The 288,358-nt window shown below is 41.4% G+C and overlaps 2 protein-coding genes and 1 pseudogene across 4 annotated transcripts; 1 reads left to right on the top strand and 2 right to left on the bottom strand.

Annotated features, from left to right (window-relative positions):
• Nucleotides 1-54,973: 54,973 nt before the first annotated feature.
• VEPH1 (ventricular zone expressed PH domain containing 1) lies at nucleotides 54,974-282,593 on the bottom strand. Of its 3 annotated transcripts, XM_007521067.3 has the most exons (14): nucleotides 282,278-282,593; nucleotides 274,314-274,603; nucleotides 263,054-263,269; nucleotides 256,626-256,800; nucleotides 227,948-228,114; nucleotides 220,901-221,110; nucleotides 178,584-178,801; nucleotides 165,592-165,801; nucleotides 164,560-164,951; nucleotides 117,469-117,608; nucleotides 115,270-115,404; nucleotides 78,667-78,784; nucleotides 61,883-62,019; nucleotides 54,974-56,625 (listed from the first exon to the last, which is right to left on the bottom strand). In XM_007521067.3, exons 2-14 carry the CDS (start codon nucleotides 274,449-274,451, stop codon nucleotides 56,389-56,391), a joined length of 2,493 nt encoding a protein of 830 aa, XP_007521129.2. In that variant the 5' UTR covers nucleotides 274,452-274,603; nucleotides 282,278-282,593; the 3' UTR covers nucleotides 54,974-56,388. The 3 variants fall into 3 exon arrangements, with proteins under 3 accessions (XP_007521129.2, XP_060053585.1, XP_060053586.1); XM_060197602.1 differs by lacking the exons at nucleotides 256,626-256,800; nucleotides 263,054-263,269; nucleotides 274,314-274,603; nucleotides 282,278-282,593 and adding an exon at nucleotides 234,817-234,945; XM_060197603.1 differs by lacking the exons at nucleotides 54,974-56,625; nucleotides 61,883-62,019; nucleotides 78,667-78,784; ... (3 more) ...; nucleotides 165,592-165,801; nucleotides 178,584-178,801 and adding an exon at nucleotides 217,945-218,680.
• On the bottom strand, nucleotides 110,907-111,555 carry LOC103111754 (peptidyl-prolyl cis-trans isomerase FKBP1A-like; annotated as a pseudogene).
• On the top strand, nucleotides 234,687-241,600 carry PTX3 (pentraxin 3). The gene is made up of 3 exons (XM_007521066.3): nucleotides 234,687-235,011; nucleotides 235,417-235,818; nucleotides 240,334-241,600. Exons 1-3 carry the CDS (start codon nucleotides 234,882-234,884, stop codon nucleotides 240,945-240,947), a joined length of 1,146 nt encoding a protein of 381 aa, XP_007521128.1. The 5' UTR covers nucleotides 234,687-234,881; the 3' UTR covers nucleotides 240,948-241,600.
• Nucleotides 282,594-288,358: the final 5,765 nt, after the last annotated feature.

Genomic DNA, 288,358 nt, shown 5'->3' with positions numbered 1-288,358 from the left:
TCTCCGTCCACATGTAGATCTGTGTCCTGTTCAGACCCAGTTCCTTCTATTGTCCACATGGAGCTCCGTGTACTGTCTGAACAGCTTCAGTCTGGCACTCTGCTTCCTTCTGACTCTTCCCTTGACCTCGACCTGAGGTTGGAGCCACATATCCTGAGCCCCCAGCACCCTGTCTGTGTTGATTTTTGGTCAAACACATCCCCTAGTAATAAGTATCTTGGGGAACACTGCACTGAAAGTATATGTTACAAATACACATATATTTTTTTCCCCAAAAGACTTCCATGCCGATAAAGAGACCTCTATTTTACCCTTACACTCCACACTGAGAGTTTGACTAGGCAAGGAATTTGAGAGGTAGAAATAATTTGCTTTGGGGGCTGGGTGGTGGTGCAGCTGGTTAAGTGCACATAGTACTATGCTCAAAGACCAATGCAAGGATCTGGGTTTGAGCCCCTGCTCCCCACCTGCAGGAAGGGACACTTCACTGCCGGGCTAGCTTCGCTGGAGAGAGACGAGGAACTCATGGCGGCATGGTAATACAATTCTTTTTTGATGCGGACACTCCAGAGTCAGATATGAGCACAGCAGGTTTAGGCCACGTGGAGCTAGCAAAATGGCTGCCTCCCACTATGCTCGCCAGCCCTTCTCCAGGTCTGGATGTGGAAGAGAAAAAAGAGCGAAACCAGGAACAGCAGCGGGCTCTATAGGGTAAAAATGGAAGTGGCAAGTTGTGAACGGGATTGGCTAGGAAAGGGGTTGGAGAGAGGCAAAAGGCATGCTGGGAAGGTGGAAGCTTCCTTAGCAGCTGTTGCAATGGTTTTAACTGAATTAGCAATACCCTGAGGGGATAACGTGGTGGGAGGCAAAATAATGATTATGTAAATAGACCATAGTGTCAACAATGGAGCATAGAGCAGAGCAGGGGGGGCTGGTTTTAAGGCCTGACACTTCACCAGTAGTGAAGCAGGTCTACAGGTGTTGCTCTTTCTTTCTCCCTCTCTCTTTCTTTCTTCCCCTCCTCTCTCAATTTCTCTTTGACCTATTGAGTAAAATGGAAGGAAAAAAAAAAAAAGGAAAAAGATGGCCACCAGGAGAGGTGGATTTGCAGTGCTGGTACTGATCCCAGCAATAACCCTGGAGGCAAAAATAAAAAAATAATAATATAAATAAATAAATTGTTTTTACCGTATTTTCTGCTGTGTGTGTTGTCTCTTTTTCTGTCAGAAACCAAACTGTACACTGAATCAAATGAAGCAGAGGGATGGGTTCATTTCAGAATGTTTCACCTGAATGCTGGGAAAGTCCAGGCTTGGGGAGCAATGAGTTCTGAGCTGCTTGCAGATAGGTGAAGGGGACTGGAGGGGGTGAGAAAGGAAGTTATCTGGCCTTTTCAGCTCATTGGTCCCTCACCTGTCTCTTTGTTTGGATCAAGGCAGTTGAGCCAGAAGGAAAAGGAGTCCAGATTGGCTTGCGGGAGTGGGGGTAGGGTGGGGGTAGGGTGGGGGGGGTGGGGTGACAGTTGGGTCTTGATTGTGGATTTCTGGGAAAAACTGTGAGTTCCTAGAAATTTAATGTGTCCTTTATGCACCTGTTTTGGTCATTTCATCTGTGACATAAATGGCTCCATTTTAGTTTAGTTCTACATGTTCTTCTTCTTATCCTCCCCTGCCCCCTCTTTTTCCCCTTTGTGCTTTGGTCTTTGCTTCTTGTAGTTAGGCTGGGGATCCTTGGCTGTTTGAGCTTGGAGTAGGGAAGGGAAAAGCTGACTGTGTTGGGAGGGGGAGTGGATGGGTCCAGTCACTAACAGCTTCCAGTAGACTGTCCATCAAAGAGCATCCCTCACAGGCTCCAGCTTTGGGGACAACAGATCCACCTGGTGAACAGCATTCTGGGAGATGAGTGGAGGGGCTGGGAGCTCTTGCTGACCAGGATGTAGATTCCTCTTCCAGGCCTTAAATTTATTCTGTTTTCAGGTCACCAGCTATCCCTGCCTTTCCAGACCTGGGGGGTACTTTTGATCTCTGACCCCCTAGGGTTCAAACGGGGATATTTACTCTTCATGGTACTCCATCCCCTTTGGTGCTTGGGCTTCAGCTTTATCCCAAGTTAGTCACATTCAGTCTGAAAATATAATTTGGACTAATGTTTCTGATCTTGCCTGGTAGGATACTGATAGGTATTGACGGGTAAGGCAGCACAAGGGAGATAAGGAGGTGAATAGTAGGTAGAGAGAAGGTTTATACTCTTCAAGGGAGGAGAGGGTCAGAGGAAAGAGATGAAGCTTCAGCCTGAGGAAAGGATACACTGGGCTTTTATGAGTAAACAGGGGTTGGGGTGGGGGAGAAAGGCTGGCAGTAGATACAGGTGTCTTGGTTTTTTCTCTCAACACATCCTTGAATGGTTGCCACATTCCTGAGGTCGGTTCCAGCAGGACCTAGGGGTGCATCATGTGGACAAGTCTTGAAACGTTTGCTAAGTGTGACAGTCAATTGCTTATCTTTTCCATTCCTCTAACAGAGTGAGTGACAGAACATGCACAAGTGGACAGATCCCATCTTGGAGTGACAACCTTCTCATCTCCAATCCTCTATTTCCATGTGGATCTGTAACTTTGACATTCCTTTTTTGTCTTTTGAGGTGGGACTTGGGCAAAAGAAGAGATAGAAAGCATGTACTCACTTTTCCATCTTTCTAGGTAACAAATACTTTGTTGTAACTTTATGGTTTTTCCTTTAGACAAGGGCTTCTTCAATCACATAGGAAATTAAATATACTCCTTTGTTTGATTATGAATATTAATATTCCACAGCTTGAAGGAAGTTAGTGTGCACTATGGCCATCTAGTGGACAGCTTGAATTTAGCACCATATGCTTTAAATTAGAGGATCTTTTTGGATTCAGCAATTTGGATAGTGCTACTTAATCACATACTTGGGTCCCTCTCTCTCCTTCTCTCTCCCTCCCCCCCCTCCAAGAGCACTGCTCATCTCTGTTGGTGTGGGCGACTGACTTTGGAGCCTCAGACATGAGAGTCTCTTTGCATAATCATTATGATATCCTTAATTTTTTGCCTCCTCTATTTTTTAAAATTTATTTTTGTCTCATTGGAGCTTTGTGCTTTTACAATTCCACTGCCAGAGGTAGATTTTTTTCTTTTCTAGGTAGAGGGTGAGAGACAGGGAGTGAGAAGAGGAAGACACCACCATTCACAATGCTTCCCCTCTGTGCGGGGTTCTCTCTCTCTGTCTTTTTAAAAATATTATTTATTTATTTATTATTGGATAGAGACAGAGAGAAACTGAGAGGGAAGGAGGTGACAGAGAGGGAGAGAGACAGAGAGACACCTGCATCCCTGCTTCACCACTCGTGAAGCTTTCCCCCTACAGATGGGGACCAGGGACTTGAACCTGAACTGTAATGTGAGTGCTTAGCTAGCTCCCTGGGCTTGTCTCCCTATTACGTGAAAAGAAAACATTTATTTTTTAGTTGATTTTCAGGCCTATTTGTTTTCTTTATTGCTATTATAAAAATCTTAGTATTGAGGTGGCCAGGCAGTGGTGCACCCAGTTAAGTACACGTATTACCAAGTGTGCAAAGATGCAGGTTCAAGCCCCTACTGCCCCCAAGTGGTGAAGCAGGTCTGCAGGTATCTGTCTTTCTCTCCCTTTCTTTATCTTCCTGTCCTCTCTCAATTTTTCTGTCCTGTCTAATAAAAAAAAATTAGGAAAAAATGAAAAGAGAAAATGGCCACCAGGAGTGGTGTTGTTGTAGTGCCGGCACTGAGCCCCAGTGATAGATCTGGTGGCAATAAAAATAAAAAATAAAAATAAATAAAATCTTAGTACTGAAATTTACATTTTTCTTACCTAAAAAGTAAAATAAAATCTTAGTACTGAAATTTACATTTTTCTTACCTAAAAAGTAAAATAAAATCTTAGTACTGAAATTTACATTTTTCTTACCTAAAATCTTTATAAGTAACAAAAATGTAATTGACCTATCTGTTCTTCTTTTTTTTAAATAACAGCTTGTATTATTCAACAAAGATTAGACGCAATTTCTTTCTCCATCAGGAGGTCTGACTAGTCCATGGCTGGCCTTTCCTAGGGATTAATTGAAAAGTAGATGACAGATCTGATTAGGCTGCCGGCTTGGGTGGAAAGGCAGAGGCCAGGCATGGGGGTACCTAGGGCCGGGGAGACAAGCTGCCTTGAATTATGCTGCTCAGTGACTATTAAGACTTCATGTTACACTGGCGAATTGAAGAGACGTACGTTATCCATTCTTTCAACCCCACCCTCAGTAATTTACTTTAAAAAAAGTGATATGAAGACTTCAGGCAGAAATTTAAAATTACTTCTCTTTTTTCCTAAATCCACAAGGATTTTGTGTCTGAAGCAGAAAAAGCTGCTGGTAGGATTCCTAAGCCTCCATTCAGTTGACTCTTCAGAGTTCCCACAGCATCTAAATGTAGGAGTCACCAGTGCTGGGGCCAAGTGCAAACCAATTAAGGTTTTAAATAGATCAAGTGTAAGCTGGAACCTGCCACATAATTCAAATGTCGTCTACTGGCCCAGTGCCATTTCTAGTCCACAATCTGAACATTGGTGCCGTCTCACATGTTTTTTTTTTTTTGCATGATTTACCGAATTGTTTGGAGTCAAGGATATTACAGCTGCTTCTGCATGCTTTTGCTCTGGAAATGAAATTGGAACATTTCCTCATCATAAAAAGTGTTCAGCATCTTGAGGAGTGCATAAGCCCCAGCTTAGTATTCCAGGAGCATCTGTTGACATGGCTGCAAAGCAAAGGAGTGTTGCTTATTTGGGCTACTGGGTATGGATCGACCTGTCAATGCCCATGTCCAGCGGAGAAGCAATTACAGAAGCCAGACCTCCCACCTTTTTTTTTTTAATTTATTTCTTTATTGGGGAATTAATGTTTTACATTCAACAGTAAATACAATAGTTTGTACATGCACAACATTCCCCAGTTTCCCATTTAACAATACAACCCCCACTAGGTCCTCTGAATCCTTCTTGGACCTGTATTCTCCCCACCCACCCCAGAGTCTTTTACTTTGGTGTGATACACCAATTCCAGTTCAGGTTCTACTTGTGTTTTCTTTTCTGATCTTGTTTTTCAACTTCTGCTTGAGAGTGAGATCATCCCATATTCATCCTTCTGTTTCTGACTTATTTCACTTAACATGAATTTTTCAAGGTCCATCCAAGATCGGCTGAAAACGGTGAAGTCACAATTTTTCACAGCTAAGTAGTATTCCATTGTGTATATATACCACAACTTGCTCAGTCACTTATCTGTTGTTGGACACCTGGGTTGCTTCCAGGTTTTGGCTATTACAAATTGTGCTGCCAAGAACATATGTGTACACAGATCTTTTTGGATGGATGTGTTGAGTTCCTTAAGACATATCCCCAGGAGAGGAATTGCAGGGTCATAGGGTAGGTCCATTTCTAGCCTTCTGAGAGTTCTCCAGACTGTTCTCCACAGAGGTTGGACCAATTGACATTCCCACCAGCAGTGCAGGAGGGTTCCTTTGACCCCACACCCTCTCCAGCATTTGCTGCTGTTACCTTTTCTGATGTATGACATTCTCACAGGAGTGAAGTGGTATCTCATTGTTGTCTTGATTTGCATTTCTCTGACAATCAGAGACTTGGAGCATTTTTTCATGTGTTTCTCGGCCTTTTGGATCTCTTCTGTGGTGAATATTCTGTCCAAGTCCTTCACCCATTTTTGGATGGGGTTATTTGTTGTCTTGTTGTTGAGTTTGGCAAGCTCTTTATATATGTTGGTTATTAAACTCTTATCTGATGTATAACATGTAAAGATCTTTTCCCATTCTGTGAGGGGTCTCTTGGTTTGGGTAGTGGTTTCTTTTGCTGTGAAGAAGCTTTTTAATTTGATGTAGTCCCATAGGTTTATACTTGCCTTAGGCTTCTTTGTAATTGGATTCTTTTCATTGAAAATGTCTTTAAAATTTATGTAGAAAAGAGTTCTGCCAATATTTTCCTCTAAGTATTTGATAGTTTGTGGTCTAACATCCAAGTCCTTGATCCACTTGGAATTTACTCTTGTATTCGGTGAAATACAGTGATTCAGTTTCATTCTTCTGCATGTTTCAACCCATTGTTTCCAACACCATTTGTTGAAGAGACTCTGTTTTCCCCATGTAATAGTCTGGGCCCCTTTGTCAAAGATTAAATGTCCATATGTGTGGGGCCTCATTTCTGGGCTCTCAATTCTATTCCACTGGTCAGTGTGTCTATTCATGTTCCAGTACCAAGCAGTTTTGATGACAATGGCCCTATAATACAGTTTGAGATCTGGGAGTGTGATGCCTCCGGTTCTGTTCTTTTTTCTCAAGATTGTTTTGGCAGTTCTAGGTCTTTTCTGGTTCCAGATAAACATTTGTAGCATTTGTTCTATTCTCCTAAAAAATGTGCTTGGGATCTTGATGGGGATAGCATTAAATTTGTAGATGGCTCTGGGTAATATATTCATTTTGATGATGTTAATTCTTCCAACCCATGAACATGGAATATCTTTCCACTTCTTTGTGTCTTTTTCAGTTTCTTTGAGTAGTGACTCATAATTTTCAGTATACAAGTCTTTCACTTCTTTGGTTAGGTTTACTCCCAGATATTTTATTGTTTTTGTTGCTATAGTAAAAGAACTGATTTCTGGATTTCAATTTCTTCTAACTTAGTGTTTGCATAGAGGAATGCCACTGACTTTTGCATGTTAATTTTGTAGCCTGACACCTTACTGTATTGCCTGATGATTTCTAAAAGCTTCTTGCTGGATTCCTTAGGTTTTTCCATGTATACTATCATGTCATCTGCAAATAAGGAGAGTTTGACTTCTTCTCTTCCAATCTGTATGCCTTTAATTCCTTGCTCCTGCCTGATTGCTATGGCAAGAACTTCCAACACTTTGTTGAATAGTAATGGTGATAGTGGGCAGCCCTGTCTAGTACCTGATCTGAGGGGAAATGCTTTCAGTTTTTCACCATTGAGTATGATGTTGGCTGTAGGTTTGCTGTATATAGACTCCACTATCTTCAGGAATTTTCCATCTATTCCCATTTTTTGTAGTGTTTTGATCATAAAGGGATGTTGTATTTTGTCAAAGGCTTTCTCTGCATCTATTGATATGACCATGTGGTTTTTGGTCTTGCTTTTGTTGATGTGGTGGATCACATTGATTGATTTACGTATATTAAACCAACCTTGCATGCCTGGGATAAACCCCACTTGGTCATGATGAACAATCTTTTTGATATACTGCTGTATCCTGTTGGCTAGAATTTTGTTCAATATTTTCGCATCTATGTTCATCAGAGATATTGGTCTGTAGTTTTCTTTTTTGGTTGTGTCCCTGTCTGCTTTTGGTATCAGAGTGATGTTGGCTTCATAGAAGCTGGCAGGGAGTATTCCAGTGTCTTCAATCTTCTGGAAGACTTTTAAAAGTAGAGGTATTAGTTCTTCTTTGAAGGTTTTGTAGAATTCATTTGTAAAACCATCTGGCCCAGGACTTTTATTTTTGGGAAGATTTTTGATAACTGTTTCAATTTCATTAGCTGTGATGGGCCTGTTCATGTTATCCACTTCCTCTTGACTTAGTTTTGGAAGTTGGTAGGTATCTAGGAAATCATTCATTTCTTCCAGGTTCTCTAGCTTGGTGGCATATAGTTGTTCATAGAAGCCTCGCATGATATGTTGAATTTCTGCAGTGTCTGTTGTGATTTCTCCTCTTTCATTTACTATCCGATTTATTTGGGTCTTCTCCCTTTTTTGTTTTGTGAGTCTGGCTAAAGGTTTGTCGATTTTGTTTACTCTTTCGAAGAACCAACATTTACTTTCGTTCATCTTTTGTATGGTTTTCCTATTCTCAATGTTATTTATTTCTGCCCTAACTTTAGTGATTTCTGTCCTTCTGGTTGCTTTAGGGTTCCTTTGTTGTTCTTCTTCTAGGTATTTGAGATGTGCAATCAGGCTGTTTATTTGTGCCTTTTCTTGTTTCCTAATGTGTGCTTGTATAGCTATGAACTTCCCTCTTAGGACTGCTTTAGCTGTGTCCCAAATATTTTAATAGCTTGTGTCTTCATTTTCATTGAACTCTCGAAACATTTTGATTTCTTCCTTGATTTCCTCTTTGACCCAGAAGTTGTTAAGAAGTGTACTGTTGAGCTTCCACATTTTGGAACTGTTACTAATTTTTTGTTGATTGTTCAAGTGTTAGTTTAATTCCACTGTGGTCTGAGAAGATGCTTGGGATGATTTCAATGCTCTTGAATTGGCTGATGCTGTCTTTGTGGCCTAATATATGGTCTATCCTTGAGAATGACCCATGTGGATTTGAGTAAAATGTGTATTCCAGTTTCTTGGGATGAATGACTCTGAAAATGTCCAATAGTTCTAGTTTATCTGTCTCTTCATTTAGCTCCCTTATGTCTTTATTGATTTTCTTCCTGGATTATCTGTCAAGTTGAGATAGTGGGGTGTTGAAGTCCCCTACTATGACTGTGTTACTGTTAATATATTGCTGTAGCTCTTTCAGTAGAAGTTTGATGTATTTAGATGGCTTCTCATTGGGTGCATAGATGTTAATAATTGTTAAGTCCTCTTGATTGACTGATCCTCTGAGCATTAAGTAGTGTCCATTCCTATCTTTTTTAATCTTATCTATTTTAAAGTCTATCATGTCAGATATGAGAATAGCTGCTCCTGCCCTTTTTTGTGGACCATTGGCTTGTATGATAGTTTTCCATCCTTTCACTTTAAGTCTGTGTTTGTCTTGTTGAGTTAGGTGGGTTTCCTGTAGACAGCATATTGTTGGGTTGTGTTTTCTGATCCATCTTCCTACTCTGTGTCTTTTAATAGGTGAATTCAGGCCATTCACATTTATTGATATCAAAGATTGAAGATATTTTAACGCCATTCTTGTAGAGTTTTAGGGTGTTTTGATATATGTCCTATTTGTGGTGGTCTGGTTGTTTATAGGAGACCTTTCAGAACTTCTTTCAGGGCAGGCTTGGTGATGGTTGCTTCCTTCAACTGTTGCTTGTCTGAGAAGGTTTTGATGCTTCCATCTAGTCTGAATGACAGTCTAGCAGGATATAGTATTCTTGGCTGAAAGCCTTTCTCATTGAGCACTCGATAGATATCTTGCCATTCTCTTCTGGCCTGTAGTGTTTGTATGGAGAAGTCTGCTGCTAATCTTATGGGTTTTCCTTTGTAGGTAATTCTTTGTTTTTCTCTTGCAGCCTTGAGGATCCTTTCTTTATCCTTATTCCTTTCCATTCTAAGTATGACATGTCTTGGTGTCTTTAGGTCTGGGTTAATTCTGTTTGGGACCCTCTGGGCTTCTTGAATCTTTATGTCTTTGATGTTGTCTAGACTAGTGAAGTTTTCAGCTACTATGGCCTGGAAAATGCTTTCTTCTTCTCCTTCTCTTTCTTCCTCTGGTATGCCAATAATGCTTATATTGTTTCTTTTGAAGTCATCCCATAGGACTCTCTTGTTGTTTTCAACATCTCTTAATCTCTTTTTGAGATCTCTTACTTCTTTTTTAGTTGTCTCTAATTCATCCTCAATCTTGCTAATTCTGTCTTCAGCCTCATAGATTCTATTCTCTCTGCCCTCTACTGTTTTCTGGAGTTCATCTATTTTGTTGCCCTTCTCTGATACTGTTTTAGCTTGTTCAGCTAGTTGCATTCTTAGCTCAGCGATTTCAGCTTTCAGCTCTCTAATAACCATGAGATAATTAGTATTTTCTTCCATATTCTCATTTGTTGTTCCTGCATTTCTGATTACAAGTTTTTCAAATTCTTTACTCACTCCTGTTATTATTTCCTTAGCTAATGTTTGGATGTTGAACTCATTATTTTGTGCTTCACCCTCTGGAGGACTTTTAGCTGGACTCTTGTCCTGGTTCGATTCTCCAATATTTTTTCTTGTTGTTTTAACCATTTTATATATTATGTTATGAGTTCCCTTTATCAATACTTTCCAAATTATTGATCACTATCGCCTGGATTGACTTGTGTCTAGGTAAGTAAATTAAAGGGTTCACAGTGGTGGAAGTTAACAGTTATTTCAATCCCTGAGTTGGAGCTCAGTGGTTTAAAAGCCTCTTTCTTTGTTTTTTTCCTTCCCTGTAGGCTATGGGAGCCTGAGGGCTTTTAAACAATCAATAGGCTTCTTAGCTTAATCACTGACTCCTGACCAAGAGATAAAGCAGGGTGTGGCAGAGATAATCCAGTGGTTATGCAAAGAGACTTTCACAGCACCTCAGCTATGCCACCTAGGTATAGGTCTTCTGAGTTTCCTGGTTAGATCTCTGTCCCCTGGTGTCCCTTCCTGTCGCTGCTCCAGATTCGGTGTTTTACTGGGTTCCTGTGGTCATTCTAGTCCTGTCTTGTTGGTCTGGGTGGTCCTTTGTCAGTCCTTGTCTGGGTGGTCTCCTTTGGTATTCCTAGTTGATCCAGGAGAGGAGAGAAAGCAATCTGCTGCTCGTAGCTCTGCCTCCGGAAGTCCTTTCCCCCTCCCACCTTCTGCACCCCATAATGATCTTGGGTTAATGCTCCAAGAGGGATAAAGAACAGGAAAGCCTCCAATGGAGGGGATCTGGCATGGAACTCTGGTGGCGGGAATTGTATGGGATTATACTCCTCTTATCCCACAATCTTATTATTTTGTTGATCATTATTAAATCACTAATAAAAAAAAGATGTGCCAGTCATTATAACTTGTTACATTGTCATAGAAAAGATTAAAGGGGAGTTGGGCAGTAGCACAGCGGGTTAAGCACATGTGGCGCAAAGTGCAAGGACCTGTGTGAGGATCCTGGTTTGAGCCCCCGTCTCCCCATCTGCAGGGGAGTCCCTTCACAGGTGGTGAAGCAGGTCTGCAGGTGTCTATCTTTCTCTCCCCATCTCTGTTTTCCCCCTCCTCTCTCCATTTCTCTATGTTCTATCTAACAATGACGACATCAACAACAATAAAAACAAGGGCAACAAAAGGGAAATAAATAAATAAATAAATATTAAAAAGATTAAAGAAGAAATATATATAGTCAGGTAGCTAGTATAGGAATAATCCTACTTACTATGTGTGTTTAACTCAGTGCCCCACCACCCAGCCCCCAGAATAATCCTAAATATTGTTCTAGATTAGTATCCTGAGATGCTAAGTGTTGATGGCTTTAATAACCAAGTGGATTTAAAGGACTAGCCTCTGACAATTGAAGAGGTGTGAAGGAGAAGGATCATTATTCCCTCAGTGAATGCCATGGACAAACAAATCAAGTGTGACAGTGCAAGCAATAAGAGTAGTGACAGAGACACTTGAGCTCTTCACATGTGTTCATTTCTTTGCTCTTCACAACACGAATGCAGAGGGACCATTATTACACCCACTGTGTTGCACCACTGAGGGGGCAGAGTTGTTACTCTGCATACCCACTCATGACTGGGATGTTCTTGGTTTTTGAGCTGGTCTGGAATCCCTTTGATGTAGCTAAGGTTGTGGTTGTCATGGAGGTGTGGCTCTGGGAAGAATTTGGGAATGTTGGCCTAAGGATAAGTTTCTGATCTGGCTTCCTGGCCAGATCAGCTTTGGTTGGACCTGCCTTGCTCTTTTGACTCTGGGAAAACTGCACAACTGGTGAATGGAGACTGGATTTCAGCTTTGTGTCACTGTGCTCTGAGTTATTTTCAAGCTCCTTCCCTAACTCTGGGCGCTCAGCAGTAAAGAGTTGCTTGAATTGAGTGTAAGAAGATTAGCTGTGGCTGTGGAATAAATACCAATAGAACATCACTGTTTTTCTTCCTGTTGGTCACAAATCTGGTTCTGTTGGGTAGTTGCCATCTCCCCCTGGCTTCTGCTTAACCATATGCCTATATAGGGATTTTACTGATCCAAAGCTTTGGTCTATTTACATAAATCACTTTTACATAAAGCACTCCAGGGCATTGGTGGTTCTATGATAGGATTCTCTCCTGCTCCACCCCCTCCTTGTCACACACTGATCCCTTCTTTGTCACACTCTGATTTTCACCAGTCACTTTTCTCTCCACCCTCTCTATATCACATCCTGTTTCCACCCTACTTGGAGAGTATAAAAACAGCTGCTCTTCTGATTAAAGACACTTGGAAATTGCTTTCCTGCTCCGAGAGTTCCAGAGTGTATCTCCTGCGGAAGTTGGTGCAGCAGGAGTTCCTGATCCCTCTCCCACACAGCAGCCTAGATCAGCTCCAGTTGAGTTCTCTCCAACCCAGAGAGCACTAGCTCGGGAAGAAGTACCCTCAAGCTATCCCGGCATGGTTCTACTCTTTCACTTCTGGCAAGGGACCATTTAAAGCTTTAAGCATAACACATGGGGTTAATACTTCACATGCTGCTTGCTGGTATCAGAGAACCTCACAAAATGATTTTTGAGGTCCATAACAATGGCTTTATTTTGTCCTCGATTTACAGATAAGCAAACTGGGATTTAGAGATTAAGTGGCTTGTCAGAATTCACATGACTTTTAGCCAAAGAAGGCTAGTACACCTAGCTATTTCATTGCGTTTGTCAACAACACTTTTCTAGTTATGTCATATGAGTGTGTGTGTGTGTGTGTGTGTGTGTGTGTGTGTGTGTGTGTACATGGCTAAGAGACAGAAACAGCTGACTCTCCAACAAGGGACCCTGATGTAAAAGTGAAAGTTGTGCCAAGTGCTGGGTGGTGGCACACCTGGCTGAGCACATATATTACACTTAGCAAGGACCTGGGCTCGAGCCTCCCAATCCCCACCTGCAGGGGGAAAGCTTTGCAGGTGGTAAAGCAGCACTACAGGTATCTCTCTCTCTCTCTCCTTTCCTTCTCAATTTCTGGCTATATCTATCCAATAAATGAATAAAGATAAAAAAAATCTAAAGTTGTGCTGATAATGATTTTATCATATATGTCGGGCCTTAAAGCCAGCCCCCCCCCCTGCTCCATGCTCCATTGCTGACACCGTAATCATTCTTTTGCCTGCCTCAAGAACCGCCCTGCCTATTAATTAATTAATCCCACCGGTTTAAAACCTCCGCAACAGTTGCTAAGGGAGTTTCTACCATTAGCTGAATCTTTCCTTTTCTCCACCCCCTTTCCTAGCCATTTCCTTTTCCTACTTGCCACTTCTGGTTTCTAAGATACAAAAGGGTTGTCTCTGATCAATAAAGACGCACTGTGGTCCTGCTCCGCCATGAGTTCCTGGTTCCTCTCCCGTGTGACTGAGTAAGCAGCAGCCCAGGTTGGCTCTGGTCGAGTTCTCTCCAACCCAGAGAGCACGTGCTCAGGAAGAGACACCCTCACGCTAGCCTGACACATATATTTTCAACTCTTTCACTTATGGGCAAGACATCTTTCAAGGAAGACCAGCTATTAAATTATCTGTACAGGATAGTTTAGCTATTTTACTGGCCCAACGGTAGCATCTAGGCAATCTTTCAAGCTTACTCCAGTCCTCTTCTATTTTTTTATTAGTTATTTTTCTTTTTTTTAAACCTTCATTTAAAAAATATTTATTTATTTATTTATTCCCTTTTGTTGTCCTTGTTTTATTGTTGTAGTTATTATTGTTGTTGTTATTGATGTTGTCATTGTTGGATAGGACAGAGGGAAATGGAAGGAGGAGGGGAAGACAGAGAGGAGGAGAGAAAGATAGATATCTGCTCACTTGTGAAGCAACTCCCCTGCAGGTGGGGAGCCGGGGGCTCGAACTGGGATCCTTATGCCGGTGCTCGTGCTTTGCGACACCTGTGCTTAACCTGCTGCGCTACCGCCCAACTCCCTATTAATGTTATTTTTCAAGGATTTATTTATTTTAGAAGAGTATGGCCAGCAAAATAGCTCACTTGAATAGTGTATGGCTTTGCCATGTTTGAGACCCAGGCTAGAGTATGGTCCCTACTGCTTTGAAGGAAGTTTTGGGGCTATGGTTTCTTTTTTTTTTTTTTTTATTAAGTTTTTATTTATTTATTTATTTATTTATTTATTTTCCTTTTTGTTGCCCTTGTTGTTTAACATTGTTGTGGTTATTAATGTTGTTGTTGTTGGATAGGACAGAGAGAAATGGAGAGAAGAGGGGAAGACAGAGAGGAGGAGAGACAGACACCTGCAGACCTGCTTCACCGCTTGTGAAGCGACTCCCCTGCAAGTGGGGAGCCGGGGGCTCGAACTAGGATCCTTACGCAGGTCCTGGCGATTTGCGCCACGTGCACTTAACCCGCTGCGCCACCGCCGGACTCCCTGGGGCTATGGTTTCTTTCTTTCTTTCTTTCTTTCTTTCTTTCTTTCTTTCTTTCTTTCTTTCTTTCTTTCTTTCTTTCTTCCTTCCTTCCTTCCTTCCTTCCTTCCTTCCTTCCTTCCTTCCTTCATTCTTTCTTCCTTCCTTTCTTTCTTTCTCTTTCTTCCTTCCTTCCTTCCTTCCTTCCTTCCTTCCTTCCTTCCTTCCTTTCTTTCTTTCTTTCTTTCTTTCTTTCTTTCTTTCTTTCTTTCTTTCTTTCTTCCTTTCTCTCTTTCTCTGCTTCTCTGATTTTTTGTTTGTTTGTTTGTTTTGTTTTGTTTTGTAAACCAGTGCACTGCTCAACTCTGGCTTAAGGTGGGATGGGGAGAGAACCTGGGACTTCAAAGCCTCAGGCTTTTTTCTTTTTTTGCATAACCATTATGCTATGTCTCTCACCATTCTACTTCTCTGTTCTTAGTTAAAAACAAACAAACAAACAAATATCCGGTGCTATTAATGGAACCCTGAGGGAATACAGGGAATGTGTTCTCTCCACAAAGTTACCTCCTTGTTGGCTAGTTTTATTTTTAATTTAGAAAATGGAACCGTAATTATTTAAATGGAAAAATAACATCCCTTCACTAATGTTTCCTAACTCATCATGTCTACTACAATTTATCCAGAAGGAGGCAGCATTTTACTATTAAATCGAGCTTCTGCAAACATATTAGTATGTATGTATGTATGTATGTATCTATCTATCTATCTTCTTTCCTCTAAAAATGTAGGCTGCTAATTTCACACACACCAAAATATTATTGGATATCACTAGTGCTTCACAGTTATATAATATAACTCCAACTCAGATTAAATGTATCTAAAATCACAAATAGCATATGTAGTGACCAATTCCACTGGCAGGATCTATTTTTGAAACAATGACATAGATAAAATACAGAGTTAAAAAATAGAGTAGAGGGGGTCAGGCGGTGGCGCAGTGGGTTAAGCACACGTGGTGCAAAGCACAAGGACCGGCGTAAGGATCCCGGTTCGAGCCCCCGGCTCCCCACCTGCAGGGGAGTCGCTTCACAGGCGGTGAAGCGGATCTGCAGTTGTCTGTCTTTCTCTCCCCCTCTCCGTCTTCCCCTTCTCTCTCCATTTCTCTCTGTCCTATCCAACAGTGAACAACATCAACAATGGTAATAATGATAGCCACAAGGAGGCTACAACAACAAGGGCAACAAAAGAGGGGAAAAATGGCCTCCAGGAGCGATGGATTCATGGTGCAGGCACCGAGCCCAGCAATAACCCTGGAGGAAAAAAAAAAATAGAAGAAAGGTAAAATTAACTATTCAAATATTTCTAACTCCTAGAAATAGATATTAGGTCAATAAGAAGTCAGTTTGGGAGCAGGGGGTGCAGGGGTTCTGTCTCTAGCTTCTCTCCCTTGCCTCTAGGATAAGGTGTTGGGGACTGGAAGTTTCAACCCTCTCTTTGCATGGATGCATTTTCCCTGGAAACTAGCCCCCATCCTGAGGCTATTGGCATAACAAAAGACAACTCTAGATCTCATCACCTGGGGGCATTCCAAGAGTTTTAAGAGTTTACCTTAGGGTGGAGGGTAGGTAGCATAATGGTTATGCAAACAGACTCTCATGTCTGAGGCCCCAAAGTCCCAGGTTCAATCTCCTGCACTACCATAAGCCAGAGCTGAACAGTACTCTGGTTAAAAGGGGAAAAAAAGGGGGGGGGGATTTAATTTAGACACTATTTCTTACAAATTACAAAATCAGAGCAGGAATAAGGAAAAAGTTAGATTGCTTTATATTTATGCCCTGTTGACTAGAGAGAACTTAACTGTGGAAGTATGTAACATTAATGCTATTTAAAGTGCATAGAATTTTTATTTTCCCTAATTTCTGTTGTTTCATGAAGGCTTATTCCTCAGGGAGGGAAAAGAATAGTTTCAAAGATGTTCAGAAGAAACAATGAAAGCAATTCCCACTGAATAGCACAAAAAGTATCAGTAGGTTTTGTTTTGCTTTGTTTTGTTTTTGGTCAGAGTACTGCTCACTTCTGGTTTATAGTGATGCTGGGGGTTAAACCTGGGACGTCAGAAAGTCTTTTTTGCATAGCCACTATACTGTCTATTTTTTGAAGTCAAATGTGAACCACAGCCTGGCACCACAGAAAGCCAAACACCAATATCACACCATCTCTGAGACAATTTGACCTCTACACTGCTGCACTGGAGACAGGAGCCCTGCTCACATTTACTTTCTGTGCTTTCGGGAATACACTTGTGTAGTTAGAAAGAGGACCTGGAAAGCCAGTAAACTGGGCTGGGGAGACACCATAATGTTTATACAAAAGACTTTCATGCCTGAGGCTCTGAGGCCTCAAGTTCAATCCCCAACACCACTATAAACCAGAGTTTAGCAGTGCTCTGACCTCTCTTTCTCACTGCATCCCTTTTATTAAAAATACATAATACTACAATACTCAAGGACCCAGGTTGGAGCCCCTGTTCCCCACCTTCAGGGGGAAAGTTTTGAGAGTAGTGAGGTAGGGCTGCAGGTGACTCTCTGTTTCTCTGTTATAACTTGTTACATTGTCATAGAAAAGATTAAGGAGGAGTCAGGCGTAGGGTAGCAGGTTAAGCTTTTCCTTCCTTCCTTCCCTCCCTCCTTTTCTTTTTTCTTTCTTTCTTCCTTTCTTTCTTCCTTCCTTCCTTCCTTCCTTCCTTCCTTCCTTCCTTCCTTCCTTCTTTTTCTCTCTCTTTTTTGCAACCAAGCTGACCCTACCCTCTCATTTCTTGGAGAAGGCAGAACTTGTTTCACTTTAACTGACCTGCCTTTCTTCTTCCCTAAATATTCTCTGTCTTTTTTTTTTTCCCCCCCCAGAGTTGGGAGCCTCATGGACGTCCTATTTCATTTCTCTGTAGGTGACTTTTTATTTAGATAAAGGCATAGAGAGGAAGAAACACCTAGAACTTGAGCTGGTTCTGGGACGAGACCATGTGCTATGTGCTTGGCAAAGCAGGCACCCTATATGGTGAGCTATCTCCGTTAATCCCACCCCACCCTACCCCCAGATCTCTTTAAGAGGATATTTAAAGCCATATGGGTGAGTTTCTCAGATTTTCTGAGTCTTCTGAGTACAGAAGATGTATATGTTATTAGGACTATTTATTTATTTATTTACCAATCAATCAACTTTATGCTTATTTATTTGTTCAGCCTTGAAGAACCCGCAGGGATACAGGGAAATTCCTTTCACCCCTACAGCTTGACAAGCTGGCTGGGAAGACTGGGGTTTGGGGAAAAGAGGCGTTAGTGAGGTTTCTCAGGTTGTCTTCTCTGTGAAGGGTGATATCAACACCCCATCTTGTCAAGTGACCCCAGGAAATCCAGGACTGTCTCCCTCTTCTCTCTCTGTCTCTTTTTCTGATAGAGACAGAAAAGGTTGAGAGGGAAAGGAGAGAGAGAGAGCTACAACATCGTTTCATTGCTTGTGAAGCTTCCACTTGCAGGTGGGGACTGGGAACTTGAACCCATGTCCTTGAGCACTGCAATGTGTGCACTCAAGTTATGCCACAACCTGGCACTTTGCAGTTTCTTTGTTGTTTCCTCTTGAAACATGCCTTGGGACTTCTAGGTTCACTTTTCTCATACAGTGGTAACCCAGGCAAGTCTGTGGAGACTGTGACCCTTGACAATGTCTGTCTTGTGTCTGTCTTTCTTTCTCTCTCTCTTTTCTTTTTTCTTTCTCTTTATTATTGCTTTATTTTTCCATGTTTAGAAATTTACAAATTGTGCTGCTATGAACATAGGTGTGTACGTAGATCTCTTTGGAGAGATGTACTTGCTTCCTTTAGATATATCACCAGAAGAGGAATTGCTGGGTTATAGAGTGGATCAATTTCTAGAGTTCTTTCTTTCTTTCTTTCTTTCTTTCTTTCTTTCTTTCTTTCTTTCTTTCTTTCTTTCTTTCTTTTTTTTTTTTCTTTTGCCAATTTCTAGAGTTCTGAGAAGTCTCCAGACTGTTTTCCACAGGGGTTGTGTTGGGCAGCCCCCCTGCTCCATCCTCCATTGCTGACACTATGGTCTATTTACATAATCACTGTTTTGCTTGATCTATCTTCTTTCTACCTTGAGAACCGCCTTGCCTGCAGGGTACATTAATCCCACCAGTTAAAACCCTAGCAACCGTTGCTACGGAAGCTGTCTACCTTCCTGCTCTTTCCTTTTCTCCACTCCCTTTCCTAGCCATTTCCTTTTCCAACTTGCCACTTTCATTTCTAAATATATAAAAGTGTTGACGCTGATCAATAAAGACACACTGCGTTCCTGCTCTGCCACGAGTTCCTGGTCTCTCTCCCGCATCGCTGAGTAAGCAGCAACCCAGGTTGGCTCCAGGTTGGCTCCAGTTGAGTTCTCTCCAACCCAGAGAGCACGTCCCCAGGAAGAGACACCCTCAGGCTAGCCCAGTAGGGTTGGACCAATTTATATTCTTACAGTGTAGAAGGATTACTCCCCCCCCTTTTTATCTTGGTGTTTCTGTTTTTTCTAATGTATGACAATTTTTAAAAAATATTTTTTTTATTTATTAGACATACAGGAGGAGAGAGAAAGAACCAGATATCACTCTGGTACGTGTGCTGCAGGGAATTGAGTTTAGGACCTCATGCTTGAGAGTCCAATGCTTTATCCACTGCAGCACCTCCCGGACCACAATATATAGCATTCTTTTAAAAAAAATTTTTTTTACCACTATTTATTTATTGGATAGAGACCTCCAGAAATTGAGAGAGAAGGAGGTGATAGAGAGGGAGTGAGACAGAGAGACACCTGCAGCACTACTTCACCACTTGCAAAGCTTTCCCCCTGCAGGTGGGGACTGAACACTCAAACTTGGGTCCTTGCACATTGTAACATGTGCACTCAACCAGGTGTGCCACCACCTGGCCCTCCCTTTTTAAAAAACTTTTATTTATAAAAATGAAACACTGACAAAAGCCATAAGATAAGAGGAGTACAACGCCACACAATTAATGTATCCCATTCTTAAATGTGTGAAGTGGTATCTTGTTCTTGTCTTTATTTTCATTTCTCTGATAATCAGTAACTTTGAGCATTTTTTTAATATGCCTTTTGGCATTTTGGACCTCTTGTTTTGTGAAGATTTCATTCTCATACCCATTTTTAAATGTTTTTCTTGGTTGTTGTTTCTGAGTTTGGTGGTTTCTTTATATAGTTTGGTTATTAGCCCTTTGTCTGATGTATGGCATGCAAAGTTTCCTCCCATGCTGTTGGGAGTTGCTGGTTCCTTTTGCTGTGCTATTTGTTTATTTTTTGTTGTTGCTGGGTTGGCTTCACTGCTCCAGGTTGACTTTTTCAGATAAATAGAGACACCAAGGGAGAGAGGAAAAGACGCCACAGCATGCAAGCAGCCCCCAGCGTGGTGGGGGCTGGGTTCGCTCCTGGGTAGTGTGAATGACAAAGCAGGCACACTATCCAGGTGAGCTACCTTGTACATTCTGTCTTGTATTTAATCCCTATGTTAGCATCTGTGATAGCCTTTATGACACTTATCCCGGTGGAGAGCACACTCGCCCTAACCACTGAGCTATCATTGAGAACTGAATTTGAGCAGGATATGGGCCTCCAGGTCTTTTACTCCTAGCTGGAATGAATTTTTTTTTTTTTTTTTTTTTCTGCCAGAACTCTGTTCAACTTTGTCTTATGGTAGGTGCAGAAGATTGAACCTGGGACCCAAGAGTCTCAGATATGAGAGTCTGTTTACATAACCATTAGACTATCTCCTCCACCCTGTAAGCTTTCCTTCCGGTCCATACATCACCTTCACTCTTCCTTGGGTTATCTGTGTAGGTCTTCAGTTGACCAGCCAGCACCAAACAGTGACTGCATTTCTCTGTCTCTTTCAGTGACTTTATATCGATTTCTTCAGGCTATTTGCTTAGTTGAACAAAAGGTCAAATTTGAACTGTAGTGACCCCAGTGATTTCAACTCTCTGCAGTTATTCCACTGTCTTCAGACTTAGATCTTTAAGCTTTTTGTGACAGTTAGCTAGAAGACATTGGTATCATATGATTTTTTTTCCCCTTCCGGTAGTCTATTTTTCAAATGTAAAATTCTTAGTGATTTAGGAGCTTGGTTCCCTAAAAAAGTCTAGAGTATGTGTTTACTTAAAACAAGGGAACCTTAAGTCTGTCAGAAATGCCTCTTTTGGCTGATTACTTGCCTCCTGAGGCGTAATACACAAAAATGCTGAACATTCCATTTAGCCATGGGGTCAAACTGAGGATTCTGAAGGATTGTATTTCAGCAGAAGAAAATGGGGGAAATTCCATACAATTAAGAGGAGATGGGAAGAAGGAAATGGTAAGTTTGTAATTTTCTGAGCAAAAATTGAAGATGGTATTTTTTTTTTTTACATAGAAAATAGGGGAAAGAGCTCTAGAATTTATATTATATGCTCTTCTTTATGGCTTGGGGTAGATTTTGTGGCCCACTTTAGGGTCTGAAAATAGTGTTTGCTGAAGTTGATTGATTAGTTACACTGAGGGCATCTTTCCCAGGCAAAGACTATCTAGAGATAAACTCTGTGATGTTTATAAATACATCAAATATCTTAGGACAAACAACAGATACAGCTTTAAAGACCTTGAGGCTGTGTCGAAAATTTTTGGATAAGGTCAAAGGTATTTTGAAATGCCAAATATATTATTTTGTTTTTTTCCAAAAGAACAGAAAAAGTAAACAAATGTTTTAGAGGTGGAAAGTGAAAAATTGAGCTGATTATCTAAATAATTAAAATATAAAAGTCTGGACTTACTTAGACTGAATCCACTCAAACTGAATTTTCTGTTCAATTAATCTGTGTCTTCTTTGTGGAGAATCAGCCTCGTAACTCATGAATAAATAAAAAAAATATTTAGAAACAAAGAAGTCAGTCTCGATTCACTAAATGGAAATGCATCAATTCACTTTGAGATGCCCATACTATTAAACGAACTTTCTAGTCATATTCTGACATGAGCCAAGAGGTCTGTGCTCTCTATTTTCTGGTAATACAGCAACAGCAGATGTTACTGAATCACTGACATAGTTCCTTCCCACTCCTCTACTGCACACTCCAAAATTATTGAGAGAGACTTGATTCTGAGAAGGTAGACAGCATAATGGCTATATAAACAAAACTCTCATGCCTGAGGCTCCAAAGTTCCAGGTTCAGTCCCCTGCACCACCATAAGCCAGAGCTGAGCAGTGCTCTGTTAAAGAAAAAAAGAAATTAAAAAAAAAAAAAGAAAAGAAAAAGAAAGAAACTGGTCTGGGAGGTGTCACAGTGGATAAAGCATTAGACTCTCAAGGATGAGGTTTTGAATTCAATCCCCAGCAGCACATGTACCAGAGTGATGTCTGGTTCTTTCTCTCGCTCCTCCTACTTTCTCATTAAATAAAATCTTAAAAAAAAAAAAAAGAAAGAGAGACTTTAACTTAAAAAGTAAATTTAGAAAATAAAGTATGTTAGACACATAGATTATTTAAGAACTTTGTTTTAAAGGAATGCTCTATTAAATTATCTTTGGCATAACAAAAAGAAGTAGTTGGTTGAAACAACAGTCAAGTTCATGATTGCATATCGTAAAATCAACATAAATGAATTAAGCCCCCCTCAAGGATTTGTCAGTTTGCATATGATTTATTCTTATTCACAAGGGTAAATATATTGAATTAAGATTTTGTATCAAACCTATGTCTTAAAGGATTTAAAATAAACCAATCTGGATGACATGAACTTATGATACAGAAACATCACTAATGAACACAAGGCAGAATTCCAAGTGTATCAGATGTCAATGCCTGTGTGTCATCTATATGAAAAAAATGGATTTGTGACTTTATAAATGACTTGATTCTAGGATTTTGATATCTTGACCCACAAAGACCCTTTCTTCATCATCCCTAGATGATTCCAAAGCTTCTATTTCTTCATGCTCATTCCCTTGTTAGCACCTGGAAATAGGATTTTCCCTATTATAGCATTGGCCATAACCTTTTCTCCTCTGAACTGACTTTTCTTTCCAATCCTTTTCCTGAAGCTCCACCATGTAGCTTTTGCCAAATCAACATCAGGTTTTTGGTTCTAGAGAATGTATCTACGTGTTTTATATCTCTGTGTGTGTGTGTGTGTTTTTTTTTTTTTCCAAAAAGATGTATTGGGTTGTGAGAAAAGTCATGGTGTGTTTTTGCATAGAAAAACATAGAACCTCACCTACAAAAGGGAAGCTTCACAAGTGGTGAAGCAGGTCTGCAGATGTCTTTCTTTCTGTCTCCCTATCACCCTCTTCTTCCTTGATTTATCTCTGTCATTATCTAATAAATAAATAAATAAATAAGACATTAAAAAAAGAAAAATACATCATGACTTTTCTGGCAGCCCAATATTTACTTTATTATACAATGAAACTGGGGAGGAGAGAGAGAGAGAGAGCGAGAGAGCGAGAGCGAGAGAGAGAGAGAGAGAGAGAGAGAGAACCACTTTGGCATGCACCACTTTTGTGCAGCACCAAGGATAGATCAGACAGGAAACTGAACCAAGAGCCAGTCCAGTGCTCTAGCAGTTGAACTATTTCTCTAGCTGATGGAGAATGCAGTTTTTTTTTTTTTTTGTTTGCCTCCAGGGTTATCCTGGGGCTCAGTGCCTGCACTGTGAATCCACTGCTCCTGGAGGCTATTTTTTTCCCCTTTTGTTGCCTTTGTTGTTTATTGTTGTTGTTGCTATTATTATTGATGTTACTGCTGTCGTTGTTTCTGGATAAGACAGAAAGGAATTGAGAGAGGAGGAGAAGACAGGGGGAGAGAAAGATAGACACACCTGCAGACCTGCTTCACCACTTGTAAAGTGACTCCCTGCAGGTAGGGAGCAGCGGAGGCTCGAACTGGGATCCTTATACCCATCCTTGCAGATTATGCCATGTGTGCTTAACCCACTGCACTACTGCCTGACCCCCGAATGGTCTTTAGAAACAGGAGTCATGTTAATCTAATTGTGATGTTCTATTCCTTTCTGTTTATGGATCATTTATTTATTTTTATTGCTACCAGGGTTGTCCCTGGGGCTTGATGCCGGCACTGTGAATCTACCACTCCCGGTGTTCATCTTCTCTCCTTTTTCCCCCCTCTTCCTTTTCTTCCTCCCTCTCTCCCTCCCTCTCTTCCTTCCTCCCTCCCTCCCTCCCTCCCTCCCTTCCTTCCTTCCTTCCTTCCTTCCTTCCTTCCTTCCTTCCTTCCTTCCTTCCTTCCTTCCTTATTTTATTTGATAAGACAGAGAGAAATTGATAGGGGCAGGGGTTTAGGGAGAGATAAAGAGAAACACCTACAGACCTGCTTCACTGAGCTCATGAAGCGCGCCCCCTGGACCCTGCTCCCCACAGGAGGGGAGTGAGGGCTTAAACCTGAGTCTTCATGTATGGTAATGTGTGTGGTCCAACCTAGTGTGCCACCCGCCCAGCCTCCCTGCCTTCCTCTTCTTTCAATGTAGTGACTCATTTCATTTGCTCCCAGCTGCATGCATGGTTGTGAAGGACAGAGGCCAGGGCATGAGTCTCATACACTGATCTGCTTAGAAGTGATCCACCTACTCCTGCCCCACTGTCTACCAGACCCACAGGGAAGGCAGGAGAAGCTAAGGAAACATAGTCATCAATGAGCAGGCACAGTTTGCTTGACGTTTACCTTGTAAGCTTGTTCTCAGAGTCAAATATGACAACATTTGAAAAGTGGTTAGTTTGGTGCTTGGGAGATTGTTTTCTCACTAATTATTTGGCATTCCAGTTTGAAGAAAGGTGTGTGCCTCATTGTAAATTGATGAGTCAGCCTTCTGTGCTGTGGATTTCTGTGAGTTTGTTTAATGTGAGCTAACATCTGAGTGGTGGGGTCACACTGAGTATTACTCAATCCTTGTTTGTAGGTCTGCATGTATAAAGAACACCAGAAGTTGCTTAGAAACCCCATCAGTGGGGTCAGACATTGGGGACAGTTAGCTTTGAGCTGAAATTACTCTTTCGCCATTGCTCACTTTCTTAGACTTGCCCCAGGCTCTAGAATAAATATATATTAGCACTCACACATACATATCTATTCTCCTTCTCATACAAGCTGGGCTTTCACTGGTAAGAGCAAGCAAGCATGCTAGCTATCTAACTGTAGACTGGGGTCATCCTGAGTTATCTTTAGAGGGCTTCTGTGTACTAGTTCTCAGAGTCCCTGAACTTTTTGTAGAGTTCCTGTAGTGGAGTTTATTCTAGGTGTAGCTGGAATGGCCTTTGTCTGGAGGTCCCTTTGTGACTCCAAAGCATGCTGACTTCAGTACTTTCCAGGTTGACACCTTCCTTCCTCCCTTCTTTCCGTCCATCCATCCATCCATCCATCTTTCCTTCCTTCCTTCCTTCCTTCCTTCCTTCCTTCCTTCCTTCCTTCCTTCCTTCTTTCCTTCCTCCCTCCTTCTCTTCCTCCCTTCTCCCCTCCCTCCCTCCCTCCCTCCCTCCCTCCCTCCCTCCCTCCCTCCCTCCCTCCCATCTTCTTTCTTCCTTTTTACTTCCCTTAGATGTAGATCTAGAGAGAGACATTCAGAAAAAGAACATTGGTGCTTCCCCTGGACATCATGATGCTTCTCTGTGGTGTTGGGACTTGAATCTTGCCATGTGCATGGGAAGCACAAGCACAGGTGAACTGTCCTCCTACTCCCAGCAGTGACTTTTTCTAGTAATCCCACACCTTCATGCCTCATCTCCCTTGTCACCCCAGGACAGGCTCTGCACCTCTGCCTTCATGTCAATTATATTCATCGACAAAAATGGAAAGTCATTTTTTTCCATTTGGACCAAACACAGACATGCCCGTTTTGTATCTAGAACCACAAGGAAATGTCTTCTGTATATTAGGTGGTGCTCTTGCCTCTATTCTGGTTTGGCTCCCTTGGCCACATTGGATGTTCTGGGGAGAGTGGGAGCTATACTGCTCTGTCATTTAACCATTGTGTGGCTTTAACCACCTGGCCTTCCTGGGCCTGAGAGCTTGCTCCAGAAGCAGCAACTGAGAACCATTCCGGATGTCACATTCCTGCTTGGGGAAGATGCCTGTTTTCTATTCTGAGTCAGCATAGCTCTCTTATGGGCTTTTTAAAAAATTATTTATTTATATTAAGATTTTATTTATTTATTAATGAGAAAGAGAGGAGGAGAGAGAAAGAACCAGACATCATCACTCTGGCACATGTGCTGCCAGGGTTCAAATTCAGGACCTCATGCTTGAGAGTTCAAAGCTTTATCACTGTGCTACCTCCCAGACCACTGGGCTTTTTTTTTTTTTAATTTAACTCTTTATTTTCCATTTTTTAAATTTGTGATTAAGATTGTACGGTTACAGTATATAGTTCCACATCACAGCCACCACCTAAGTTCTGTGTCCCCACCCTCCCACCTGTGGGACTATGTGAAAGCTTGGTAGAGCTTAGGGGAGCTCTCCCATCCTTGGATGGAGGTCTGGAAAGACACCCCACTTGTTAGCCTCTCTCCTTATTGAGATAAGCCAAGAGGGAAAAGTCTCCCAGACTCCTTGTTAGTCTCTCAAGCTCACAGAAAGCCTACAAGCCTCTCACACTTAGTTTCCTCTGCTAGCAGCAGGCCAAATGGCTGCCTGCTTTAGGGTTCACTCAAAGTTCACACATCCATTATAACTTCACCTTTTGATCATAAAGGAGAACACACTCTATCATACACCTCCCCAACACCAGGCAGTGAAAACCCCAACTTCTATTTCCTTGTGCCCTTTGATATCTGTGATTTCCACCAAGTTTTGTTTTTCTTCTTCTCTACCTCACCTTACTGGTTTAACCCCTAAGCTTCTCTCAAATGCCTTTGGGTAATTAACTTGCCAGCATCATGGAGACTAATCATTTTGACCTTTATGTATCTGCATCAGTTCTTGTCATACCAGCCCCCTACCATAGGGACAAGCTGACCTTTAAGAAACCTGTAATTTCTGATGTATGTGAAAAATATTCTTTCACTCTCTATAAAAACCTGTACTCTTCTCCCAATAAATGACTGTTTATACCAGAATATTCCCCAATGCCTCCTTTCTGAGTCGCAAGGACCCTAGAACTGGTGAGGGAGGGTCGGAGGCTCACCCCCTGGTTGAAGCCACTCCACGTGAGCACCAGCACCCACCCACCTTCCAAAGATAACCACCAGAGTTCTCACTAGTCTTAGGAATAGTTTGCTTGCTTGTGTGTGTGTGTGTGTGTGTGTGTGCGCGCGCGCGTGCGCGTGCGTTTTCCTCAAGTTCATGTGTATCAGATCTCTAGATTCCACATACAAGTGAAACCATCTGATAGTTGTCTTTCATCTGCAGTTCCATCCATTTTGTCCCAAAAGACACAATATCATCTTTTTTGATTGCAGAAAAGTATCTCATCTTGAGAGTTGGACGGCAGTGCAGCGGGTTAAGTACAGGTGGCACAAAGCACAAGAATGGGTGTAAGGATCTTGGTTTGAGCCCCTGGCTCCCTACCTGCAGGGGGTCACTTCACAGTTTGTGAAGCAGGTCTGCAGGTGTCTGTCTTTCTCTCCCCCTCTCTGTTTTCCCCTCCTCTCTCCATTTCTCTGTCCTATCTAACAACAACAACAACATCAACAACAACAACAGTAATAACTACAACAATAAAACAACAAGGACAACAAAAGGGAATAAGTAAATATTTAAAAAAAGAGAAGTATTTCATGGACTATATATCCCATAACTTCTTTAGCCAGTCATCTGCTGACAGGCATGTAGGCTGCTTCCACTCTTTGTCTACTGTAAATAATGCAACTATGAACACAGGGGTGTATGTGGCACTTTGAATTTGTTTTTGAATGTCCTTTGGATAAATGCCCAAGAGTGGTATTTTATTTGGATAAATGCTAGATAATAAGGTAATTCCATTTTTTTTTTCTTTTTATCAGAGCACTGTTCAGTTCTAGCCTGTGGTGCAGGGGACTGAACCTGGGACTTTGGAGCCTCAGGCATGAGAGTCTAAACTTTGCATAACCATTATGCTATCTACCCCTGCCCCCTATTTTTATTTGTTTAAGGATTCTCTATATAGCCTTCCAATGGGATGCATTAGTTTGTATTCCCACCAGCAGTGAAACAGAGTTCCTTTTCTCCACAACCTCTCCAACACCTATCCTTTCCTGGTTTGTTGATGTAAGGAGTTCTCTCAGCTGTGAGATGGTATCTCAGTGTTGTTTTAACTTGCATTTCTCTAATGATAAGAGAAGTGGAGCATTTCTTCATGTGCCTGTGGGCCATGCATATCTCTTCTTTAGAAAACTGTCTGTTTAATTATTTCCAGCTTTATTTTATTGTATCTATTAGGTCATTTTTTTCTTCTCTGATCAAACTGGGGGGGGGGTCTTTCTTCTTTTGTTTATAATCAAAAGAAGGGATTTGCATTCTAGCAAAATCCTCATTGTCTTGTGGGCTTTGCTTCCCTTGACCAGCCTTACTTTATCACACACTTTTAATCTTTTGTTTCTTTTTCTCTACTACTATGAGAAAATGTGGTCTCCCTATGGATTTCTGTGCCAACATTCGCACCTCACTAAAATGCTACGCAAGTTGTGGGACTTTAACCAGTACCTGCTTTGCATCAGCATCCCCCCCACCCCCCAAAAACGTGGAAATTGTTGCATATCTATGATCAGTAATTAGAATTTTGTCATAATTATCCCCCCCCCCCACACTTTCCTCACATTAATGCTCTTGTTCCCTCCCTTCCCCCACCTCCAGCTTTGGACAGGAGCTATCAAGGCTTCCCTTGTATCAAGGCTTTCCAGAGGAACCTCCGGGGAGGAAATAGTTGCAGTTCCTCCAAGGGCAAGCTAGCAAATTCTGCCCACCCACGCAGGAAGAGGTGTGAACCAGCCCAGCAGGGCCAAAGGGATCTCCTGGTTGATTACAGATTTTGAAGCAGTCATATTGGATAGAAATGACTTTGCCACTAATTGTTGACAACATTAGGGTAGAGACTTTGAATTATGCTCTGATTATTACCTGTGACAGGTAGACATAATCTGAAAAATATGACTGATAGAGCCAAAGGCCAATGCTTAACTTCCTCACAATTAGAATGTGCATGCACAAATGATGTATAGCCCTTCTTTTAAATCGTTCTTTCTTTTCCTTTCATTCTATTTTTTTTCCCTACCAGAACACTGCTCAAGTCTGGCTTATAGTGGTTTGGGGGACTGAACTGGAACTTGGAAGTCCCAGACATGAAAGCATTTTTGCATAACCATTATGCTATCTCTCCTGTTTGGTATGGTTCCAAGAAGGATTTAAGATTAATTACCAAAATATACATAGTACAGAGAGACAAATAAAATGGAAAATGGATGAAGGTGCCAGGTCGTAACAGAGGAGGGAGAGATGCAAATGACACAGTCCTACTAAGTACCTGCAGTGTGTGCTGTGAGGAGCGGGCTCTGTGCCTGTGTCATATGTATGGATATTGCAACTATCTTGGCAGATCACATCATTACAGTACCAACAGCTGGAATAACCCCAGCTGGCCAAAGGTGGGCATTATTTAGATAGAGTGGCACTCCACTGATGCTGAGATGTAGACAGTAAGAGAGAGGGTGACTTTTACCAATGAAAAGCACAGACTTGCTAAAAAAAAAAAAAAAAGACAGATGATACATGGCCATGAGAGAGGTTCTGCCTAAGCTGAATCCCCAGGGGGTTGTGGTAACACACTTCCGATTTACGGTCTATTATTGGTTATATGATGAGGCTGAAACTGGGGAATCTTTTGGATCCACCAGGGACCCAGAAACCATCTTCAGCAAGAACTTCTGAGGTTGCTGGGTCAACAGAAGTGCTTCTCAAATGGAAGCCCAGAAGGGACCCTTTGTCCTTCAGACACAAGCCAGTCTCTACAAGCCAGTGCCATAATGGCTTGCCCCCATTCCTCCTTCCCAACTTGCTCATGACTGTCCCCTGCAGGAACGCTGCTGTCCTGAGTGGCAGACAGCTGTGATGATCCAGAGGATGTGGGCCATGCTACCGTTGGCTCCAGAGCACCACCGAAAAGGGTCAAATAGCACCCGACTTCTCTCAACAGTAACTGAGGGAAAAAGTATTTAAAAAGAACACGAAATGGAGACCAGAGCTAGAGGCCATGAGCTCTAAATCCGTGCTCCTCCTGCTAATCTTCTTTTCTTTTGCTCTTGCTAGCATGTTTTTTTCTCTCCCTGCCACTCCCTTTCTTCTTCTGTTGCCCTTTTACTTCTCTTTTCCCCTTCTCTTTCTCTCATTCTTTGTCTTCTCCTCCCACTACCCTATCTTTCCCTCTCTCCTTACTTGGCCCTTGCTCTAGATATTTTTAATTTTTTAAAAAATATATTTATTTATTTTCCCTTTTGTTGCCCTTGTTGTTTAACATTGTTGTGGTTATTGATGTCATTGCTGTTGGATAGGACAGAGAGAAATGGAGAGAGGAGGGGAAGGCAGAGGGGGGAGAGAAAGACAGACACCTGCAGACCTGCTTCACCGCCTGTGAAGCGACTCCCCTGCAAGTGGGGAGTTGGGGGCTCGAACCGGGATCCTCACACCAGTCCTTGTGCTTTGTGCCACCTGCGCTTAATCCGCTGTGCTACTGCCCGACTCCCGATATTTTAAATTTTTAATTAATTAATTGGATAGAGATAGAGAGAAATTGAGAAGGGAGGGAGAGAGAGAAGGGAAGAGACAGCTGCAACCCTACTTCACTACTTGTGAAGCTTTCTCCCTGTAGTTGGGGACCAGGGGCTTGAACCTGGGTTCTTGCACAGTGTAATGTGTGCACTTAACCAGGTGTGATATCACCTGGTTCTCAGCCCTCTGCTCTCTTGATATTTTTTATTAAAATTAAAAAGGTAGGACAGAACCCTTGGGATTGAGCTTAAATCTTGAATTCTGTTGAAAGATGTGTGTAGACCTTGCCAATTTTGACTTTAACCAAGGTTACAACAAAACCAAACCCTGATCCTTTCTCTGGGACAAATATAGGTGAGATTTCTGGGTAGGTATGGGAGCTGTAATTATAGGTCACAGCTGAGGATGAGTGTGATTGACAGAACCACCTAACTGATTGCTCTCAGTCTTGGCTTTAACCAAGGCCACAACAACAAAACCTTGATCCTTTCTCTGGGCCAAGCACAGATAAGATTTCTGAATAGGTAGAAGAGCTATAATTATAGGTCACGACTGAGGGTGAGGGTGGTCGTCTGCACCATCCACTGATTTTCTTCTTTGTCTCAGTCTATATTTTCCCACTAAAACACACCATTCCAGTTTTCTCTGCCTTTTATGAAATACCAATGACAACATACAATGAAAGACTCAACTGCTTTCCAAAGTTGTTCCCACAATGAAGATGCTGTGTAAGCTGAAGAGAGCTGATCACATGTGACTCCCACATCCTGGCTCAGAATGCTTGGTCAGAAAGCCAGGAAAAGTGGTGGGAGTGAGGGCGTAGGGGGTGGGGTTGGTACAGTGGTTAGAGTGTTGGACTTCAGAGCATAAGGTTCTGACGGTTTGATCCTCAGTATCACATGTGTCGGAGTGGAACTCTTGTCCTTTCTCCATTTCTCTCTTATGTTAATAAAATAAATATTTAAAAAAAGAGCCTAGAAAAAAATCCTGTGACTAGCAACAGTTAAAGGACCTTAATGTGCCCTTTATTAAAGTTTAGACATATATATATATATATATATATATATATATATATATATATATATATTTTTTTTTTTTTTTTTTTTTTTTCCCCTCCAGGGTTATCGATGGTGGTCAGTGCCTTCACTATGAATTCACTGCTCCTGGAGGCTATTTTTTCCCTTTTGTTGCCCTTGTTCTTGTTGTTATTGCTATCATTGTAGTTGGATAGGACAGAGAGAAATTGAGAGAGGAGGGGAAGACAGAGAGGAAGAGAAAAAGACAAACCAGCAAACCTGCTTCACTGCCTATGAAGCAACCCCCGCTGCAGGTAGGGAGCTGGGGGCTTGAACCAGGATCCTTCTGTGGGTCCTTGTGCTTTGTGCCATGTGTGCTTCACCACTGTGTTACTGCCTGGCCCCCATATTATATTTTAACGTATTTAATCAGAGCACTACCCAGTTCTGGCTTATAGTGGTACGGAAGGTTGAGCCCAGGACTTTGGAGCCTCAGACATGAGATCTCTTTGCATAACCATTATGCTATGGCTGTCACCATTATTATTTTTAGATAGAGAGTCATAAAGTGACCATGGTACCAAAGCTTCCTTCAGTGTTTTGGAGACTGTGGTCAAACCTGGGTCACGCACATGGCAAAACAGCACACTATCCAAGTGAGCTATTTTACTGGCCCAACTTACTTTTCTATTTATTTATTTATTTATTTATTTATTTATTTATTCCCTTTTGTTGCCCTTGCTGTTTTATTGTTGTAGTTATTATTGTTGTTGCTATTGATGTCATTGTTGTTGGATAGGACAGAGAGAAATGAAGAGAGGAAGGGGAGAGAAAGATAAACACCTGCAGACCTGCTTCACCCATTGTGAAGCGACTCCCCCGCTGGTGGGGAGTCGGGGGCTCGAACTGGAATCCGGTCATTGCGCTTTGTGCCATCTGCGCTTAACCCACTGTGCTACCGCCCGACTTCCCTTTTCTTTTCTACTTCTTTTTTTAATCAATAAACACAGTGTACAGGGCTAGCAAAATGGCTCACTTGGACAGTGTACCGCTTTGCTATGTGTGTGGCCCAGGTTTGAGCCCAGGCCCCACTGCACTGAAGGAAGCTTTGGTGCTGTGGTTTCTCTCATTCTCTCTGCCTCTTTGTCTCTATAAAAATGTGGGTTATAGGGAGATTAAATTTAGGAAATATAAGAAAATGAATAGGGTGGGGGAACAAATGGCCTGGAGGTACGATTTTAGACAACATCAACTAAGTGACTAAACTATAAGCATAATAAAGAATTTTACTGTTTAGAATAATTGCCTGCTGTTACTTAGCTTTTTTTTACTCAGTGGTGGGAATGGGTTGAATGAGATGTGTACTGAAGACGTATAGAGGAAAGTGAGAAATATTTCCCAACGACAATGCCATCTTAGCATATTTTCCCTGAAGCTCTATTCATTTACACAGGAAGACATCGTGACAGTTAGAAGTATGAACAGAGAGACCTGGTAGAGCCACTTCTCAGTCCCCAGCACCATCCACCTACTGTGTGCGGTTGTGTGGTGGGGGTGTAAACTTTCCCCTGGGGGAGCTCCCAGTGCGTTTTGCATATTATTGAGGCCACAACAGTGAAAAGTGGGAGTGATCTACCTGGAATAATGAAATCTAGTCTATTTAAAAAGTTGGAATAGTAATGTGTAGGGTGATTTGAAATCTCCAAGACAAGAACGATGAATACACTCAAGTCTCAAATCTGGTCTTAAGAAGCTGGGCATGGGGGTGGCGTGACTGACAATGACCCACAGCCTGAAGGAGGACTATATGTGGTGTAGCCCCAATCTCCGGGTTTCTTGTCTTTTTATTAGTTCATTTCAAAGATAAAGCAAAATAATTTTTTTGTTTTGTTTTGTTTTTGTTTTTTACTGGAGAACTGCTCAGCTCTAGCTTATGGTGGTGTAGGAGACTGAATGTGGGACTTTGGAGCCTCAGGCATGAAAGTCTCTGCATAACCAATATGCTATCTACACCCTACCCCCCCAATCAAAGGAATTTTAAGACAGATAATATCAGTAAAAAAGGAGAACAGTTGGGAGTCGGGCTGTAGCGCAGCGGGTTAAGCGCAGGTGGCACAAAGCACAAGGACCGGCATAAGGATCCCGGTTCGAACCCCGGCTCCCCACCTGCAGGGGAGTCGCTTCACAGGTGGTGAAGCAGGTCTGCAGGTGTCTATCTTTCTCTCCTTCTCTCTGTCTTCCCCTCCTCTCTCCATTTCTCTCTGTCCTATCCAACAATGACAACAACAATAATAACTACAACAATAAAACGACAAGGGCAACAAAAGGGAATAAATAAATAAAATAAATATAAAAAAAAAGGAGAACAGTTTCATAAGGGGAATACATGGAGCTGGGAAAATCTGCATAGGACAGTGCCACTGATAAAGGAAGGTAAAGCCGGAAGTCTCCTCTTACTAACATTTAAAGTCTCTCCTAAGTAGCACTCTTAAAGGGAGCTCAGAAGACTTATGGCTGTAATGATTAGCTAACAATGTACCCCCTCATTCACATCAGGTATCAAATAGGCTATCACCTGGTGCTATGGAATCCCAACCTAGGCTCCGCTGACACCTGTCAGTATTGGAGGAGTTCAAGATCTCTGCTGACCACGCAGAATAATTGAGCCAGTGGTTGCACACACCTGTAGCCGGTACAGATCTGGCATGCTGAGATGTTTATTCTGGACGTTCCCCCACAGTAATGAGTGTCCAGAAAAATCCCAAGATCAGTTCAAGAAAGACAACTGTTGTTGGGGTTTTGCTGCTCAGATAGAGAGAGGCAGAGAAATACCACAGCACTGAAACTTCCAGTGTGGTGGGGGGCTGGAGCTGAGCCTGTACATGGAGCATTATCCAGCTGAGCTATTTTGCTGTCTCTCGTTTGCTTTTATGAAAAATGATGGGGGGGCAGGCAGTGGCGTAAAGCACACACATTACAGTGTGCAAGGACCCGGATTGGATTCAAACCCTGGTCCCCACCTGCAGGAAGGGAAGTTTCATGCACAGTGAAATAGTGCTGTAGATGACACTCTTCTGCTGGTCTCAGTTCGGGGCACCAGTTGCTGGTCTAGCTTCGTGGGTGGGAGACAGATGGCCAGGGACTCATGACTGAGCTGGGAAGCAGTATCTCGTTTATTAATCAGATACATCGCCTTTTATGCATCTCTTCACCGGAAGGGGCAAGGGAAAGGAAATGACTAGGAGAGGGGGCAGAGCAAAAAAAACTGTGTGAACAGAACATAGCAAGCTTCCATCTAACCAGTGGGGATTAAACCAATACCCTGCAGGCAGGGCAGGACCCAGGTAAAACAGTGATTATGTAAATAGATCACATCGTAAGTAATACAAGCGAACCTAATGTGATGATCAAAACAGAAGGTCTTATAAGCAGAATTTAGAAGCATACCAACACTCTTCCTCCCCTCTCACTCTCTGTTTCTATCTAAAATAAATAAATACATGTACCAAAATTAGAATATTTCTAAGGGTAGGGGAGGTAGCATAGTGGTTATGCAAAAAGATTTTTTTCTGTCTGAGACTCTGAACTCTCTGGTTTAGTCCCCTACCATCACCATAAGCCAGAGGTGAGCAGTGCTCTGTTCTTTCTTTCTGTAAATAAAACATTAAAATAAAAGAAATCATATATATATATATATATATATATATATATATATATATATATATATATATATGGGAGAGAGAGAGAGAGAAAGAATGACACTGTTGGTATCTCATCATCTCTAAATAATTTTGTGTACACACCCCACTAACCCCTTCACCACCACCACAAAGTAATCATGATAACCAGAGTATAGCAGAGATACCACTGTTAACTTGTAATTCTCAGATGTCATTTCTGGCTTGCCCAGCAGCAGTAAGGTTGATTCTTAGTTTTCTCCCTTTTCAGATTTGTACTGTCCTTCTCTCACATGAGGATCCTGACTCCCCCCTCTTCCCACTCTTTCTGTCCTTCTCTGACATGAAGAATCTGACTCTTCTCCTTTCTCTTCCTACTCTTTCTACTCTTCTTTGTCTCCTCTTTCCCTCCCTCCCTCTTTCTTTCTACCTCCCTCTTCTTCTCAGGGGGCTCAGTCCTTGCTCAATGAATCCACCACTCCTGGAGGCCATTCTCTACACCCTCCCCCCAACCCCGCACCAGAGGACAGAGAGAAACTGAGAGGGGAAGAGGAGACAGAGAGGAAGAGAGAGAGTGATCCAGGTGGTGGTGCAGTGTATAAAGCATTACACTCTCAAGCATGAGGTCCTGAGTTCAATTCCTGACAGCACATGTACCAGAGTGATGTCTGGTTCTTTTTCTTTCTTCCTTCCTTCCTTCCTTCCTTCCTTCCTTCCTTCCTTCCTTCCTTCCTTCCTTCCTTCCTCCCTCCCTCCCTCCCTCCCTCCCTCCCTCCCTCCCTCCTTTCTTTCTTTCTTTCTTTCTTTCTTTCTTTCTTTCTTTCTTTCTTTCTTTTGAATTTATTTGGGAGTTGGGCAGTAGCGCAGCAGGTTAAGTGCAGGTGTCACAAATTGCAAGGACAGGCATAAGGATCCCAGTTCAAGCCCCCAGCTCCCCACCTGCAGGGGAGTCGCTTCACAAGCGGTGAAGTAGGTCTGCAGGTGTCTATCTTTCTCTCCCCCTCTCTGTCTTCCCCTCTTCTCTCCATTTCTCTCTGTCCTATCCAACAATGATGACATCAATATCAATAATAATTACAACAATAAAACAAGGGCAACAAAAGGAATGAATAAATATTAAAAAAGAACTTTTTAATTTATTCATGAGAAAGATAGGAGGAGAGAAAGAACCAGACATCACTCTGGTACATGTGCTGCCAGAGATTGAACTCGGGACTTCATGGTTGAGAATCTAATGCTTTATCCACTGTGCCATCTCCTGGACCACTTTTTTTTCTTTTAAAGTACAGCAGATAGTTAATATTTTGTATTGATTTAATAATGATCAAAAAGTCCGTTGGATAAGAGCGGTACAATTCCCACCACCAGAGTTCCGTATGCCATCCCCTCCATTGGAAGCTTCCCTATTCTTTATCCCTCTGGGAGTATGGACCCAGGATCATTAAGTGGTGCAGAAGGTGGAACGTTTGGCTTCTGTAGTTGCTACTATGCTGGACATAGGCATTGGCATTTTGAACACCTGGTAACACTGTGATTATGCCAATGTATGACATTGTTTACTGTGTGTGGAATATTATTTATAATTGAGAAAATATGTCAGTAGATCTACACATTATGTTACCTTTGGTAGAATGTGTCTATCTAATGAATAATTCTTTTTTTATTTAATTTTTTATTTATAAAAAGGAAACATTGACTAAACCATAGGATAAGAGGGGTACAACTTCACACAATTCCCACCACCAGAACTCTGTAATCCATCTGCTCCCCTGATAGCTTTTCTATTCTTTAACCCTCTGGGAGTATGGACCCAAGGTCATTGTGGGATGCAGAAGGTGGAAGGTCTGGCTTCTGTAATTGCTTCCCCGCTGAACATGGGCATTGGCAGGTTGATCCATACTCCCAGCCTGTCTTTCTCTTTCCCTAGTGGGAAAGGGCTCTGGGGAAGTAGAGCTCCAGGATACATTGGTGGGGTTGTCTATCCAGGGAAGTCTGGTAGGCATCATGCTAGCATCTGGAACTTGGTGGTTGACAAGAGAGTTAACATACAAAGCCAAACAAACTGTTGACCAATCATGGACCTAAAGGCTACAATAGTGCAGATGAAGAGTTGGGGTGTCCTCCATTTTGTAGATAGCTAGTAGGCATATTTTAGTTATATTCCAAAGGGCCTGTGGCTATACTAGTTTTTTTTTTTTTTTGCCTGAGCCTGAAATCTGATATGCAGGTGGATCTAAATTATTGTCTGGGGAGGTGATGTCATGGCTGGCAGAAGGACCAGAAAGCTGGATCAGGGAAGAGAGTAGCTCCCAAATATGGGAAAGGTGTATAAATATTGTTGACTGTAAACCCCATCAATTTGATCTGATCTGGGGCCCACAATCAGCTTAAGAGCCTATGTGACCTCTACATCCCTGTAGATCTGAGCTCACATTCTGTGGTCATGAGTAGGAACATTCCAAGTTGCCCCAATATCAGGACCCATCTTCCTCAGGTGTATCACAGAGTATATTGTCCAGCCTCCCTTCGGAGGACGGAACATTCTCTACCATTGTTTTTTTTTTTTAATTTTTTTAAATTTGTTATTGGATAGAGACAGAGAGAAATTGAGAGAGAAGGGGTAGACAGAGAGGAAGAGAGACAGAGAGACACCTGCAGACCTGCTTCACCACCTGTGAAGCGACTCCCCTGCAGGTGGGGAGCCAGGGCTCGAACCAGGATCCTTACGCTGGTCCTTGCGCTTTGCGCCACGTGCGCTTAACCCACTGCGCTACAGCCCGACTCCCCTCTACCATTGTTGATCCAAGTTGAGGGCAAGGTCCTATGGGGACCCACAAAGAGGTTTATTGTGTTGTTCCTGATAAGAGATGTCTGGTAACAATGGAGAGAGGGATTTATTTGAGGTCTAGGCCCATCATGTCTGTTTGGGAATCTCAGGACTCCTTGAAGAGGGTCCTAGCTGATGGGGTGACCTGATAGTGACTAAAGAGTCATTGCTAAAGTATGTCAGTCTCTTACTCTTATTTAGCTTTTGCAGTCCTTGCTTTGATAAGGTTAGCTTTGGAGTGAGTGAGAGAACTGTAATAGGAAGTAGGTGAGGAGGGTATCTAAGTTTAAGTAGACACTATTTCATTATGAACTTGATACTGACTCACTACAGACTGTTAGGTATTTTTGCTTTCAGGTATATGTTTTGCCCTAATTTATGGATACATGTGAACATACGTTCTATCTTATGGGACCTGGTCTATATCTAGGTTTTGGGATTTTGTTAGGAAGTGAACCTCCTGGAATGGATTTTGAGAATACATAAACCAGAACACTGATCTGCTCTGGTTTATGGTGGTGCAGGGAATTGAACCTGGGACTTTGGAGCCTCAGGCTTTACTGTCTGTTTGCATAACCATTATGCTATCTACCCCTGCCCTCCTCCTATATTTCTCATTAATAAATAAATAAAATCTTAGAGAAAGAGAGAGACATCTGCAGTACTTGTTTCACTGCTCTTGAAGCTTTTCCCCTGCAGATGGGGAACGGGAACTTGAACCTAGGTCCTTGTGCCTGATACTGTGTGTACTTAATCAGATGCAGCACCAACCAGACCCTGAGGAACATGATTTATTATTAAGATTTTATTTATTTTTTAATTAAAGGAGTAGGAGGAGATAGGGGGGTGGGAGGGAGGGAGAGAGAGAGGAACCAGAATATCACTCTGGTACATGTGCTGCCAGGGTTCCAACTCAGAACCTCATGTTTGAGAGCCTAGTAGTTTATCTACCTCCCAGACCATGGAACCTCTCTTAATAGCCTTAATTTATTTTCTCCTTCTATCAATGCCTGGCATGAAACCCATCTCTGTTGCTGCCCGTGCCCCACATGGACACACACACACACATACAAACACACACCAACAGAGGGGCTGGGAAGCTAGGCTGTTGCTCTGTGGCTACTTCTCCCCCTAGCTGGGCCCCGTGTAGATGTTTTCCAACCCTATTTGCATGCTGACAGCCTCACCAGCTGCCCCTTTTGTGACACTTTACTGAATTCCTGCTCTGATACCACGTGTGGCAGCCCTCCTGGGGGCTACCCCCTGCTCCATTTGTGATTTGCACTCTGACACCTGCTTTGGGTCACAGTGACTCTCCTTTGGGGCACAGATGCTATTTCTGTCAATTCATGATGTCAAGCCTGCCTCACTGAGAAGAGACAAGAAGGGGAGGAATGAAAGAAAACAAGGTGCACTATGTATTTGTTTCCTTACCAAGGAGGAGTGAAGCTTTCTGTGGGTCAGCTAAAAAAGATGAAAAGATAAAACATGTTTTAAAACTTTATCTATTTATTAAATTGTATTTTATTTATTTATTTGATAGAGACAGAGAGAAATTGAGAGGGGAGGAAGAGGTAGGCAGGGAGAGAAACAGAGAGACATCTGCAAGCCTGCTTCACCATTCGTGAAGCCTCCCCCCTGCTGGTGGGGGTAAGGGGCTTGAACCTGGATCCTTGCACACTGTAATGAGAGGACTTAGCCAGGTGCCCCAGTGCCTGGCACCTTGTTTTTAAACTTTCTATTTATTTCCTCCTAGGGAGGAGCCCAGTGTGGAATAATTAGAATCAGGTTCCTTATTTAGATTCTTACTTGGGGGTAGAAGGGAAGTCTTTTTAAATATGCAATCCTGCCCTTTTTTAATATGCCCAGAAGGGTTGGAAAATATTGGGAATTAATAATCCTTGGTGAAGAGACTAGACTGTGAAGTTATTGTAGTTTAAATGCGGGTCAGCATTTCTCCCTTTAATCACTTCATGCAGTCTTGGCCCCAAGGCATTTATCCTTGTCTTTATCCACTGAAATGCATTATAAACTTTATTAATTTAAGCCAGATGAAGTCAAACAGTTATTTCTGACTTTATTTTGTTGTTCTACTGAGGTAATTACTACCAAGTGATCAGAGAATGAGTCTGAAAAATACATTTATTATCATTATTAATTGAATAACCACCAAGTTAATAAAAGTGTCCTATGGTATTATACTGGATATTAATTGATTACAATATACCTATCTATCTTCAAGAAATTATATCCTGAGGGACACATTAGAGAGAGAACAGCTCTTCCCACTTAGATAAGAAGACACTTAATAAATACTCATTAAATGAATTATTTTTCTAGCATTTGAGAGTGGGGTAGCTTCAGGGAGTTAAATAATCTTATTTATGTAAATTCTTATTATGGAAAACATCTTAAATTAATCAGAAAAATTGGAAAATCCACTGCCTTGCCTGAGAATTTTAACATCTAGGTAATCATTTAGATTAAAAAAATGTGTCTCTATAGTTGGTTGGTCATATTTTATGTACAAAGTTGTAATAAGCTCAGGTTAAGTAAAAGTAAATAAGCTATGTCAAAAGGCTTAAAGTGGACACAAGTTCACTTTTCTTTCTCTCTTTCTTTCTTTCTTTCTTTCTTTCTTTCTTTCTTTTTTTCTTTTACTGGTGAAATAGCTCACTGTGCTATGTGCACAACCCAGGTTTGGACCTGGCCCCCACTTTGTTGGAAAAGCTTTGGTTGGAGCCAGGTGATGGCGCATCTGGCTGAGTGCACATACTACATACAGTGCACAAGGACCCGGGGTTCAAATGCCTGGTCCCCACCTGCAGGGGGAAAGTTTCACAGGAGTAGTAAAGCAAGGCTTTAGGTATCTCTCTGTCTCTTTCCCTCTCTCTGTCTCCCCCTTCCTCTCGATTTCTGGCTATCTCTATCCAATAAATAAATAAATAAATAAAGATAGTAAAAAAATTTTAAAACAGCTTTGCTGCTATGGTCCCTTTTACTTGCTCTCTGTTTCTATTAATAAAAAAAAATAATCTAAAAAAAAGTTTGTGAATGAGGAAAACAGAGAAAAAAACTAGAGCATTACTCTGGCATACTTGACATTGGGGGATTCGACTTGCAAACTCATTCCTGTCAATCAGGTGTTCTACCTACTGCACAACCTCTGAGGCCTCCCTTTCCCCCATTAAAATTTGAGAAGCTAAGAAATGTTCTTAAGTAATAATAGAACCACACATACTGGCTTCTGTTTCTGAGTAGTAGCCCATTTCCCTGTTCCATGATTTTGGCATACATAGAAGTTTTACTGAACAGTGTGGAAAGACTTGCATGGCCTTAATGCAAGCCAGGATTCTGGAACTGTTGTTTCATTAAGTCCAAAACCAAAATGGAAACGAGATGCTTTGCACGTGGTGATGTAATGAGAGAATTCAACAGTGATTGCAAATAAATTTAGCACCCTTGTAGCATATACAAGATCCAGGGAGCTGAAATTTCTAAAGAGGACAGATGAAAAAAATACTCAACAATATGTAGAGTATATATATATTTTGCTTTTTAAAAAATGAGGGTGTGCATTTAGATCCTTTAAACAATCCTGTAGCTTCAAGGACTCAGCAACAAAAGTTGAATAGCAAAAGCAGAAGGAATCAAACAGGAAACAGCACAGGGAAGGGGGATAAAACCATTGAGGGGGGTAGTTGGGGGATGTGTATCTCTGGAAACCTGTAAGACAAAAGTTCCTGATAAGGGAGTGAGACCCCTCAACTGGCACCTGGGAAGACACTAAAGCAGTAAAGTGATGAATCAATAGGAAAAGGACTTTGCCAGCATAACACTTTTGCTTGCAGAAGTAAACAGCTCAGAAACTTAAAAGTCTCCCCCCCCCCCCTTTACTGGAGCACTGTTAGCTCTGGCTTATGGTGGTGCAGGGGACTGAACCTGGGACTTTGGAGTCTCAGACATGAGAGCCTCTTTGTATAACCATTATGCTATCTAACCCTGTCCCTCTCTCCTCTCTTGTATAGATCTTTATGGGCTCTGATAGGCTCTGATAGTGGCTTCCTGGACACTGCTTCATGCCCAGTATTTTAAGTAAATCATTTTCTTTTTCTTCCTTTTTTTTCTTCACCAGAGCACTGATTAGTTTTGGCTTACTATGGTGCAGGTGGGGTTGGGTGGGTGGGAGGATTGAATCTGGGGCTTCAGAGCATCAGGCATGAGAGCCTCTTTGCATAACCATTATACTATCTATCCCCCTGCCCTAAATTAATTATTTTCAACATCCCTTCCAAGTTCCTATCCTACTCACAGTCCTCTCTGAATTCCAGATATACCCCTCTCTGAAATGGTATCCGAGTTAAGAATACATTTGCCTGAGGAGAGTCCTTTCACATTTGTGGCTCTTAAGGATCTGAGACAGGGAACTTTTCCAAGCACAAGGCCAGGTTAGGAAGGCAGGAAGGACAGCCTATCCATGCATTAGCTTGTGTTGCAATCATGAAGTATATATACAACCACAGGGGTCCACTGTGTTAGTTTTTTTATTTTTTGGGAGGGGCGAAGGTATTAGGAAAGGAATGAGGAGGGGCTCAGACCACTGACTAATAATTCTGAACTAGGAATTATAGAGTGTTTCTGAGTTTTTCCTCTGGTTTCCTTTGGGGTTCTGCCAATGAGTGGAGCTGGCAGGAGAGCAGAAAATGGGAGCCGAGAAAGGTCAGGGAGACTTCCCACCTCCACTGATGTAGGACCTACAGTGTCCTCCCCCACCCCCGCCCCAGCTGGCACTGGGACCTCTCAACTACTTCATTTCTTTGCCCTTTCACCCCTTGGCATAGAAAGGCTTTCCCTTTTCCTTTTTTTCTTTCTTTTTTTTTTTTTGTTTCCAGGGTTATCACTGGGGTTCAGGTACCAGCACTACGAATCCACTGCTCCTGGTGGGCATTTTTTTTGCTTTACTGGAGAGGACAGAAACTGAAAGAGGCTGGGAAGATAGAGAGGGAGAGAGAAAGACAGACACCTGCAGACCGGCCTCACCGCTTGTGAGGCGACCCCCCTGCAGGTAGGGAGCCAGGGTCTGGAACTAGGATTCTTGTTCTTGTCCTTGCACTTCATACCATACATGCTAAACCCAGTGCACCATGGCTCGGCTCCCCTCCCCCCGGCCCTTTTCCTGCCTTCATCAACGCCCATCTGAGTTTCTTCATTGAAATCAGTGAAGGTCAAGCTCTTTCCCTCTCACTTGCTGATTATGACACAGTCCCCTTCTCCACTGCCATTCCTCCCCACTTGTTATTTCTGTAACTTTTTTCTCCTAGTGCGTACTCTTAACCAAGATCTATCACTTATATTGTCCTTTTCATTTTCTGGACACCCCCACCTCCTTTTCTAAAATGTAAGATATTCAATAATTAATTTATTTTATGAGAAGCAGACTGAAGTGCGATCCCATCATATACTGTGCTGGGAGTCGAGCCTGGGCCCCCACCCCACTTTGTGCCCTATTTGCAGAGCTGCCTCCCAGTCACTATCCCCTCTCTCCCTAGCAGAGAAGATCCATCCTTCACTCTCCTTTGGGTGCAGCTGTCTGCCCCCACAGTTCACTCCCCATGTTTGCAGCTTTCTCAGCAGCTTTTCTCAGCTGTGTGCATCTGCTGTTTAGATTTACCCTTAGCTCTCCTGTCCCTTTTGAACTGAGGTGTCACTTGCTCCATTATTGCCTCTGTATCCTCTGCAGCCTCTGAACTTTCACACTTTCCTCCCATCTCCAGCCCTTCTTTCAGGGGGAGGTTTGTCGTGTAAAACAAACTGGTGGCGACAGTGGGGGCGGGGGGGGGGAGGCTTCACAGTGGGGGCAGAGACCAAAATAAACATCATTTTCATAATGGCTGTCTCACTTAGGAGGCACAGCTTTCTGCCTTTCTCAAGGGGCTTTTCGATAAAACAAATAACACCAGCAAAACCTTCGCAGGTCTTTGTTGATTTGAAGCAGGTATGTTATTTATATTTTATGTCTATTTATTTGTATTGCCTGGGCCTTGCACACACGTGATTTCACTTCACTGGGCCAACTTTCTGATTTCAGATGCACTAAGACAGAGACAGTTAGAGAGAGACACCGCAGCATTAGAGCTCTCTCTCTCCCCCCACACTAACACCCCCTCACCCCCATGGACAGGCACCTTACCAGGGGAGCTACCTCTCAGGTCCCCTAAAAGTAGGTATTTGAAATATGGAAATAATATACTAATAAGTAACAGAAACTACTGATTTCACTTGGATGATCTCTGGACAGTTTGCTTGAAACTTTGACAATCTCTCTAACCCTCCACCCTGCATTCCTCCAGTCCTCCTGCCTGCTTTATGTCTGATCAAATGTTGACTATCTGGGCTACCTAGTTTTGAGCCCTCATCCAAATAACTTTATTTGTTTAATACAGTGTTGTGCTTTGGTTTTCACTTTTTTTTGCTTTCAGGGCTGGGGCTTGGTGCCTGAACCACAAATCCACTGCTCCTGGAGACCTTTTTTTTTTCTTCCCATTTTTGTTGCCCTTGTTGTTGCTTTTATTGTTATTGTTGCTATTGCTGTTGTTGTTGGATAGGAAAGAGCAAAGTCGAGAGAGGAGGGGAAGACAAAGAAGGAAAGAGAAAGATAGACACCTGTAGACCTGTTTCACTGCCTGTGAAGCGACCCCCCTGCAAGTGGGGAGTTGAGGGCTTGAACTTGGATCTTTACACCAGTCCTTGAGCTTAGTGTCATGTGTGCTTAACCCACTGCACCACGGCCCTCTCCCTTCACTATATATTTTTAAAATTTATTTTATTATTAATTTTTTTTAAGACCAGAGCACTGCTTAGCTCTGGCTTATGGTGGTGCTGGGGACTGAATTGAGACCTTGGAGACTCAAGCATGAAAATCTATTGCACTAGCCTCCCTAGCACCTCTCCCTTGGTCAGAAGCCATAGGTGGGATCTGTCACCAGAGGAAAGGTTAGATGGCACAGTGAATCGTCACACCTAAATTCAAAATAGGCTCCTTAACCAACACTTTGAAGAAATGAGTTTAAGTTTCTGAAGGCAAAGTTTTGAGGTTAAAAGATCCATTACCTTGAAGAACCAGCATATGAACCTTGATGAATGACTCACTGAGGGGTTGGGAGATAGCTCACGCAGTAGAGTGTACACTATACCAAGAGTGAGAGCCCGAGTTCAAGCCCCTGGCACCACGTGGGGAGTACCATGCCAGGCAGCTTCGTGAATAGTGAAATAGTGGCTTCTCTCCTCCCTGTTTCTCTCTCTATCTGAAGTTAAAAAATCTGAAATTACATTACTCAGGCATGACGCTCCAGCACTATATACATAAATATATGTGTATGTGTGTGTTTGATTTAGTCAAATCTGTGGAGAAGTGGGGAGACCAGGAAAATTTGAATAAACAGAGAATACTCTAAGTTGCCCAATTTCCTCTCAATTGAATAAGACTGCATATATATATGTATATTAAAATATATATTTTCACACCGGTGAAATGGGCTCATGACTCAAGTATAGTTCAATTATTTAGAAATAAAGAAAATCACATTATTTATACATTGGAATCTTGGGCTGCTGTTTACACCTTTACACAGCCTTAGCAGGAGCCACTGGGATTATCACTGAGCTATTAAAATGCTTTCTCTGCAAAGCTTATAGAAAAAAACTTCTGGGTGGCTTATTTTCACCCATGCCCATAAACTAGGGGAAAAATATATACCTGAAAGCATTCCCTGCCCCCCCCCCCCCGCCCCGCTGTGCCGGGAAGCCACAGGGTTTTTACATTGGTGCCCTGCTCTCGATTTAATCAGATCCTGCTTTTAGTTCCCCTTTCTGTTCTTCTTTCTCAAATTCTGTTGATGAGTGGGGACATCCCATACTCATCTTTATCTTTCTGACTTAGCTGACTTAACATAATTCCTTCTAGCTCTGTCCAAGATGGGTCAGATAAGGTGGGCTCATTGTTCTTAATAGCTGCATAGTATTCCATTGTGTATATATACCACAGCTTTCTCAGCCACTCATCTGCTGTTGGGCACCTGAAAGCAGAAGCACACAAGAGCATGCAGGGAATACCCCCCAACACTTCATCTGCACTATTCCAGTCTTTAGGTCCATGATTGTTCAACAATTTGTTTGGTTTTGTAGGTTAACTCTCTTTTTTTAAAAAATTTTTTATTTAAGAAAGGATTAATGAACAAAACCATAAGGTAGGAGGGGTACACCTCCACACAATTCCCACCACCCAATCTCCATAACCCACCCCCTCCCATGATAGCTTTCCCATTCTCTAGCCCTCTGGGAGCATGGACCCAGGGTCATTGAGGGTTGCAGAAGGTAGAAGGTCTGGCTTCTGTAATTGCTTCCCCGCTGAACATGGGCATTGGTCCATACTCCCAGTCTGCCTCTCTCTTTCCCTAGTAAGGTGTTTCTCTGGGGAAGCTGAGCTCCAGGACACATTGGTGGGGTCTTCAATCCAGGGAAGCCTGGCCAGCATCCTAGTGGCATCTGGAACCTGGTGACTGAAAAGAGAGTTAACATACGAAGCCAAACAAATTGTTGAGCAATCATGGATCCCAAGCTTGGAATAGTGGAGAGGAAGTGTTAGGGAGGTACTCACTGCAAACTCTAGTGTACTTCTGCTTTCAGGTATATATTTTGCAGTAGTTTATGGATATGTGTGAACATAAGCTCTCTCTCACAGAAACTGGTGTATATCTAGGTTTTGGGACTTTGTTAGAAAGTGAACCACCTGAGATGAAATTAGAGTGTACTATAAAAGGAAAGGTCTCACCCGAGTAATGAAGCTGAAGGGTTGTCATTCCACATGTGAAGTCTCTGGACCCAGTCTGAGGTGAAGCATGTTGAGGTGGCAATCGTTGCGTTGGTTAGGTTGTGATTGGTGGATGCAATATTATTTGGTATGGATTGGGAGATGCATACAGGAAAGTGGGCCCTATCCAAGGGTTCCAGGACTGGGGGAAGTAGGGGTACTATAGTGGAGATGTGGGGTTCCTGCTGTCTTAGGGTTCAAAAAGACAATCGATAGTTAATGTTATCATCACATTATTTGGTAATTGTGTTAACTTTGAAAAGTCCTTTTGTTATGGTTTGCTGTACAGTATCCAGTATCTTGTATATAGCTGTGCTATTGGATGCTTCTAATCTACTTGGTCTAGGCTTTTGAGAGAGTCCGCATATCAAATACACAGCCTATATATTAAAAAGATTCAGTTTGTGTTTTGAGAAACTTTGAGACATACAACTGATTTTCCCCCTCTCATATTAATTAACTACTGATTTATATGTCTACATTTTGCTAGCAGTGTACTTAAACACCATTCCCACCACCAAAAGACTGTGACCCATCCCTCCCACCCACTCCCACCCCCCACTGGCCCAGGAAGCTGCATGTCTACCCCTCACCACAGGGTTTTTATTTTGGTGCCCTACTTACAATTTGATCAGGTCCTGCTTTTAGTTTCCCTTTCAGATCTTCTTACTCAACTTCTGTTGATGAGTGGGATCATCCCATACTCATCTTTATCTTTCTGACTTAGTTCACTTAACATAATTCCTTCTAGCTCTGTCCAAGATGGGTCAGAGAAGGTGGGTTCATTGTTCTTGATAGCTGCATAGTATTCCACTGTGTATATATACCACAGCTTTCTCAGCCACTCATCTGTTGTTGGGCACCTGGGTTGCTTCCAGGTTTTAGCTATTATGAATTGTGATGCTATGAACATAGGAGTACACACCTCTTTTTGGTTGGGTGTTATGGAGTCCTTGGGGTATAACCCCAGGAGAGGAATTACTGGATCATATGGAAGGTACATGTCTAGCCTTGTGAGTTTTCCACACTGCTCTCCACAGAGGCTGGACCAATTTACATTCCTACCAGCAATGCAAAAGGGTTCCTCTGTCCCCACATCCTCTCCAACATTTGTTGCTGCTGTCCTTTTTGATGTATGCCATTCTCACAGGAGTGAGGTGGTATCTTAGTGTTGTCTTAATTTGCATTTCAATGACAATCAGTGACCTAGTGCAGTTTTTCATATGTTTGTTAGCCTTTTGGATCTCCTCTGTAGTGAATGTTTTGTTCATATCCTCTGCCCATTTTTGGATGGGGTCATTTGCTTTTTTGGTGCTAAGTTTGCTGAGCTCTTTATATATTTTGGTGATTAGTTTCTTGTCTGATGTATGGCATGGGAAGATCTTCTCCCATTCTGTGAGGGGTCTCTCTGTTTGTTTAATAGTTTCTTTGGATGTGCAGAAGCTTTTCAATTTGATGTTTAACTCTCTTTTCAGCCACCAGGTTCCGGATGCCAGCAAGATGCTGACCCGACTTCCCTGAACAGACCACCCCACCAATGTGTCCTGGAACTCCGCTTTCCCAGAGCCCCACTCTACTAGGGAAAGAGAGAGGCAGACTGAGAGTATGGATCGACCAGTCAATGCCCATGTTCAGCGGGGAAGCAATTACAGAAGCCAGACCTTCCACCCTCTACAACCCACAACGACCCTGGATTCATACTCTCAGAGAGATAGAGAATGGGAAGGCTATCAGGGGAGGGGAGGGGATATGGAGATTGGGTTATGGGAATTGTGCGGAAATGTACCCTCTTATTCTATGGTTTTGTTAATGTCTCCTTTCTTAAATTAAAAAAAAAAACTTCTTGGGTTTCAGTATTAGGAGTATCTTCCTCTAGGCACCTGGCTTATTCTCAGTTTGGAAAACTGACTCATGAATCTGAAAGAGTGTCTTTCTGAACTTCAGCTGCAAGAAAGCACAAAGCTGCTCTGACCCTGCCACCTTTTGCTGGTGGGTAGAAGCACAGGGTGTGCATTTTACTGACTCACCTCTTTTTTTTTTTTTGGAAAGGTGGGCACTCAATCAAGTACTCCACTGCCTAGCCCCTCCTTTTTATTTTTATATTTTTAATAAAATGAAATATATTAGAAAAACTATCAGACTTTAATATAAGATAATGTCCAGCAGAGTCTTGCTTAAAGTCAGAATTATATAAGTTTATTGCATGAAAAATTCAGTAGAAATTGATGTACTCTTTGAAGTAGTAGAATTTAGCTACTGATTATGACAATAGTAGCCCAAGACAAGAAAGGAGAGAAAACACGGACTTTAAGCATTACTGCAACCTAAAGTTTTCTTTTATTTTTAAAAATACATATAATCTGATTTTCATAATTTTGGTTTCACCAAAATGGTAACTATTATAATTGATTTTTGAACACTTACAAAATCAGCAGCTTTTCTCTATTCACTAACAGATATCTTTTTAAAAAATTTCTTTATTGGGGAATTAATGTTTTATATTCGACTGTAAATACAACAGTTCGTACATGCATAACATGTCTCAGTTTTCCATATAACAATACAGCCCTCACTAGGTCCTCAGTCATCCTTCTTGGACCTGTATTCACAGACACACACACACACACACACACACACCTGCCACCCCAGTTTGGTGCAATATGCCAATTCCAGTTCAGGTTCTACTTATGTTTTCTCTTCTGATCCTGTTTTTCAACTTCTGCCTGAAAGTGAGATCATCCCATATTCATCCTTCTGTTTCTGACTTATTTCACTCAACATGATTTTTTCAAGGTCCATCCAAGATCGGCTGAAAACGGTGAAGTCACCATTTTTTATAGCGGAGTAGTATTCCATTGTGTATATATACCACAACTTGCTCAACCATTCATCTGTTGTTGGACACCTGGGTTGCTTCCAGGTTTTAGCTACTACAAGTTGTGCTGCTAAGAACATATGTGTACACAGATCTTTTTGGATAGGTGTGTTGGGTTCCTTAGGCTATATCCCCAGGAGAGGAATTGCAGGGTCATAGGGTAGATCCATTTCCCGCCAGCAGTGTGGGAGGGTTCCTTTGACCCCACAACCTCTCCAGCATTTGCTGCTGTTACCTTTTTTTACGTATGACATTCTCACAGGAGTGAAGTGGTATCTCATTGTTGTCTTTATTTGCATTTCTCTGACAATCAAAGACTTGAAGCATTTTTTCATGTGTTTCTCGGCGTTTTGGATCTCTTCTGTGGTGAATATTCTGTCCATGTCCTCCCTCCATTTTTGAATGGGGTTATTTGTTTTTTTTTGTTGTTGTTGAGATTTGCAAGTTATTTATATATTCTGGTTATTAGCCTCTTGTCTGATGTATGACATGTAAATATCTTCTCCCATTTTGTGAGTGGTCTCTGTTTGGGTAGTGGCTTCTTTTGCTGTGCAGAAGCTTTTTAATTTGATGTAGTCCCACAGGTTTATGCTTGCCTTAGTCTTCTTTGTAATTGGATTCTCTTCATTGAAGATGTCTTTTAAAATTTATGTGGAAAGTGTTCTGCCAATATTTTTCTCTAAGTATCTGATAATTTCTGGTCTAACATCCAAGTCTTTGATCCACTTGGAATTTACTTTTGTATTTGGTGAAATATAGTGGTTCAGTTTCATTCTTCTGCATGTTTCAACTCATTTTTTCCAACACTATTTATTGAAGAGACTCTGCTTTCCCCATTTAATACTCTGGGCACCTTTGTCAAGGATTAGATGTCCATAGGTGTGGGGGCTTATTTCTGGGCTCTCAATTCTATTCCACTGGTCAGTGGGTCTATCTATTCTTGTTCCAGTACCAAGCAGTTTTGATAACAATGGCCCTATAAAACAATTTGAGATCTGGGAGTGTGATGTCTCCAGTTCTGTTCTTTCTTCTGAAGATTGTTTTGGCAATTCTAGGTCTTTTCTGGTTCCAAATAAACAGTTGTAGCATTTGTTCTATTCTCCTAAAAAATATGGTTGGGATCTTGATGGGGATAGCATTAAATTTGTATATGGCTCTGAATAGTATATTCATATTTATTCATGATGTTAATTCTTCTAACCCATGAACATGGAATATCTTTCCACTTTTTTGTGTCTTTTTCAATTTTTTTTTTTTTTTGCCTCCAGGATTATTGCTGGGACTTGGTGCCTGCACCATGAATCCACTGCTCCTGGAGGCCATTTTCCCCCCTTTTGTTGCCCTTGTTGTTGTAGCCTTGTTGTGGTTATTATTGTTGTTGTTGATGTCACTCATTGTTGGATAGGACTGAGAAAAATGGAGAGAGGAGGGGAAGACAGGTGGAGAGAAAGATAGACACCTGCAGACCTGCTTCACCACCTGTGAAGCGACTACCCTGCAGGAAGGGAACCGGGGGCTTGAACCTGGATCCTTACGCCAGTCCTTGTGCTTTTCGCCACTGTGCTTAACCCGCTGTGCTACCACCCGACACCCATCTTTTTCAATTTCTTTGAGTAGTGACTCATACTTTTCAGTATACAAGTCTTTCACTTCTTTGGTTAGGTTTATTCCCAGATATTTTGTTGTTTTTGTTGCTACAGTAAAAGGAATTGATTTCTGGTTTTCATCTTCTTCTAACTTAGTGTTTGCATAGAGGAATGCCACTGAATTTTGAATGTTAATTTTGTAGCCTGACACCTTACTGTGTTGCCTGATGATTTCCAGAAGCTTCTTGCTGGATTCCTTAGGTTTTTCTATGTATACTATCATGTCATCTGCAAATAGGGAGAGTTTGACTTCTTCTCTTCCAATCTGTATGCCTTTAATTCCTTGCTCCTGCCTGATTGCTATGGCAAGAACTTCCAATTGACTCACCTTTTTATGGCGCCATTTTTCTGCCTCATTTACCTTCTCCCCTGAGCCTTGATTTACCCTCAATCTATTTGAACAATCTAGTAAATTGACTCTGGGGTGGAATTTAACAGCAGGAGGTTCATTCAGGACTAGCCTAGGGCTCAACACCTGTGGAAGGAGTGGAAAGGAATGGAGCTTGAAAGGGGAGACTTACCCCCACAACAGCTTCAGCTGCCACCCCTTCCCTCACCTCCAGGAAGCACTGGAGTCTGATTGGCCGTCAGAGTTGTCCTGAGTGAGACCTGAAGGACCGTCTTTATTCCCCACACACCACACTTTATGAAACATCCCCAGGACAAGTTGACATTGGCTGGGTGGTGCCCTGAAGTGAAGGCAAACCTTGATGGGAAGATCATAGAGGGCTCTCAACCCATAGCCCTTGGTGTCTGGTGCTCCAGGCTCATCACTGGAGGGGGCTTTTAGTGATGCATTGGCACTATGGAGTGAAGGTTTGTGTCCTCCAAATTCATGTGCTGAAACTTAGTCCCAAAGTGATGGTGTTTGGAGGGCAATTAGGTGAGGAGGGTGGGGTGCTCAGGATCTGTGCACCTGATAAAGGAACCAGGAAGCCGTTCTTCACCAACCTCTTAACACCGTAACCTTGAACTTTCCAGCCTCCAGAACTGTAAGAAACCTATGTATATAGTTTATATGTCCATCCCCCCTACTTTCAGGCAGTGTTTTAGGCAGCCAAAACAAATTAAGACTCAACTAGAGTGATTACATAGAGAATAAATAAGACCAAGATTGAGGCATATAGCATACCTAAAAGACTTTCATGCCAGAGGCACCAGAAGTCCCTGGTTCAATCCCCAGCAGCACCATAAGTCAGAGCCAAGTAGTGCTCTGTCAAAAAAAAAAAAAAAAAAAAAAAAAGGAAAAAGAAAAAAGGACCAAGTTAGAGTATCAATGAACAATGAATGACGGCTAGTCTTAGTGGTTCCTATCAAAGAATACTCACTATGAGACACCATCTAGTTTCAGAACTGTTCAAATGCAGGAGACAACAGGTCAATACAGAGGAGTGGGGTGGAATGGTATATCTGTGAACCGGAGCTCTCACTGCAGGAGCATATGCACAGGCCCATATGGGCTAGGAAAGCAATCATGAAATGTTTTCCCCATGAAAGGAAGAGTAAATATGCAGACAAAGTCAGGGTTCATCTGCTGCTAAAATAGATATAAAAGAATTACCCCTCACACACCATGCCAAGTATCTAACATCAGAGGAGACTGCTAAGTTCCTGAGTATAGAAAGAAGACATTTTGAAATGAAAGTCAATTAATTGGACTGTTATTAAGGCTTTGCACAATAGTTTCATTGATAGAGGTTTTTGTTTTTTTGAGTGGCCCATGAGAAATGGAGAGTCTTTACAAATCCCTGTTGGGTTCCAGGCTCTCTGCTGGATGTTGTGACATAATATCTGAAGCCTCAGGGTTGATCTACTCCTTAGATGTCATCCTCCCCACCCTGCAGGTGAGAGTTGAGTGATTTGCTACCGTTGTTGACTTAGTTTTGGTAGAGCAAGGACCTGAAACCTCATGAGTCCCCTTGGATTCATCGTGGGAGAAGAGTGACACCCCAAAGATCTACATGCTGGTCCTCTTCTGGAACAAGATGGCTAATCTCGGGCCTTATTTCTGAAAACACAGATCTTTTCAGTCTGAAAAGCTTAACTAGAACATTTTGAATATTTGCTTTTCTGTCATGCACCTTGAATCTGGCTCCCACAAATCTAAAATCCTATCTCACAACTGTTTTGTAAGGTGGGAGATGCTTTTCTCCCCCTTCCACTCCCTCCTTTTTTTTTAATTGACAAAAAAGAGAGACAGAAAGGGAGAGAGAGCACCCAAGAATCACGTTGCTGCGTGAAATGCCAGGGATCAGACTCAGGGCCTCACACGCCAGTGTTCAGTGCTTTATCTACTGTGCCCAGAAAGTAGGGAAATAAGACGATCCAGTATATGTGCCTGAAAGTCCCCATCCAAGAATTTTCCTGAAAACCCAAGACTAGCAAAATACTGAACATTTATTATTCATTTAACCAAATTCTAGGACCTCCAAAAAATAACCAGATGAGATTCTCTCATGTAAACATTGAGTTATCTGGAAGAGAAAAGGAATCAAAAGTGAAAGCCACTTAAATTTCTGTCCACAGTGATAACTGTGTCCATACCAGCACTTTTGAGGGTTTCACAATGCTTGGGAAAGTGGTTTTTCCTTTGATTAGGACCAGGAGTGGAAGCTTTCTGGGGAAAGGACAGTCTGGCGAGGCAGCAGCCACAGGAATGCCAGTGAGAAGCTGGAGAGTTCTTAGATTTCATGGGGGAGGCTGAGCCAAGGAGAATTTGCTTACCCTTAGAATTATGTATCATGGAACAAGACCAGAAAGGCCATTCTTTACACTCCATACATTGACTTTTTTTTTTTTTTTTTATATAGCTAGTTCAAAGACTTTGAGAATTGTCTTATACACTGGGGTTGGGGGGCATACCACAGCACTGAAGTGTCCCACCTCATCCCGTCCCAATGTGGTGGGGACCCAGATTTAAACCTGGGTTTTGTAGATTTGTAGATGGCAAAACTGGAACCCTCACAGGTGAACTGTCAAGCTGGCCTTGATTTTGCATTTTGTTTTTGATTAGCACATTGCCTAGCTCTGGCTGTCATCTCCATGTTGACACATGCAAGTCCTTGAAATTCTTCTGCATGACAACACCGATTGCTTCCTTACTGCAAACTTATTATTAATTTTAAATCTTAAATGACCGCCACTTGGAATTTCACATTATTAATCTCTTTGTGAAGACCATTTTTTCACTTGGCTTTTATGACATCATTTTCCTCAGTCTATATCACCTATGAATACTAATCAAGTCCATTTAGCCTATTTGACTTAGTTGCTGCTGTGCCAAAGAAGGATCTTATTAATTCTTTTGTCTTATTCAACCAGAATGATTTCATCTAATTCTGTAGTTTCTTTTAAAAATATTTATTTTATTTATTTATTCCCTTTTGTTGCCCTTGGTTTTTTTTTATTGTTGTAGTTATTATTGTTTCGTTGTTGTTGGATAGGACAGAGAAATGGAGAGAGGAGGGGGAAGACAGAGAAGGGGAGAGAAAGATAGACACCTGCAGACCTGCTTCACCACTTGTGAAGCGACTCCCCTGCAGGTGGGGAGCCGGGGGCTTGAACTGGGATCCTTACGCCGGTCCTTGTGCTTTGCGTCACCTGCCCTTAACCCATTGCGCCACAGCCCGACTCCCTAATTCTGTATTTTCAACAGTCATCCATATAGTCAGTGAACTAAAATGGCCTCTGGAACTCTCTTTGCAGCTTGTAATAGTTTCTTTGACTCACAGTACCCTCACACGCCATGTTAAATTAACTAATTCCCTTCGCCCACCCCCTCAAATTTGACCTCTACTATCTTTCCCGTCATAGTGAGTTAGCTGTAGAGTTGGGGGTAGAATTCAGGAGATTAGTAATTTACAATCTTTCCCAGATTTCTACACTAGATTACACCCTGAACACATTCAGGAAAAAAAGAAAACACTTTAAATTCTATATTTCAAATTAGGTTCTGTATTAGTAATCTATTGATAGTTCCCAAAATCATCACAAACTTAGCAGCTTGTGCCAGAATGTATTTATTATTGTATAGTTCCTGTGGGTCAGGAGTCCACGCATGGCCCCACTGGGCCAGAGAGTTCAGGGTGTCAGAAAGCAGCAGTCAAGGTGTTGAGCGGGGCTGGCTCTTATCTGAAGCTTGGGGACCTCTTCTAAAGTTACTGGTTGTTGGCTGGATTTTATCTTATTTCCTTACAGCTGTAGAGCTCATGGCCTCTTGCTTACTTAGTCCAAGTCAGAGTCTCAGACTTCTCCAGCCTCTCTCAAAGGGGATCCTCTATTATGTCAGGCTCCTCCAGGATTATGTCTCTTCAATTAGCTCTGTTAGTGGGTTAGGCAACTTAATCACACCTGTGACTTGTCTTGGCTTTTGCCATATAGTATAGCATAGCCACTGGAAAGACAGTCATCTTCCTTTTGCTGTATTCTTGCCATTAGAAGCACCACCACACACAAGGGGTAGAGATTGTACCAAGTGTGTGTTATTGGGACTCATCCCAACATTTCATCTCCCACAACTAATTAAAAATGGGGGGGGGGCTTGTGATAAAACCCAGTAATTATTTGTCCTTTGAAGGCAGTAGAAAGTAGAATGCAAAGAAGACAATTATAGAACTTTAAAATCTCTAATTTGAATGGAGCTAGCACATGCTCTGAAGATCTAAGAATCATTTCCTATACATAGTCTATTTTTTTTTTTACCAGAGCAGTGATCAGCTGTGGCTTATGGTGGTGTGGGGAATCAAACCTGGGACTTTGGAGGCTCAGGCTTGAGAGTCTCTTTGCATAGCCATTATGTTATCTACCCCATCCTGCTTAGTGTATTTTATACTCACTGCTCTGGGTAGGTGTCTAAACATTGAAGTATATTACACAAGTCCAGAAGAAATAGTCATTTAAAAAGTTTGGAAAAACAGACAATTACATAATTGGCTTAATTTAATAACCAACCATTTACCATGTGTGAATCTTATTTGTAGTAGGAGAGGATAGGTGTAATTAACTATATGTGTAGAAGTAAGTTTCATAATTTTCCTCAAATGTTGATTCATTTGACTTTTTCTAATAGCTTTTTTCCCTCCCTCCTTTTTAATATCTTGGTAGACTGTGGCTCTCACTGGATGTGCTTAAAATCTTCCCTGGGATAGATCATTCAGTCCATTACAGTGATAATTTATCGACTGCCTGCCTTCTGGCCCCACACTATCTATAGCACCTTTTCCTTAAGTGAACACACAGATGGTGTGAGTAAATTCACATGTCACCAGCATACACAATTTACAGAGTGTTGTCCCTGTTAGGTCCTGCTTCTCAGGGGGTGACTGTTGCACTGGCGTTTCATCAAAACAACATGTCTTGGTGAACTTATCGCCTTATTGTACTTTGTCAAGGATGATGCCGAGCCCATCATAAAGATCCCTACAGATAAGTGGTGACTTCCCTACTTTCTCGTTCTCTGGCCTGGGCAACTGCCACATTGATGCACTGGAGCCACTCTTCTGTGTTCTTCTCATCTTTGGCCTTGAAAACATAAGTCTTACTGTCAGTGAAGATTTCAAAAGCCCGTGGGAGAGAGCGGTCCCTGCGTTTCTTGGCCACGACTTTCACACTCTGTACTTTGCTGAGTTCGATCGGGGAGTCGTCGGGGTCGTCTTTCTGAAATGCATGGGAAGGAGAGACTGTGAACTGGTTCCCAGAGAGGGGACAGGTCTCTGTCTACTACAGAGTTTCCCAAGAGGATCAGAATATTCACTTATAAGGTCCAAAATCTCTGTTATTTCACATACTTAGGTCTCTCATTAGAACAAGGGATGGACTGAACACCTAAGCCTTCATTATAGTCTAAGTTGGTACAATATTGCTAACGTATAGAAAATTATTGGATGAAAAAAAAGAAAATTATTGGACTGGGGAAGTAGCATGATGGTTATGCAAAGAGACTGTCATGCTTGAGGCTCTAAAGTCCCAGGTTCAGTCCTCCGTGTCATCATAAGCCATACCTTTGAGCAGTGCTTTGGTTTTAAACACACACACACACACACACACACACACACACACACACACACACACACACACACACTGGGATTGGGGGAAAATGCTTCTTTCATCTATGCCACTTTCTCTTGATATAAACACTGTCTGATTAGAGCAAAATGCAGTATGTACTGTTAATGTAGGAGTGATTTGGTGGGCATGAACTGGAATTTTCCTTTGTGCTATTTCTGAGAAAGAGGTAAAAGCTGAACAAACAGGATTCTGATGTTTAAGCAGATCAAACCACTTTTGAAATCCTTTGGAGTTTTGGAAGCAGGGTTTACTTATGAACACTAACGGAGGGCTATTTAATGGTGTTTCATCTCCTTTACCTCAAAATAGGCACTAAAGCACCTCTACACATCAGAGTCATCACCATGGGATGCACAAAGCGTCTCAAGGTGTCAGACGTTTTCAATTGTTTTTTAGGACTCAAGCATCCCCTGAGTATATTTGTTGCCTGGAAGAGGTACCAGTGACTGAGAATCTATCCTTCTTTCCCACCTCTTCTTTCCAATGATTGCATCTCTCACTTTGCACAGTTAATTGTGAAAAGACACATCATCCCAAAGTTGCTATGTGAGTCGTTCAACTTAGGAGGATCTCAGGAGCATCAAACAAAGACAACTCCAAACACAGGTGTCAGGGAAACCATCAGCCAAAGCAGCACAGTCACTGTTTCAGTAAGAGATGCATACCCAGTAATATTTTATTTTTAATATTTAATACCTGTTTATTATATTTATTACTTTTCCTAAATGATATAATTTTCTAAAAAGACAATAAAAACCCTAACACTTAGAAAATACTGGTCACAAGGAATTAAGGTAATTCTATTTTATTTTAGTTTATATCTGTAGTTTTACTGCAGTGACTGTGACAAGATGATCAGGATAAAATGCTGATGGGGAGAGAACCAAATATTATTTCAAAGAGAGTTGTGCTGGATATATAGGATAGCAATTATGCAAAAGACTTTCATGTCTGAGACTCCAAGGCCCCAGCTTAAATCCCCAACACTACCATAAGCCAGAGCTGAGTAGTGTTCTGATAAATAAACAAATTGTGAGGGAGATTGCACAATGACTTTGCGAAAGACTTTCATGCCTGAGCTCTGAGGTCCCAGGTTCAATCTTCCACATCACTATATGTCAGTCAGAGCTGACTAGTGTTCTGGTAAAAACAAACGAACATTGTCTAGGAGAGAAGAAACAATGTGAATGTTTAAGAAAAATGGATAGTTTTAGGTGTCAGATTGCTATATTTTATTCAAATGGTTAAATTTATTTATGATTTATTATTATCATTTTAATGTATTTTATTTTATTTTATTGGATAGAGACAGAGAGAAACCCAGAGGGAAGGGGAGAGAGGGACAGAGGAAAAAAGTGACACCTGCAGCTCTGCCTCACCACTTGTGAAGCTTTCCCCCAGGTGATCTTTTCATTTTAAAGTGATAGGACTTACAGAAGTTACAATCTGTGCAACTATTTAAATATACGATAAAGTTGTTGATAGAATGCTCTAAGATCCTAGATTTTTTCAAAATTCTTTCAGAAGTTATAAAGGATACAGTTTGAAGATAGCTGCACTAGACAATAGTTTGTTAGCTTAATTTGGTTTACAGTTTAGTTCTTGTCAGTAATGAGTTAGTATTTATTCCCATTAGACTATAGTACAGAAATGGATACACAGAGGAAGTGATTACAGAAAAAGTTACCAGAAAATGGCTCACTTGGTAGAGCACATACTTTGTCATGTGGTGTTTCTTCTCTCCATTTATTTATTTATTTATTCATTTATTTTCCTGGCCTCCAGGATTATTGCTGGGGCTTGGTGCCAGCACTACAAATCTACCGTCTGGTGGTCATTTTTTTTCCCTCCTTTTCATTCCATAGATTGAGAGAGAAGAGAGAAATAGGGAGGGAGAGAGAAAGACATCTGCAGACCTGCTTCTCCGTTTGTGAGGTGGACCTCTATAGGTGGGGAGCAGGGGCTCCAACCTGGGTACTTGTGTGTATCCTACACATAGTACCATGTGAATTTAACCGGGTGTGCCACAGCCTGCCACCCCTACCCCTGTCACTCCCTTTCATCTTCTATTTAGAAAAAAATGTCTACTGGGTGTGGTAGACTTTGTAGGTGTGAAGCAAGCCCCAGTGGAGCTCTGGCAGGAAAAAGAAAGGAAAGGAAAGAGGGTGAGAAGGAGGGAGGGAATCACCACTGTTATCTACAGTGAATTAACCAAACAGAAATATGTAGGAGGGACCAGGTGGTGGTACACATGGTAGAGCACACATGTTATAATGTGCAAGGACCTGGATTCAAACCCCTTGTCCCTACCTGTAGGGGGTAGCTTTTATAAGCAGTGAAGCCCTGTTGCAGGTGTCTCTCATTCTTTCTCACTCTCTTTTCCCACCCAAACCCTCTTGATTTATGTCTCTACTCACTAAAAAACAAACAAACATATGAATAAACAAGATAAGTCTCTAAAAAACTGAAGTATGCCCATGACCTTAAGAATGCTGTAGTGGAAAATAACACTGTAATCTTTTGTTGGGCATGAAGCCAGCACCCCCTGCATTGCTGACACTATGGCCTATTTACATAATCTTTGTTTTGCCTGAAAGATCCCCACCCATTGATCTACCTTCTTTCTACCTCAAGACCCGCCCTGCCTGTAGGGTAACATTAATCCCACCGGTTAAAACCCTCACAACAGTTGCTAAGGAAGCTTCTACCTTCCCAGCCTGCTTTTGCCTTTCTCCACCCCCTTTCCTAGCCATTTCCATTTCCGACTTGCCACTTCCCGGTTTTATCCTATAAAAGAATTGGCTCTCTGATCATTGGCTCTCTGATCAATAGATCCTTTTGCATTACCACGCTGCCACGAGTTCTTGAGTCATCTATCTCCCGCATCGCTGAGTGAGTAGCAGCCCAGGCTGAGTCTGGTTTAGTTCTCTCCAACCCAGAGAGCACTTGCCCGGGGAAGAGGCACCCCCCACGTTAGCCAGGCAATCTTTCAGTTCTGATTTGAAAATGCACATTTCTCTCATTTACAAGAAAAGGCTTTTATGAAGTGGCTGACACTTCCACTGACCACTGCTAAGTTATGGTGCCCTTGGGTTAAGAGCAAATGTGCTTCATCCTCAGACTATATTATACTATTTCCCAGTATTTGACTCACAGTTTCTGCCAGAGTTCTCAAATGGCAGACCATTATTTTCCTTTAAGAAATGTCAAACAGGGAGTCGGGCGGTAGCGCAGCAGGCTAAGCGCAGGTGGCACAAAGCACAAGGACCTGCATAAGGATCCCTGTTCGAACCCGGCTCCCCACCTGCGAGGAGTCGCTTCACAGGCGGTGAAGCAGATCTGCAGGTGTCTGTCTTTCTCTCCTCCTCTCTGTCTTCCCCTCCCTCTCTCCATTTCTCTCTGTCCTATCCAACAACGACAATAACAATAATAACTACAACAATAAAACAACAAGGGCAACAAAAGAGAATAAATAAATAAAATAAATATTTAAAAAAATGAAAAAAAAAGAATTGTCAAACAAATCAACCAATTACAGAATAGCTCACTTTTTAAGCTTTATCAAATAACACCAAATTACTAATTATAAGGGTCATGATTTGAATTTAGGATAAATATATACAACATCTGCCTTGTCTTGAGAAGTGAGAGATCACGACATCTGAACTGCCATTCCTGATTTCTTTAATAACAATATGAAATTCAGATGTTCATTTTAGAGACTTGAGCACATTTAATTGTAATTTTATACTAAAAAAAAGTTCCTTTGAGTCTACTGTGTAAAGTGAGCAAACACATCATTATTCTTTCTTTTCAAAAAGGTTTTCAGGCACAGAAACAGTGATTCTTACAATGTGTGTAAAAACTATATACACGTGCATATCCTATAATACAGGCAAAGAAAGAGACCCAGTTTCAGAGTAATCAGACTTGTAATTTCATGCATACAAGTTTGGTGCTCTGTCTGCTGTGCTGGGTCATTTAATTATTATTATTTTTTTTTACTTTAAAACATTAAGATCATTTTTTAAAGTAAAAGAGCACAGATCAGGAGTAATTCAGCCATATCACGCTTGAATCCTATGGAGTAAAGTTCAAGTAAACCTTATAACAAGCATTCTAAAGATACAGTGCACATGTTCATCAGGAATATTAATGTTTAGGTAATTTAAAGCCTTTCATTCTTTAACACAGCACAGTGTGGTTTGCTCCTGACTGTGTGGAACAGGACAAACTCATTTAGGAACGTACTTTGTAGTCACATGACATGAACCTGATTCAATTTTATCCTTCTCAGACATTTACATAGGTGATCCACGAGGAAACAAAAAGCACAGTGCTCAGGCCAGGATCACCGGTTAGTTCATCGGCAGTTGATCATCAATAAAAACTCATAAGGACCAGGTAGTGGTGCACCTGGTTAAGTGCACATATCACAGTGTGCAAAGATGCAAGTTCCAGCCCCTGGCCCTCTCCAACAAGGGGAAAGCTTCTTGAGTGGTGAAGCAATGCTGCAGGTATTTGTTTCTTGCTCTCTCTTCCCCCCTCAATTTCTCTCTGTCTCTATCCAATAATAAATAAATGGATAAAAATAAAATAATAAACTCCCATAATAAACTGAAAAGGGATAGTGAACCAACTTACACAGGCATGAACAGAATAGTCAGATGTTTGTAAGAAAAAACAAACAAACAAAAAAATACAACAAAGCCAAATCCTCCAGACACTAACATTATAAAATGGAGAAGAAGAAAAAAAAATCCTGGCATTTGAACTCAAGACAAAGTGCTGCCCTTGCAAATATTAAAGGCCTAAAAATTAAATGTAAAAATGACATCGAACTTACAGATTTTCCTTTCTGAAACAGGAGTTGATTCCCCGCCAATGTGAAATAACGAGTTTTCCATCTTTTGATGAACTTCCATCTGACTTGCTTCTCTTTCAATTTTCCCTCTATGAGGGGCTGGCCTTCTTGATTTACAACTGTGGAAGGTAACAGAGTGATTAAGCCACTTATTTCCCCTTCTTTTATTTTGGCAAGCGATCAAAAGTCTGAATTATATAGTGAACCAGAATCCAGTGAGCAGCTTTGGGAAGCAGGCTAATACATTATGAATTTGGTTAAACTTCCCCCCTTTGTCCCTGAAAGAATGCACCATTTAGACATGATAATGGAAATGTGTTGAAAGCCCTCATTGCGATTTTCAAAGAGAGTATCCTTCACTAAAGGAACATCTGGTTAGCAGTTTTTAAGTTTCTTCCAGATACTCAGCTTTCCATGACTCTTAACTCTCTTGTTCACATGAATTGCTCAGAAACATTGCTTTATACATAATCACAAAGCAAGTATGTTTGGTTATTTGGCAGCAAAAGTCAATACAGGCTCCAGCGATGTGTTTTCTTGAAGTTATAGCAGCTGCCATGGCAGACTCACCCAACTCTTTTCAACATGATTGTTTCCACTCTCTGGAACATACTTTCTCTCCACCTTACACATTCCCATCTTCATCTAATCAGCAACTAATCACTCCACATTTAAGTCAAATGTTGTTTCCTTTGGGATGCCTTCCCTAAACCCAGACCAGAGTAGTTCCCCTGCTAGAAATGCTCTCGTGGCACCAGCAAGTTTGTTTTACACAGTCTGTAGACAGTTACTGGTGTTTACCTGAGTCATATCTTTATTACTCAGTTATCTGCTCTGTGGGGGCAGGGCTTCAGCTTTGCTCACTATTGTATATTTGCATCTAGCACAGTGCCTGGTACACAGTGAGGAGGCTACAAACATCTGACTGAATGGATCTATTTTACATTGAACTAGAGTTTACATGATTACACTTAATCACAGAGTCTGGAGATCCATTGTAATGCCAGAAGTTTAGACACCGACTTGAAGAAATTCATTTTCTTTTTAAAACCAACAAGAAAAGATTCACTTTTCAAATTTCAAATTCATTTGAAAACATCTGATTTCTCAGGCATACTTCCAACAATTGAATTTTCACTGCATCTTGAAAGTAGAGAAGTTTGTAACATCACTTCAGAATTCAGGTAATGCCTATTTGATAGTATATGAATGAATGTAACCTATCCTTTTCACATTATTGCTTTTCTTTTTCAATATAAGTCAAATACCTAACTTAGAGAGTAGGATTTTTCTTCACTGCATTTTTTTCAGGATGGAAACAAATAATGAAATGGTGGTTGGGAGGTGGCTCTGCAGGTAGAGTCAATCTTTACATACCCGAGGCTCTTTTTTCAATCCTCAGTGTTGGGAACACTGTTTTACTTATTGTGAGCAAAAGGAATTATGGGATATGAACATAAGAGACATAAAGGTGATGTCAAGAGCATATGACAGACATATTTAAACTCTTAAGGGATTATGGGCATGAGAAGTTACTTTTTTTTTCTTTATTGGGGGGATTAATGGTTTACTGTCAACAGTAACTAAAATACTGTAGTTGTACATGTGTAACATCTCTCAGTTTTCCACATAACAATCTATCCCCCACTAGGTCCTCCTCTGTCATCATGTTCCTTGACTTGTACACATTACCACCCCTCCACCCCTAGTCTTTTACTTTGGTGCAATACACCAAACCCAGTCTAAGTTCTGTTTTGTGTTTTCCCTTCTGTTGTTTTTCGTCTTCCCTCTATGACTGCAATCATCCCATACTCATCCTTCTCTTTCTGGCTTATCTCACTTAACATGATTCTTTCAAGCTCCCTCCAAGATGAGGTGAAGAAGAATTCATAATTTTAATAGCTGAGTAGTACTCATATATATACCACAACTAACTCAGCCACTTACCTCTTGTTGGACACCTGGATTGCATCTATGTTTTGACTGTTACAAATTGTGCTGCTATGAACATAGGTATACACAAATCTTTTTGGATGAGTGTGTTTGGTTCTTTAGGCTACATCCCCAGGAGAGGAATTGCAGGGTCATAAGATAGGCCCACTTCTAGCCTTGTGAGGGTTCTCCAGATTTCTCTCCACAGGGGTTGGACCAATTTACATTCCCACCAACAGTGCAGGAGGATTCCTTTGTCCTATGGTAGATTACTTAAGTGTTTGACTGTTCTCTTCTCACCTCCCTTCCACTGTCTGCTCTTCCCCAAGACAGTGATCCTATTCTTCCAGGCATATGTTGTAGCTGAATGCTGGTGAATAAGTTTAAGGACTGATGATTAATGACTCCTGCCACATGTCTAACTGGCCTTTATTTCTTGACTATTTTCCTGTTGTGGGTTTTATGTACCTAATAAACCCCTGCTATGATAAACCCCACATAAGTTTTTACTTTAAAAAAATGTAATTAATTAATTAATTAATTAATTAATTTACTATTGGAGAAAGTCAGAGAGAAATTGAGAGGGTGGGGGTAGATAGCATAATGGTTATGCAAAGCAACTCTCATGCCTGAAGGCTCCATCGTCCCAGGTTCAATCCCCTGTCCCATCATACGACAGAGTTGAGCAGTACTCTGGTAAAAGGAAAAAAAAACAAGTGGGAGCTAATTTTTTCTAAAGGTGATCAATTTCCACTTGGAAAATACCCAAAAGGATGACACTCTGAGGGGGTTGATTGTCTGAAACTATCTTGTTTGTAAGGAACACATACATAGCACACACAGGCTATGTAAATTTTTCTCATTTGCCAAGTAACACACTACTTGAAATAAAGACCACAATTTGGCCAAGACTTTTTCTGCAAAGATCTTTTCCTTTTCTTTACCAATTTACTGAAAATGCAGAGTAAACTGAATTCTTCAGTACAATCTTGTCTTGAAACTTCATTGTGCTTGAAACAAGTTTTATTTGTGATACTATTTGAACTCTTAGATATTTTTGCTGCTTGTTAAAGATAAACACCTTCAAGAAAGGCAGATTATAGCACACACACACAAAAAGTATAAACACTGGGTGCCAGGTAGTGGCACAGTAGGTTAAGCACACATGGTGTGAAGCAAAAGGACCAGCCTAAGGATTCCGGTTCGAGCCCCCGGCTCCCCACCTGCAGTGGGGGGTCACTTTAGAGGCGGTCGGCAGATGTCTATCTTTCTCTCTCCCTCTCTGTCTTCCCCTCCTCTTTCCATTTCTCTCTATCCTATCCAACAACAATAACAATACTATTAACAATAATGTTAACAGCAATGATAAACAACAAGGGTAACAAAAGGGGAAAAAGTGGCCTCCAGGAGCAATGGATGTGTAGTGCGGGCACTGAGCCCCAGCAATAACCCTGGAGGCAAAAAAAAAAGGTATAAACATTGGTGAACTCTGTTATTAAATAAGTACTGAGATTGCTCTTGAAATCACTGCTGCTGGGAATCCTGATGCTTACTCAGCCCATGGAGAACTTCTCTGTATGGACTGAGAGTTTCAAATTTACTTCAGTTCCCCTCTGTGGTTTTGTTGATTCGTGTGTGTGCCAGTTCTAAATAGTAGTCAACCATGAATACAGAACTCTACTTAAAGAGGGACAGAGGCACTGAGCGAGGAGGTCAGAGGAGCCACGCTTAGTAGACTGAGCGTCTGTGGTTTCTGAAATCACCAAGGGTAATAATGAGTGGGATGTTTCTAATGAATGTGCAGGCAGTGTTTAGAAAGCCATGTTTATTAACTGGTACTGAGTAAACGAGAAGGCTTAATCCAGAACCAGGTCAGTGACGAACTACTAGATGTTGTAGGGCTCAAAATAGGACAAACTCCATTTGACAGTGGTGAGAGCAATTCCACATGTGGCCAAATAGCCCCTTTTTTTTCTTGATGATTTCATACCCATTAAAATGCCAGGGTGTTTTTCTAGGCTTTTCTCCTCAATGGAGGAGGTATTGATCTAAAAACATCACCTGCTATCTTTGAAGCTGCAGACCTGAACTGTGTTCAGTGAGTCACTTCCATGGTATTACCTGCTGTTTTGTTAGGATGCACATTCGAGCGGCCTGTGAGGTGGCACAATGCTAGAGCTTTGAACTTGTAAGTATGAGGTCCTTAGTTTGATTTGGCATCACATATGCCAGGGTGATGTGATGCTCTCTCTGTTCTCTCCATCTTATTCTGCAGTCTCTCTCTCTCTCTCTCTACACACACACACACACACACACACACACACACACACACACTCACACACACACTCAAGTGAGTGAGAATTGCAGGGCTGGGGCAAAGGACTCTTCTTTTTCTGTTCTTCTTCCCCCCTTTCTTCTCTCTCTCTCATCTTCTTTATTCCTTCCTCCCTTCACCCACAGGGTTTTCCTTGGGGTTTGGTGTCTGCACAACTCCACTGCTGAGAGGCCATTTTTCTTTTTGATCATGGCTCCAAGACAGAGGTAGAGAGGGAGAAACAGAGAAAGAAGCACCCAACATCACCGCACTGCTCCTGGACTCCCCACCCTCCACTCGCCATGCAGGTGTTTTTATGTGGTGGCCAGGGGCTCCAAGTTGGGTCCTCAAGCATCGTCACGTGTGCACTCTACCAGGTGAGCCACTACTCAGCACAAGTATGAGATCTACTGTAACCAGGGTTTAAAATGTCCTTACTGACTGTACTATTTATTTATTTATTTATTTATTTATTGTCAGAGAAGGCAGAGAGGCAGAAAGAGAATGAAAGAGATGATAGCACTGAAACTTCCTTCAATGCAGTGGGGGGCCAAATGCAAACCTGGGTTAAGCACATGACAAGGCAGTGCCCTATCCAGGTGAGCTATTTCATTGTCCTCAACTTGACTGATGCATACAAACTGAGCAACTGCCTGTACCTTGTTGGTATTCTAGGATATACCTAGAGTGTCACCTACAATGCTTTATTATTTAACACAAGTGCCATCTGTTATGGTTCAACACTTGGCCCAAAACATTCGGTAATAAAAACTTAATGCAAGGAACTGAGCCAGAGCCCCTATTCCCTAGCTGCAGAGCGATGCTGCAGGAGCAGTGAAGCAGATCTCTCTCTCTCCCTCTCTCCCTCCCTCTTTCTCTCTTGCTCCCTCTTCTCAGTTTCTCTCTATCCTATCCAATAAACACACACACACACACACACATACACACACACACACCAAAGAACCAAAGATAAAAGGTGGCTGCCAGGACCAGTGGATTCATCCTGTATGCACCAAGCCCCAGCGATAAGACCTGGTGGCAATAAAAACTAAAAATAAAAAAAGGATTAGTGTGGAGGCAGAGAGGAGACAGAGTTAAGAACAGATGAAATCGTAAAATCCACAGTGTGGGGCACTGGGTCAGATGGGGTGATGGAAAGAGGACAGTGGGTGCCTGGCTGGTGTTTTTTTTTTTTTTTTAAAGTAATGCTTTTCAATTTTTTAATTAACTTTATTTATTGGGTTGAGACAGACAGAAATCAAGAGGAAAGGGGGTGATAGAGAGGGAGGGAGGGAGAGAGAGAGAGAGAGAGAGAGAGAGAGAGACATGCAGTACTGCTTCTCCACTTGAAAAGCTTTCCCCATGTAGGTGGGGACCAGGGGCTTGAACCCAGGTCCTTGCACATTGTAACACATGTGTGCTCAATCAGGTGCACCACCATCTGGCCCCTGGCTGGTGTAATTGATCGGGTGGTGTAATGCTTACTGAGATAGGAAAGGCCAAAAGAGGTCTGTGTCCTTGTTGGGAGCCAAGGTAGTGAGCAGCAGATTCAATAAAAAAAAAAAAATCAGTCTCAAAGCCAGATTAGAGAAGAGGCAAAGAAATGCAGAGTGTGTGCACTATTCTGGCTCTGGAGACAAGTGTGTGTGTGTGCGTGTGTGCATGTGTGCGTGTTTGTGTGCGTGTGTGTGTGCGTGTGCATGTGTGTGTGCGTGTGTGTGTGCATGTGTGTGTGCATGTGTGTGTGCGTGTGTGCATGTGTGTGTGTGTGTGTGTGTGTGTGTGTGTGTGTTGGGGGGGTTAATAGGTAGAGGGAGAGGACCAGTTCTGTCATGTGAGTGTGAAGGAGTGACTGCAGGGTGAGGGACTGAATAGAGATGAGAGATCTTTTATTCAGGTAAATAAAAAATTAGAATAACTCTGAAAGGTGATCAGTAGAGTTATTTTTAAAATTTATTTTCAAAATATTTTGATTGATTTTATTTGAATAAGAAAGAGAGACACAGAGAGGAAGACTAGAGCACTGCTCAGTTCTGGTTTATGGTGGTGCTGGGGACTGAACCTGAGAGTTTGGCTCTTAAGGCATGAGAGTCTTTTCATAACCATTATGCTGTCTTCCCAGTTCTCATAGAGCTCATTTAAAATATATAAGCTATGCACCAAAGCAAAGAACTCTGGGGAAGGAAGGTGGGACGAGGTGTCTTGGGGTCCTGGTACATGATGGTGAGGAAAACTTACTCAAGTTGGAGGTGAGAATGTTTGTAGGCAGCTACTGCAGGGTGAGGAGAAGCTATACTCATGTGCCAGCAACTGTACTGTAAACCATTAGCCCTCCAGTTCAGTGATAAAGGGAAAAGAATGCATAAACTGCTTTATTTTAAAAATGACACCAAGGCCAGAGAAACAGCTCACTGGGTAGGGTGTGTGCCATGAGCACTGCCCAGGTTCAAGTCCCAGTACCACATGGTAGGTGCTATGGCATGAGGGGAAGCTCTGGTGCTGTGGTATCTCTCCCTTTCTCTCTGAATTTCTCTCTGTCTCCATCTGAATTAAAAAGTGACGCTGGGAGCAATGAAATCATATATGTGTGAGGCTCTAGCTCTGCTAAAAAAAAAAAAAAAGACAGTAAAAGCCCTTTAAATCATCATTATCATTACTGTTCTGAGTCTGTGTGTGATAAGAAGCTGACTTAGTCACTCTAAGATCTGTTCCCTCCTCCACATACTGGCTTGCCTCAGTGTGTCAAGTATGAAAGGACACATTTCCATGCAGAATGACTTGTTTGTGGCTGACCTTTGGGGAACTGATGCTTTACTGTAAGTCTCAGGCCTAGAAGATACTTCTACTCTCTGTAAAGTTAAGACTATTGGCTCAGTGTGGGACTTCCCTGAGCAGATGAGCCCACCAAGATGTCCTGGAACCCCAGTTCCCCAGATCCATACTCCACTAGGGAAAGAGAGAGTCAGACTGGGAGTATGGACCGACCTGTCAATGCCCATGTTCAGCAGGGCAGCAATTATAGAAGCCAGACCTCCCACCTTCTGCACCCCATTATGATCCTGGGTCCATATTCCCAGAGGGACAAATAATAGGAAAACTTTCAAGGGAGGGGATTGGATACAGAGTTCTGGTGGTGGTCACTATACGGAGTTGTATCCCTCTTATCCCATGGTCTTGTCAATACTCCCATTTTATCAATCAATCAATCAATCAGTCAATCAATACCCAAAGCAAAGGACTCTGGAGAGGAGGGGAGTGGCTTTGGGGTCTTGGTGCAGGATGGTGAAAGTGACCCAAGTTGGAGGTGACAGTGTTTTGCACACACCCATCATCGGGAGAAGAGAAACTGTGCCCATGTATCAACAATTGCCCACTAAATCAGTAATCCCCCCCCAATAAAATGATAAAATGACAAAATGAATAATGATAATAATAATGATAATAAAGAAACTAAGACTGGATGAAAAACAGAAATTAACCTAAGCTAAAAATTAACTTCTACTAAAAATGGGTATGGATTTTAGTTTATTTCTCATCAAGATTCACAGCTTACAAGCAAGGATAGTTTAGGTGTGCTGTACATTTGCGTTGTAAAATATTTTGTGATTATTTAGTAAAATACTAAATTGGGTGTGTAAAATACATTGAATTCTTGCAAAGAGCAACATTTTATTTCTATAAGATGTTATTTTACAGAAGAAGATATATCAGGGTTGCAGTTAAGATTTTTATTTTTAATTTTGAGGAAGATTTAGGTTTTAGAGTTGCATTTCAAAACAAATTTTAATTCTTCCATAGTCATTCCATCACTTACAGGATTCATGAGTTCCTCAGTCATCTATCTATATGCCAAATACTTGTTAAATAACACTACATACCAGGTACTGGTAGAGAACATAAAGATAAATAATTTGAAGATGTCTATCATTTACATATGTATGTATGTATGCATGTATATATATATACATGTATTATCTCTCTTTCTATCGGTCTCTTTTCCATGCATGGTCATGGTCAGGGTCATCACAGCATTACTCATAATTGCCAAGAACTGGAGACAACCTAAGTGCCTACTGAAAATAAAAGAAGATATAAAATCATTTTATGTAAGCACTGCTTTTGATATTCTGAGGACATTTAGCACATAAGACAATGTTGTAACATTGGTAGGAAGAAAACATCATAAAGTCAACCCATAAGACACATCCTATCCAAATGGGAGTTTGTGCTTTTAAAGTTCACCAAGGGCCCAGGAGTTAGCATAATGATTACACAAACCTTAAAGCCTGAGGCTCCCAGGTCCCAGTTCAAACCACCCCCCCCCACACACACCCACAGACACTACCATAAACCAGAGCTGAGTATTGCTCTGGTAAAAATAAATAAAATAAAATAAAAGTTCACCACAATATAAATGGAAAAGTTTCATGTTAATGGTCTCACAGACCATTAACATAGAAGCCATGCCCTGAGAGGTCACTTAATTCCATTATTATGCTGACAGTGCTCAGCAGAGGGGAGAGCACATGTCATGTAGTGGACAATATGCTTTTACTGCACAGATATGGGAAATCAAGCTTTAGTGAGGCATCAGGATAGAGAGCCGGCTGAAAATTTATCAGCTAAAGAGACCTCCTACTGGTGATTACACAGTCACAATATCCAGAGATTAAGAGCATATTCACTTGGAGGAGGCCCATTGTTGTAGGGGAGGATCCATGACAAACCTTCAGTGGTGTGCTTAAGTGGTGTTGTCAGAACAAAAGTATCCACGTGTCTTGAGAACCAAGAGAGAAAAGTCATGGCTGAGTTCTCCTTTTGAAGAGAACTTTGAAAAATGTGACTGATTCAAAAGCCAGATGTTTTCCTGGATGGTATCGCTGACTAACCCTTACTAGCAGCATGTGACAGCAGCTCCGAGATGGGAGGATGGCTGAGGAAGGGGTTTGCTTGCATTTCCAGAAAGAAGTGCTGTTTTGTTCAATCTGCTTGCTTAATCTCTCTTCTCTCATTCCCGTGGAGTATCGAGAACAGCAATAAACACCACTGGGCAGGTCTCTGAGGAGTTTTGAGAAATCCCAGCAATTTTAAAATCTTCTAGTCTTACTTTTAAAAAAGTAATTATCAGAAACGGAATCAGCAATCAAGTGGATTGGAAATACTTTCTACTGTAATCATTTCCTGCATGCAGTCACTTCCCACACATTATTGTTCTGACTCTTAAGAAGAAAAAGCCACCAGGCAGGTAGATTGTTTCTTGTTCTTTCCAAAGTTTTATAATACCATGGGACAATTATTCTTGGAATTTCATTTATTTATTATTTATAATTTTTATTTATAAAATGGAAATACTGACAAGACCATAGGATAAGGGAGTACAAGTTCACACAATTCCCACCACCAGAACTCCATGTCCCATCCCCTCCTTTGCTAGTTTTCCTATTCTTTCTCCCTCTGGGAGTATGGACACAAGGCCATTGTGGGTTGCAGAAGGTGGAAGGTCTGGCTTCTGTAATTGCTTCCCCGCTGAACATGGGTGTTGACAGGTTGATCCATACTCCCATGATATAATATCATGGGACAATTATTGTTGGAAATTTATTTATTTATTTATTTATGTAATGTTTATTAGTAATTTAGTACTGATTTACAAGATTAGAAGAGAGTAGGAGTATAATTCTACACTTCTCCCACCACCCGAGTTCTGTGCCCCACTCCTTTTAGCAGTAGCCATTCTACTTCTCTCAAGGTCACAGATAGAGTTGTCAGCAATGCTGTGACAATATATATATATATATATATATTTTGTAAAAATGTACCTTGACTTTTTGGACAACACAATACATATGTTTTCATTTCAGGCTCACGTGTATCAATTCTCTTTATTCCACATTTGAGTGAAATCCTCCATCACTCCCTTCCTTACTGCACTAAGCAGCATCACTGCCAGTTGCATTCATTCTGTGACTTCATTCCATCTTCATTCTGGTTCTCTCATGTTGGCCTGGCCATTGGCCCACGGCTGAGGCTTAGAGAGTTGGCCAAAGTCGAAGTTAAAGACATGGAGGCATTGGCTCTGACACTATACCTGCGCTCTTCAATGGAAGGTATAGGTCTGGAAATCACAAACAGGGACCAGGTGGTGGCATACCCTTAATTTGGATTTACCCTAAAAGTTGAAATTTCAGATTTAGGAGTTAATCTGGATTAAAATCCTGGTTCACCTGATAGTTAGCTGTGTGACCTTGGGAAACTTGCTGGACATCCCTGTTTTGGTGTCCTTTCTTGCAAAGTGGGGTCATAATGACGAGAAAGATGCACATAAAGCTTAGCACCTGGTTAGCATGATAAACTCCAGCAATTATAATCATTTCGGGATCACTAGTCTGTTTTTAATACTCAATTTCCTTTGACTTCACCTGCATCTAATTGTATAAAAATATATTTTGTTGATATCAGTTTTATTTTTTTCTTATGTTTTTTTCTTTTTTTATATTTATTTATCTATTCCCTTTTGTTGTCCTTGTTGTTTTATTGTTGTTGTAGTTATTATTGTTATTGATGTCATCGTTGTTGGATAGAACAGAGAGAAATGGAGAGAAGAGGGGAAGACAGAGAGGGGGAGAGAAAGACACCTGCAGACCTGCTTCACCGCCTGTGAAGCGACTCCCCTGCAGGTGGGGAGCCGGGGGCTCAAACCGGGATCCTTACACTGGTGCTTGCGCTTTGCGACACGTGCACTTAACCCGCTGCGCTACCGCCCGACTCCCTTTCTTATTTTATTGAAAGGGGTAGTGGTGTACAGCAAATACGGTTGTTGACACGTGTAAAATTTCTTAATTTTCTATAAAACGTCACCACCACCTGCCTAGGTCCTTCTCCACCATCATGCACCAGGGCCTGAAAGCTTCCACTACCATTCCAGCCCTGACCCACTCGAGTCCTTTACTTTGGTGCACTATATCAAACCCATTCCAAGTTCTACTTTGTGTTTTCCCTTTCTGCTTTTATTTCTCAACTTCTGTCTGTGAGTGAGATCATCCCATATTCATCTTTATGTTGCTGATTTATCTCACTTAACATGATTCCTTCAAGCTTCATCTAATATGGGCTGAAAACTGTGAAATCACCCTTTTTAATAGCTGAGTAGTATTCCATTGTGTATATATAACACAACTTGCTCAGTCACTCATCTGTTGTTGGACACCTGGGTTGCTTCCAGGTTTTGGCTATTACAAGTTGTGCTGCTATGAACATAGGTACACACAAATCTTTTTGGATGGGTGTGTTGGGTTCCTCAGGATAGATTCCCAGGAGAGGAATTGCAGGATCATAGGGCAGGTCCATTTCCAGCCTTCTGAGAGTTCTCCAGACTGTTCTCCACAGAGGTTGGACCAACTGACATTCCCACCAGCAGTGCAGGAGGGTTCTTTTGTTGCCCACCACCTCTCTAGCAGCATTTGCTGCTGTTACCATTTTTGACATATGACATTCTCATAGGAGTGAAGTGGTATCTCATTGTTGTCGTTATTTGCATTTCTCTGACAAAGACTTGGAGCATTTTTCCATGTTTCTAGGCCTTTTGGATCTCTTCTGTGGTGAATATTCTGTCCATGTCCTCCCCCTATTTTTGGATGGGGTTATTTGTTTTTTTGTTGTTGAGTTTGGCAAGCTCTTTATATATTTTTTATTAGCCTCTTGTCTGATGTATGGCATGTAAAGATCTTCTCCCATTCGGTTAGGGGGACTCTTGGTTTGGTAGTGGTTTCTTTTGCTGTGCAGAAGCTTTTTAATTTGATGTAGTCCCATAGGTTTATGCTTGCCTTAGTCTTCTTTGTAATTGGATTCATTTCATTGAAGATATATTTAAAATTTATGTGGAAAGAGTTCTGCCAATATTTTCCTCTAGGTATCTGATAATTTCTGGTCTAACATCCAGGTGGTATCAGTTATTAAGCTCCTACAAATTTCCATGTGTCAGTGGAGGAATTGGTGGAAGACAAATTTGAGTTAGTAGATCATGAACATTTCATCAAAGAGAAGAATGTACTGAAGTTGTGAACCTTGTGAACCAGATGATGGCTTCAGATTCAAAATGTGTCTCATTGCTTGGACTATATACCAGTAAGAAGGACTTATATTTCAGCCCTTTTTTTAAAAGAAAGAATTTGTTTATTTATTCATGAGAAAGATATGCAGAGAGAGAAAGAACCAGACACCACTCTGGCACATGTGCTGCCAGGGATTGAACTCAGGACCTCATGAGGTTGAGAATACAATGCTTTATCTACTGCACCACCTCCTGGACCACTATTTCAGTTCTTCTTTTTTGATGTATAATTGAAATTTCCTTTTCTTTTTAGATGGAGAAGAGGGGCTTGGAGGGGGTGAAAGAGACCACAGCGCCAAAGCTTCCCCCCAGTGCAGTGGGGGCCAGGCTCAAACCTGGGTCATGCACATGCCAACACAACACATTATCCAAGTGAGCTGTTTCACCAGCTCTTAATCAGAATTGTCTAATTGCTTCATGTTTTGTTTTTCATTCGGAGAGATGTTGACCAGCGATTAAAAAAATATATATATTTATTTATGGGAGTCGGGCGGTAGTGCATTGGGTTAAGTGCATGTGGCGTGAAGTGCAAGGACCGGTGTAAAGATCTGGGTTTGAGCTCCCGGCTCTCTACCTACAGAGGAGTTGCTTCACAAGCAGTGGAGCAGGTCTACAGGTGTCTATCTTTCTCTCCCCCTCTCTGTCTTCCCCTCTTCTCTCCATTTCTCTCTGTCCTATCCAACAACAATGACATCAACAACAACAACAATAACTACAACAACAATAAAAAAACAATAAGGGCTACAAAAGGGAAAATAAATAAATAAAAAATAAAAATATATTTATTTATTAGCTAGAGATAGAGAGAAATTGAGAGGGGGAGATAGAGAGGAAAGAGACAGAGAGACACCTGCGGCCCTCCTTCACCACTTGTGAAGTTTTCCCCCTGCAGGTGTGAACCAGGGGCTTGAACCTGGGTCCTTGCACACTGTAATGTAAGCATTTAACCAAGTGTGCCACCACCTGGCTCAGCAATTATATATACATATATATACATACATGTATATATTATATAAAATATGATAACAATGAAAACTTGAAAACAATGATCTCATTGTCAATCCCACTGTCAATCAGCTCTTACCCTGGGGATATCCCCCTCGGATGTAGGAGACACCAACTTCCACCTGGCACAGTCAGCCCACACTGGGTCCACTATGGTGACATACTGGAGATGGTTGTCACACAGTCACCATCTTGGAGTACTGTATTGTAATATTCAAGGCATATTCAACTTTACTATTACTAGATATTATTCATTCATTTCCTCAACAAGTATTTACTGTCTGCTAGCCAACATACAACTGTGTCAATTTTTTTTCATAAGTGCCTTTTGGTCCTAATTGCATCATGAATCCTTTTAGAGCAGAGATACTGAACCTTATTTATATTTTATCCCAAGATCAACAAGGAGAAGACATTCAGTCAACACAACAAGCAGGCATCAGATAAATGAAAAATGGGATGCAGGTACTAAGCTGGTTATATAAAATAAATAGTAAAGTATTCATTCCTACATCTTAGCTATCTTTGAATTTAAAATTTAAACAACATGTAATTGCAAATATTATCTCTGTGGATAATATATTTGCTACCAGCATTATTATGTAGACCCTTCACTTAGACTAAGTACACAATTTATATGTTAATATAAAAATAAGATGGAATCAACAGCCTAAATAATCTTTTCAGGCAGTCAAACAGTTTTGGAGGGAAAATAATAGTTTAAAATAGATTTCTCTTGGGATCAAATCCTTTTTTCATGTACCAAGAGGAAATGAAGAAAGAAATGTAAGCACGTCAAAGTTCTCAGGAACAAACATTTGATTCAACACATCCTGCTATAAATGTTTGGCCTTGCTCAAATATTTTTTTTTTTTTGCTGTATGCTCTGTCTATATTTAACTGCAAAAAATACAAATAAGAAAAAGCGAATGCGCAAAATGTCCTTTCCAAGTGCATGGCAATGAATCTGAGAAAACATATTCAAGGAACACTTTATGCTTTTAACTTTGAGCTCCCTTCCTGAGGCCTTCTGTCGCCAGATATGCTTAAACATTTATTCAACTAAGGATTCCATTTACTCAGGATACAAATCCTAAGTACTTCTCAGAGCCCCTAAGAAAAGCACCTCGCTATGCTGAGCTTTCTCAAAGTTCTTTCATGCTCTTTTTCATAGGTGAAATAAGGTCTAATTAGAAAAAGCTTATAATGGAGACATGCAATGCCCTGATTCCTGAGTTGCTTGAGTTAACTTTTAAAAATCAGGGTGTTGGGAGTCAGGTGGTAGCACAGCAGGTTAGGCGCAGGTGGCGCAAAGTGCAAGGACCGGCATAAAGATCTCGGTTCGAGCCCCCAACTCCCCACCTGCAGGGGAGTCGCTTCACAGGTGGTGAAGCAAGTCCGCAGGTGTCTATCTTTCTCTCCCCCTCTCTGTCTTCCCCTCCTCTCTCCATTTCTCTCTGTCCTATACAACAACAACGACAGCAATAAAAATAATAACTACAATACGATAAAACAACCAGGGCAACAAAAGAGGGAAAAAAAAATCAGGACATTGATTCTGGTGCCTTTTCCACTCAGACCCTGGAATCAGCCACCGTCTGTACTCACAAGGCTGCCATCCAGAACCACCAGCTGCTTTCAGCCACACCTGGTCCACCGGGTAATGCATTTTAATTGACACTTCTCTGTAAGCCTTAAACAGCTCCATCTGCCAAATTAATACTCCCCTCACCACCTCCCCACAACCTAGCCTCAATTCTTTGCAGTTATCAGAGGTTTAGACTGACTGCAGTGGGTAATCTTAAGATGCCCAGATTCTAAAATGAAGGAACAGCACAGCTGGTGTAAGGAGCGGCCTTCTAGGAGATACTCCTCTATAAGTGGCTTTGTGCTCATCGGGGTTTTCTTAATGTACCCTTGGTCTAAATTGCAGTTTATAAGCCGGGTCAGTGCTGGACTCTGTGTCCTCCCTGAGGGCATGTCACTGAAGACTTACTTCATTTTCAAGGACAACCTGACTTTCTGCACATTGATTTGCTATCAATCACTTCTCCCTCCCTTCCTTTTTTCCTCTCCCTTCCTCCCTTCCTTTCTTCCTCCTTCTCCCTGCCCCCCCCCCCCCTTTTAATCTCTCGGACTTCACTACTGCAGGCTGACTTTTTGAGATAGAGAGAGTGATATAGGGACCAAGTGGTGGTGCGCCTGGTTAAGCACACACACTGCAGTGTGCAAGGACACAGGTTCAAACCCCTAATTCCACCTGCAGGGGGAAAGCTTCACAAGTGGTGAAGCAGGGCTGCAGGTGTCTCTGTCTCTCCCCCTCTCTCTATCCCCTCCAGCTCAATTTTTGTCTCTATCCAATATAATAATAAGCAAATAATTTTTTAAAGTAATATAGAGAGGTAGAGAGAAGGAAAGAAACCACAGCACTGGAGCTCCTTTCAGTGCTGTGGGGGTCAAGCTCAAACCTGGGTCAGGCACCTGGTAAAGCAGGTGTTCTGTCTAAGTTCTGCCATTGCCATATTGCCCCCTCCCACTGAAAAATTTTATTTATGAACATGAGAGAGAACCAGAGCATCATTTGGGCACAGGTGATACCAGGGATCTAATTCTGAACCATGCCCAATCAACCTATTTCCACAGGAGGCAGAATGGTAGTTGGCTAAGGGCCTGGACCCTGGAGTCAGACTGGATTCCAGTCCTGACTCACTACCATAAGCTCATTACCAGTGTGGCCTCAGTGATGATGAAGTCATCTGTGCCTATGTTTTCCCATCAATGAAATGAAATGTTAGTTCTCACCTCTGAAGATTCTTGTGAAAGCTGAGTATCTGACAGGGATGAGGAGACAAGGTCAGCAGACAGATTCCTTGGGCAGCTTAAGGGAGGAGGAGGGTGACTCACTAGCCCTGGGGCCTTTCCTCCAATAATTATAGTAACTAAGGCTTTACTCACTACTTGTCTCACTCTTGCTCAGTGCACCCACGGAAAGACAGTAACCAGGAGTGGGTGTAGCCATGTGCCAACCTCTCCCCCGCCCCATTTAGTTAGTGTGTTCTCATTTCTTTGGGGTTCTTGACAAGCACTCACTTGTTAAATTCAGGGAGACCAGAGATGAAGTAGAGAAAGCTTTCAGAGCCTGACATCCAGAGCTACTTTCTCCAGAGCCACATATACACAGATGCCATTTTTTCTCCTGCTCTTTCCTACCTTTCAAGATCTCCCCATCTCTCTCTCTCTACTCTAGTGAGATGTCTTTCTCAGCACGAAGCGGAAGTGACTGGACACACGCCTGTGAATTATCACAACTTGGGATGTGTGCTCAAGGCAGCCAACCAGGGGATGTGTGCTCAAGGCAGCCAACCACAAATGACTCTTAGGATGGGGTGGGGGGGGGTCTCTCACCAGATGCTTTCTCCGGGTTGTTGCACATGAAGCACTGCCACGCCCCCGCTGCCTCGCTGAAGCCAAACACGTCAAAGAAGCGCACTTCTTCCAGATGGAGCTGTACCTGGTCCAGATCCTGTTTCAGGAACACAGAGTACAAAGCATGTTAAGTCAAACTGCCTACTACATAGCATTCTGAGCTCAGAAAAGGGGATGTGGAGTAGGGACATCAACACTCAGACTCCGGGGAGGATGGGAAGGAGGTGCTGGTCAATTCTGGAAGGCAAACTCTTCCATGGAACTAATTTTCTTTTACTTCCTTTCTCTCTCTCTCTCTCCCTTTCTTTTTCATTGGATTTTCTTAGATGCAGAAGGAAGTGAGCATGGGCCCAGGGCTGGGTGTCACAAACTGAGTGACCCAGAATTTTCTTACATCCAGATTCCAAAATTTCCGAAAATCAGGAGCATCCAGGTGACAGTGTGACTGAAAGGAATGCTACTGGGGAATTTGTCTTTTATTTACATTTTATGTACAACAGAGGATGAGTTGTCCCTGTCAAGACAATCTTTTCCCTTAGGTTGGCTTTACAAGGCTCTGGTGGAGAGTAGGGGGACATGGCTTACTCATTCAACCTTTGGCTCTAGCACTTTCAGCTTTATGTTTTATTCTATTCCATAATATGGATACAGTGGTCTTAATGGAACAGTATGTCTTAGATGACTTATTAGTACATCAGCTGACTTCCCCTTCCAGATGGTTGAGTAGAACTGACATACCAAGAAGACAGCCATGTTTTCTGTGCCCTGTGGCATCCTGCCAATGCGTCTCTGTTTAAGAGATGGAGGAGAGAGTGGCACTGCACAGAAATGGATGGAGGACTATTAGCCTAACCAAATTAAACAGCAATACTGTCCTCTGGGGGCTTCGCAATTATGTAAATGGATGTATCCTTTGCTATAAGGTGGTCAGAACTGCTTCTTCAAAGGTTGCTTTTCTAGGAGGGATTTAATGTTCTAGCTGGCTTTGCATGAGCTCAGTTGGCTTATATTAGCTCTTGGCTGAGCTGTGGTTTTTGTTTCTTTCTTCTGACCCCCACCCCTAGAACAAGATGTGCAGGAGCCCAGTAGTGGAAGCACAGTTTGCACTGTTTAGGGTGGGTCTACTCAGTCCGCCATTTCCTGAGCTTGTTTATGGTGGGTCTAAACCAGAGAGCCTAACCCAAGGTTCCTGTTTTTCAAGACTGTATCCCCCCCTTTCTTCTAACCTTTGCAGATGCACAGTTTTACTGCTTCCAGGTTGACTGCTTCATTCTTTTCATTTCAGGTAGAGTAAGACCAAGCAGGAGGGAAAGGGACACCATAGAGAGGAGGGAGAGACACCACAGAACCATTCCACCATCTGTGGAGTTTCCCTTGGTGCTATTATACTTGCATATGGTGCTGGGCTTCATGTATGATTTGGCATGACTCTACTGGGTGAGCTATCTCCCAGCACAGGGCTGTGTTTCTTGAAAGAGATGGGAAGTACACTAGACTGTAAACTCCCTGACAGCAGAGTTATATCTACCTCACGCACAGTTGCACCCCAGAGTCTAGGTCAACATGAAGAGCAGTTTAGCATCATTGTTCCATAGGTCCAGTCCAAAGGCTTCTAAAAAACTATATGAACAGTGTTACAAAAAGTGAAAGACAACTCCTCTAAAAGAAGTTTACATTCACTGGAACATGGACAAAGTAAGGACAAGGGTTTTGTCTGCTGTACTGATTGTAACCTCAGTTATCTAAAAGCATTCTTCATGGAAGCGAGCATTAAATGAATGTTTGTGAAACAACAAAAGGCATAAACTTTCAGACTAGAAATAAATACCTTTAAAGCAAGATTGGGCAAGACTAATCTGGCTGTGTTCTGGGGTTAGACATTTGGAAGTTCAACATGCTGAATACAGCATTTGGAACTGCCAACATCTAAGACTACATTATACGCATTGCAATAAGTACCATATATATAGAATGTTTCAACAAAAGTGATTTCAAGTGTGGTCAATAGGGCGGGGAAGGGAGACTTCTTTTTTGGAAATGTGTTCCCAAGACAAAACCTGAAGAAGCACCTGGGAATTTTGTAGGTTTCAAAGGATGAAATCCATATTAAAATTTATAGGGGAAAAGCAGATGTTCATAAATATCAGTTTTAGAACTGCGTAGTCTCTGAAGTCTACACTTGGCCATTGGCATTCAGATCATCATGCTATTTCCCACACAACTAAGGATCAATTTTTCATTCACCACAAACACTGCTAGTAAACAAAGCAACTTAAACAAACACTTAAGGGCTCTTTAATTTCACCTGTTCAGAGACCAGAAATGTCCCAGGTTGGTGCCTACAATCCACATTTGTCTTGGCACAAAGTTACTTGAAAAGTTTCAGACAGATGGCAAACTACAATCCTGTGCTCAATTTCTGAAGTCAGAGCAGCTTAGTCTTCAGAGAGTTTTGGTACGATGTACAAGGAACTGAGGAAAGGAGATGACTGGTTGTTCTGGCATTTTTCAATAATTGTTTTATGAGCTGTTGACACTGACACAATAATCATCTTTGAGTAGAGAAGTAAATGAAATGTACTGGTGGAAAATCAAAGCACAGTAAATCACAGAAAAAGTAAAGACAAACAACACGAGTGATATCTAATTAATTTTTTTGACCTCTTGAATATTGAGGTCATTATTTCTCTCATTTTCCTTGTTCTCCTGCATCATGTAGGCTCTCCAGGTCTTGTTCAAGAACTGCCATACGATGTCCACTTAAAATGTTTGTTTATTTTGATAGCTTAGAGAGAAACCAAGAGGGAAGAGGAAGGGAGAAAGGAAGACACCCGCAGCATTGCCTCAGGGCTGTGAAGTATGTCACCTGCAGGTGGGAAATTCAGGTCCTTGTGCTTGGTGACATGTAGGCTCAACCAGGTGCACCATCACCCAGTCCCTCTCTTGTCAACTTTTTTTTTTTGTTTGTCTTCTTAAGACAAGAGAACAAAAATAGATTTTTAAAAGAGAATTACAAGTTTCCTTGTGACAACAAAAGTCAATAAGAATAATTAAGATAATTCATGTCTAGCAGAGTCACATCTTGAGTATTTCAGTTCCAGTAGAATCATGGAGAAGAGAGACCACAGGGTAACCCAGTCATTCTCATATGCTGGTGGTCATCCCTTTGTATTATTCCTTCTCCCTTGAGTGTGAGAATGACCTGAGACTTACATCTAGCCAAGAGTATGGCAAAGGTGACATACTGTCAGGACTGTCATTATGTTATTATGCACATAAGAGTGTAAGTACAGACACACCCCTATCTAGTGCTTGCTTAGAGAGGCTTTCCTGGCCTTGAAGAAGCCAGCTGCCATGCTGTAAATTACTAATGAAAATATTTCTACATCTATGCAGTTAAAAATTTCTAAAATCTGGGGCTGGGCAGTGGCACATCAGGTTGAGTGCACATAGTATGAAGCTCAAGGACTCACCCACACAAGGATCCCAGTGTGAGCCCCAGGTTCCCCAACTGCAGGGAAGGTTGCTTCACAAGTAGTGAAGCAGGTCTGCAGGTGTCTACATCTCTCTTCATCTCTATCTTCCTCTCCTCTCTCAATTTCTCCTTGACTTATCTAATAAAAATGGAAAAAATGGCTGCTAGGAGAAGTGGGTTCATAGTGCTGGCACTGAGCCCCAGCAATACCCTGGAGGTAAAAAAAATTCTCATAGAAAACAAAAAAGAGGAAGAATGATAATGGGTACTGCAATGGTAAGGACAATAATCTCAGAGTCATCATAGAACCAAAAACAGGTACAAAAAACCAATTACTAATAGAGACAGTCACATGGCAGGAACTGTGAGTGGCCTTGAGAAGATCAAGGCAGCTTCTGGTTAACAGCATGTAGGAGACCTAGACCTTCTGTTCAATAACCCTGAGTAAATGATTTCTCTCCATGACCTAAGCCAGTCTGGAAGCCGACCCTCTCCATTCTAACTCCAGATAAGAATGCAGTCTAGCCATTATCTTCAGTGCAGCCCCTGTGAGACCCTGAGCAGAGGACACAGTTAAGTCACACTCAGAGTGCTGATGCAGATAACCATGAGACAAAGTGTGTTGTTTGAGTTGCTGGGTCTGTGGAGGTTTGTCACGCACCATTTTATCTAACACCTAGACCGTGCCGTGAAGAGGAAGGGAAAGTGACACACTATTTATTGGTCAATTTTCTTTTCTTTTTTCTTTCTTTTTTTTTTTTTCTAAAGATTTTATTTATTTATAAGAAAGATAGGAGGAGAGAGAAAGAACCAGACATTACTCTGACACATGTGCTGCTGGGGATCAAACTCAGGACCTCATGCTTGAGAGTCCAAAGCTTTACCACTGCGCCACCTCTCGGACCACTATAGGTCAGTTTTCAGTGAAAACAATGATTCTTACTTTGTGGGGTCACATTTTCCCAGCCACATCTTAAATCTGGCCTCGATAAAGTGCGGAGTTTTTGGAGTCCAAACTACTTCTGCTGACAAGGACAAAGGTAAATAATGACAATATGTACAAAGAAGGCTTTTTCCTGATAAATATCATTTATTTCCAAAGGAAAAAAGTCCTTGGAGGGAAAATATTTTTTTGAACAGCTGTTTAAATGAATATTTCTCCAGTTTTAGAAAAAAAAAGTCATTAACAAGAGGAATTTCCAAAAACAATATAAAAATCTCCTGGGAAGACTCTTTGGGAAGAAATAAGTCAAGCAGCATGAAAAGGTGAGAGGATATTTACAACATTGCTTTGATGACTGTGACAGCAGGAGTCAATGCTATGAATTTCCTGAATGTGCAAAGTGGCCTCTGGATCTTATCATAAGGGTGGGAGTGGGCACTGAGAAGCAACTTTCTAGACATTTGTGAAAGCTTACATCTGGAAGAACTTTGGGTTCTGGCACATTTCAGCTCTGTTCTGAAGCTCTCAGGATTGAGAGATATGAACACGCTTGCTTCACGCCCTCTCTGTGCCCATGGTGATTAGGACCAACTCTAGCACATACTTCAGGTATGCTAGGAGAAACGTAAATGAGACACATACTTAAACAATTCCAACAGATTCACAATGATAGTAAGGATGACACATTTTTATGGCTCGTTCTCTCTCTTTCTCTCTCTTTATATTGGGGATTAATGGTTTACAACAGTTGTTGATATATGTGTGAAATTTCTCAGTTTTCTGCAAAACACTCTCACCCCCAGCCTAGATGTTCCTCCACCATCATGCTCCAGGACCTGAAAGCCCAATGTGCAACATGCTTGCCCCTGCCCGAGTCCTTTACTTGGGGCAATATACCAAACTCAGCCCAAATTCTGCTTTGTATGTCCCCTTACTATCTTACTATTCTTATTCCTCACCTTGTGTTCACAAGTGAGCTCACCCCATATTCATCCTTCTAACGCACATAACCTAACAAATAAGAGTTCAGGGTATGAAATAAACTTAGGGAGAAAAGAAAATTGATGGTTCACCTCAGTTTTGCCCTACAATTCACAGGCATGGTGTTTGGTGTGAAATATATTGTACGGTGCTGTGGAGACTCATTGACTCGTCGCTGAAAGTAGTTTTGAATGCTTTCACTTAAGAACCATGTGTGACCATGGACTACGAAGTCAGACTGACAAGGATACAGAGGTTCCATAGGCTCCTGTGCTAAATATGAACAGATATGGGCCCTACATCAGATCAATGGGGTAAGCAGTTATGGTATTTATGTACTTTCCTCATGTTTGGGAGCGACTCTTTGCTCTAATCCAGCTTTTTAGCCCTATTCTCAACTCTGACACCATCTTCTCAGACCATATATATATTGTCTCCAGGGTTATTACTGGGACTTGGTGCCTGCAGTACAAATCCACTGCTCCTGTAGGCCATCTTTTTCCCTTTTGTTGTCCATCGTTGTTGTTATTATTGCTGTTGTCATTGTTGGATATGAAAGAAAGAAATCTAGAGAGGAGGGAAAGACAGAGAGGGGGAGAGAAAGATAGACACCTGAATACCTGCTTCGCGACCCCCCTGCAGGTGGGGAGCTGGGGACTCAAACCTGGATCCTTACGCTGGACCTTGTGCTTTGTGCCATGTGCCAATATTATGTTAGCTATCAGGCTCAGCCAAAATTACTAAAGTCATAGGCCCCTTGGAACATACCTAAAATAGACTTCCTAGCTTCTTCTCACCCAAAGACCTCTAATTTCATCTGCTCTATTTCTACCTTTGGGTTCCTGTTTATTAAACAATTTGTCCTGCTCTATACTTTACTGCCTTTCAGCCACCAAGTTGCAGATGCTACTATGACTCCATCCTAAACTCCCTGGGCAGATGACCTCACCAATGTGTCCCAGAACTTCACCTCTCCAGAGCTCTACACCACTAGGAAAAGTAACAGGCTGGGGGTATGGGCTGACTTGCCAACGCCCCTGTCCAGTGGAGAAGCAGTTACAATGGCCAGACCTTCCACCTTCCACCCATAAAGAATTTTGCTCCATATGCCCACAGGGATAAAGAATAGGGAAGCTTCCAATGGAGGGGAATGGGATACAGAATTCTGGTGGTGGGAATTATATGGAATTGTATCCCTCTTATCCGACAATCTTGTTAATCATTATTAAATCACCAATAAAAAGAGAATTTTGGTCCATACTCCCAGAGGGATAAAGAATAGTGAAGATTTCAATGGAGGGGATGGGACACGGAACTCTGGTGGTGCAAACTGTATGGAATTATATCCTTATTATCTTATAGTCTTGTTAATAATTATTAAATCACTAATAAAAAAAACATGTGTCAACAACTATGCTGTAATCAGTCAGCCCCCTCGGCAAACAAGCAAACAAACAACAAATATTTGATTTGGTTCAAAAATGCAATTCCTCCCCCCTATGTATCCCTAAGGTTCATGAAAAAAATAATCTTATTATAGAATGCTGGTAGAAAACAGAATAATTTAAACAAAAAAAGATTATGGGAAAGAATATGAATTGAATAGAAAATGTGACAGATTGGGTGAAGCTATGCAAAAACTCCATAATATTTGACAAACTCATCATTCTTCTCTTTTTCTCCTCTTCCTTTTTCTTTAGATAGAGACAGAGAGGCAGAGAGAGAGAGAGAGGAAGAGACCATATCACTGAATCTTCCTTCAGTGTGGTGCAGGCTGGGCTTGAACCTGGGTAATGCACATTTACAAAGCAGTGTACTATCCAAGCAAGCTATTTCACTGACTCATAAACTAAAAAAAAAAAAAAAGGCTTTCCTATAGGGGTATTGCTGGGACTTGGTGCCTATATTATAAATCCACTGCTCCTGGAGGCCATATTTTTTGTCCATTGTTATTGTTGTTGTTGCTGTTGTTGTTGGATAGGACAGAGAGAAATTAAAAAAAAATTATTTAAAAAAGGAGACATTAACAAAACCATAGGATAAGAGGGGTACAACTCCACACAGTTCCAACTACCAGATCTCCATATCCCATCCCCTCCCCTGATAGCTTTCCTATTCTTTATCCCTCTGGGAGTATGGACCCAAGGTCATTGTGGGATGCAGAAGGTGGAAGGTCTGGCTTCTGTAATTGCTTCGGAACATGGGCGTTGACTGGTCGATCCATACTCCCAGCCTGCCTCTCTCTTTCCCTAGTAGGATGGGGCTCTGGGGAAGCAGAGCTCCAGGACACATTGGTGGGGTCCTCTAGGAGAGAGAGAAATTGAGAGAGGCTGGGAAGACAGAGAGGGGGAGAGAAAGATAGATACCCACAGACCCGCTTTTCCACTTGTGAGGCGACCCTCCCTGCAGGTGGGGAGCTTGTGTCAGTCCCTGCAATTCCCACTAACGCTTAAGCTGGTGTGCTACCCAAGCTTCTGGTGGTGCTGCAGACTGAACCTGGAACCGTTGGTACCTCAGGCCTGTAAGTATTTTTGCATACCCTTTATACTATCTCTCCTATCTTAAACTCATATATATATATATTTTTTTTTAAATAATTTATTTCTTTATTGGGGAATTAATGTTTTACATTCAACAGTAAATACAATAGTTTGAATCTAATTTCTTTTAAGTTTTAGCCTATAAAAGAAGACATCTATATCAGAGTAGAAATGAGGGCAAACTCTCAAGAAAATGTTGGCATTTCTAGTGGTGACAGCAGTAAATGGTGACCCTTGAAATTATCGGTAATGAAAACCGATGCTCATGTGTCCTCCTTTCATATCGGAAAGTGAAGAATAGCAGCAATCATCCCCCCTACTTGGTGGCTTCCACTTGCATTTAAAAACAGTGGACCAAGAATTTAGCACACTGTGTACATGGTACTGGACGCAAGGGTAGAGTGCAGATGTGGGAAGAACTCGTTGGGGAAACTTCCTATTTCTTTCTCAGTCAATAGGTAGAGAGACAAGCACACTCCTTAGTCGTGGAACTTATTTTGTTGGGACAAGGTCTTTCTCTGTGCCTACTGTCCCTGTCCGCCCCCCCCCCCCCCCCCATATAACTATACTCCTTTGGACTTGCTAGGTCTGTGGCCAGATAGACATATTTGAAGAGTACATAGCAATGTTCATTATAGTTTTTCACTTTCACAAATGATGTTATGACATTGGCTGCATTCTATATCTTGCTTATCGTCTTTATGTGGTGTTATATGTGTACTTGGTTGTTACCTCTTCTGCTGCAAAGTGACTTCCGGTGTGCATTGCCACCCACACTCACTCTATCACTGTTTCCTTTAATGAAAGGCTCCAGGTGCCTCTGCCTTTGCACTAACATGAACATCTTCATAAGCGCCCCCTAGTGGAAGGTTTTGGAAAATTGCCAAGGACTGGGATTTTGCATCACAGGTTATGTGTATAACCACAGAGAATGCATTTTTAGTGGTCGGGGAGGTGGCATTGGACTCTCAAGCTCGAGGTCCAGAGTTCAGTCCCCGGAAGCACATGTACCAGAGTGATGTCTGGTTCTTTCTCTCTCTCTCCTCCTGTCTTCTTCATTTATAAGTAAATGACTAATCTTAGAGAGAGGGCATTTTTATATTTATGTAAATGAGGGACCATCTTTCTTTTTAAAAAAAAATTTTAAAATATTTTATTTTATTTATTTATTCCCTTTTGTTGCCCTTGTTGTTTTATTGTTGTAGTTATTATTGTTGTCGTCATTGTTGGATAGGACAGAGAGAAATGGAGAGAGGAGGGGAAGACAGAGAGGAGGAGAGAAAGATAGACACCTGCAGACCTGCTTCACCGCCTGTGAAGCGACTCCCCTGCAGGTGGGGAGCCGGGGTTCGAACCGGGATCCTTATGCCGGTCCTTGTGCTTTGCGCCACCTGCGCTTAACCCTCTGCGCTACAGCCCGACTCTCTGGGACTAATTTATGACTAATTAGAAAATGAGGGGCCATCCTTAGAGGGTTGTCTTCCCAGAGTATGTGTTACATCTCAAGGTGGGGCCGGGACTTGGGATTTGGGGATAGCTCTGGGCTATCAAGAGGGAGACACAGTCTTTTCCTCCCTTGGAGAGATTTACTAACATTTCACAGGGGTACACCAATGTGCCCAGAATCCCTTCCAGAGAGAAAGATTTTCTAGGAGGTGTGTGTGTGTGTGTGTGTGTGTGTGTGTGTGTGTGTGTGTATGTGTGTGTCTGTTTTTTCCTTATGTAAATACCCACATTCACATTTTCAGGCTTTCTTACCTAGTAGAGTAAGTTGACATCTGGTTCTCATCCTGTTGCCCCAGGGTTAACAGCTGAGCAAAGGGGAGCCAGCAAGGTTATTTGCTATGAATAGTAATAATCTTCTCTGCTTCAGAAACTTTGCATGAAACATTAAACATTTAACATTGTGCATACCCTTCACTAGGTTATGATAAATTGCTTTGTAGAATAGCTGTCCAATTTACATTCCCACCAGCACAGCATGAAGAATTCTTTTTCCATATCACAATTCAAGGCCTTTTTTGTTGTTGTTGTTGTTGTTGGGAGGTTCTAAAGTTTCTGCAAAAATCACCATTCAGCAACCCTTTCTCCTGTCTGAAATATGGCCAGGCTTTTGGTGACCACAAACCTATTAGTCTGATTGCCTTAGGGGCTTGCAATAGTCTTTAGGGATTACTTAAATAAATCATTGCTTTTTAAGCTATGGGAAAAACTAGCCACACTACTGTAAAAATATGACATTTTTCTTTATATTTATTGCTTCTCACTGTCATAAGAAGCATTCCAGGTTCTGGAAGTAAGATCACCATTTCCAGGTACAGTTATTTTAATATAGTAGTTCACGCTAACATTTAGTCAAGGTTTAGTTTTATATTTTAAAGATCTTTTTATTTACTAAAGAGACAGAGAGAGAGAGAGAGAGAGAGAGGGAGGGAGAGAGAGTGGGTGAGCAAGCGCAGTACTCTGGCATGTGATGCTAAGGATTGAACTTGGAAACTCTTGGCTTGAAAATCGGGTGATCTAGCCACTGTCATCTCCCAGAATACTCTAGTTCATTTTGTTGACATGTTTATTACCTGGCAAAGTTACAAAGGAGGTAAAACAAACTTTATCATGGACTTAGGGAGAAGGTATTGCTGCCCATGATGTGGGAATTTTAAATGTCTCCATTTAGTTATTTCAGTCAGAGTACAATGTTAGGCATTGGAGAAGGGACAGAGATGAAGACAGACATGATAAGTTGAAATGCTCCTAGGCATTATATCATGGAATGTTTTATAGATGCTAAAATGATTAACTCTTCATGTATCAGCAGAGTTAGTTTATTACAGCAACAGAACCAGAAAGCATATTATAAAAGAATGGTGCAATATGACAATATGATGGAAACACTGAAAAACAATAATGTAAAAGCATCCATGGAGACCCAACACACCAACTTTGAGAGAGTATCTACAACAGCTCCCTTCTTTTGGTAAAAGCAATATTTGAAGGAAACAGAAGAAATGCAAGGATCATTTCTATTTGTGGTGGGAATGAATATCACCTTTCTGTGCTTTTCTGAATTTATGAACTATGTGACAACTTAATAAAAAGACAAAGGGTCAGGAGCTAGCTCACTTGCTAGAGTACACACCTCAACATACCCAAGGACCTGGATCTGGGTCCCAGCACCAAATGAAAGAACCTGGATGGCACCAGGAAAGCTCCATGGATGGTGCAGTGTTGCTGTGGTGTCTCTCTCCTCCTCATAGTGGAAATAAAAAATAATTCAAAACGTTGGACAAGAGCTGTGCAGCTACACATTCTTGAGGCCATGACACTCAGAAAATAATCTCAATCAATCAATCAATCAATCAATCAATCAAAGGTCAGTGATGCAGAGAGACTGGCAGTGACTTTTAACTGTGAGAAAGAAGGTTTCTCCAAGTGCTGGAATTCTTTCCTCTGGTATCTTCAAACTCCTCCCAGAGGACTTCCTATATTAGCCCATGTCAGGCTGGCCTTGCTGGGAAGATCATAAGCAGTAGCTCTTTCTCTGCCTTTTGCTCTTCTTATTATTAGGGGAGTCATACTAACTCTTCTTTTAACTAGGTCTTCAAACAAGGAGACACAGAGAGAAGTGTGGCAGGCAAAGTATTTGAAACATGTTCTATTTTCTAAAAGAAAACCAACCTAATGTATATCGACACCAAGATCTATTACAAAGAGGTGTTATAGGAAGGGCTAAATGACAATAAGTAATGGTTAGAGATAAGGCTCTTCTTTCAAGTGAAGGGACAGGATACGGAACTCTGGTGGTAGAAAATGTGTGGAATTGTACCCCTCTTATCCAACGGTCTTGTCGATATTTTTTATTTTATAAATAAACAATATAAAAAAGGCTTTTTCTGTTTATATCTTACCGTCTTTCAGCCACCAAGTTGCAGATACTACCATGATGCTGTCCTGACTTCCCTGGGCAGACAACCTCACCAAATGTTTCCCAAAACCTCATCTCTCCAGAGCCCTACCCCACTAGGGAAAGACAGAAACAGGCTGGGGATATGGATCTACCTGCCAAAGCCCATGTCCAAAGGGGAAGCAAATGACAGAAGCCAGACCTTCTACTTTCTACACCCCATAAAGAATTTAGGTCCATACTCCCAGAGGGATAAAGAACATGGAAACTTCCAATGGAGGGGATGGGATACAGAACTCTGGTGGTGAGAACTGTATGGAATTGTACTACTGTTACCTTACAATCTTGGTAATCATTATTAAATCAGTAATTAAAAAAAAAAAAAGAAATAAGGCTTTTACTGCAGAAACAGAGAATGCGGTCTTGGGGCCCAGAATATTGGAGCATGATCCCTGTCACTGTCATTTGCAAGCTGCTTTTGGGAAACATCTTTAATTTTCCAGTCTTTCCAGCATGCTCCTCTATCTGCACATGGTCCCTACAATGTCTCCCTCAGAAAGTTGCTGCCGCAGATCAATCCAGGGATAATTATATAACTTTGTAAGCTGTAGAGAAGTAATCAAATGTACCGATAATGATGATGCTTTGAACAGAACAAGAAAGAAGCTCATTTCATGCACATAAAACGCAGTGACGTCTGCCTTTTACCAGGTAAATATATGTAAATCCTCTGTAATGAATGATTTGTTCAAGAAACATCGATGGCAGGCACCAGGGAAGCAGATTTCATTTTCGAAAAGCAAGCACCGTATTTGTTTCTGCTAGTTTGTTGTCAGACCTGAGAGCACTGGCCATAAGGAGATGCAAATATAGAAGGATGAATGAAAGGCGACATGAACATTTGAAAGGGGAGGGGATAACGCCATGTGTGGGTTTGATGGGGCTGTAATGTGCATGGCATAAGTGGCTTGAAGGGAAAGAGGACAAGACCTGGAAGAAAAAGGTGGGAACTATGTACAAATGCAGACAGATAGTTGTGGAGATGATGGCTGGCCCATGTCTTCAACCTTAGGGGAACTGAGGTGACTTGCAAGCGGAGACTGAAGATTCAGAACTCTGGGAGTGGGAATGCACTGGATTTATACCCCTGTTGATATGTAATTTTGTAAATGAATACTAAATGACTAATAAAATAAAATATATAAAATGAAAAAAAAAGAAAAAAGAAATGTGCATGGCAGTTGGGCTCAGGGAATGGAACAAGAGACAGAAATGAGGGTACTGACACAGACATTTAGGGGGATGTGGTGTGATTTAGAAATGGAAGCGTTAAAAGGGGAGGTGGAAAGGGCAGGTGGGAGAAGAGGCTGAGAGGAAGACTACAGCGACTGTGGGAGCTCATGGTATGTGCAGGACCAGGAGCCATGAGATGAAAGCGCTCTGGCAGGTGAGGCTCACGGATGGCAGAGATGATGAGCTGTGCAGGAATGGTGACGAGCTTACAGGGAGGACCCGAGACAGAGAAATGCACATAAGACAATGTGAAGACTGAAAGGAGAGTCAGAACAACAGGGCACTGGCTAGCGAAAGGGGGAAGGCAAGGTGTTAGCGAGATGCTGGAACTAAGGGTGTGGTGTATGGTGGCCCCTGAGGGGTGATTAGACACACAGAGGATTCCAATGAGGTTCTGGACCTCATCAGACAGACCACTGCACTCAGCTCTTAGGAAGGAGGTGAAAGAGGCCCAAACTGTGTATAGAGCTAAAAAGATCCCTCAACTGTCAGAAATTCAGAAGAGAGAAAAGTAAACAAACTGGACCACAGGCTGGAAATGTATGAAGAAATCTTTTAATAGATTCCCTTCCAGGACACTTACTCCCTGCCGGGTGTTTAACTAAAAGTGTCATCTCACTCCCCTTCCCAGAGTCCTTGTGGTGACAGGCCAGATCTTGTCCCTAGTTTACAGTTGAAGTCTGGGCATCAGTGAGCTCAACCAAATCGCCCAGATCCCCATGGCATGCTGCTGGCGGAGACAGAACTCAGCTAGACTCTGAGGGCCTTTGCCTCCTTGCAAGAGCCTTCATAGAGAATTTTGGGTCTTCCTCTCTTGGAGCTACAGGATCACTTGTCAAAGGGATATCACAAGCCCACCGTTTAGTACCACTCACACCAGTCCTGAGAACCAACCACAAGTTCCTAGAGGTCCCAAAGGAAGGTGCATCTTAAATAGGTTTCCCAGTGACTCCTGACTCTGCTGCAGCCTGGGAAGTACCCATCAGAGTGGGGGGCCTGGGACTGGGTGGTGGCACACCGGGTTGAGCACATATGTTACAGATTGGGGGTGTGCTCACAGCCCCCTCAACTCTGCTGGGAGGTCACAAACAAGGGGGCCGACCTTGGGTTGGCACCAGGGGGCTATAGAAGGAATGAGGACCAAATGGCTCTGAGGATCATGTTTAATATATACATATACATATACATATACATATACATATACATATACATATACATATACATATACATATACATATACATATACATATACATATACATATAATTAGGTATAGATGGAGAGAAATTGAGAGGGGATGGGAATAGAGAGGGAAACAGAGAAAGACACCTGCAATACTGCTTCCATGTTTATTAAGCTTCCCTCCTGCAGGTGGGAACAAAGGGCTTGAACCAGAGTCTATGCTCTTTGTAATGTGTGCACTCAATCAGGTGAACCACATCTGATCCCTAGCAGAGATCTTTAAAAAACAAAAGAGGACCAGTGAAATATCTCATTTAGTGTGCTGCTGTACCATACGCTTGCCCCAGATTTGAGCTTCAACCCCACTGCACTGGAAGAAACTGGTCCAGCGCTGGGGGAGGAGGTGTTCTTTTTATTTATTTTGTAGATCTTTACCAATCCTGTATAAATGTTTGATATCAGTCACTTGCTAGATGTCTGATTTTCAAATATCTTCTCCCACTTACTGAGTTTCCTGGTTATCCTTGTGTAGTTTGCTTTCAGTGTGTAGAAGCTTCTTAGTTCCATGCCATTTATTTACTTGTCTTCATTTCCCATATCCAGGGGACTGAGCCTCCAAGTACATCATTGATATGAAGGTCCTGTAAAATTTCACTGACATTCTCCTCTCTAAATTTTAGATTTTCTAGTCTAATATCCAGATCTTTGCTCCATTTTGATTTGACTTTGGTGTATAATGTTATGTGGTGGTCTAGTTTCACTTTTCTACTCTATGGCAAATCTAAACAGTGATCTAAAATATCTTGTTGGGCATTTTATGGTTTAAGTATTCTATTAGTTTATCAGAATACTCCTTAAGTGCAATGAAAAACAACAATAAAATCTACAAGTGGTTCAGTTTCTCTTAAGTAGAAAAAAAATAAAATGAAAAATCAAACCAAAATAAGGGCCTCTCAAATGGGTCTTCAGTAGGAGCCCCAAGTTATAATGACTCCTTGAAAACAAGTGTGTATTGAAAATAAGTAGGCTCTAATGAAATATTAGCTTACTGAATGAAAACAAAGATTTCTTGAATGTAAGTTCAGTATAATGTCACTGTGGAATCTCCTCAGCCCACCCTTCTCTCCCATCAATATTTCTCACCCTTTCATCCTAACAGGAAGTCAAATATGTATACATATTATATATATATTTTAGTTTAGTTTATGTATAAGTATATATATGTATATATATAAATGTATAAATATATAAATATATATGTATAAATATATGTATATATATTTTAGTTTTAGTTTAGTTTAGTATACATATTATATATATGTATATATATTTTAGTTTATTTTTTTTTAACCAGAGCACTGGTCAGCTTTGGCTTATGGTGGTGTGGGGGATTGAACCTGGGACTTCAGAGCCTTAGGCATGACAGTTTGTTTGCATAACCATTATGCTATCTACCCCCACCGGGAAGTCTTGAGTATGACCTTAGAACTTGAGGTTGGCCAGTCCACATGCTATTTTCAAGGTACCCTATAATATACCTAAAATAGGCCTACTAGCGTTTTCCAAAATGGAGAGCCCAAGTCTCATTTGCTATATTCTTATCTCTAGGTTTCTGATTATTAAACAATTTGTTCTGCTTTATATATTTATTAAAAATTTCTTTATTGGCGGGTTAATGTTTTAATTGACAGTAAATACAATAGTTTGTACATGCATAAGATTTCCCAGTCTTCCACATACAACCCCCACTAGGTCCTCTGTCATCCTTTTCCAGGACCTGTATTTCTGATCACGCCCCCCCCCCCAAACCCCAGAGTCTTTTATTTTGGTGCAATACACCAACTCCAGTCCAAGTTCTGCTTAGTGTTTTCTCTTCTGATCTTGTTTCTTAACTTCTGCCTGAGAGTGAGATCATCCCATATTACATCCTTCTGTTGCTGACTTATCTCACTTAACATGATTCCTTCAAGCTTCATCCAGGGTGGGCTGAAAATGGTGAAATCACCATTTTAAATAGCTGAGTAGTATCCCATTGTGTATATATACCACAACTTGGTCAGTCACTCATCTGTTGTTGGACACCTGGGTTGCTTCCAGGTTTTGGCTATTACAAGTTGTGCTATGAACATATGTGTACACAAATCTTTTTGGATGGGTGTGTTGGGTTCCTCAGGATAGATTCCCAGGAGAGGAATTGCAGGATCATAGGGTAGGTTCATTTCTAGCCTTCTGAGAGTTCTCCAGACTGTTCTCCACGGAGGTTGGACCAATTGACATTCCCACCAGCAGTGCAGAAGGGTTCTTTTGTTGCCCACCACCTCTCTAGCAGCATTTGTTGCTGCTACCTTTTTTTGATGTATGACATTTTCACAGGAGTGAAGTGGTATCTCATTGTTGTCGTTGTCTTTATTTTCATTCCTCTGACAATCAAAGACTTGGAGCATTTTTTTTTTATGTGTTTCTCAGCCTTTAGGATCTCTTCTGTGGTGACTACTCTGTCCATATCCTCTCCCCATTTTTGGATGGGGTCATTTTTGTTTTCTTGTTGAGTTTGGCAAGCTCTTTATATATTTTGGTTACTAACCTCTTGTCTAATATATAGCATGTAAAGATCTTCTCCCATTCTGTGAGGGGCCTTTTCATTTGGGTAGTGGTTTCTTTTGCTGTGCAGAAGCTTTTTAATTTGATGTAGTCCCACTGGTTTATTCATGTTTTAGTCTTCTCTGTAATTGGATTCATTTCATTGAAGATGTCTTTAAAATTTATACAGAAAAGAGTCCTGCCAATTTTTTTCCTCTAAGTACTTGATAGTTTCTGGTCTAACATCCAAGTACTTGATCCACTTGGAATTTACTTTTGTGTTTGGTGAAATATAGTGGTTCAGTTTCAACCCATTTTTTTCCAGCACCATTTGTTGAAGAGACTCATCTTCCCCTATTTAATAATCTGTGCACCTTTGTCAAAGATTAGATGTCCATAGGTGTGTGGTGGACTTAATTCTGAGCTCTCAATTCTTTTTTTGCCTCCATAGTTACCGCTGGAACTCAGTGCCTGCATACAAATCCACTACTCCTGGAGGCTATTTTTTCCCTTTTGTTGCTCTTGATGTTTATTGTTGTTGTTATTATTCTTGCTGCTGTTGTTACTGATGTCATTGTTGTTGGATACAACAGAGAGAAATAGTGAGGAGGAGAAGACAGAGAGGGGGAGAGAAAGAAAGACACCTGCAGACCTGCTTCACTGCCTGTGAAGCGATCCCTCTGCAGGTGGGGGGCCAGGGGCTCAAACCACAATCCTTATGCTGGTCCTTGCGCTTCATGCCATGTGCGCTTAACCTGCTGCACCACTGCTCAGCCCTCCTGGGCTCTCAATTCTATTCCCCTAGTCAGTGTGTCTGTGTTCCAGTACCAAGCAGTTTTGATGACAAAGGCCCTATCATACCATTTGAGATCTGGGAGTGTGGTGCCTCTAGTTGTCTTTCTTTTCAAGATTGTTTTTGGCGATTCTAGGTCTTTTCTGGCTCCAGATAAACATTGTAGCTTTTGTTCTATCTGCTTTATATCTTAATGCTTTTTCAGCCAGCAAGTTGCAGATGCTACCATGACACCAACCTGACTTTCCTGGGCAGACAACCTCACCAATGTGTCCTGGAACCTCACCTCTCCAGAGCCCTATCCCACTAGCGAAATACAGAAAAAGGCTGGGGATATGGATTGACCTGTCAATGCCCATATCTAGTAGAGAAGCAATTACAGAAGCCAGACCTTCCACCTTCTGCACCCCATAATGATCCTGAGTCCATGCTTCCAGAGGGATAAAGAATAGGAAAGCTTCCAGTGGAGGGGATAGGATATGAAACTCTGGTGGTGGGAATTGTATCCCACTTACCCTATGGTCTTGTTATCATTATTAAATCAGAAATAAAAAATAAACCAATAGGGCCAACGGCTTATTTTTCTTTATATATCGAGTATTGAGATATATAGATTGCTTTCATCTTTAGGTAAAAACCAAGCAAAACAAAAACAAGAAGAAATCTGAGTCTACGTTTTAAACAGACTGTTGCACCTGGAATGACTACTGATACAGACAGTTTGCAAAATGTCTTCACAGTTCTCTTTTGGAAATGTTTGGAGACAGACTTTGGGAGGCAGGGCTACGAGCAGCAGCAGATCTCTTTCTCTCCTCTCTCAGGTCAACTAGGAATAAAAAAGGAGACCACCTGGGACTGAAATGAGACAGGACTGGAATGACTACAGGAACCCACCAGGTCACTGGTGAGTGCAAACACGTGTGGCTGGTGACAGAGAGGAGAGATTAAGTGGCTGGTAACAGTCTGGCAGTTTGTCAGTTGAGACACAACCTCCAGTCTGTTTCACCAACAAGGGGACAGCTGAGGGGAGGAGAGGACTCCCCAGAGACTCACCAAGTGTAACTCTGGGTCTTCATTGCTACTGCCCTCAGAGTCTGGAGCAGCAGTAGGGAGGGACACCAGGGGACAGAGATCTAGCCAGGAAACTCAGGAGAAGACCTATACCTCGGTGGCATAGCGGTGGGGCTGTGAAAGTATCTTTGCATAACTCCTGGAGTATCTCTGACACACCCTGCTTTATCTTTTGATCAGGAGTCAGTGATTAAGCTAAGAAGCCTACTTGTAGTTTAAAAGCCCTCAGGCTCCCATTGCCCACAGGGAAGAAAAAGAAAAAGAGGCTTTTAAACCACTGAGCTCCAACTCAGGGATTAAAATATTATTGAAACAACTGTTAAGTTCCACCACTGTGAACCCTTTAGTTACCTTACTTAGACACAAGTCAATCCAGGCAATAGTGATCAGTAATTTAAAAAGTACTGAGAGAGGGAACTCATAACATAATATATAAAATGATTAAACCAACAAGAAGAAATAATGGAGAAACAAACCAGGACAAGAGTCCAGCTAAAAGCCCCCCAAAGGGTGAAGAACAAAATAATGAGTTCAACATCCAAACACTAGCTAAGGAAATAATCACAGGAGTGAGTAAAGAGTTTGAAAGAATTGTAATCAGAAATACAGGAACAACAAATGAGACTCTGGAAGAAAACACTAATTATCTCAAGGTTATTAGAGAGCTGAAAGCTGAAATAGCTGAGCTAAGAACACAACTAGCTGAACAAGCTAAAACAGTATCAGAACAGGGTAACAAAACAGATGAACTCCAGAAAACAGTAGAGGGCCGAGAGAATAGAATCAATGAGGCTGAAGACAGAATTAGGAAGATTGAGGATGAATTAGAGACAACTAAAAAAGAAGTAAGAGATCTCAAAAAGAGATTAAGAGATGTTGAAAACAACAACAGAGTCCTATGGGATGACTTCAAAAGAAACAATATATGCATTATTGGCTTACCAGAGGAAGAAAGCATTCTTCAGGCCATAATAGCTGAAAACTTCTCTAGTCTAGACAACATCAAAGACATAAAGATTCAAGAAGCCCAGAGGGTCCCAAGCAGAATTAACCCAGACTTAGACACCAAGACACATCATATTTAGAATGGAAAGGAATAAGGATAAAGAAAGGATGCTGAAGGCTGCAAGAGAAAAACAAAGAGTCATCTACAGAGGAAAACCCATAAGATTAGCAGCTGACTTCTCCACACAAACAATACAGGCCAGAAGAGAATGGCAAGATATATATTGAGTGCTCAATGAGAAAGGCTTTCAACCAAGAATACTATATCCTGCTAGACTGTTATTCAATATAGATGGAGGCATTAAAACTTTCGCAGACAAGCAATAGTTGAAGGAATCAACTATCACCAAGCCTGCCTTAAAAGAAGTTCTGAAAGGTCTTCTATAAACAGTCAGACCACCATAAATAGGCCATGTATCAGAACACTCTAAAACTCTACAAGAATGGCATTAAAATATCTTCAATCTTTGGAAATGTTTGAAGCATACACTCATGGGCATTAAAGAAAAAGCTATTACTCTTGTGAAGTCCAGTTTTAACTTGGTAAAACTATTATTCAGAGTGAGTAGTCTCTTTTTCATAATAGACCTAGATACCTTTTTTTTGTATGTGTGTGTGATCATGAAAATAAATCTCATCCCCACCCCCCAAGTGAAGCCTTTGCATTTCTTCTGCTTTGAGGAGTCTTTGGAAGAAGTGCAATAAAATCCTACCACTTACTGTCTGCTGAGCTCTTACATGTGCCAAAAACTGTTTGTTCCCTGGATTTTACAAGGTTTCTGTGATTTAAATCTCCTAACATCCCTGAGAAGTGGGACTAGATTATCTGTACTTTGCAGTTCAAAAAGACGAGGCACAGAGGACTCAAATAAAAGAATAGGCAAACAGTAGAGTCAGGATTCATATCTGGATGCTAAGCACTAACCACACTTGCATGTGACTTTAAAAGAGGTGTCACTTTTGCAACAGGTCAAGGCCTACTATGTTTAGTATTCCCACACTATCAATGCCAACACAGAGGGAAAAGGAATAAGATTTGAACCCTGCACTGTTACTACAACAAAGAACCTGAACCATGATTGGATTAGAAAAGATATGCAGAGGGGGAGTCAGGCGGTAGCACAGAGGGTTAAACACAGCTGGCATGAAGCACAAGGACTGGTTTAAGGATCCCGGTTTGAGCCCCAGGCTCCCCACCTGCAGGGAAGTCACTTCACAAGTGATGAAGCAGGTCTGCAGGTGTCTGTCTTTCTCTCCCCCTCTCTGTTTTCCCCTCCTCTCTCCATTACTTTGTCCTATCCAACAACGATGACAACAAGAATAACTACAACAATAACAACAACAACAACAACAAAAGGGCAACAAAAGGGGGGGGGAAGGACATGCAGAGGGACTGCATACCTCTGTGCCCCCAGGAATAGAGTTATTTTGTTAACTATTTAAAGCCATGCCCCTCCCTGCCCCTGAATTTCCTTGTTGATGCAGAACATCTGGCTGGCTGTGAGGGAATGTTCCCTACAGTAGTAAAAGGACATGCTTCATTATTGGACAGTCTGACTCATGAAACATAAAGGAAACACAGTGTGTGATAAACCAGAATTTAAACCACACTGAAAAAGATTTCCAAGTCAACTTTCATTTCTTTTTAAAAATATTTATTTATTCCCTTTTGTTGCCCTTGTTGTTTTATTGTTGTAGTTATTATTGTTGTTGTCATTGATGTCATTGTTGTTGGCTAGGACAGAGAGAAGTGGAGAAAGGAGAGGAAGACAGAGAGGGGGAGAGAAAGACACTGAAGACCTGCTTCACCGTTTGTAAAGTGACTCCCCTGAAGATGGGGAGCTTGGGACTCAAACCGGGATCCTTATGCCAGTCTATGCGCTTTGTGTTGTGTGCACTTAACCCACTGTAGTACTGCCCGACCCCTAACTTTCATTTCTTTAGAGAGGCTTAACTACAATGCAAGTACAGTAAATGTGAAGAGTATCATAAATTAATAGGTTGTATGTACTAGGCAAGCACAAGGGTACAGATTTCCTAATGTTTTAATGATGAATGAAACTCTCAATTGGGGGGGTCGGGTGTTAGTGCAGTGGGTTAAGCTCAGGTGGCGCAAAGGGCAAGGACCAGTGTAAGGATCCCAGTTCAAGCTCCCCACCTGCCTAGGGAATCACTTCACAGGTGGTGAAGCAGATCTGCAGGTGTCTATCTTTCCCTCTCTCTGTCTTCCCCTCCTCTCTCCATTTCTCCCTGTCCTATCCACCAACAAAAATAATAACTACAACAATAAAACAAGGGCAACAAAAGAGAATAAACACTTTTTAAAAAAAAACTGCCAATTAGGTTCAATGTGTACAAACATCATGTACAATCATTTAATATAATAGGCTACTTATAGAGTTGTTTAAATGAGGGGCCAGAAAAGAAATGAATCTAAGTGAAGGCAGACAGTATTTGGGGATGTGAAATTTAGAATTTGGTTTGACTTGCAAACCCGGTCTTGAAGCAACTGTAAGTCTTGCTTGGTAGAAGTCTCCAGAACTGTGTTAGTTCTCAAGGACTGTTCCCACCTTGGAGTCTCTCCTCTGATGTGAAGTGAGTTAATTCCAGGTGTGTGATCACGTGAAGATCGTGATAGAGGAGTGTGAAACCACAGTTGCTACACAACTGTGATAAACATTTACTTGTGCCTCAACTGAAATTCCTCCAATGGTTGCTTGTCTTGTTAGCTGTTGGGAAATTGTGCAGATGCGGTCACATCTACCATGCTGTCCCCTCAGAGTATTGTCAATTCCTGTGAGAGTTGAAATTCTGTTCCCAGAGTGTCTTGTTCCACCATGTTGTCCCCTAAGGGTATTGTCAATTCCCGTGAGAAACCCTATTCCCAGAGTGCCTTGTTTCCTAGCCAATCCTGTCCCAACTTCTCACTTCTGGAATTTCTCCCATAAAATCCCTTCTGCTTCTGCCCCTCTCTCTTTTTGCCTGCTTTTCACCTCGGTGACCGGATGCAAGGAAGGGTTGTTGCGCATACTAGGAGGCGGCCATTTTGCTAGCTCCACGTGGCCCAAACCCTGCGCTCTCACCTAACTCTGAGGTGCCCACGTGAATAAAGATTTGTGTTCCCTCTCACTCAGGATCTCCTCTCTCTCCTCCATGTTGCAGACAGTTAGCTTTACTCACTGTAGACTGCTAGCTTGTCCTTCACCTTAGTCAACAGTCATGAACCAGCCATATATATGAGCTTTCCTGGGATCCAAAGGAAAGAGCAGAGCATAAGAGGACTTTGGGTAGAGGGCGAGAAGTGAAGTCCTGATAAAGATTCAGAATATAGCCACCATTACCTTCATTCAGAAAGTAACTTTGAGTTGGGGCCCTATTTGGAGATTCCTGAGGTTCCCAAACAGACATGGTGGGTCTAGACCTTGAATAAATCCCTTTCTCCATTGTTACCAGTCATCTCTATCAGGAACAACAAAACAGACCCCTTTGTGGGCCCCCATAGGACCTTGCCCTCAACTTGGATCAACAATGGTAGAGAATGTTCCATCCTCCAAAGGGAGGCTGGACAAAATACTCTATGTTACACCTGAAACAGATGGGTCAATACTAGGGCATCTTGGAATGTTCCTACTGTAGACCACACAATGTGAGCTCAGATCTAGAGGGATGCAGAGGTCACATAGGCTCTGAAGCTGTATATGGGCCCCAGATCACTTCAAATCGATGGGATGGGGTTTACAATCAACAATATGTATACCCCTTTCCCATATTAGGGAGCTACTCTCTTCCCTGATCCAGCTTTCTGGTCCTTTTTCCCGTAACTATGATTCACCTGCATATCAGATTTCAGGCTCAGGGGCAAAAGAAAAAAAATAAAAACACAAAACAAAAAGTATAGTCACAGGCCCTTTGGAATTTAACTAAAATATGCCTACTAGCTATCTACAAAATGGAGGACAAACCCCCCCCCCCCAATTCTTCATCTGCACTATTCCAGCCCTTAGGTCCATGATTGGTCAAGAATTTGTTTGGCTTTGTATGTTAACTCTCTTGCCAACCACCAGGTTCCAGATGCTAGCATGATGCCAACCAGACTTCCCTGGACAGACAACCCCACCAATGTGTCCTGGAGCTCTGCTTCCCCAGAGCCTTTCCCCACTAGGGAAAAGAGAGACAGGCTGGGAGTATGGATCAACCAGTCAATGCCCATGTTCAGCAGGGAAGCCATTACAGAAGCCAGACCTTCTACCTTCTGCATCCCACAATGACCTTGGGTCCATAATCCCAGATGGTTAAAGAATAGGAAAGCTAGCAGGGGAGGGGACGGGATACAGAGTTCTGGTGGTGGGAATTGTGTGAAGCTGTACCCCTCTTATCCTATGGTTTTGTCAATGTTTTCTTTTTATAAATAAAAAATTAAAATAAAAAAGAGGGTAGATAGCTTGGCAGCCTCAAAGCACTCCCACCCCATTCAGGTTTCTGAAACCCCACACCCAGTCCCCGTATCCCCCAGTCCCACTGAAGTTACTCTGAAAGGGAGGTTTAGTTTACCTTGCAAACTGGGTTTTGTGGAGGCTGCCTCGCCACATTAGTCACTTACATTTTCATGTGTACAGCTTAAACTGTTCCTAAGAATTTGAACATGTGCATACCCTATGCAATAAACCTGTTCTTTATTTACTTACTTATGCAGTTATTTATTCAAGTGCCGCATTAACACCATAACTCAAAACACTCAACTGAAGTCTGTGGGAGTATCAGTGGCCTCTTTTTGTTCCTCCCAGGATTGGTGCTTCAGTTTTATTTATGCTTTGACACTACAGCCAATTACCCTGGGAATCGGTAAGGGCACTTAGAGTGATGTGGATGGAAAACAAATCCCCAAATGTTAGCCAGATGGGGAACAATTTATTTCAGCAGTAAATTCAACTTCTGTTTTGTTTCCAGAAAAAGTATAGTTTTGAGGCCTCATTTCTATGGCATATGGAATTTCTCCATGCTCTGGGAAATGAACATGTGTGTCAATACAGGAGCCTTCTCTCTGGAATTTCAGTCCTTTAGCAAGCCCCCAGCCCATTTTGTCAACTGTCCTGGCCTGTGGTATTCAGAGTCATGCTCTCTGGAATGGGTGGGACATGTGCACTGGAATGGAATTACCAACAGTAGCTCTGCTCGTCAGAGAACTCTGTCTTTATTTCTTAAACACGTTGATGAATTTTTCTATCCTTTTCTAGTGTCCTTTTCTTATTATAAAAATTATCTTAAAATGGAATTTTATTTAAGGAAACTGTTCATCTATATTTACTTACATAAAACAATATAACTAGAAGTAGTATTTCTTTAATATTTGTTTTCTCTGATTATAAAATATATACATTCTTCCTAGAGAAAATTTAGAGAATGCTAGCCCAGAGATAACTACTGTTAGCAGTTTGGCACGTTTTCTTCCAGCTATTTTCATGGAAAAGTCTACATGTAATCTTTTTTACATAGATAATTTTGTACCCTGAAATGTTATATTGCACACAAGTGTTGTTCCTGTCATCAATTTTCATAAAGATGATTTTCAAAAGCCTTCTACCATCTGGAGGGATATAGTTCTTTCATCTTTAGATATTCACAATACCTTTTTTTGGTGTATATCTTAAATCTTGTACACATTTTAAATTATTAATTTTGTTTCTCTTCATTTTTTTCTCCCCAGCTCTCTCTATCAAAACCAGGGCCTCACACATGCAAAGTTGTGCTACGACTGCATTGTATCACCAGCCTAAGTGTCAACAAAGTCAAGTCACTGTGTGTTAAAGAATATGCATATTTTTAGGATTCTCAACTGCACTTTTAAATAGCTTGTTAGAAATGTTGAAATCATTTATACACACCAGAAATGTGAGAGTCTGAACTCCTTTTCCCTAGATAATAATTATGTTCTTTTAAGATGGATTAACAAGGGCAAAGTAATTTCAGTTTTTATAGTTTTGACCACAAATGAGGCTCATGCATTTTCTAGAGTATTCTTCAAGTTACTTGCTCAAGGTCTGAGTCACCTGGCTATCTCTTTGAATGATTATGTAGTACTCTATAGACATTAAAACATGTGCTTATAGATATTTCTATATTCATAGTGACTTCCCAAGTATTTAAGCCTAAAGATTTTCATCCTACATTTTAGAACTGTAAAAATTGTTCAGTGTTGTTATGTGAACCACCAAATAAAGTTATACTTTAAAATTTTAAAGTGCTTACTATACTTAGTTTAAGTTATTGTATATGGAAGCTTTTGTTGTCTATGACTTCTGTTTTTCTTTTTTTCCTCCAGGGTTATTGCTGGGGCTCCGTGTCTGCACCACAAATCCACTGCTCATGGAGGCCATTTTTTCCCACTTTGTTGCCCTTGTTGTTTTATCATGGCTGTGGTTATTATTATTATTGTCGTTGCTATCGTTGTTGTTGGATAGGACAGAGAGAAATGGAGAGAGGAGGGGAAGACAGAGAGGGAGAGAGAAAGATAGACACCAGCAGACCCGCTTCACCGCTTGTGAAGCGACTCCCCTGCAGGTGGGGACCGAGGGGCTGAAACCTGGATCCTTAAGCAGGTCCTTGTGCTTCGCGCCACGTGCGCTTAACCCTCTGCTCTACCGCCCGATTCCCGACTTCCGTTTTTCTATAGTCAGAGCTATCAGTTCTCTACTCTTAGGTACTACCTATCTGCTAACCTCAGTTTTAAAAAAGTAAGAAAAGCAGATACAAAGTTCCATGTAGCTAATACTAATGTATTTGCCTACAAAACTTTACATCCACTTATGTTTTGCTTTTGACTTTTTGAAACCAGAATTATAGATGAAATGGAACTCTCCTTAGTTTATTCCTCAGCCCCAGTTCCCTCATTCTTCCTCCACTTCCTTGTTCTCCAGAAATATCCTACCATGAATTAGGTGTGATTCTAAGTATAATTTTATATTTCCGTCCTAGAGCTATGTGCCCTTAAATAATGAAGACTGCTGAGTGTGCTTTAATTTATGCAAGCCATTATACTACTCACATTTTTGCAATTTGCTTATGCTAACACAACACAAAGTTTTCAAGGTTTATTCCATGTTATTACTTATAGGTTTATTTAGCTCACCTTTGCTTCCTGTATAGCATGACTAGACCATATTTTTGTTTATTCTTCTATGGTAAATGATGTATTACTATTGATTGGTGGTGCAAGAGATGCTCAGTTAATATATTATTTATTTATTTTAAATATTTATTTATTCCCTTTTGTTGCCCTTGTTTTTATTGTAGTTATTATTGTTGTTGATGTTGTCATTGTTGGATAGGACAGAGAGAAATGGAGAGAGAAGGGGAAGACAGAAAGGGGGAGAGAAAGATAGACACCTGCAGACCTGCTTCACTGCCTGTGAAGCGACTCCCCTGCAGGTGGGGAGCCGGAGGCTCGAATCGGGATCTTCACATGCCAGTCCTTGACGCTTTGAGCTGTGTGGTAAGCTTAACCCACGGGGCAACCACCCAATCCCCCTTTTAAAATTTATTTTTAAATTTTGAAAATTTTTGTTTATTGGATAAAGACAGACAGAAGTTGAGAGGGTAGGGGGAGATACAAAGAAGAAAGAAAGGTGGGGACCGGGGCTCAAACCTGGGTTCATGCGCACTGTAACATATGCGCTCAAGCAGGTGCGCCACCACCTGGCCCCTCAGTATCTCTGTACTCATCTCCTGGTGCAGGTGTGTGGGTATTTCATTTAAGAATGGAATTGTAAGATAGCAGGGTGCCTGAACATGCTCATTTCCCCCACATTTTTGTCAAGATTGTATTGTCACAATATTTTTTTCTTGATAGCCAGATAATTGAAAAATGGTTCACTATTTAAAATTTAAATAATAACTTCAAAGACTTAGTGATGCTGTGCTGAATAATTATTTTAATGGCAAACACTAGAAGAAGTGGGTTTAAAGATATTTTCCTTGTTAAAATGCACAAGGACCCAAGTTCAAGCCCCCAGTTCCCACCTGCAGGGGGAAAGCTCACAGGTGTCTCTCTGTTTCCTTCTCTACCTCTACCTTCCTCTCGATTTATGGCTGTCTCTATCCAATAAATAAATAAATAAATAACTATAGTAAAATATTTTTTTAAAAAGACATTTTCCTAATTTCTACTTTGTCACTTATCATTCCTTGTTAGTAAATTATCTGTTTGTGTCCTTCGCCCATTTTTCTTTTTTTTTTTGTTTCTTCCTTGTTGATTTGTAAAATCTTGCATAGGTTTTACATATTTCACATTCCTTTTTTGCAGCCTGTATTTGCTTTCAAACTTTGTCGTCCTGAGTTTTGTCAAACAGAAATGTAAACTTTTCAAAAAGATTTTTTAAAAAATATTTTATTTACTTATTCCTTTTTTTGTTGCCCTTGTTTTTTATTGTTGTAGTTATTATTGTTGTTGTTATTGATGTCATCATTGTTGGATAGGACAGAGAGAAATGGAGAGAGGAGAGGAAGACAGAGAGGGGGAGAGAAAGAGACACCTGCAGACCTGCTTTACTGCCTGCGAAGCGACTCTCCTGTAGGTGGAGAACCAGAGGCTCGAATTGGGATCCTTACGCCGGTCTTTGCCCTTCATGCTACTTGCACTTAACCCGCTGTGCTACGGCCCGACTCCTGAAATGTAAACTTTTTATATAGTTGAATCTATTCACCCTTCTTGTTCTCCTCCTCCACTTCTTCTTCTTTTTCCCCTTTTCACTCCATATAGACAGAAAGAAACAGGTGAGCAGGAGGGGGAAAGAGAAAGAGAGACACCTGTAGCATTGCTTCACTGTTTGTGAAGCTTCCTCCTACAGGTGGAGACCAGGGTCTTGTACCCATGTCCTTGAGCATGGCAATGTGCGCACTTCACTGGGTGCTCCACTGCCCAGTCTGTAAGTCTAGTCCCATTCATTTATGATTTCTGTTTTAGAACTGGCATACTTAACTGCTTCATGAGGTGTGTCAATCAAGGTATAAAGGCATTGCTGCCATAACTAGCACCCACACGTTAGTCTTTAACAGATGAAAATCTTTGCTTCTTCCATGTGCAAAGTGTGTGTTGGGTCTGGGTGGTTGTCTATGGCAACAATCCTCTATGAGCCAGCTCAGAATTCTGGGCTGTGTTCACTTTCTGACAACTCAATACCAACTTTTACTCTGAAGTTACCATGATGGGAGAGAGAGGTAGTGAACTACACACTGGCTTTTCATAATCTTTTTTTTTTTTTTTTTTTTTTTTAACCAGGGCACTGTTCAGTTCTGCCTTATGGTGGTGCAGGGGACTGAACCTGGTACTTCAGAGACTCAAGTATGAGTGTCTCTTTGAATAACCATTATGCTATCAACCACCACCACAATGGATTTTTGGATCATCTAGGATGTCACATAACTTTTGTCATACATATCCCATGAGAACAAGTCACATGGCCAAGCACTTCTTCAAGAGGCAGAGAAATATGACCATCTTATGTACTTGAAGTAGAGGAGAAATCAGTATTGTGAGGACAGTCCTGATGACACCAGAGCACGTCCTCATGCTTTAGTGCTCCCATCAACTAGTTATGTGATCTTTAAGAGGTCATTTGTTCTCAACTTTGACATCTAGAAGTGATGGCATTCATTTATTTATTTTTTTCAACTGGTTCATGGAGAGCCAACCATAAGTCAAGGCACCACAAGATCCTGGAAATGCAACAGTAATCATGGTGCAATCCTTGCCCTTGTGCAGTTTTGAAGTGGATAGTTTTCTATTTGCTGAGGTCCAGCTATAAAACCTCTAAGATTTTATGTAAAAGGGGTTGCAATAACAAACCATTTAGATCCTTCTATTCAAAGACCCGGGCACTTTCCCAGGAATTTTTCCCCCTCTGTGGATCTGTATTCACATGGCTCCATTGCTGACTGCATCACAACTGGCTATCACTTTCAAATCATCAATGTGTGCACACTGGCACATATGATGGAAATAAGGCAGACCTTAAGCCAGCCTCACAGTTCTTTTGTATTTAGTGGGCAGAACACTTCATAAAAAATGGAAGAAAAATCAATTTGATCGGGAAATACCCAGGCAGTTAACTTTGCCACATAATGAACATTCCAGATATCACAGGACTTTTTCTATTGCTTATGAATAAACCAATTTATAAAATTTAAGATTCTGAAAACATCTTGGTTTTCAGTTAATTTCCCCCCTAGAGGTTCATTTATTGGAATGAAATAGAAGAGATATGAATAAGTGTACTGTAAGCACGCACAAAACTGGTTTGCCAAGATTTTTTTTTTAATCTCTTAGGATGTAAAGCAGCCTGCCAGGTTTTAATTTGCTCACTGCCTCTAGTTAAAATACAGCTCACAATGAAAAATTTATAAGATATTGAGGCATTGTCTTAAAACATGATGCAACAGTTTTGAATTTGAGTGAAAAGACTTTCATTCTACTCACAATGATACAATTGTGGCGTTCGCTTTATGCGTAACACAGCACTTGTGCTTCTTCTCACACTGAAGCCAAAAAATAGTGTTGCAATAGCTGGATACATATTCAGAGTTTTACAGACATCTAAAGAGACTTCTGGTTAATCACACCATTTCCCATTCTTTTACAACCTGCAACACTTGAGGGGGACTTGGGTTAGTTTCACAATATCGTGGTTCACAATTAATTTGTTACTGGCATGTACTTTGGATTCCCTTACTATTTGTATGCTTATGAGGCCATGAGCATACTTTTTCTAGGACTTCTGGGTTGCTCAATAAGCATTCAATGCTTATTACTGGACATTCCAGAAGATAAAGAAAGGGTGACCAGAATAACAGCCTGGGAGGTGTAATAACTAGAGCTCTGGATTTAGAAACATGAGGTCCTGAGTTTGGCCCTCGGCATAGCTTGTGTCAGAGTGATGCTCTGGCTCTCTCTACTCTCTCCATCACTGATAATTTTTTTTAAAAAGTACTTATATTTATTTATTTATTTTACAAAGAATGACCAGGATATTTGAGAATGGGAAAGGTTTAGAGAAGTTGGTAATATTTACTAAGGAGAGCTCCATAGCCATTCTCTCTTCTTATATCTTACATATTCTTTCTGAGTGATCCAATCTACTACTGTGACTTACATGTCCCAAATCATATACTCAGGCAGCATCTTAAATTACTTTTTCTTTTATTTTCTTTCTTTCTTTTTTTAAAAAAAATTTTTAGCACTAGGGTTATCGTTGCTGGGGCTTGGTGCCGGCACTACAAATCCACCACTCTTGGTGGTCATTTTCTTCTCCTTCTCCTCCTCCTTCTTCTCCTTCTTTCCCCCCTAATTTTTATTAGATAGGACAAAGAGAAATTGAGAAAGAATGGGGAGAGAAAGATAGATAGCTGCAGCTCTCTCTTTGGCTGCTGCTGCTTCTCCTGGTCAGATGCATCTCGATGGAGGTATGCCAGGTATCCTGCCATGGCTACTTCTCCTGGGAACTGAACACGTGTGACTCTGATAGCCAGTAAACTTTTAGACCTCTTTACCTTTACCAGAGCTGATAATTGTTTATCTTTTTTTTTTTTTTTAGAAAAGCCAGCATAAAGCACTTTTATTGCAATAATAAAACTTGAAACTCATATGTAGTGCAAGGGAGGGGGGGAAGGTAGGCAGCAATAATTCCTCTCACCAAATCACTACACAGGACAGCAAAGGAGTGAGAGGGGAGGAAGAAAAAGCCAAGAAAGTGAGATTGGCAGGAGACCAGAGCATCAAAAACAGGAGATGCCGAAGCTGTGATGACTAGCATCATTTTCTTAAGAGAACACTCAAGGATTTGTCATGATGACTGGGCTTTCATTGGGTATTAAGTGTCTACAAATAGCACCTTCAATTTAAACTTTCAATTAAAGTTCTTAAAATTTAGGAACTGAAGTTTGGATAGCTATGACATTACAAAAACCCTGACTATCCATTAGAAAAACCACAGGATGAAAGAAAAAAAAAGATCAGGCCAAACAAGACTTCAGCAGTCCCTACTGGCCTGGGAACAAATACCTGTAGTGTCCAACTTCTGCAGTGAAAACAATCTGCTTCCAAAAGGCAGAGGGCTTAAGGAGATGGTGGATGGTGGCACTAGAAGCAAAGGCTCCCTCCACCCCAACTTTAGTTAATTCAACCCAAGGACATCTCTCAACTTGGAGAGTAATTTGGCCCTCAGTAGCGCCTCATATCTGCTATGACTTTGCAGCGTAGCAACAAGAGTTTTTAATATATAATAGATAAAAATTCACCCCACCCCACCCCCAAAAATAAAATTTAAAAAATCTTGCAACCCCCCCATACCAATTTCTACCCTAAAGTTAACCCATTGCTTGTGCTGTTAACACGTCACTAAAACTTAATTGGCAACTGATATCCAAAAGACTGAAACTGAATTTTCACCCCAAAGTGAAAACAAAATAAAACGAGTAACCTGAGGTTTATGGCATATAGTTTAGGTCAACACACACACAAAGAGAAGGGGAAAGAGCAAAGCTGGGTGGTAGAACACATTCAGCTGGGGTAGATGTTTATACAAATAATGTAGTGGAACATCCAGAAAAGCTTTTCACGGGTTCACATGTATACTTCTGGAGGCACCAGATCCCTCCACGGCACATCCCAGAGCAGAGAGCTAAATGAGGAAGTCATTCCTGTCATTCCAATTTTAGACGTTTCACATCAAAGACGAGAGTGGCATTTCGTGGGATGATGCCAGGGTGGCCAGTAGAACCATATGCATAATCTGGAGAGATAATCAGTTTGGCTCGCTGACCCACACTCATCTGGGCAACTCCTCCTTCCCAGCCCCGGATCACTTCCTGCTTGCCTAGCATAAACTTGAAGGGCTTGTTTCTGTCCCAGGAGGAATCAAATTCCTTTCCATCTTCAAGCATCCCCGTGTAGTGCACCACGCAGGTCTGGCCGCGTTTCGGGAAGATGCGTGCTTTGGGAAGGTGTGCCCTCCTCTGGGGGAGATGGTTTCCACCTGCACTCCTATGGCAGTGGTGGTGGCCACTGGGTGGGCAGCGCCACTGGCCAAGAGGACCGAGCGCGGACCTGGAGGCATCTTGGTTGATAATTGTTTATCTTATGGTACTAAACTTTTGATAACTATATTCAGACTTTATGGACCTAGCGTACTCTTAACCCTTGATGATAAATGCTTATTTTGACTTTTACCTGTTTCACTCTAATAAACCTTGTATTGTATAAACCAGAGAAAAAAAGATAGATACCTGCAGACCTGTTTCACCACTAGTGGACCCCTTGCAGGTAGGGAGGAGGGGCCCAAACCTGGGTCCTTGTGCTTGGTAATATGTGTGCTTAACCACTGCACCACTGCCTGGCCCCACCAGGGTGTTCTTTTTGAGGTCCACAGTGTTTGTCTCAACTACTAAATATCACTACTAGATTATGTACACAGCTCAAACTCAAAAGATGTAAACTAAACACATTATCTTTCTTTCTCTTTCACAGTTGCCTTCTTTCTGGTCCTCTGTTTCAGGATGATGCCATCATTCACTTGGTCTTGATTCTTCTATTTTCCTTACTAGGTTCTGTTGCTTCTACATCCTTACTATTTCTTTGATCATCTTCTTTCTCCAACTTGTGGTTCAGGTCTTCATTTTTCTGCTTAATCAGAGTACTGCCTCACCCACTTTTCCTCTCTTTTCTGTGGGTGAATTTGACAGCATCGCTCCATGTCTATCTCCAGTTTCACTCTATCCATTAGTGGGTGAGGGTTCACATTTTGGTCCTTTCCTGGTTTGGTGGCCTGCTCAGGAAATCTCAGTTATCCTTGTCTCAGAGGGTATGTCCTGCCCCCACACTCCTCAGATGCTCTGTCTCTAGTCGTGTCCCAAGATGCTCCTGCCTGCGCAGAGTTCCCAGTTATCCCCAGGCGCCCTCCCCTCCTACCTGCCTTTATTTTCTTTTTCTGTGGTGATTACAGAAGACAATTAAATGTGGAGGGAAGATGTGAAAAGCACTCAAGGACCCAGTTCCCTCTTTGTCTTTTAATCCTAGAGCTCACAGTCCATGTTCTTGTAAGGTGCTTTTTTTATGATTATATTTATTTAGCCACCAGGGTTACCACTGGGGCTCAGTGTCTGCAGGGTTCTACCATTCTTGGTGGCCATTTTCTTTCCTTTCTCATGGACAGTGTGAGAGACAGAGACGAGAGACACCTGCAGCACTGCTCCACTACTCATGAAGGACCAGGGCCTCAAACCTGGTTTCTCCATAAATGGTAATATGTGTACTTTACCAAGTGAGCCACTACCTGCTCCTGACTGTATTTAATTAGTTCTCTTATTAACAAAAGAAAGAGATAGATAAATAGACAGGAAGAACAACAGGAAGAAAGAGAGAAAGAATGGGAGAAAAAAAGGAAGGAAGAAGCAAGAAGGAGGAATGGAGGGAAGGAGTTCAGAGCACCACTCTGTCATATGTGGTGGTGGCTGAACTTGGGACCCTACACATGCAAGTCCTGTCTCTATGACAGAGCTGCTACGTCCTTGGCCCCTTGTAAGGTGTAAGATGCTAAATATCTACTTCTGTTTCACACCATGAGTGAGTTTTATACAACTGTGCATGGGCAGATCGATGTCAGTTAATAGGTTCAGAGGGTGTCAAGAGTTGAGCTCAGCTGCTTCAGGGCACTGCCATCTGGACATTCATTCTGTTTGGCTAAGGGACCAGTAAAGGCTTAAATGGATATCTGATCCCTCATGTAAGTATACACTCTAGATAAAAGTTCACAGAGCAAGGCCTGAAAGATAGCACACTTCAGCACATACTTTCATATTTGAGCTGCCTAGGTCCCAGATTTAATCCCTGGCATCCCCATGTGTCAGAGTTAAGCAGTGCTTTGACCTTCTCTCTCTCTCTCTTTCTCTTTTTTTCTCTCTCTCTCTCTCCTCCTCCTCTTTCATGAAAATAAATAATTCCCCCCTTTTATTGCCTCCAGGGTTACTGCTGGGGCTCTTTGGTACCTGCACTGTGAATCCACTGCTCCTGGAGGCCATTTTTCCTGTTTTGTTGTCCTTGTTATTGTTGTTATAGCTTTTGTTGCTGCTGGATAAAACAGGGAGAGAAATCGAGAGAGAAGGAGGAGACGGGGGGAGGGGAGAGAAAGATAGACACCTGCAGACCTGCTTCACCACTTGCAAAGTGAACCCTCTGAAGGTGAGGACCTGGGGGTGTGAACCGGGATCCTTAAGCTGGTCCTTGTGCTTTGTGTCATGTGTTCTTAACCCTCTGTACTACCGCCCAGCCCTTAATGATCCCTCCCCCTTTATAAATAGCTCACAAAGCAGAAGAGCTGAGTAAATATTTCTCCAAAAAAAGACATACAGATGGCCAACAGGCACATGAAAACATATTTGTCATCACTTATTCGGGAAACTCAAATCAAAACCACAAGGAGCCTTCACCTCACGCTGTGAGAATGTCTTCTATCATAAAGTCCATACACAGAAAGTGTTGGCGAGGGTGTGGTGACAAAGAAACCTTTGTACACTGTTGGTAGAAATGTAAACTAGTCCAGCCTCTTTGGAAGTCAGTATGGAGGTTTCTCAAGATACTAAAAAATAACTTAGCATATGATCCAGAAATTCCTCTTCTAATTATCTGTCTGGAGACTATAAAACACTCTTTTGAAAGGACATGTGTACTCCTAGTTCACTGCAGCACTGAAGATAATTGATAAGACAGGAAAACAACCCAGGTGCCCAATGAGAGCCACACAGATGAAGAAGACACGGTGCACATTCTCAACAGGATATCACTCAGCTCTAAGAATAAATGAAACCTTATCCTTTGTGACACTATAGATGGAACTGGAGGTGATCATGCTAAGTGAAATAAGTCAAAAGGAGGAAGGCAAATACCAGATCATCTCCCTCATATGTGGAATATACAGAAACAAAGCTGGGGAACAAATAAAACAAATCCAAAACTAACCCTTGGCTTCAGACCACAGACCACAGGTTGTTGGAGTTGGGAGGAGGGTACATGGAAGGGGGACCTTCCAAGAAGCTGTGGTGGAAGAACATAGGGGCTACTGTGGTGGGACTGGTTGACAATTTACTTTTGAAGAGGAGTGAGTATGCACTCTTTGGCGTCTATACAGTGATATAAACCAATGTCACCTCAGTTCAGTAACAACAAAAAGCCCACCAAGCCACATGCAGATATAAGTTTCTGGTGTAACTTCCTCTAGTCTTTCTGATGAATAATTTCCTCTGCCCCTCAAGATCTCCTTGGGTCCCACAGATAAGACACCAGGGGGCCTAAACAAACTCTGTTTTTTTTTTTCTTGTTGTTGTTGATGTTTTTTGTTTTGTTTGAATTGACCAATCTGTCTTTAGCCTGAGAACCGAAAAGTAGTCCATCTCCAGGTTCAAAGAAAGGCCCAGGCCCCAGGTCCTGCCTCTCTGCACCTGTTGTGTGGCCTTTCTGGTCCCTTGAAGACCTGTGAGTAGTCATAATCTCCTCTCTTTCTGTCTTCTTTGTCTGTAATTGAGCTGGTTTACCTTGCTCTCCACAAAGGATCATTTAACAAAATTATTTGCTTAACAAAATGGATAACTGTGTCTACCATGTCACTCAGCCCAATTTGTAACCATACCACTCAAAAAACCATCACTTAGAAGCATTTAAAAAATGATATAATGAGGCAAAGAAAAAAAAAAACTGAACTGTTAAGAAAAAGCAAGTTCTTTCAAGCTAACCTTAAATCTCAGTTTAAAAGCACATGTCCTGGGAAAGAAGTCTTTACCTTCTGCTGTGGGAACATGGACTCAGTCATGGCCGTTTCGAAGCTGTGAGCTCCCTCTACCTGTGTTTTCTCCCACAGAGCTCGGAGGGGCTGCACGGAGTGGCTCTGTATGGACAGGGGCTCAGGAAGCAGACTCTGGAAGACACAACATTCTCTTATCCCAGCAATGCCATCAGATGATATCTCTGTTGAACACCGTCTTGAATACTAGCTTAGCTTAAATGTGAATAAAATCAGGACCAGGTGGTGGTGCACCTGGTTGAGTGCACATGTTACAATGCACAAGGACTGGGGGGGTTCAAGTCCCCAGTCCCCACCTGCAGGGGGAAATCTTCATGGCTGGTAAAGCAGTGCTGCAGGTGTCTGTCTCTCTGTCTTTGTCTCTCTGTCTCCTTCTCCTCTCAATTTCTCTGGCTGTCTTTACCAAACAAAGATAATAAAAGTTTTTTAAAAGTCAATAAAATAACAAAGAAATTCACTAAAAAGATCTAACATATAGATATGTTTCAGAACACTAAGTAGAACTTGGACTGGAGCTGGTGTATTGCACCAAAAGTAAAAGATTGTATGGTGAGTGGGGGAGAGGATTCAGGTCCTGGAACATGATGGCAGAGGACTTAGAGGGGGTTGTATCATTATGTGAAAAACTGAGAAATGTTATGCATGTAAAAACCATTATATTTACTGTTGACTATAAAACATTAATCCCACAATAAATAAATATTTAAAAATATGTGTTTCAGGCTTTTAACCTTTTAAAATATTTTATTTATTTAGCTGATAGAGAAATAAAGAGGTGAGGGGGAGATAGAGATGAAGAGAGATAGAGAGACACCTGCAGCCCTGCCTCACTGCTTGTGAAGCTTCCCCACTGCAGGTGAGAACCAGGGGCTTAAACTTGGGTCCTTGTACACTGTAACATCAGGCTTTCAATTTTTTAATGAAAAATTAAAGTTATGAAGTAGGGTTTTCAAGCTAGTTGAGAAATGCTCTCTGTAAATAAGCTAACTTTCTATAAGTGTTCACCTCCATCATTTTCAAAGTTTGTTACTTAATGTGTTCATTTTTTCTTTTTTAAATAAATAAATTAGAGACAGAGAAATTGAGAAAAGAGGGAAATGAGAGACAGAGAGAGACAAAGAGAAAGAGAGACACTTGTGGCACTGCTTCAACACTTGTAAAGCTTCCTCCCTGCAAGTGGGGACCAGGGGCTTGAACCTGGGTCTTATGCATGGTAACATGTGCACTAAACCAGGTGCAACACCACTCAGCATATTCATGTTTTCTTCAAAGGTCTGAGAATTGAAATATTAAATTAGCAGTAAATGGACTTGAGTACAAGTATCATCTTGATAAAGAGAAAATCATGTACAATAGAAATTAGGTAATAGTTCATCATGCTTAATTTTTAAAATATCTTTATTTATATGATACAGACAGCCAGAAATTGAGAGGAAGAAGAATATACAGAGGGAGACAGAGAGACACCTGCAGCACTGCTTCACCACTTGTGAAGCTTTCCTCCTGTAGGAGGGGACTGAGGGGCTTGAACCCAAGTCCTTGTGTGTTGCAACATGTGCACTCAACAAGGTGTGCCTCCACCTGGCCCTAACAGTTCATTATGTAATTACTCAAATATCAAGAGTGGGAGTAGGTAGGTTGTGGGGGATTGAACACTTTAAATCCTAAAATGTATACGGGGTGGATATTCTTAGAGCTCTCAAGTTTTAAACAATCGGACTGTTCATGAAAAGGCACCACAGTGACATATATTTCACTTAAGTTAATTAAAATAAAACTTTCAAAGGGTTATTTATTTATTGGTGTTGCTGGAACCTTGCACTTATGTGACCTCACTACTCTGGGAAAAATTTTTCAGATGTACATATAGAGAGACAGAGGGAGAGGTTAAGAGAAAGGGGAAGTCACCACAGCACTGCAGCTGCCCCAGTGCCCCAGTGCTCCCACGTGGTGTGCTGTGGATACAAACAAATCTAGGTTGCTCACATGGTAAAGCAGGCAGTCCCCCAGGTGAGCTATCTCACTGGCCTTGAAGTAAAAAATTCTTAATGAAGTGTGCATGTATTTCTGGAATCTGCATATAAACTTTGGCCAAAGAACAAATGAGTTAGTAGATAGACTATAAACTCACACCCCACCAATTCACTAAGGAGCGTAGTGGACGGGAGTTATACACACCTGTTGGAATAGAAACATGATCTGGATCCACGGCTGAGGCTCTGGGCTAATGAGAATGAAACTGGATTTGCTGTAGAGGCAGTAATGCCCCTTCAGGGAGCAGGTGAAGAACAACTTTGCCACACAGCTCCTGACAGAATCTGGAAACACACATAGCAGGAGCCATTAGGTTCTTCCCAGAGTTGCACTTTACACCTCAACACACAAACACCTTTGCGAATACTTCCCTGTCTAGTCTGTGCACTATTAACTCCAAACAACTGTATTTAGAAGTGGCTCCACTGCATGGAATTTGGATTTAAAGTAAGGAGATTAAAACAAGTTTTATTCTCTCTCTTTCTCTTGCTTTAATCAACAGTGGATAAGGGTGGGGGAGATAGCAGAATTGTATATCTATATCTATCTATCTATCTATCTATCTATCTATCTATCTATCTATCTATCTATCTATATCCTCCAGGGTTATCGCTGGGGCCCAGTGCCCGCGCTACAAGTCCATGACTCCTTTTTTTCCTTTTTGTTGCCCTTGTTGTTTATTGTTGTTGTTGTCATTGTGGTTCAACAGGACAGAGAGAAATTGATTGAGGAGGGGAGGATGGGGTGGGGGGAGAAAGATAGACAAATGCAGAACAGCTTCACCACTTGTGAAGCAAATGCCCTGCAGGTGGGGCTAAAAGATTTTCTTATTTGAGGCTCCGATAATCCAGGTCCAATCCCCTGCACCACTATATGTCAGAGTTGAGAAGGGCTTTGGTAAGCAACAAACAAAAACCGATAACAAAAAGACACAACAACCACAATAATGGGTGAGACCCTTATGCTCACAGTTGCATTATTCACCATACCCAAAGAAAGGAAGTAAGCTCGATGCCCATCAACAGATGACTGGCTAAAAAAGTTATGGGATATAGACTCCATGGAAATATGCTCTGCAATCACAAAGGATGATATCATGTCCTTTGGGACAAATTCTATGGAACTAGAGGTGATTATGTTTAATGAAATAAGTAAAGAGATAAAAGACAACTACTGGGTGGTGTCACTCATATTCAAAATCTAGAGAACTAAAACACACAAACTTGCCCAAAACAAAACAAAACAAAACAAAACAAAACAAAACAAAACGAAACAAAACAGAGAACCTTTCCCAACCCAGAAGTAATAAATAAACTGTCTTAAGACTTTGTGAGAATTGTGGTGAGAGAGTGGGGGCACAGAAATTTGGTGGTGGGTGAGGCGTGGAACTATACCTTATAATTCTGTAAACCACTATTAATCACAAATTTTAAAAAAGCTTGGAAAAAAAACAAACAATGAATGAGAGTTCCCTAGAGGTGGGGAAAGCTGTGAAATCAGCTAAAGGAAGAGTGTGTATTGTTAACTTAAATTTCTTTGAGGTTCTGTGATTATTTGTGTGTCTATTTTTACTAAATATTTATTTTGGACCTGAAAAACATAACATTCTTCTTATTAGACTAGGCTCTTCTAACTCACTTTCCAGGCTGGTCATTTATATGTGATCTACCTTTTAAAAAATATAAGATACACTTTTTAATTTAGAGATAAGTGCCTTTTAAGTCAGAAAACAGAATATGGCTTTGATTTTTTTTATAGCTAGTGAAAATGGAAAAAATTGGCTTTATGTCTTGGAAAAAGAATTTAGTTCTTATTTTGAATTCTTCACCATTCTAACATTTTGAAACTTCTTCCTCAGCTAAATTTGGGTCAAATAAATGTATCTGGCTTATTTCCCAGGTTTTACAATTGAGCCAGTCTTCTCCATTTCCAGGATAAATTTCTAGAATTATTTATTAAAAACTCAAGCAGAGCAACATCTTTGTTGAAATTGTTCTACTGAAAGAATTTACACATTGAACATAACTTGTAAGTAAGCCACATATTTAGAGGAGGTGTTTTCTGGGACTTAGCAGGAAGGGAATTTTCACTGACTCCTAAGTTTGTATTTAAGTGTGATTGAAACAGATCACATTTAACTCTTACCAACTAGGTCTTGCTACTCTCTATTTATAGAAGAGGGAACCTGAAGGTCAAATTTCCAGTTAGCAACAGAGTTTGAATTTGAATTAAGGTTCAGAGTTCATTCTTTTTCCAGCATAGCAGACAGGATCTTAGTACCTTATTTCTCTACCTTGTCTTCTTATCACTGAAATAGGGGTGGACCCAAAACTGATTTACAGTGTTGCATGTTTTACTTGGTTATTATCTTTCTCTCCTATATTGTGCATTCTAGGAGGTAAGGGTTTTGTGTGTGTGTGTGTGTGTGTGTGTGTGTGTGTGTGTGTGTGTGTGGTAAAATACATATCACATGAAAATCATTGTATTAACCATTAAAGGCATACACGTATGTAGCAGTAAGTATATTCACATAATATACAACTGACACCACCATCCACCCCCAGAATTTCTTCATCTTCCCTGCGCGAAAGCTGTAACTCTCTCAGTCCCTGGCAAGTATTATTTTCTGTCTCTATGAATTTGATACTCTTACATGTGTTATATAAGTAGAATATATAGTATTTGTCATTTGTATCTGAATTACCTTACTTAGCACAATGTCTTCAATGTTCATTTATGTACTAGGATATATCGGCATCTTGCTCTTTTTTTTATTATTGTTGCAGTTATTATTGTTGTTATTGATGTCATCATTGTTGGATAGGACAGAGAGAAATGGAGAGAGGAAAGGAAGACAGAGAGGGGGAGAGAAAGATAGACACCTGCAGACTTGCTTCACCGATTGTGAAGCGACTCCCCTGTAGGTGGGGAGCAGAGGTCTTGAACAGGGATCCTTACGCTGGTCCTCGTGCTTTGCGCCACCTGCGCTTAACCCGCTGCGCTACCGCCCGACTCCCATCTTACTCTTTTTTTAAGGCTGATTAATTTTCCATTGTACATCTGTGTTGTTTCCACCTCTTGGTCATTGTGAATAGTGCTAACATAAGCAGGGATGCAAAAATAACTCTTTCAGACTGAATTGAAATAAATTTTCAGTCATTTTGGGTAAATACTCAGAAGAGGAATTGCCAGGTTATATGGTAATTCTATGCTTAATTAATTTAGGAGCAGCCATATTAGAAAGTACACTTTTAACCCTGGAATGCTGACTCAGTGAAGCACTATTAGAGGCCATGAGGAACTAAGTCTCAAAGACTCATAGCAGAGCTGCCTCCAGGACTTGCTTCCCACACAGAACAGAGGAGAGGTGGCAACAAGCTCGATGAGAGATTTCCTTCTCCTGGACACCAGCCAGACAGGAACCAAAAAGCCATTCCTGCCATCCCTCATGTAGTTTTCCTTTGATTTATTTCAAAGACATGGCATTCAAAATGCCAACACAGAATGAGTAAATAAAAGCACCTGTATAGAGATTCTAAAGTGAGCTGTAAAAAAAAGGTAGAGGAAATGAAACTGGTAATTTGTCTGATGAGAGTATAACGATTTAGCTGTATAAAGATTCTAAAGTGAACTGTAAAAAAATGTAGGAGGAAATGAAACTGGTAATTTGTTTGATGAGAGTTTTCCCAAAGTTGGTAAAACAAAGCGTGCTTTTGAAGTTAACTATAAATTACAGTTTGGGTGGGGGTGTACAGAACAAACTCATCACTTTAAGTTAATTTTGTTTCCTTCTATGGGGAAAAGAAAGGAAGAATCCATCACAAGTCAGAGTGGACCACCTAGCAAACTGTAATTCCATAGGATCTGCAAAATATATTGTTATCTTAGACTAAAACTTTACCCCTTGCCTCATCTATACTGAAGTTTAGAATAGATTTAACACTTATTTCATAATTCTGATGTAGGAAAGAGAAGAATAGATTTTTCTTTAAAAATTTTTTTTAATATTTATTTATTCCCTTTTGTTGCCTTAGTTGTTTTTTATTGTTATAGTTATTATTGACATCGTTGTTGTTGGATAGGAGAGAGAGAAATGGAGAGAGGAGGGGAAGACAGAGAGGGGGAGAGAAAGATAGACACCTGCAGACCTGCTTCACCGCCTGTGAAGCGACTCCCCTGCAGGTGGGGAGCTGGGGGCTTGAACTGGGATCCTTATGTCGATCCTTGCGCTTTGCGCCACGTGCGCTACCGCCCAACTCCCGAGAATAGATTTTTCAAGGGAAAACATATGAGATTGTCAAAAGCAAATATGAGTTTCTGAAATATGTTTGAAATAATATCAGATAATTTAAAAATATTTATTTATTTATTTATTCCCTTTTGTTGCCTTAGTTGGTTTTTATTGTTGTAATTATTGTTGTAGTCGTTGTTGGATAGGTCAGAGAGAAATGGAGAGAGGAGGGGAAGACAGAGAGGGGGAGAGAAAGATAGACACCTACAGACCTGCTTTACCGCTTGTGAAATAACACCCCTGTAGGTGGGGACTCGAACCGGGATCCTTATGCCGGCCCTTGTGCTTGGTGCCACTTGCGCTTGGTGTCACGTGTGCTTAACCCGCTGCACTACCGCCCAACTCCCAATATCAGATACTTTTCAAGAGACGTTGTCTTAATCATTATGGATTTTCAGGGCTTGGTTCTTTAGTAAGTGCTTAGAAATGTGAGTTGTTGCCCATGCCCAGTGGAGAAGCAATTACAGAAACCAGACCTTCCACCTTTTGCATCCCATAAAGAATTTTGGGCCCTACTCCTAGAGGAGTAAATGTTGGGTGAAGATGACCAGAGGGCTCTGAACTCCAACTCCAGCAGAACCCAGAGAGACAAGAGGAAAAAAAAAATGGAAGGACACTGAAAGGTAGTAGGTGTGACTTAGAAAGAAAGAGAAAAAAGGACCATAGGAAAAAATGGGCAATATATATAAGTATAGATAGACAGTTATAGAAATAATAGTCAACTTATATCTGTGATCGTGGGAGAACTAATGCAGTTTCCAATGGGGGGAGGTGGGAACTCAGAACTCTGGTGGTGGGAAAGGTGTGGAATGATACCTCTGTTATATAATTTTGCAAATCAATATTAAATCACTGATAAAAATACAGAAAATGTGAGTTGTTGAGCTAATGAGCTCTGAAGAATAAACTCATTTGAAAAATGAGGGCAGGAAAGTAATGGGAAAGAAGACTCAGATTCATTTTGACTAAACTCTATGGCATTATTGTTTGAGAAATACCTGGTCGCTTCTAAGCAGCTTGCCCCAAACCATATCACTTGAACACCCCAGAGCACAAGTACTCTGCTAAGTTTGCTTCTAAGGGAAAACATTCCAGCCAGTTTTAAGAGGCGTGACAGATGCTTTTGTCGTGAATTTTTAGGAGAAAGAAATAAAGTTCTTTTATGATTGCTTTACCTTTTTTTTTGTTATCAAGGATGTCCACATTAAAAAATTTTTATTTGATTATTGGATAGAGACAGAGAGAAATTGAGAGGGGATGGACAAGAGGTGGGGAGAGACAGAGAGAGGCCCCTGCAGTACTGCTTCACTACGAATATTAGTGCTGTTGCAGAGTAGGCTAGTGATATGCCACTTTTTTTTTTTTTTTTTGGATAGGACAGTGAGAAATAAAGAAAGGAGGGGAAGACGGAGAGGGGGAGAGAAAGATAGACACCTGCAGGCCTGCTTCACCACTTGTGAAGATTTCCCCCTGCAGGTGGGAACCAGGGGCTTGAATCTGAGTGCTTGTGCATTGTAATGTGTGTGCTTAACCAGGTGTACCACTGCCTGGCCCTGCTTTACTTATTTCTTAAAGATGTATTTTATTTCTCTTATATGAGATATGAGAGGTGGGGGAGGGGTAGTAGAAGCTAGAGCCTCATTCTGATATATGTGGTGCCACAAATAGAGCTGAGAGTTTAAACTCGTTTTTTTTTTGTACATAGTAACATGTGCACTATATGGGGTACAACACTTACTGACATCCACAACACATTTATTTATATAAATGCATGAAGGAAAGGTCTGTAAGGTGAGACATCAGCCACTGACTCATTATTTCTGGGTTGAGAAGACGGCTTCAGTATGGGAAGTACAGCCGTTTTACTTGACTATTATATTTTTTGAATTCTCTCCTTATATTTTACTTTATTTTATTTTATTTTATTTTATTTTTTGCCTCCAGGATTATTGCTGGGGCTCGGTGCCTGCACCACAAATCAACTGCTCCTGGAGGCTTTTTTTTTTTCCCCTTTCCCTTTTGTTTTATCGTTGTTGTGGTTATTATTATTATTGTCATTGATGTCATTGTTGTTGGATAGGAAAGAGAGAAATGTAGAGAGGGGGGAGACAGGGCAAGAGAAGGATAGACACCTGCAGACCTGCTTCACCGCCTGTGAAGCGACCCCCTGCAGGTGGGGTGCCGGGGACTGAAACCGGGATCCTTATGCCAGTTCTTGTGCATTGCGCCACGTGCATTTAAACCACTGCGATACCGCCCAACCCCTTCTCCTTATATTTTATATTCAGGTATTGCCTGCATAATTTAAGAAAGAAAGAAGTTGGGATGGGGAGATATCCTAGAGGTTATGCAAAGGACTTTCATGCCTAAGGCTTTGAGGTTCCAGCCTCGATCCCTGCTGCCTCCAGAAACTAGAGCTGAGCAGTGCTGTAATAATAAGTAAATAGACAAATAAATTCTGAAAGAGAAAAAGAAAAAAAGTCATATACCAAAGAAATATTTATATTGGTTAAAGCAGAGACTTGGGGGTCGAGCAGTAGTGCAGCGGGCTAAGCGCACATGGTGTGAAGCGCAAGGACCAGCGGAAGGATCCCAGTTCAAGACCCCAGCCCCCCACATACAGGGGGGTCGCTTCACAAGCAGTGAAGCAGGCCTGCAGGTGTCTGTCTTTCTCTTCCCCTCTCTATCTTCCCCTCCTCTCTTGACTTCTCACTGTCCTATCCAAAAAAAGTGGCATATCACTAACCTACTCTGCAACAGGACTAATATTTGTAGTGGTTGAGGGACTGGGTTGTGGTGCACCTGGTTAAGTACACATGTTACAGTGCTCAAGGTCCTGGGTTCAAGCCCCCAGTCTCCACCCACAGAGGGAAAGCTTCACGAGTGGTGAAGCAGGGCTGCAGGTGTCTCTTTCCCTATCTCCCCATTCCTCTCAATTTCTGGCTGTCTCTATCCAATAAAGATAATAAAAAATGTTTAAAAAATATTTGTAGTGGTCAACATACATGTTTTTCTCTTTTGCCTTCTTGTGTCTTTTGCCTTCCCTACTTAGCCTTCCCCTTCTTGGTAAGATGTTCCTAAGAGCTGGGATGGATTGCACCACATAAGGAGACATATGAAGAGAAGTGCAGACTGAAAGGAAATTTTACACAACTGAAAAAAACACTTTCTCAGGGGACACAAGAGAAGTTGTAGCAAGAAAGATCTAAAAGTGCTTAACCCATCTAAGTCACCCAAGTTCTAAGACTCCAGTCATGAGTACTAAAGCTTGTGATACTAATTACAGAAGTGGGATCAGAGGACAGGCTAGATATTGTGCTGCATTCAAAGTGTTAAGTGAGAGCCTTTTTTGGGGAGCAGAATTAGGAAAAACTTGCTTGCTGGCTTTGGTTGGTTGACTCTACTATGTTGGATACTACATATTGCCATTTAATAGTCAATCCTATGATGGAGACATTTCTGGTTTAGAAGAAGAATGCAAACCTCAAAGATGTTAGGTTATTTAGCATTCAGTTGAAGCCAAAGAGGAATTTAATTTATACTTATCCATTTTAAAAATGATTTGAATAGTAGAGATTTAACAGCAGTATGCAAAATTATAAGATGTCAGGGGTATACTTTCACATTACTTCGGCACTATTTATTATCTAAATTTTATTATTATTAACTGGGCATTACTTTCATTTACATGCTATGTAGGTTTGTTGACTTTTGGGGGGTTTGACTGTGGTTTTGATTTGGATTTACAACTGGATGAGTTATGAGGTGCATTCCTACTCCCTTCTGGGAGGGATGCCCACATGAGTGAGCCATGAAATCCCCACTCAAGGCATTACTGTTCCGGTGTGGGAGTCACCTGAACTGGAAGAACAGCAACCAGGGGATGAATCATGAAAAAGAAATGGCCTCAGACAAAGTCAGCTGTGGAAACTTGAAAGCATGTAGCAGCAGAAAATGTCATGATCACAAAAGTATCTCTAGAAGTTAACCTTACATATGACAGAACAAACGTTAATACAGCTTTGAAAACCTCAGTTTTGTGTGTTGCTTCCTTTAAGTTGTATTCACCTATAACTTGTATCATTCTTACACAATCTTAAGCCTAGTTATGATAAAACTAATCATGATAATTAACATTAAGCAGCAATGTTTTTTAAAAAAAATATTATTTCTACTTAATTTATTATTTCTGCTCCTGCTTTCCATACTACTGCCCCAGAGAAAAAGCTGTGTCATAAAGTGGCAATTTAGTTGCTACTGGTTCAACTTCTAGAAATTCAACCTTCTGGTTGTAAATCTGAAACAGTTGTTTGTGTATTTTGTCCCCTGGTGAGACAGAAAGATCTACTGGGGAGGAAAGTCAGAGTGAATGAAGTTGAATTATTCCAGCTTCAATTGGCTTGTTTCCTGACGCTCTGCAGGCTAGCCTGAGCTTTGGGGTGAGATTCATTGACATTTATTCAACAGAGGCTGCAGGAGTTGCCTGTTGCCACCAGAATCTCTGGCATCTCAAATATTTGCTTTGTGCAGAAAATCTTATGTCAAGTACTAGTTAAAATCATAAAGTCGGGAGTCAGGCAGCGGGTTAAGTGCATGTGGTGCAAAGCACCAAGGACCGGCATAAGGATCCTGAGCCTCCGACTCCCCACCTGCAGGGAGTCAGTCACTTCATAAACAGTGAAGCAGGTCTGCAGGTGTCTATCTTTCTCTCCCCCTCTCTATCTCCCCTCCTCTCTCCATTTCTCTCTGTCCTATCCAACAATGATGACATCAAGAACAATAATAACTACAACAATAAAACAACAAAGGCAACAAAAGGGAATGAATAAATAAATATTTTTTAAAATCATAAAGTGGGGTACACATTGAGTGCATATGTTACAATGTGCGAAGATCTGGGTTTGAGGTCCCCACCTTCAGGGGAAAGCTTTGCCAGTGGTGAAGCAGTACTGTAGGCATCTCTCTTTCTTCCTCTCTATCTCCTCTACCCTCCCAATTTTTGGATATTTCTATCCAAGATTAAAAAAAAAACCCTTAAAAATTATAAAGTATCAGAGGTGAAGGAATTCTGAGTGCTAATCCCACTCTCTTGTAAGACAGGAATATAAGAGAGCCAACTGAGAAAGGTGTTCTTTTCTTTCAAATCTAGAGATTCAGAAACATTGGAAAGCATGAGATGGTTACAGTTTATTTGTCTCATAAACTTATCACTGTGGCTTCATTTCAAGACGAATGAGTGTTTCCCACATTGGCAAAGGCCTCATTGTCAATATCTCTGTCCGGCTGAGAGCCCCCTCTTGTGAAAGGGACTTTAAAATAGGATAGCCAGTGTGGGAGGTATCTCTAACTCAGAGTCTTACAAGTGGCCCAAACATTAATTAACTAGTTAATTAATTATTAGTGATTTAATACTGATTTACAAAATTACAAGATAGGTACAACTCCACACCATTCCCACCATCAGAGTTCTGGATCCCTAATCCCTCCACTGGAAGCTATAGCAGTTCGCCAAGGTTGCAGATATGGATCAACTATTATTTCTATAACCATCTGTCTATATTTGTACATATTTGACCTTTTAAATTTTTAAGTTCTCATCTTCTCTTCCATTCTAAGTCATGCATATACCTATTATCACATCAAATTTCCCTCCCTTTTTCCTCCTCTCTCTCTCTCCCTGGCTCCTGATGGAGCCCTCTAGTCATCTTCCCCCTATCATTTCTCCCCTACTGGGAGTATGGATCAAAATGATTTTTGGGGTGCAGAAAGTAAGAGTTCTGGATTCTGTAGTTGCTTCTCCACTGGATATGGACATTGGCAGATGAATCTGTACCCCCAGTCTGTTTCTACCTTTCTCTAGTGGGTTAGGGTTCGGAAGCAGTAAGGTTTCAAGACACATTTGTGAGGTTGTTTGCCCAGGGAAGTCAGGATGGAATCACAATAGCATCAGCAACTTGCACCTTGCTCAGAGAAAGTTTTCTGAGAGGAAACTGCTAGCTTGGGACTTCAGATTTTTCATTTTCATGAATTCACAACAACAAATAATCTGGGGGTGTTCTGTATGGCAAAGCTCGACAAGGAAACTCTTCATTGATGCTGAATCCTGGGTTGGGCCCTCAAATATAGAGAACAGCATCAGAAGAGTTGGTGTGACAAGTAAGGAGGGGGCTCTCCCAGAATCTGAATGGTGCTGTTTCCAGAAGTGCTTCTGAAGAGACTAACATAGTCATTTATTGTAGATAAAAGTATCTGTAGGGTAGCAGGCTTCTGGAACTGAGGCAAGCAGACCTGGTAGATAACCAGAAGCTCTGTCAATATCACAGCCACTTGCGTAGACACAGTGTGGGCTGAGATGAGTAGAGATAGGCACCCGAGCAGTATGCCATGGTCCTCACATTTCTCCAACTGATGGCATCCACACAATCTCTTTGCTGGAATGAGAGCTGATTCTGAACGCTGCCCAGAGCTGCCAGGACTCTCCCATCTTAACACTGGCCCACCTGTTGGATCTCTCTATGTCTACGTGAGTGGGCTACTCTGGAACCATGCCCATGGTATCATGCTGTCAAGAATTGTAGTTATGGGGGCTGGGCGGTAGCAAAGCGGGTTAAGCGCACGTTGCGCAAAGTGCAGGGACCGGAGGAAGGATCCTGGTTTGAGCCCCCCCGGCTCCCCACCTGCAGGGGAGTCACTTCATAGGTGGTAAAGCAGGTGTCTATCTTTTTCTCCCCCTGTCTTCCCCATCTATCTCCATTTCTCTCTGTCCTATCCAACAACAATGACAACAACAAGAGCAACAACAACACTGATAAACAAGGGCAACAAAAGGGGAAAAATGGCCTCCAGGAGCAGCAGATTTGTAGTGCAGGCACTGAGCCCCAGCGATAACCCTGGAGGCAAAAAAAAAAAAAAAATTGTAGTTACTCCAGAGCTCTGCTTGCCTGCAAACTTCATCCTTGCACATATGACTTTAGATCTTATCTGCAGGGTCACAGGGCTTTTTGCTGCATGAGTCCAAGGGAGTCACTTCATGGCACACTGTGAATGGTACCCTTCTGGAACTGGATGATGCAGAGGTCTTGCCCAGCAAGGACAACAGTGAGGGTTGTACGAGGAACCCTGGATGAGGCCAACATTCTCTGCTAGCTAGTTGTTTATCTACTCCTGTCTTCTGTGCTTATGATATACTTTGTTTCTCTCAATCCAGCACACCCTGTGGCCAAGAGTTATGACTTCATCAAAGCTCACTGAGTTTTCCAAGTTGAGGAATGAAACACAGGGAAGGAGAGATATATTTGGGACACGGCATGTATGTAACTCTTTGCTATAATGGAAGAAGACTGCAGAGGTCACAGGACACAGCCAATGCCAGCAAATCACCCTGCAGAGCTCTGTGAACTTGCTTTTCTGTACATCTTCCTAGCAGGTGGATGCTCCAAGGTGATTAGGCACATAATAAAGACAATGGCCATCTGCTTGTGTTTTGAAGATTTGAATATAAATGGTCTGCTCTGTAAGAATTGAAACTTAAGTAGCATGATTCTGTTAGCCTGAGAACATGTTGCCATGGGCATATTAGTGTTGTCAGAGGCCCAGGGCAGCTCACCCTCTCAGCACAGCAACCTAGCCCCTACTGCCAGGCAGTATTTTAGCTCTGCTTTCTGCCACGTACAGGCTTTGAGACAACCTTTGTTTTCTGTGTTTCAGTTCTGCATTTTGTCATTTAGGATCAATAAAACTTTACTCAGGATAGTGCAGCTCACTGAAAGGGTGCTTAGCACTTAATGCTTGCTACTACTAGTAATAAACAAGAGTCAACACAAAACCACCTGGTAAATAATGTTTACAACATTTACACGGAGTACCTATTACTAATTAAGCATAGAGATTGTCACACAATGCATGATTCTAGATTAAAATATTTTCACTATAAAATGCATAGGATGCCATTTACTTCTTGAACCACTAAAGCATATAATTTCTGGAGCATTAAGTGCATTTATGATGCTTAGAACCATCACTTCTGAGTAGTTTCATAAAACTATCATGATCCAAATAGAATCTTAGGAAGTTGCTTGGCATTCCCCCTGTTTTGTTTCTGTGGATTTGTCTATTCTGAATATTTCATATAAGTGGAGTCAGACAATATGTGAACTTTGGTATCTGGCTGTTTTCATTCAGCATCATGTTTTCAAGGTTCATTTATGCTGTGGCACATGTCAACATTTCATTACTTTTTGTGGCCGAATACTATTCTACTGTTGGATATGCTCTATTTTGTCTATATATTCATCCATTGATGGGCATTTTGAGTCTTTTCCACTTTTTTGGTTACTGTGAATCAAGCTGTCTTAAACATTCATGTACATATCTTTAGTAACTGTTTTCAATTCTCTTAGGGATATATTTAGAAATAGGATTGCTAAATTAAGATTTGTGTGTGTGTGTTTAATTTATTGGAGAAGAGTCATATATTTTAAAATTATTATTTATTGTTATTTAATTGTCCAAATTAGAAAAACATGAAGCCAGCATATTAGTTGTGAAGATGTATCTTGAATGACATCTATAGCCATTTTCCTGTCCCCTGACTGTAGAGACAGATGAGCAGCAACCCTTACTAACAATATGAAAACAGGGATCATTAAAAAAAAAAAACACTTTAACTATCTTTACCTATTTATTGGATAGAGAATCAGAAATCAAGAGGGGAGAGAGAGATAAAGAGAGAAAGAAACAGAGAGACACCTTCAATATTGCTTCACTACTTGCAAAGCTTTCCCCGTGCAGGTGGGGACCAGGGGCTTGAACCTGAGTCCTTCAACACTGAAATATACACTCAACCAGGTGTGCCACCACCTGACCCCCAAGGATTATTTCTTATTGGGTGACTAATTGCTTCTAATTACAGAAAAGAATTATTTTGGTGGCACTGCTAACATTTTTGGGTTAATTTCAATGTTTCTACTATTTCCAGGAACCTAGATAATACTTTCTCCCAAGACAGCAATAATAAAAATACAAATTTTAAAGCAAATTTGAAAATGAACTTTTTTAGTGTGTTTCTTGTATTTATATATATCTTTCTTTCTTTCTTTTTTACAAAGCCTAATTTATTTATAAGATGGAAACATTTCTATTTTACAAAGCCTTTTTTATTTATAAGATGGAAACATTCACAAGATGGACTTATTTCTTTTAAATAGCTGCAGTGATACTTTTATTCATCCTCTGATAGACTTTTAGTGGCCAGCAGAGAGAGAGAGAGAGAGAGAGAGAGAGAGAGACAGTATATACTTTTCAACAACAGTGGTAAGTCTAAATCAGCTCTAGGGAGAGGAAACTGAGTGTTTTTCAATCACAGACCTCCCCTGGGAAGTTCACTGGGGAGGGGACTCAACTATTTCCTAACACATGCCCTTGATGGCCCCAAAGCAAGGCTGTTGTCCAATCAGTGAGAACACAAAGTTGTTAGTACCAACAGATTGAAAATAAAACTGAGATAGTTTCACAAGAGCTAATACAATTTTCAAATGCAAAAGTAATTTTGGAGTTTATCTGACTTTTAAGTCAAATACATGCACACATATGTGCATGCACATATATGTGTGCACTATATGTATATTACATGATATTACTGCAGCTGATTTCTGGCAATGATACAGTCATTGTGGTCATACAGAGCCAGTGAAAGCCCATGTGTTATAAATAAACATTTGGCTCAGCCAAGCAGAGATTTATCACAAGTTGTGCAGAGGCAAACAAAGCAGCTGAGCTATGATCCCCTGCAGGTGCCATTCCATGTGCTACCAATTACTTTCAAATTCTGCACAATGTATAACAGCAACCAGTTTAGGGCACAGAAGATTTTAGGAAACTTTAATATTAAGCTCCACTAAAATGGGTCTGTTTATAGCCCTTTTCCCAGGCTAGACTCTGAGGTTGTCTATATGTGGCTTCTCTCTCTCATTGCCTGTTCCAGTGGGCACTTCCAAACCAAGACCTTTTGACCAGGTCACTCAAAAAACTACCCAAACTACCCCAAAAACTCTTGGGTCAGGGAGTGGTTTACCAAGAACATTGATGATGTCCGCTGGGACAGGGTGAGATGCAGGAGAACTCTGTGTTCCATTCATAGACTCTCAAGCTGCTTGAAACTCTTGCAGGAAGTGGTCTATAACAACTCTTCACCAAGTGTGGCTTTCCTAGGATGTCCACTAGGGATTTAAGTTCTAAGTTGCTTTCATAATCGAATGTCTATTATGATAAAACTAGGGAGCATCTTGTTTCATTTGTTGCTGCTGAGAAAGTTTCACTGAATACAAAGCAAGTGGTTCTGGGGCTAGTCCATGAATCTGGAAGCTAGCTAGCTATAGAGCACAATTCAAGTCTGAAGAGACATTCAATATTGCGTGCTGCGAGGAAACCAAAACCCCAAAGCAGGTATTTTCATATAAGACAGTACTCTCAGAACAAAGGTACTGAAAGATGTTACAGATTACTTCTCATTTGTGCAGTTGCTGTAACAATATGGAGTGTTAAGCCAGGAGAAGGTGATTCATTTCATTAGCTCTCCTGCAGCAGGGAGGGAGGGGTCTAGTACCAGCATTACCACTGACAGATGCTTGGGGACTTATTGAATGGGGGGAATTGGGCCAGGCATTAAAATTATAAGGTTCATTGATAGTCTTGCAATTTAAAGAAATACTAAGAAGATACGAATATTAAAAACAAACACTAAGATAAAGTGCCAGTTGGGAAACATCTGAATCACTGAAAACAGAGAAAGAAAGACCTGACCTAGACTTACGAATGTTGGTCTAGTAAAATGGGGCAGAGGACACATGGAAGAGCAACATCATGGACAAAGGCATGGAGGAGGGCAAGCAGTCAGCATGTCCAAAGAGGCAGCATGTGACTATGTGACTGACAGAGAGCAGTGACCAGCCTATGAACCCAGCTGGATTCCTAACTTGGCCACCCACTGACTGTAATGTCTTGAACAGGCTCTTTGACTTCCTCAGTCTTTTTTTTTTTTTTTTTCGGCTATAAAATGAGGATAAGGGGAACTAGATGACCATCTTTCTGTCTGCATCAAATAAAATTGTTTACTCACTTATTTTTATTCAGTAAGCATCCATGATGCATCATAAAGATTCTCAGTGAAGTTATACATTCTTATTAACAATAAATTGACTCATTTGCAAGGAACAAATCCATGTGGAGCTGAAACTAGAGGTTTTGCCAGATCCAAATACAAATGGTCTCATTATCAATTTATAACTCTCATAGTCACACTGACAACAAAGTCAAACCAAAAACAAAAGCCAAGTGGTGGTCTATTTTTATTATTTATAATACATATATGTCTTTGTTCAATGTTTTATAAGAAATGCCCAAGTTTATATGTTCTCTCTCCTTCTCTCTCTTTGACAAGGGTTAGCTGGAAAAAAGGCAGTCAAGCAAGAAGCTGAAAAAAAAAAAAAACAACCTGGGTGGGGGTGGGGGATAGATAGCATAATGGTTGTGCAAAAAGATTCTCATGCCTGAAGCTCCAAAGTCTTAGATTCAACCTCCCACACCACCTTATGATTAGTGCTCTGGTTAAAAAAAAAAGGAAAAAAAATTCAAAGAACTCAGGTATATAAGGGACAGATTGGATTAAAAGAACTACTTGTAAATTTTTGTTTTTTCTTTTTAAAAAAATTTTTTTTAATATTTATTTTATTTATTTATTCCCTTTTGTTGCCCTTGTTGTTTTATTGTTGTAGTTATTATTGTTGTTGTTGTTGGATAGGACAGAGAGAAATGGAGAAAGGAGGGGAAGACAGAGAGGAGGAGAGAAAGATAGACACCTGCAGACCTGCTTCACCGCCTGTGAAGTGACTCCCCTGCAGGTGGGGAGCCGGGGTTCGAACCGGGATCCTTATGCCGGTCCTTGTGCTTTGCGCCACCTGCGCTTAACCCGCTGCGCCACAGCCCGACTCCCCAATTTTTGTTTTTCTAAGCAGTAACAAAAAATACTTTAAAACATGCTTTGATATAATAAAGACACAGACTCACGGGGAATTTCAACAGTTCATTCATTCAATGTGCACTTACTGAGTTTCTAGAGACTTGGATGTGCTTATAAATAAAAGGTGTGCTATTTTGTCCAGGAGAGGAGACAAACAATAAAGAACAGCACACAAAAAATACAGGTGTGGAAAATGCTACAAAGGAAAATAAAACAGGAAAAAATTCCCCAAAATAATATGGAATAACTAATGTGGATTGCAGTGGGAGGTCAGATAGGACTACCCCTGGAAAAACAAGATAAAAGATGGAGGGCAAAGGCGTACTGGTTTGGGCATTGAACAGGTGTAAACAGTTCTTCTAGATCACGTGAAACACGATGGTCTATTTTTTAAGTACACATAAGTCTTGACTGCAGTATATGATCTCAAAGTCATGTTGATCCAAATGACTTTTCAGATCCATTGGCAACTCTTTGGGACTTGGCCAACTATTTCTGGCAACAAGATAAGTCTAAGCATGACAGATGCAGGACTTACAAATGACTCCTCAGCTTCAAGAAATCATATCCACAGAAAGCACTTCGAATCAGACTCAGAGAATTAATAGGAGACAATATTTGATACTGTGCTCCAAGAATCAATGGAGCTAGTGCTAGCGAGATAGCCAAATAGTGCCTGAGGCTCCAAAGACCCAGGTTCAATCCCCTGTACCATCATAAACCAGAGCTGAACAGTGCTCTGGAAATAAACAAACAAATAAGCAAATGACTAGCAATAATGGGCCTGACTAAAGGAGAAAGGGTTTATTTTATTTCCCTTTAAAGATGACAAGCCTGCCTCCTATGCCTTGAGGTGACCAGAGCTCTTCCTACAGGCCCAGCGTGGCAAGTGCTACTCTATACCTCGATCTGCTGAATCTCTTCCCCCAAATACAACCTTCACTTAGCCAGCCAAGAGTCAACAACTGCAGGCCATATTCAGGGCCCCTCATAGATGGCTCTGGGTATGCAGGTAGAAGGATAGACGCCAGGAGGCATGGCTATGGAGGAGTCATTTCAGACTATGCTCCTAATTAACTAGAAAAAACACCAACAAAAAATCATCTGAAAACTCAACAAAATACAACCAGGCCCTCTAGAAACTCACTAAGCCATAGTCACCAGGATGCAGATCTACAACGATTTCATCCTGGAAGTTCCTCTGTCCCAGAACCTCACCTCTCCAGAGTTCTGTCACACTAGGGAAAGATAGAAACAGGCTGGGGATATACACTGACCCACCAACATCCATGTCCAGAGAAGTAATTACAGGAGCCAGACTTTCCACCATCTGCACCCCAAAAAGAATTTTGGTCCATACTCCCAGAGGGGTAAATGTTAGGGGAAGATGACCAGAGGGCTCTGAACTCCAACTCTATCAGGACCTGGAGAGAGAAGAGGAAAAAGAAAAAAAAAAAAACGGAAGGACACTCAGAAGTACTAGGTGTTACTTAGAATGGAAGAGAATGCATGACCATAGGAAAAAAAAATGGGCATATCTAAGACTATAAGAACCCCCTTGCATCTTCTTTAAGACCTGCATTTCTCCTAGTCCTGGTACTTCTAGGATATGCCCATACTTCTTTAAATTCCTTCTCTGATTCCTTACCACTATACCAACCCTGTCAACTTTAACCAAATCGCTACTGGTGCTGCCACCCCACATTATGCTGCTATTGAAATCCTACTGTGGACTGTAACCTGAGATACCAGCCTGAGAAGTCAACCTCGCAACTCTTCAAATCTGGTGCTGCACTCTGACACCATTCTCTCAGACAACATTCTCATCCAACCTCAAGTTAGTTACCAAACTCAAGCAAAACTATTATAGTTGTGTGTCCCCAGGAACATGCCTAAAATAGTTTCCCTAGCTTTCTTCTACCCTAACATCCCTAATCTCATCTGCTCTGATCCTACTTTTTGGTTCCTATTCATTAACCATTTTGTCTCAACTTAGGTCATGCCACCTTCCAGATAACAGGCTACAGATGCTACCATGACTCCATTCCAACTTCTCTGGGCAGATGATCTCACCAATGTGTTCTGGACCCTCACATCTCCAGGGCTCTGGTCCACTAGGGAAAGATAGAAACAGGCTGGGGGTATGGATCGACCTGTTAACACCCATGCTCAGTGGAGAAGCAGCTACAGAAGCTAGAACTCCTACCTTTTGCTCCCTATAAACAACCTTGATACATACTCCCAGTGGGGGAGAAGTGATAGGATGAAGATAAGGGGACTCTGCACCCCAGCTCCATCAGCACCTAGAGAGAGAGAAGGAAAAGGAGAGGGACATATGGAGGTAGTTATGATGTCATGAGAGGGAAAGAGAGGACTGAATCAGGAAAAGAAGGGGTAAATTTGTATAAATGTGGACAGATAGCTGTAGAGAAGATGGGCACATATCTCTAACTTTAGGGGAACTGTGGTGGATTGCAGTGGGGAGAGTGAAGATTTAGAACTCTGGTGGTGGGAATGGTGTGGATTCAAACCCCCATTGACATATAATTCTGTAATTTAAAAAATATAAAATAAAAAGAAAGAATGGGCATATAAATATATGTATATATGTTTATAGAAAAATAATCAACTCATATCTGTGATCTTGGGAAAACTACTTGTGTTTTCTAATGGAGGGAAAGGGGATACAGAATGCTGGTGGTAGGAAAGATGTGGAATTATATGCCCATTATCTTAGGATTTTTTTAAAGCAGTATTAAATCCCAGAGAGATAAAGAGAGAGACAGAGAGAAAGACAGAGAGATACAGAGAGGCTTGCAGACCTGCTTCGCCTCTCATGAAATGTCTCCCACTGTAGGTGGGGAGTGGTGGCTTGAACCCTGGTCCTTGGACATAGTAATTTGTTCACTCAATCAGGTGTGCCACCACCTGGCCCCAATAAAGAGATGACACCCTGAACACACACATCTGGTTGGTGGTGATGGCAGATACTGTGACCTACGCAGAAAAGACTCTTGGTTCCTGTTATTTTATGCCTCTCTTACCCTTGAGTTTCATTTGATTTTAGTTTTACTTCTACCTAGATAGAAATCACTGTATGTGAAAAACAAACAATTCAACCCATGAACAGACAAACTTAGATCACAAGAACAAAATAGTGGGTACCAATCAGAAGGAAGTAACGGGGGGAAGTAAGTAAATCTGGAAAAATTGAGATCAAGTCTATCTAGTGGAGGACGACAGGAATTAGACTTTTGAAGGGGACTCTTAGGTAGTGTATTCAGGAGCTGAAGTAAAGTACTGTACAAAGAGACTGATAATGCTTTCAACCAATGCTACTTTAACAAAAATTGAACCAACTAACATCAGTAACCAGCCTCCTCCCCTAAGCACTTTCATTGATATTTTGATACTCCATGAAAAGCACTCTGAAAAACTGCTGTTGAAAGTCCTGTGTGTATGAGGTATGGGACATTTTTTTCTTAGGCATTCTCAAAGAGCACAGATCAAACCAAAGAATGAAAGGAATGTACACAGGATAAGGAAAGGCAGGACAGGGGGAGGATAGAAGGTTATTATGAGGAAAGGAAACAAACTGAAGAAAAGACAATAGTGTGATGTGTTAGCAGTCACCACAGAAGTCCAGTTTTTCTCTTTGAATAGAACAAAAGGGACCTGAATATAACTCATGTCTGCTTGGGGACAAAAGAGAGAACAAAGCACAAGCAGTGTCTGTCTCAAAGAAAACTCAGTCAACTTTGCTTTTTTTTTTTTTTTTTTTCTCTTGCCAGTCCTCCAAGTGTCTGGGAACTGATGGGAAAAGAGATGGGAGTTGTTGGCTCAGAATTGATGAAATATGCCAATGGATGACCCCAGTGATCCTTGAAGTTTGTATATGTCATTCAGAGCACACAGTTCTCTGCCACATGCCTTTGTCTGCTGGACTCGCATGGGGCTATGAAGTGAGGCCCTGAATAGCCCATTCGGCACCATAGCTACCGGTCTCACTCTGCCCCTTCCTTCTGTGGACAGAGAACAGACATGAAAATCTGTATCCCAGAAGCCTCCTTCTGCCATTTCTTGTCTGATTTTCTGCCCCACCTACAAAGGAGTCTCATCAATGGGTACTCAGAATGAGAATATTAGCAGATCTTTTTCAGGGGTCTTAGAAAGATGGCTTGAGTAAAAAGCTTCCAAAACAACTCAGTAGTAGTAAAAGTGTTGAGTATTAAACTGCTAGCTCTTGTCACTATTCCTCTCATTCCAAAAGTCCAAAGAACAACAAAAACATTTAAGGTTAATGTCAAGACCTCTGCCTGCCCAAACCCCCCAGTTGATAGCTCAGACAGTGAAATGTGAATAGGCCTAGGACAAATTAAAATTTGACTAGAAGTCGTGTGTGTGTGTGTGTGTGTGTGTGCGTGTGCGTGTGTGTGTGCGTGTGCGTGTGTGTGTGTGTGTGTGTATGTGTGTGTAGGAGGTGATAGTTACAAACTTTAAAACCATCCAACATAAAACTTCAGGTAATGTGACAGCAGTCAGGAGGTAATGTGACAAATGTCTAGGAGGCTTGGGAAACAATGACAATGAGTTAGGTCAGACTCACTGTGTGTGTAGATGCAGTTTTTTTGAACATGCTCATACCTACTCACCTTGTCTTATCTCTGGCTGTTTTCTTAAAATTTCTTTATTGGGGGATTAATGTTTTACATTTGACCCTAAACATAATAGTTTGTACATAACATTTCTCAGTTTTCCACATAACAATACAACCCCCACTAGGTCCTCTTTTTGGACCTGTATTCTACCCCCACCCCCACCCCAGAGTCTTTTACTTTGGTGCAAAACACCAACTCCAGTTCAGGTTCTACTTGTATATATTGCCATTTTTACACAGTGGTAAAATTGAGTAGTTATGCAGAGACTGGGTGGTCTGTCTCTGTCCTAAAACATTTACATCTGACCTTTTATACTGGTTTAGACTGCAAGCAGGTTAACAATGATTATATTGTGATTCTTACTATAAACATTTGTCTATACTTAGAATTGTTCTGAAGGCTGTTAAAATTTGGGGAATTATTACATTTAATTTTACTGTCAAAGTGAATGACAGGAAGAGGAAAGAAATATATTTTATGGCAAAAGAATAGCCTTTTAAATTAAGGTATAGTTACAATCCTGCATGTCCAATATGACTATTTGATAAATGTTACTCATTGAGAGATGCCTGACAACATTTCACATATTAAACTATAAAACTATCAGCTGATGAGTCCATCCCTTGCCATACTGGAGGGAGCTTTGGTACGGTGAAATAATTCTATCTAAAAAAAAAAAAAAATCAGCCCAGACTGGTAAAGTCCTAATAATGGCCAAAAATGATGATTGGTGGCATTACTTTATAAGACACAGCTATATACAAATAATGTCAAAGGACATAAATTATAGTGATGTTGTGCATGATACAGAAAATCCTAACAAAGGAATTTTCTTTTTTTTTTTTAATTTCTTTACTGGGGAATTAATGTTTTACATTCAACAGTAAATACAATAGTTTGTACATGCATAACATTTCCCAGTTTTCCATATTTCCACTAGGTCATCTGTCATCTTTCTTGGATCTGTATTCTCCCCACCCACCCACCCCAGAGTCTTTTACTTTGGGGCAATGCGCCCTTTCCAGATCAAGTTCTACTTGTGTTTTCTGATCTTGTTTTTCAACTTCTGCCTGAGAGGGAGATCATCCCATATTCATCCTTCTGTTTCTGACTTATTTCACTTAACATGAATTTTTCAAGCTCCATCCACTATCAAATGAAAATGGTGAAGTCACCATTTTTAATAGCTGAGTAGTATTCCATTGTGTATATATACCACAACTTGCTCTGCCACTCATCTGTTATTGGATACCTGGGTTGCTTCCAGGTTTTGGCTACTACAAATTGTGCTGCCAAGAACATATGCGTACACAGATCTTTTTGGATGGGTGTGTTGGGTTCCTTAGGGTATATCCCCAGGAGAGGAGTGGTAGGATCATAGGGTAGGTCCATTTCTAGCCTTCTGAGAGTTCTCCAGACTGTTCTCCACAGAGGTTGGATCAACTTACAGTCCCACCAGCAGTGTAGGAGGGTTCCTTTGTCCCCACACCCTCTCCAGCATTTGCTGCTGTTACCTTTTCTGATGTATGACATTCTCACAGGAGTGAAGTGGTATCTCATTGTTGTCTTTATTTGCATTTCTCTGACAATCAGAGACTTGGAGCATTTTTTCATGTGTTTCTCAGCCTTTTGGATCTCTTCTGTGGTGAATATTCTGTCCATGTCCTCCCCCCATTTTTGGATGGGGTTATTTGTTGTCTTGTTGTTGAGATATGCAAGTTATGCAAGTTATTTATATATTCTGGTTATTAGCCTCTTGTCTAATGTATGGCATGTAAAGATCTCCTCCCATTATGTGAGGGGTCTCTTGGTTTGGGTAGTAGTTTCTTTAGCTGTGCAGAAGCTTTTTAATTTTATGTAGTCCCATAGGCTTATGCTTATCTTAGTCTTCTTTATAATTGGATTCGTTTCATTGAAGATGTCTTTAAAATTTATGTGGAAAAGAGTTCTGCCAATATTTTCCTCTAAGTATCTGATAGTTTGTGGTCTAACATCCAAGTCCTTGATCCACTTGAAATTTACTTTTGTATTTGGTGAAATATAGTGGTTCAGTTTCATTCTTCTGCATGTTTCAACTCATTTTTTCCAACACCATTTATTGAAGAGACTCTGCTTTCCCCATTTAATAGTCTGGGCACCTTTGTCAAGGATTAGATGTCCATAGGTGTGGGGGCTTATTTCTGGGCTCTCAATTCTATTCCACCGGTCAGTATGTCTATTAATGTTCCAGTACCAAGCAGTTTTGATGATAATGGCCCTATAATACAATTTGAGATCTGGGAGTGTGATGCCTCCGGTTCTGTTCTTTCTTCTCAAGATTGTTTTGGCAATTCTAGGCCTTTTCTGGTTCCAGATAAACATTTTTAGCATTTTTTCTATTCTCCTAAAAAAATGTGCTTGGGTTCTTGATGGGGATAGCATTAAATTTGTAGATGGCTCTGGGTAATATATTCATTTTGATGATGTTAATTCTTCCAGCCCAGGAACATGGAATATCTTTTTACTTTTTTGTATCTTTTTCAATTTCCTTGAGTAGTGACTCATGATTTTCAATATACAAGTCTTTCACTTCTTTGGTTAGGTTTATTCCCAGATATTTTATTGTTTTTGTTGCTATAGTAAAAGGAATTGATTTCTGGATTTCAATTTCTTCTAACTTAGTGTTTGCATAGAGGAATGCTACTGACTTTTGAGTGTTAATTTTGTAGCCTGACACCTTACTGTATTGCCTGATGATAGCCAAAAGCTTCTTTCTGGATTCCTTAGGTTTTTCTATGTATACTTGTAAGACTGTGAAAGCTTGGTAGAGCTTAGGGAAGCTCCCCCATCCTCAGATGGAGGTCTGGGAAGACACCCCGCTTGTTAGCCTCTCTCTATAAAGATGATCCAAGAGGGAAAAAGTCTCCCAGACTCAGCTTTCCCTTGTTTTACTCTCAAGCTAACAAAAAGCCTACACCCTCTCTCACTTAGTTCCCCCTGCTGTCAGCCAAATGGTTGACTGCTTTAGGATTCACTCACTCAAAGTTCACACATTCCACTTCACTTTTTGATCACAAAGGAAGAACACATCCTGTCACACACTGAAAAGTCCCCCAAAATCTTATTTCCTGGTGCCCTTTGATGTCCTTAATTTATATCAAGCCTTGTTCTTCCTTCTCTAGCTCACCTTACTGGTTCAACCCCTATTCTTCTCTCAAATGCCTTTGGATAATTAAATGCCTGCATCACAAGACTAATTGGTTTGATCTTTATGTATCGCATCAACTCTTGTCATACCAACCCCCTACCATAGGGGGCAAACTGACCTTTAAGAAACCTGTGAATTCTGATGTATGTGAAAAACGTTCTTTGTTTAACTTTCTATATTAACACAAACCCACCCCCCAATAAATGAGTGTTTATACCAAGATACTCCCCAAGTCCTCTTTCTTTATTACACAGTCTCTAGAGCTGGTGATAGAGCCTCAGTAAGCTTACCTCCTGGCTGGAGCCACCCCATATGAGACCCAGCATATACTATCATGTCATCTGCAAAGAGGGAGAGTTTGACTTCTTCTCTTCCAATCTGTATGCCTTTAATAGCCTGATTGCTATGACAAGAATTTCCAACACTATGTTGAATAGTGGGCAGCCCTGTCTAGTACCTGATCTGAGTGGAAATGCTTCCAGTTTTTCACCATTGAGTATGATGTTGGCTGTAGGTTTGCTATATATAGACTCCACTATCTTCAGGAATTTTCCATCTTTTCCCATTTTTTTCAGTGTTTTGATCATGAAGGGATGTTGTATTTTGTCAAAGGCTTTCTCTGCATCTATTGATATGACCATGTGGTTTTTGGTCCTGCTTTTGTTGATGTGGTGGATCACATTGACTGATTTACATATATTAAACCAACCTTGCATGCCTGGGATAAACCCCATTTGGTCATGATGAACAATCTTTTTAATATACTGCTCTATTTCCAGTTGGCTAGAATTTTGTTCAGTGTTTTCACATCTATGTTCATCAGAGATATTGGTCTGTAGTTTTCTTTTTTGGTTGTGTCCCTGTCTGCTTTTGGTATCAGAGTGATGTTGGCTTCATAGAAGCTGGAAGGGAGTATTCCAGTGTCTTCAATCTTCTGGAAGATTTTTAAAAGTAAAGGTATTAGTTCTTCTTTGAAGGTTTTGTAGAATTCATTTGTAAAACCATCTGGTCCAGGACTTTTATTTTGGGGAAGGTTTTTGATAACTGTTTCAATTTCATTAGCTGTGATGGGTCTGTTCATGTTATCTACTTCCTCTTTACTTAGTTTTGGAATTTGGTAGGTATCTAGGAAATTGTCCATTTCTTCCAGGTTCTCTAGCTTGGTGGCATATAGTTGTTCATAGAAGCCTCACATGGTATGTTGAATTTCTGCAGTAATATCTCCTCTTTCGTTTAGTATCTGATTTATTTGGATCTTCTCCCTTTTTTGTTTTGTGAGTCTGGCTAAAGGTTTGTCGATTTTGTTTACTCTTTTGAAGAAGCAACATTTACTTTTGTTGATCTTTTGTATGGTTTTCTTATTTTCATTGTTATTGATTTCTGCCCTAACTTTAGTGATTTCTGTCCTTCTGGTTGCTTTAGGAAGGAATTTTCAAAGTTAACCCAATTGTCAAATAATTTGATTACAGCAATATCTATTTATTGCTTTCTTAAACCCTAACACAGCAGTAATCTCCTGCTTCCTCTATAGAGCCTATATTTCCTTCAGTCCTGGAACCTCTAGGGTGGAGTTCACTTTCCTGTATGCCTCTCTCAATTCATACCAAATGATATTGCATCTGCTGATCCCAGTCTAATCAATGAACAAGTATCACCTCAGCATGCTTCACTTCAGACTGTGTCCAGAGACATAAGGTGTGGAATGTCAACCCTTCAGCCTCATTATTCAGGTGAGACCTTTCCTTTCATAAGATTGTCTAATTCCATTTCAGGAATTAGACAATCCACTTCCTAACAAAGTCCCATAACCTAGATATAGACCAGGTCCCACGAGATAGGGCATGTTAAATTAGGGCAAAATATATACCTGAAAGCAAAAGTGCACAATAGTCTGCACTGAGTAAGTATATGAAACAAGCAAACAGAAAGACCAAAAAAGACACCATAAAGTTCCCAATGAAATAGTGTCCACTTAGACTTAGATACCCTCCTCACCTACTTATTATACTTCCCTCAGTCACTCCAAAGCTAATCTTATCAAAGTAAGGACTGCAAAAGCTGAATAAGGACAAGAGACTGGCATACTTTAATGACTCTTTAGTCACTATCAGGCCACCTCATCAGCTGGGCCCTAATCTGGGAGTCCTGAGATTCCCAAACAGACATGATGGGCCTAGACCTCAAATAGATCCCTCTTTCCATTGTTACTGGTCATCTCTATTGGGAACAACACAATAGACCCCTTTGTGGGCTCCCATAGAACCTTGCCCTCAACCTGGATCAACAATGTTCCATCCTCTGAAGGGAATTTGGACAACATACTCTATGTTCCACCTGAGAAAGATGGGTCCTGATATTGGGGCAGCTTCGAACGTTCTTACTCATGACCACAGAATGTGAGCTCAGATTTATAGGGATACAGAGGTCATATAAGCTCCTAAGCTGTATATGCGCCCGATCACATCAAATCAATGGGGTTTACAGTCAACATTATTTATACACCTTTCCCATGTTTGGGAAGCTACACTCTCCCCTGATTCAGCTTTGTGGTCCTTTTTCCAGCCATGATACCATCTCCCCAGACTTAATAATAACTTAGATCCACCTGCATATCAGATGGCAGGCTCAGGAAAACAAACAAAAAACCTAGTATAGTCATGGGCTCTTTGGAATATAACTAAAATAGGACTACTAACTATCTACAAAATGGAGACCTTCCCCCCCCCCAACTCTTTATATGAACCATTCCAGCCTTTAGGTTCATGATTAGTCAACAATTAGTTTGGCTTTGTATATTAACTCTTTTTTTTCAGACACCAGGTACCAGATGCAACCATGATGCCAACAGGACTTCCCTGGGAAGACGACCCTACCACTGTGTCCTGGAGCCCCACTTCTCCAGAGCCCCAACCCACTAGGGAAAGAGACAGGCTGGAAGTATTGATTAATCTGCCAATGCCCATGTTCAGTGGGGAAGCAACTATAGAAGCCAGACCTTCCATATTCTGCATCCCATAATGACCCTGGGTCCATACTCCCAGAGGGATAAAGAATAGGAAAGCTATCAGGGGAGGGGATGGGATACAGAGTTCTGGTGGTGGGTATTGTGTGGAGTTGTACCCCTCTTATCCTATGGTTTGTGTTTCCTTTTTATAAAAAAAAAAAATTCAACCTTACTATGAAATATTGTGTGGGAAAATATAGACACCATGCTTTTTATCCCCCCCAAAAGGAAATACTAGTTGACTAGTGGGTCTATTGTTTCTAGTGCCACAACAAAAATATTTCTGTTAAAAGCTTATAGCAAAAGGGAGTACAGCAACTGAACACACACAGTTATTTTCTTATTTTTTCATAAATAAGTGTTCATTTTTATATTTTTGAGATAGAAGAAAAGTATTATGACATTAAAAAAAAAAAAAGAAGCCCACTTCCCTCCTTTAAAATTCAGTTGGTTTAACGTTGTGGAAATCTAGGTAGAAGGTTCTTCAGACCAGCAAAGGTGATTTCTATCAGTGAAACAACTCCTACGGATCAGAAGAGTTCACTCAACCAAATATCTTGATGGATAAAGTGAAAATGAATTTGAAACATGTGGATTACGTTTCTTTAAAATGTGCTCAAGTTCAAGAGTTAGCAACAATAACTCTTAGCTAAAAACATTTGGGAATTTCTTAAGGCCTATGTGAAAAATCAGTTTCTAAACTGAATATAGATGGCTTATCTTACCCATTAGGTCTCTGTATTCACATTAAATGTATCCACAGATAGTGCTTTAAACAAAATATGCTATTGTTTTATTTTCTATTTTGAAATTTCTTTATAGTTTAGAGGTTTAAATTTTCAAATAAACCTTCTAATCCATAGTTACTGAGTTACATTAAGAAGACAGAATAATTCTTTTTGCTATTATACATAAATTAAAAACAATAAAACATGTCAAGGTTTCTGGAATTGTTATAAAATAACCTGTGTTCAATGTACATATGACAGTGAATTATGAAAAGATTATACAATAACAATATTATAACAACAATTTTTTGTCTTAGATGTTTGTTTACCTTTGTTCTCCTTCCCTTTTTTCCTTTTTGTCTTTATTCTTTTACAGATTCAATTATTTAGAAGAGTTTTAAAGTGTTACTTAAAAAAAATCATACTGTTAAGATAGTCCACTTGGGAGAATGAATGCCTGCTTCATCATGAGCATGATCCAGGTTCAAGCCTGGCCCCCACCACACTGCAAGAAGCTTCATTGCTGTGGTGTCTTTTATTTTTGTTTCTTTACCTCTATCTCTCTTTTTCTTTTTTTTTTTATTTTTTTTAAAATTTAATTTTATTTATTTATTCCCTTTTGTTGCCCTTGTTGTTTTATTGTTGTAGTTATTATTGATGTTGTTGTTGTTGGATAGGACAGAAAGAAATGGAGAGAAGAGGGGAAGACAGAGAGGGGGAGAGAAAGACAGACACCTGCAGACCTGCTTCACCGCCTGTGAAGGGACCTGCCTGCAGGTGGGGAGCCGGGGGCTCGAACCGGGATCCTGATGCCGGTCCTTGAGCTTAGCGCCACCTGAGCTTAACCCGCTGTGCTACAGCCCGACTCCCTCTCTTTTTCTTTTTTTTTCTATTCTTTTCTGATTTTTTTTTATTGGGGAATTAATGTTTTACATTCAACAGTAAGTACAATAGTCTGTACATGCATAACATTCCCCAGTTTCCCATATAACAATACAACCCCCACTAGGTCCTCTGAATCCTTCTTGGACCTGTATTCTCCAAACCCACCCACCCCAGTCTTTTACTTTGGTGCGATACGCCAACTCCATTTCAGGTTCTACTTGTGTTTTCTTTTCTGATCTTGTTTTTCACTTATCTCTTTTTTTCTATCTGAAAAAGTTTGTTCAGAGTAGCAAATCCCTGGTGACACCACAAAACCAGTCTAACCAAACCAAACCAAACCAAGCAAACAAACAACAACAAAAACTAATCAAACTTATGCTTGAAGCCCCAGGTCAGGTCCCCAGTACTGCCTTATGCCAGAGCTGAGTAGTGATCTGGTATCTTTCTCATAAGGTTAAACAAATAAATCTTTAAAAACAAAGCAAACAAAAATATGACATAGCTGTATTTATAAACTGGTCTAACTGTAAAATAAAATTCAGTATAAAGATATGATAGCGATGCAGAAATAGTACCAACTGTTCACAGACTAGGAAAGCTAGCTTTCATTTAAATATTTTCAAAAGAACTTAGCAAGAAATCATGTGGATTATGTAGAGAAAAGTTGAGTCAAAGTACAATGATATCAGTTCCTGATAAAGCCAGTGAAGGCCAACTGGATTAACTTGTACATATCAAAGATAGGTGAAGCCATATATGCATAATTGTCTCAAGCCACTTTTTGTGTTGAGAAGAGCATATATTGCCTCCAGCATATTTTTACTTTATTTCAATTCTCTGCATACTTCAGAGAAATGTAATCCATATGTCTCTGATTCATTTGTACAACTTGTCTAAGCATCATTGAAGACATATTTGATACCCAGGGCATTTAGAAATTGCTAAAAATGTCCTTCCATAAGGAGTTAAATGCTATAGTCATAAATGTGTTAGAAAGTCACACATTACATTACAGACTCAAACATATATCAAGGAATAGAGTTTCATGGCTGTCAAGTTTATTCATCCTTTCTTAAAACTCAAACCCGATGAGAGAATCAAATGCCAGAGGGAATCACTACATGAGAGCCCCCATATAGTTTAGATGACAGAAATCTGCATTCTTTCAATATCTTTGAGAAGAAACTCATCTCCTCAATTACCAGGTGATCATTAAGTGAAGAGTCAAGAAGTTAGATCACAACTTCAAGAAAATTCTTTTCTTGACTGCTGGGATCTGTGGGAATTTCTGATTTCTATAGCAGCTGTGCTTTTCAAATATTAATTGCACATGAATTCCCTGAGGCATTCTGTCAAATTCTAGCTGATGATTCAGCAGATTGTAGGGTGGACCAAAGAATCTGAATTTCTTGTAGGTGATCAAGTAATGTCAGTGGTGCTGGTCCATGGACCACACTCTGAGAAGAAAGACCTGTTGCAGGGTTTCACAACCCCTACTAATATTTTGGGTTAGAAAAGTTTTGTGTTTTTTTGGCAGGGGTGAGGGTTGTGCTATTCATTGTAGAATGCTTAGCAGCATCCCTGAGATGCCATGAGTACCTGCCTCCCCATATTCTAGTCATGCAAATTACCCAGTGTTCTCAGGGTGGGGCAAGAACTCCCCCTGGTTGAGAACCACTACTCTATTATGTTAGATGGGTGTATGTTTGATGTATTATATAACTACTTTTTTTCTTGCCTCCAGGGTTATTGCTGGGGCTTAGTGCCTGCACTACAAACCCACTGCTCCTGGAGGCCATTTTTTCCCAATTTTTTTTGTTGCCCTTGCTGTTACTCTTGTTATTGTTATTGTTGTAGCTGCCGTTGTTGTTGGACAGAACGGAGACAAATTGAGAGAGGAGGGGAGACAGAGAGGGGGAGAGAAAGATAGACACCTGCAGACCTGCTTCACTGCTTGTGAAGCAACCCCCCTGCAGGTGGTGAGCTAGGGGCCACTAGCTACATTAGGAACAGTAGTCATTAACCAAATATGTAAACAGGTTTTTCTCTTCTGCTAAGGCACTATCACATTTTTATTTTATTTTACTTTTTTATTATCTTTATTTATTGGATAAAGACAGCCAGAAATTGAGAGGAAAGGAGGTGATAGAGAGGGAGAGAGACAGACAGACACCAGCAGCACTGCTTTACCACTCACAAAGCTTCCCCCTTACAGGTGGGTCATGTGTGTACGTTCAACCAGGTGTGCCACCACCCAGTCCCCCATTAGCACATTTTTAACTTATGAATACTTTAATAAACTTTTACTTGATTTTGCTTTTCTTCTTACAATGGTTGTTAGGGTGCTTTGAAGTAAAACTAATATATGTGTGTGTGTGTGTGTGTGTGTGTGTGTATTTGTATATTATTCAACTACTGGCACTATCTAGTTCACTTATGATTCTTCTCCTCATCTTAATTATATTATACATTTTTGTAGGCTCCTTTATACACAATTTGAAATAAGATCAGTTTTCAGTGGGGAAGGAAGCAATATATCTGAAAAAGTTGGCCTAGAGTGTAGAAAGCACAGTGACAACCAAAAAAAAAAAAAAAAGACAAAAGGAAATATGTCAGGGAGGCCTATTGTTAACACTTAGTTCTTATTGACAGGAGAAAAAGGTGGGAAAAAGGCATCTGGAGATCCTTTAAAGACTCCCACCCCTGGGGGAAAATTAATTGTATGTCTCGAAGTTTTTAAAACACAGACTGAGTCTTCTTAATATATAGGCTGTGTATTTGATATGCGGACTCTCTCAAAAGCCTACACCAAGTAGATCAGAGGCAACCAGTGGCACAGCTATTTACAAGATACTGGGTACTATACAGCCAACCCTAACAAAAGGACTTTTCAAAGTTAACCCAATTACCAAATAATGTGATGATAACATTAACTATCCATTGTTTTTTTGAACCCTAAGACAGCAGGAACCTCACATCTCCACTAAAGAGCCTATATTTCCCCCAGTCCTGAAACCTTAGGATAGGGCCCACTTTCCTGCATGCCTCTCCCAATCCATAACAAATAATATTGCATCTGCCGATCACAACCTAATCAAGGCAACAATTGCCACCTCAACATGCTTCAGCTCAAACTGTGTCCAGAGACTTCACGTGTGGAATGACAACCCTTCAGCTTCATTACTCAGGTGACACCTTTCCTTTCATAGCATTCTCTAATTCCATCCCAGGTGGATCACTTTCTAACAAAGTCCCAAAACCTAGATATACACCAGGTTCTGTGAGAGAGAGCATATGTTCACACGTATCCATAAACTAGTGCAAAATATATACCTGAAAGCAGAAGTACACTAGAGTTTGCAGTGAGTACCCCCCAACACTTCCTCTCCATTATTCCAACCTTTGGGTCCATGATTGCTCAACAATTTGTTTGGCTTTGTATGTTAACTCTCTTTTCAGCCACCAGGTTCCAGATGCCATCAGGATGCCGGCCAGGCTTCCCTGGACTGAAGACCTACCAATGTGTCCTGGAGCTCCGCTTCCCCCAGAGACCCACCCTACTAGGGAAAGAGAGAGGCAGACTGGGAGTATGGACCGACTAGTCAATGTCCATGTTCAGCGGGGAAGCAATTACAGAAGCCAGACCTTCTACCTTCTGCAACCCACAACAACCCTGGGTCCATGCTCCCAGAGGGATAGAGAATGGGAAAGCTATCGGGGGAGGGGATGGGATATGGAGATTGGGTGGTGGGAATTGTGTGGAGTTGTACCCCTTCTACCCTATGGCTTTGTTAATTTATCCTTTCTTAAATAAAAAATAAATTTAAAAAAAATAAAGACTCCCACCCCAAAAGCTTTTAGGGAACACACTCAGGATAAGGAGGGAAAAGAGATGGGACTAAAACCTGATTCTCCAGACTCTTCTTAGACTAGGCTCTGAAGGGCCTTAACTTATTGTCTGGGTTCAAGAAACCAGTATCTCCCTTTCTGACTAGGACCGAATACTCTTGTTTAAAAATCCCAAAATTTGGGGGTAGATAGCATAACGGTTATGGAAACAGACTCTCATGCCTGAGACTCCAAAGTTCCAGGTTCAATCCCCTGCACCACCATAAACCAGAGCTGAGCAGTGCCCTGGTTAAAAAAAAAAAAAAAGACAGAAAGAAAGAGGAGCCGGGTGGTGGTACACCTAGTTGAGCGCACATGTTGCAATGCACAAGGACCCAGGTTTGAGCCCCAGGTCCCCACCTGCAGGGGGACAGCTTTGCGAGTGGTAAAGCAGGGTTGCAGGTGTCTTTTTGTCTCTTTCCCTTCAATCTCTCCTTCTGCTCGATTTCTGACTGTCTCTATCCAATAAATAAAGAGAATAATAATAATAAAAAAACAAAAGAAAGGAGACTTCTTTTGGAAGGAGGCGGTGACTACAGAGTAATAGCACCTGCATCTCTCTCCTGTCCAGTCAACTAAGAATAACAAAAAAAGATCACCTGAGAACACAAGACAAGACTCGGAATACTTTGGGAATCCACCAAGTCGCAGGTCAGGAGTGAGTAATTAAGCTAAAAAAGCTACTTATGGTCAAAAAGCCCACAGGTTCCCATAGCCTACAGGGAAGATGAAGAACAAAAGAAGGTTTAACAGCTACCATTCTTCATCTCAAGGATTAAGACTACATTGAAACACCTGTTAACTTTCATAACTGTGAACTCTTTAAGTACAAAACTTAGATATAAGTCAGTCCAGTGGATTGAATAGTACTGAGAGAGGGACCTTATATTGCACCTTATATAAAGGTTAAACCAAGAAGAAACACTGGATAAATGAACCAGGATAAAAGCCCAAATAACCACCCTCCCCCCAAAAAAGAGGTAGAAGCATATAAGAATAAGGACAAAATCCAAATATTAATTAAAGTGTTAGTCATAGGAATGAGGAAAGAATTTGAAAGTAGTATCTGAAATGGAGAAACAGCAAATGAGACTCCAAAAGGAAAAATTACATATCTCAAGGTGATTAGAGAGCTGAAGGCTAAAATAGCTGACTAAGAGCACAACTAGATGAACAAACTAATACAGCATTGGAACAGAGTAACAAAATAGCTGAGCTACAGAAAACAACAGAGGGAAGAGAGAATTGAATAAGTGAGGCAGAAAACAGAATTAGCAAGATTGAAGATGAATTAGAGAAAACTAAGAAAGAAGTAAGAGATCTCAAAAAGAGATGAAGATATACTGAAAACAACAACAGAGACATATGATGCTGGGAAATTGTGCAGACACAGTCACATCTGCCATGTTGTCCCCTTGGGCTATTGCTAGTTCCCGCGAGAGTTGGGACATTCTCAGAGCGCCTTTTCCGCCATGTTGTGCCCTCAGGGCATTGTCTATTCCCCCACAATGGTTGCGGTGCTCTGTTTGCTCCTCTCCCTTCCCATTCTCATGAGAGTTGTTATCCTACCCTGGAGTGCTGTGGTTACTCCTCCCCCTTCCCATTCTCACGAGAGCTACTCCCATAAAAGCCCTTCTTCTTCCACACCTCTCTCTCTTGCTGGCTCTTCACTTCGGTGTTTAGACACAGGAAAGGCTACTGTGTGAGGCGGCCATTTTTGCTACCTCCACGTGGCCCAACCTGCTTCTCTCTCACCCAACTCTGAGGTGCCAGCACAAATAAAGATTTGTGTTCTCTCTTCACTCTGGATCTCTTCTCTCTTCTCCGCGGTGCAGGCCGACAATATAGGATGACTTCAAAAGAAGTAATATATGCATTATTGCCTTGCCAGAGGAAGAAAGAGAGGGAGGGGAAGAAAGCATTATTCAGGACATAATAGCTGACAACTTCTCCAGTCCTGACAACATAAAAGACATAAAGGTTCAAGAAGCCTAGAGGGTCCCAAACAGAATTAACCCAGACATAAAGACACCAAGACACATCATATTTATAATTAAAAGGAATAAGGATAGGGAAAGGATCTTGAACACTGCAAGAGAAAAACAAGTCACTAACAGAGGAAAACTCATAACCTTAGCAGATTTCTCCACACAAACAGTACAGCCCAGAAGGGGATGACAAGATATATATAGAGTACTCAATGAGAAAGGCTTTCAACCAAGACTGCTGTATCCTGCTAGACTGTCATTCAAACTAGATGGAGGCATAAAAACTTTCTCAGATAAGCAACAGTTGAAGGGATCAACTAACACCAAGCCTGCCCTAAGAAGTTCTGAAAGGTCTCGTATAAACAATCTCAGCATCACAAAAATGCCATATATTAGAATACTCTAAAATTTTAGAATAATGGCATTCAAATATCTTCATTGTATAATATCAGTAAATGTCAGTGGCCTGAATTCACCAATTAAAAGGCGCTGAGTAGGAATATGGATCAGGAAACCCAACCCAACCATATGTTGATTGCAGGAACCCCACCTAACTCAACAAGACAAACACAGACTCAAAGTGAAAGGATGGAAAACTACCATACAAGCCAATGGCCCACAAAAAGGGCAGGAACAGCTATTCTCAGTCTGACATGATAGACCTTAAAATAAATAAAAATGTAAAAGATAGGGATGGACATTACTTAATGCTCAGAGAATCAGCCAATTAAAAGGACTTAATGATTATTAACATCTATACACCCAAGGAGAGGCCATCTAAATACATCAAACATCTACTAAAAGAGCTACATAAATATATTAACAGCAACACAGTAATAGTAGGGTATTTCAATACCCATTTGATGTTAGACCAGAAACCATCAAATACTTAGAGGAAAATATTGGCAGACTCTTTTCCATCTAAATTTTAAAGGTATCTTTAATGAAATGAATCCAATTATCCCCCCCAAAAAATAGTTGAATAATAAACACAAAACAGAACTTGGACTGGGTCTGGTGTATTGCACCAAGGTAGATGACTTTGGGGAAACAAGGGAGGGTTCAGGTCCTTGAACATGATGGCACAGGAGGACCTAGAGGGTGGTTGTATTGTTATGTGGAAAACTAAGGAATATGAACAGAGGTAGATGGCATAATGGTTATGCAAAGAAACTCTTCTTCCTGAGGCTTCAAAGTCTCAGATTCATGGTGAATTCACTTTCGTTACTCCATATTGGACGTAGCTTGAAGATATCATGTTAAGTGAGATAAGTCAAAAACAAAAGGATGAATATGGGATGATCTCACTCACAGACAGAAGTGGAAAAACAAGATCAGAAGGGAAAACTCTAAACAGAACTTGGACTGGAGTTGTCGTACTGCACCAAAGTAAAAGACTCTGGGATGGGAGGGGAGGGTTTCAATCCTGAGAAAGACCTAGTGGAGGTTGTATTGTTAAGTGGAAATATTATGCATGTACAACCTATTGTATTTAACTGTTGACTGTAAACCATTAATCCCTCAATAAAGATTTTTTTTTAAGCCTCTATTTTTGTGGTGTGGGAGGTGGCACAGTGGATAAAGCATTGAACTCTCAAGCATGAGGTCCTGAGTTCAACCCCCAGTAGCACAAGTACCAGATGTCTGGTTCTTTCTCTCTCATTTCCTATCTTTCTCATTCATAAATAAATAAATAAATACCCCAAAACTTTCAAAGTAACTCAAGTTCCCAAATAACTTGGTTATAATAATAATTATCTATTGCCTTCTTAAACTCTAAGACAGTAAGGAACCTTCCTCATACTCTATAAACTCCTATTTCTCTCAGTCCTGGGACCTCAGGGGCTTTTCTTGTTTTCCTTCATGCTTCTCTTGATTCATACTCTTCTCTTGATTAATACTGCATCTGTTGTACTCCACTAAATCAATGCAACCAGTGCCACCTTGACATGTTCCACTTTGGACTGTGTCCAGAGACGCCAGGCCTGGGATGTCAAGCCTCCAGCTTCAATACTCTGGTGAGACCTTTCCTACCTCATAGGGCTCCTGAGTTCCATTTCAGGAGGTGCACTTCCCAACAAAGCTACAGAACCTAGATATAGGCCAGGACCCATGAGACAGAGCACATGTGCATAGGTATTCATTAAATTAGGGGGAAATATATACTTTAAAAGTGTGCAATAATCTACAGGGACTCAATAAGTGCAGCAAGCAAGTAGAAATACCTAGAAAAGACACCATAAAGTACTTAATAAAATAGTTTCTACGTAGGCCTAGATACCTTTCTCTCCTACTTCCTGTTTCACTATCCTCTGTCAATCTAAGTCTATCCATGTCAGATAAAGTGAAGTCTACAAAAGCTGGATAAGGGCAAGAGACCAGCATACTTTTATGATGGCCCTTTTGGTCACTACCAGGCCACCTCATCATTTGGGGCCCTAGTCAGGGAATCCTTGAATTTCCATGGGCCTAGACCTCTAGCATATTCCTCTCTCTACCACCACTGGACATCTCCATCAGGAACGACATCATAAACCCTCTGTGGGCCTCTACAGGACCTTGACCTCAATGTAGAACAATGGTAGAAAATGCCTCACTCTCCAAAATGAGGCTGAGTCAATATACTCTGTCACTTGAGGAAGATGGGTCCTGAAATGAGTGCAGCCTAGAATGATCCTAGCTATGACCATAGAATACGAGCTCAGACCTACAGGGATGCAGAGGTTACACAAGCTCCTGTGATAAATACGAATAGACATGGGCACTAGGTCAGATCGATGGGGTTTATAGTTGATGGTATTTATATATTTTCCCCATATTTGGGAGCTACTCTCTGCCCTGATCCAGTTTTCTAGTCCTATTCCCAACTCTGACACCATCTCTCCAGACACCTAAATGTTACACATTTTATCATCCACTTGTGATTGTTTAAAGCATTTTATTTTCTTTTTTCTTTTTTGTTTGTTTTTTATTTGATTAAAGCATTTTAATTCCTTTCTCTGTTCATCTGTTAATGCTGAGATCATATTTAGTTTTACAAACTTATCCCTGGGGTTTTTTTTTTTTTTTTTTGGTTTGTGAATTTTTTTGTTTGTCATGGAAATGGAAGAGTAGAATATCAATATATTTCAGGTTAGTATTGTAATGTCAAAAGTTAAAAAAAATTAAAATATTTCTTTTGTCCAGGCAAAAATTAGTAATGTCACAGGCCCCTTAGTATATACCTAAAATAGACTTCCTAATTTCTTCCAGCACGAAGACCCCAAATATCATCTGCTATCCTCTTACCTTTAGGTTCTGGTCATTAAACAATTTGTTCTGTTTTATATCTTAATGTTTTTCAGCCACCAGGTTGTAGATGCTACCATGATGCCAACCTGACTTCCTTAGGCAGACGACCTCATCATTGTGTGCTGGAACCTCACCTCCCCATAGCCCTGCCTCTCTAGGAAAAGACAGAAACAGGCTGGGAGTATGGATTGACCTATCACTGCCCATGCCCAGTGGAGAAGCAACTAAAAAGCCAGAACTCCCACCTTCTACACCCCATAGAGATCTTTGGTCCATACTCCCAGAAGGATAAAGAATAGAGAACCTTCCAATGGAGGGGATGGGATATGGCACTCTGGTGGTGGGAATTGTATGGAACTGTACCCCTCTTATTACACAATATTCAATCATTATTAAATCACTAATAAAACAAAAAGATTAAATAAAAATCTTTACACACACACACACACACACACACATAACCAAACTCGTAGAAAAGCATATTTTAAAATGTTTATGTTTCTCCTTCCCTCTCCCTGTCTTCTCTACACTATTCTAATTCTTCAATGAAAACCAATAGTAGTAGTTGGCTGTGTATTTTTCTAGAACTTTCCTTCTGCATATATACATATGAATACATGCATATGTAAACATACATTTACATATGCAAATTTCCTCCTGGTTTTTCTAAGCTGGCTCTCTTTTTTTTTTTCTTTCATCACAGCATTTAACACTTTCCAACATCCTATATAATTTATTTAGTATTTCTATTATGTACTGAACTTTTCCCATTAGAACAGTCTCTATGAAGGCAAGTGTATGTCTTTATTTTGCTCACTGATATTTTCAAATTCCTAGGATAATACGTTCATGGAGTATAAGCACATATAAAGAGTTGTAGATTGAATAAATAAATAATAAATAGGGTAGACATAGAGGGTAGTGAAACTATTCCTTATGATTCTTTAACAGTAGATGCATTTAAACAATGGAATATTATTTAGAGATAAAAGAAATGAACCATTGAGTTTCGAAGGGACATGAAGGAAACTTAAATGTATATTATTAAGTGACAGAAGGCAAGCTGAAAAGGTTATTTAGAAGTTACAGCATTTGATGTGATCTGGGGCCCATACTCAGCTTAGGAGCTTATGTGACCTCTGCATCCCTGTAGATCCGAGTTCACATTCTCTGGTCATGAGTAGGAATGTTCCAAGCTGCCCCAATATCAGGACCCATCTTCCTTAGATGTAGCATATAGTATGTTGTTCAGCCTCCCTTCAGAGGATGGGACATTTTCTACCTTTGTTGATCCAAGTTGAGGGCAAAGTCCTATGGGGGCCCACTAAGGGGTCTGTTTTGTTGTTCCTGATAGAGATGACCAGTAACAATGGAGAGAGGGACTTTTTCAAGGTCTAGGCCCCAGAACCCCACCCCACTAGAGAAAGAGAGAGGCAAGCTGGAAGTATGGATCGACCTGTCAACACCCATGTTCATTGGGGAAGCAATTATAGAAGCCAGACCTTCCACCTTCTGCATCCCACAATGACCTTGGGTCCATACTCCCAGAGGGTTAAAGAATAGGAAAACTATCAAGGAAGGGGACTTGATACGGAGTTCTGGTGGTGGGAACTGTGTGGAGTCGTATCCCTCTTATTCTATGGTTTTGTCAATGTTTCCTTTTTATAAATAAATAAAAATAAAAAAATAAAAGAAGTCATAGCGTTTGATGAAAAGATGTTCATCATCTTTTATTACCAAGGAAATGTAAATTGAAACCACAATGAGATATCACTTCACATTTGTGAGATTGACTATTATCCAAAAAATAATAATAATAATAAGAAACTGTAAGTGCTAGGCTGGGGACCAGTCTACTTGGTAAAGTACACACATAGATAAGAACCTGGGTTTGGGCCCCTAAGCACCATATAGGAGCACCATGCATGACAAACACTGTGGTGTCTTATCTGTCTCTCTCTCTCTTTTTTTATTGCTCAGCTCTGGCTTATGGTGGGGTGAGAAATTTTGTCTCTATTTTTTAAATTGCACTAATTTTTTTTAAAAACAAGAAATAATGGCATTTTATAATTTCTTATCAGTGTCAAGGTGGACAGGAAAAAATGTGGAGAGAGGAAACCAAAGGATTCAGTGTCCCTTGTTAGCTCTTTTTCATTCATCCCAAGTGGGGCTGCTAACATGAGAAATTAGACTGTCTGCTGTAGACAGACACAGACTTCTGTGAAAATGAACTGTAACACAAATAAGTGCCTGCCAAATGATCAAATAGGGCTGGGGAGATAACATAATGGCTATGCAAAAGATTTTCAGGCCTGAGGCTCGGAGGCCCCAGGTTCAATCTCTAGCATCACCATAAGCCAGAGCCGAGCAATGTTCTGATCTCTTTCTCTGTGTCTCTCTATATTAACCTGTCATTAAAATAAAATAAAGTTATGAAAGACAGAAACCTAAATAATCAACTTATTTGGGGCCAGGTGGTGGTGCACTTGGTTGAGCACATGTTACAATGTGTAAGGACTGGAGTTTGAGCCCCGAGACCCTACCTGCAGGTAGGGTCTTTGCGACTGGTGAAGCAGTGCTGCAGTTGTCTGTCTGTCTTCTTCTCTGTCTCCCCCTTCCCTCTCATTTTCTGACTGTCTATATCCAATAAATAAATAAAGATAATAAAAAGAATTTTTAAAATCCACTTATTTAAAAAAAAATCAAATAACTGGACTCCTGATTGCCACCATGTATATGATTTTGGGAGAACATTTAGATGATGGGATTTCCCAACACCTGAAGTTTGGATGGTTGTTGCGAAGCAAAAAGAGGAGATTCTCTTTGCTGTCCTCTCTGTTGTATCAAAACCTTTTTAACTAGCCATGTAATCTCTTCAGTTTCCTGGCTACCAGCTCGTCATCATCAATAGCACTCAGAAGTATGCATTTGCTCAGTTTTTAAGTGAGATCTGATGATATCTGGGAACCATTTAGTTTCTCTGCAGGGCATGTACTGCCAGTTTCATAAGAGGAGTAAGCAGAAAAATAACATTCATGTTCATGAAAGGTGGTTTGTGGCAAACTGGATTGGAAGGTACTTTCTGCCAGGAGCAAATGCTCAGAGGCTTGGGAGCATTTTATACAGAGCTGTGCTTTATGGAGCAAAGACAGTTCCCAAACAACAATACCAGGTTACTTATCATAATTTGAGTCTGAGCATCTGGAACAAAAGGCTAATCCTCTATAAATAGGAGTACAGTGCCTCACAGCCTTCTGTTTCAAAACAGAATGTTTAAAATATACTTAAGGCTTTGAAAGCACCACAGCAAACTACTTCTGCTCTTAAGTCACTTTTTATTTTCCTCCTCCTTTTAATGTGAGGTCCTTCAGAGGGAGACACACTACAGTGCCGCTTCATTTATCTTTGCTCCTTTTGTGCATTCACTTTTGCTTCTGCTTTATTGGCAAGGTCTTTCTAGAGGCACAGGGAATGTCCTCTAGACTGATTCCAAAGATGGACACCATCTTAGGGGAACTGACTATTTCATGAGTTTGGACAAGTCATCTCTTTTGTGGATAAATAACCTCTCCTGGATTTCTGTACAAAAAAATAAAAGCCGCCCAGTATGCACACATGCTACCAGTTTTACTTTGTATTTTTTTCCTATGTAGGTGAAGATACATATACTCAGAGAAAATTATTTTCTTATAGAATTACTCATAGAAAATTATCATGTAAACCCAGATGCAGATTAGTAATGCAACATTTGTCTGACAGCATGGCCAGGGCATTAAAGGATTACTTAAATGAAGGTTTAAAGAAAATAGAGGAGTCAGGCCTTGGTGCACTGGGTTATCAAGTGCACACTGTATGAAGTGCAAGGACGGGATTGGCTCCCCACCTGCAAGGGAGATGCTTCACCAGAGGTGAGCAGGCCTGCAGGTGTCTATCTTCTCTTTATTTTTTATTTTATGTTTTTATTATCTTTATTTATTGGATAGATAGTCAGAAATCTAGAGGGAAAGGGGACACAGAGAGGAAGAGAGACAGACCTGCAGCACTACTTCACCACTCGAAAACCTTTTCCCCTGCAAATGGGGGCTAGGGCTTGAACCTGGGTCCTTGTGCATTGTAACATGTGCGCTCAACCAGATGAGCCACCATGTGACCTGTGTCTATCTTTCTCTCTCCTTCACTATCTTTCTCTCTCCCTTTCTATCTCCCTTCCCCTCTCAATTTCTCTCTGTCCTATCCAATAAAATGAAAAGAAAAAAAAATGGCCACCAGGAGCAGTGGATTCATAGTGCTGGCACTGAGCTCCAGTGACAATCCTGGAGGCAAAAAAAAAAAAAAAAAGAAACAATTTTTTTTAAAGAAGCAGGAACCTTTGAAAATGTGAATAATGATTAATCAAGTGATCTGAGTTTGTCTAGTGAAACTTTGCTATAGTTGATGTGGTAAAATTAAGTGTATAGCATTCTTGTCAATGATTGGTGGTTTCTCGAACATCTGATCACCCCTGGCTGGGGACAAACAAGGGCAAAGCTGACACTAACTCAGTAGAGCAGCCTGGGGGGCCTTCTCAAAAACAATTTGTAGATCTTCTTTTAGCCATATGGTTTGATTGTTGGGGGGTATTATTTCAGATGAATAAACTTGAATTTAAAAGGCAGGAGAACCCAGCTGACACTGAATCTGCCTGCTTTCAACTAAAATTCACTTTGTAAGGATGGGAACTGGCAAACAGAGAGTCCACGATAAATTCTAAAATGCTGGGCTGGCAAAATAGCTCACTTGGATAGTGCGCCGCTTTGCCATACAGGCAACAAAGATTCAAACCCAGATGCTACTGCATTGCAGGAAGCATCAGAGCTGTGGTTTCTCCCCCCACCTCTCTGTCTACCTAAAGAATAAATCCTTGGGACCAGGTAGTGGCGCACCTAGTTAAGCGTACACACTACAGTGCACAAGGACCCAGGTTCAAGTCCCTGGTCCCTACCTGCAAGGGGACAGGGAAGTTTCACGAGTGGTGAAGCAGGGCTGCGGGTTCTCTCTGTCTCCTCTTTCTCCCCCTCTCCTCTCAATTTCTCTATCTCTATCCAATAAAAAAATAAATAAAAATACTAAAATATATATTTATATAAAAAAGAATGAATTCTTAAGTGCCAAGAAGAATTTGCTAGAAAAGTTTTGGGTCCTGACCCAATGAGTCATCTCAGAGCAATGAGACTCAAGGGAATTTGTGACACCTTTGCTATATGCTGCTTTTCTCTCTCAGATGGTAAAGAATAGCTTTAATATTTTTATTAGTCTCCCAGTCTTACAACTCTCCTTGTGGAAAAATGATTAAGTCAACCTATTAAGAAAAAAAGACAAAAACCTTCCCATAACCATGAAGTGAATAACTGACATTGTAATCATCACCAAACAGGTGAGGACTGATGGAGGCTTTCCCCTTGGACCACTGCAACATCAGGTTGCACTTGACTTCCTATCATATGTCAATAGTAAGCTTTGTTTCTAATTAATTCTGAAGCCAACACTTTCTTCTTGATACTTACAATCACCTTTTATTTTTGTATATTTTTTGTATCCATTCATATCTAGAAAATTCAACTCAGGAGGGTCTATATTAGGAGGCTGACATTACTAGTTTACAGATGAGCTTTCTGCAAGTCAGACTGGCTCCTACACTACAGATGGGATGTATTTTCACCCAGTCAGGAAATACTTCAAAGCAAACCAAAGCAGCATTGATGGGTGCTTTTAAGCTTTTCTACCATCTTTTGTAGAATGCCAGTGATGGGCTGGATTATCAAGGATTTATTTCAACATTGTGCATTTTTTTAAACCTCTAATCATTTTTTGTTCACAAATGAATACCAGTGATTTGTATTTTCAAAATGCTTTTTGGCAAATGAACTAAATTCCTTTGGTTTTGTATGTAATTTCAATCAGGCAGTGGTGTTGGGCAGTTACTGTCTGTAGAGGCTCACAAGGGCCAGGAGAGAATTACTGGCCTTGCAAAAGCAGGCACTTTCATATTCCAAGTGACCTGGGAATATTCTCAATGAGACCTGGGGTTTGAAGGTATTTTCTGAATTATGATAACTTATACTATCTTTTTATGCTCTAGGGACTGCCCTGGTGTGATCAATATGCAATAGGAATATGGGAGGCTGGATTAAAAACTTGATTTATTTATTTTTACTATAAAACTGCTCAATTCTGGTTTATGGTAGCACAGGGGAATGAAACAGGAAATTCAGAGTCACAGTCATGAAAGTCTTTAGCATAATAACCACTATGATATCTCCCTAAACCTCAGGATCCTTTTGTGACCTAACTCAACTCATACCAGTTCTGCTCTACAGAGATCAGGAAGGTTCCTTGTTGCTATGCTTCACATTGGTTTGATCTCACTTTCCCTCGCCAGGAGATTTGGTTTAGCCCTTGCTAGTTTTCGCATTATTCCCTTCTCCCCGCCCCCTACCCTACGTACTTCCTGAGTTTCTGTGGCAGCTGCAGGAGGAGAAGGATGGAGGATAGATCTGTGTGGTGATTAGTTTAAGAGTCCCTCTCTGCCGCCGGAGAAGGATGGAGGAGCACATTGCCCGCTCCTAAATAAAGATTAAACTGCATTCTCAGCTCAGCCTTGTGTCTCTGGTCATCTCTGTTACCCACCTGTGAAGCCAACCCGGCGAAAACAACAGTTCCTGTTCATTTAACATGTTCTATTCCTGAAGTATTAGCTAAAACCCTGTGAGTTTGATGCTTCTATAAGTTAAACTGAAACAATTAAAATACTACAATGCAGGGACTTGCCCATTCTCCAAAGGAAGGGAGGCTAGGTCAGTCTACCCTACCACTCAAGAAAGACTGGCTCTGAAATTGAGTGCAGCCTAGAATGTTCCTAGCTGTGACAGTGAACTGTGAATTCAGACTGACAGGAATGTAAAGGTTCCATAGGCTCCTGTGCTAAATATGAATAGATATGGGCCCTACATCAGGTCAATGGGGTAAGCAGTTATGACATATATATATATATATATATACTTTCCTCATGCTTGGGAGCTGCTCTCTGCCCTAATCCAGATGTCTAGTCCTATTCTCAACTCTGACAACATCTTCTCAGACAATATTTTTAGTCCACCTGCATGTGAACTATCAGGCTAGGCCAAAAATTACTAAAGTCATGGGCCCCTTGGAACATACCTAAAATAGACTTCCTAGATTCTTCCCACCCAAAGACCCCTAATTTTATCTGCTCTATTCCTTCCTTTGGGTTCATATTCATTAAACAGTTTGTCTTGTTTTACATCTTAATGCTTTTCAGACACCTAGTTGCAGATGCTACCATGATGCATCCTGACTTCCCTGGGCAGATGACCTCACATGTGTCCTGGAACCTCACCTCCCCAGAGTCCTGCCCCACCAGGGAAAGAGAAACAGGCTGGCGGTATGGATCAACCTGCCAATGTCCCTGTTCAGTGGAGAAGCAACTTAGAGGCCAGACCTTCCACCTTCTGCTCCTATAAAGACCTTTGGTCCATACTCTCAGAGGGATAAAGAATAAGGAAGTTTCCAATGGAGGAGATGGGACATGGAACTCTGGTGGTGGGAACTGTATGGAATTGTACTCCTGTTATCTTACAATCTTGTTAATCATTATTATATCACTAATAAAAATTTTAAAAAGAAATTAAAATATCAGATTTTTATATGCTGCAAATTAATACTGGAAGACTTCTTTAAAGGGTTATCTGTCATGTTCAGAACAAGTCTACATCACCAGTATAGAAATATTCTCAACACTTTTTTGTCATTGTGCTTATTTCCTGCTAGTTATTTGTCTTTCTGGCTTTAAATGCTGTGGAAATATTTTTCTGTTTATTTTCACTCAGCACTGATTTATGGTGGTGTTGGGGATTAAACCTGGGACATTAGAGCCTCAGGCACTAAAGTCTTTTGCATAATCAACCCACTATGAGAGTGGTTTTGAGTGGTCTCTTTCCTTTGATTCTTGCTTACTTAGCACAATTCAGAAAGAATGAGCAAAATGTCTCTTACACACCAACAACACATTAAGCATAACACAATTCTGAAGACCAAATCTTTCTTCATAAATTTTTTGGGGAAAGACATGTGGTACTGTTAAACTGAGTGAACTCATGACAAGAAAACTGTGTTTGCAGAGGACTGCTGGCTTTTCCCTGATGGTTTATAGAGTGAAATAATAACATTGCGTCCTCGGCAGCCACAGCAGGCTTTGCTCAGTGAATGTCTTTACACTGAGTCATATAAACCTTCCTTCCCTCACATCCATGTCTCTGCAAGGAATTTCTCAGGAACTTCCAGGAAAGTACAAAAGTATGAATTAGTCAGCAAATGTCAATCAAAAACAAACAAACAAACACACTCAGTTCTAGGACATTACTGGTAGGAAATATCAGTATCAAAAGAAATTTTCTGTCTTTTTTTAAGTAAAAATGGTGAATTCTCTAACCATTTTAGAAAAAGGCCTAGATCACCTATTTAACTGCTAGATTCCCAAAATAGCTCCAGGATTGGTAAGAAATGTGTATTTTTTGACACCTAGATTGCTTAATAGTAGCTTTGTAGAACTTTATGTTTTCAAATGACAAAAATTCACTGTATAACATATCTTTAATGCTGTAGGTTAAATTTAAAATCAAACAAAAATTATTTCAGCAGATGGCAATATATCTGACCTTATATTTACTATAGACTTCCTCAATCTGGGAATTCGTTTAATCACTTATATTAAATTTCTGAACTGGTACCCTGAATAGTGAAACAGACCATTATAAACAGTTTGCAGTAGTTAAGTTTTGTGGATTTTAGCTACTTTTAAACCCTACTATACACACAGCACCACTTTCATAAGTGTTGATGATTGCATAAAAGGAACATCTCAATGATCCATGCTGCTCCTTTGTACAAGTGAGTGGGTGGGAAATGCTTTGGGATGGATTCCTATCCCAGAGACCATTTTGTTGACTTAAAGCCCCCTTTCAAGTTTGTTTGCTGTTTTTTCAATCAACTTAGGGCAGAAGACCAGAAACAATCTATCTTGTGGTTCTAAGATAAATTTAGGTGCACCTAAATAAACTCAAGGGAAGATCACGAATATGATAGGACTTTTTTTTTTTTTTTCATTTAAACACATCAATTAGAAGAAAGAAAATTTCAAAAAAGACTTTATTCTATAAGAGATTCAGAAAAGGACATGGCTGTTTATGTGATTTGAGTTTTTCTTTTTTTCTAGTAATTCCTGGGGTGTCTAGAGAACTTACCTTCAATAGTGCACTGGTCAGGGGCTGGAATCTTCTTTGCAATTTGCACCGCATAAGCTTTTACTTTGCTGAAGTTTTCCTTTACATGCAGGTAGAGCTTATCGTGGTATTCTGTGGGACTTGAAGTCACCTCTGGAATTTCTTCCTCATCGTTTTCTTTAGCCATTTCTGGCAAATCCTCAGATTCTATATGTATAACACTTGGATGTGAAACTGAAGGATTTCCCAGCTGTGACCTATGAGTCTTACCATCTGACTGGTCATGCCCTTGGCCACTTGGGTCTATTTCTGAAAGTGAGATGCTGGCAGGTGTAACGCTGCTCTCAACAGCTTCCCCATCATCTGATCTTGCACCTCTGGTAAGCAGAGTGTGCAAAGCCATGCTTTTTGACCTACAAGACAAAAATGAAGGGAAACTAAGGCAAGGGAGCATGCTGAGCTAGCATCCATGATAAGGAAAAGAAAGAATAACACAGGGGCTCTCTTTAAAATGAGAACAGTAAATGTTTATTGAAAAAAAATGAAAGAAAGAAAAAAAAAAGGAAAGAATAACACAGGTACACAAAGTTACTTCCTCAAGAGTGTGACAGCAAACACTAGTCACAGGTTTGCTGATACATAGGCCACCAAGTCATGCAGTAAATTAAACTTCTGAAAATCTAGGTCATGTCCAAACACAAAGGTTTAAAATTCATTATTATGGCAAAATTAACTGTAATAATGAATGAAGAAATTTACATGGTTATTTTTTTACTTTTCCTTCTGTATTTTCATCAGAAATTAAAAAATTGTCTTTCTTGATATCAGCATATCTATATTTTAAAAGTGCTTTTAGATAAGTTTGCTTTCTACTTGTAGTCTTCCATTAAAATAGCAAGTGGCTCTGCATAATAGAAGCACTGTGACTGACATTTTATTCAGTAAAGGAAGGAGCTGTGAGTAGCTATAGGTAAAAGAGTCTTAAACCCCATTCTATAACAATGTGATTATAAACAGCACATGCTAAAGAAAAAAAGAACCCAAAATTTGTACCGGTTAAATCGAATGTCTTTTCTTTCTTCCTTAGAAATGTGACCCAAACTGTATCTTCTGATAGAAGCAGGAGTATTGCTTCCAGCATTTATTTTGTCTTCAAAAGCCTGTATTTTAATTTGGAGCTTTCCATGGTCTTCACTGTCAGTTACAGTGAGCTTGGTTTCTTTCAGCTTTTCAGGGATATCGGTTTCAGTGCTGGGTTTTCTCCTACAGAGATAAAAATTATGGCATTACATGCTGGTCACAGATACCCTTCATGACAGTGCTTCCACTGAGCTGCCTTACTCAAAACTAAAAGTTTTACTGGATAACATTCTATGAGTCATGTAGCAAGTATATATTGAGTAACTACTATGGGCATAGATCTTTGAATATCTGTTTTGAGAGCTTATTTTGCCAGAAATTTAGGAACACTGCTGGTCACGCCTGCTATGTTGATCTGAAATTCAGTACATAGAAATGAAAACTAGGTTGGGGACACAACATAATGACTTTGCAAAAGACTTTCATGCCTGAGATTCTGAGGTCACCAGGTTTAATCTCCATCCTGGCCTTCCTAGACAGATGACTACATGGTGAAGTGTCCAGAAACTTTATCCCTCCAAAGCCCTACCCTACTAGGGAAAGATTAAGGACAGAGCAGGTCTGTCTGGGAGTATAGACCAGCCATGTTTCCGTAGGAAGCAGCTACAGAAGGGCAGAACTCAGTCCTTCAGCACCCCAAAAAGAATTTTGGGTTCCATACTCCCAGAGGGGGCAATGTTGAGGTCAGAAATGACAGGAAGTACCTGACATTGCTGCACAGGAAATGGGAGTGGTAATAGGTGTGGGTGTGGTTTAGGAAGAAGGTGAAGGTGGGGTTTGGATGTATGTATGTATTTATTTGTTTGTTTATTTTAATTTTTATTTATAAAATGGCAATATTGACAAGACAATAAGAGAGGCACAACTCCACATAATCCCACCACCAGAACTCCATATCCAATCCCCTCCCTTGATAGGTTTCCCAGCGTTTGGATGTTTATAAGCTAGACCTCTGGGCATGGCGAGCTCGCTCTCTCTCTGCCTAGGTGAGACTTTCATGATGTGATAAAGGCTCTCAGGCTACCTTTCTCTTTCTCTTTCTTCCTTCCTTTCTCTCTCTTTTGGTCCACGTGTGCTCCAATATGTGGACCTTCTCAATTTTCCTGAATAAAGTTAAAATTCCTGAAAAATATACTTTCTCCTCACTTCTTTGTTGGGATTATGTGTGATGAACCTTAAATATGTGGGGGAAAAAACTAAGTCCGAATTTCCCCCTAGTACAAGGTGTCTCTGGAGTAGGTCATCAGGAAAATGCCAAGACACCCAACGAAACCTGAGTTTTAGATCATTTGAAATGATCATTTTAATAGAGGTCTATCCTGGGAAAATAACATAATGGTTATGTAAAGGACTTTTATGTCCAAGGTTCTGAAGTCCCAGATTTAATTCTCTGCACTATCATAAACTAGAGCTGTGCTCTTTTATTAAAAAGAAAGGAAGGAAGGAAGGAAAAGGAAAAAAAGGTTTATTCCTAATGGGGCGTACTAAAAATGTATTATCCTATACTCAAAACTGTTTGTTCTTTATCTGTAGTTTATCTGGATGGCTGTCAAATCTGACAGCCCAACTCAGGGGACAGGGACAGCCTTGACGAACTTGTTCTTTCCTCAACTTGCATGTCTCCCTACCCCCCCCCCCAAAAAAAAAACCCACTCAAGGTTGACCAGATGCTTATGAGCCACTGGTGACATTTCCTGACTCCTAGAGGTAAGGAGAAGGACAGTGATGCCTGGTAAGTTCCATATGTGGAGAGAAGCTAAGACAAAAGTCAGAGTAAAGTGATAGGTTGACACAGGACCACATATAAGTGAATAAGTAAAAGAAACTCTCTTCAGATCTTTAGATGCAAGGCTGATTGAGTTTGCTAATCAGTAGAATTCTAACCACAAGCTGGGGAGATGGCTCACTGATAGAACATAGGATTTGAATGCATGAGGTCTAAGATTTGATTCCTAGTCTCTCTACTGCAATAAATAAATCTTAAAAATAAAGAAATTCTCACCATAAATATTTTCTCTTTTTTAAATTTCTTTTATCTTTACTTGTTGGATAAAGACATTCAGAAATCAAGAGGGTAAGAGGTGATGTAGAGGAAGAAAGAAAGAGACATACCTGCAGCACTGCTTCACCACTTGCAAAGCTTTCTCCCTGCAGGTGGGGACTGAGGGTCCTTGTGCATTGTGACATGTGTGCTCAACCAGGTGCACCACCACTCAGCCCCCACAAAGGCTTTCTTTACAACCTTCCTTGTCTTTATGATTCAGAGACATGTATGACATAGGAGATACAAGGCCAAGTGACCATGAAAAATCCCCAGGCAGCCAAAAGTAGCAAGATGAATCCAAGAACTTTCTGTCACTAGCTATCAACCCATCTGGAATTTTTTTTTTTTTTTTTTTTGCCTCTAGGATTATCACTGGGGCTCAGTGCCTGCACTATGAATCCACCGCTCCTGGAGGCCATTTCCCCCATTTTGTTGCCTCTGTTGTTATTGTTGTTGTTATTATTGCTGTTCTTATTGTTGGATAGGACAGAGAGAAATCCAGAGAAGAGGGGAAGACAGAGAAGGGGAGAGAAAGACAGACACCTGCAGACCTGCTTTATTGCTTGTGAACCAAGCCCTCTGTAGGTGGGGAGCCCGAATCAAACCGGAATCTTTACACGGGTCCTTGTGCTTTGTGCCACGTGCACTTAATCCGCTGTGCTGCCCCCCTCCACCCCCCACCTGGAGTTTTGTTGGCTAGAGGTTAGGACAAGTTTTCTGTCTCATTAGTTTTGAAGTCAGGAAATGGTAGGTGGAAGTCTGAGTTTATAATAACCATTCCTACTTCTTAATTCAATCTCTTAGCCTTTAAATTTAGGATAAAAGGGTAGGAGAAAATTTGCTCTAAAATAGAACTTTTAAAAAACTGACCTTTCCTTGTCTGCTAGGCAAGGAATGCATCAGGGATGTGAGAGGTAGGGTGAAACCCTTGGTTCTTTGCTTTACTGGGGGCTTGGAGGGGTGGGTGGGGAGCTGAGCTCAAGAAGGGGTTGTTATTTCTTTTCTCTTTGTCACTTCTCACTCCAGAGGTAATTCTAAAGAAATCTTTGTCAGAGTTCTATAATGCTTTAAATATTAACTTGGCTGTAACTCAATTCACCACATTATAAGAAGCTCAGATGATTTCCCGTCTGAATGGTTTCTGGTCGCTGTTGCCAAAGTAAAGATTTTAAAAGTTCCTCTAGGGAAGCCAGGAGAGGCCTAATTACCTCCCTCTGTGTGAGCGGACTCCCCTTAGAAGAGAATTTGCCCCGGGGCACAGCTCACTAAGCAGGAGATGGGACAAAAACTGGCAGGGCCCAGATCTGGAGGTCTTTCTTCCTGGCTCTCTGAATCAAAGAAAAGTAGTATTAGGTAATGTTCGATGAGGTTGGGTGAGCTCCTACAGACACATGCTCCTAAGGAGTGGGACTTGGTAGAAGTGGCAGTGGAGAGCCCAGCGCAGCAAATCCACATCAGTCCTCAGTCCTCAGAGTGCTCTGCTTCTTTCTCCTCAGCAGTTTCTTGGTTTAGAGATCAGCACAATAAGTGACAGAGATTCCCCAGCTGCAGGGACTGCGATCAGTAATTCTGTGGAGCAGCTCCAGCTTAATCTTACAAAGAGGGTGACCGCAAGTCTAGGGCCCCAGGCATGGGACTCTACCTCTCAGTCTCCATCTGACTCTATGCCCACTTTTCATGCACAGGTGCAATCAGTGATATGCATCCTCAGTTTGCAAAAAGGGCGAGGAACATTCAAATGCTGAAATCCTGGTGGCTCCAACCAGATTGGACATTTGGCACGAGAAGAAGGTGGCTTGTGCAAGTGATTGCACTCTTGGAAGATGAGTTTCTCCTACTCAAAGGGCCACATAAACCCTCTGATCAGAGAGGGCAGAACAACCCTCACCTAAAGCATGCGACTGGAGGGAGACCCCAACCCTACCGTGTAAGCACAGGAAAGACTCAATACACAAATGGATGATTAAGAACAATCTCTGAAGGGAGTCGGGCTGTAGCGCAGCGGGTTAAGCACAGGTGGCGCAAAGCACAAGGACCGGCATAAGGATCCTGGTTCGAACCCCGGCTCCCCACCTGCAGGGGAGTCGCTTCACAGGTGGTGAAGCAGGTCTGCAGGTGTCTATCTTTCTCTCCTCTTCTCTGTCTTCCCCTCCTCTCTCCATTTCTCTCTGTCCTATCCAACAATGACAACAACAATAATAACTACAACAATAAAAACAACAACAAGGGCAACAAAAGGGAATAAATAAAATTTAAAAAAATAATAATAATAAAACAATCTCTGCTTTAAGTAGGACTTCTATTCAATCACAAGCATAGAGAATTCCCTCAGTGAGAATCAAAGCTTAACACCCCTAATTATAGAAGTGCCCACTCCAACAGAGACACCGTGCATCGTGGTCACTTTTTATTCTGCTGGGAATTGAAGGACACACAGAGAGGACCAGTAAACAGGCCCCTCATTCCAGCTACTCAAAGTGGAGCCTTGTAGTCAACATCCTCTCCAATGGGAAATGCAGACTCTTGAGCTCTCTCTACTTACAGCTGGAGACACTGAGGTGCAGGTACCGAGAAGCTGAAGGCTAGCAGGTAAACCCAGCATTACTCCCACACATCTGCCCCATCACTGCCTTCACCCTCCTGCCTCCGTCCTCAGGTCACATCTGAATCTACCTCAGGGGTACCTATTTTGGGGTGGTGATAACCAACAGAGAGCACCTGAATAACTCTGGACAGTGTCCTGTGGGAACAGATGGCCAGAAGTGTCACATACCACCGAGTAGTCCTCACAGCCACCTGAAAGTAGATTCTTGTAACTCCTGTAACTCAAACTGTAATAGTATTCAAAACGTGGGAGATGTCTGGGTGCAGTAACTTCGTAGCTCAGGTACAAGAGCATCCAGGGACTCAAATAGCACATAACTAGGCCCTCAGGGTAGCAGTGTCAGCTGTTACCTTCCCAGGAGGGGCTGTCAGCGTCCACCCCTCACTAGAGTCTCACAGGGCACTTCTGTTTTGGAAGCTAACACTCTGGGGTGCCAAGTGAAATGTAGAGTCTAGCCATAAATGTTAGCTTCCTTTTTGATGTGACTTGTACTTTGACACTTTGACTCAGGAGCTCACAAGCCTAACAGGGCTGCCCTGCCTGCCCTCTCTTCCTTTTGTCCACAATGAAAGAGCCAGCCCTGAGGGGTGGGGGGTTCCTCTCACTCAATTTCAGTCTCCAAAGGTGATAATGAGATCTCCTACCTCTACCTCTTGCTGATAAGCAAATTCCTAGAATACCTTTACAGACCTTCATGTCCCATAACTGTGGCTTTAGGGGAAGACAAATGAGCACCAGATGGAGTTTAAATGGGACCACATGTTGGCCATAACCTTCTTAGGAAGAAGGGAGCAAAATCCAAGGCTTTCCTCCCTCCTTTCCCTACACTTTCTTTCTCACAGCCATAGCTTCCCACTACAAAAGCTATCGCCCATTCCTTTGATAACACTCACCACTTTGGTCATCTCCTCAAGAGTGAAAAATATCTACTTGATTTCTCCAAAACTCTGGTCATCTTCCAAAGCAAGGGGAGCACAAAAACAAACAAACAAAAAAACCCAGCACCTCATGTTTTTAATTATCACCTTGAACCTCCTCATAAGCATCCCCCCCTCCCTTTCCCCTCACTAACACTTGCTCTCAACAAATCCATTTCTCTTTGGATAGACACATATTGCCTTAAAAAGTGAGATTTAATTTAATTTAATTTATTTACTTTATCAGAGCACTGCTCAGCTCTGGCTTATGGTGGTGCTGGGGGTTGAACATGGAATCTTAGAGTCTCAGGCACAACAGTCTTTTTGCATAACCATTATGCTATCTCCCCAGTCCAAATGAGAATTCTTATTAACACATAGACTATGGGTATCCACTAATTCCAGATGGGGGGGGGTGCAAAGGAAGTAGTAAGCTAACACTTTGTGCAGGACTGTGGGTGGGGAAGGATGAAGAGGGAGTGTGTGTGGGGGGGAATCACCTTAGCAAGTGAGTGGGGAGACCTTGTACTGAGTGGTGCCAAACTGGAATTCTGGGGGAAGAGAAAGGCTGGTCTGGGGAGGGGTGGGGGATACCACTTTGGGGAGGAGTAGCCAAAAGTCACCCTGAACGTTCTTTAAAGACTGCTGTAAACTATTTATGGGGACCTGTGAATGCTAAATCTCATTCACCTATAACTTGATCCCCATTGGGATAGGCTAAAGGAAGGAAAGAAGGAAACAGTTCAAGCTGCTGTCTGGGTATTCACACTGTTGCATCGCTATAAACTCCCAACACTCGACCTGAGATAGGAGGAGAGCCCAGGGAAAAGACTGTACTCAGTGCTCACCTGATCCCAAGAATTGCTCCTTTATTCTGTAATGGGAGGCTTTTGTAATTCTGATCCATATTAAAAGATTGGTAAGAATTAGGGGCCAGGCAGTGGTACACCCAGTTAAATGCACATATTATCAAGCTCAAGGACCCAGGTTTGAGACCCTGCTCTCCACCTACAGGGGTAATGCTTCATGAGTGCTGAAGCAGGTCTTCAGGTCTATGTCTCTCTCTACCTCATCCTCCCCTCTAAACTTCTCTCTGTCCTGCCAAATAAAATAGAAAGAAAAAAATTGGAAAAAAATTGCCACCTAGAGCAATGGATTCACAATGTGGGCACAGAGCCCAGCAATAACCCTGGTGGCAATTAAGAAGAAGAAGGAGGAGGAGGAGGAGGAGGAGGAGGAGGAGGAGGAGAAGAATTGAACAATACATCAGAGTAAAGTCCCTAGCACAGACTATTTGTTGTGTGTTAGGACCCAGTCAAGAGCTTGGCCATTGAGGGAGTTACGTGAAGTGAAATGAGTCAGAAGGATGAGATTAATGTTAGATGATTGCACCCATATGTGCAATATAAAGAAATGAAGCAGATGAACAGACACATCACAACAAAAAGAAACTCGTGGGCATTGATGACAAAACTGAGGTTACCAGAGGGGAAGAGAATGAGGAATAAGAAATAGGGTATGCAAGTGGGGGGACTGTTTCTGATGGATGGTGGTATTTGAAAACAAATAAAGCAGTATGGCTTTGACAGAGTGGATAAAGCATTGAACTCTCAAGCATGAGATCAAGAGTTCAATCCCCTGCATTGTATGTGCCAGCGAGATGTTCTGGTTCTCTCTTCCTCTTATAAACAAAGAAATATAGGGTGAGAACTTGTAATGGCATAAAATGAACCACCAGTGAAATAAAATTCTGAATGCAAAAAATGAAAAAAAATAATGCTTGGTTAAATCTGTAGGTGAAACCTTTGGCAAGTCATAGAGAACTTGGTTGTTTCTTGCAGGTTATGCTACAGACTCAAGAAAGAGCCATTTCTCCCAAGTTGCAGGCCAACGCTAGTGGGGCATGTACACAGCAGCAGTCATTCTGACGTGACTCCCAAGGTAGTCAGGGCAGGGATTCTAGGGGGAGAGACTGTACAAGGTCTCAATTTGTGAAGGGTTTTTGCAAGTCTTGCTACTTGGCTGCACAACAGAATCTTGGACTGACTCAAACCCCTAACTCTCAGTTGTAACCCTTTCTTTGCTGCTCATTGCACAGAACTCAGGATAAACCAAAACTCTGGGGCCATCCCAAAGTGTGTGTGTGTGGGGGGGGGTAGATTTCCTGGAGGCAGTGCACCAAGGCCATTATCTCCCTGTTCTGTTTTTCCTTCAATCTCCCCATAGACTGTTGTCTCCTTTCTTTGTCTTCATCACTATCTCAACCAAATACAGTTTTGTATCAGTCTGACTAGTTTTGACCATAATTTACATTTTCTTCTTTTTTGTTGTAGGCCTAATTCTTAAAAACAATGAATAAACATAAAATCTCACCACTGACAACTGTTTCTTTAACCAAGTCAGTTTGAGAAACTTACACATATATTTTTTTGAGAGAGACAGAAAAAGATACACATGCGTGCACACGCGCATACACACACACACACACACACACACACACACACACACACACGGCAGGTGGCAAAATATAAAGGAGTCCACAGCACTGAAGTGGTGGGCCAGGCTTTAGTCTGGGTTGTACACATGGAAAAGTAGCACACTAAGTGAACTATTTCACTGTTGCTAGTCACATAATTTGTGTTAAGACTTTTCCTTTTAAATTTGATTATTTATTTATTGGATAGAGACAGAAAGAAATCAAAAGGGAAAGGGGAGGGAGGGGCAGGAGGAAGGAAGGAAAGAGAGGGAGAGAGAGGGAGAGAGAGAGACATAGAGGGAGAGAGAGAGAGAGAGAGCCCGCTGTAGCCCTGCTTCACCTCTTGTGAAACATCCCTCCTGTAGGTGGGGCCTGGGGGCTTGAAACTGTATTCCTGTGCATAGTAGCATGTGTGCTCAACCAGATGCACAACTACCCTGCCCCAAGACTTTTCTTATAAGCTCCCCCCTCCCCATAACTTTGATGGCTTTGAATACAGTTTGAAAACTGGATCTCAGGCTCTTCACCCACCATTAATAACCTGAGACCTGAGTCTGAATACAGATCTGTCCTTCTTTCCCTAGGTTTCCCCTTGGCCTTTTCCAATTGTTATTTTCTCTCTTTCTCCTGTTCCTCCTCTTCACTGCTCTCCCCTTTTCTTTCCACATTTCCATGCTTCAAAGTTTCTGTATCCAACTGGAACCCAAGATCACCTGTATTAAAACATCCCTAATTCTGATGGTGCCTAATGAGATCAACTTGCTAATCCAATGATCACTGGATGCTCAGCTTCTCACAGTTCTAGGAGCCACCCACCCCTTCCCCAGCTTCTCCTGCATCCTTGCAGGAAATATATCAATAGTTCAAGACTTGCCAGAGGTCATTCAGGGCTTGTTGGAGAGTGGGCCCACTGCCTGGGAAGTCCAGGCTGTTGTTTCCATAAAGTCCAATTGGGTCGACCCCAGGCTCTCCCCACTTTGGGTTGAGTCAACAGCAGGTTCCCCTGACCTCGTGAACTAATGATGGATGGCTTCTCCAGATAGGGGCTACCTTTCTGCACATGCCCCTCCTCTCCCCTTAAAACAAAGGCCATGAATTACTGTATATTGTGTTTGGCCAAACCTGAAAACCATCGCAAGTGTTCTGTTACTCAACTGCTCTCCTCCTCTCTCTCCTCTGAAGTGCCTGTAATTTACCCCCTGGGAAAATTGCATTGTGAGCTTATGATCAAACCTTGTACGGTAACTCTTCACTTGTGATCAAATAGTTTGTAGGTCAAAATGTGACTATGCATTGTGTTGCTTTGTGTTTGGTTTAATGACTGTCTTAACCTTCTCCCTGTGCAACGGGTATATCTGCTTGCTTTCTTCCTCATTAAATGAGTTGCCCCACTGAGGCTCTCCCAGAGCTGACTGCTTGTCTCTCTGAGTAGTTTGCCCTCATCATGTGGAGCCACCCCAGGACTCCCAGGAGTCCACTCTGACCCTTGCTTCCACTGGTCAGGGGGGTGGGGGATCCGGAAGGACAGCCTGCAAGGGCTCCCACAGTGAAGGAAGGCCTAGACCTTGCCCCATCTTGACACCTCTTTTCCAATTACAGATCAACTATATCCCTTCAACTTCTCCAGAATGAATTTCAAAATAAAAAAATGCTTTCATTGCCTGTCTTGACTTATTATCCAGAAATAAATATTCGTTCTAAAACACAGAAAGGGGCAATATACAGGTGTGTTTACCAGCTTCTTCTAATACAACCCACCCGATTAATTCAGACTCATTTGGCACAAAGCTTCCTGTCTGTTTCAGCCTGCCATTCTCTCCAGGATGCTAATTGCTTTTCTTTTGATATTGTAGTTTTGGCCTGCAGTCTACATACAATCTGGCCTCTTGGGTGATATGTTGGACTTGTAAATTAGATGACATCTATTTTGAATGCTATCATCTTTAATTTTCTTTCCAGATTTCTTCACTTATTCATTTCCCCTTTAATTGTAAAGATCAGACTTTACTGAGTGCTCCAGACAAAAGCATCGCTCTTTTTGTTTGCAGAGTTGAAGATTAAAGTGACTGCAGCTCCATGGCCACAACAAAGACTATTCAGGGAAAAGGCCTTAGCACAGAAGCCTTAGCAACTGTCCTGAGAGGATGAGCAGCTTGTACAAAAGGCTGGCTATACACCCCCTACACACACACACACACACACACACACACACACACACACACACACACACACACACACACCAGTGTTCCAAGATTCCCATTGAATAATTATAATCCTCAAAGAGACAGATGTGAAAGGGAGCTGGGAGAAGGATTCTGAATTAAAAGAGGTGAAGATAGCAGTGATATGTGAGTGATGGTGACTTTTTTTGTGTTTTCACTTTTAATTTCATGTTTTTCTTGGAAAACTCATAAAGGGAAGAGAAACTCCTATGTGTGCTCACACCTACAAACTCATACTTTAACACACCTTACTTCTTCCTGTTAACTAGGCATCTCCTAATCCCCTCTTTTCAGAGGGAAATTGCTGATGGCTAATTAGTTAAATTTTTCCTGAAGGATCACTTTTTACGCTACACTGTCTCATGTGCCTCCCCCCACTATACACACACACTTTTTTCCTGTATACAAGCTTTGACTCTCACAGAGGTTCACTGGCTTCATGCAAATTTGTGCTTGTAGAGGCACAGGGTGGGAGGGGGGTCTGGTCTGGGGGGTGGCAGACCTCCGCCGGAATATGTGTCTAAGCTTTCACCTCTGACACTCACTTCTGTGTCATCATTTGAACTCTCTCCACTGACCAGTGCCTGTGTGACCCTACCTGAGCCTGGGTCCTTCTGTCAAACAGGAGCTGGGGGTGCTCATGAGCAATGGCTCAGAATCTGAAAACACTCTGACTTTTTGAGGTCATGAAGACTTTAAAGTGACTTCCATTTAAAATAAAATAAGGTGAATGAACATTCTCTCAATTTGGCATGACTTCATTCGTTCATTCATTCATTTTTCAAAAGCTTCTTAAGAGTCCAGCTTTGGGCATGGAATCTACTCCCCCTCTTCAATTGAGGCTTCCTGAACTCTGCCCACAGTAGGCCTTCCCCAAGGATGACACTGATGCCTATTTGCTCCCCCCCCCACCTCTTTGATGGAGTCAGTGAGCTTTCTGATATAGAACCTCATCATATCCTGCCATGTACAAACCCACAACAGTCCCCATTAAAGTCTACAGAGCAAACCCCAAGCTCCTCAGAAAGGCATGTCAGATGCTCCCCACCCTTCAACCACATTCCCCAATGTCGCTCTCAAAATAACAAGTACCCCCGTCAGAAAGAATGACTTCTGCTCCAGAAAAGTGTTGGGTCCTTGCACAGGCTGCCCAGAAGATAGAATGGTAAGAGCTGATCCTCTTTCAAGGTTTGTTTCAAAATATCACCTGCTTTTGATCTCAGCTTCACATCCCTCTCCAGCCCAACCCATCACAGGGTTCCCCAAACTGCTTGACCCCACCTTGACTGCATTTATCTTCTCCATTGAATGGTGAGGAGCCTGGAGACATGAATGTGTTTTATGTGTGTCTTGCTTCTGGCAGAATGAGGGCACAAAGCCAGCATTATTTGTTTAGATAGCTTTTGAGTAAATGAATGAATTCTTTAGAACATCATTACTATTTTTTTTAATTGCCACCAAGGTTACCTCTGAGGCTCAGTACCAGTAGGACAAATCCACTGCTAGTGGCTTCCTGCCTGCCTGCCTTCCTTCCTTCCTTCCGTTTCTTTCTTTTCTTCCTTCCTTCTATTTCCATTTTGTTTGATAGGACAGAGAGAAACTGACAGGGTAGGAAGAGACAGAGGGGGATAGAAAGAAAGATATGTACAAACCTGCTTCACCACTTGTGAAGTTTCTTCCTGCAGGTGGAGAGTCTGGCCTTGAACCCGGGTCCTTGTGACTGATAATGTGTATTATGCTCAACCAGGTGCACCACTGCCCAACCCCCCCATTATTACTATTCTAAATAACAAAGATTTTAATAGGACCAATAAGAAGGGTTTGGGTGATGGTGTACTTAGTTGAGCGCACATGTTACCATGTGCAAGGATCTGAGCTCAAGTCCTCAGGCCTCACCTGCAGGAGAGAAACTTCACAAGTGGTGAAGCAGTGTTGCAGGTGTCTCTTTCTCACTCCTATCTCCCCGTTCTACCTCAGTTTCTCTCTGTCTCTATCCAATAAATGAATAAATAAAATGTTTTTAAAACAACTGAATGTTTAATAGGACCAGTAAGAATGAATAAAAAAGAGTTGGAAAAATAGCTCACTTGGATAGCGTGCTGCTTTGCCCTGTGTGAGACCCACGTTCCATTCCAGTGCCAACTTCATGGAAGGGAACTTCAGTGTTGTGGTTTCTTTCCCTCTCTCCCTGCCTCTTTGTCATGGCCTTTATATCTGAAATAGTGGAAGGGGGAGAAAAAGATATAAATAAAGAGAATGACTCACTGTGATTTTTTTTTCTTCTAAAGATTTGTATTTGGGGCCAGGTGGTGGTGCACCTGTGCTCAAATGATAATGTGCAAGGACCCAGGCTCTAGCCCCTGGTCCCCACTTGCAGGGGGAAAACTTCATGAGTGGTGAAGTAGGTCCTCTCAGTTTCTCTCTGACTATCCAATAATAAATAAGTAAAATATTTTTTAAAAATAAGGATGTGTACTTAAGGCAATGGAACACATTTTTGTAACGTGCAATTTTGTGTACTACATTCTTATTTGTCTATTACATTTTGTGCACTTTTCAGGAGGATATTCTGTCATCTTTCAGTCCCTCCCCCTCCCCACGGGCTCAGCCCTCTGCCCATGGTTATGGGGACTCTGCTCACCTGCCACCTCTGGCCTGAGTGTCCAGCTGTCGGGTGAGAAGCCTGGCAATGGAGGTGAAGCTGTTGCTCATGCGGAAGATGTCTCTGCTCTGCGGGCCCAGGATGGAGGAGAAAGTGTCGGTGAGGTTCTTAATCTCCAGCAAGAGAAGGTGGTGGAAGGAATGCTCCATGCTGGCCAGCTGGCTCACCAGGAACGGCAGGCAGCTCCTGGCTCTCTCCTGCCAGGACAAGGGGAAAGAGTTCACCTGGGGAGCAGCATGGCACCATCTCCAGTAATTAGAGATGGAGCCTCATAGAAGCTGGTTTCTGGGTATGCATGCAAAGCAGATGAAGTCACACAGAGATGGGTTCACACACACCTCCCATGTTTGCAAAGGATTATTTACAAGCGTCCCTATTTGTGAAGTGCCCACCATCAGATCAAAGAAGAAAATGAGACACATGTACAGCAAGCTACTATTCAGCTCTGAAAAAGAAGGAAATCTTGTCCTTTGTGTGAAAGTATGAATAAACTTGGAGGGCATTGGATTAAATGACATAAGCTAGACAGAGAAAGACAAGTGTCACTTAAGTGTAGAATTGAACAGAATTTTTTTTTTCTTTTTTACCAGAGCACTGCTCAGCTCTGACTTATGGTGGTGCAGAGGATTGAATCTGGGACTTTGGAGCCTCAGACATGATAGTCTCTTTGCATAACCATTATGCTATTTACCCCCTCCCTGAACAGAAAAATTTTAAAACTGAACTTAACTCAGAAAAAGAGAGTAGAGAGTAGAGAGGTGGTTGCCGCAGGCTAGGAATGAGGGAAGCAAGGAGAGGTCAGTCGAAGAGAACACGGAGAATAAGGTCTGAGAAGCTAATGTTCAACACCTTGATTGCAATGCACACTGTATTGTCTAAAGGACATTTAGCAATGGAGTCCATTTGAAATGTAAAAAATAAAAAATATGTGAGGTAGTGTCAGTGCTGACGAACTCAAGGAGGGGGCAGCTTTCTCAGTGTATACAAATATAAAGTCGTCGCCTTGGCCATTTTAAATAACATGTAGTTTTGCTTGTCCAGTAGACCTTGATAAAGAAAGAGGAAAAGAGAATAGTGAAGAAGAAAGACTCTGTTTTGAGGGGAAGTCAGAGTCCCGCGGTCAGCCAATGACAAATCTGTGGCGAGTTTACTGGAGGGCTTGCTACAGCTACACAGTAAGTTTCATTCATAGTGTCTCTGAATAGGTTTCTTTGAGCTTTAATTTCATCCTGATTGCTAGAGCATTTTTAAAAATTAAGACTTTTTTTTTCAAAAAAAAATAAAAAAATCTTACTAGGATATTGTGCCCCTTGACTGCCATTAATAATCTGAGTCTGGGCACTTAATCACCTCAGCTCTGATTCTTCGGGGGGCCATGCCTGTGGCTCTCACTTTTCTACAGGAGGCTCATCCCTGTCACATGGGTACAGGTTTCTTTTCTTTTCTGAGGACACCTTCATTCATTCTAACATTTTCAACATTTTACAGAAGTTATGTGCCTGGTGGAACATTAATCAAATAATATTATCAAGTGGACTCTCACAAGTGACTTAAATTAAGTTCCTCTGAAGAAATGGGAGGGTGGAAGATAACGTACAGAAAACAGGCAGAGTGAGGAACAAGAGAAGGGCACAGAAGATGAGTTCTACCTGAAAAACTATGCATCAGACATATTGTGAGGTAGCAAGATCTACTTTAGGATAACCAGAGATCAGTACCCTCGACTCCAAGTTCAAAACTACCAAGGTAATCTGAAATGCAGGTGTGTGCCCAGGATAGATCATGTTATTAAAGAACAGAATTTAAATGTGGTTTATCCTAACTTTAACTCCTCTTTTAAAATCTTAGTTCATGAAGGTATTGAGTTCATAAAACACATGCAGTAGGAATATGAATAATTATAAGTGACTCTATGTTGGAATTGCATCTCAAAATCTACTTAATGGTAGGTACACTGTCTTTGATCAAGCAGCTAGTTGAGTATTAATTTCTTTCAAGATAAAGCTCCTGTCCACTCTCTTTCATGAAACCCTCTGCAGTGACCTCTTTTGTTAAATTTCACTGCATTTTAACTTATTTAAAACATAGTTTAATAAATCCCTCTTGCCTTGTTACTGATCATCTCTATCAGGAACAATAAAATAGACCCCTTTGTGGGCCCCCCATAGGACCTTGCCCTCAACTTGGATCAACAATGGTAGAGAATGTTCCATCCTCCAAAGGGAGGCTGGACAACATATTCTATCTTCCACCTGAGGAAAATAGGGTAGCTTGGGAATGTTCCTACTCATGACCACAGAATGTGAGCTCAGATCTATAGAGATGCAGTGGTCACATAGGCTCCTAAGCTGAATATGGGCCCCAGACTAAATCAAATAGATAGGGTTTACAGTCAACAGTATTTATACCCCTTTCTTATATTTGGGAGCTACTCTCTTCCCTGATCCAGCTTTCTGAGCCTTTTCCAGTCATGACATCATCTCTCCAGACAATAAATTGGATCCAACTGTATATCAGATTTCAGGCTCAGGGAAAAAAAAAAAGCAAAAAAACAAACAAACAAATAAAAAACTAGTATAGCCATAGGCCCTTTGGAATATAATTAAAATATGCCTACTAGCTATCTACAAAATGGAGGGGCCCCCAACTCTTCATCTGCACTACTCCAGCCTTAAGCTCATGATTGATCAACAGTTTGTTTGGCTTTGTATGTTAACTCTCTTTTCAGCCACCAGGTTCCAGATGCTAGCATGATGCCTACCAGACTTCTCTGGACAGACAACCCCACCGATATGTCCTGGAGCTCCGCTTCCCTAGAGCCCCACCCTACTAGGGAAAGAGAAAGACAGGCTGAGTATGGATTGACCAGTCAATGCCCATGTTCAGCGGGGAAGCAATTACAGAAGCCAGACCTTCCACCTTCTGCATCCCACAATGACCTTGGGTCCATACTCCCAGAGGGTTAAAGAATATGTAAGCTATCAGGGGAGGGGATGGGATACAGAGTTCTGGTGGTGGGACTTGTGTGGAGTTGTACCCCTCTTATCCTATAAGAGGGGTCAATGTTTCCTTTTTATAAATAATAATAAAAAAACATTGCTGAGTGCCAGATTGCATTTGACTCTTTGCTTATTCATACTTGGATTCAACACCATTAAGTACTGTGAGCCTGCAATATACCCATATTAGACTCCAGATTACAAATGAGAGTGATAGATGGTTTAAGCCTTCAGAGCCTGTGCATTCATAGTCTCATAATGGTTATGGCACCAGCCAAGTGTCCTAAGGAACCACTGCTCACACATCAATAACCAACTTGGCACAGAACTGTAGAGTCCACACCTAGTGTGTATGGTTTCGATTCACTGATTTAAGCATATTTCTTTTTTAATATAATTTTTATTGTTTCTGATATAAGAAACATAGATTTTTTAAAAAATATTTATTCCCTTTTGTTGCCCTTGTTTACTTAATAATAACTGTTGTAGTTATTATTATTGCCATTGTTGTTGGATAGGACAGACAGAAATGGAGAGAGGAGGGGAAGACAGAGAGGGGGAGAGAAAGATAGACACCTGCAGACCTGCTTCACCACTTGTGAAGCAACTCTCCTGCAGGTAGGGAGTCAGGGGCTTGAACCCGGATCCTTACGCAGGTCCTTGTACTTTGTGTCACCTGCGCTTAAACCACTGCACTACCGCCCAACTCCCTTAAGCATGTTTTTAATGCCAAAATATGACCTTACAAATAAAGTATGCAGTTGCAAAGGAATTCCCTCCTCCGCCTTTTCACAGAACAGATTTAAGTAGTGAGATTCTGTTTATTACTAGTTTTAGTTTTCAAGGACTCCAGATACAATTGCATTGAATGGGACACATCTTGTGGGGATGTGGGTTATGTCTTCCAATCAACTGCTTAGTAATCTGAGACAGTGACCCATGTTTCCATGAGCTGGAGAGTCCAATGAAGACAGTTATTCATTAAAGGACAACAATACTAGATGGATGAAAAATAAATAATATTGAGACAACTCCCTGATGACTCATTTTATACTTTGACTACAGCATGGCCAGACTGCAGAAGAATATCTGAAAGTTCCAGGTGGTTTATTTTTACAACACAGACACTCTCCTTCATGCAAGGGGCTTCTGTGAACCACGCCAAGCGATACATCACTTTCTCTTGTTTCCATTCTCTGTACACCCATTCTCTATTTCCATGGAAAGGCAAAGGTGGAAGTGGGGTCCCCATCCATCATAGACCAGGCTCTGCCTTAGAAGCTAGAATTCAACACAGAAGGAAAAGGACACACACTCTGATGTTATAATGTGGACAAAAAACATGCACTTGAAGTATGCAGCACACTGAGTGGGGAAATGTGCCTGGAAGAGAAATGCAGCAGTACCCATACCAGGGAGGGACAGTGGGCCAGTGCTAGGGACTGTGGTTGGGTCACAGCTCATAGTGAAAATGATGTGAATTTATAAGGATTTCAGTTTTGTATCCAACATTCTCAGTAGTCATGGAAAACACTTGGGATTAGGGGCCACACAGTGGTGGACCTGGTTGAGCTCACATGTTACCATGTGCAAGGAAATGAGTTCAAGCCCTCAGTTCCCACCTGCAAGGGGGAAGAAGCTTCATGAATGGTGAAGTAGGCCTGCAGGTGTCTCTGTCTCACTCTTTACCTCCCTCTCCCCTTCTCAGTATTGATTTCTTTCTGTCCTGTCAAATAAAAGGGGATGGGGGAGATGGTTGCTGAGAGCCCTGGATTAATCATGCAAGCACAGAGCCCCAGAAATTACCTTAGTGGCAATTAAAAATAAGAAAGAAAAACCAAAACACTTGGGGTCAAATGTGTCTCCTGATACTGGGAGATGGGGAGTTTGGGGAAATAGAAGAACTGAGGCCCAGGAACTGAGACACCTAGCTACTGTGAGAACATAATTTCAACTTCCTCAGCTTTAGAGTTATGTTCTTGTTGAACATTTCTAGTGACTCTGCACCTACATTTCTATAAAGTCTGCATCTTCCCAACAGTGGAGGTGGCTGGGTTGATACTGACTGAGATCAACAATGTTCCAGATGATTTTCTAGCAGTCAAGGTGAGCTGAAGTGAAATTTATCACACGTGGGAGCTGAAGTGAAATTTATCACATGTGGGAGCAAGAAAAACTTTCACTGATCTGGACAGATCACTAAGTCACCTCCTATTGTTGGTTCTGAACCTTTGGGATTTGTCCATGCACCTCACAGGGTGACAGATGGGATCTGGATTAGAGGGTGTGGGCTTAAGGGAAGAAGGGGCTTCAGAGATTCAGATAAATACTTATTTATTTATTATAGATAATGGAAAGGGAATGGGGAGCTAGACAGGGTGAAAGAGAAAGATACCTGCATTGCTATCTCACTACTTGTGAAGCTTCTCCCTGCGGGTGGGAACTGAGGGCTTGAACCTGAGTCCCTGCACTTATCCGGTGGGCCACCTCTGCCCCCTTAATATTATTTATTTATTTATTTTTGGATAGAGACAGAGAGAAATTGAGAAGGAAAGGGAAAGACAGGAAGCGGGAAGGTGAGGGGGGGAGATTGAGGGAGAGGAGGCTGCTGCAGTACTGCCCCACCACTTGTGAAGCATTCCTCTCACAGGTGGGGACTCAGGCCTTTGTGCACTATGTGATGTGTGCACTAAACCAGGTGGGCACCACCACCTGGCCACCAGAGATCCTGATTTCCTACTCAGCTCCATCACATTTTGTCTTCGGGGTCAATGACAGTACTTTTCTGCTTTCAGTCATTCCACTGAGGGCGAGGCTTGGCAGCACCTGTCAGCATAATTGCAGGTGTAACCGCCTCCCTCTGGACACGGCTGATTATAATTAAGACAGTAATAGCCAGGCCAATGTCTCAAGAATATCGAGACAAATTCCCGATGGCCGTTTTCTATTCCAACGTGGCCAGGCTGCAGAAGAATACCTAAAAAGCTCCAACTGGTTAGTTTTGGCAGTGTAGAAGTTCTCCTTCATGGATGGGCTGTGTGTGAAGTATGTCATGTGACTCATCACATCATCTTTTTCCCTGGAAAGGCAAAGATGGATGTGGGGTCTCCACTATAGGCTGCACTTAATCTAAGGGTATTCAATCTAAGTCCATTTTTGTACAGTTATTCCTATAGCTCTCCCAATATTCTATGAGGTAAATGTTGTGATCATTGCTATGTGACAGGGAAACAGAGGCACAGATGGAAGACCAACTTTCTCAAGTCCACACATGTTCTCTGTTTCTAAATATGTGTCCTATTTGGCTGTGTTCCTAGACCCTAGCTATGCACAGATTTTTGTTTCTTTTTTCTGTATTTTGTTCCTCATCAGTAATATAGTTTTTCCACTTATTTATTTGTGAGTTAGTATATGAACATCGTAAGTATCCTGTAAAGACAATTTAGAAAAAAAAAAGATAAAATAGACACACAATTCTGAAACAGTTTGCTCTCAGGAACTCTTTGCCCTCTTAAAAATGATTGAAGACCACAAAAAGTTTTGCTTAAGTTGTAGCTATTGACACATACGTAGTGAATATTAAGCAAAAACCGAGAGATTAACACATGTAGTTGGAGACATTTCAGTTGTTACAACTGGGGAAAGGGAGGAAGGTGGCATTTAATGGCAGAAGTAAGAAATTTTGCTAGACATCCCATAGCCCAGATCTGTGTGGCTCAAAATGTTAGCCATGCTGGCCAGGGCTGAGAAACCCTGATCAACACTGGCATTTGCTTGCTTGTTTGTTTTTCCTGCAAGGGTATGGTGGTGATGAACACAGCCATAGGTAGGTTTTGGTGCCACTCTTAATTTGTGCTGAAGTGTTGGTGGGTTTACTCATCATTGCACTTGTCCTTTCATGCAAACGCTAACGCAGCCCAAAAAGACACTTGGTTTAATTGTGAAAAGGCCTTTGACATCATGTATCCCTGAAAGGGCCTTAGGGGTTCAGGGACAACACTGAGAACTGATGAACTGGAGTCAGGAGTCAGCACACTTTTTCTGTAAAGACCAGAGAGTAAATCTTGGTTTTATTGGCCACAGTCACTGCTGTGGGAAAAACAGACAAGCCCAGTCAAGGAGGAGACTGGGCTTGGTTTGGCCCTTAGGCCAGGTTTGCTGAACCCTGAATGGGCCATTTGCTGCTATAATTGCCCTGAGCCTGTCATGGCATTTTGTCAGTAGTTCTGAGTTTAAAAACTATTACTCGAAGCTCACAAAGCTCCTCTATCCTTTGTCAAGACAGGAGATCAGGGATTGGGAGATGAGTGTTTGGGCAGTGGTGCAGCGAGTTAAGTGCACATGGCGCAAAGGGCAAGGACTGGTGCAAGGATCCCGGTTCGAGCCCCCAGCCCTCCACCTGCAAGGGCAGTTGCCTCAAAAGCAGTGAAGCAGGTCTGAAGGTATCTATCTTTCTCTTCCCCTATGTCTTCCCATCCTCTCTCGATTTTCTCTCTGTTCTATCCAACAACGATAGCAATAACAACAACAACAATAAGCAATAAGGGCAACAAAAGGGGGAAAAATGGCCTCCAGGAGCAGTGGATTCATGGTGCAGGCACTGAACTTCAGTGATAACCCTGGAGACAAACAACAACAAAAACAACAACAAAAACAAACAACCCCCCCAGGAGATCAGAACTCAGAAAGTGTTCAAAAATGAAGATGTGGGTGTCTGGTTATGATGGTGGTTTCTCTGTGTTTGCATCCAGCACACACCAAGTATTTGCTTGACCTCCAACAATCCTGGGGGATGAATATCAGGACCCTGCTGGCAAATGGTCACTCTGGACCAAGGACAGAAGTCATAGAGCCAGGATTGAATCAAGGTCACCTGACTCCGGAATGTGAATGTTTGCACATTGCCTGGGCTGGGAAAGCTCTGGATCCTGCCAGCTTTTCCTTTCTCCACCACTCTCCTCTGAAAAATCTCAAAGTTTCCTCAAGACCCCATCTCCATGCTCTTTTTCTGGGGATAGTTCTCAACACAGGGCATACATTAGAATGGCCCAGGAGGCTGTGAGAACAATTCTAATACTCAATTACACTCCCATTCCTATTTTATTTCACTATAACATGGGTGAGAGGTGGAGGCTGGGGTGGAGTCTAGGCTTAGGAATCTTTTAAAACTTCCAGACAATTCCAATACACAGTCATGGTAAATTGAGCTACTGGCTCTTCTGTAGATGGGCTGTGTCTATTTTTACATGGACTAGTCAGAGTTGAAAGACATTCCACACTGTTAAGATATCACATTCACTTAAGCATTTTCAGTCATGCTCAGAGAAACGCAGGCTTTGCTTTCTCAGGTTTGGATAGAGTTTGGTTTCACTTTGAGTCTCTAATACCTTTCAATTTTTTTTCTCTTTCCTCTCCTGCAGGCAGATGTTAATGGACTTCAAACCAACTGAAATGTCCTTTACAAGTAACAATCATCCAAATCCATGTGATTTCTGTTTTTCACCCAGGACCTTAATACTCATCACAATTTTTATTTATTTATTTATTTATTTATGTTTTTGTTGGAGCTTGGTGCATGTATGATGAACCAAGTTCCCAGTGGCGAACTTTTCTTTTCTTTTCTTTTCTTTTCTTTTCTTTCCCTTCCTTCCTTCCTTCCTTCCTTTCTTCTTTCTTTCTTTTATTTACTTGATAGGTCAGAAAGAAATTGACATAGAGGGTGTTTAAAAGAAGAGAGACAAAAAGATACCTGCAACATTTGCTTCACAGCTCATGAAGCATCCCGCTGTAGGTGGGGACTGGGGACTTGAACCCATGTCCTTGCACAGGGTAACACATGCACCTAAGCAGGTTTTTTTAAAAAATATTTTATTTATTTATTTATTTATTTATTTACTAGCTAGAGACAGAGAGAAATTGAGAGGGAAGGGGGAAGACAGGGAGAGAGACAGAAAGACACCTGCAGCTTTGCTTCACCACTCGTGAAGTTTCCCCCCTGCAGGCGGGGACCTTCATCCTTGTACACTATAACATGAGCACTTAACCAGGTGTGCCACCGCCTGGCCCCAGCAGGTTGTTTTGTATGTAGGACTCAATTCAGACTGCAGATTGAAGATTGGGACAGCCTTCTGTTTTGCTTGCAACTCACTTAAAAGTTACTTCTTTATTAGGGGTTTAATCTTTCACATTCAACAGTAAATGCAATAGTTTGTACATGCATAACAATTATCAGTTTTCCACACAACAATACAACTCCCACTAGGTCCTCTGTCATCATGTTCCAGGACCTGAACCCTCTACCCCCACCTCAGAGTCTTTTACTTTGGTGCAGTACACCAACTCCAGTCCAAGTTCTGCTTAGTGTTTTCTCTTCTGATCTTGCTTTTCAACTTCTGACTGAGAGAGATATCATCCTGTTGCTGAGGACTTATTCTGATGCAGTCTCCGCCCCCAGGTTTTTCTATGCCCCGCTAAATCCTAGAGTGCCCCCTTTCAACCAATCCTGGCTCCGCCCCCAGGTTTTCCTATGCCTCGCTAAATCCTAGAGTGCCCCCTTTCAACCAATCCTGGCCCTACACGTCACCCCTGGTTGTCGCCCAATAAAAAGCCCCCTCACCCCTCCCCTCGCTCTCTCTGGGCTCTCGGCTCTCCCTCTCTGAGGTCTCGCTCCCTGCTCTCCCCCGTGGTCGGCCATTGCTGGCTGGCTCCACGTGGTCTGAACCAAACCTCCCCCCCCATCCTATAATAAAGATCTGTGTACCCCTTTGCTCTGGACGTCCGCTCTCTTCTCCGCAGTGCAGCCCGACACCAGACCACCTCAACAACATCTGGCGCCCATGGTGTTCCGTACCCACACCACGCCCGGCCTGAGGTCTCCGAAACCGCCCAGACACAGGTAAGTGGCATCCGCCCGCTTCTGTGGCCCCGCGTTTCCCTCCACTATGGGAAATTTCTCGTTTTATGAGGAGGTGTCCCAGTCATTATTTCTTGACCTGGGACAGATTCCCGCTGTCATAAAAGGTTTAATTTTCGCTACCCCTTGGATTTTTTTAACTGTGGTCGCCACTTTCAAGATATGTAAAACGTGGTATGCCATAAGGATAAGTGACCTTGAGGCTGAGGTACGAGAGTTAAATCACATGTGCTTAAGACTTAGACATCCTAAGCGATCAGCGGCTAAACCCAAGAATTCCGTTCCCACAGACACGCACACGTGTTCGGACGCTCCTCCTCTGACCCCACCCCCTTCCACCTTTCAGGTTTCAGCTCAGCCTGCGTTCCTGAACCCTGCCCCTTCCGTCCCGGTTTCAGCTTCCGTTTCAGCTCCGCCTGAGGCGCCTGCGTTCCTGAACCCCGCCCCTTCCGTTCCGGTTTCAGCTCAGCCTGCGTTCCTGAACCCTGCCCCTTCCGTCCCGGTTTCAGCTTCGCCCACGGCCCCTGCCTCCGCGGTTTCAACTCTGCCTGCAGCTTCTGCGTTCCTGAACCCCGCCCCTGCCCCTGCTGTCCCAGTTTCAGCTCCGCCTGCAGCTTCCATTTTCCTGACCCCGCCCCCGGCCCTTGCTGCCGCGGTTTCAGCTCCGCCTGAGGCTTCCTCGTCCCTGACCCCGCCCCCTGCTGATACATCACCATTAAGAGATCTAGTGGCAGAGATACGAGAGCTAAAGTATATTTTTTCAGCATTTAAGGATTTTAAACCATGTGCAGTCCACCCCGGGAGCTCCGTCCCCGTAGATATGCGTTTAGTCTCCCCTGCAGCCACTACAGCAGTTTCTACTGAACTTTCCACTTCTGTAGCTCCCTCTCCCGCGCCACCGGACCAAATCCACACATTCCCGGTAAACTTGGCCCCTTCTAAACAAAACCCTCAGCCGTGGCAGCCATATTCCTCGAAAGAACTTGGAACGCTCAGGCAAGCAGTCAGGTAGGACGGTATGCACTCTCCATGGACCAAGTCCGTTTTGAGAAGCTTTTACCAGCATTTAAATACACCACAAGACTGGAAAGAACTGGCTCGTGCTGCACTCCCAGACCCTCTCTATCTTCAGTGGCAGGCATGTTTCCGCGATGAGTGCTCTAGGCAATCGCAGGAAAATAGTAACAAACAGAATGGAATTCTGATGCTTTGTTTGGAGCAGGAGCTTATGAATCTGGAGCTCAGCAGGCAGAAGCCAGGTTTCCAACTGGTTATTTTGAACAGGTACGCATCTGTGCAACACAAGCATGGGAAAGGGTGACCACACCTGATGTAGATCCATCAGCTCCCATTAACTCTTTTCACCAAGGCTCTGATGAGTCATTGGCGAGCTTCATCTCAAGGGTGAAGAGAAGCTTAGAGAGAAAGGTTTATAATCCTGACGTCCGCACACTACTCCTGCGCTCTATTGTCTGGGAAGGCATGACACCACAATTCCGTCAGGTATGCCTTAATCTTAAACACCTACACCCAGATAATTGGATTCTAGCGACACAGGAGCTTACATCAGGCAATTATGGGACACCCGCTACGACGCAGGTCTATGCAGTTGCCCCACGTAAGCAAAACGGGGCCTGCTTTCAGTGCGGTCGCCAAGGACATTGGCGTAACCAATGTCCTGATAAGTTGCGACCACGCCTCCAGTCAGGGAAACCACGCCTCCAGCCAGAGCAACCCCGCTTTCAGTCAGGGAGCCAGAGACCACGTACTGTTTGTCCAAAATGTCGTAAGGGGTTTCATTGGAAGAGAGATTGTTGGTCCCAATTTCATAAAGATGGTTCGCCCCTGAATGGTACAAATTCGGGGCCTGAGATTTTGTGGACCACTCCTGTTTTAGAACAAGGTCACCCTTCTATGACAGTAAAGATTGGCAATATTCCTTTTAAATTTTTGATTGACACGGGGGCAGCAAAGACGATTTTAAGGCAAGAAGAGGTTCCCCAAGATTGGGAACTCATCCCTGGACCCAGTTTACATGGAATAGGAGGGATGACAAGAGCATTTTGCACACGAGACTCGCTTATGTGGGAAGACCCAGAAGGTTCTACTGGACACTTCCGCCCTTTGGTAGCTAATATTAGCACCAACTTACTGGGCAGGGATCTTCTGGAGTGTCTTAATGTTAGGATATCCACAGACGCCTCTGCAGAGCGTAAAACTCATTCCCGCGATACCAGGTCTATTCAGCACCCCCAATACTAAATGCCACTGTTCGTAGCCAAACACCCCGCTTAAGCTGGCTTTCTAATGAGCCTGTCTGGGTGGAACAGTGGCCTTTACCTAGGGATAAGCTAAAAATTTTAAAAGAACTCGTCCGAGAGCAGTTGTCCTTGGGACACATTCGTCATTCTCGAAGCCCATGGAATACTCCTGTCTTTGTGATTAAAAAGCGCTCGGGAAAATGGCGCCTCCTTCAAGATCTCCGTGCAGTAAATAAAACCATGCAGGTCTGGGGCTCCCCCCAAAGGGGTTTGCCTCTTGCTTCTGCAATTCCCACGGGAATTCCAATCATAGCTATTGATATACAAGATTGTTTTTTCTCTATCCCCTTGCATCCGCGAGATTGTAAACGTTTTGCCTTCTCTGTTCCGTCTATTGATAATGCCAGCCCCGCTGACAGATTTGAATGGGTGGTGCTGCCCCAGGGTATGGCCAATAGTCCTAGAATTTGTCAGGAGGCTGTTAAATCTGCCCTTGTCCCATATATTCATAAGGGCCTTAATATTTTTCATTATACAGATGATATTTTAATATGGGGAAAATCAGATACAGATCTCTATGCCTTACGTGATTTTCTCATTCCTGCATTAAAGAAAAGCGGCCTTAATGTAGCCCCTGAGAAGATACAGCTAATCCCTCCAATATCCTTCCTAGGTTCAGAGATTTCTCTAACGCAAATTCGTCCCTTAAAACCTAATGTTACCTTCCCTTCTAACCTTACTCTTGCTTCTTTACAAAGTTTTCTAGGAAATTTAAATTGGCTTAGGCAGTATCTCTATCTGCCCACAAGCTGCCTCCAACCACTGTTTGACCTGTTGAAAGGAAACAAACAGCCCTCTTCAAAACGTAAGTTAACTCCTGAGGCCTCCTTGGCACTGGAAAGGGTTAACCAGGCCCTCCAGGACATGCACCTTGTTCGATTCTCCCCCTCCTCTCCAGTAAACCTTCTAATCTTCAACTCCACCCCCACAGTAGTAGGGGCACTGTGGCAAGACCATGGGGTTCTCGAATGGCTTCACACGCCAGTAGGAGGAGCTCCAAGACTCCTCACTGAGATAGATGCGTTAGCATTCATGGTTCACCAAGGGAGAAATAGGTCTGTGCAGGTCTTAGGGAAAGAACCGGATTTAATCATTCTGCCCTTTTCTCTCACAGATACAGAGTGGCTTATACGCCATCATTCCCGCTTTGCCATAAGCTTCGTGGGGTTTCCAGGACAAATAGATAACCATTTTCCTTCTAATAAATTGATAGCTTCTTTACCTCTTCTGCCTCTACTAGCACCTAAACTTTTCTCTCGGGATCCCATTCCCTCTGCTCCTACAATCTTTACTGATGGCGGAAAAAGGGGAGCTGCTGCCCTTATATATTACCCAGACAAACAATCTCCTAAACCTCTCTTTACTGAGCTTCCTGATAATTCCCCTCAGTACAAAGAACTTTATGCTGTTTTTCTTGCACTAAAAGCTGTACCAGAATCCTTCAACCTTTTTTCTGACAGTGTGTATACTGTTAACTTACTTCCATGGCTTGCTCGTTCATATGTGAAAATTGATGACAACCCACTTTTCCCTCTCTTGATTCAAATCGTCTCTATGCTCTGTTCTCGAACCCAACCACTGTATATTCAACACCTTCGTTCCCACAGCCCTCTTCCTGGTTCCCTGTCCGAAGGGAATGCCGCAGTTGACCGCCTTGCCTCCACAGGAACTTTCCCAGTCTCTGTCTCTGATCCTGCTAATTTTCACTCTCTAACCCATGTTAATCTTAAAGGCCTTCAAGCTCGATTCCCTGATGTTCCTGTACCACAGTTAAAACATATCCTTGCTACATGCTCTTCTTGTGCAAATCTCATAAAGACACCTGCTATCCAGACCCTTGGGGTTAACCCCCGAGGTTTAAAAGCTAATGCTATTTGGCAAATTGATGTCACCCACATACCAAACTTTGGCAAACAAAAATATGTGTTTGTCTCAATTGATACCTTTTCTAAATTTATGTGGGCTCCAGCTCAGACAGGAGAAAGTGCTAAAAAGCTTGTAAGCCATATGCTCTCTTGTTTTGCCGTTATGGGGGTCCCATTACTTTTGAAAACAGACAATGCACCTATGTTTTCAAGCAAACAATTTAAAGATTTTTGTTCCCTCTGGAATATTACTCATACCACGGGCATTCCCTACAATCCACAGGGACAAGGCATTGTCGAAAGGGCCCATCAAACACTGAAGGCTCAACTAAATAAAGATAAAGGAGGAACATATCCCCCCAATATCCAGCTAGCAAAAGCCTTAACTACGTTAAATCTCTTTAATATTTACAATAACTCAGCCTTACCCCCTATTATTCTTCACTGGCAAACACCATCTACCCTCCCATCTATTAAGGTGAAATGGAGAGACCCACTCGATAAAGTTTGGAAAGGGCCTGACCCATTATTGACCATGGGAAGGGGTTTCGCATGCATTTTCCCTCAAAATTTCTCTAAACCTGTCTGGGTTCCTGCCCGCCATGTCCGACAATACCCGAAGGATGGCGCTGTTATTCCTGAAGAACAAGAAATACTACAAGAGGACCAGATGCAGGATACATCCCAGGACCCGTAATACGACATGGCAGAACCTGCAAATCTGGCTCACAGAGACCTCTCTCCTACCCTTTCCCTGTATGTCTTATGTTATAACTGGCCAGTTGTTTTTGTGAATGAGTGTGTTAAATGACAAAATTTTTTTTCTTTTTTTTTGCATGACCCATCTGCTTGGAGTACTCTAAAAGGTTATTGGCCTTATATAAAAATGCTGGACGCAGCCAAAGTTTCTGGAGACGTCCAGAAACATTCCAAAAAATTTTTTTTTCTTTCTCCCTCTTTTGAATTTTATATATAGTATTGGTATATATGTAAGTGTTTAGTCTTAAACTGTGTGACTAATGACAGATTTAAAATTGTTTTTAAATAATGTGTTTTTATAACAAAAGTTCTTTTTCCTCCAGTTTGTTATAACTAAATGTTTATGGGTATGTCTCAAGTTTGGTAACACTAACTTAACGGTCAGAAGTGTAACCCTACAGCTACACTTTTACCAGACAAGGTAAATATTAATTGTTAAGGTAACTTACTATTTAGGTAAAAGTCTAAATGTTCAACGTGACTATTCATTCCCAAAACTAAACTATATAAATTTTATATACAGGACACCTTTGAAGGGCCCCCAAAGGTGCCCTGTAAACTATCTTGTGGAAATTAATCCACAACAGATCTGGCATCAATCTGGCACTGTAAACGTTAAAATCATTGTCACGAATATGCGTTAACTCTCTAAGCAATTTGAGTCTGTTTAAAATACATATTTTAGCTAAAATTGGTCTCAAGATCCTGCGGTAGAGGCTGCTACAGGAGGTCACATTAGATGACCTTTTAATAAATCATAAAGAGATTCTAAACCAATTATAATCATCGAGGTACCAACTATAACAAACCTATAACTTGTTACCAGTTCAAATTAACCACGAGAAGCAGATTGTTTGTGTTTCTTTCACAGGAATCCCGGAAAAACCATCTGAACCCCTGCACACCCTGACGTCACTCACTAGATGGCACGACTACCGTGGCACACCCCCCGAAACCCTAGATGTCACTCAACGTGATCTGAAGAACCTGATACACGAATTCCAAGGACAGAACTTTCTTCATGCCTGGTTACCGTTCCTGCTTCTGACCTGCTTGTTACGTGTTGGCAGTTCCAGCTAGCTATCTACAAAAGAGCAACATTCCAACGGCTCACCTCCCTCATGCAGCGTTGCATCCCCTGCCAATTCCTCCCCTAGCCATCTACTTCGGACTGAGACTTGTATCGGACTTTCTGACATACCCTATATACATTTTACACAATTTTGAAGCAGCTTATTTCCCTTCACGCTGCTGGTTTTTCATAGACTAATCCTGAGTAATTCATAGACTTTACAGACTGTTGCCTTGAGGACTATACAATGCCAAATAGCCCCTCTGTTTGGTGGGTCATGCCTCCTGCCGCCCCCTCATTATGTACCCTTGCCCTTTTCCCCACTCAAGCAGGGAATGTTCCTTTACACACCAATCCTTCCCTTCACACCCCACTGACTTTTACTTCTCCCCTTCGTGTCCCTTCCTATTTTGTTATGTCATTTAGGCTTATGTCCAAAAGGTTTCTGCCCCATGATAGTCTTTTATAGACTTTGTACATCTTATGCAATTACTAGATAGAAAGATAGAAAAGATGTAAAGATACTGTGAAGAGATGGTTGAGCAGGCTGCGCTTAAACCTATGAGATGAGTCTCTCCAGGTAAGTCTCTCTCTCTGAAGAGGGGTTGAGCACAGGAGGACATTTAAATCTCACAAGGTTGGCAGCCATTTAAGCCTTCCCTCCTCCACAGAAAGTCCTACATCTTCCCACCTGAGCATGGCATTCCTCTAAAACATTTAAGCATGCTCCATTTTTCTTTACTGTGTCCATTTAGATATAAAGGGATAGGAGGAGATGTTGCTGAGGACTTATTCTGATGCAGTCTCCGCCCCCAGGTTTTTCTATGCCCCGCTAAATCCTAGAGTGCCCCCTTTCAACCAATCCTGTCTCCGCCCCCAGGTTTTCCTATGCCTCGCTAAATCCTAGAGTGCCCCCTTTCAACCAATCCTGGCTCCGCCCCCAGGTTTTCCTATGCCTCGCTAAATCCTAGAGTGCCCCCTTTCAACCAATCCTGGCCCTACACGTCACCCCTGGTTGTCGCCCAATAAAAAGCCCCCTCACCCCTCCCCTCGCTCTCTCTGGGCTCTCGGCTCTCCCTCTCTGAGGTCTCGCTCCCTGCTCTCCCCCCGTGGTCGGCCATTGCTGGCTGGCTCCACGTGGTCTGAACCAAACCTCCCCCCCCATCCTATAATAAAGATCTGTGTACCCCTTTGCTCTGGACGTCCGCTCTCTTCTCCGCGGTGCAGCCCGACACCAGACCACCTCAACAACATCATCCCATATTCATCTTTCTGTTTCTGACTTATTTCACTTAATATGATTTCTTCAAGCTTCATCCAACATGGGCTGAAAACTGAAATCACCCTTTTTAATAGCTGAGTAGTTTCCCATTGTGTATATATACCACAACTTGCTCAGCCACTCATCTGTTGTTGGACACCTGGGTTGCTTCCAGGTTTTAGCTATTACAAGTTGTGCTGCTAAGAACATAGGTACACACAAATCTTTTTGGATGAGTGTGTTGGGTTCCTTAGAATATATGCCCAGGAGAGAAATTGCAGGATCACAGGGTAGGGCCATTTTTAGCATTGAGAGTTCTCCAGACTGTTCTCCACAGAGGTTGGACCAACTGACATTCCATTCCCACCAGCAGTGTAGGAGGGTTCTTTTGTGCCTACCACCTCTCTAGCAGCATTTGTTGCTGCTACCATTTTTGATGTATGAAATTCTCACAGGAGTGAAGTGGTATCTCACTGTTATCTTTATTTGCATTTCTCTGACAATTAAAGACTTGGAGCATTTTTTCATGTGTTTGTCGGCCTTTTGGATCTCTTCTGTGGTGAATACTCTGTCCCTGTCCTTTCCCCTTTATTTGGATGGAGTCATTTGTTTCCTTGTTGTAGAGTTTGGCAGGCTATTTATATATTTTAGTTATTAAACTCTTGTCTGATGTATGGCATGTAAAGATCTCTCATTCTGTGAGGGGTCTTTTTGTTTGGGTAGTGGTTTCTTTTGCTGTGCAGAAGCTTTTTAATTTTATGTAGTCCCATTGGTTTATTTGTGTTTTAGTTTTCTCTGTAATTGGATTTGTTTCATTGAAGATGTCTTTAAAATTTATACGGAAAAGAGTTCTGCCAATATTTTCCTTTAAGTATCTGATAATTTGTGGTCTAACATCCAAGTCCTTGATTCACTTGGAATTTACTTTTGTGTTTGGTGAAATATAGTGGCTCAGTTTCATTTTTCTGCATGTTTCAACCCATTTTTTTCCAACACCATTTGTTGAAGAGACTCATTTAACAGTCTGGGCACCTTTGTCAAAGATTAGATGTCCATAGGTTTGGGGTAAAATTTTTAAAACTTTATTTATTTTATTTGATAGGACAAAGAGAAATTTAGACAGAAGAAAGAGAGAGACATCTGTAGATCTGCTTCACCACTTTCCCATTGCGAGTGGGGACTGCGGCCTTGAACCCAATTCCTTGCATACTGTAATATGTACACTTAAGGAGGTACTCTACCACCCAGCCTCTTGCAACTCATTTTTTTCAGCAAAATTTGAAAGTGTGGATAACACTAATACATTCTGGAAATACTTCTTTGGCTTTCCACAAAAAGATTTAAAAAAAAATTGAAATGATGCCATTTTTTTTCCTTTTCTTTTTCTGTTCTTTCTTTTTTAGGATCTGTTTGGTTAGAGGCAAATGAATTAGAGAGCTCTTCCCGAATGACAATAGTGATGAGAGGCTTTTCCAAACTCCTCTGTTTCTCCCTTCTTTTCCACAGAGAAATCAATAGCAGGTTTGAAAAGCCATTTTGAATGCATAGGAATCAGTTAACAATAAGTAACGCTCTACTTACTGGTGGTTTATGATTGTCCTATTACATTGGGATACTTATGGTATTCCTGTCTTTGTTGTTGTTTCTGTTTGCCCAGATTACCCTTTGAAATAAAATTTCAAATGTCTTTCTCAAATGATGAGTTTAGAATCACTTTAGAAAATCAAAAAAAAAAAAAAAAAAAAAAGGCCAGGGAGTCAAGTCATTAAGCTCTGCAAACACTGCTTTTCTGTCAGATTGTGTAGGTCTGACTGACAAGAGTCTAGTTTCTCTGCCCCAGGCCTTGTTCATGCCTCCCTGAACCACACTATTCTGGAGATGAGAGCTCTTTCTAAAACACTTTCAGAAAAATTGGTCAGTAAGGGATTAAGAAAGCAAATGTGAAAAGTGTCATCAAAAAATGTGAATGAATTCCTTTGGAATAAAACATCAAGAGAGAAAAATGGCATCCTCAGAACACTGGAAGGGGCAGTACCCCAGGACTTTCTCACAGCTGTGCTTCGTTCATAGCCTCAGAAACTCCTTGAATTTGGGTTCTGGCACTTTGATGGCCTCAGACAGGTTTTGGCTTCATGACTCTCCATGATTCAACTGATCATATGTATAAATAGCAGTGTCTGCTTCATATAGTGTCAGTGAGGACTCGCTTATGTTTCTCACATATAAGTTAAAAGCTAAGCATTCCAGTGGTCCGGGAGGTGGCGCACTGGTTAAGGCACTGGACTCTGGAGCATGAGGTCCTGAGTTCAATTCCCGGAAGCACATGTACCAGGGTGATGTCTGGTTCTTTCTCTCTCTCCTATCTTTCTTGTTAATAAATAAATAAAATAAAAAAAAATAAAATAAAAAAGCTAAGCATTCTGAATAATGTCTGGTACACAGAAAAACTAGATAAATGCAGTTATTATAGCATGAAAATGAGTATGAAAAGTCATTAGTGCAAGTTCAAGCCCCTGGTCCCCACCTGCAGGTGTCTCTGTCTCCCTCTCTATCTCCTCTTCCCTCTCAATTTGTCTCTATCCAATAATAAATAAATGAAAGAAAAAGGAAAAATCATTAGGGCAAAGGAAGGCACACTTGAATTACCACAAAAACTAAAACAAACAGTCTCAGAAGCAATATATTCCCTTGCTTTATCCAGTTAACTTGTTTTGTGAATTGACAAAGGTTTGGATGTTCTAGAAATGTCCAAAAACTCTCAAATCAGTCATAGAAACAAATGTGAGCTAGAGATTTGATAATCTAGAAGAGAAATATACTTAACATTTTACCAAGAGAGTTTGTCCTCCCCTTTTTTTCCTTTTCTTTCCTTTTTCTTTCTTTTCTTTTCTTTCTTTCTCTCTTTCTTTCTTTCTTTCTTTCTTTCTTTCTTTCTTTCTTTCTTTCTTTCTTTCTTTTTTTATTCCACCAGGCTTATAGCTGGGGCTCAATGCCTACATTACAAATCTACTGCTCCCAGCAGCTATTTTTTCCCTTCTTTCTAATTTTTATTAGACAAGATGGAAATTGGGAGAGGAGTGGCAGATAGAGTGGCAAACACCTGCAGACCTGCCTCACTGCTTGTGAAGCATGCCTCCACTGCAGGTGCAGGGGCTCAAACCTGGGACCACCTGCATTTTTTTTTTTTAAGTTAGGTGGTTATGTCAAAACACTGTACAATTTAGGATTTTTCTTAATCTCCTGCACCCAATTTCAGCTCACTGTCTATACTGATAGCTAGATCTTTTCCTCTTTGCAATTATTTCCAGTCTTTTTTGATCTCTCATTTGCCCAATGTAAAAATAATCCATTATTCTTACATTTTCAACCCTGGGAAAAAAGTTGCTGCTCTTGAAGTAGGCAAGATAATCATGGTCAAGCAATTTAGTAATATATAAATTCCAAAGGAATCATGCAATTAATAAATTTTGTTCTTTAGAATTATGCTGCCTAGACAAGAATATGCTCTTTCAGTCTTGTGATATTTGCATAAGATAGATGCAACATGCTTGCAAAGAAAGTAGACATCAAAGATTGCTCATTTATCATACTCAGAAGCTGAGATTCAGTGGTACTTTTAATAGAAGACTGAGGAAGAGATGTCTGAAATCCTCTTTTATGGACCTAAATAGTGAATAAAGACACAAAAAGCATTGCTAATGTCTCTGTTAGGCAGGTTATCCTCCAGTTCTGAGCCAATTTTATTTATTTATTTATTTATTTAATGAGCCAATTTTAAAAACAACATTCCACATGGTCACATGGTCTCAATTCTTTTATCCTCTGATCATGCCTCAGTTTTTCTGTACATCAGCTTGAGGTAATTGAACATATTTTTCTTCCCATTGATAAACAAAAACTCTATTAGCATTCAGATGTATTTACATACTTGAAAAGCTCATCTAATCCTTTGTGAATGGAGTAAGCTCCTACCCTTATTATTTATGCCCTTATTATTTTCTCTTCGGTTTGCATAATTTCAGGAACATGTAATTTCTGTGGGCACATGGGAGAGTAATAAATCATGCCTAGTGAAACAATACTGCCTAAGCAAAACAATTCTTAAAAATAAGTCCCAGTAATAAAAGTCAAGAAACAGCTGATGAAAACAGATGTATCCTTTGTTTTAAATGAATCTCAAATTTTGTAACATGGCAAAAATTAGAATCAATTGGATGCAGTTCAACTCTAAGCAGAGAACACTTTGGCAGAGAACACTAAGCAAGACCCTGCCTTTGATTAAAAAAGGTTTGGTTTTTGTATTTATAAAGAAATTATGGCTTTTGCTTAAATATGGAACTTACTATGTCTTTCTCAAAAAAAATGTTTGAATGAAATTGAATTAGAATTTCTTTTTTATTTTTATTTATTTTTTTTACCAGAGCACTGCTCAGCTCTGGTTTATGGTAGTGCCGGGATTGAACCAGGGACTTTAGAGCTTCAAGCACAAGAGTCTCTTTGCATAACCACTTTGCTATCTACCCCCACCTGAATTAGAATTTCTAAGAGAAATGCTGTACCTATGCTATTTGTGACAACACAGCCAAATAGTGTTAGTTTCCTTTCCTTTTCTTTTCTTTTTTCTTATCTTATCTCATCTTTTTCTTTTCTTTTCTTTTCTTTTCTTTTCTTTTCTTTTCTCTTCTCTTCTCTTCTCTTCTCTTCTCTTCTCTTCTCTTCTCTTCTCTTCTCTTCTCTTTTTTCCTTTTCTTTTCTTACCAAACACTGTTCAAATCTGGCTTATGGTGGTGCTGGGGATTGAACCTGGGATCTTTGGTGCCTCAGGCATGGAAGTCTTTTTGTATCATCATTATGTTCTCACCCCAGCTCAGTGTTAGATTTGCTAAAGGCAGAAAACTGGATGTGGTCAAAGATCATTTCAAATAACTTTTTCCAATGAATATCATTTTTCTCAAAAAATTCAGTGTGACCACATCTATTTGAAAATCCAAGTAACTTTCCACTTATGCTGAGAGTTTATTTTCCAGCAACTTTTCTTTGCATTGACCGTCCCTGTTATCCAAATGTAGACCTTTAAGCTTGTGGAAGGAAGTTCACTTAATTTGAGCTTTGAACATAGTGTTGTTTTGTGGGGTTGATAAAAGAATGAGAGGTTCCTTAGTTCAGATTTATTCTCTAAAAACGGGGGCTTGGGAACTTAGCCTCTTAAAGGTAAATCTTTTGTGTGAGTTCAAGGGACCCAGAAGGAGCTATGCTGAGCCAGAATTTCCTCCCCCTACAGCCTGCTCCCCTCATGTAAATGGCTGTTCACTGGTTATTCTAAACAATGATCCACTATTTCTTTTGCTTCAATTAGGCAATTTTTTTTTTGAAAGACCATTAGGGACTTTAGCATTGAAACATTTCTAGAGAAACTCAAGGAACAGCCTATGTTTAATTCCACAGTATCTGTTTAGCAAATGTGGTATACTCAAAGAATGATAGAAAAAAAGCAACCACAGAATTTCTGGCTCAACCATGGAAACTATTTTGAAGAAATTTGCTTATCATGGCTCCAAAAAGAAACAAAATAAAGAAAGGGGGAAGAAATTGTATTCCTGCATTGTACTCATGAGAAAAGGAACAATTTGCTAAGATTTACCTCAGTTGAGGTATTTATATATATATGCTACAGGTGAATTTTCCATAATTTACCTGTTACATTGTATAACACAGTTATTATATAATTAAATACTAACTATCCATTTTCTCTGTACATATGCATCTTCAAAAAAAAAAAAAAAGGATGTTTTAGTCATGGTTGCTGAGACAGAACTTCCAAAGCACAAATTAGAATGAAGAATTTAAATGACTAACTTTCCTTACTACTGGAGTAAAATAAAATGGGAAAATGCAGTTGGTAAAAGTGTGAATTTTGCCTGAGGTTAGGAATCTCTCTAGCTGGGAAAGTTTGAAATTTTTTTCTGGTACATGAAATCTTAATCCTTCCACCACCGCATCCACCCTGCCCATATCTAAACATTACTGAATTTTATCTTGAATTAGTCTTTTTGGTTTCATGGCAACTCTGTTTTTTACTGTGAACTGTCTTAATTACTTGCTGGAAGTAAGCAGGTCATAAATAAATACATAAATAAAATATACAAACTAATTTTTAACTAATAGGATGGGATTTTTGAATGTATGTCTGACTAGGATGTACTCAAAAGAAAAAGTATGGAGTATGCCAGTCTGGAAAGAATAATTGCTTTACAAGTTGCTTTCCACTCATTTGAGAACTCACTTTCTTATAGATGACAGAAACAAAGTGAAATAGCCATTTAGACTTCTTGGTATGGTTGTACTGAGATCTTGAAAGATCTTGTGCTTTGTGTTAGTCCGTCAGACTTCTATTTAAAAAATATTTGGGGGGCAGGGGTAGATAGCATAATGGCTATGCAAATAGATTTGCATGCCTGAGGCTCTGTAAGTCCCAGGTTCAATCCCCTGCACCAGCATAAGCCAGAGCTACTAAAAAAAAAAAATTATTGGATAGAGACAGCCAGAAATTGAAGGGCGTGATAGACAGGGAGAGAGACAGAGAGACACCTGCAGCACTGCTTCACCACTTTCCCCCTGCAGTAGGGGGTTGGGAGCTTGAACCTGCATTCTTGCATATTGTTAACATGTGCACTCAACCAGGTGCACCACCAACTTAGTCCATCAGGCTTCTATAATAATATCTCACACTGGTAGTAGGTAGGTGGGTGATAAACAGATTTTGAGACTAAGAAGTCCAAGATCAGTATTGGTAGATTTGGTGTTTGCTTCCATGGAAGAGACTTCTGGAGCCTTTTATATAAGGATACTTTATATAATTCCATTCCTGAGAACTCTACCCTGATCACCTGCAAAGTTCCCATAATACCGACACCTTAGGGTTAGATCTCAATATGAAATGTGAGAAGGAAGTTCAAGTCACAGCATGGTGTCTACTGCTCCCATTTTATCAGATGTTTGGGACACTAAACATGAATTCTGCCTTCAGGGTAATACTTCCTACCCTGGAGGCAAGTAGAGCATTTCCTTCAGGAGAGAGTTGGTAACTAGTTCTTTAGAAATGCGGTGCTGTCATAGGTGGTGGTGGTGGGGGGGAGGTACTCTGGGAAGTATTTTAAAGGAAAAGAGTGGAAAGTAAAGTAAACAGGGACAAAGATCACAGGGAAAGTTTTTCAAGGGAGTTTGCCCTTGAAGTGCAGAAAGCAGTCGAAGTAAGAGGCAGAGGGAATGGAGAGAACAGAGGAGTCTGGTGTTGTTCAGGGTTTTCTAAAACCAACTATATTTAACAAACAGTTTAATGATGTGAGGGAGTTTGGAAAGTCTGTTTTTCATTTTTCTGTGTAAACTACCAGATATTTGAAACTGTGGGATCTACTTAGCACTGAGTATTGGCAAACACTGCCTAATAATTTCATTTGTTCATCTATAGTTCGGGGGGGCATCTATTTTTCAGTTGTCTCAAGTGTGTTAATCTTAAGTAGCATCAATGATATACTCTGCATTTATTTGCTACTTAATAAGGAATAAACTGATGTCAAGATACTTTTCTTAGTATAATTTCTGGTGTGTTATCTCTATTCCTGGAGATAGCAAGAATTGTCTGGTCAATTATAATAGGAAAATTTCAGTAGAGCAAACCATAGTTGATCAGCCAGCCATTAGATGTATTTTTTTATCCCAATTTTATTAGTTATTTAATATTTTTATTAAATAAATATTTTAAAATCTTTTATTTATTATTAGATAGAGACAGAGAAATTGAGAGGGGAGGGGGAGAGGGGTAGAGAGGGAAAGAGACGGAGACACCTGCAGCCCTGCTTCACCACTTGTGAAGCTTTCCCCCTGCAGGTGGGGACCAGGGGCTTGAACCTGGATCCTTGCATACTGTAATGCGAGTACTTAACTAGGTGCGCTACTGCCTGGCCCCAGTGATTTAATATTGAGTCAAAAATTATAAGGTAACAGAAGTATAATTCCACACCATTCCCATCACCAGCGTTCCATCTCCCCATTCATTCCATTGGAATCTACAGCAGTTCTCTTATGGTTAATGATATGAGTTAACTATTATTTCTACAACTATCCATCTATATTTGTATATATTTGCCAATTTTACCCCCATGGTCTTGTATTTTCTTCTGTTCCAAGTCACACCTACACCTATTACTACTTCTGAATTTCCTTCCTTTCTTCCTCTTCTCTCTTCAGGTCCTGATGAAGTTGGAGTTCAGAGCCCCCTGCCCATCTTCCCTGTATCATTTACCCCCCACTGGGAGTATGGATCAAAATTCTTTTTGGGGTGCAAAAAGTGGGAGATCTGGCTTCTGTAATTGATTCTCTGTTGGACATGGGCATTGGCAGGTAGATCCATACTATCAGCCTGTTTCTATCTTTCTCTAGTGGGGTAGGATTCTGGAGAGGTGAGGTTCTGGGATGCATTGGTGAGGTCATCTGCCCAGGGAAATCACAATGAAATCATGATAGCGTCTACAAGTTGGTGGCTGAAGCTGTAGAGCTTCTGCGGATGTCTTAGCTGTAGTTGGCGAGTTTTGTTAAGTTTGATAGCTGTAGATATTTGCTCTTTGGGGGAAGATTCTGTCTGTTACCTGTTACTCCTTAGCCATGCCTCCTGGAAATCCCCAGATACAGTTTTTTCTTAGGGTCTTTAGTTTACTCGATATGAGCCAAGACCAAGTTCCCAATGCCTATTCACTACAAAATAAACTCAGCTTGTATTTTTTGACAAATAAATTCCTGAGGCATTGTATGGCAGATGAATTTTGCAGGACCTTATGATTCATAATTAGATCACACATGTAGTTGCCTTTTCCCTTATTTCTTGGCACAGAGATTCTCAAACCCCAAGCATCTTCTAGATGATGGGAGACACCAAGGTATTTCTTGTCATGTTAATACAGCAGCTACCGGAAGAACAAATTTTGCAATGAGGGGTTGTAACTTTCATTTCTATCTCCTTGGGGCAGGGAAAGGAGCTAGAGATTGAACCTACCACCAGTGATCAACTACCGATAACCAATGGCTTAATCATTCAGATGATATGTGATGTTTCCATAAATCTCAAAAGGTACAGGGCTTGGAAAGCTGCCAGAGTGGTGACTTCATGGAGCTTTGGGGACAGTGGCATCTGGAGAAGGCATGGAATCCGTGAGCCCTTCCCACACACCATGTCCAATGTAGCTCTTTCATCTGACCCATTCTGGGGAGACCTGCCAGGCAAAGGCCCGTCTGGGTGCTGCTGCCTTAGCCTTGCCAAGCTGTCCCTCACAGAGGAACTGAGAGCCCTTTGTGGATTCAGTGGGTTAGCTTAAATTACAGCTGATAATTACAAAACATTGTTGAAAATTGTTGCAACATGTACTTTTCCAACCATAACTTACTATTCTACATTGGCAATGATTTGTGTGACTGTTTTTCTCATGATTAGATTTCTGAGTTCTTAGGGATTAGTGTGAGGTACACAACATCCATTTACTTGTCTGCAGATGAAGGGAAACACAGTACACTTCCCAGGTCATCTGGATTCAGGATGACAACTTTAGGAGAGGCAAGGTGAAGACAGGGTCTGGCGGCCAGTCAACAAGGAGTGTCAGATCTCCTTTTCTAGGATCCTCTGCTCACCCCATTTCTAGAAGACTCCAATTTTCCCCAGCAATTGGCCCTGGTGCACATGACACCCTCTGTGATATATACCTTCCTCTTCCTTCCTTGACAAAACCCTGTTATCTCATAGACCAAGCCTAGAATTCTTCCAGCTAGATGTGCTTTCTATTTTTATATGAGAGTGAGAAAGAGAGAGAGAGAGAGAGAGATAGGTTTCATTATTTTTGCTTTGGCATAAAGTGGTGTCAAGGATTGAACCTGCAGCCTTTGGAACTTTAGGTGTGCAATCCTGTGCTCTACAAGGCTGAGCTACCTCCCCAACCCAGCTGCTCCTGTTGGTTTAGTTCAATTCAAATCCAATTCAAACCATTTGTTGGGACCTTTGTCTCTCTCCCACATTCCCTATGAGGCCACTGAGGGCAGAATCACTGTATCTTCCACCTCTTGTGTCTCAATCATCTTGCTCAGCCCTAGGGAAAGAGTTAGCAAACAGCTCTGTGTCACTGGGAGATGGAGGGTGCTGAATACAAGCATGTTATTAGGAAGTATGTTTTATATTTTCAATGACTTTTGTTTGTTTTACATTGTGAAAGAGGCACATTTCTATTACTATTTACAATTAGCATGTAACTTATTGTATAACACAGAAGAACCCAACAATAAAGCTTCTTTTCTTTTTTGGGGGGGGGAGTCTTCCCTCAATGATGTCAATTGTTAGTTGGCACTAACTGAAACTTGAGAAAACAATCTTACAAAGATGTGGGATCAACTGAGCTTTAATTATATTCACCATCTTTAAGAAAACTGGGAGGGGTGAGGGAGGGTAGTGCAGCGGGTTAAGCATACAAGGCATAAAGGATCCTGGTTCGAGCCCCCAACTCCCTATCTGCAGGTGGGGGGGGGGTTTGCTTCACAGGCGGTGAAGCAGGTCAGCAGGCATCTATCTTTCTTTCCCCCTCTCCGTCTTCCCCTCCTTTCTCAATTTCTCTTTGTCCTATCTGGCAACAACAACAATAATAACAGCAACAAGGGCAACAAAAATGGGAAAAATGGCCTCCAGGAGCAGTGGATTCATAGTGTAGGCACTGAGTCCCAGTGATAACCCTGGAGAAAAAAAAAAAGAAAAGAAAACTGGGATTCCAAGCCCTTCTCCTTCTCCTTAATGGCCTCCAGCATCTCTAGTCTTGAATTCAATGTTGAAGGCACAAGCCAGTCCTCCAGCTTTGATTTCCAGGATGTTTTTAAGCATCCAGGATGAGGACTGCAGTGGGATTCTTCTTTGTCTTGGTCATTCTTTCCCTTTTCCTCTTGAAAGTGTTTTTGCAGCAGGTCTGCCGGATGTCACAGAAATGTGACCTGGCCAAGATGTGTGTCATTTCTCTACTTGAAAAGTGTCCAGGGATCCCAGCCCAGAGGGGATGTAATGAACACTACCTGGTGTCTGGCCAGCTCTCTGCAGCCAGACAGGAAAATAGGAGCAGGGCACAGCATTTGACACCCTGACGGTAGGGGTGCTGGGGCGGGGGGATGCCACCTGACTGCACAGGAAAATAGGAGCAGGGCACAGCATTTGACACCCTGACGGTAGGGGTGCTGGGGCAGGGGGATGCCACCTGACTGCACAGGTGTAGGCCATTGGCCTCTAGCTGAAAAAAATAATGGCTGGAGCACCCTTCCACATTCTGTCCTAGGAGAGCACCATGAAGAACATCTGGAAGGGTCCTGTGTTCACTTCACTGGCATACAGGCTGCTGACTTGATGGTCTGTGGGGGTGGGGTAGGGGACAGTGGGGGGAAAGGTATGGCTCAGTAGGTACCAGGCACTTCTGATGTGTCCAGGATTTGACATAAACTCAAATGGCTCTATTCATTTATTTGAGATTAAGTAGGTGGTAGAACACACAATTTTAGTTCAGCCTCTCAAAAATGTCAAAGCCATTCCTAAATGCCCAAATAAGTGGCAAGACAGCTCATGAGCTGGGAACCTAATGAGTGAAGATTATAAAGAAAGAAACAGAACTTTCTAGAGTTGAAGCAGTCTATTTGGGCAAGGAAAGTCACACTGGCCTGGGTTTCATTGAAATCACTTCAGATTTAACTAGGATTTTTATAAGGAAAAAAAAATGACCACCTGGAGTGGTGGATCCATTGCCAGCACTGAGCCCCAGTGATAAATCCTGGCAACAATAAAAAAAAAAAAAAAAAAAGAAATGAACTAAGAAATGAACTAGCAAAACTTGTGGGATGCAACTAAAGAAGGCCTAAGATGGAAATTCACTACCTTACAGACACATATGAGGAAAAAAGAGAAAGCTCAAATAAATTACTTGACCTTGCACCTAAACTAACTAGAAAAAGAAGAGCAAAGGAAACTCAAAACTAGCAGGAATGAAATAACAAAGATCAGAGCAGAAACCAATACCATTAAGGGTTTTGTGCTCTATATATACATTTTCTCAGCTGTGTCTAAGGGGAGAGGGACATCTGAGAGACTTCCCTCCAGCTATCACTTATGGCTTGTCCTTTCCACCATCCAGATGGGCCCTGATTTTGAGAGACAGGCCACCTGGTCTGTTCCAGAGGCCAACTTTGCACTTCCGACACTCAATGGAGCTGTAGGTAAGTGAATAGCTTGTGAATAGATTCTAAACCCTTAGGAAGCTCTCCTCTTGCCCGGATGGAACAATAGTGCAGTGTCTTGGAAGTCAGGCAGCCAGGGAAGGAATCTAACCTAGTCACAGACTTTACATACCCAAAGCTGGTGAAAATACACAAACTGCTTTCTGCATTTCTGAAATCTTTAGAAAGCTAGCAATGAAGTTATCTGATTGGGAAAACTGAATACATATAAAAGTATACTTTGATGTTAAAAAGAAAACATTAAATTAAGATAGTTTTCAGGTGATACTGGACTCGGGCCCTGTGTCTGTGTTACCACTAACACCATAAACACTATTATGTTATGTTATGTTATGTTATGTTATGTTAACTCCATAAACATTATCATGTCCCCTTATCTTCCGCAGACCATGATTTCCACAGATTTAAGTGTATGACTTTTTTCAGGGCAAAGTTCTTGCTGCAATTTCCTCCCTCAGAGGTGTCCAGGACCCCATATGTGATCTCTGCTCTCTTGCCTACCTGGTAACATACTTCAGTAATATCCTGTTTCCTCTGGGGAAGAAACAGTATGGGAACAAATAAACGGATATCTTGCCTGTTGGCTTTAGTCTTCAGAAATATGTCTCCACAAGAGAGTTAGTTAGGTTAAAGAGGCTCACTCAAACTAAAATATCTACTTAGACTATGACAATTATTCTTGGGAAATCAGAGCTTCAGCATCATCTTCTGGTGATCTTTCAGGTGTTTGAAGTAAATGAGAAGTGACATTATCTCTGGGTGTAGGAACTTGACTGACATTTACAGCTAATTATGTCAAGCTGGTCCTAAATGAAATGGGATCGAAGCATATCAGAACCAGAAGAGAGGCTATCCAGTGCAAAGCCATTACTGTGAGGAAAGAAAAAAGATACAGAGAAATGAAAGGATTTGACCAGCTGCAATACTTCATCAGGTACACTGTGGACATTTCATTCTTTTTGTCTTCCTGATTATCTAGGCCTGTGGTTGCCTGAATCCAGACTTCATATTCCAGCCTCTCATGCAGTTAGGTGTGGCTCTTCTATAGCTTTGTTCCACACAGTAATGGGAGAGAGACAACAGGTTGTGTCGGACTTTCTGGTGTGGTCTTTCTTCTCTACTCTCCTCCTTTGGTTGAAATCCTGACTTGGTGGATGGAAATGAATAGTGATCTTCTACATAAAAAGAAGTCATATGCTTTTCCAGTTGAGAAGCAATTACAGAAGCCAGAACTCCCACCTTCCGCACCCCAAAAAGAATTTTGGTCCATACTTCCAGTGAGGGAGAAATGGTAGGGGGAAGATGGCCAGAGGGCTCTGAACTCCAACTCCACCAGGACCCAGAGAGAGAAGAGGAAGAAAGGAAGGATATTTGGAAGTAGTAATAGGAGTTAAATGTGACTTAGAAAGAAAGGAAAGCTAGGAACATGGAAAGAAAGGACAAATATAAACAAATATAGATGGATAGCTGTGGAAAAAATAGTTAACTCATTATCTGCACCCTTGGGAGAACAGCTGTAGCTTCCAATGGAGGGAATGGGGATACAGAACACTGGTGGTAGGGATGGTATGGAATTAAATCCTTATTATGTTATATTTTTTCTTTTTTTAATTTATAAAATAGAAGTATTGACAAGACCATAGGACAAGAGGAATACAATTCCACGTAATTCCCACCACCAGAACTCTGTATCCAATCCCTCCTCTTGATAGCTTTCCTATTCTTTTTTTTTTTTTTTTTTTTTTTTTTTTTTACCAAAGCACTGTTCAGCTCTGGCTTATGGTGGTGCAGGGGATTGAACCTGGGACTTTGGAGCCTCAGGCATGAGAGTCTGTTTGCTTAACCATTATGCTATCTACCCTATGCCCAGTTTTCCTATTCTTTATCCCTCTAGGAGTATGGACCCAGGACCATTATGTTATAATTTTTTAAATCAGTATTAAGTCACTATAAAATTAAAATTAAAAAAGATAAAAAAGGAAGGAGGAGGAGAATAAAAAAGAGAAGAAGAAGAAAGAGGAAGAGAAGGAGAAGAAGAATGGGTTTTCTGGTGTGCTCAGGGATGGTGGGGCCACAGCGCAGGAACCTAGTTTAACTGCCTTCTAGATCTTGCTACTTGCCAGATAAATAGACATCTATCTTTGACTAAGTCACTATTGTTTTGAAGTTTTCTATTACTTTCAATCAGACCTAATCTGAATTGCCCTATCAGTGCTCTGCAAAGGTTTTAATTAATCAGCATGACTTAATGGAGGGAGGCAGAATGAGTGCTGAAAAGGGCCTGATTCTAAGTCTAAGAGAGGAAATGCTCATATCACTTCATATCAAGTGATTTCAGATGCCAAAACACAAATAGCTACATGAGGATTACTTCAACACAGAGTAATTTACTGGAGGTTTTGATTGGTAGCAGCTCAAGGGGGCCTCAATACTTATATTGTTCATAAACTACTTGTATAATCCTGATATCTAGATACTTTTGAAATGTATTTTACCCAAATTTATTCTCTGCCTGGGAGGTAAATGGGAACCACTAGAAAAAACTTTGTTCCTTAAACATAGAAGAAGCCACAGGCAATGGGAATGAGTGAGGGGGAATATTCTGATGAGAATAAGTGATTCCCCAGGCTCTTTGTACCACCTTTTCTTCTATTTGTCCCCACCAGTGGTTACACAAATGTACCCTAACACACAGTCCAATCTCTGGCATAACTGCATATGGATAGTGTTTGGTTTTATTTCACATTAGTTTCTGTGGAAAATTTACTCATTCTCCACATGCATCATACATATTAGTGATTCATAGACATATATGTCACAAACAAACTTTCATAAAAGTGCTGAAAGACTACACTTTTTATAGACTGTAGGGTTGGGGCTGGGTGGAGGTGCACCTGGTTGAGTACACATGTTACAAAATGGAAGAACCCAGGTTCAGCCTCTGGTTCCCACCTGCAGGAAGAAAGTTTGCAAATTGTGAAGCAGTGCTACAGGTGTCTCTTTGTCTCTCTTCCACTCTATCTCTCCCTTCCTCTCAAGTTCTGGATACCTCTATCCAATAAATAAATAAATAAATAAATAAAAATTTTAAAAAGACTGTAGGGTCTAGGGTAAAACTCACTGAATGGGAGAAAAGAAGGTCTCTTCAACAAATGGTGCTGATATAAGTGGACAGTTACATGTAGAAAACATAAAGCTAGGCTCTCCTCTCCCAGGTCAACTAGGAATACCAAAGGAGACCACCTGGGACATCAACAAGGCAGGACAAGAACAACTTCAGGAGCCCACCAAACCACCAGTGAGTGCAAACATGTGTGGCTTATGGACAGGGAGAAGCCTAAGGAGAGATTGGGCAGATGGTAACAGTCTGGCAGTTTACCAGTTGAGGCACCACCTCCAGTCTACTTTACCAACAAAAAGATGGCTGAAGGGAGGAGAAGACCCCCTAAGACTCACCAAATGCAACTGTGAGTTTCCATTGGTACTGCCTTCAGAGGATGGAGCAGCAGGGGGAAGGCCCTGTGCTAACATTTGGGAACAGAGAACTGACCAGGAAACTCAGGAGAAGAGCTACACCTCAGTGGCCTAGCAGTGGGACTGTATAGTGGGAGCCTTTCCACATTGTTCTCCTGATGAGAATATGGTGAATAATTGCCTCAGAACCTACAGACTATAAACAGGACTTGTTTAGAAACTCACAGGGCCCAGCAGTGCTGCCCAGCTTGGCAGAGAAGCTGAATTTAGCCTGGAGCTTTGGATCCTTGGGGTGTAAGAGTCTCTTTGCATTACCACTGTGCTATCTCTCCCCCATCCTGCTTTATCTCTTGGTCAGGAGTGAGTGATTAAGTTAGGAAGCCTACTTATAGTTTAAAAGTCCTCTGGCTCCTAAGGCCTACAGGGAAGAAAAAGAGCAAAAGAGGCTTTTAACAGCCTCTATGCCCCAACTCAGGGATTGAAATAATATTGAAATAACTGTTAATTTCTACAACTGTGAACCCTTTAATTACTTTACTTAGACACAAGGCAAGCGTGATAAGTAATTTGAAAAGTACTGAGAGAGGGACCTCAGAACATACTATATAGAATGGCTAAACCAACAAGAAGAAATATTGGATAAATGAACCAGGACAAGAGTCCAGCTAAAAGTCCCCCAAAGGTTAAAGCACAAAATAATGAGGCCAACATTCAAATGCTTGTTAAGGAAATAGTCACAAGAGTGAGTAAAGAGTTTGAAAAAATTGTCATCAGAAATGCAGAAACAACAAATGAGACCCTGGAAGAAAATACTAATTATCTCAGGGTTACTAGAGAGCTGAAAGCTGAAGTAGCTGAGCTAAGAACACAACTAGCTGAACAAGCTAAAACAGTATCAGAACAGGGTAACAAAATAGATGAACTCCAGAAAACAGTAGAGGGCAGAGAGAATAGAATCAATGAGGCTGAAGACAGAATTAGCAAGATTGAGGACGAATTAGAGACAACTAAAAAAGAAGAGATCTCAAAAAGAAATTAAGAGATACTGAGAACAACAGCAGAGACATATGGGATGACTTCAAAAAAAGCAATGTACACATTATTGACTTACCAAAGGAAGAAATAGAAGGAGGGGAAGAAAGCATTCTTCAGGACAGAATAGCTAAGAACTTCTCTAGTCTAGACAGCATAAAAGACATAAAGGTTCAAGAGGTACAGAGGGTGTCAACAGAATTAACCCAGACTTCAAGACACCAAGACACATCATATTTAGAATGGAAAGGAGCAAGGATAAAGAAAGGTTCCTGAAGGCTGCAAGAGAAAAACAAAGAGTCACCTACATAGGAAAACCCATAAGATTAGCAGCAGACTTCTCCACACAAACACTACAGGCCAGAAGAGAATGGCAAGATATCTGTCGAGTGCTCAGTGAGAAAGGCTTTCAACCAAGACTACTATATCCTGTTAGACTGTCATTAAGACTAGATGGAGGCAAAAAAACCTTTTCAGACAAGCAACAGTTGAAGGAATCAACTCTCAACAAGCCTGTCCTAAAGGAAGTTCTGAAAAGTCTCCTATGAACAGTCAGACCATCATAAATATGCCATATATCAGAACACTCTAAAAATCTACAAGAATGGCGTTAAAATATCTTCAGTCTATGATATCAATAAATGTCATTGGCCTGAATTCACCTATTAAAAGGCACAGAGTAGCGAGATGGATCAGAAAACACAACCCAACAATATGCTGTCTACAGGAAACACACCTAACTCAACAAGACACACACAGACTCAAAGTGAAAGGATGGAAAACTATCACACAAGCCAATGGCCTACAAAAAAGGGCAGGAACAGCTATTCTCATACCTGACAAGATAGACTTTAAAATAAATAAAATTTAAAAAGATAGGAATGGACATTACTTAATTCTCAGAGGATCAGTCAACCAAGAGGACTTAACAATTACTAACATCTATGCACCCAATGAGAAGCCATCTAAATACATCAAATATCTACTGAAAGAGCTACAAAAATATATTAACAGCAACACAGTCATAGTAGGGGACTTCAACACCCCACTCTCTCAACTTGACAGATCATCTAGGCAGAAAATCAATAAAGAAATGAGGGAATCTAAATGAGGAGATAGATAAACCAGAACTGTTGTATATTTTCAGAGTCATTAACCCCAAGAAACTGGAATACATATTCTACTCAAGTCCACATGAGACATTCTCAAGGATAGACCATATGTTAGGCCACAAAGACAGCATCAGCAAATTCAAGAGCATTGAAATCATCCCAAGCATCTTCTCAGACCACAGTGGAATTAAACTAACACTTAACAATCAACAAAACATTAGTAATAGTTCCAAAATGTGGAAGTTCAACAGTACACTACTTAACAACTACTGGGTCAAAGAGGAAATTAAGGAAGAAATCAAAATGTTTCAAGAGTTCAATGAAAATGAGGACACAAGCTACCAAAATATTGGGGACACAACTAAGGCAGTACTGAGAGGGAAGTTCATAGACATACAAGCACACATTAGGAAACGAGAAAAAGCACAAATAAAAAACCTGACTGCACACCTTAAAGACCTAGAAGAAGAAGAACAAAGGAACCCTAAAGCAACCAGCAGGACAGAAATCACTAAAGTTAGAGCAGAAATAAATAACATTGAGAATAAGAAAACCATACAAAAGCTCAACAAAAGTAAATGTTGGTTCTTCGAAGAGTGAACAAAAATCAACAAACCTTTAGCTAGACTCACAAAATAAAAAAGGGAGAAGACCCAAATAAATTGGATTGTAAATGAAAGAGGAGATATCACAACAGACAACACAGAAATTCAACATATCATGTGAGGCTTCTATGAACAACTATATGCCACCAAGCTAGAGAACCTGGAAGAAATGGACAATTTTCTAGATACCTACGAACTTTCAAAATTAAGTAACAAGGAACTAGATAGCATGAACAAGCCCATCACAGAAAACAAAATTGAAACAGTTATCAAAAGCTTTCCAAGAATAAAAGTCCTGGACCAGATGGTTTTACACATGAATTCTACAACACCTTCAAAGAAGAACTAATACCTCTGATTTTAGAATTTTTCCAGAAGATTAAAGAAACAGGAATACTCCCTTCCAGCTTCTATGAAGCCAACATCACTCTGATACCAAAAGCAGACAGGGACACAACCAAAAAAAAAAACTACAGACCAATATCCCTGATGGACACAGATGCTAAAATATTGAACAAAATTCTAGCCAAATGGATACAGCAGTATATTAAAAAGATTGTTCATCATGACCAAATGGGGTTTATCCCAGGGATGCAAGGTTGCTTTAATATACGTAAATCAGTCAACGTGATCCACCACATCAATAATAGCAAGACCAAAAACCACATGGTCATATCAATAGATGCAGAGAACGCCTTTGACAAAATACAACATCCTTTTATGATCAAAACACTACAAAAATGGAAATATATGGAAAATTCCTGAAGATAGTGGAGTCTATATATAGCAAACCTGCAGACAACATTGTACTCAATGGGGAAATGATTCAGTACTCAATGGGGAAATGATCTGGTACTACACAGGGCTGCCCACTATCACCATTACTGTTCAACATAGTGTTGGAAGTTCTTGTCATAGCAATCAGGCAGGAGCAAGGAATTAATGAGATACAGATTGGAAGAGAAGAAATCAAACTCTCCCTATTTGCAGATAACATGATAATATACATAGAAAAACCTAAGGAATCCAGCAAGAAGCTTTTGGATATCATCAGGCAATACAGTAAGGTGTCAGGCTACAAAATTAACATTCAGAAGTCAGTGGCATTCATCTATGCAAAAACTAAGTTAGAAGAAGATAAAATCCAGAAATCAATTCCTTTTACTATAGCAACAAAAACAATAAAATATCTAGGAGTAAACCTAACCAAAAAATTGAATGACTTGTATACTGAAAATTATGAGTCACTAAACAAGGAAATTGAAAAAGACACAAAGAAGTGGAAAGATATTCTATGTTCCTGGGTTGGAAGAATTAACATCATTAAAATGAATTTACAGGAGTCAGGTGATAGCACAGCAGGTTAAGTGCCCATGGTGTGAAGCATAAGGACAGGGTGTAAGGATCCCGGTTCAAGGCCCCGGCTCCCCACCTGCAAGGGAGTCGCTTCACAAGTGGTGAAGCAGGCCTGCAGGTGTCTATCTTTCTCTCCACCTCTCTGTCTTCCCCTCCTCTCTCCATTTCTCTCTGTCCTATCCAACAACAACAATAACTACAACAATAAAATAAATAAGGGCAACAAAAGGGAAAATAAATAAATATAAGAAAGACAGAAGAAGAAAAATGAATTTACTACCCACAGCCATATACAAATTTAATGCTATCTCCATCAAGATCCCAACAACATCTTTTAAGAGAATAGAACAAATGCTACAAATGTTTATCTGGAACCAGAAAAGACCTAGAATTGCCAAAACAATCTTGAGAAGAAAGAACAACTGGGGGCATCACACTCCCAGATCTCAAATTGTTTTACAGGGCCACTGTCATCAAAACTGCTTGGTACTAGAACATGAACAGATACACTGACCAGTGGAATAGAAATGAGAGCCCAGAAGTAAGCCACCACATCTATGGACATCTAATCTTTGACAAAGGTGCCCAGACTATTAAATGGGGAAAGCTGCATCTCTTCAACAAATGGTGTTGGAAAAAATGAGTTGAAACATGCAGAAGAATGAAACTGAACCACTATATCTCACCAAATACAAAAGTAAATTTCAAGTGGATCAAGGACTTGGATATTAGACCACAAACTATCAGATACTTAGAGGAAAATATTGGCAGGACTCTTTTCCGCATAAATTTTAAAGACATCTTCTGTTGGGTAGTATGCCAGCTCCCTCTGGCTTCTGCTTAACCAAACACCAGTATGCCTGTATAAGGGATTGGGTTGATCCCATTCAGAATGGTCTATTTACATAAATCACTTTTACATTTACATAAAGCACCACACTCCCTCCAGGGCATTAGTGGTTTAGTGGTAAAATTCTCACCTGCTCCACCCCCTCTTCTTGTCGCACCCTGATCCTCTCCTTGTCACACCCTGATCTTCCACCAGTCACTTTTCACTCCACCCTCTCTATGTCACATCCTGTTTCCACCCTACTTGGAGAGTGTAAAAACAGCTGCTCTTCTGATTAAAGACACTTGGAAATTGCTTTCCGGCTCTGAGAGTTCCAGAGTGTATCTCCTGCAAAGTTAGTGCGGCACGAGTTCCTGATCCCTCTCCCACGCAGCAGCCTAGATCAGCTCCAGTTGAGTTCTCTCCAACCCAGAGAGCACTAGCTCGGGAAGAAGCACCCTCAGGCTATCCCGGCAATCTTCAATGAAACAAATCCAATTACAAAGAAGACTAAGGCAAGTGTAAACCTATGGGACTAGATCAAATTAAAAAGCTTCTGCACAATAAAAGAAACTACTACTTAAACCAAGAGACCCCTCACAGAATGGGAGGAGATCTTTACATGCCATACATTAGACAAGAGGCTAATAACCAAAATATATAAATAGCCTGCCAAACTCAACAACAAGGAAACAAGTGAGCCCATCCAAAAATGGGGGGGAGGACATGGACAGAATATTCACCACAGAAGAGATCCAAAAGGCCGAGAAACACATAAAAAAAATACTCCAAGTCAAAGGATGATCAGTGACATAGTGGGGGTTGTATTGTCAAATGGGAAACTGGGGAATGTTATGCATGTACAAACTATTGTATTTACTGTTGAATATAAAACATTAATTCCCCAATAAAGAAATAAATTTTTAAAAAATGCTCCAAGTCTTTGATTGTCAGAGAAATGCAAATAAAGACAACAGTGAGATACCACTTCACTTCTTTGAAAATGTCATATGTCAGAATAGGTACTAGCAGCAAATGCTGGAGAGGTTATGGGTCAAAGGAACCCTCCTCCATTGCTGGTGGGAATGTAAATTAGTCCAACCTCTTGGAGAACAGTCTGGAGAACTCTCAGAATGCTAAAATTGGACCTACCCTATGATCCTACAATTCCTCTGCTGGGGATATATCCTAAGGAACCCAACACACCCATACAAAAAGATTTGTGTATACCTATGTTCTCAGCAGCACAATTTTTAATAGCCAAAACCTGGAAGCAACCCAGGTGCCCAACAACAGATGAGTGGCTGAGCAAGTTGTGGTATATATACACAATAGAATACTACTCAGCTATTAGAATTGGTGATTTCACCATTTTCAGCTGATCTTGGATGGAGCTTGAATTAATCATGTTAAGAGAAATAAGTCAGGAACAGATGGATGAATATAGGATGATCTTTCTCTCAGGCAGAAAACAAGATCAGAAGAGAAAAGACAAGTAGAACATGAACTGGAATTGGTGTATTGCACCAAAGTAAAAAATTGGCATGGGTGGGGGAGATAGTACAGGACCAAAAAGGATGACAGAGGACCTAGTAGGGGTTGTATTGTTATGTGGAAAACTGGGAAATGTTATGCATGTACAAACTACTGTATTTAATGTTTACTGTAACACATTAATTCCCTATAAAGAAATTTAAAAAAGAAAAAGAAAGCTAGACCACCACCTAACACCATGCACCAAAATCATGTGAAATGGAGCAAAGACCTGGATGTTAGACTAGAAACTATCAAAAATATAGAAGAAAATATCAGTGAAACATTGTAGGGTCTTTACATCAAAGATATATTTGGAGGCTCAACCCTGAGGGCATTGGAAATGAAAAGAATAAATAAATGGGACTACATGAAACAAAAAAGTGTCTACACACTGATAGAAAACTCCATAAGGATAACCAGGAAACCTATTAAATGGGAGAAGATATTTGCACACCACCCACCCAACAAACAGCTGATACCAAACATTGATAAAGAATTCATACACAGTTCAAAAATAATAGGTATATTGCACCAAAGTGAAAGACTCTGAGGGTGGGGGGACAGAGGAGGACAGAGGACCAATTCCAGTTCATGTTCTACTTGTCTTTTCTCTTCTGATTTTGTTTTCTGGCAGAGGAGGACCTAGTGGGGGTTGTATTGTTATGTGGAAAACTGGAAAATGTTATGCATGTGCAAACTATTATATTTACTATCAACTGTAAAGCATTAATCCCCCAATAAAGAAATTAAAAAATAATAATAACCCAATAAAAAAGTGGGACAAAGGACTGAATAGGCAGTTTTCTAAAGAAGAAATATACATGGCCCACAGATATGTGAAGAAACACCCCACTTCACTTACAATTAGAGAAATGCACATTAAATCTACATTGAGAGATTAAATACCACATCTGTGAGAATGGCCTACATCAACAAAATAGGAAATGACAGGATTTGGTGAGTTTGTGGAGAAAAAGGGACTCTGCTACATTGCTTGTAGGAATGCAGAAGGTTGAAGCTTCTTTAGAAGAGTGTATAGAGAGCCCTTTAGCAAATAAAAATGGAATTACCTACAATCTAGCAATATAATTCTTAGGCATTTATCCAAACGACATATAAACACTTATTCAAAAAGACATTTATACACCTATATTGATAACTGTATTATTCACAGTAGCCAAAGAGTGGGAAACAGTCCAAGTTTCCATCAAGAAATGACTGAATAGAGAAATAAAATATATACTCCATAGAATACTACACTGCAATAAAAAATATAATATTGTGTCCTTTGGGACAAAATAGATGAAACTGGAGGTGATTATGCTTAGCAAAATAAGTAAACAGGTGAAAGACAATTTACTGGATGATTTCACTCATATGTAGAAATTAGAGAACTAAAAACAAACAGAAGCAAAAAAACTGCCTTTAAGACTGTAAAAACTGTGGTAGTTACCACTGGGAGGGTAGAGGCACAGAATTTTAGTGGCGGTGGGAGTGGGATGGAACTATACCCTGAAACCCTATAATCTTGTAACCTACTATTAATCACACACACACACACACACACGCACACGCACACGCACACGCACACACACACACCAAGACTGTCTCAACAAAAGAATTTGGATATATTTGTTCAAGCAAAGATCAGCATAGTCAGCAGATTCAGTCAGGTAGCTGTCAGCTACCATTGGCTTAAAGACACCTGGGCACACAGTGGGGTTTCCTGGCCAGAGAGGTGACAGGCACAGGAGAGTGCAGATAGTGGCAGGTCTGAAATAGTCCCAACAGCACAGACAGGGTTTCTATTATCTAACATGTTGACAAGTACAGGCTTCTGGGGGCTCAGTTCTGTCTCTCTTTTTTCTTGGGGGTGAGGAGGAAAAGGGAAAAGGGCCTCCCACAGAATGAAGCCTAAAACTCTGTAAGCTTCCCCTAACTCTCAGCAGAAACAAAAGGCAACAGAACTCAAAATTCCTTTTAAGATATCATTTGCAAATAAACATCAAAGATGCCAGAGATCTAATGTAACTGGGTGACCAACTAAACCAGTCTGAGTCTGGGTCAACCACTTAACCTTTGTTGTTTTCAGTTTTCTTCTGTGTAGAATCAAGGGGTTGAACTTGAACTATGAAATCCCTTCTAAGAATTGTCTAATGCATATAATAAGTATATTACAAGGAAGCAGGTGAAAACAAAAGCTTTCTTTCATCAGTTATATATCTTCATCTATTTTAAGAAGATAAAAATCCCAAATACCAATATAAAATTCTTAGGCATGCATATATGCCTCTTAATATATGCACACATACACTTCAGAACTTGAATTTCTAGAAATTCCTTCTTGGTCACCTAATCCCCCCACCAGTGCTGATAACATCCTGTGTTTCTGGATGAAAGATTCTAGTATGCAAATATTTTGGCTAGCACTGCTAAACATCCACCAATGTTTATTTCACTGTCCCAAGTAACATCATCCAGGGTTTCAAAACACCCCAGGTCAGGCACTTAGGACAAAACAGCTATGGACTCTCATAGAGAGCCTCTGAGACCTTGCTTTGAGCCTACTCTTGCCCTCTGGGATGAGCAGCTCTTGAACTTGTCATGGTGCTTGCTCCATTTATCCCCTCTTCCTCAGCAACACTTCTCAGTGAAAACCTTACTTTCAGAACCTTTCATGCAACTCTACTGCAATGTTCCCTTGACCCAGGAGCCCACTGTTCATGCAAAAGATTTGAAAGAGAGAAGTGGGAACTGTGAGAAGTCCCAGAAATATGTGTAGGTCATTAAGTTTCCACAGATTAAAGAGTTGGGGGGGGGGGATTTAGTTAACACGAGAGGAGAAAAAGAAGTCAAACGTACCTCATCTACATGTCCAACAGCTCCATAGATCCGTGCTACCTGTCCAACAAGATAGGAAGATCTCTCAGCTATCTCCCTTAGTGCTGAAAGAAAGCTGTCCAAAGCTGCTGGTTCATAGCCCGAGATCTCTATGAGGATGTTTAGAATTACATCACTATGGGTTGAATCCTTTAAATGATCCATTAGGAAAGGAATACACTTCTGAAGTACCTATACAAAGAAAGGAAAGAAGATGGAAAGATCAATAAACAAAGAGGAAAATTACAACAGAGCCAATCTAACTTTTTTATTTGTTTTAAATAAGAATTTATGGGTCACAACTTCTCTGGGAGTCAACTCAATCTCCCAAATTTGGAATTTAAGTTTTAAAACACAATTCCACGGCTCCAGTTTCTCTTTCTTTTTATTTTTATCTGCACTCTGTTATTGAATAATGAAGCTTACAGAATAGTTAATGCTGCTATTCATACATTAAGTATGGATGTGTTATGAACTCAAAAGAAATGTCCCATTTTCTCCAAATCACCAAGAGAGGTGCACTTATTTATTTATTTATTTGTTTATTTATTTATCTATTAATTTATTTTTCACCAGAATATTGCTCAGCTCTGGTTTATGGCGGTATGGGGAATCAAACCTGGGACTTCATAGCTTTATGCATGAAAGTCTTTTGCATAACTGTTATGCTACCTCCCCTGCCCTAGAGGTGCAATTCAGTGGATAGTATAAATATGTAAGAGATCCCTGCTGATTTTAAGAAAAGATTTCAAATTTTGAGAAACATTATATGGAAATAATTAATGATAGAAATTTTTCAACTTTCCATTTTGATGACAGAAAGCAAAACATAAAGAAAATTATTGAAGTAAAAATGACTCCTACCATAGTCCCAGTATCCTAGTACTTCTTTCTTTATTTGTAATGCCATTATGAATAGAAAGGTACAGTAGTCCAAACATAAGAAAATGAGAGTTTTTTGTGACTATACAGACTATGACTATACTATACTGGTTTCCCCCTGCTAAGTTAGTTTAAAGTAATACATAAAGAGCTGCTACTATTCTTGTTTCTTTTGTTTACTATTGGTTTGCTTTTAAAAATATTTTGTTTATTTATTTATCATGAAGAGAGACAAATATAAGGAAATAGATGATAGGAGATAGATAGATAGATAAATAGATAGGTAGATAAATAGACAGACAGACAGACATGCAGCGCTGTTTCACTAGTTATGAAGCTTCTCCCTGCAGATGGGGACCAGAGACTTGAACCAATATGCCCTCTCAACCGGGGACACTATCATCTGGCCCCTTGGCTTGCTCTTTTGATTCATTAATTTTTTTTTATAAAATGGACTTGAGATGTAGCTTCCATGTTAATTCTGATACACAGCTTAGTCAATGAGCCTCACAATTCACTCCCTGCCTCAATCCTGCTCCTCCCACCATTCTCTGTAGTCCCAAGTGACTCCTTTCTGCACAAGTGACACCCTTATCAGCAGCTCCATCTAGGCAAGACCAAGTCCAATGGACTCCTGTTGGTCTGCTTCTAAATTCTGCTTCTAAGACCCCTTCTGTTTCATTGGTTTAATCCCCCCTGCTTAACAATGTATTCTATTTACATAACCACTGTTAACTAAGCACCGCCCTGCCTCCAGGGCATTGGTTTAATCCTCACTGTTTTGCACGCTTTTTCCTTCTCCCCACCCCCTATCCTACATACATCCTCTTCGGACCTGACTCTTCTGCCTCAGGATATATAAGGACAAGATTGTGATTAGAGATAGCTTAGATTGCACTGTCCACATGAATAAAGACTGAACTGTGTACCACTCAGCCATGAGTCCCTGGTCATCTCTCTCTCCCGCCTGCGAAGCTAGCCACCTTTCAAGTACCCTAAAAGTTGGCCACTTCCTCCAGTCCCATTCATCAACCCACTCACTTGCCTGTCTGCAAGGCATTGTTCCAGGTGCTGGGATTATTGTCCCTAATAAGACTAACAGGTTCCTAGATTAAAAATTTTACAAGTTCAAGAAGCAATTCTACTTGTGTGACTGTATACCAAAGCCCAGTATACAGCCCATCTGGAAGATAATAAATAACTGGGTAACAAATCAAAGGAAGAAAATTCTAAATGGATTCACAAGGTAGCATTTGAGTAAATTTCACCCTCACTCTATAGTAGCCCAGTAGTTGTTTATAATGTTTAAACATGCCATCATATGTCATGCACAACATGAAAGAAGACAGCTTTGAGACACCTAAAATTATCTTCTGTAAAGTATCCATTTATATTTATTTTAAAACTATTTACTAACCTAGAGAGAGGCAGAGAGAAAGGGGTGGGGCAGACTGCTACTTTAGCAGATGTGACACTTGGGCATATACTGAACCTGAGGCCTCATGCTTGCAAGCTCTATTCTCTACCATGAGCAACCTTCTCAGCTGCTATGATTTCTTCACATGCACACTTAGTACTTGGAGAAGACAGGGCTGGTTTCTGGTTAAGTCCGGCATGAATGAACGGCTAGATAGAAGTTGCCTTTGTATTTGCAGCTCTATGTGTCCTCCAGGGGAAGCTGTGAGCCTCCTGGCATGCACAGTGGAAGTGCCAGCCAGCTGCTCTGGGTCAGGGCGGTATACATCACCTGAGGCCTTTAGGAATGGGAAGTGCTAACACATTTCCTGCCTTGTCCTATACAATTTCACTTCCCAGTTCTTGCTCCTCATATCCTATTCAGGAGGCACCAGGATCTCTGTGACACTGTGATATCTACTTCTTCTTGGCATGCCATTTCTCTTTGTTTGTTTAAGCTCTGGCCATACATGACAAAGAAGAGTCTGTGCTATTCTTTGCCCCATAAAGAAAAGGGGACAGAGGGGCTAAAAGGAGAAGATAGAAAAGAGGAAGAAAGGGGAAAGGTAAAGGAAAAAGGAAGAGGAAGAAAAGAAGAAGAAGGAGAAGGAGGAGGAGAAGAAAAGTTCTGAGTAATACAAAGTAAACACAATGCTAATTAAACATAAGTCTCTTATTTTGCTATGATTTCTCAATAAACCCAGAGCTTATTATGAAGGAGATAGGAAAGACAGAAATTTCTTCAAAGTTTTTTTTATATATTTTAATTCATTTATTATTGGATAGAGACAGAGAGAAATTGAGAGGGGAGAGGGAGACAGAGAGGGAGATAGTGAGGGAGAGAGACAGAGAGATACCTGCAGCCCTGCTTTGCCACTTGTGAAGCTTTCTCCCTGCAGGTGGGAACCGGGGGTTTGAAACTGGGTCCTTGCACACTGTAATGTGAGCACTTAACCAGGTGTACCATAACCTTACCCCTGTTTCTTGAAAGTCTATCACATCCAGAAGGAAAGGGGTGGTTTGGACTGCAGACAGATCATCTCTGATAAGGATGATTTGTATTTTCCACCCATGGAAAGTCATCAGGCTGCTGTCTTTGTTGCTCATCATGGGGAAAGCCTTGTCTGGACAGAGCAGAGCAGCCATCCTTTCATTACTGCTGATAAAGCTTCCAGAACACCCAACCTCCTCACTCTACCTAAAGATCCACGGAATCACATCAAGTCTCTCTTGGAGATGTTTAATGATTTCCCACGGACCATGGATGGAACCCCAAGGCCACAGTGCCCATAGGTTGCAGACAGGCTTAACATCTTGTCACTGTGGGCATAACTTCTGCCGTGGGCGGTGAGAACATTGAGGGTGTGGATACTGAAAAACAACCATGACTTACCTGCCAGCAAATGGCACTTAGGCTCTAATGTCAAGAACAAAAGGCAGGGCAATTGTGTGTGTGTGTGTGTGCACATGTGTGCACATGTGCCCATGTATGTGTATGGACAACTCCTTGAGGTTAGAGTAGGTTCTGAGCTCAGTTTTCTCTCTCTTTAACTTTGCTAGCACCAAAGTTTTCACAAACTTTGAGAAAGCTATAAAATAGCAGTTAAGGGGCCGGGTGGTGGCACACCTGGTTGAGCACACATGTTACAATGTGCAAGGACCCAGGTTCGAGTCCCTGGTCCCTACCTGCAGGGGAGAAAGCTTTACAATTGGTGAAGCAGTGATGTAGGTGTCTCTCTGTCTCTCTTTCTCTCTATCCCACCCTTCCCTCTCGATTTCTGGCTGTCTCTATCCAATAAATAAATAAAGGTTTTAAATTTTTTTAAATAGCACTCACTTCCTTCATTCACCACTTACTCCCACTACCCTGACAAAATACATACTTAGAAAGCCCTGGTTTTGCTCCAAAGACTGTTTGAAAGCCACTGCATATCCATCACTTTACCTTTTCAATGTTCTGCCAAGGGCTTCATTATTTTAAATAAATACCGAAAGAGAATGGCTTTGCTGGGCTGGTGATGTTGTGATGGGGGCTGTCTGGTTAGGTATGTGATCAGGAATGTTCTGTGCACAGAGAAAATCCCAGAATGAGACTCTCTTTAGGGATCAGACTGCAAAGTCACTTCCTCTGGGCTGGGACACTGATCTCTGAGAGTGGGGACTAGTCTTGCCCGTCACTGTCACTGTGGCTGGAGCTAAGAAGCCTCTGGCCAGGGGACCGTAAGAACTGTGTTTATCTGTCCCATAAGTTTCTGCCTTCGTTATCTCTAATACTCTTTTCACGGACTTTTACAATGTTCTTAGTTCCCCTACTTCATCCCTGGACACACTGATTTAATCTTCCACTTCTGTCAATCCACCCTTAAGTTCATCTCTTGTGGGTGCCAGGTAGTAGCACAGCTACTAAAGCAAACATGTTACAATGTACAAGGACCCAAGTTCAAGCCAATCCCCAACTGCAGGGGGAAAGCTTCACAAGTTGGGAAGCAGAGCTGTAGGTGTTTCTATTTCTCTCTCCTCTATTTCCATCTTTTCATTGATTTCTGTGTCTATTCAATAAATAAAATAATGAAAAAAGAACTGTGTTTATATGTGTGGCTAAGTTCTGTTCCTTTTTGTTGATGACACTACAGCATAGTTTCTGGCAGCCAAGAACACAGAGGTAGCCCCTTAAGGCCACTTGGAAAACTAGCCACCCAGCCTGTCCTATAAGTGACATGGGGCTCTGGCCAGGAAGCCCGCTCAGCCTGGGGCAGGCTCTCTACCTATGAAGGCCAGTTTCCTGAGAGGGAGGTGACAGGACAATGATGGGCCTGCCCCACTAGCCACATCTGATGCTCAGAGGCATGTGCATGTGGAAGTTCTGCCACCTTTGAGGTCTCCGGGACCCATTAGCTCAGATGTAGCCTCACTGGGTGTCACCCTAGATTCATCATTGTCACTGTGCACACATGTGGGTGCCCTCCAGGATTCAGCTCTGTTCTTCCTTCCCAGCAGCTTCTGGTTTCTATTTAGGTGTCCCGGGGGGCTCAGGACAAGCTCCAGAAAAGGAGCATATAACTTAGAGGATGGGAAGAGAGCATACCAGGCTTGCATATCTGAGGCCCTAGAGGCCACAGTTGAATCTCTGGTATCCTCATATGCCAGAGCAGTGCTAAGTGTGTGCTTTGGTCTCAGTCTCTTTCACTCCAACAAATCTAAAGAGAGATTTGAGGGCTGGGTAGACAAATATTCCTAAAAAGTATATATCTGGAACCTACTAGGAGAACGTTTGCAGAAAACACAACCAAACACAGAAATCAAATCTGAAGAACAAAGACAGAAACAATTCTTTGCACATTATTTGAACCCCCAGACCAAGCCTTATTGGAAGGCTTTCTTTCACCACATTAGCCAGTAAATCCCTCTGGTTGCTTAAACCAGGGTGGGCTGGGTGTTTTGTTACTGACAATCATTGGCATCATGATTGTTACTTTTTTTCTTTTTTCTTTTTTAACTCATATTCAAAGAGAAATGACTTTACTCTCTAGAAATTGAGTCTTTGTGCCCACTGGCTTTATGGCTGACTGTCCCCCAGATGAGGGCTGTGCGGCCCTTCCCTTGGCTCTGCCCAACTCAGCACTGTGTGGCCACAAGGAACCTTCATCAGTGCTTCCTGCAATGGCTGTAATAAGCACGCTGTTGTGTTTTTGATACTCTATACATGGAGGTTAATATTATGTGTCGACTTCACTAGGTCAGCAGTTGCCCAGTTATTTGGTAGAATACCATTCTATGTGCCTGTGAAGGCATTTCTATATGAGATAGTCATTTCAGTTGGTAGATGTGCCTTACCCCATCAGCTGAGGGTCTGTTACAGCTTGGACTGGGACATTGGCCCTATCCTGACCCCTGGACTATACTTTCTACCACCAGTGTTATCAAACTCTGGTTCTCAGGCTTTTGGCCTTTGATTAGAACTCATACCACTCATTCTCCTGGCCCTCATGCCTCCACTCATGGACTGACACTACACTACTGGTTTTCCCAGGCCATCAGTTTGCAGATGGCAGCTTGTGGAACTTCTTAGTCTCCATAATCACAGAAGCCAACTCCTCAGAACAAATCTCTCTGTATAGCAATATATATATATATATATATATATATATACTTTTTTTTAATTTTTCAAAATTTATTATCTTTATTTATTGGATAGAGACAGCCTGAAATCAAGAGGGAAGGGGGAAATAGAGAGGGAAAGAGAAAGAGAAACACCTGAAGCTCTGCTTCACCACTCATGAAGCTTTCCCCCTACAGGTGGGGACCAGGGGCTTGAACCTGGGTTCTTGGGCATTGTAATGTGCGCACTTAACAAGGTGCGCCACCACCCAGCCCCTACAGCAATATTTATATCTATACCTGTACCTAATACCCATCCATCTCTCCATCTTGTCATTTAACTAGATCGCCAGGTATTTACACGAGCACTCACATACACATGCATATTCTATTGGTTCTGGTTCTCTAAACCATTGTTCAGCTTTTGCTATCACCTCCTCTCATTGACTGTTCTGAAAAATTGGATGCATGTTTTTATTTATAGCCAGGCATGGATGAACACACAAGAGGAGACTCCTTACACACACATTCTGTTCACATTCCCAGAAGTATGGCTAGCTGCATGGACCGCCAGACATAGCATATGCTTCTTACCTCTGGTTGCTTTCTCTTTGCTGCCATGTACAAAAGCCGGAGAAGATGGTACTGTTCTGGCTGCTCTAGCTGAGACATCAAGGCCAAGAGTTCTGGCAGGTGTCTGTTAATATGCTGAGACTGCTTTTCATACACAGCAGGTAACACCCTCAACAACATTGTATTACCTATTGAGGGAACAACAAAGGGAATATAACTCTATTAGCATGAAAGCAACAGAAATACCATTCTCATCAATGCGATAACTTTTGCATTCATACATTAAATAACACAAAAGTGACAACAGAGTCCTTTGCTGAAAAGAAGAAGTATACCAGGGTGTAATAAATTCAGTGGTTCCTCTACAAAGGGATCATTCAAGACATGATCAGTAAAATTATCTAATGAAAAATTTTCTTGAGTAGTGTACCATGGAAAGAATGGGAAATTTCATAGTCATCAGAGCACACCCTTGAGGAGACACTTCTCAAACAGAATTCCTGAGGAGAAATGATGACTGGATGTTGTTTAACTGCAAATAAAGCAGTGACATAAGCATGAACCAAAATGAAGTCAAACCAAGGGGTGGCTGGAGGAGGGGAGTGCAGAGGAATGCATTCCCATTCTGAGCAGTGGAGGCAGGATCCAGACAACTGACATCTGGAAAGGGCGCCTTTTTATGAAGAGTTAGCAAAGTAGTAATGCAAATTTAACCTCCCCCCCCCCAGTTTCTTCACTGTTTTAAGGCAAGTTTGGATTCAGTTTGTTTGTCACATGTGATTTGCCTCAAAAGTGTGTCTGCACAACTGGATTTAAAATGGCAAAACCTCAAGGAAAAATATTACCTAAACTTCAGGGGCTTATCTACAAACAACATATGGGAAACATCTGCTTATCACTTTTTGGTATGAATCCCCCCCCCCCCGCCCCAAACACACACAATCCTCTCAAATACTGAAATATTTCCAAGGAACTAGTTTTCAGGGACTTCTTGAACGAGATTTGTCTTGCCTTGGTTTACTTCAGTTTTGACTTTGTGTATAGAAGAAACAGAGAGAATCAATTAAGCATCAGTGGGATCTGTGCATACTTTGCTGAATGGAGTGGGACTGCTCACATATAAAGAAAAACTACCCAGAAGGATTACAGAAAGAAGTCCATTATTTTCAGAACATCAGCGACCACATTTCATGAAGCGTAATTCCAGATCAAATAGAGTGGGGATTTTTTTGTTTGTTTGTTTTGGAATAAAGAGAATAGCTTTTTTTTTCACATGTGGTTTGTAGTATCTCTCCCAAACAAAACACAGTCATATGCTCACAAAGTACAAGGTAATGAAAATATTAATCTTTTCTATTATCTTTATTTACTTACTGGATAGAGACAGCCAGAAACTGAGAGGCAAGGAGAAAATAGAGAGGAAGAGAGGGAGAGACAGACAGACAGAGAGACACCTGCAGCACTACTTCAATACTCAGTTTCCTCTCTGCAGATGGGGGCTAGGGGCTTGAACCCAGACCCTTGCGCATTGTAACTTGTATTATTAACCAGGTACACCACTGCCTGACTCACCTTCAGGTTTTCTTTTGCAAAGTGTCTTGTCTATGGAAAATCATTGTTTCATTTTGTTTTCTGTATATTCTTAGTAAGAGTTTTTCTTTAAAGGATCAGAAATTTAAAATGTAACACCTAGCATACACATAGCAAATTAGATCATACAACTTAATTATGTGGATATACTGACCCACTGCTGAAGATGCCCAGATAAATGGGGCTTCAACTGGAACTGCAGACATGAAACTGGTGTAAGGTTATTTGGTGGAGAACTCACTGAGAAGCTTTTCAAGGGAAAACACCTAGTCATTTGCAGCTGATTGTTGTGCCTGAGAGCAGCTTCATCAAACCTTAGCCCTAAGCCTCAACTTCTTTTTCCCCAGAAGCAGTCACCAACCTCAAGTTAGCATTTACCATCTTGCCAACCAGTTTAATATTTTAATTGCATATGTATCTATCAGTAAACACTTCACAATGTTTGGCATGCTTTAAATGTTTGTATCAGTAGTATCATACCATACATATCTCTTTATGGCCTCAAGCCATAAAGTAAGGCTTACTCTTTTAAACACTTTTTAAAAAAATATTTATTTTATTTATTTATTCCCTTTTGTTGCCCTTGTTGTTTTATTGTTGTAGTTATTATTGTTGTTGCCGTTGTTGGATAGGACAGAGAGGAATGGAGAGAGGAGGGGAAGACAGAGAGGAGGAGAGAAAGATAGACACCTGCAGACCTGCTTCACCGCCTGTGAAGCGACTCCCCTGCAGGTGGGGAGCCGGGGTTCGAACCGGGGTCCTTATGCCGGTCCTTGTGCTTTGCGCCACCTGCGCTTAACCCGCTGCACTACAGCCTGACTCCCAACACTTTTTTTTAATTGAACATTATCTTTTAATTTAATTTTATCTTACTTATTAATGAGAAAAAGGAGGGGCAAGAGAAAAACATATCACGCTGGTACATGTACTGCCAGGGATTGAACTCAGGACCTCATACTTGAGAATCCAATGCTTTATCCACTGTGCCATCTCTCAGACCACTAAATATTTCTATTATTAAACTTTTAAAGTATTTTTATGAAAATGAAGACAAACACACACTGGCCTAGGCCTATACAGGGTTGTGATCTTTAGTATCACTGTCCTCCAGTCTACATCTTGTCCCATGGGAGAGTCTGCAGGGATAATCGCAGGAGCTGTCACCCCTTGTGATAACAATGGCCTAACAAATAGCTAAGGAGCCTCTGAGGAGGTGTTACTCTATAGAAATATGTCCTTGATGGTTTGCTCATTCTCTTTCTTTCATCATAGGTTTTCTTAGAAGCAGATAATGCCCTGCGTGTGTACCCTCTAGAGATGCAAACCTTTTGGTGCTAGGTCCGTGTTTTCATATTGTAAAGGAGTTTGTGAGGTCTGCTAAACTTTTACTATGGATTTTTTTATAGAGACAGAGAAGGCAGAGAGTCAGAGAAAGAAATAGACCACAGCATGGAAGCTTCCTTCAGTGTGGTGAGGGCCAGGTGTGAGCCTGGGTCAAGCACATGGCAAAGCAATGCACTTCCCAAGTGAGCTATTTTTATTGCCTCCACTGTGAATGTTCTTTGAGGTTCTTTCCCTTGTCCTGAAGTTTTTATCCTCTTGTTTAGTCTTCAACTAGGTATTAGCTTTAGAACAACAACAAACAAACAAACAAACAAAAAGGTTTGTCATAAGATAGCTTTATTTCAGGTGAAATAGCTCACTTGGATAGTGTACTGCTTTGCACAGTATTCCAGGACCCAGGACTCTTGAATCAAATCCCCAGGAATGGCCTAATTGGTACCTTCATGTGCACCCAGGGTAAATTTTCTTGCTTCCCTGATTCATTCAGCAGCATGATTTTGGAAGAAGAGGGACTTGGGCATCCATGACTTCTAATTACTCTGATAGGACACTGTTAAGCTTGGGGTTCTCTCATGCTACACTACAAAAGCCTCTACTATATAGCCTACAACATTACCTCAAGTAAGACTGTTGCCCATCCATACAAGCCTTAGAACCAAGTCATTCATTGACCTGACCTCCTCGTGGATGAAGTTCTTTCAAGTAACTGTTTCCAGAGGTTTCAACCATATGGAAGATTTGTTCTGATGAGCAATTCCACTCCTTCTCAGGTGAATCAGTTTATCTACAGGTAAACTGATTTTTTGCTTTTTTTTTTGTTAGTTGCCTTTACATCAGCTTTGGTTGTGATCCTCTTGGTGCTGAGAGGGGTATGCGTCTATGATTGATCTTCAGAATGAACTCCATCAGAAGTTTTCCCATACATGATGTACACCCTTCCAGAATTTTTGTGTTTCTTTGTTTTCAATGAAGCAGATCTTTTTTTTAAATTAGTCATTTAATAATGACTAACAAAACTGTAAGATAACAGGGGTACAATTCCATACAATTACCACCACCACCACCAGCACCACCACCACCTCCACCAGGGTTTCATATCTCATTCCTTCTATTGGAAGCATCTTTATTCTTTATTCCTTTGGAGGTATGGACTAATATTCTTTTTGGGGTGCAGAAGGCAGAAGGTCTGACTTCTGTACTTGCTTCTCTGCTGAACATGGATGTTGGCAGGTTGATCCAAACTCCCAGCCTGTTTCTATTTTTCCCTAGTGGAATAGGGCTCTGGGGAGGTAAGGTTCTAGGACACATTAGTGAGGTCATCTTGAAGTAGATCTTTTAACAACATCCATCACATTCTGTCTTGTTCTTTAATTTGGTGGAATGAAACATGCTTGACTGGCAAGCAACAGCTATCAGTATTGTGCATAATCACTTATAATTTTGTTTCAGGTCAATAACTCATTGTGACCTCTTACTGGAAACATTAGCAATAGATTTTGTACATTCAGGAGCCATGATGAAGACAACAACATGATTAAATCAAACACAAGGGGGAAATGATACTATCAAGAGAAATGAGACTACTAATAATGTAAAATGCTATAATAGTACAACAGTGTGATGGCTCTGTATGATATATCATTAGGCAGAGGGAATTTAGGGACCACCATTTATCACATACGTGGTCCATCATTTACTGAAACAATGTTATGCAGCAAATGACTGTCTAACTAATAAATGCATACTAACTAATTGGGGTTTTTTTCACCCCTCTTCATATTCTTATTACTTAGGCCTGCCTCTCTCCCTCTCTCTCTCTCTCTCTCTCTCCCTCCCCCTCCCTCCACCCCTCCCTCCCTCAGTCCTGTTTTACTAACTGGAGTCTCTATTACTTTGAAGAATAGAACTAGCATTCATAGGTATCCTTTTGTTATTTATATTTTAAAAGAATATATTTCAAATAATTCACTACATATGCATATGTTCCCATGAGCATTAACATTTTACTAGTTTAAGTCCCTATTTCCTAATGAGATCATGAATGAGAGTAAATTTTATTAATTAATTTTTCTGCATCTATTGAAATCTGATTTTGCATTTAAACTATTATTTTAATAAATTAATAGTAAGCATTCTAGTATATAATCAAGCTCACAGTCTTGGATCAACTCAATTTGGTTATGATATATTTTATGCATATACTTATGGATCTATTTGGATTGTATTTTATTTAGAGCTTTCCTATTTATATTCTTTTAAAAATATTTTATATATTTATTTTAATCACACACACACACACACACACACACACACACACCTGGCTTATTGTAGTGCTGGGGACTAAACCTGGGACCTTAAAGACTCAGGCATGAAAGTGTTTTGCATAACCATTAAACTGTCTCCCCAGCCCCATATCCATATTCTTAAACGACTGGTCTGCAGTTCTCCTTTCTTGTCCCTGCCTTTTTATAATCATACTGACTAGACATAAAAAGAATTTAATGCATTTCTGCACAATCTATTCTCAGAAACATCTTACATCTGATGTGTTCCTAGAATGTTTGGTAGAATTTTCTTGTCAAAACTCTGCCAATAGTCTATATTTTTTGCATATCAAACCATGTATTTAGTCAGTTAGCTGTTGCTGGGGCTTCATCACTCTGGGTCAACTTCTTCAGACAGAATGAGATATCTACATAGGAGAGATGTCTAAACCTTTTTAGTTTCTGCTGATTTTCACTTATGGTGGATTATTTCCTCATATCCTTAAATATTTTTAGTGTGTATTTTTTTTCAGTAGCAACTAGTTTACATTTAAATCTCAAACATGTGTAGGGCAGATCCAAAGTCAAAAACTCTGAGGGACCTTAGAGGGTTCACTAAGTTCTCACTTTCCCACATTAGAGCAGACAGAAGGGCTAGGCCCACTGAACTCCAACACCAAGTTCTCTGAGGATCCAGCTCTGGGTGAGGGTTTCAACAAACTCCCCATCCTGGTCTAAATTTTGCACCCACAGGAACAAGTAGAAAACGTGGATTTACAGCTCGAAAAAGCACCCATCATCCCTCCTCCTTTAGGGAGCCCCTGGCAATAGCTCTTAGGTCTATCATTCTGTGTTTTGTTCCCTCTCCATCTTTTGCCCCAGGACATTTCTCTTTGTTCATCTGTATGCTTGATACTGCAATGTAAGCATGTTTCTTGGTACTTTGTGCAAAATATAAAGCTGAAGTGGAATCCCTAAGTTTACTTTAAAATGGCCCTTGACTCTAAAAGAATAATATAATTTTCACATTATGAAAAGAAACTCTCCCCCAATCATTTTTTTTTTTTTCTTTTTTTTTTGTCTTTCCTCTAACTCTTCCTCATTTGGGTTGAAGCAACTTTGCTGTGTTGTCATTTTGAAATTGTGTTTGTAAATGTATTTAGTTCTCCAAGGTTTGGAGTGAACTTGGCTTCTAGAGTCGCTGAAATTCTAACAAAGTTAGTTTATCTTGGAATCACTGCCCAACTTTCACAGCTCAGCCTTGTAAAACAACACAAAGGGAAAGTGAGGAAAGCGCTCTACACATAGAGGGGTTGTGAAATAAACGAAAACACACACGATGCTGGAAGGATGCTCTCGTTTTTCCGCACTTGTAGCCGCTGAGGGATTTCTCCCCCAACTCCTCCCCTCACTTCATCTCTCAGAGACACCGATTCCGGTCACTAGGAGAAACACTTATGGGGGTAATCCTAGCCGGATTCCCCCTCCTTTTCCCCTCTGACCCTCCTCCAATCAATCTGACTGCTGCACTAACACTTACAGTCTAGGGTTGCTCAATGTAGGCGCGCCACCCTCGCTAGCCCCCTCCCCCAAATCCACGGAACTCCCGGGCCGCGGTGCCACCCGCATTACTCATTCATCGCATTCAGACTCCCCAGCATTTATTACGGGCTCCGGGCGCCCGCCTCTCACTTTCAGCTCCATCTGGCTGGAGAGCCTCTTGCTGCCGGCACTCGGGGAGACCTTTCTTGGTAGTCATGCTTATCCCCACCGTGCTCCTGTGTGCTCTCTGGTCCTCAGTGTCCGCGGAGAACTCCGATGACTACGAGCTCATGTATGTGAATCTGGACAATGAGATAGACAATGGACTCCAGCCCACTGAGGACCGTAAGCTTGTTTTAACAGTTTCCCTGCTAACCCCAACTTCACAGCCATCTCTTTGGGTCTAAATATTATGCATATATTTTGTAGTTGAGATGAGCTTAAAAGTTTGCAAAAAAGAGAAGTACTAGGGGTGGGGTTTACTTGACTTATTCTTGGGTGGTCATATAAAAACCACCCGGTTTGAGGGTGTATAAAAGGCAATCTCTTAGACTTAATGGAAACCGACATTTGTTCATAGATTCCGTTTCCCTAGAAGGGAACATACTTTTTTCGGACGTCCCCTTAATGGAAAGTGGGGTGCTGGGTTAGGCAGTTAACCGGGGACCACCAGAGGGAGACCAGCTCGTTACAAAACGCGCCCAAGAGATCCTCGGGTTAGTGCATAACATGTGCTTGTCTGCATCCTAGCCACGCCGTGCGACTGTCGCCAGGAGCTCTCCAAGTGGGACAAGCTCTTCATCATGCTGGAGGACTCACAGATGCGCGAGGGCATGCTGCTGCAGGCCACCGACCACGTCCTGCACGACGAGCTGCAGAGGCTGCGCGCCGAGCTGAGCCGGTTGGCTGGGGGCCTGGCGAGGCCGTGCGCACCGGCCGCCCCAGTGGACACCGGCCTGACGGGCGCGCTCGACCAGCTGCTGCTGGCGAGCAGGGAAGCGGGGCGCAGGCTGGCGCGCCTGGAGGCCGCGGAGGCGCAGCGCCGGGAGCCCGCGGGGTGCGCCCTGGGCGCTGTGCTGGATGAGCTGCAGCGGACGCGCGCAGACCTGGGGGCGCTGCGGGGCTGGGTGGCGCGGCACTGGCTGCCGGCAGGTAAGGACCCCAAGGGAGCTTTGCTCCACCCGTATGGCTGAGCGCCCGGGCCCGTAGTCCTTTAGGGGAGCTGGGAAAGGGGGCGGGGGACACAAGCGCTTAGACCTCTTGTTTCCACGCCTAGCCTAGGAGCTCGGACACACCACGCAGGGCTGAAATCCTGGCTTTGTAAGCTATTCCTCAGCCCTGAGGGAATCAGGGTTCACTGTAGGGGAAACCACCAGTCTTGAAATAGATTTGCAGTGGCCTGTACTGCCACTCGACCCCCCTAGGCTCTGCAAGGGTTTTTGCTCTGTTGGCGGGTCACAATCCCGCTTCCCTCCCACAGGGATCTCTATTTTTTCTAATTTTAGCATGGCCCTCCCTTTGGGGGAGCTCAGGTTCCCCCCCCCCGCGCTATTTCGGGGCCCAGACTCATTTTTAGAGACTCCCTCCAACCCTCGGGCCACCCTGTTCTTATCCTCTGGATCCCACCGTCTCTTGAAGGGGAGTCTGATCCCCTTCTCTTTTTTAGTAGTGATTTACAAAATTATAAGATAACATGGGTATAATTCCATATGGTTCCCAGCATATGGATCCCACCGTCTCTTGAAGGGGAGTCTGATCCCCTTCTCTTTTTTAGTAGTGATTTACAAAATTATAAGATAACATGGGTATAATTCCATATGGTTCCCAGCATATGGATCCCACCGTCTCTTGAAGGGGAGTTTGATCCCCTTCTCTTTTTTAGTAGTGATTTACAAAATTATAAGATAACATGGGTATAATTCCATATGGTTCCCAGCACCAGAGTGCTGTGTCCTCATCCCCTCCATTGAAAACTGCAGTGGTTGGAAGTCTGATCTTTTGAAGGGAACTCGGTGTTAATTCCTGAGACTGGGCTGAGGCTTTAGCGCAAAATCATGGAGGTGGGTCGCAGTGTGTATGGTCTGGGATAAACTGGCAGCTGAGGATTCCAAAGTGGAACAGTCAGATGTATGAACCCAGGCTCCACCCCAGGATTCTGGGGTCTCTAAGCCAAACTGGAAAGAGGTGGTGCAAAGTGGGTGCAAGTTGCCAGGGTGACTACATGCATCCCCTAATACAGGTGGGCCCAAAATAATACTCTTTAAAGATGGTTAACAAGAATAAAGAGATTTGGAGGCAAGTAACACACCTTTGTAAGTCAGAATTTCCAAGAAATGGTGATTGCACGATCACATGTGGGTTAGATTTGAAAACCTGCGTCCTAGGTGAGAAAACATAGCTTACAACTTTGCTATGCATTTCAGACAATGAAAGCAATTACAAACAATGACATCCTTCCCTCTGATGCCAACAAAAGAACTACTATTGCATGGCATTGGAGGAAGGATTATAAGGATGCATGAGGTCACGATTCATTTAAACTTATAACAGCCACATTAGAATACTAGTCTTTCCTAAATACTTGAGGACTCTTTGTCAATGTAGAATATACCCTTTTAAATACTAAATAAGGCTTCAGAGTGAGGAAGAAAAAGGTAGAACCAAATATGCAATAGATTCTCAGTGTAAGTGATAAGGGGGCAGATTATAATTTTGTGCCTTGTGTAATGGATAAAGTGCTTCTTAAAAATCATACAAAGGTTTTGTACTACTGCAAGAGAGAGAGAGAAGTTAATGCTGATCTTCACCTTCCTCTGCATATTAGTCAAGAGTAGAAGAGGGATGTATTCTAACTCTAAAATGTTAATTTCATGGCATACCCAATACTATATTTACCCATATGCTCTGGTTTCCTGCCAGTTTAGTTCCTAAGGGATGTCTAATCATTCTGCCATTGGCTTCCTATGAACCTGGTTTTAATTCTGTTTGGTCTTTGATAATATAATCAGAAAGTCTTACTAGTTAAAATCCAGTTCAGGAGAGAGCTTCTGACATTTTAAAGTGGTATCAAGAGCCTCAGCCATTGGTTCCATTCCATGAACTCCACAGCCAGTGTGGGCTAGAGGGGAGCTCTCAGTCTCTGAGAGGCAATCAGGGAAGGCTCTGGAATGCATTCCTGAGTGTCTGGGCCTATTTAAACAGGAAGTCTGTTAATTAGATTGCAGTCTGCACACTCCGAACACTACTTCACTGAAACATTACAGAGACTATCTCAAATACCTGTGCATATGGTGGTCTTTTGTGCTATGAGCTTTGTTTGATTTAATGAACACAGAGAGAAACATGCATCCACCAGCTTCATTGGAAAAAAAGAGCCCATGCCTCATTAAAAAAAAAAAAAACTAAAAAAATCTTCAGATTATTTGGTGAGAAACTTAATGTTAAACTGTGACAGCAACTGGTTTTGTGCTTTTGTATTGTGGTTACTTTTATAGGATTTTTCTGAATCTCAATACCTTCCTTGACTTAATCTAGGTCCACATCTGGTTTTTTTCATTTTGCTTTTTTATTTTTTGACAGTCGACCCTTCAGCTACTTGTAGGTATTTAAATAAGATTACTAATTTTTACACAAATATTTGGTCCCTGCAGGTTCTGTCTTTTCACCAGTTTGTCTATTATGGCTCTACTAATTTGCTTTTTTTTTTTTTAAAGTTGTTTTATTTATGGTCCAGAAGGCGGCTCAGCAGGTAGAGCACAGGACTTGCATGCATGAGGCCACTGGCTCCATCCCAAACATTATATAGGCCAGACTGGTGTTCTGACCTCTTGCTTTCATTAAATAAGCACATCTTTAAGAAATGACGCTTCCATCATTATTATTATTGTGTATTTTAGATAGCAAAGAGGAAGGGGGGAAGGGAGAAAGGAGGAGAGAGGGGCAGAGAGAAAGGTCACAGAACCAAAGTTTCTTTTAATGCAGTGTGGGCCAGGGTAGACCCTTAGTCATGCACATGGCAAAGCAGGACACTAGCCAAGTGAGCTATTTCACCCAAAATAAAGCTATCTTAGGATAAATCTTCTTCCGTTGTAATAAAGTAAATACCAAGCCCTAAATCAAATGAAAAATCCTTTATTTGGTCTTTCAACCATACATGAAGCTAGAACAAAGTAGCCTTGCTCACTTGTTGAAGGTTTTGGCAAACTGTTTTCCAGAGACATCTAGAAGCTCTCACTCCTGCTCCCCTGTGCATGGCCTGGAGATGTGGAGATGGACAGAGATGGGGGGCTCACTAGCTCCCAGTCCTCAAGTTTGAAAATCTCCTCCCAAATGCTGTTTCACTGAAATACATTCTCCACCAGGTCCATTAGAAAAATTCACCCTTTTATACGTTTTTCTTTTTTTTTTTTTTTCTTTTTGATACTACTTCAAGTATTTACAAACATGTGGACAGAGTTTAAAGCATTTCCATGGTGTCCTCTGCTCTTGGGTTCTGTGTACTTCTACAGTTTTGCAGACTGTTAGAAGAAGAATTTATAATGAGATGGGTAACAGATAAAGTCTGCAGAGATTTTTGTGGTTCATCAAAAGCTGCAAGTAACTAGCAGAGAAATAAACCAAATCCTGGCTTCTATAGGCAAATCTCAGGACTCTGCTACCCTTGAGAAGCAGTGTAGTGGGTTGCTAGAGGCTCGCCCACAGTTTAGCTCTGGCTTCACTATTTACCCATTCTGTCATCATCACCAGTTGACATAGCATGCTAAGCCTCAGTGTCCTCATCTGAAAAATGGGCACAGCAAGATGATTCCTAAGGGTAGATGTGAATATTAGCAATGACCTAAAAGGTGATCAGCACAGTATTTGGCACACAGTGCTGAAGAATGAGTTCTTTACCACTGTTAATGCACTGTTGTTGTGTCCAGAAGGTGGCACAGTGATAAAGCTTTGGACTCTCAAGCATGAGGTCCCGAGTTTGATCCCCGGCAGCACATGTGCCAGAGTGATGTCTGGTTCTTTCTCTCTCCTCCTATCTTTCTCATAAATAATGCAGTTGTCTTTCTAAGGTCAATTTCTAGACTCTGCTAGGCTCACAACATGTGGTCTGGCAAAATGTGTTCATCAACAGGCTGGCTGTCCTCAAGTTTTGCTTAAAGATGCATGTACATAGTCACTAATTAGTATGAGCTGACTACTAAATTTCAGTTTTTATTAGAGAACATGGTGAAGTCCAGGATAGTGAAACATCCAGTTTTCAGTTCTGGAAAATGATAGTGCCACTGTTTATGATAATGATATGTTTATGAAAATGATAGTGCCACTGAAGTTATTGCATAGTGATTTATTTAAAAAAATACTCATAACAAAGAAAATTAATGAATTGGGAGAAGTAGTTATTAAAATACAGTTCTCATTACTTTTTGGGCTGGACAGTTGGGCTTCTCTGCTTTCTTCTTCATTTCTAGATTTCAGTGAATAAGACAATTGGCTTTCCTTGGTCTTGTTTTCCTGGTCAACAGGGACTACACTAAGGCCTTCATGTTACAATGTAATTTTGTGTCTGCTTTCTAATTGCAGTCATCTGGATGCATATGCCAAAACACCTAGCTGCCAGAAATTATCCCCAGTGAATTTATATTTCTCCTCCTGTCCACTTTCTTGCCATTCTAGGCTGTGAGACAGCGATTCTCTTCCCCATGCGTTCCAAGAAGATATTTGGAAGTGTGCATCCGGTGATCCCCATGAAGCTGGAGTCTTTCAGTGCCTGCCTTTGGGTTAAAGCCACCGATGTCCTCAACAAAACCGTGCTGTTTTCCTATGGCACCAAGAGGAACCCCTATGAGATCCAGCTGTACCTGAGCAATCAGTCCACGGTAGTGGTGGTGGGCGGTGAGGAGAACAGACTAGTGGCTGAGACTGTAGTGTCCCTGGGCAGGTGGACCCATCTGTGCAGCACCTGGAGTTCCGAGAAAGGGCACATGTCCTTGTGGGTGAATGGTGACCTGGTGGCTAGCACTGTCAAGATGGCTAGGGGTCATGTTGTTTCTGAGGGAGGAATTCTGCAGATTGGCCAAGAGAAGAATGGCTGCTGTGTGGGTGGCGGCTTTGAAGAAGCCTTAGCCTTTTCTGGCCGACTCACTGGCTTCAACATCTGGGATCGAGTCCTCAGCAATGAAGAGATCAGAGAGGCTGGGGGAGTTGAGTCTTGCCACATCCGGGGAAACGTGGTTGGCTGGGGGGTCACAGAGATTCAGCCTCATGGGGGAGCCCAGTATGTCTCCTAAGTATTGTGAAACTCCACTTGAAGCCAAAGAAAGAAACTCACATCTGAAACACATGCCTTTGGGGGGACGGTCTGAAAACCTCCATGTGTATAAAGAACACTTGAGATTGATGAAGGAGACAGTGAAGACCAATTTTTATTTATCTCCACAGCATACTGAACAAACAGCTGAAGGGGAGATATAGAAGGAGGTTTTGGAAATAAATTAAATGAATAAAAACATTTTTTAAAAAGAAGGATTTTGGGGAGGTAATGTGACCAGACTTTATGCGTGGTGCTTTCAGATTAATGTGCATCTCTGTCAGATAAAGCTGTCAAATAACTAAGAATTGTATTCTTGAACATAAGAACAATAGTTTTACTTTTTTCTAGTTGATTTTGTTTGGATCGGAGATGAATTTTACATGGAAGAATAAAATAACCTTTGTTGTCTTTTGTTTATTGTTATTGGTCTGTATTGTATTAGAAAAAATGATGATAAAACATATTTATGCTCTAATGGGACTTAACAAAATATGGATGTAGTTTATGTGTATCGAATGTCATTTGCTGAGAAGATAGGTATATAAGTTATATTGTAAAATGGTTTTGTATTAATTTTATTGAGACTATTTTTGTAAAGCTCTACTGTAAATAAACAAATTTGTAAAACTACCCCATGTCCTCTAACTCTAAATTTAAGAGGTTTTTTCCAACAGTCATACTTTTCTTATACTTTTCTTTTGACATTAAAAGCAAGCAATTAAGTTTCAGATACTAAGGTGTTATGCAAGCAATGACAGCACTATTAGAAACCAAAACACATATTGCTTTTAACTTAGGCTTTCTATAAATATTAAGGAAGCAATCTGATCTTGGAGAAGTCCATAATCTCTCTGAACTTATTTCCTCAGCTAAGAAATCACGGAATTGATAAATAGTTATTGCTAGGTCACATCCAATTAGATGACTCTGTGAACACACACAATTTCTGTCCTTCGTAGCACAGAAAAGAAAAGCTCGAGTGATCAGCATCATGCACTGCCAGCAAGAGATGGCTAGGGGATGTTATTGGGGAGATAGAAGACCCTGGAAATAAAACAAAGTTTCTTGCTCTTGACTCATACTTTTGACCAGACATGCAGGAGAAAACAAACAAGACTGTTCCTTCTGCAGATGGGAGGGAACTCAGAACACACTAAGCTCTCCTTAGTGGGGAGGGTGTGCAGGCATCCTTGCACAAGAAATCACAAAGCTGCTCTGAGCATCAGTAGGATGCTGTACTAACCACAGACAGCGCGATCAACTAAAACCACATGAGCAACTGAAGATTATGTCCTCTTTGTAAGGTTTGCAAAAGAGAGCCGGGAATAAACATACCACCACACATTACGGGAACAACTTGCTAGCTGGCTCTCCTTAGATGTATTACATAACTCTCCTGGATCTTCTCAGGTTCTTCTTCTAGCGTTTGCCCTTCTTCCATAGCCAGTCAACAGGTTGAGCCTGATGTAAAGTTTCGAGACCTCCTTTGAATCTGGAGAGGTGGCAGTCGTTGACTATGTGGGTCATAGTCTGTCTGGAGCCGCAGGGGCAGTTCGGGTTGTCTCTGGCTCCCCAGCGATGGAACATAGCGGCGCACCGGCCATGGCCTGTTGGATAGCGATTGAGGAGGGCCCAATCATAACGTGCTAGGTCAAAGCCTTCTCAGGTAAAAGAGGGGATTGGGTTCTTCGTGCCTTTCAGAAGCAAAACTCCATGAATTCAAGAATCATTGTGGATCTCCAACTGGGATATAGCTTTGCCCCATGCTATGAGACCCATGGAACCAGGCTGGTAGGTTTCCATGACAATTATTTGCAGCTATGATGTTAAAGATCAGTGTCTGACCCTTGGAGATGACCTAGTTTGCCAAAGTAGGAATATACAGGTCCCCATCTAACCACTATCCATCTGATGTGAACACTCAGCTGGAAGATGAAATACTGGACCCGATTCTAAGCAGGGAGTTAGTCAGGCTGCCAATTCCTTTGTGCAATTTAGCATGAATTAGCTCTGTTCAAGAAGTCCAAGGCTGCAATAGATGCAAACTAAGAATGTGCCAAAAAGTCTGAGGCATTTATTCTTATAGGAATTATAAGTGGAGGGACAGAGAAGAGACAAATGGAAGAAAGGGCAGTAATCCTTGGGTTTATACAGTGTACTCCAGTAATAGAGATATAGGATATAATCCTATTTATATAAGTAGGTCTTCCATCTGCTGTAATATTAAGTGTGGCTAGGCATTGCAGGGACTTCTAATTGTTCTTTGTTTCCTAAGTAACAGAATTCTGGTTCTTAATAGCCATGGATGGCTGGCCACTCAAAGGAAAGGCTCTAGTTACTAGCATCAGCTGCAGCTATGTATGGTTATATTACTGTTCTACCCAACACTAGAGTATTGTCTATGACTCTCTTTCCCCCTACTCCTTCTGACTGTTTGGAATATGATACTGATGGTTGGAACTTTAGCAGCCATTTTGCACCAGGGTGACAATTCAGAAGCAACCTGGGTAGCCTATGTGACAAAGCAGCCTTTGCCAGTCCTGGGCTGCCTATCAGCGCTTCGTTTATGTGGGAGAAATGCAACTTCTATTTTCTTTAACCCACTACTGCTCTTAATAAAAAGACCATGTACTTTCTTCCCTCAAATATTCATAACCTGTAACTAGACAACTCATTTTTACAAATTCAGGATGCAGGTTATCTGGCATTTCTTTTCTGAAATAATAGCACTTAAGCATTTCAGAATGCACAGTGTCAGCAAAAGAAGGAAGACGTGTAAAACAGATAAAATAGCTAAAGAGAATTAACAGTTTGATGATTTAGTTAAGCACTTTAAGCTAACAGAGAGTATCAGTCACCAGAATTGTTATTTAGGGCCTCACCATATAATGGCATAGTAAAATAACCATGCAAGGTGATTTTTCAAGTTATTAGGAGAAAAAGTTATTTATTGCATACACATTACATACCTACACCATAGCCATTAAAACAGACACACACACACACACACACACACACACACACACACACACACACACACACATATACACGGAAGTATTATGTCTAAGCATGGCAGGCTTGTCAGAGCTTTAGTATTAAGTTTGTTAGCCCAGGCACCCCTTCAGTTGCCAGAGAACTGTGTCATTTTGCCACTCAAGTAATATGTATATGTAGTTTTTTTCCAGAGATACTGTAAGAGTAAAATGGAGTTGAGTTCTCTTTCTTGTCTAATAACTATAACTTAGGACTGGCAAGATAGCTGACCTAGAAGGGTTCCTGCCCTGCCATGTATGCAACCAGGTTTGAGGTAGGGCCCCAAAGCGTTGGAAGCAGCTTTGGTGCTATAGTGCCTTTCCCCTCGCCCTCCTCCCTTTGCCTCTTAAAAAAAAAAATCTGGTGGTCCAGGAGGTGGCACAGTGGCTAAGTCACTAGACTCTCAAGCATGAGGTCCTGAGTTCAATCCCTGGCAGCACATGTACCAGAGTGATGTCTGGTTCTTTCTCTCTCTCCCCTATCTTTCTCATAAATAAATAAAATCTTTTTAAAAATCTGGTTTTTGTTTGTTTGTTTGCTTTCACCACCACGGCCATTGCTTGCACCATGCCATTGTTTCTAGCAGTCATTTTTTCCTTTTCTTTCTTTTGACAGAGCAAGGGGTGGGGAGAGGAATAGAGGGAGGGCGGAAGAGAGAGAGAGAGAGAGAGAGAAGGAGACACACCCGAAGCCCTGTTCCACTGCCCATGAAGCTTCCTCCATGCAGTTGGGGATCAGGGGGTTGAGCATGGTAATATAATATATACTCTACTGGGTAGCCACTAGCCAGTCCTCAGTCTCTCTCTTTCTGAGAAAAGTGAGTCCAGAGTGGGGAAAATTCAACAAAAAATAAAAAAAAGTAAGTTGGCTTTTAATTAAGTATGAATTCTCCTATAATATTTTTAGAACATCTGACTACTAAGTATATATTATAGGGTTTTAGAGCTTGGTTCATATAATTACTGAACCTTTTTAATAAATTAATTTGCAAACACAGAAGTAATTATAATTAAGTTTTAAGAGGTTTATTTATTTCACATGAGACAGTGAGAGTTTCACAATAAAGGGAGAGAAACCAGAGTACCCCTCTGATACGTGGTTTGGAAGGGGCTCAAATGGAGAGCTTTGGGAACGAAAGTCTTGTGCTTGACTACTTAAGATATTTCTGTGGCCACTATAATTGATTATTATTTCACCTCATTAAGTTTTAAATTAAAAAGTTCTTTTCTTTCTGTCTGGGAGTTAGCCCATTTGCTATAGAACATGTGAGGTCCTGGTCTGAGCCTCAGCACCACGATGGGACTGGGAGAGCTCCAGGGATAAGGAAGCAGTGCTATAAGATCTCTTTTCTTTTTCTCTATTTTTTCCCTCTCCTTTCTAAAAAGAAACAACAACAACAAGTAAAAATAAACACTCTTCTTTGAGACACATACTGAGGTCAAATGTTTTCAGAATGGCTCTTTAGCATCTTAAGAAATAGCACTCATAAAGTTGAAAATCTTGATGAAAGCAATGTGTACATCTGTTTATTCCTGGCTTCAGTGAATTTGGAGGCTCAAATTGCTGAGCATTGCATTTAGTTTTATCATTGTGGAGTATGGAAGGGGCTGGCTGGAGCTGGGTTCAGAAATTTAGCATTCAAATCCTCCCACTGTTACTCATTAACATTAAGAAAATGGGTGCATGCTCCCAGAGAGATAAAGAATAGGAACGCTCCCAATGGGGAGAATGGGATATGGAACTCTGGTGGTGGGAAATGTGTGGAATTTCACCCCTATCATACAGTTTTGTTGATATTTTTTGTTTTATAAGTAAATTAAATTAATAAAAAAGAAAAGAAAGGAATAGAGGCAGGACCATAGAAAAAATTGCCAAATATATATAACTAGAGATAGATAGCTATAGAAATAATAGTCAAACGGATATCTGTAGCCTTGGGAGAACTGCTGTAGTTTCCAATGGAGGGAATGGTGATACAAAATTTGGTGGTGGGATGGTGTGGAATTATATTCATGTTATCTCATAATTTCGTAAATTATAAATAGTAAATCACTAATAAAAAAAAAAGAAAAAAGAAAATGGGTCTGCCCCAGGAGAGAGAAGAGGGAATAAAAAAGGGGAAAATACTCAGAAGTAGTAGATGTGACTTAGAAAAAGAAGGAAGAGCCATAGAAAAAGAATGGGCAAATACATGTAAATATAGACAGATAGTTATAGAAATATTAGTCCACACATATCTGTGATCTTGGGGGAACTAATGCAGCTTCCAATGGAGGGAATGGGGATACAGAACTCCGGTGATAGGAAAAATGTAGAGTTATACCCCTGTGACCTTATAATTTTGAAAATCAAATTAAATCACGAATAAAAAAGAAAATATAAATATATTATATAAATAGAAATATAAAAAATAAAAATCAGTTGGGTCTGCCAACGGATTTTCACAAGTCTTAAACTGATAAGAAAAAAATAGGAATAACAGTGTGTGACGACCTGATTGAGTGGTTATGGAAATGATGTAGAAAATGATGAACCTAAAGTGTTTCCTAAACTATAAAATAATATTTGAAGGAGTAATTACCATAACTGTGTTTACCAGTGGATTAAATAAGAAGCCACCAAACAGAAACACAAATAGACAAATTCAAAGACCTCCTTCCAAGGTGGTCAGCAGTTCTAGAGGGTTTCAGCACAGGCTGTGTATAATCCCTCTCTGGGCAGATTTGGTCTATGTCCAGCGACATCTGCTGGTGGAATTGAGAAGGTGCAAGACAATGGCATGCATTTGATCCAAGGCCAAGATAAAGATTCAAAATCTTTTCTCTCTCTTCCCTGATCCAGCTTTCTGGTCCTTTTTACAGGCATGACATCATCTCCCCAAACAACAATTTTGATCCACCTGCATATCAGATTTCAGGCTGGGGGGGGGGGAAGAGAAAAAAAAAAACTAGTATAGCCACAGGCCCTTTGGACTTTACCTAAAATATGTCTACTAGCTATCTACAAAGCAGAGACTCCCCCAACTCTTCATTTGCACTATTCCAGCCTTTTGGTTCATGAGTAGTCAACAATTTGTTTGGAATTATATGCTAACTCTCTTTTCAGCCACCAGGTTCCAGATACAAGCATGATGCCAACCAGAATTCCCTGGGCATACAACCCCACCAATGTGTCCTGGAGCTCAGATTCCCCAGAGCCCCACCCTACTATAGGGAAAGAGAGAAGCAGGCTGGGAGTATGGATCGGCCTGTCAATGCCCATGTTCAGCGGGGAAGCAATTACAGAAGCCAGACCTTCCACCTTCTGCATCCCACAATGACCTTGGGTCCATACTCCCAGAGGGATAAAGAATAGGAAAGCTATCAGGGGAGGGGATGGGATACGGAGATCTGGTGGTGGGAATTGTGTGGAGCTGCACCCCTCTTATCCTATGGTTTTGTCAGTATTTCATTTTTATAAGTAAAATAAATAAATAAAATCCTTTCTCTTTCAAGATGTTTCTCTATTTTTATACATACTTGCATTGATGTTTAAATAACATTACATCTAGTACTTCCCTATGTATAATAAGATCTTGGTTGAATAGTCTTAATAAAATCATTTAACCTGTGTCTTTGAGTATCTGATGAATAAATCTGTTCTCAACAATCTGTATGATAGTAAACTTTATAGTTATGTCTGGCTATGAAGATAGCTTAGCTTACATGCCCGAGACCCCAGCAGTCCCAGGTTCAATGTCTGACACCACCAGAGGCCAGAGGTGAGAGGTGCTCTGGTTTCTCTCATCAGCATCAGTGATAAAAATAAATAAATTAAAAATAACAGTACAGTGAAATTTTAATGGTCAAGAATCTCTTAGGGTCTACGAAACACAGTTTTTCCTTTGATGTTCTAATATGGGCATGGCACATGGACGATATTCAATTAGTGTCATCATAATTATGATTAATTATGAATAATTATGATGACACTAATTTGCATAGTAACCACTGATGAACTATAGCACTGTGCAGAGTATAGCTGTGTCATCTATTTCAGCCTCACACCCACTCTGTGTGGTATGTATTACTACTACCATAACAAATGGGAGGTCAGTTTGATATCTCCGTTTTTCTTCTGTGACATTCAAACACATCAGTGGTTTGGATTTGGTCTCACATAGAGAAAGAAATGTATTGAATTTATCATAATTTACTAGACAGTCTTCTCTAGGTGAATGCCAATAAATCAAAAAGGAATGTGGACCCTTGCTGAGACACATTATACTTTCTTTCCAGAGACTCTCTACTTAAGTTTCTCATCATTTGAAGTCATTCTGTTACTTGTCCCAGAGGACCACGTGACAGAGTCATGACAAATAGGCCTGCTTCCTGACTGATCACTATTCAGAAATGCAAGGGGGGGTCCACAATACCGCCTTCCAATCTGATGACTGTGGTGTGCATTACATCACAGAATTCCAAATTAAAACTTGGAAGGGGTTTCTCTACAAGTTTTCAAATATTCCCTGAACACAGGACATATTTTCATTTAGAGAGACTCCAAGAATATTGTTTTTTTTAAAATAAATTTTTCTATTTTTATTTATTGGGAATAAAGATAGAGAGAAATTGAGAGGGTAAGGGTAACAATGGAGAGAGAGGGAGAGGGAGACAGAGAGATCTATAGCACTGCTTCACCACTCATGAAGATTCCCCTCTGCAGATGGGGACCAGGAGCTAGAACCTAGGTGCTTGAAAACTGTTAGTCAATTAGGTGTGCCACCATTGTCAGCTTAGGGGAGAACTGTGTAGTTAATTCAGGCTGCAGTAAATACTGGTTGTCTTTATATCCCAATATAGGTTTCACAAAACGTCTCTGTATTGCAAAAAAAAAAAAAAAAAAAGTCTGGAGAATTATTCAGGACCATTGAAAAACAATCTTTCCACTCTGAAAAGTTCCAGTATTATAAAATGTTGAATTACCTTTGATGTTATTTAAGAAAAGCCAAAATTTTGCCCAAAAACTTGCCCCAAATTTTGCCTTGTTCTAAGGGAAAACATCCAATATTTCCCCAGTGAGTCTAATTTCAGTGGTAGATTTCTTTTTTCTTTTTTCTTTTTTTAGTAGATAATCTTTACTAAATAAAGGATTTTGTTTTCTCTCAAAAAAGATTTATTTAGTGAGAGAGAGTCAGATGAGGAGAGCTGGATGGTGGCGCATCTGGAAGAGCTCCCATGTTTTCCAATTCCAAAGGACCCAGGTTCAAGCTCCCTGGTCTCCACCTGCAGAGGGAGAAGCTTCACGAGTGGTGAAGCAGAGCTATGGGTGGTTCTTTCCCTCTCTGTCTTCCTCTTCCCTCTCAATTTCTCTCTGTCTCTGTAAAATATTTTTTAAAAAAGAAGAATCTGAGCATGGCTCAGTTCTGGCATATGGTTGTGGTGGGGACAGAGCACAGGCTCTCAGACATGCCAGTCCTGTGCTCCTACGCACTGAGTTATCTCCCCAAGCCAGGATGTTCCCTGGCAACTGAAGTAAATAAGCATCCCCTGGCAACAATGACTGAGTCTTTCAGAAATGAGTATGTGTTTCATGTCAGAGCAAAAAGATACAATGAGACAAGGCAGGGGGAGTTTCCTACTCCTCTTCTTTTCTTCTTCTCCTCTTTTTGTTTTGCATATTTGGCATTCTCGATTTATGAGCCTGTAGTTGCAGTGGACCATAATAATTATTCCACAGAGGCACACCTGAGCAACAACATTTGGGATCACCACTCAACCCAGCCAGAGGGGAAGTCTGACATGCTCCTGCATGATTCAGCCCTGTGCTTCAATGAGTTAGTTGCTCCTAGACTACTTCCTTCCTTGGGGTCGTCTCGATGCCCCTCCTACTTCTCTTGCCTTCTTCTTTCTCTTCCTTATCCTACTTCTCTCTCTCGGAAAAGAGAGGAGAAAAGAGAGAGAGAGAGAGAGAGAGAGAGAGAGAGATTAAAGGACAGACCAGAGAACTGCTCATCTCTGACTCATGATGGTGCTGGAGTTTGAACTTATGATCCCAGAGCTTCAGGCATGAAAGTTATTTGCAGAACCATTATGCTATCTTCCCAGTCCTCCCCTTACTTCTCTTTATCATCATCAGGTTGTTCATATCTGAGGTTCCCATTATTTAAAAGTATTTTTATATAAGGTACTTAATATAGTAGATAGCACAAAGACAGTGTGAAGTGACCATTCTCCTTTTGGTAATTTTTAGAATCATTACTGAATGGATGATCATTTGGCGAGAATTTGAGTATTACTTGAGTAACTTAGTATACTTGGAGTAACCTAGTGTCCCACACTTATGAAATTCTAGTTTTGTGAAAACTGACATCAAGCAAATATTGTAATAGTCAAGAATGTTGGGAGAAACAGCAAAATGGAAGAATGAGAGTTAAAATAATGTGAGCTGGGGGGCTGGGGAGTGGTACACCTGACAAGCACATATACTACAGTGTTCAAAGACCTGGGTTCAGGTCCCTGGTCCCCATCTTCAGGAGGAAAGCCTCATGAGTGGTGAAGTAAAGCTGCAGGTATCCTTCTGTCTCTCTCCTTCTCTATCTCCCCTCCCCTCGTAATTTCTCTCTGTTTCTATCCAATAATAAATAAAATAATAAATAATGTTTCTATCCAATAATAAATAAAATAATAAATAATGTTAGTTTAAAAAAAAAAGAAGGCTGGGTGGTGGCGCATCTGGTTGAACACACGTTACCATGCACAAGGACCCAGGCTCAAGCTCCTGGTTCCCACCTGTATGGGGGAAACCTTGCAAGGAATGAAGCAGTGCTGCAGGTGAGTCTTTTTCTCTCTTTTTTTCTTTTTTAAATTCTTTTTTTCCCAAGATTTTAATTTTTTTAAAGGAATTTTTATTAACTTTATTTATTAGATAGATACAGCCAGAAATTGAGAGGGAAGGGGAAATTTAAGAGGGAGGGAGACAGAGAGACACCTGCAGTACTGCTTCACCACTTGTAAAGCTTTCCCCCTGCAGGTGGGGACCAGGGGCTCGAACCTGGGTCCTTGCATATTGTGGCATGTGTGCTCAACCAGGTGCCCCATCACCCAGCCCCTTCGCTTTCTTTCTCTGTCTTCCCCTCCTTTTTAAAAATTTATATTTATTTATTTTTCCTTTTGTTGCTCTTGTTTTTTTATTGTTGTTATAGTTATTATTGTTGTTGTCATCATTGTTGACAACAGAGAGAAATGGAGAGAGGAGGGGAAGACAGAGAGGGGGAGAGAAAGACAGACACCTGCTTCACTGCCTGTGAAGTGACTCCCCTGGAGGTGGGGAGCCGGGGGTTTGAGCTGGGATCCTTCAGTGGTTAACCCACTGTGCTATTGCCCAACTCCCTCTTCTCCTTTTCTATTTTTCACTGTCTCTATCCAATTAATTAACTAATTAATTAATTATATTTTTAAAAAGGTCTAAAGGAAAGAAAAATCAAATGATAGTTATTTTTAAAATGTTCTTTTATTATCTTTATTTACTTATTGAACAGACAGCCAGAAATCAACAGGGAAGGGAGACAGATAGAAAGATACCTACAGCCCTGCTTCACCACTTGTGAAACTTTCCCCCTGCAAGTGGGGAGCCAGGGGCTCGAACCAGGATCTTTGTGTGGGTCCTTGCGCTTCATACTATGTGCAGTTAACCCAGTGTGCCACTGCCTGCTTACCACACTCCCCCCTCCTGCCCCATGATAGTTCTTGAGGTTGCTAGGCAGGAAATGGAAGACAAAGATTTGCAAAACTGAAAGTTACCACAAAGATCCTTCTTTCTTTGCAGTTCAAAGTTTGATGGGCTTATGTCAGTGACTACAGAATTTTTTTTTTAATTTCTTTATTGGGGAATTAAGACTATAGAATTTTGGGAGTTAGGTGGTAGCACAGCTGGTCAAGCGCACATGGTGCAAAGCGCAAGGACTGGTGTAAGGATCCTGGTTCGAGCCTCCAGCTCACCACCTGCAGGGGAGTCACTTCACAAGCGGTGAAGCAGGTCTGCAGGTGTCTATCTTTCTCTCCCCCTCTCTGTCTTCCCTTCCTCTCTCCATTTCTCTCTGCCCTATCCAACAACAGCGATATCAATAATAATAATAACTACTACAAGGGCAACAATAGGGAATAAATAAATATTTAAAAAAAGACTATGGAATTTTATAGGCACATCAGTCCTAAAAATCTAAACCCTGGAATATAGAGTCCCAATCATTTATAGGTCAAATTATCATTTATGATATTTTTTCAGAGTGTTAGAACAGATAAACTCAATCATTTAGTTCAAAGGCTTACTGATAATTCAGAAAGCAATACTTCACATTTCAAAATACTTCTCTGATTTTGGAAGTGCACTTAAAAAACATACATGTGGGGGTCTGAGCGGTAGTGCAGCAGGTTAAGCTCACACGGCATGAAGTACAAGGATCGCGTAAGGATCCCAGTACTGGCCCCTGGATTCCCAACTGCAAGGGACCAGGTCGCTTCACAAGCAGTGAAGCAGATCTGCAGGTGTCTATCTCTCTCTCCCCCTCTCTGTCTTCCCCTCCTCTCTTGATTTCTCTCTGTCCTATACAACAACAATAATAAGGGCAACAAAAATGGAGAAAATGTTCGCAGGAGCAGTGGATTCGTAATGCAGACACCAAGGTCCAGTGATAACCCTGGAGCATCCCCGCCTCCCCTGCAAATACATGTGTTAAGTTCTTGGCAGCCACGAAGAGACAATTTGATTTTTTTACCCCCATGCATGAGTCACTTTCAAATCTATCAAGGTTTTAAAATGTGATGTGTACAAGAGTTTGCAGTTTCTATAAAATCTGTTCCAAATATATAGCTGTGGTGGAAAAAGAAAGAATAATAGTTTTTTTCTGGACTTTTAGCAAGCTGATAGTCATATAATCATATCAATCCTGTAGTCAATGAAATTGAGCAGTCAGTGATTAAACTAACTTTTTTTTTGCCTCCAGGGTTATCACTGGGGGTTGGCACCTGCACTACAAATCCACCACTCCTGGCAAATACCACTCCTGGCAGCCATTTTCTTCTGTTTTTATGAGATAGGACAGAGAGAAATTGAGTGAGGAGGGTGAGGTAGAAAGGGAGAGAGAAAGACACCTGCAGACCTGCTTCACTACACATGAAGAATCCCCCCTGCAGGTGTGGAGATAGAGGCTCAGACCCAGATCCTTACATGGTCCTAGAATTTAGTACTATCTGCACTTAACCAGGTGAGCCACCACCTGGGCCCCCTATGACAAAACTTTACTGATCCCCCTCCATTACTGTGACTGGTGTAGACCACTGGGTATCCAGCAGTCCAGAGGGGTGGCTGGTCAGATATGTGGGTGTCGTTGAAGTAAGAACTTGTCTTGAGAATATCTTACTTAATGATCAAGACTTTAGTCCTTGGTGGGCCACAGACACTTTTGAGAACCTAAGGACTAATGTGTTGCTACCCCAACTCTTGAGTACATAGTTGAGTCCAGGAAAGACAGTTTGAGATAAAACAGAATCATCTGTTGTTCTGCAAACTTGGTAACAGAGTGTAGCTCTGAGACCCAAGTGGTGAAGCTTTCTGGCCTCTCAGTGTCAGGTGGGATGCATTGGATCGACCTTCTCGTGGTGCATCCTGTGAGTACCCATTCATTGGGGAAACTGACGATCCTTCCCAGCCGACTGAATCCACATGGATCCCAGTCACTTTCAAAGCCAGCAACAAGCAGCTCCTGACAGCTTTCAACCTGATGCTGTTGACTGGCTACGGAAGAAGGGCAAACGCTAGAAGAAGAAGAAGTGTCAAGGTGAAAGACAAGTGGTCTCCTCCCATGCTGTCACAGGTCGCCACCTGGAGGGGGCAGGGTAGGTGCTGGTTGCCTTTGCAGCTCCAGAGGTAGTGGCAGTAAAGGACTGAGGCTGCCATCCTGGGAGGGCAGGGCAGAGGAGGTCCATTCCTGGCACTGAGGCTGTAGGCACAGAGGTCTGAGGCTCTGCTAGAGGAAGTGGACACAGCACAGTTTGCTATGTAGGGGAGCAGGCAGCATGGGCTTCAGATAGGACCCCTTAGTGGGAGTGGGGTGGGACACCCTGGGGAAAACCAAGAAAGTGTTTGCTATGAAAGTACTTTGAGGGTGACTGACACTTAAGAAAAGGGGGTGGGGGGGTGTCAGTAGTGAGAACCTAGATGCCCAACCTCCTACATTTTTATTAATGACCACTGGGGATAGCAGGGTATATGCCACTTAACACTGTCTATATTGTGCTCTGATCCCTGAACCCCAAAACATGGTTTCTGATGGGTCTGACATCAAAGTTTTTTCCTGAGTTATTCTGAGTGGACTAACATGAGTTCTGCCATTCAAAAGTGAAACAATGAACTGAGGTGTCTTCATTGTAGTTTTGTTGTTGCTGCTGTTGTCACTGGGGCCTCATTGCTCTGGACTAACCTCTGCGGAAGGAAATAGACAGGGTCCAGGATGGTGGTACACCTGGTTGAGTACACATGTTATAATGCACAAGGACCCAGGTTTGAGCCCACAGTCCCCACCTGCAGGAGGAAAGCTTTGCAAGTGGTGAGGCAGTGCTGCAGGTATCTCTCTCTGTCTCCCTCCCTATCATACCCTTCCCTCTCCATTTCTGGTTATCTCTATCCAGTAAATAAAGATAATAAAAATTTAAAAAAGAAAAGTCACTAAAAAAAGAGACAGACAGAGGGAGAAATACCACAACAGCAAAGCTCACCCAAGTGTTCTGGGGGCCTTGCTCAAACTTGAGCATGGCAAAGCAGGCACCCTCCGGAGTGAGCTATTTCTGCTGGGCTAGCATGGGGGTGCCTCTTCCCAGGTGCATAACTCTCTGGGTTGGAAAGAACTTGACCGGTGCCAGCCTGGGCTGCTACTCACTCAGCAACACGAAAGATGACTCAGGAACCAAACACATGGTGTCAAAACAATGCAATATCTTTATTGATCAGACAGCCAAAGCTTTTAAAAGTCTGACCTGGAAGTGGCAAGTCGGAAATGGAAATAGCTAGGAAAGGGGCAAAAATGGGGCGCGAAAGGTAGGAACTTCCTTGTCAACTGTTTCGAGAGTTTTAACTGGTAGGATTAATAATACCCTGCAGGCAGGGAGGGTCTTGAGGGTAGAAAGAAGACAGATCAAAGGAATGGAATTAGTGGGGATCTTTCAGGCAAAACAATGATCATGTAGATAGGCCATAGTATCAGGAATGCAGGGTGCTTTGTGAAGCAGGGAGTCTGATAAGACAGGGTACACCTTTGGGGCTACTCCTGTTCCTCCTTGCTCAACTTCTCAGTAGAGAGACTGACAGGATAGATGCACTCCTCAGGTCAAGTCCTGCCAAGCTCAACCATATCCTCACAATTTCCTGACATTGTCCCCTTTCTTTTTATCTAATGGCCATAGTATCAGGAATGCAGGGTGCTTTGTGAGGCAGGGAGTCTGATAAGATGGGGAAAACCTTTGGGGTTACTCCTGTTCCTCCTTGCTCAACCTCTCAGTAGAGAGAGATACTGACAGGGTAGACACACTCCTCAGGTCAAGCCCTGCCAAGCTCAACCACATCCTCACAATTTCTCGACATGTTTCACCAGTCCTTTATTTTATTTTGGCCTCCAGGACTTTGTACCTTCAGGAATCCACTCTCCTAGCAGACTCTCTTGCCTTGCCTTGCCTTCTCTCTCTCTTTGTGTGCGTGTCTCCCTCTCTTCCAGATAGCGGGTAAAAGACAGCAAGGGAGAGAGATGGGAGACAGAGAGAGATGAGACATCATAGCACTGATCCACCATTCATAAAGCTTTCCCCTTTGCATGATGGCCAGGGGCTCACATCAGTGTCTTCATAGACAATGAGCACTCTACTAGGTGAGCCACCTTCTGGCTCCCTCAGCTTGAATGTTCTTATACTTGTATTTAGTGCAGTTACAAACTACATCCAAACCACATTCATAGTCAAGATCTTTCTACATATTCTCTGGTGTATTCTCTATTTCTTGCTTCAGGAAACCCATAGAAGAAAAGGTTTTCCACCTGCCACTGAGAGGATGGAACATGCTCCCTCAGTGCATATAGCAGGAAGGTGGACAAGGTGACAGGAAGTGTGCAGGGCACAGCTCTCCAAATTGAGAGAAGGACATTTGGAAGGAAGCTGACAAGTTAGATAGGTTCCAAATAATTCCACTCGGTGAGGATACACAGACTCAGCCAACTCAGGTAATGCTGCCCTCAGTCACCTATTGGCAAAGTTCCAGCTCTAACATTCCTCAAAAGGTTCTGGGGTTCTAAGGCTGGGCAGTGGCACACCTGGTTAAGCACTCACATTGCAGTGCATAAGGACCCAGGTTCAAGTCCCTGGTCCCCAGCTGTGTGTGGGGGGGTACTTCACAAGTGGTGAAGTAGGGCTACAGATGTCTCTCTCTTTCCCTCTCATTTTCCTTTCCCCTCTCAATTTCTTTGTCTCTATCCAATAATAAATAAATAATAAATTTTTAAAAAGGTTCTGGATTTCACACTGCATAGACCCTATCTACTTTATGAAAATAGTTTGATGTGTCTCCTCAGCAGTGTTCTCTGTCCAGCCTCTGACCATACCTTGCAGTATGCTCTTCACTATGACCTCCGTGTGGTCAGCCAGGAGCTCTGCCTTGGTGATGGCAGCCAGGGACAGGTAGTTGGACATGTTCCTGCACAGCTCCCTGTTGCCTCTCTGGAGAAACTTGACTGCAATGGGGATGGCTAACACCATCACAGGGGGCCGGTTGTAATTCTGGGGAACAGAGAATGAAGCAACAAATAAGAAGCTGCTCATCAATCAGGTATTCCTTCATCCACAAACAAGTGATTGACTTCAGCTCCCAGAGTGCAGCTGTGAAGACACATACCCAATAGTGTTTTCACTGTAAGCAGGAACTTGCCGGCACCTATTCTTGTGCAGACAGTGATTGCCAGTCGACGTTCACAAGCAAGGCATGAAGGGAGATTAAAAAAAGAAGCACCTAATCCAGCTTGTGGTGTCCAGAAAGACTTTCTGGAGGGGGTGATGTCTAGTGTGTGAATGGTGGGGGGGGGGTTAGTGACAGAGAAGAAGGAAAGAGAACATAGGTGCATGGAGCAAAGAGAGCTTGTGCATCTAGGAAACTCTAAGTAGTTGCAGACATGCTGGAGGTGGGGGTGAGAAGTATAGGGGGAGGAAGGAAAGGAGGCATATCTAGACAGTTCTCCCAAGCCACGCTAAGGAGTCTGGAATATCACCTTAGCGTGATCTGGCTTCATTGATGAAAGGAATAATGCCTTAGATCCACTGTGAGGAAACAACTGAAGAAATGCTGAGCAAGGTGCTTTCTGATTGTATCTTTTTAAAAAAATATATTTATTTATTTATTCCCTTTTTTTGCCCTTGTTGTTTTATTGTTGTAGTTATTATTGTTGCTATTGATGTCGTCGTTGTTAGATAGGACAGACGACATTGGGCATGTTCAGGGTGGTATGGCTGTAGACTGTTGGATAGGACAGAGAGAAATAGAGAGAGGAGGGGAAGACGGGGGGGGGGGAAGATAGACACCCGCAGACCTTTGGTCCTTGTGGAGATAAGTCATAAAAAGAGGGATGGATAAGTGAAAACATCTGAAAGGTGTTATCGGAATCAGGAAGTGGGTCCTTCCAGGTTTTCTTTATTATCAATAGAAGCTAAGGTTACTAGAAACCTTACCCCAGCATGGCTGGAGGGTCTGGGTGAGTGGTTGTGCTGCTGGATCTGAAGCCAGAGACCCATGGGGGGGAGGGGGGAAGAGGGGAGAAGGGGAAGGGGGGAGGGGAAGAGGGAGGGAAGGGAAGGGGAAGAGGGGGGAAGAGGGGGAAGAGGGGGGAAGGGGAAGAGGGGGGAAGGGGGAATGGAGAGGAGGAAGGGGTAATGGGGAGAAAGAAGGGGAAGGGAGGTAGAGGAAGGGGGAAGGGGAGGAGGGGAAGAGGAGGAGGGGAAGGGGGAAGAAGGGGGAAGAAGGGGAAGAGGAAGAAGAGGGAGAAGGGGAAGAGGGAGAAGAGGGGAAAAGGAGGAAGAGGGGGAAGGGGAAAGAGGGGGAGGAGGGGAAAGAGGGGGAAGAGGGGGGCTCCAATGGGATCCCTACACTGGCTGTTCCTTGCACTTTGCACTATGTGGTTACATGCACTTAACCTGCTGTGCTACCGTCCAAGTCCCCTGATTGTATCTTTGAAACTTCAATGTTGGCTAAAACTTTCAAGAAAATAAATGCACATAATGCGACTGAGAGATGGCTCACCTGGTAGAGTGCATGCCTGGTCATGTACAAGGCCCTGAGTTTGTGCCTCAGTATAATAGAGCATAACCCAAGTAGCACCACAAGAACTCCATGGGCAGTGACACAGTGCTGTGGTGTAACTTCCACCCCCCCCAATCTCTCATGCTCTCTTTCAATAAAAAAATGAAATAAACTGACCCAGGGAAGTTACTCAGTGGCGGTATCTGGTGGGCCTGAGCCACTGAGCTTATTCCTTGGTCCCTCATACACAAAAGTAGTAAAAATAGAACTGAAAATGAATGGGATTCTAGATTCCACAATCATTTTTTTTCTTGATTTACTTTGTGATTGAACAGCAGTACCCTTACCTACAAAAAAAAAAAAAAAAAAAAGTCCCACCTGCAAGGGAGTCGCTTCACAAGTGGTGAAGCAGGTCTGTAGGTGTCTATCTTTCTCTCCCCCTCTCTGCCATCCCCATCTCTCTTGATTTCTCTTTGTCCTGTCCAACAAAAACAATGAACAGCAATGGCAACAATAACAACAACTAGGGCAACAACAACAAAAATTTTTTTAAATGCTCTCTGCATTTAACTGCTTAAGTAGGAAGTTATATTTGGAAAAAAAATTATGCTTTTTTTTCCTTAAAAAAAGAATGGTATGTCTTTGTCACCATCAATCATTCTGGTCATGAGTCTCCCACCCTGTGTTCACTGATGGACCCACACAGAGGTCCTAGGCTACGGTGAAGCCCAATAACATAACACATCTGCCTTGTAACCAAAACCTCATTTCTGATGACTGAAACTTTTCCTGCCTTTAATGTTTAGTCTCTCTCTCTCATCCCAAAGAATACTGGGTTAATGGGCCAAAACAATGACACTATGCTCTCTTTTGATTGACATACTCTGCTGACACTTGGAGTTTATGGAGGCCAACTGATTTGTCTATTTTCTTAATAGTAATAATAGTAATATTTGTAGGGGTAGATAACTTAATAGTTATGCAAAGTGACCCTCATGCCTGAGGCTCAAAAGTCCCAGGTTCAATCCCCTGCATGAAGAGAAGCCAGAGCTGAGTAGAGCTCTGGTAAAATAATAATAATAATAATATAAAAGACAATATTCTCTCTCTGCTTTTTGAAGGCCACATTCAAGTTTCCTCAAACTGGAGTGGCTAAGTGTTTCTCAAACACCTTAGTTTCACTTATACAATTTCTTCATTTCTTGGTTGCTCCTATAGATAAATTCTCTCTTTCTACTCCATGTAAGTTTTTGTTGGCTTAGCTTTTATATGAAATATCTCTGTCCCTGTCATGACTGGTCAAAGGCCAAGCTCTGAGAGTAGGACATTATCACAAATTCTTTTTTTTTTTTTTTTTTTAGTTTTTCTTTTCTTTTCTTTCATTCTTTTTTCCTCCCTTCCTCCCTCCCTTCCTTCTCTCTCTCTCTCTCTCTCTCTCTCTTTCTTTCTTTCTTATTAGATGAAGACAGAGGGAACTGAGAAGGGAGGGAGAGGTAGGGAGAGAGACAGAGAGACACCTGCAGCCCTGTTTCAAACTGCAAGGACTGGCTGTGCTACCACCTGATTCCTTCTTTTTCTTTTTTTTTCCTAATTCTACTCATTTTAACGAGAGAGATTTATAGAGAGAGCCCAGAGACCTGGTCAGCTCTGGTTTATGGAAGGAACTGAACCTGGGACTTTCAGTGCCTCAGACATGAAAGTCTTATGGTGGGGTGAGGGAGACAGCATAATGGTTATGCAAACAGACTCTCATGCCTGAGGCTCCTAAGTCCCAGGTTCAACCCCCCGCACCACCATAAGCCAGAGCAGAGCAGTGCTCTGGTGTTTCTCTGTGTGTGTGTGTGTGTCTCTCTCTGCGTCTCTGCATCACAAATTCTTACAGAGCTTCCCAACAAAGAACTACATGCTTGAGTTGACCTGATCAAGCCTGAGTCTTTGGCCAAGAACAATGTGCAGTCAGAGAGCTGTAAGTCTTCTTTCTGTTAAAGGCACATGTGTCGGGAGTCGGGCTGTAGCGCAGCGGGTTAAGCGCAGGTGGCGCAAAGCACAAGGACCGGCATAAGGATTCCGGTTCGAACCCCGGCTCCCCACCTGCAGGGGAGTCGCTTCACAGGCGGTGAAGCAGGTCTGCAGGTGTCTATCTTTCTCTCCTCCTCTCTGTCTTCCCCTCCCTCTCTCCATTTCTCTCTGTCCTATCCAACAACGACAACAACAATAATAACTACAACAAAAAAAAAAACAAGGGCAACAAAAGGGAATAAATAAATAAAATAAATATTTTAAAAAAAAAGGCACATGTGTCTTCAAGCACATATACTTGTGACGTGTTGAAAAAACACAGATGGTGGCATTGGGAACTCCAACTTGTATGCCCTACCAATTCTGAACACACACAGGCACCGCCAAAGATTAACAGAAATCAGTATTCCCAACAAGTGGTGTTTTTAAACCTTGAGGCTGAGCTAATGCTTGCCAACAGCAATGAAAGAACAGGATGTCTTAACCAACTGGATCATATTCTTTTTACAACAATTCTGAACGTTTTAGGAAAAAAATAGTGGGCAGCTAGTGAAATCTTTGAAGTGTGGCTCCAAGTGCAATGTATGAAAAATGTATATGTCATTATTTGAAAAACCAAAATGCTGACACTATCAATCTTTCCTTCCACACATGTCACTTGGAAATCTTTCAGATGACAGGAGAAGTGAAGAATTAACTAAAGAGCATAAATGATATAAAACAGGAATTGTCCCAAATGGATCTCCATCACTAAACTGTGTCTAGATGGTTCCTGGTGTATTAAGAAGCCATGAGCACTGCTGATAGCAACGGGAAGATCTGGAGGTCACTTGACAGTTGTCATACACCCTCCTTTCAGATTCTCTCTCAAAAGATGCTAAGGGGGTGGCCAGTGAAGTGGATCTAGGGTCCATTAAATCATTTTACCTCTGAGATTATTCAGATGACAGGACTACTAATGGCACATGTACAGAGAAAGTCCTCTGCTCACTTGGATAAACAAACTGACAAGAGCAACTGTTTTCATCCAAGCCCACGATGGACATTGTCCCTGAGTGCTTATATGAGCTATAGGTACATGTATGCGCTTACACAACTTAGGACACATGTGCCTGGTAAATTACTATGAAGAAGTAAAGGTTTGCTTTACTTCTTTTTTTCTTTTTGATAGAGATAGAGAAAAATTGAGAAGAGAGGGGAAGATAAAGGGAGAGAAAGAGAGGAGATACAGCCACGGAGGGGTGAGGGGGAGTGAGGGAGGGAGGGAGGGAGGGGGGAGGGAGAAGGAGAGGGAGAGAGAGAGAGAGAGAGGGAGAGAGAGAGATGGGGAGAGAGAGAGAGAGGGAGAGAGAGAGCGAGAGAGAGAGAGAGAGAGAGAGAGAGAGAGAGATCTGCACCACTATTCCACCACTTGTAAATCTCTCTCCCTGCAGTTGGAGACTGGGGACTTGAAACTGGATCCGTACACACTATAATGTATGCACTCCAGCAGGTTTGTCACTATCACCACCACCACCAGCCCCCAGCCCCCAGGACAGTCATTTCTATGTGGCAGCAGAAGCAAAAGAAGGCTTTGTTCTATCATATTTCTAAACTAGATTAGCACCCATTTGAGCTCTGGGTAGATATTTTCCTTTTGAAAATGCACTTTGGGAACTTTTCCCAGTGTTTTAAAATTGAAGAGAACAAAGCTAAGTGGAAGAGAGATCTGTCTGAGGTGATAGCAACTCAAAAGCAATTTGGCTCACAGAACTTGGATTCAAGTAAGAGCAATAAAAAAGTAATTTCAAGAGATACTATATGCTCTTTATTAAGATCATTATTTTGTGATTATTCACCCCATATAATCAGACTAATTTTGTATTTGCATATAAAATGCTCTGTTCCTGGCAGCATGGACATATATCTTCTAAAGGGCACAGGCACTGAAGTCTTCCCAGGGGGTCTACTGACAGGTTTTAAGAAAGCAAGTGTCAGGAACCAGGACTGAGTAGGGTCCTGGCTTCCCATTTCATGTCACTGTCTGTGTGACCTTGACTGGGAGGCAAGTACCAGGGCCCATTCTGCATTCAAGTGGAGCAGGTGTGGAAGTCAGAGGACAGTTTCTTGAATTATTTGTTTATCCATTCATCGAGCTATACAATGAATATTATTTTTTTGTCCTTAGTATGTGCTATTCACTATTAGATGAATGGGACCTGTGAATAAAATAGAGCTTCTATGTTGGGGAAGTTGTGAACAGAAGCTACAGTAAATACTTGAATGCACACCTGTTAGAAAGTGCTGAGAGCTATTTCAGAGTCTTCTGGAGGTGACTATGACACTGATGATAGCAATCACAGTTAATGTCAGGTACCGCCTTTTTGTGTTCGAACATTTTATGTGGGATTTTCCAGTTTCTTATTTGGATCTTGACACACAGAAATTACTTTTTTTACTTAGTGCCTGTACACATCTTATCTCTCACATAGATTAGAGTTTGCTGTGGTATTTCTTTGAATTCTCCACAGTGTAAACTGCATATAATAGGGACTGCATAAAACCTCGATTTTTTAAATTACCAGACTACCTGGCTTGGCGCTTGGTGGTTTGTGGTGTCTTTTTACAGTATTTTTTTTTAGTATCTGAATGCTATCAAATATTGTCTCTTGGCTCAAAGGTACCACATGCTTACTGGAGCAGTCAGACCTGTATCAAGTAGCATGGCATTAAACACTGACAGACCTGCAAAATGCAACTCATGATATCAGATGCGATTTTTGCATGTGGAGTGTCTTCGTCTCTGCCTGTGGGCCTCAGGTTGTGCTCCAAGCAGGAATCCCAGAGCCCCACAAGGGCCTTTGCGTGCTTTTCAATGGATTCTGTCTCCCTGATGGCTGTTGTGATTCTCGTGATACAGATTTCCACCACGGCCTGGTCATTGTTGTTGGTTTGATAATCCTGTTCAAAAGAAAACCTTCATGTTACACAATACTCTGAAAATACTTGGAAGGCTAATAATGTTTTGTTAGCCTTCAAAGGGCCAACAAAACATTGTCTCGGTCATGTAATTAATAGGTGTGCCATGCCATGTGCTAAGGAGTGAGGCTGGAAAGTCCATTACAACAAAGGCTTCTTCCTCGGAGATCAGAATCTTGTGTTCAAGGCAGATAGACAAATGTGCTCCCTGGGCTGGTGCTATCCCAGATGCTCAATCTGGGAGCAGTGAGAGTCTAAGGGGGCTTAATCATTCGCTTGTAAGTGGGGTTAGTCTTCAAGCTATTTCAGTTTCTATGTCTGTAATAGGCCAGGGTTACTTCTGACTCTGCTGTCCTAGTAACTTTTGTAAAATATTTCTAAGTAAGCTTGCAGTTTCTCTTTACAATACACACTTCCTGTTGGGTCTCTTTCTGAACCTAACAGAAAACCTCATTTCATTTCTCCCTTCAATTCAGTTCAATTACGTACCAAACCAATTTTATCTTTCACAAAGCAAAATTTCTCCCATCCTTTAGTTTTTGTGTAATTCTATTGCAAATATCTAGTGATCTTTATCGATAGATATAATACGATCACTCAAGGCATCTAAATGTGAAAAACACAGCCAGAGCCTCAATTTGGAAAACTGGTGTGAGTGTAAATCCTCATGGAATTCTGAACAAAATTGGAAGAGTAATAGGGCAGGGAAGCAGTTTAGTTCTCACTCTACTGTATGTTATGAGAAACAGGGAGAGGAGGCTTTTCTTTGCTCCAGCTTGACCCAGCTTTTTCAGTCTTATAACTAATGCTGCAGTAAACCTCTTGTGACTGAAGCCCTCTCCTCACTGTAGATGACTTACAGCCAAGTTTCTCCAGAAGTGGAAACAAAGGACAGGAACACTTTTAAGGTGTGTGATGTACTCTGAAAAACCGTTTTACAGAAAGTTGTTACTGATTTATAATCCTATTGGCTGTGTGAAGGCATACTCTACCCATTGCACTCTGGAAAGGACAGAGTATTTTTAATCTCTGCTGACTTCATCAGTGACAAAGCAATATGCCGTTGCTATTTCACTTGGACTGTCTGATAAAAAGTGAGGTTGAATATTTTCATATGTTAATTGGTCATTTGTTCCATCCCCTTTGGGAACTGCCTACCGTATCTTATGTCTACTACTCTTTGGATGACTTCATTTATTTTTTGTCCCCCTTTGTTGTATTGTCTTTCCTCTTAAGCATATTAAGCCGACATTTGGCATATCAGCTGCAAATATGTCAATGGTAATTAAAAAAATTATTGGCATACCAAGCTTGTCAGTTTTGTCTTTCTTTCCTTCCCTTCCCTTCCCTTCCCTTCCCTTCCCTTCCCTTCCCTTCCCTTCCCTTCCCTCCTTTCTCTTTCTTTTTTCCTCCCTCCTTTCCCTTCCCTCCTTCCTTCCTTCCTCCCTCCCTCTCTCTCTCTCCCCTTCCCTTCCCTTCCTTCCCTTCCCTTCCCTTCCCTCCTTTCTCTTTCTTTTTTCCTCCCTCCTTTCTCTTCCCTCCTTCCTTCCTTCCTCCCTCCCTCTCTCTCTCTCCCCCTCCCTTTTTCTCCCTTCCTTCCTTCCTTCCTTCCTTCCTTCCTTCCTCCCTCCTTCCCTCCCTCCTTTCCTTCCTTCCTTCCTTCCTTCCTTCCTTCCTTCCTTCCTTCCTTCCTTCTTTCCTTCCCTTCTCTCTTTCCTCCAGTCACTGGGCTTGGTGCTGGCACTATGAATCCACTGCTTCTGGTGGCCACTTTTTTTTTTTATTATTATTCGACAGGACAGAGTAATTGAGAGGGATGGGGAAGGGGAGATAGAGAGGGAGAGAGAAAGAAAGACACCTGCAGACCTGCTTCACTGCTTGTGAAGTGTCCTCCCCAGCCCCCCCCCCACAGGTGGGGAGTAGGGGCTCAAACCCAGAACCTTACGCAGATCCTTGCACATAGTACTATATGTGCTCAACGGGTGTGCCACTGCCTGGGCCCCTCCTTTTCTTCTTCTACAATAAATTGCTTGTTTGTTTATTTATTTATTTATTTATTTATTTATTTATTTTTGAAAAGGATAGGGTACAAAATTATTAGTGCTTTAATAGTGAACAATTAAAAATGATATAAAGAAAGAGTTTATAGTGAAAGTTGCTCCCCCTAAAGCCCCATCCCACTTCCTTAGGGGAGCCGTGCTCACCATTTCCTCTTGTGTTTGATACAGGACCTCTGACTACTCACAGCCACCCTCTACACAGCCTTCTCCCCCCATAGCTCTTTTAACTTCAAGCTTTCTATATTCAAAGGTTTTCTAAAAATTCACCCATATTCTTCTAGACTGATAAAATCTTTAACACGAGCTATTTTAAGAACTGTTCTTCTAGCCATTCTCTTAGCTCCTGAATCTTTCTTCGACTTATGGAAGTAAAGACACACACTTTCTTCTGAATTAAACTCTTCTACCATTATTTTGGAACACTCATTTCCTAGTAATTGTTTTATATACCTCAGGCATAATCGAAATGTGTATGCGGCTTAGTTTCCTATACAGGAACACACAATGGCTTTCTACTGTTCAAGTCCATTTTGTGTCCCTCAGGAAGAGTTTAAAGATTTCGAAGTCTACAGCACTGACAGATGACAGGATAAAGAAGTTATTGGACATATACTCAATGGAATTCTACTCTACAATTAAAAAAAAGGTGATAATTGTGTCTTCTGGAACAAAATGGATGGGTCTGGAGGTGGTTATGTTTTGTGAAGTGAGGTGAATGACAATTAGCAGATGGTCATACTAACAGATGGAATACAGAGAACTGAAGCACACAAACTTGCAAATTCTATAGGTTTTTTTAGTTCTTGATTAATTTGGCAACAAAATGTGGAATTATTATCATTCCTGCCCCTAGTAACTATTTGGTTTACCAATATGCAATTTATAGCTTGGTATTTTCTGTGTACAACTTGCCTGCATTTCTAGTGATTCTTTATAATATGATAATAAAAGCCTCAAATTTATATTAAACCAATCGTGACAAAGTTACAAGGAGAAATTTACAGCTCTAAAACTAGTGTGAAATTTAAAATCCCTCCCTTAGTAACTGACAGTCCAAACAAGCACAAATTTATTGAGGATGTAGAAAATTTGAAGAAGAAAATCAATGAGCATTCTTTAATCGACACACTGTCTTATACTCAGTTATCACGGAACACACATTTCTCTGGTGCCCAAATAAAAAACAGCTAAAGAGGCGGCAGATTATGGTGGCTAAGATCAATTTCTGAAGCCAAAATCTGGTCAGCTCTGGTTTATGGTGAAAAGGGGAACTGGACTGGGGACCTTGGTGCCTCAGGTGTGAAAGTCTCTTTGCATAACCATTATGCTATTCTCATCCACAACAAACTATATAATCTCCAAACAGGCTATAATATTAATGTCTCTATACCCTAGTTTCCTCATTAATAAAGTGTGGGGGGATATTAATACAAATAGTTTATTGAAATGAATAAGTTAGCATGTGGGAAATGGTTAGATAAGTCCCCAGAAAATAATACTACACATAAATACTTGATATCAAATGCAAGTCTCAAGTGTTTCCAAACAACTGGTACCAAACAGGCTCTTTTGTGATAATTAAGTTAAATTTTAGCTTAACAAAGAGGTTACAAAACTATGAGAAGGGCCAGGGAAACAGTGGAATGGTTATGCAAAAGACTTTCTTGCCTGAGGCTGGAAGGTTTCAGGTTCAAACTCTGGTACCACAATAACCAGGGAAGAGCAGTGCTTTGGTTTAAGAAATAGCAACAACAACAACAAAATTTGGGGGCAAATAAAAACACAAACTTCTAAGTCATTTGGATTCCAAGAGAAAATCACGAAGTAAAGCATTTAGAATTCATAATAAAAATGCTATCTTTGGGGACCAGGTGGTGGTGCACCTGGTTAAGCACTCACATTACAGTGCTCAAGGATGCAGGCTCAAGCCCCTGGTCCCCACCTTTTTTGGGGAAAGCTTCGTGAGTGGTGAAGCAACACTGCAGGTGTCTCTCTGTCTCGCTCCCTCTCTATCTCTCCCTCCTTATCAATTTCTCTCTGTCTCTATCCAATAATAAATAAGTAAAATAAAAACAGTATCTTTCAAAAACTTGTGGCGTAAAGCAAAGCGGTAGTTAGCAAGGACATTATGGCCTCAAATACTTGTATTAGAAAGTAAAACAGGGGCCGTGTGGTGGCGACTGGATTAAGTATGCATAGTACAAAATGCAAGGAACCATACAAGGATCGAGGTTTGAGTCCCTGGCTGCCCACCTGCAGGGGGGTCTCTTCATAAGTGGTGAACCAGGTCTGTAGGTGTCTCTCTCCCTTTCTATCTTCCCCTCCTCTCTCAATTTCTCTCTGTCCTATCGAATAAAATGGCCTCCAGGAGCAGTGGATTCATAATGCTGGCACCGAGCTCCAGTGATAACCCTGGAGGCAAAAAAAAAAAAAAATATATATATATATATATATATATATATATATGGGTGTCAAGCGGTAGTGCAGTGGGTTAAGCGCATGTGGTGCAAAGCGCAAGGACTGGGGTAAGGATCCCGGTTCGAGCCCTCGGCTCCCCACCTGCAGGGGAATCACTTCACAGGCGGTAAAGCAGGTCTGCAGGTGTCTATCTTTCTCTCCCCCTCTCTGTCTTCCCCTCCTCTCTCCATTTCTCTCTGTCCTATCCAACAACAACATCAGCAACAACAATAATAAAACAATAACTACAACAACAATAAAATAACAAGGGCAACAAAAGGGAAAATAAATAATAATAATAATAATAATTTTTAAAAAAGAAAAAGAAAGTAAAACAAATAAGCTAATCATACACTGAGAGAATTAAGAAAAGAATAACAGAATATAACCAGAGGAAAAGCAAAGAGGAACATTACAATAAAGATTTCAAAGGAATTAATGAGATAGGAAAATCTGACTTAATCAATAAACTAGAAACATTTCATTTATTTATTTTTCCCTTATTTTTGATAAGGAACAATATATTATTTATTTTCCTTATTTTTTTCCCTTTTTATTTATAGTTCCTCTGCTCTCTGGTTTACACACATTCTCTCTCTCTTTAAGACGAAAGGTAAGAGACAGAGAGGAAGAGAGAGACAGACAGAAGAAAGACAATACCAACTGACTATTCACAAAGCCACTGCACCTTCTTCACACAGACACCCCTCAAGTGTCCCCATGTGTTGGTCATGGGCTCAAACCCAGTCCCTTGAGTACAGTGAAATATATGCTTTACCAAGTGGGTCCTCTCCTGTTTCGTAGAAGCTTTCTTAATAAAAAATAACAAAACTCTGAAATTTCTGGTAAAAGAAAACATCGGGGGGAAAAGAGCATTTAAATATAGATGCAGCAGAGAACCAGAATCAGAATACAATTTTATGCCGGCAAACTTGAAAATTGAGATAAGATGTATAATTTCCTAGAATGTATATAACCTAACAAACGTGGTTGAACCAAAACTCTCCCAATTTTCCTTAAAGAAATTGAGCCAGTAGTTTAAAAATGTATTAAAACAAGCATCCTAAAAAAAGTTCATGCTACCCAGGTTTTACAAACTCAAGAAATAGGTTGTTAGATCTTAAAACACTCTTGCATCTAGTGAAAATGGGGACACATTTTCCAACTTATTTTATGAGACTAGTATGCTTTTGGTAGCAACCAAAGTCAGGTAAATATTGGAAGAAAGGAGAATTATAAGCCAATCTCATAATTCCAAAGCTCATTTAATAATAGAAAACCCAATCAGGAAAGTTATTAAAGTCAATGTCAAATGCCATCTTATTCCAGGAATGTAAAATGGCTTTATATTTTTAAATTGTATTACTGCAACCCACCACATGAACAGATTTAAAGGGAAAATTGGATCATCTCAAAAAAAGCAGAAAAAAAGCAATTGATTAAACTAAATAATTCTTAGAACAACAAGAATAAAAGAGAACCTCTGTAATCTGATAAAGGGCATTTATTAACTGGCAGCCTGTAGCAAAGTTATACTTACAGTGAAAAGTCACAAAACTCCCCTTAATTAGAGAAGAAGAAAAGGTTATCAGCTCACTGTCGCCAGCATAGTTCTGGTGTGCCAGGGAAGGCAAGGAGACAGAAATCAAAGGAGAGACGAGAGCATTGGAAAGAAGAAATAAAACCATCATTATTGTAAAATAATGACTGTACAAACACAAATTTAAAAAAATGCTTCTCTCATCTTCTTATGGCTCCCTAATCCTTTCTCTTTTCTTTCTTCCTTCCTTCCTTCCTTCCTTCCTTCCTTCCTTCCTTCCTTCCTTCCTTCCTTTCTTTCTTTCTTTCTTTTTTTCTTTCTCTTTCTTTCCTTCCTTCCTTCATCTCTCTCTCTCTCTCTTTCTCTCTCTCTCTCTCTCTTTCTTTCTTTTCTCTTTGTTTAAGATCAATGTATAGAAGGCACGTTGATTTACAAGACTGTTTGCTTCACAGATGTACAGCTTTGCATCTCCCCATAATAGGTGTCAGCACAGCATACCTCCACCTTTGCCCCATTTCTCTGTCGTCTGAGCTGCTTAGGGTTTTTCCATGTGGCTCTCAGCACAGGGTGTCTCTGATTATCTCACCCTCACTGGGCATTTCTTCCATCTACCTGTTGATCCTTCATCGTATCCTCCACCTATAAGGCCCTGGCCTGTCTTTGGACTTTTCTATTTCCTGTTGACACTCACTTTCTAGGTGATTTCATTCTGTCTCAGTCTGAGAAGTGAGCTCCAAAATGAGAGTGCCCAGTTCACATTTGTCAACTCCAGACTCTTATCTCCAGTATGACATCTCCACTCAGAGAGTGGGTAACTTGGACTTTACAATTCCTTTTTCATTTATCTATCTACTGATATATATTTGTTGTTGTTGTTGTTACTTTGACTTCACTGTTCTGGGATGACATTTTTAGGCAGAGAGAGAAAGAGAGGGGGAGAGAGAGAAAGACACCACAGCAGCTAAGTTTCCTGTAGTGTGGTAGGGTGGGGGGCAGGATAGAACTTGGGTCAGACCACGGCAAAGCAGGCACCTTCTGGGTGAGCTATCTTGTTGGTACTTCATCTTAATTCTTGATGTCTTCTTGTCTATACCCCTCTTCTCTTCATTTATTTTTTTCCAGCTCTATTTACTGGTGGTGTCAGGGACTGAACCTAAAACTTCTCACATGTAGACTAGTGCACTACTGATATGCTAACTCCTTGCACCCAAAATGTTATTTTTCCCCAAATTAAACTATAGACATAATGAAATTCTGATCAATATGACAACAGAAGCATTCACGAAGCTTGATAAACTTAATATCAAATTGTTGAACAGAAAAGAACTGTAAAGAAAGTGTTTGGGGTTGTCTACAAGATATAAAGACTAATCACAGTGTAAAGCAACAGACAATCCACACTTGAAATGAGAGATGTGCAGTAAGCATAGTGACAATGGACTAGTAAAGAAACATATAAAACATAAAAACTCCTTCAAATCAGTAAGAAAAAGATAATGAATAATGAAATGGAAAGAAAAGAAAACCCACATCATAAATATGGACTTCACTGAAGACTAAACCCAAATGACAAATAGCAAATAAACACAAAAAATAAAAAAAAGTCAGCCTCCCTAATAAGGAAAATTAAAAAAAAAAACCCAGACATTTCTCCATTTACATTGATAAAAAATTTTAAAAATCTGATAAAACCCCTGAGTTCAAGTCCACAATCCCCACCTGTAGGGGAGATGCTTCACGAGTGGTGGAGTAGTGCTGCAGGTCTCTCTCTCTCTCTCTCTCCTCTGTCTCTCCTCTATGTGTCTCTTTTTCTATAAGAGAAAACAATTAAAGAAAAAGGGGAAAATGACCACCAGGAACAGTTGAGTCACCATACAGCACCAAGCCCCAGTAATACCCCTGGATGCAGTATATATATATATCTCCAGGCATTGTTTAGGACATAAGGCAACTGAGACTCTTGTACTTGGTAAATTGGAATATAAATATTCCAGCCCAGTTAAATACTAGCACCAAAACTGCTAATAATAAGGATGTTCATAGTTGCATTATTAGTAATAAATGCTTTTCAAAAGAAGAATATGTAGACTAAGGTGGTTGTATAATGGAGTACTTTCTTTCACCGAAAACAAGTGAATCGGAACTACTGTACAACTTTCATACACCTCAAAAACATCAGTAACAACACTATGCTATATAAATCTGGAGAGGATGGAATATAGTGCCAGAAGTGATTTTTGAATTATACATATGCAGCAAAGAAATAAACACCTGTATATTAAATAGCAAAGAAATAAACACCTGTATGTTAAATACCACAATCAGGATAATTATACTGGAGGAAAGAGAGAACTAAGAGGTGATGGAGGTGGGAAAGAATGAGAAATGGTGGCAGCTAGTAGTAAACAACTGTAGGCTCCCCAGGTCTACTGGTCTAAGGAGGTGTTGGTGGGAGACTCAGAGGTGGGGACAATGAGCCTGGTGATAAGGAACCTGTCGGCCTTACTGGCATTATGTAGGGACACAAGAACTTACCAGTCCTAGGCCTCTTTTTCTGACAACTGGGAAGTCAAGGAACTCATGCAATCAACAAAAGAAATCACTGACACTACTGACCTCTAGTGGAAAGAGGCTTCAGGGAATTTATCTGCCCTCTTCCCCAACTACCTACCTATCTGCCATCTGTAATTTTCTACTAGATTAGATGAAATTCAGCGACAGATCCAGCCAATTCATTTCCAAAGGAGTGGGAAGGAAGAGGTTACTGGATATAGCACCCAAATCCTATGTGGAAAAATGGGAATGTGTCAGGAGTACTGGGTACCTTAAATCATACTAAGTTGATTCTTCTTCTTCTAGTGTTTGCCCTACTAAGTTGATTAATGCTCTGGAAAAACAAAACAAAACAACAGCAACCTGTGGATATGTAATTGCTGTCAAAGACATGTCCTGAGCAAAGACTAATATCTGGGAAGTGACTTCACAGTTCATCGGGAGTTGGACATGTTCATGGTAGCCACCAGAAGAATATCCTCATCGCTGGAGGAGGGCGTCACACTGGTGCTATCACAAACTCAGTTTCTCTTCATCAAGACATTGATTTCTCACTGCAGTATGTGCATGTCTAGTAGTTTAGCATTTTATGACTCCAGCTCTGTCTCTTTTCTTTGTACACTAGGCATGTGAGCGGAGTGTTGGCAAGCATTGTTGAGCAGTGAGGACGCGAGAGTTTGTTTGGTGGCCTTGGCCTTGCAAGGTTCCAGAAGGTCCGAGAAGGCCACCATCAAACCAGGCTGGTCCATCCATATTCACCTGCTTTTGGAAGTGCACATAGAGATTTTAGAACACATAACCCTGGCACTGAGGAGAAGCAAAGGAATGGGAAAGAAAGTTAATGGGGGTCTTAATGTATGTGTTTCACATTGGGGCTAACAGAGAGTCACTTGAATTAAAAAAGAGTGGTGTAGAAAAAGAAGCAAGGGAAAGGTTTTTTTTTTTTTTTTTTTTTTTTTTTTTTTTTTTTAGACAATATAGAAGCCAACAGAATCAGCGTTATCAAGCCCTGGGCAACTGTCACTGCTGGCAGCAGTGTGATCCTCATCCTTGTCTCATGTTACCTGTGTGGCGGGAGGTGTCATCCTGACTTCTTTTATTATTCAGTCCTCACCACACACCTGCTTTGTTTGCTGATGCTCCTGTGCCACTTGGCAGGTCAGATTTCCCTGCTTTTGCTCCCTCTCCTCTGTATGCTATTTCAAGGATGTGGAAACAGCCCTTCAGACAAGCCTGTTGTGGGAGTCCCATTTACATCTGCATCAGCCTGTTCCCATACAGTGGGCAGAGAGAAGTCTGCCGGCCCACAAACCAGTGACCATCCTGGTGTTGTGGCCTAGATACTAAGCAAACCAAAGAACCAAATTAAAAGAAAGTACTATTAACCATCCTTCATTTTTTTTTTTTTTCAGTAAAGAAGACTCTTTTCCTCCGGGACATGTGCAATGATTCAACTCTAGAACAGGTCATCTCAGAGATCTAATAAAACAATGAGTTTACTCAGTACAAATATTTCTTTTAAAATGAAGATTGGAAACACCATAAGCAATACCACTCCTAGGCGTTGTTCAGAGACCATGAAAACACTGAATGGGAAGGAAACTGGCACTCTCACATTCATAGAAGCACTAATCACAAGAGCCAAAAACCAAGCACAGAATCAACCTAAATGCCCATTAATGGATAAATGAATAAAGCAGTTGTGGTATATTTACACAATGGACTATTATATATTTACTTAAAAAGGAGAAATCATGCCATTTGTGACAATACAGACAGAACTTGAGATTACGCTAAGGGTAAATTGGGCAGAAAATGAAAGACAGTTATCAGCAGATTTCACTCATATGTGGTACATAAATAACCAAAGCAAATAAACTGACAAAACATATATAACAAGCTCTTTCTTCCTTCCTTCCCTTTCTTTTTTTCCTTCCTTCTCTTTCTCTTTCTCTCTCTCTCTCTCTCTTTCCCTTTCTTTCTTTCTTTGCCTCCAGGGTTATTGCTGGGGCTCAGTGTCTGCACTACTAATCCACTGCTCCTGAAGGCTACCCCCTATTTTATTGGATAGGATGGAGAGAAATTGAGAGGGGTGGGGGGAGATAGAGAGAGAAACAGATAAGATGCCTGCAAACCTGCATCACCACTTGTGAAGTGAACCCTCTGCAGGTGGGAAGTCATGGGCTCTGTGTTTCTTAAACTGTAAAAAATATGATAGTTATCAGAAGGAGGAGGGGGAGGGGGCTAGAGAAATGTTGAGAGGGGTTATTGTGACAGTGTGATAGTAGAAGAAATTTGGTGGTGGATACAGTGAGTCTTTCGAAGGTATAGTCCTGAAATTCTGCCGTGTTGTAATTGTAAATCAATAAACTTTGATTTCAAAATAAATTACTTCAATCAAAACCTGTTTACTTACCGAAGATGAGCTAATTACTTTAATTTGCTCCAAAGCTTCTGTCAGGCTGTCTTCAATCTCAGAGTCATCCAAGGAGAAGAGGTCTCCAGCTCTGGAAAGATCTTTCTGTCCCAAAACCAGTCTGAACAGCTGATGCATGCTGAGTTTGATAGTCAAGTTAACTTCTGCAGGCCCAGGGCCATGCGTGGCAGTGATCAGAGGTTAGCAAGAGAAAAACACACAGCAGGTATATGGCAGATTCCTTGAAAGGTCATTTTTCTCCAGACCTTGAGGTCCTCCCTGACAACTCTCTGCAAGAGAAACAAATGACATACACAGTCATCAGTGGAAGGCATGAGCTCAGGATGTGAGCTTGGTGCCCAGCAAAGACAACAACAGTCATTTGGAAAAGTCCATTTATTAGAAGGTCCTGGCTTAATAGTCTTTGACTGAGCTCTTGTTTTATTCTTGTTTCTAAAAGTCCTATAAAAAATGCTTAGGTTTCTCCAGAATTTAATATGAATCTTGACAAGCAGCTTAAAAGTCACATTTATTTTCTCCTCCCTATGGCCATCTCCTTCACTCTGTGCCACCAGGAAACAACCAGGGAAGATGTACATCTGCCCGACACTTGTCAGAGTTTCCCCAATTGTTAAGTAGACCAAATAGCGGAGGAGAATGCAAAGAAGGAGGGAATACAAGCAGCACCTTGTGGGCCTGCCTTTTCCTTTTTTCCTGGGCACAGACACCAGGGCATCTCTGCTATATTGTTATATATATAACAAAAGCTTGCTAGAGTTCAGGTCAGATCTTAATACTTGCACTATTCTTATATGACCAACCAAGCAACAAAACATAGAGGACTCATCCTAGAAGCGAATATGAGTGAGAAATTGAATACTGGATTTAAAGGGGCCAGAATGTCAGTAAAGGCTAAGGAGGAAGGGCTTTGAGATCAGGCAACCCTCTCTCTACTCCCGTCTCAATCAGCAGTCCAAAGACAACGAGACAATGTCACAAATTAAGTATCTGATTATTCTCATCAGCTCTTTCCTGGGATTAATAAAATCATAGTCTGTTTGGACTGCTAGAGACCTTGGCAATCACCAAGAGTACAATGGCATCCCTGGGACTCATGGTAGCTGTGGCAGGACTGTGCCCCTGATTTCAAGGCCTGTGGGTCACATGGTTACAACTGTGGTTACACAGTAAGGGTGTACATCCAAGCTGTTCTCCCCAGCTCAGTCATTTGTGTCTCTGGGAACAATCTTCAGGAAGCTAGCACTCTGGAGGGAATGACCTCATCATGGTGGCTCAGTGGTTGGGTACCCTGGCATTTCCTGAAGCAGCAGCATCTTCATACCCTGTCTAGCAACTTTGAGGAAACCACTAGTTTCATCCACAAAAATCACTGAGCCATAAGGCAGCGGTGCAGAAGCTGCAAAAGAGAATAAGGCACACTGCCGGATGGTTTGGTATATTTTCCCAGAGACCAAGCCACACCTGCAGACCTGCTTTGACACTTATGAAGCATCTTCCCTGTGTGGGGAGCTGGGGGCTCGAACGTAGATCCTTTCATGGGTCCTTGTGCTTGGTACTGTGTGTGCTTAACTGTGTGTGTCACCCCACCACCACCACCTGAGGGCTTTATAGTCAGATTTCACATAGGCAGTCTGTCCCATTACTGAAAAAATATCAAACAAGAGTAGGAAAGAAGGCAAGCTCGTAGAATGCAATCATGAGCCACAGAAGTCAATTCTGGGTTCAGTGTGGTGTGAGTCTGCACACACAAAGAAAGTTATACTACGTGGTGGCCTTTGGGACCTTGACTTTTGTTGTTCTTTTCTCTTTCATGTCAAAAATTGCATTGTGGCCAATTGGCTGTGTGGTAGGCAAACACATTCGCAGCCAATGGGACTGCCTGACAGCCAGAGCCAGGGCTTCAAAGGAAGCGGATGGAGTCTGTGCTTGGGAATGACAGGTCATGATGGGCCCTGCTCTCATCTCTAAACCAATAGTGATACTGGGTGAGGCCCCAGTCCCTGCTGCTATTCTTGGAAGCTGTTACACGCTAACATTTCCCTGAGTCCTAAGCAGAAACATCAAGTCCAGTAAACACCTCTGGAGTGGATGGGATGAGGTAAGACATGGATTGAGACTCTACAATGCAAAGGTGGTCCATACAATTCTCTAGGTACTATAAACTGAAGTTCACAGAAGGAAGCTTCTCCCTGGGGAAGATGACAGGTAGGCTTTATTCACTCATATGTAATGGGAGACTAACCAAGCCAGCTGCTTATCTGGGCGACTGAGATTCAAGTTCCAGCCTGACCACTTAGCAGTTCATGTTTTCTCCTTCCCTAAGCCTCAGCTTCCTCTTCTGCTCCTGTATCCCATCTCATCAGGCTGTTCTGAAGGTCAAAGCTGATCACACACATCAAAAACCCTCTGTAAACTAGTGACATTAGCAGCTGGTGTTTGGAGTGAGAAGCAGCTGGGTCCCCAAGACATGAACCCCTCAGGACTGCATACCGTGGGTATATGCACCACAGTACAACAGGCCAAGGAGATGGATCAAGGTCATCGAGGCCAGCATTCAGGTTTCAGCAGTGATGGTCACTGGTTTGTTCAGGTGTGTGGCTTCTCTTGTGATTTCCTCCCCTCCCCTCTCTTCCACTCCCCTTCCCTTTCCTGTGCAACAGCAGACAACAGAGCCTGATCAAATTCTACCTTATCTTCTGAGCCCCTCACACCTAAGTATCATCGTCACATAGTCTCCATGTATTATACATATGTGCCCACCACACACAAATCTATATGTGCACACACTCAGATACTTTCTGAGTACCCAGCTCTTTGCTAGATACTTAAAAATTTTTTTTACTTACTTATTTATTTAGTTCTGCCACTGACCTACAAGTAGCTATGACTACAAAGAAGAAATAGGAGTGGTGAGGTTAAATGTCATGGCCCAGGTTGTATGCAGAACCAAGTCTCACTTCCAAGTAGGTCAGCCTCCAAATGTCATTTGGATTAAAATATGGTTTATAAAATCCCTTCTCATTCTCAACTTTCACTCCCCCCACTTCCTTTCCCTGATATTTAAGAGGCCCTATTCTGCAGCTCCCAATGCCACTATTTAGTATCTATATAAATGTACGTAATATTATTAAGCTGGTAGTGATTGAAAAATCAGGTTTCTGTAAAGAGAAACTAGCACCACAATAAAGAGAAATAGCTCTACCCCAAGCCCGGCCTTTTGAGAGTCCTGGTGCCCCTCCCTGCAAATGGGCTTTACCTCTGTGCTGCTCCTCATAGGCACGCTGTCACTCCGTGGTGTTTGGAGAGAGGGTGGGACAACAGAGTGCAGAACGGGTGGGACCCACTCAGTCCAGTTAACCTGAAGTTGTTCATCTCAGCCAGGCCAGAGGAAGAATTCCAGGAATGCAGCCTGATGCCACAGCAGCTCCAGGGAGCTGGTCAGGTGACAGGCTTAGCCTCACACAGGGAGCTACCTTGCAGTGGAAAGGGCCCTTTCCTGGGGTGAAACAGAAAGCCGGCTCCAGTCCAGTGGGTTTGTTTTCATCAGAAAAACAGAACTCCTTATGTTTGTGAAAATCTATACTTTCTATACTTTATAAAATCTATACTTTCCCTGGGAAGAATGGGGGAAGAGTTATAGTGTCAAAGCGACTCTAGCAGGTGGCTGGAAGGGCTGTCAGGAGCCACTTTCTAAGCTGGGGCACTAACCTCCCCACTGTCCTGGAGATTCACATAGATTTCCAAACACAGAAGCTCTGCAGAATCGCCACTCCCAAAGAAGTGACCCTCCAGGTCTGCAGATTAATATTGCTAGGAGTGTGCAGATGCAGGAAATCGCTAATGATGTCCCCCATCTTTCATTCCACTTTCTCAGTTGAAAAGTTTTTCATAAAAAAACCATTTGGATCACATACATTAGCTCTGTACTTTAAGATACTACAGCAATGCTCAGAAAAAAGGTTCTCCTGTTTATTTCATGGACTCGTGTGAGGAGAAAAAGACCCCTCCCAATCCCCTTATTTCCATAGTTATTAGTGCATTTAAGAAGGTATGTTTGGGATATACTGTTCTTTACTCCTAACTTGTCTAGTCTTGCAACCACCTCTGAGTGGGCTATTGACGGAGTGGCCTGACACCTACACTTTACCAGCTCATGTGCTCTAGAGAATGGCTGTGGAGACTTCTCTAGATGGTTGTGATCAACCTTATGTTCACACCATCCACACAAAGAGACATTTCCCTGAAGAGTTTGCTGTATACAACTAGAGAAGCTCTGTCATGCCCAGGTAAATTCTTTCATTTAGCACTTTTCTGGTTCACAGGTATGAATGCACTTTCTCTCTCAAGAGAGAGAGAGACAGAGAAAGCAGGGGGCTGGGCAGTGGCACCCAGTTAAGTGCACATAATACTAACAGCAAGGATCCGCACAAGGATCAGGGTTCAAGCCCCCGGTTCCCTACTTGCAGGGGGGACATTTCACAAGTGGCGAAGCAGGTCTACAGGTGTCTTAACTTTCTCTCTTCCTCTCCATTCCTCCCTCCTCTTGCAATTTTTCTCTGTCCTATCCAGTTAAAACATTTTTTTTAATTAAAAAAAAAAAAAGGAAAAAATGGCCACCAAGAGCAGTGGATTTGTAGCGCTGGCACAGAGCCCCAAACCATAACCCTGGAGGAAAACAAACAAAAACAAACAAACAAAAACCAAAGAGGCAAGAGAGGGAGTGGTGGAAAGAGACCACAGCACCAAAGTGCCCTTCAATGTGGTGGGGGTTGGGCTTGAACCTGGGTTACATACATGGCAAGGCAGTGCACTATCCAAGAGAGCTATTGATACCTCACCTTCCTGAGGTTTCCATTTTTCATGAACTAGGCTTTTAAAGAACTAGACTATTTAGTTAGCCTCTCCTCTCTTCACTCTCTCTTCATTCTCTATCACCACAAAATGCACTCAGTCTCAAATTACAAGGAGAATCTAGTATGAAATGTACTTGTATTTACATTCAAATCCTATGTACTAAACAAGTGTGTTACCAGTTCAGTTAATGTCTAAAGGACTCTCCTAATCTCTATCGTATGGTAGATTTTGTCCAAATTCTTTTGTTTTTAAAGGCAGGCAGCATGCAGAATTGGACCCTCTATGGGAATCTTGTAAGAAAAGGAGACTGTTTAGCTGGAAACCTAGGCAATACTGGGCTCAGATAGTCCATTAACAGAGTGAGTTAATCAACAGCTTCTTTTTCTGTACCTATGATTACGAGATGGGTTGATAGGTGGTTTAATGAAATGATATAAAACAATGTAACCTGGAACCTGGCTTATAGCTACCACATGTTAGTGACAGAATCATAGCTTAATGACACCACTGTTCTTTGAGGCCATTCTCCTGTTAGATTGCCCACAGGCCACACTGTTTCAAAGCACATGTGTATTTGTGGTATTGCCACATGACACTGCCTCCACAACATGAAAGATTCCTAGGTCTTTTCCATTCATATCATAGTTATATCCTCTGTGCCCTTAAATTCAGGTATTTCCTGGGCTGTCCTGGATGTGCCCCTGCTGAGTTTATGGCAAGTTTATTTTGTTCCCTGGAGAAAGAGTCTTAATATAACCCTCTCCCCTTCCCCAAGACTAAACAACACAGGGAAAATTTTTACCAAAAATTTTGAAATGGACTGGAATACAGTGCCTCTGAGATTTGTGGTGGCAGACTATCCACAGGCCTGGGTTTTCCATGTAAGCACAGGCTTATCTCCCCTCCACCCCCAACTCTCAGTGCTGTTAGTGAGGAAGGGGTTATAATTAATTCAGGCTCTAGGAGGGAAAAGTTGTTTATTATTATTTTCCCTATTTATTGCCACCAGGGTCATCACTGGGGCTGGGTGCCACTACCCCCAGTGGCCAATTTTTCCTTTTCTATTTTGCTGACTGGAAACAGGACAAAGACAGAGGACCTAGTGGGGTTGTACTGTTATGTGGAAAACTGAGAAACGTTAATGCATGTACAAACTACTTTATTTACTACCAACTGTAAAACATGAATTCCCCCAATAAAGGGGGAAAAAAAGAAACAGGACAGAGAGAAAATGAGAGATGAGGGGGAGATAGAGAAGGAGAGAGAAAGATAGATACCTGCAGACCTGCTTCACTGCTTGTGAAGGTGGGGAGCATAGGTTCAAACCTGGGTCCTTGAGCATGGTCATATGTGCACCATCGCCTGGCCCCTTGTTTATGATTTTTAAAAGGTGATCTATACCCACTGGGCACTGTAAAGCATAGCTGGTCTGCTCTGTTCTGCATCAATAGATCCTTTTAGATGAAAATATTCATGAATGTCCCCATTATATGAGTACCACCTTTAGGGGAAAAAAATAAAGTTCTTTGAGGAGATTCCAAAAGACTGTAATTCCTTCTAAAGGCCAACTTATTCTGAGGAAGTCTCTGGCTCTAAGTTTACATTAAGAGAGTCCTTGACTATTTCACATGAGAAAAATCCAAGACTGGCAATATTTACAGCATACTATGGACAACCCAACTGTGTGTGCATGCCTAAAATTTTCATTTTATTCACCTGTATTAAAAAATGCCCCCTCCCCCCACCCCAACGTAGACTCTTTTGGGTTCTAGAAACTTGCAATCAAGTTTTCAGATAAAGTTTCCCCTGAAAGAAAGGATTAGAGATTCTTTTCAAGGAGCTTCTTTTTTCACACAGCCTGAAAGACCTCCAGGCGTTCCCATGGGAATGGGCTGCATACATTTCAGCCCTTCCCACAAAATGGCTATTGTTTCCTGGACAGTTTCCTCAGCTGTGGCTGGGTGTTGTACACTTCACTCCCACTGAAAGGCTGTGAGGCTGGGTTATTGCAAATGATGCTAGAGGACTCTCAGCCCACTGCCTTGCTGCTATAAACTTAGACAGATTAGCATAGTGGATTTATTATCATACACACATGCAAGAAATAGGCTTGGTGACCTGTTTAGACAAGAGCTCAAAGAATCAATCTACTTGTGAGCACAAACTGAAAAAACAAAATTAGATCAGAAACATTTTCCTTCACTGGGAAGGAGGGAAACATCTTCCAGCCTAACAAACTTTCTAAAGATTATGATCTATCAGAATGGTTTAGCAATGCATCCACTTTCACTTGCAAATTTTGACACAGGTCATATCTGCTCCAGATTTCATACAAAAAAGTCAATTTCAATTTTATAGTTATCCACCCCCCCCCAGAAAACCCACCCAATTTCAAATTACAAGGAAAATCCACTGTGAAATTTTATTTATATTTATGTTCAAACTCCATATACTAAACAAGAGCATTATCAAGTCAACTAATGCCTTATCTTTCTATTCTTTAAATTTTATGATAACGTACATTCATGTCAGGGAATTCAATGGCTGCCCATTATAGCAAGTTTTAAACTTATTTGAAAAGCAAAGGTGTTTAGATTCACTTATGATTTGCAAGACATCTGCAATATCAAAGGAAAACAAGGCCAGCAACAACACACAGTAGGGATAGCTTTCCAACCCAGGCACCAGTGATACTGTTGAATTTCCTTTTGAAAATCATAGTCAATTTCTTTGCTGGTTGCCACATGTTTCTTGGGGTAAACAGAAGTAAGAAAAAGAAATGAGACCAGAAAAGAGTAAAATAAAAATGCACATGCAAGGAATCTAGGAGCACAGTTTTCTGTTCCTGCGGCCTAGAGACATGTTTTAATAACCTACCGAGCAGTGGTTTTCTTAGCTTAATAACTGAAAAGTGTGCATACAGGGCTGGGCACCAACTCCCTAATGTGCTTTATCTGCATAATCAGCAGCCCCTGGAAGCTTCTCAGTCCCGCCCCTACCCACCTCTGCTCTCTACAGCTTCTGACATTTACTTTAATTAGCTTTTGTTTTGTTAGGGAACCAAAGGACAGGAAAAAAGACAGCGGTACCTCTCAGCACAGGAAACTGGCCATCACAGGACATGGAAGGCAACTGGTGAGCCTTAGAGCAGTGCAGCTGGAACCCAGGACCAGGCTCAGAGGCAGCCAGCAGCCCCAGCCTGTCCCGTTCTGTCCTGTCCAGTCTCTGTCACAGCCGGGCTCCCTTGCGCCGCCTGCCCAGCCAGTGTACACTTGATTCCCTTCCCTGGACTCCCTGTGTGGAATCCAGCAAATGAATAACTTCTTCCTCACCCAGACTTGTGCTGGGGGATGACAACTGGCACAAAAGTTTTGCTTATTTCTACAGTAGATCTGCAGAAGCTTCTCTGTGCAGATCCACAGTTTGCAAGAATGAGATCTGCCTAACAACCAGTCCTTTAGGTTCCGTTAATGAGTAACTCGCTTTCCGGAATCCAGGAAGTTTTCGGTTAATATCAGATGTGAGGCCCTTTATCAGGCAGGCATCAGTGTAAAGACTTGGTGAGGGATGGTATGTGTTGGGGGGTGGGGGTGGGGGTAGAGAAAAGCAGTGGAAAGAGGTAGTAGGTAAATGATAAGATGTTAGAAGAAAAATGCCACAAGAGAAGCCACATGGCATAGAGGAAGAAAAAAGTCACTCTGTCCTATGGGGTTTTGTTGGTGCAACACTGAAGGATGGAATGAAACAGCCTTGGTAACTCACACTAGGGACTTTTCCAAACCTGTGCTGTTCCTTCTTGCATCTGCCTAACTTGCCCACTTGTTTCGAAATATAGAATGTCTCTTCTCAGGCAGAGTGCTCCAGGGATCCCTTAAAAGCATCCCCGAATCTTTTCCCTTTGTTTCTTTCTTTCTTCTTCCTTCCTTCAATCATCTTTGAACCTTTTCTTTCATATATTATATTATATTATATTATATTATATTATATTATTATTATTATTATTATTATTATTATTATTATTTTTTTACCAGAATACTGTTCAGCTCTGGTTAATGTTGGTATGGGGATTGAACCTGGGACTTTGCAGCCTCAGGCACAAGAGTCTCTTTGCATAACCATTATGCTATCTCCCCTCTAGCTCTTCTTTTTTCATCTCTCTGATAAGTAGAAAGGTCTTCTAACCTCGAATGCATAAATAACTGGAGATATCCAGTGGATTGTGATATCTGGAGGCTTTTCTTTCCTCTTGTAAAATGGGCAGAGAAACATCTGCAGACCTGCTTCACCAATTGCGAAGAGTTCCCCCTGCAGGTGGGGAGGAAGGGGGCTGGAACTCGGATTCTTGCACACTTAACTGGGTATTCCACCACTAGGCCTCTAAATCACAGCAATTGTATCCCCTAACCATGGCTATTTATTTAGGAGTAGGGGTTGCCCTTTCCAGAACAATTAGAGTTAAGACAGATAAATGTTGAGTTTTAAGGAGAGTCATTCTTGCTGAACTTGAGGACAAGAAGATATAGGGTCTGACTGCTCTTGCTATCAAGTTAGAACCCTTCCTTCTTTTCTTCCTTCCTTCCTTCCTTCCATCCTCCCTTCCTTCCTTCCTTCCATCCTCCCTTCCTTCCTTCCTTCCATCCTCCCTTCCTTCCTTCCTTCCATCCTCCCTTCCTTCCTTCCTTCCTTCCTTCCTTCTTCTATTTCTTTAATAGAGGTAACATTGGTTCACAAAACTGTATGTGGTCACATTCTTCAAATGTATGTTAGCATGTTGCACCCGTCACCATAGTCCATTGAGCACCTTCACCCTTTGTTCCTATCCCACCTTTCCTTCTGCTAAGTCCAAATCTGTTGTCAGGATCCAAGGATCTGTTTTGGTGGTTTCTTTGCTTTGGGCCCTTGTCTCCAGTATATGAGTGAATTATTTGCCTTTCCCTTTCTGCCTCATTCCACTTAGTACAACCCCCTCAAACTCTATCCATGTTGTCACAAATGACAAGATTCTGTGTGTATAGACAGATAGTTTGTTACTGGGCATCTAGACTGTTTCTCTATCTTACCCAGTACAGATAGAGTTACAATAAATATGGGGGTGAAAATACTGTTTCAAATTAGTGTTTTTACATTCTTTGTTAGTTATCTAGAAGTGAAACAGCTGGGTCATATGAGAGATCTACTTTTAATATTTTGAGAAACCTGAGTATGAAGACACCAATTTTTCAGTCCAAGCCCCTGAAACCAATCCTGGAACTGACAAGTTCTGCCTTTCAATTAAGCCAATTCCTCAATAACTGAAGTGATTTTTGGTTGGGTTTTCTGTCATTTCCCACTACAAAGTTTGATCACAGAATCTGCTGAACCAGGCTAGGGGGAGGCAGGGAGAAACTCTAAATGAGAAGAGGACTGAGACTCACCTGGATTGCAAAGGGCAGGTGGGTCCAGCAGTGACAATCTCAGGCAAGCAAGACCAGCTGAAAAGTGAGAAAGGCTTGGGAAAGAATGGAGTCATTGAGAGTAAAAGAAAGAGTAAAGGAAAGAAAGGGGGCCTTGCAAATTAATCCATCTTAACCAACTACATAATCTTTGCTTCAAATACTTCCTCTTTAACTATTTAGTCTGATCGGGTGGTGCCTAGTTACATGATTGACCTCAATAAATTTGATCACAGATCCATCCACCCATGCAACTTTCACAAATTCCTTGGGGGGTACTTAGTTTCATGCTTATTACACTATCTTTTTTATCTTTAACCTCCCTCCCTATTTCCGGCTCCTACCCTTTTCCCCTTTGGCAAGCCTGAAATAAAGAACATTCTTTATGACTATAAAGCCAGACTAATATGCTTCCTTTATGGAATGTACATTCTTAAAATTTGTTATTAGTGATTTAATAATGGCTTACAAGAGTATAAGATTATAGGAATATAGTCCCACACTAAAGCAACCACCACCAAGGTTCTTGCCTACCCCATTCCTCACCCCCGGGTAACCACCAAAGTTTTCACAAAGTCTTAAGAGTTTAGCTCCCCCTCCCTTTTTTTTTTTTTTTTTTTTTTACAAGTTTATGTGTTTTGATTCTCTATATTCCACATATGAGCAAAACTGTCTGGTAGTGGTCTTTTACCTCCTTACTTCACTAAGCATAATCTAAAGCAATTTTACATGGTAAATTGGATGAAATTATGTTAACAATTACTAGCTTAGACATACTTGACTTACAGAAAAACAATCCTGAATGACTTGAAGTTGTGATTTAAATTTCATCTGGTTTGAAAACACCATGGAACCAGATGTTCATCAATGCTTTTAGAACTGAAATAAAGTCGTCCGTCAAAAGAGATAATAATTTCAGGGTTAAGGAGATAGGACTGTGGTTTATGCAATAGATTTCCACACCTGAGACTTGGAGGCCCTAGGTTCAATCTCTGGCATTACCGTAAACCAGAACTGAGCAGTGCTCTGGTCAAAACAACAACAACAAAAATAAACAAACAACCCCTTCCCCCAGATATTTCAAATGGTAATTTTGTAGGTCAGATGAAGAAATACATATTTTTAGAATTCTAAATAGTTAAGGCTAAGTAAATATTTCCACTACCCATAATTAATATAGCTATATGTCATTTTGGCTCCCAATTCCCTTAGATAAACTACAAACGGATTCAATACCTGCTTATCCAGAAGCAAGCAACATCATGAATTTGGTGAGTAAGGTGAAATTCTGAGCTTTGGGACCAGCACAAAAGCTGACTTGGGAAACCAATCACCTGCTTTGCACTAGGCATGACCTAGGTTCCAGCCTGGCCACCATCATACTGTAGGAAGCTTCAGTGCTGTGGTCTCTATCTCTCTCTCTCTCTCTCAACTGGACTTTAACTTCAGCTGCACACATGGCAAAGCAGGCATCCTCCCAAGTCAGCTCTTTTGCCAGTCTCATTTTATTTATTTCAAAGACAAGGATATTAATGGTTTCTACCTTCTAGAGTTGTTTTGAGGACCTACCTAAGGTCATATTTGTAAAGTAGTCAGAACCATGCCTGGAATGTCCTAAGTGCTACACAAGTGTTAGTTAAAGCCACACCAGAAGGAACATCTTTCTAAGTACTTCCTGCTGTGAGGAATTTGTCTGGGATGCACATCAGTAGTGAAAGCACTTATCTTATTTGACTAAACACTGCTAACATTCACACCAGAATAGTAGTATCAACTTTACAAGAAAGGTGTCTTTTGGTCACATATTTGAGCAATATGCAACACTTGATGGGTAGTGATGGCGTTTTTCTTTATTGACTTACTTTTTCTGACAAGCGATGAGTTAAAGGTTATTTTAAATTCTGAATATAGTCATTATTTTTCTTCTTCTATTAAATTCCAGGTCAGATTCAATTCTTTCCATGGATTTGTATGTTTACATATTTTTATCTTACTAGTTTGAAGAGGTTTATTATGTATTGTAGATACTAAGGCTTCATTTGCAAAACTTTAATATGTTGCAATTATATTTAGCATATATTTTAGTTTGTTTTGAGAAGTCTTTATCATAAATCTTTGTTTACAAAACATTTAAGGAGTCTTTGTCATAAGGCTTCATTTGCAAACTTTAATATGTTGCAATTATATTTAACATATATTTTAGTTTGTTTTGAGGAGTCTTTGTTGTAAAAAGTCCTATTTTGTTTAATTTTAAAAAAGTTCTTATATAGATAAAAATCTTTAATGTGTACACACACACACACACACACACACGCACACACACACACGCACACACGCACACACACACACACACACACACACACACGGACGGCATAGATAACCTTATATCCCTGTCCTCATTTAATGAGCTAAATCATATATGAGTTGTATGCAGGTAATCTTGGAAGTACTGCTATCACTTCAATGTTGAATTACTTAACTCATGAGTAATAAAAATGTTCATTTAGTCATTCCTCTGTTATGCTCTTTAGTATGCAATTACACATTTTTTTCATGAAGCTTAATCATGTTTGTAGAGTTTATTGCTAAGTACTATATAGTATAGTTGCTGTTATATCTTTTTTAAGTGATTCTATTTTTAGAATTTTATGCCTGCACTACGAATCCATCACTCCTGGTGGCCATCTCCTCCCCCCTTTCTTTCTTTCTTTCTTTCTTTCTTTCTTTCTTTCTTTCTTTCTTTCTTTCTTTCTTTCTTTCTTTCTTATTTATTTATTTTTTTTATTCCCTTTTGTTGCCCTTGTTGTTTTTATTGTTGTAGTTATTATTGTTGTTGTCGTTGTTGGATAGGACAGAGAGAAATGGAGAGAGGAGGGGAAGACAGAGAGGAGGAGAGAAAGATAGATACCTGCAGACTGCTTCACTGCTTGTGAAGCGACTCCCCTGCAGGTGGGGAGCCGGGGTTCAAACCGGGATCCTTATGACGGTCTTTGAGCTTTGCACCACCTGCGCTTAACCCTCTGCGCTACAGCCGGACTCCCTTTTTCTTTCTTTCTATTTTTATCTCCTAAGACTGAGAGAAATTGAGAGGGGAAGGGAAATAGAGAGGGAGAGAAAGACAAACACCGCAGAATTGCTTCACCATTCATGAAGCGTGCCCCCTGCAGGTGAGGAATGGGAGCTCGAACCCAGGTCCTTGCACTTGGTGATATGTGCCCTTAACCAGGTGCACCACTACCTGGCCTCCTCAGTTATCTTTTCAACTATGTTGAATATACTGAACATTCACTACATTTTTATTCTTAGTCACTATATATTTTTTGTTTCTAGAATTTTCACTTGCTTTTAAATTAAATTATTCATTAATTTTGATAGAGACGGAGAGAAATTGAGGGAGAGGGGAGATTGAGAGTGAGAGAGTAAAAGAGAGACCCACAGTACTGCTTCAATGCTTGTTCAGTACTCCCCTACGCCCCAACCCTGCAGGCGGAGATAAGAGGCTTGAATCTGAGTTCTTGCTCACTGTAATGTGTGTGCTTTGCTAGGTTCACCATCATGGCTCTTTCATTTGCTTGCCTATGTCAACCATGCTTCTTTGCAAAAATTCCCATATCTTTTTTTCCTCTTTGAATATGATAAGCAAAAGTACTATAATATCTGTGTCTAATAACTCCAACATCTGGGTACCTAGAGAATCCATTTCTTTTTTTTTTTTTATTTCTTTATTGGGGAATTAAG

This window comes from Erinaceus europaeus, chromosome 9, assembly GCF_950295315.1.
Source record: "Erinaceus europaeus chromosome 9, mEriEur2.1, whole genome shotgun sequence".
Classification (NCBI taxonomy): domain Eukaryota; kingdom Metazoa; phylum Chordata; class Mammalia; order Eulipotyphla; family Erinaceidae; genus Erinaceus; species Erinaceus europaeus.
This window is presented reverse-complemented; position numbering and strand designations above follow the sequence as displayed.

What these genes read in the sequence shown, in the direction of transcription:
- PTX3 (XM_007521066.3), top strand. Translation starts at nt 234,882, where the DNA reads ATGCTTATCCCCACCGTGCTCCTGTGTGCTCTCTGGTCCTCAGTGTCC. An exon ending in ACTCCAGCCCACTGAGGACC is followed by an intron (nt 235,012 to 235,416) that starts GTAAGCTTGTTT and finishes TCTGCATCCTAG; the next exon opens with CCACGCCGTGCGACTGTCGC. An exon ending in GCGGCACTGGCTGCCGGCAG is followed by an intron (nt 235,819 to 240,333) that starts GTAAGGACCCCA and finishes TTGCCATTCTAG; the next exon opens with GCTGTGAGACAGCGATTCTC.
- VEPH1 (XM_007521067.3), bottom strand. Translation starts at nt 274,451, where the DNA reads ATGCATCAGCTGTTCAGACTGGTTTTGGGACAGAAAGATCTTTCCAGA. An exon ending in ACTCAGGCCAGAGGTGGCAG is followed by an intron (nt 165,802 to 178,583) that starts GTGAGCAGAGTC and finishes TTATCTCTGTAG; the next exon opens with GAGAAAACCCAGCACTGAAA. An exon ending in CAACCCGGAGAAAGCATCTG is followed by an intron (nt 62,020 to 78,666) that starts GTGAGAGACCCC and finishes TACCTTCCACAG; the next exon opens with TTGTAAATCAAGAAGGCCAG.